This window comes from Schistocerca piceifrons, chromosome 8, assembly GCF_021461385.2.
Source record: "Schistocerca piceifrons isolate TAMUIC-IGC-003096 chromosome 8, iqSchPice1.1, whole genome shotgun sequence".
NCBI lineage: Eukaryota > Metazoa > Arthropoda > Insecta > Orthoptera > Acrididae > Schistocerca > Schistocerca piceifrons.
In genome coordinates, this window is record NC_060145.1 from 301104094 (window position 1) to 301392451 (window position 288358).

At 39.9% G+C, this 288358-nt stretch overlaps 2 protein-coding genes across 2 annotated transcripts; one reads left to right on the top strand and one right to left on the bottom strand.

Moving 5' to 3' along the window:
* The first annotated feature begins 24428 nt into the window (after positions 1 to 24428).
* Positions 24429 to 183108, top strand: LOC124711844 (sodium channel protein Nach-like). The gene is made up of 9 exons (XM_047242069.1): positions 24429 to 24524; positions 60684 to 60878; positions 71399 to 71561; positions 81979 to 82109; positions 100171 to 100264; positions 121163 to 121451; positions 143417 to 143576; positions 143779 to 143876; positions 182471 to 183108. The coding sequence occupies exons 1-9, from the start codon at positions 24430 to 24432 to the stop codon at positions 182590 to 182592; spliced, it is 1347 nt and encodes a 448-aa protein (XP_047098025.1). The 5' UTR covers position 24429; the 3' UTR covers positions 182593 to 183108.
* Positions 183109 to 184196: 1088 nt separating this feature from the next.
* LOC124711268 (T-complex protein 1 subunit epsilon) lies at positions 184197 to 227180 on the bottom strand. Its single transcript, XM_047241249.1, has 3 exons — positions 227016 to 227180; positions 202755 to 203881; positions 184197 to 185493 (listed from the first exon to the last, which is right to left on the bottom strand). Exons 2-3 carry the CDS (start codon positions 203859 to 203861, stop codon positions 184963 to 184965), a joined length of 1638 nt encoding a protein of 545 aa, XP_047097205.1. The 5' UTR covers positions 203862 to 203881; positions 227016 to 227180; the 3' UTR covers positions 184197 to 184962.
* Positions 227181 to 288358: the final 61178 nt, after the last annotated feature.

Below are 288358 nucleotides of genomic sequence, written 5' to 3' on the forward strand. Positions count from 1 at the left end.
TCTCTTCCCTCCTCAGACACCGAAACACATTGTCGGAAGCAAAAGTCGCCCAAACGACGAAAAAAACGCCGCAAGACATCAGAATCGACCACTGAGCCCCGACCACAGCAAGAAGAGATGGAGCATATATCTGATGGAGTACACGATAACTCTTTTTCTCTGCCATGGAGACGTGTCATCCACAAGACAGTGAGCTGTCCAACAAAGATCTTGAGCAGGCCCCGCGCCCAGAAGACATGGAACGTAGCACGCCTGTTGTCACTGATGCAATTGAGCCGACTCGACTAGCGCTGGCACCTCTCACCAGTGTTGAAACTGACGGATATTTTCATGGGCGGATGACGCGGATTTACCATCTCCATCTGATGCGGAAATGAGATCTGTTCCTCCATTAGATCAACACTAAACTGGGAGATGTTTCTACGACGACTCCTGCGACTACCATGGACTTGCAAAATCCACCATGACCATCTTCATCAGCTACTAACCTATCGACAGTATGGATCCCCCGCCAGGCATACCGAACAGCTACCATCAGCATCAATAATATGGGCTCCCACATTAAACTTCAACTGCTCTGCAGCATGATAAGAGCAGTGGACGTCAGCACTGCCCTGCTACAGGAACTGAGGACAGCAACTTGGTCCGGGTGTTATGGATACGAGACATACGCCACCCCAGTGGCTATAAAACACATGGGCGCAGCCATTTTCCTCCAAGAAGGGACTGCAGTTTCCGATGTCGCATATCTCCCAACGGCGCGAGGGGTGGCCATAACAGTTGAAGGAATGAAAATAATAAATCTCTATGCCCCATTGAGTACTGATAAATGGAGGGATCGTTCCCAGTTCTACGCAGAACATATCACGCCTTTGTTCCTTGACAGATACTATCATCTCATTGTAGGTAGAGATTTCAACTGTTTTCTCGAGTGTACAGACCAATACCTTCATTTCACCAAATGTCCATAAATTCGCTTCCTTGTCCACTGCCATTGTTTCCTCAACACTTGGAGAGTGGTACATAGCGACCGACCAGGGCACACACACATCATGAGCCACTCCGCCAGACAACTCGATAGAATGTAGATCTCAGACCCTCTCAAACCCATTCTCCTCGACATGGAACGTTGGCTGTCTGTGTTTTTGGATCATGACATCTACATCTATACAATGAACCTACGTAGGCAACCTATATGGCACATTGCAGGACCTTGAAAACTCTGCGTCACACTACTGCAGGACCATGAATGCTGACAACAGGTGACCGACACGTGGCACGCTTGCATTAAATGCATCATGTGTTACGAAACCACACTGCAATGGTGGTTACTGTGCGCCAAACCGGCCATCCACTCCTAGATTATGTGTTCCGCTGCCGAGCCTACGCAGACGACTTGGCCCTTGTACGTTCAGCAGCCGACACACAAGCTGCATTGCAGTGGATTACCTGTTACAGTGCAGGGACAGGGAGCGCTATGAACGTCGCAAAACCATGCGCCATGAAGTCAGCCGCGGCCTTCCCACAGACAGAGTAGTCCCCTTTCAACTGGTGGACACCCTTCGCTCTCTCAGCCTGGAGTGCACACATTTGACAGACCTCGGCGCTAAATTTTCGGGTGCTACTGCAACGCATCCAGGCAAACATACAAAATCACCTGCTACGTCCATTGAATATTTGCCAGAGAGTCACCTTCATCTATACCCACCTGGCAGCCCGGATACCCCACACCACACAGATTCTGTCCATCACTGCAACAATGGCAGCCAGACTACAGGCGGCTTTTGGGTATTCTATATGTTCTGGACACAGCTTCAAAGTCCATATGATGCCCTCACCTTACTGAAGCGGGATGGTGGTCTCGGTCTGGTTAACGTGAGAGCCAGGACCACTGCACTTTATAACGCTAATATGCTCCGGTCATGAAAAGCGAAAATGGTAGGTTTACTGGAATGTTGACCACCGAGCTCACACCTATTCAGAGACGCCCACCGATGTCTTTGGCACACATCCCACCTCCGATTTCGCAGATTGGCTGTTTCTTTTTGGACTACAGCTACATATGCACCGAGCTCCCCAGTACCAGGAAGATGACCACCCGCGACATCTACCACCTTCTCTGAATGTACACACCACAAAACCCCGTCGAAGCACGTCATCCCCAGGTTCATGGTCTACAGTTTGGAAAACGATCCACCAACCATATCACACCACCATCACCACCGCGACGTCGTATCTTCTTGTCAATGGCAAATATACTACAAGACAGAATCTGTATTGCATCGCACTGGTGAACTCACCCCTGTGCCTTAAGTGCAATGTCGAAGATACAGATTTACATCGCTTTGAGTGTGGGCCAGCAGCAGCTGCCTGGACCCTCGTACAGAAGATTGTGGCTTTCTACCACTGAGTACCCCCACATCACGTTTCTCCTACCATGATGATACATTATGTGATCAAAAGCATCCGAACACTCCCAAAACATACGTTTTTCTTTGCATTGTCCTATCAACTAGTGCCAGGAACACCATTTCAGTGACCTCAGTAATCACTGTACCTCGTGAGAGAGCAGATTGGGGCGCTCTGCGGAACTCATGGACTTCAAACGAGGTCAGGTGATTGGGTGTCACTTTTGTCACATGTCTGTACGCGAGTTCCACGTTCCTGAACATCCCTAGGTCCACTGTTTCCGATGTGATAGTGAAGTGTAAACGTGAAGGGACACATGCAGCACAAAAGCATACAGGCCAACCTCGTCTGTTGACTTACAGAGATCGCCGACAATTGAAGAGGGCCGTAACGTGTAATAAGCAGACATCTATCCAGACCATCACACAGAATTCCAAACTGCATCAGGATCCACTACAAGTACTATGACAGTTAGGGGGGAGGTGGGAAAACTTGGATTCATTGTCGACCGACTGCTCGTAAGCCAGACATCACGCCAGTAAATGACAAACGACAACTCGTTTGTTGTAAGTAGCGTGAATTTTGGACGATTGAACAGTGGAAAAACGTTGTGTGGAGTGACAAATCACGGTACACAATGTGGGAATCCGATGGCAGGGTGTGAGTATGGTGAATGCCCGGTGAACGGCATCTGCTAGCGTATGTAGTGCCAACAGTATAATTCGGAGGCGGTGGTGTTAAGGTGTGGTCCTGTTTTTCATGGAGGGGGCTTGCACACCTTGTTTTGCGTGGCACTATCACAGCACTGGCCTACATTGATGTTTTAAGCACTTTCTTGCTTGAGCAGCAATTGAGGAGCAATTCGGGGATGGCGAATGCATCTTTCAACATGATCAAGCACCTGATGATAACGCAAGGCCTGTGGTGTAGTGGTTACACGACAATAACATCCCTGTAATGGGCTAGCCTGCACAGATTCCTGACCTGAATCCTGTAGAGCACCTTTGGGATGTTTTGGAACGCCAAGTTCGTGCCAGGCCTCACCGACCGACATCGATACCTCTCCTCAGTGCAGCACTCTCTGAAGAATGGGCTGCCATTCCCCAAGAAACCTTCCAGCACCTGATTGAAGGTATGCCTGCGAGAGTGGAAGCTGTCATCAAGGCTAAGGGTGGGCCAGCACCATACTGAATTCCAACATTAGTGATGGAGAACGCCATGAACTTATAAGTCATTTTCAGCCAGGTGTCCGGATACTTTTGATCACATAGTGTATATCCTGCTTTCCATCGTCTAAATGGCACGCAATCACATGGATCAGTGGCAATGCTATCAACTACCTCCTCCGGAACGATGTTGTAGGTCCGGTGGACTTCTGGGCACACCTCCAAGTACACCACCATACCCTTCACCGACATCGACACTTCGGGGACACTTTTGCGAACTATTTACAGAGTATTTTCGCCAACCCGCTTCGGAGCTAGAATCTCAGCGAAACGTGTCAGCCAAGACTGGACGATCCCTAGTTCCCCTTCTTATGGTCAATGATAGAATGGACGATGTTCTGATGGAGTGCCAAAGTGGAGCATGGCACTGCAAGTATTCCTAATTTCTTTCCCTTTTCTTTTCTCTTCACCTTCTAACTTTTCCTTACACATGTTTATTCTGTTCACGCATAGCTCTGTATCTGCAGCCTATTTTGTTTTCTTTCTCATGTGCTCCCCCATACATAAAAGTTTGGCTGCTGCTGATGTTGAGACTGTATACTTATTTACATTTATATAAAAAAAGGAAGAAGGATGTTGAGAAAATATACTTATTTATGTTTTACGTTTTCAAGGACCATTGTTTTATTTTATGAAGAACGTCGTATTTTATTTTCAAGCAATAGAGGTTTTCTTTAAAAAAGAAGAAACTAAAAAAAGTCGGTAGAGCACTTGCCCTCGAAAGGCAAAGGTCCCGAGTTCGAGTCTCGGTCCGGCACACAGTTTTAATCTACCAGGAAGTTTCATGTGCAAGCTCGTTCCAGAGATATTTCTATTCTGTGTCTGCCACAAACTAGTGCATCCCCTCTTCGACTGCATCTCTAAAATTCCAAGGAATTGGGTTTTCTGAGAGCCTAACGCTCATGGCATTGTAGTACAAATCGATTCAACCACGAAATTCGATAACGGTCTGACGCCATATTGGATTCTTGTATTTCATTTTATTCTTATTATGAGTATGTGACAGTATGCCTTTTCAAGACAGCAGCACAATGAAGATTTAACCAAAAATATCCCTCTTCGTACGATTGGCTATAATTAGATGTCAGTTAATGACATATCAGTGTCAAAAGCCTTCATGATATCGCAAGAAGAAAGATACTGCTGGAACTTGCATTTGCTTACTCTAGTATAATGAAATGAGTCATGCAGTTACAGAGACGACAGAAGTACATTCACATTCTGACATATGCGATTTTTTTCTGTCTTCAAGTTTGAAACAGATTGTGGAGTGTTTTTATTAATAGCTCACTAAGAGTGAGGGGATCAAGAGTTTAATGATTATGTGCATGCCCATTTTCAGCATCTGGAACAGTGTACCACTGTCCTCTCCATGCTGGCAGCTGTAGTGAGTGGCCTGAGGCGACGATGTTGGTAAGGAATTCAGAGGCAATGAACTGAAGCAACACACCAAGCTATGAGTCTTGGGCAAACTTTAATACTCTGAGAGAATGATATAACAAACCACGTTTAATGATGAAACTTACTCAAACAAGTGCCAATTTGTGTTGCGCAATTATATTCTATAGATTGTATGCGATCTTAGGTACCCAGATATCCAATAACAATAATAATACTGACAATATTGTAATTTGCGTTTGCAATCTATATTCTATAGATTCTATTTGATCTAAAGTAGCCATACATCTAATAATAATACTAACAATATTGTAATTTCTGAGGTTCAGGCTCTCCCTTCTAAGAATGGTTTGTTATCTACATTCTGTCTTCTGTAGGAAGACCACTACAGTAGGCATTTTTAATTGACTATTAGATCATGTATGGCACACTGCAGTCACTAGTGTCCACAGCGTAACAGAGTGAAACTGCATGGGCACATTACTCTCTCCCACCCCTCACACTCCAGAACAGATATGCATCTGTCCAAGTATCCCTCCAAACCCACACCACACTGGTGCAGCCAAGGCGTCTCCCTGCACACAGGCTACTGACGACATCTGCTCTGTACATAGCTAGATGATGCCATTCATACAATGACACCTTAATCGCCAGAAATGATATATTGTTACCACTGTTCCAGCATCCTGACATACTATTTCGATCAAGCTATATCCACACTTCGGATGCAAACTCTAGCTGTACAAGTTTCCTTACAGCAATGAGGCATGGACTGCAACACCCTCTGCCAATGACGTGGGTCTATGATAGAGGCCTTTTCTATGCTTTCCTTCACTGATAAAAGATATCTTTAATCGTCCCCCTCCCCCAAGTATAAAAAATTTCTTTCGTTCTGGAAGTAAAGCTTTGTATTAGATCCAGTTCTAGTTGCAGTCATTCCGCAAGGCATATGTGGTAGGAAGCAAAAACCTCAGCATTGCAACTGATTCACCTGCAACCTGCATTATATAATCATTCTACATTGGCTCATGGCAGATTTCTTACTGATTGAGTTTCACCGCCGTGACTATCAGAGATACAGTATGTCACTCCTAACAGTCGTCAGGTACATTTTCCTCTGCTGATAGCGCTATCTGTCCATAAATCATTCGTGAACGGTATCTGATGTAACTGATATATTAGACAGGTGTAGCCCCCAGCACCCGAGACATCTGCTATGTTAAAGAGAGACTTGCTTTCAAAGTTTGTTGCATATACTCTAAAGACCCTTTAGTTGCCGGGTAGTGTTATAGATATGCTCTTTAGCAGGTCAACCAGAATCAACCACATAATGTCACTCTACCAGTAGTAGTAGTACTGTTTCGTAGGTGGACTACATTCGCTCTTGATTCCTCCAAATAAATTTAGATCTGACAAGTTTTTTCTATCCTCCTTTAAATTGCTTTAATGTGTAACAAGCTTTTCCTATCCTCCTCTAAATCACTCCAGATGTTTACCACTAGGTATTTTACAACACAAACCAAACAATTGTTTTCAAAACCTTCATGAGGAATATTTCTACCTGTATCAAGCAACAGAAAAATGCAGTCATTGAAGCCAGTGGACTTTTCATGTTACGTGAAGTCTTCACATACGTTCCCACAGCAATATACAGAATACCACAATCATTCTACTTTCATGTTGTTTACAGATGAGATCATGTTTACAAGATAGGACATGTTCATCAGTAGGAAAAACCATGTATGATATAACAAAATCCCACACCCCCTATCAATATAACACACTTTACTTGTGCATGTATTTGGTGGTGCCATTAACGACTATGTGCTTTAAACCTACATACTTCCTAATAAATAGAATGTAATCATGTTCAAAATGTTCCTTCCTAACGTTCCTTAAGTATATGCCATGACTACATGATTACACTAACCCTTCATCATCATAATTTGGCAGCCATCAGACAATATATTATTACACAGTTATTTTTTATAGTGGTGAACACTTTCCACAACCACGAAATTTACTGTTCCTGTGGCTACTGCATGATAATGAAGAGCCACCAGCACTCAATGGTAACTACCAACATCAGGGACATCCAATAGCACATTTATATTAGGGCACTGTATATCTACTCTTACATAGGCAATGCTAATGCATAAAGTGGTACTTATTTTTAGAAACAAAGCACTTGTACATCCACATCTACATCTACATGGATACTCTGCGAATCACATTTAAGTGCCTGGCAAAGGGTTCATCGAACCATCTTCACAATTCTCTATTATTCCAATCTCGTATTGCGCATGGTCTGTGATGCCAGGTCGGCTTCTAGTTTTTCCATTCATCTGTATGGAATTCGTGTTAGTATTTTGCAACTGTGACTTATTAATCTGATAGCTCAGTAATTTTCGCACCTGTCAACAGCTGCTTTCTTTGGAATTGGAATTAATATGTTCTTCTTGAAGTCTGAGGGTATTTCGCCTGTCTCATACATCTTGCTCACCAGATGGTAGAGTTTTGTCAGAGCTGGCTCTCCCAAGTCTATCAGTAGTTCTAATGGAATGTTGTCTACTTCTGGGGCCTTGTTTCGACTTAGGTCTTTCAGTGCTCTGCCAAACTCTTCATGCAGTATCATATATCCCATTTCATCTTCATCTACGTCCTCTTCCATTTCCATAATTTTGTCCTCCAGTACATCGCCCCTGTATAGACCCTCTATATACTCCTTCCACCTTTCTGCTTTCCCTTCTTTGCTTAGAACTGGGTTTCAATCTGAGCTCTTGATATTCATACAAGTGGCTCTCTTTTCTCCAAAGGTCTCTTTAATACATCCTAACATTTGTCCTCTACCTGCTTAGCGATTTTGCACTTCCTGTCGATTTCATTTTTGAGACGTTTGTATTCCTTTCTGCCTTCTTCATTTACTGAGTTTTTATATTTTCTCCTTTCAGCAATTAAATTCAGTATTTCTTCTGTTACCCAAGGATTTCTACTATCACTCGTATTTTTATGTACTTGATCCTCTGCTGCTTTCACTGTTTCATCTCTCAAAGCTACCCATTCTTCTTCTACTGTATTTCTTTCCCCCATTCTCATCAATCGTTCCCCAATGCTCTCCCTGAAACTCTCTACAACCTCTGGTTCTTTCAGTTTATACAAGTTCTATCTCCTTAAATTCCCATCTTTTTGAAGTTTCTTCAATTTTAATCTACAGTTCATAACCAATAGATTTTGGTCAGAGTCCACATCTGCCCCTGTAAATGTCTTACAATTTAAAACCTGATTCCTAAACCTCTGTCTTACCATTGTATAATCTACCTGAAACCTTTCAGTGTCTCCAGGCCTCTTCCATGTATACAACCTTCTTTCATGATTCTTTAACCAAGTGTTAGCTATGATTATGTTATGCTCTGTGCAAAATTCTACCAGGCGGCTTCCTCTTTCATTCCTTGACCCCATTCCGTATTTACCTACTACTTCTCCTTCTCTTCCTTTTCCTACTTTCGAATTCCAGTCACCCATGACTATTAAATTTTCGTCTCCCTTCACTATCTGAATAATTTCTTTTATCTCATCATACATTTCATAAATCTCTTCGTCATCGGCGGAGCTAGTTGGCATAGAAACTTGTATTACTGTGGTAGGCGTGGGATTCGTATATATCTTGGCTACAATAATGCGCTCACTACGCTGTTCATTTTTCATGTTTTTTATTCATTATTAAACCTATTCTTCCAATACCCCTATTTGATTTTGTATCTATAACCCTGTATTCACCTGACTAGAAGTCTTGTTCCTCCTGCCACCAAACTTCGCTAATTACCACTATATCTAACTTTAACCTATCCATTTCCCTTTTTAAATTTTTTAACCTACTTGCCCTATTAAGGGATCTGACATTCCATGCTCCAGTATGTAGAACGCCAGTTTTGTTTCTCCTGATAACGCAGTCCTCCTGAGTAGTCCCCGCTCGGAGATCCAAATGGGGGACAATTTTACCTCTGGAATATTTTACCCAAGAGGACGCCATCATCATTAGCCATACAGAAAAGCTGCATGTCCTTGGGGAAAAGTTACTGCTGTAGTTTCCCCTTGCTTTCAGTCGTTCGCAGTACCAGCACAGCAAGGCCGTTTTGGTTAGTGTTACAATGCCAGGTCGGTCAATCACCCAGCCTGTTGCCCCTGCAACTACTGAAAAGGCTGCTGCCCCTCTTCAGGAACCACACGTTTGTCTGGCATCTCAAGAGATACTCCTCCATTGGGATTGCACCTACGGTATGGCTATCCGTATAGCTGAGTCACGCAATCCTCCCCACCAGCGGCAAGGTCCATGGTTCATGAAGGGGGGGAGGGATCAGTATATGTTAATGTACTTTATTTTTGTGGTCTACATTACTTTGAAACTAATAGAAAATAAATGTAATGAGATAAGGATACATCGATTGTTAAATGAATTGATCATGTCTTACCTAAGGTGCCAGTGTAGGAACGCTAGTTGAGATGACTACAAACATCGCATGCGGCATGTTGCTGCTGGATCCATGAACAGCCGGTTACGATCAATAGGATTAATTCGACGGCGATGATTACTGGACTACAGCTCATGGATTATTGACCCACAATGTGGACAATGACGACACACGAACAACACCAAATAAGTGAAGATTGACTTTACACATAGCAGAAAAGCTTAATCATCGTGAACTGTTACTGAACATTTTTCTAAAAGCTGTGTCAGTTTCTCATTGTCGCTGTCTTTCGAGTACCGTAACTGAAATCCCACTTAATTTTGAACAGTATTTTTTACTAACTTCCAGAATTAAAATTTATTTCATTCATTGGATAAGTTTTTGCTATAGACATTATAGCAATCACATTATCTTCAAACACTGTTCTTATTATTGCAATTAAGTGCCATGTGTAGAAGTATTACTAAGATCTACAGTTTTTATATTTCATTCGCTTTTACTAGGTATACCTGTATATTCTGTGTTGTTTGCAAATGTTATTTTCTGCATTTGCTTGTTTCCTTTTCTTTGTGTTTACCTTTGTGTTGGTCATTCTTTGAGCTGGCCATTTCTGCGTGTCGAGGATATTCGCATGTTCTGCAGTGTGCACCATTAAGCTAGCAAGCTGCAGCAAATCACTAATACCCAGTGTGAGTAGGTAGACAGTGGGTGCTCTGGTGCAGTGTACACCACCAATGACATCATCGAAGAGTCATCGGATTTCGCCACACATCCCCCCTCCACTATTTGACAAAGGCCAAATGACCTATGTATAAAATAGTGGGACATTCAAATTTTGGAGTGAAGGTAAAAAAAATAGCACAATTGCGCTACTGAGATTTTTCTCCTCTCCTATGATGTTCCTGTGGAAGGAGGGCTCTTATCTTACGTATACATTGGTGAGAAATTGAACAATCCACAATGGCACTTTGTCATGCTATCTGATCTAGAATATTGGAAAAACACTATGACGTCAGAATCCAAGACCTACAGTGCTTGGACAGTTTCTGTGACGTCAGATTTCCTATGTTTTTTTTCCCTCTGGGACAAAGGATGTTTATTCCCCAGGTCTGAGACTGCGGCTCTCGACCAGAGGGCAGGAGCATCACCCTCCCCCCTCCCCCTGTACAGTTTTAGGACAAAAGGTGTTGGTTGCTCCCCCTGCAGGTCCAGGTCTGCCTGTTAGACAAAGTATGTCATCAGGTGATCTACTTAACATGTTGCAACCTGCTACTCACTCAGAGATTTATGGTTACTTATAGAATTCCTCCTAACTCAAATCTTTCCAATTTATATCTTGAATACCACACCAGGGGAGAGGAGTTTGGGAGGGGAGGGTATTGGCCCTCCAGACACCCCACCACTCCTGCCGCCATTGTAGCAGTAGGCCACACATAATGTCATACAGTATCGTAAGCCTACTTATGCCCATTAATTAAAGTCCAAACTGTATATAGTAGGAGCTATTGCATCTTTTTTCAAAAAAATGGTTCAAATGGCTCTGAGCACTATGGGACTTAACATCTATGGTCATCAGTCCCCTAGAACTTAGAACTATTTAAACCTAACTAACCTAAGGACATCACACCCATCCATGCCCGAGGCAGGATTCGAACCTGCGACCGTAGCGGTCACGTGGTTCCAAACTGGAGTGCCTAGAACCATATGGCCACACCGGCCGGCTCTTTTTTTCAAGAAATACGACACAGGGGAATGACTTTTCCGTGGACATCATCAAACTGCTGACAAATCCTGGCACCTGAATACCACAGAGCACCATTCTCTCCTGCAGGAGGAGGGTCTGGAGCACCCAGCACCACGCCATATACTTAAGAATGCTTCCAGATACAAGCCTACTGTCTGCTAAGACAGTGAGGCCCCAACACGTCCAACCTTCTCCATAAGATGACACAGCTTTCAGATGTATTCCGAAGATTTCACGGTTTTGCACTTAAACAAAGCCTAAGTTTAGAACAGGAATGCTGGTGACAGCTCCTATGTGGAGATGCCATACACATACTATTGATTCAGCTGCCTTATGTGAAAAGGCGGACAGAAGTAGTTTGCAGCTTGCGATAGCACCATAGCCGCAGCCCGCATGATCCGATTTAAACGTTGGGAAACATGAAAAATGAAGGAAGCATACTTGTACTTTAATCCATATTGAAAAACGACAGGAGATTTATGTAGGCATGTATCGACAATATTTGGAAGCTAAACGCGTTTTTCTTAAATGTCAAAGTGAATCATAACCATCTAAATCGCAGTAAATACGTATGACGAAAAACAACGGCATTTTTACAAGAATTGTGATCGGTAACCATTTTTCGCGAGATAATTCATGATGAAAAAACTCAGCTATCTCCACAACAGAGTGCAGCACCAACTGACGGAGGATGACAGTAGCTACCGCCAGCAACGCAGCAATGATCCATCTACTGACTGCATGCCAAACAAAGCGGTCCATTGACGGACAGCAGAACACGCCCCACCCACAAGCGCTTCCAGTTGTAGGGCAGTCGCCACTCGTGCCTCACACACCACCCTTCCAATCGTCGACGGCTGACAATGATACCACATGCACGCCCTCCATCTGGTGTGCAGCCAGAGGCGTAACGGGAAATCACGCTGTTATGTCACGTCTCGCTAGTGCAGTGGAGATCGACTCCATGCAAATGCGAGAACTGAAGAAGCAACGCGACCTGACGGCATGGACACTCTGTCGTATATACGATTGTATGTGCCCGCCCCTAAGATGATCAGATGTCCTACACTAGATGTCTCGAGTGCTACACTATTAACATTCCAATGTAGAAAATCTATTTCCAGCATCTGACATACATTCAGCTAGCAAATTTCACGCACTTTGATCGCAAACTTTAAGAGCGTGAAACTACTACCTTGCCACACCAAACACACATCGATTCTGTCTGACACAAGCCATTTATATGTTTCTGGAGGTGTGTAATATCAACTCTTTACGCAATTCACGTGCTATTACTATTCAGAAATTGTGGTATGTCCACACCACTCCTATAAAATGATCGTTTGCGACGGTAAAGGAATAAGGTGAACAACGACGTCTTACGAGAATATTAGTATGGTCCCTTCTTATCCAAGGAATTTCAAGAAGAAGACTAACCAACCAGTGTCAGACGCCAGACCACAACACACTCGAAATCAACATTGGCTTTAGTCCCAAAATAATGAAATCTTTGCCTAAAGAAGTGTAAAGTCACTATCCACGTGTAGTCTTATGTTTTTAAAACGGATATTGTACCGACAATAATGAATTTTGCTTTGAAAATAGCGAATGTAGTACCGAAATCAATGAAATTAGTACCCATCGTTAAGACAACATCTACATTGCATCTACATCTACACTGATACTCCGCAAGCCACCCAACGGTGTGTGGCGGAGGGCACTTTACGTGCCACTGTCATTACCTCCCTTTCCTGTTCCAGTCGCGTATGGTTCGCGGGAAGAACGACTGTCTGAAAGCCTCCGTGCGCGCTCTAATCTCTCTAATTTTACATTCGTGATCTCCTCGGGAGGTATAAGTAGGGGGAAGCAATATATTCGATACCTCATCCAGAAACGCACCCTCTCGAAACCTGGCGAGCAAGCTACACCGCGATGCAGAGCGCCTCTCTTGCAGAGTCTGCCACTTGAGTTTATTAAACATCTCCGTAACGCTATCACGGTTACCAAATAACCCTGTGACGAAACGCGCCGCTCTTCTTTGGATCTTCTCTATCTCCTCCGTCAGACCGATCTGGTACGGATCCCACACTGATGAGCAATACTCAAGTATAGGTCGAACGAGTGTTTTGTAAGCCACTTCCTTTGTTGATGGACTACATTTTCTAAGCACTCTCCCAATGAATCTCAACCTGGTACCCGCCTTACCTACAATTAATTTTATATGATCATTCCACTTCAAATCGTTCCGCACGCATACTCCCAGATATTTTACAGAAGTAACTGCTACCAGTGTTTGTTCCGCTATCATATAATCATACAATAAAGGATCCTTCTTTCTATGTATTCGCAATACATTACATTTGTCTATGTTAAGGGTCAGTTGCCACTCCCTGCACCAAGTGCCTATCCGCTGCAGATCTTCCTGCATTTCGCTACAATTTTCTAATGCTGCAACTTCTCTGTATACTACAGCATCATCCGCGAAAAGCCGCATGGAACTTCCGACACTATCTACTAAGTCATTTATATATATTGTGAAAAGCAATGGTCCCATAACACTCTCCTGTGGCACGCCAGAGGTTACTTTAATGTCTGTAGACGTCTCTCCATTGATAACAACATGCTGTGTTCTGTTTGCTAAAAACTCTTCAATCCAGCCACACAGCTGGTCTGATATTCCGTAGGCTCTTACTTTGTTTATCAGGCGACAGTGCGGAACTGTATCGAACGCCTTCCGGAAGTCAAGAAAAATAGCATCTACCTGGGAGCCTGTATCTAATATTTTCTGGGTCTCATGAACAAATAAGGCGAGTTGGGTCTCACACGATCGCTGTTTCCGGAATCCATGTTGATTCCTACATAGTAGATTCTGGGTTTCCAGAAATGACATGATACGCGAGCAAAAAACATGTTCTAAAATTCTACAAGAGATCGACGTAAGAGATATAGGTCTATAGTTTTGCGCATCTGCTCGACGACCCTTCTTGAAGACTGGGACTATCTGTGCTCTTTTCCAATCATTTGGAACCCTCCGTTCCTCTAGAGACTTGCGGTACACGGCTGTTAGAAGGGGGGCAAGTTCTTTCGCGTACTCTGTGTAGAATCGAATTGGTATCCCGTCAGGTCCAGTGGACTTTCCTCTATTGAGTGATTCCAGTTGCTTTTCTATTCCTTGGGCACTTATTTCGATGTCAGCCATTTTTTCGTTTGTGCGAGGATTTAGAGAAGGAACTGCAGTGCTAGTTACTAGGAAATCTTGGATTCAATCACATATACAGTTCGACATTGTGTATTTTCTTCATGTGACGACAGCGTAGAACTCTATCGAACACAATATGAACAGAGAATTAGGAATCTATCGCCATCCAGGGTCGTATACGAACGTGCCTCCGATCTTTATGTCTCCTCCGATAGCAAACCTGTGACACTTACGATTGATCTTGCAACAAGGCATGAGTTTCACAAAAAGAGGCTGCTCCGTCACTTCTATAGCTAATTGCAAAACATTCACGCTTCTCCTGCCAGGCTACAAACGATGATCTTCGAAATGGGAGTGCACGATGATTATATACCACCAAAAGCAAACAGCTGGAAAACGATTCTCAACGTTAATTCTTTGATTTTCAACTCAAAATAGAAATATGAACTATACTGTTTCCTATCACATCTGATATACTTGCGCAGCGTTGAGGAATTTATCCGAGTCCATTTACGTGATGGTCGTTTCACGTCACTTCTCCTAACATCCAGGCCACTGCAATTACAGAGGAAACACAACAAAATTTCATAAATGTGTAGTAAAATTCCTTGCATGTACTATATTGTGTATGACCATTTAGTTTTGGATGGTTGGAGTCACTCCTATTGGTGGTGTCTCTGTTCCACCCTGATATTCACAGTCCTTTGTCCAGCATGGTTTTGCGAGACCTACGTTCTCATTCTTCCATGGAATTCCATTTAAGTTTCCAGAGCGATTCTTTCACACTTTTCTTTGGGCTGTGTTACAGCCATTATCATACAACTTATCCTTGGTTTTCTGCAATTTCTCACCGTCTTCCTACAATTTTAGTTCCCTCTGCACAACAGCATTGTCACCAAACAATCTTTTAGTAGTATTGATCCTGTCTGCTAAATCGTTTATGTATATGGAAATGTGTCACTTCCGCCATCCTGTGTAACACACTGTGTTCTATTACTTAGATATCCCTGGAATAACGACGTAAAATGTTTCAGATAGGATGGTTTTAGAATACCTCAAACTTCTTCCCAATGCTGCACACCAAAGGACTCTTGCATTTAGGTGTTTCAGACCACATCAAATATTATCTCTGCCTTATGTAAGGTTTATCCAGAGAGATTATGTTTTACTGACATGTGTGACAAGTGCTCTTAGTATTAATAGCGGTTATCATGATGGTCATAGCAATGGAAGATTTGTGCACTGTAAATAGCGTTAGTCAGAGGTGTATTGCTGGAAATAGGTCTCACAACAGTTACGTCATATTCCATCCAGCACAGAGGACCACTGTCCAGTTCTGCGTCTGTGTTGTGGCCTGGCTTCAGCCTTGGCGGCCATTGTTTCCTGGTTGTTGTAAATTTGAGTCTGTAGCAGAAATGGAAACAACTTCACATGATAATTCAATGGATAATACTGCCACGTGTTAGAACTACACATACTAATTTCCATCTGTTATACTACCTGTGTTGTCCCCCAGAAACATATTTCGTTGCCAATTCGTTTTCTGACATTCCGAGCATACTGTACGAAGTATCACCGAGTTGGTGCATACAACATAAAGTCTATATCGCTAATGCTGGCTGTTCAATTTTGAAAGACGTCTAATGCCCTTTCTGGAGATATAATAACAACATTTATTCTATAAAAATTGATTGTGTGGAACTTAGCTCGCTCTGTTTGCTCATGAGACCTAAAAGGTGATAGATACCACATCCTCTACTTCTGGTCAGTGCTCCATGCAGTTCTGAGATGTCACTACATGAGCAAAATATGAAATATTTTCATGGAATTTATGAATAAACTGAAGAGTTCCTAGCAACTGGTATGTTGTTCTTAATGGTGCGGAAACTCAGTCTCTTCATTCACAATACTGGACAGCGTTAGACACTTGTTGCTATGTTGATACTATTTTCAAATGGTTCAAATGGCTCTAAGCACTATGGGACTTAACATCTGAGGTCATCAGTCCCCTAGACTTAGAACTACTTAAACCTAACTAACCTAAGGACATCACACACATCCATGCCCGAGGCAGGATTCGAACCTGCGACCGTAGCAGCCGCGTGGTTCCGGATTGTAGCGCCTAAAACCGCTCGACCGCAGCGGCCGGCGATACTATTTTCAATACTATTTTCGATACAGTTCTGTGCTGTTGTTACATGGAGAAAATACGGAGTGTCGAACTAGAGCTGTGACTGAATTGAAAATTTCCTAGTCACTAGCATGTTGTTCTTAACGGTGGGTACTAATTTTACTGCTTTAGGTCCCACGTTCGCTGTTTTTAAAGCAAAAACATAAACTACACCTGGATAGTGACTTTACACTTATTTAGGCAAAGATGTCATTATTTTGGCACTAAAATGAATGTTAATTTAGGGTGTGCTGTGGTGTGGCATCTGACACTGGTGGTTGGTCTTCTTGTTGAAATGCCTTGGCTAAGAAGGGACCATACTATTATTCTCGTAAGACGTCGCTGTTCATCACATTCCTTTACCGTCCCAAACGATCATTTTATAGGAGTGATGTGAACATTCCATAATTTCCGAATCGTAATCGGACGTGAATTTAGTAAACATTTGATGTTACACACCTCCAGATACCTATAAATGGTTTGTGTAAGACGGAATCGATTTTTGGTGTACAAAGCACTAGTTTCACGCTCTTAAAGTTTGCGATCAAAGCGTGTGGAACTTGCTTGCTAAATGTGTTTCAGACGCCGGAATAGATTTGCTACATTGGAATGTAAACAGTGTCGCATTCTAGATGACTAGTGTGGGGCATTTGGTCATCTTAGGGGCGGGAACGTACAATTGTCTATATGACAGTGTATCCATGCTGTTCGGTCCCGTGGCGCCTTCGGTTCTCGCACCCGCATGGACTGGATCTCTACCGCGCTAATGACACATGACATCACAACATGATTTCCCGTTAGGCCTCTGTCTGCACACGCGAGATATAACGTTCATATTTCTTTCACCAGATGGGAAGTAGTGCGTGTAGTACTGTTGGAGTCTTCTGTCATTTTCACTATGGCTTAAAGTACAAATATGCTTCCTGCTTTTTTCTTGTTTAGGTCGGCTCATACTGGCTGAGGCCGCAGTGGTATCATTGTCAGCCACCTGCGATCAGGAGGGTGCTGTGTGAGCCATGAGCAGACACTGCCGTGCATCTGGGTGGGCGTGTTCTGTTGTCCGTCAACGGACCGCTTTATTTGGCATTCAGTCAGTAGATGGATCATTGCTGCGTCGCTGGCAGTAACTACAGTCATCCGCCGTCAGTTGGTGCTGCACTCTGTTATGAAGGTAGTTGAGATTTTTCGTCATGAAGTATCTCGTATAAAATGGTTATCTAGCACAATTCTTGTAAAAACGCCGTTCCTTTCCGTCATATTTGTGTGGATTTACTGCGATTTAGATGGTTATGATTCACCTTGTCATGTCATAGAAACGCATTTGGCTATCAAATATGATGACGTGCCTGCAGAAGTCTTCTATCATTTTTCACTATGGCTTAAAGTGCAAATATGCTTCCCGCATTTTTCGTGTTTAACTCGGCTCATGCAGGCTGTGGCTGCAAACTACTGTGCTATCGCAAACTGCAAACTACTGTGTCAGATCATAACTTCTATCCTCCTTTTCAAGTAAGGCAGATGACTGAACAATACATGTATGGCATTTCTGTGCACAGAGCAGTCATCGACACTCTCGTTCTAAACTTAGGGCATGTGTAAGTGTAAAACTGTGAAGTCTTCGGAATATGTTTGCAAATGGTGTCGTCTTATAGAGCGCGCTAGCTGTGCTGGTGTTAATAATGATGGTCTTGGTTTATGGGGCGTTCAACTGCATGGTTATCAGCGCCTGTACAAAGTCCAAATCTTTTCGCTGTCGAGTCTCGCCATGTTCCCAAACCGAACGATGATGAAACGATGAGGACAACGCAAACAACCAGTCCCCGCGCGGAGAAAATCCCCGGCTCGGCCGGAAATCGAACCCAGGACCCCATGATCGAGAGACAGCAACGCTAACCACTGGACCAAGAGCTGCGGACATCTGTGTTGTGGGCTCATTGTCTCGGTAGACTGTATTTGAGCATCAGCACACATTCCTAAGCGTATGACGTGATTCCGGATGCTCCAGATCCGCCTCGCCCAGGTGCAAGTGGCGCCTTGTGGCATTCGGGCGCCAGTCTGATAACAGCCGTGGAGCGGCCTCTGACATTGGTGTTGGCGTCCCAGCAGCAGATCGGCTGACGCCAGTGTGGCCACAGCAGTCGCGGCAAGGCAGCGAGTGTTTGCGCACAGCCTTGGACATGTATGGGGAAACAAGCATCGTTTGTTCCACGGATAAAATGCAGGAAATCTGATGTGATAGAGATTGTCCCAACATTCCAGGTCTTGTATTCTGACATTATAGAGCCTGTTCCAGTATTCAAGGTCAGAGAGCATATCAGTTTGCCATTTGGGATATCAATTTCCTGCCAAAATTGTAATTCCTGACCAGTTTATATATAGGCAGTTGGCCTGTGTCTCAAAGGGGTTGGAGGACTAGTAGGGAAATCCTGTGACTCATAAATGACATCATCGATGTCATAGGGCAGTTGGCCTTTGTCATTCAAATGGGGGAGGGGTAGGGAAATATGATGATTCATCGATGGTATCATTGATGACCTTCCCTGCATCAGAACACCTACTATCTATCTACACTACTGGCCATTAAAATTGCTACACCACGAAGATGACGTGCTACAGACGCGAAATTTAACCGACGGGAAGAATATGCTGTGATATGCAAATGATTAGCTTTTCATAGCATTCACACAAGGTTGGCGCCGGTGGCGACACTTACAACGTGCTGACATGTGGAAAGTTTCCAACCGATTTGTCTTACACAAACAGCAGTTGATCGGCGTTGCCTGGTGAAACGTTGTTGTGATGCCTCGTGAAAGGAGGAGAAATGCGTGCCATCACGTTTCCGACTTTGGTAAAGGTCGGATTGTAGCCTATCACGATTGCGGTTTATCGTATCGCGACATTGCTGCTCGCACCAATGACTGTTAGCAGAATATGGAATTGGTGGATTCAAGAGTGTAATACGGAACGCCGTGCTGGATCCCAACGGCCTCGTATAACTAGCAGTCGAGATGACAGGCATCTTATCCGCATGGCTGTAACGGATCGTGCAGCCACGTCTCGATCCTTGAGTTAACAGACGGGGACATTTGCAAGACAACAACCATCTGCACGAACAGTTCGACGACGTTTGCAGCAGCATGGACTATCAGCTCGGAGACCATAGCTGTGGTTACCCTTGACGTTGCATCACAGACAGGAGCGCCTGCGATGGTGTACTCAACGACGAACCTGGGTGCACGAATGGCAAAATGTCATTTTTTCGGATGAATCCAGGTTCTATTTTCAGCGTCATGATGGTCGCATCCGTGTTTGGCGACATCGCGGTGAACGCACATTGGAAGCGTGTATTCGTCATCGCCATACTGGTGTATCACCCGGCGTGATGGTATGGGATGCCATTGGTTACACGTCTCGGGCACCTCTTGTTCGCCTTGATGGCACTTTGAACAGCGGACGTTACATTTCAGATGTGTTATTACCCGTGGCTCTACCATTGATTCGATCCCTGCGAAACCCTACATTTCAGCAGAATAATGCACGACCGCATGTTGCAGGTCCTGTACGGGCCTTTCTGGATACAGAAAATGTTTGACTGCTGCCCTGGCCAGCACATTCTCCAGATCTCTCACCAGTTGAAAACGTCTGGTCAATGGTGCCCGAGCCACTGGCTCGTCACAATACGCCAGTCACTACTCTTGATGAACTGTGGTGTCGTGTTCAAGCTGCATGGGCAGCTGTACCTTTACATGCCATCCAAGCTCGGTTTGACCCAATGCCCAGGCGTATCAAGGCCGTTATTACGGGCAGAGGTGGTAGTTCCGGGTACTGATTTCTCGGGAACTATGCTCCCAAATTGCGTAAAAATGTAATCATATGTCAGTCTAATATAATATATTTGTCCAATGAATACCCGTTTATCACCTCCATTTCTTCTTGGTGTAGCAATTTTAATGGCCAGTAGTGTATTAGTGCTCTCCCGTTGATGAAGTACATTGATAGGCGGAAAGTTATTATTTAGACAGATGTTTAATGATTTGCGTATATTCAGGTATCAACACCCATCGTGCTATAGTTTTCTGAGCCTTGCTTGCGTGTGTTGTGAAGACAGGTAAGTGTTTCGATCTCTGTGGGCAACGTATCCAATTAAGCCTGGGATAAGTTAAATATTCTTGGTTTCATTTACCTCCATAATCATGTACATGAGGTATTGTGTTCGCATCAGGGGAGATATATGAAGACTCCTCCACTTTTGTTACTTGGACACAATCATTTACAGTTAGATTATCATTCGAGGATGTTCCTGTGGCGTCACAAATTGTACACGTTTATGAAGATATGCTAGGCCAGATGGATATCGCTTAGATAGCGTACATGCTATAGATGGTGCACACACTGAACTCTGTTAAACGGCTAGTAAAACTTTCAGTATGTATGAACATTATGCCGGAAGTCTCGCTTTTCTGCCTGCTCCACTTCTGAAATATACGTGAGCAAAGTTGTAAAAATCATTTTGGAATATCCTGTAAGTTATTATCGACTGTATTTTGTACGCCTCATTTGCCTTCTTTTCGGTAATCTGTAGTTCCTTTCTTCGCGCTTATAAGCAATACACAATAAAAGGCAACCACAGCAGTTAAAATGTAGATAAAAACGTAGCACTGATGAAGAATAAAGTATTACGCCAACTGAAGATGGGTGTAAGCCATAAACATGTCTTTGCATAAATAAAGCTGTACCAAAAGTCTGCCCGCTCTATTTCTTCAAGTAATTTAACTCGACCACGGAGCTGAACCACAGTTAACATAGTTAAATAAACAGAAGTCTTGAATCAAAAACTGCTTAGCCACACAGAGGCATCCCTAACAAGCAGTGGCGGCGGCTGTGTAAGAGCACAAGAGCACGTGAACACCTTAGCTTTCGACACCTCCCTGATTTATTTGTTGTTTTTCTTTGACTGCTGTTAAAAGTAACATAGATCCTGCAGCCTGAAAGATACAACACTTAAATCTACTGCACTACTGCTTCTATAAAGCCCATGAAACTTGCCGGCCGCTGTGGTCTCGCGGTTCTAGGCGCTCAGTCCGGAATCGCGTGACTGCTACGGTCGCAGGTTCGAATGCTGCCTCGGGCATGGATGTGTGTGATGTCCTTAGGTTAGTTAGGTTTAAGTAGTTCTAAGTTCTAGGGGACTGATGACCATAGATGTTAAGTCCCATAGTGCTCAGAGCCATTTGAACCATTTGAACCCATGAAACTTGGCATCAGGGTTGCGAGCACACCTTCAGTTTTGCATGCCTTAAGGAGCTTTTGCGCATACGCAACTCGCGTGACATAATTGCCTTACGGGTCAAATACGTGCGGATTTGATATACAACGTGCACAGTTCGCGATGTGCACAGCTAGCCCTAGCCATTCAATTAGAAGCTTACATCAGTGCCACCAGATGGTAGCATACTGCGACGCACAAATCCCGCTAGACGATAGCATACTCCTCAGATATGCTAATTCGCTCACTATAAACCGTAGCAAAATTAGATTGGACGTCAGTATAAGGAAATACTGACAGTAAACATATACGAGGGCTGTCCAGAAATTAAGTTAGATTGATCGCGAAATGGAAACGACTATGAAAATCCGATAAAGCTTTGCAAAGATGTGTTGGGCAGTGTCTCTAGTATGACTCTAGGTAGAATTATGTCGCTCTTTTCATTCCTGAGCCCTTAGTGAGCGCGTAAAGATGTTATAGGAAATAGTGTCTCCCGCCAAGTACGAGAGCCTGGTGAGAATTTTCCCCTGAAGCTATGCAACCAACATTACATATCTGTCGTGCGGTTTCTTCTTCAAGACAATTCTCAGCCTCATTCTGCAGGGGCAATGAAGATGTTCCTGCATCGTTTCAATTGGAAATGTTTGGTTACCCACAATACAGCCCGTAATTGTCTCCCACTGAGTTTCATCTCTGCTCAAACGAACCGCTGGCTATGAAGACAACATCTTGGCACAGACAACGAGCTTTAGGCCAGCTTAGAGAATTGGCGGAAAGCACTGGCGGCTGCCTTCTATGCTGAGGGTATTGGAAAGTTGGTACAACGCTACGACGAATGTCTGAGTCAGAACGGCGACTAGGTAGAGAAGTAGCTGAAAGGTGTAGCTGTTACAAATGAGACATTTCTGATTTTCACTGTGATTTTCATTTCGCAACCAATCGTAACTTACTTTCAGGACAGCCCTCGTATTATGTGTTTCTGAACGAGTCATAGTGTATTAAGTCATGAATTTTATCATACACTAATCTATTTGAGGCGCTGAGAATCATAAGGGCCTAAAGCACATCACCGTCGATTGTGAGATTGTAGCATTCATTCATGTTTTTGAAATCTGTTGAACTTATGGTGAGTCAGGTTTATCTGTGCTGTAGGCCCACACTATATACATGAAAATACCCGAAAAGCTGTATCACTGGTTTCTCTGATATTCACTGAAATGTGGGATCGATGGCGGTGTGCTTTAGGCCCTTGTGGATCTCAGCGCCTCATTTGTATTCGAGTCAAGCGATCATGTTATTATACGTTACTACATGAGTTTAATCATTTCCACAAACGGCACTTTGTGTTTGGAGTTGGTTGTTTACTGGGCGGGAATCGTTTTTCATGTGCAGTGTAATCATGAACTACGTTGAATATAATTTAAATGCTAACAGAAAACTAAATTTAAATGCTAACAGAAAACTAAAGCTGTGAGGACAGGTCGTGAGTCGTGCTTGGGTATCTCAGCCGTTAGAACACTTGCCCGCGAAAACAAAGGTCCCGGATTGGAGTCCCGGTCCGGCACACACATTTAATCCGCCAGGAACTTTCAATCAGCGCACACTCCGTTGCAGAGTGAAAATCTCAATCTGGGGACAGAAAAGTAAATCACCAGGAAAAGTTAGCTGCAAAGGAACTGGGGACTCTGAGAACAGATCCTTTAAGAGAGTGAAGAAATCAAATAAGCGGGACTACAAGCGAACATTTAACAAAGAAGGGCACAGTTTGCACAAGTTGTTATGTGGGTGCAGCGTAAGAGTATCTGATTTTCTGCCCGAAAGTAAATTCGTGAACTAATACATCTGTTAGGGATCTTGTACATTTGTCCGAAAAAATGGAAAAGCACGAAAACTCCCAGTTATACAAAAATGCGAAATCGACAGTTGTGAAAGCTTACACACTATTTCGTCATTGCCCTAAACTACACTTAATAACGAACAAGACAACAAAATTCCACAAAAGCAATTCTTTCTCTTGTCAGATAAGCTATGCATCTTATTATCAGTATTACTATCATTTTTATAGCTGTTGTTGTTATTGGCAGTGGGTGTAGTTGTATAAGCTTTTTGATAAGCAGAAATGTTATACAGCATATGCTGCTAATTTCACACTCTCAAATTTATCTGAATCTCAAAATCTGTGAACACCCAGAATGTATACTGACGAGCCGCCACTGGCAACAAGCAACAGTAATGTGCTGTCTCTGTTTATGCTTTTGGGTGAGTTACGCAGTATTCTTCCTTCGGCTACGATGTGTTGATGTATCATTCATGCACACTGCGGCCTTGATGAGTTGCTTCGCAGTGAGCATATGGGCGAGAAAAAACAGCTATTCGTAACAATGCATTGATTTGCCTCTTTTCTGGTGTATATCTCACGCGCTGGTAGCTCATTAGCGATACTCCGAATTGATTATTTCATGCGCGTTGCGGCTAACAGAGCACAACGAATCTCTCAGTCTCTGAGTCCTACATGAGTTGTCACAGACAAGGAAAAGGCTCGGGAAGAATGCTGCTGTGGGAAGCAGTTAAGGAGTACTTGTCCACCTCGTCGATTCACGGTCTGAGATTCATTGTGCAATCGGGCCGTCATTGGACAGAAAGGTATCGCATTGCTTTAGAATAATAATTTGTGGCCGGCCGATGTGGCCGTGCGGTTCTACGCGCTTCAGTCTGGAACCGCGTGACCGCTACGGTCGCAGGTTCGAATCCTGCCTCGGGCATGGATGTGTGTGGTGTCCTTAGGTTAGTAAGGTTTAAGTAGTTCTAAGTTCTAGGGGACTGATGACCACAGATGTTAAGTCCCATAGTCCTCAGAGCCATTTGAACCATTTTGAATAATTTATGCCATCCAATGCCGTATCACTGCGGGTATGTAGGGTACAAATGCAAATGCCAATAGCTTTGAAATACTACCAAAATATCAAATATGTCGCTCCAGAATCAGGCGCTGTTCTACACGGAAAATTTTCAGCATTCCTGTCGAGCCTCAAACGAGATCACCCTTATGCACGAATGGTTGTATTTTTAGTGTTATAATATGTAAACTTAATCAGAAATGACAAATCAGATCGTCAACAGCTGCTATCATTACATTATTATTGTTTTATATACGACTTATTTCAAACATAAGCTAAATGATAAATGAAGTGAAGCACCCAGTAGGGAAGGAGGAAACAAAATGGTAGGGAAGGAGGAAACGAGATGGAACTTCACGTGTTGAGAGGACATGTGATTAAGGTTGTCATCTTTGGCAAGTCAAAAGTCGGGACACTTCCACCTTTGGCAAGTGAAAAGTCGGTAGCACTTAATACACGTCTCACGTGTCCCCCTATCGGCCCACTGCTGTGGCCGCCCCGGGTACTGCCTGCACTGAGGCTGACCCCTCACCCATGGTCGAGAGGGAGATTATTCCAAAGTCTGGCAGGCAGCGAAAGACTTCACGATGGCCCGATCGTAGGGCCTCCCCAGTTTGTTTGCCGAACAGATTTCGGGCGTTATCTGTGGCTGATGAAGTCTCTGAGCCGGATGCAGTCGTCCACCCTGTTCCAGAGTAAGCTTGTTGGCACGCAAGGTCTGGGCATTCACAGAGGGTGGGTTTGCTGTTAGGTGGGAGCTCCAGTGTTAGGCGCGTAATGGGGCTGCCAAAGAGGGGAAGGAAGCCAGTGTGCACTCCGTGTGCATACCGGGGGAGTCATTACGGATGTTTAAAAGGTGCTTCTGGATGCCATGAAGAGTACAGGTTGCAGCCAACTACAGTTGGTGGCTCATGACGGTATCAATGACGTGTGTTGCTTTGGATTGGAGGAGGTTCTGTCTGGTTTTGGGGCGGTTAGCGGAAATGGTAAAGATTGCCAGTCTTGCTTGCGAGATTAAGGCGGAGCTCACCATCTGCAGAATCGTCGATAGAACTGACTGTGGTCCTTTGGTGCAGAGCCGAGTGGAGGGTCTGAATCAGAGGCTCAGGCGGTTCTGTGACCGTGTAGGGTGCAGATTCCTTGACTTGCGCCACCAGGTGGTGGGTTTCCGGATTCCGCTTAATAAGTCAGGTGTCCACTACACACAGGAAGTGGCTACACGGTTGCGGGGGCAGTGTGGAAGGGACTAGGCGGGTTTTTAGGTTAAAGGCCTCAGGAAACCACAGAAAGGACGTCCATCTAAAAGGGGACAGGTGAAACACAGTAAGGTAGTTGTAGAAACAATCGGTATTGTAGAATGAGATTTTCACTCTACAGCGGAGTGTGCACTGATATGAAACTTCCTGGCAGATTAAAACTGTGTGCCCGACCGAGACTCGAACTCGGGACCTTTGCCTTTCGCGGGCAAGTGCTCTATCATCTGAGCTACCGAAGCACGACTCACGCCCGGTCCTTACAGCTTTACTTCTGCCAGTATCTCGTCTCCTACCTTCCAAACTTTACAGAAGCTCTCCTGCGAACCTTGCAGAACTAGCACTCCTGAAAGAAAGGATACTGCGGAGACATGGCTTAGCCTCAGCCTGGGGGATGTTTCCAGAATGAGATTCAGTCTGCAGCGGAGTGTGCGCTGATATGAAACTTCCTGGCAGATTAAAACTGTAAAGTTTTTGCTTTTGTTTATGTTCATCTTATACCTACCTTTCAAGACACTGTCCATTCCGTTCAACTGCTCTTCCATGTCCTTGGCTGTCGCTGACAGACTTACAGTGTCATCGGCGAACCTCAAAGATAATAAACTTAATAATACGAAATTAAATTGCACAAATTTAATTGCATAATTTTTAATAATAAACTTAATAATACGAAATTAAAAATTATGCAATATTAAATAAAACTGAAAGCCAAAAAAGGAGATATTGGAGGGGTCCCGTCGTACTTATATAGGCGCCTGGGACACTTATAGAAAAGTAGGAACAACACAAAAGCGTCACAGGTGGCAACCCTAATTGTGATGTTATTTCAGGGATTACAAAATCGAGTCAAATTTACAAAAAAAAAAAAAAAAAATCACTGTATGAATTCATTTATGACGTTGCACCACATTTGGTCCCGATGCTTGCTCTGATTCGGTTGGGAACGGGTTCGTAAGGCTTTTGTATCCCCTCTTGCGGCAAACTGTTCCACAATTGCTGTAACTGGTCCTTGATATCCTGGAGACTGGCGTTGGGACATACGTGAAGTCCGACCTGTTCGCACACATTTTCTACAGGGGACAGATCTGGATATCTTACTGGCTGTGGGAGTACCTCAACTTTGCGCAGGCAGTTCATACAGACATGTGCCATGTGTGGCGGACCATTGGCCAATTGAAAAATTGTACTATGATAGTGTCGATATGAGTTAACCATGAGGATGCAGGATTCTGTGACATACCTGTTCAACTTGAGCGTTCCATCAGACACTACCAGCCGGCGGTGGCCTGAAGTCATATTCCATGATTCCCCCCTCCGTGACATCAGGAGCAACACCACTATGCCTCGTCAAGACACTGGAAGAATGGGACCTCTCCTCAGGTCGCCGCCAACTCGTTGACGATGGTACTGCAGAACCACGATTTGTCGCTGAACACAATATGACACCATCCTTCAGCAGTTTTTGCTTCTCAGCCAGGGCACCACATCAAACGCAGCCATTTGTGTTATGGTGTTAACGGCAACCTATGTATGAAACAGTAATTCCCTAGTCTGACTGCTGCTAGTCTCTGACTAATGATGTGGGAAGACACAATGATGAAGAGAGTTGTTACGTATTCTTGGATGGAAGGTGCATATTTGAAGGGGTTATGATGTGCTTGGTGCACAATACGGCGATTCTCCCTTGTTGTTGTCAGACATGATGGACCAGAACCTTGGGAATGAGTACGCCTGTCCTCACGTTCCCATGCCGTCCAAAATCGGCTCACTGTCACATCCCAATTCCCTACAAATCTGGATATTGGATATTTTTACCAGCTGGCCAAATCGAGACCCGCAATGAGGCTCTTTCCAAACTCTGTCTAGCGCTGATAACGCTGTCACGTGAGTAGGCGGCATCTCCTTGTCCTTCACAGTGAACACTCATTATCTGACCACGCCGCCCATGTACCGTGTGGTGGTTCTTTTATGTATTTGTATTTATATGTTATGAATAGTTGGAGTTAGTGTTATTCTGCCTGCTTCACAACTGGAAAATTATTTACGTCACTGACTCATTGTGGTGCTTCTTGCATTTAATTTGCCCGATATGTTTTGGTATTAAAAGACACCACCAACACACAAAATTCCAGATGTATGGCTGTAGTTTTTATTTTGCTATAGTAATTAACTTTTCATAATTATTTTATAATTTTATGAAAATTCAATGCTAAGGAAATTCTCGCAGTTTCGTTAAGTGGGGATCAAAACAATTTACTGAAGTCACTTTACTCAAATATGATGCAATATTGGACAAACGGATTACTTTTACTGTTTGAAAGGGAGAGCCGCTAATCAGAGAAATCTCCTTCATTTAAATTTATCGTTATCATTTAGAACAATGGCGCTGACCTTCGCACCAGTGTTCCCCTATAAACTTTGCATAAAGCATTTAAGTCATTCACTTCATGAATATAGGATCTGTTACAGTAAACCATTAGCGACACGTTTGAGTAATATTTGATTATATTTAGGCTAAATATTAGATAAAACTTACACGTTTTCGTGCTTCGTTTTTTTTCTGTATAGTCATTTCGAAACCTTATACAGGTAGGCCGACAGCGGAAACACTACGCCGCTCTTCGGCCACAGATAATACAAGTAGGACATAAGAAGACATAGAAAAACAAACCAAACAGTGGATAAAAAACAGTAGACACAAAGTAAAATACATGGAGCCGTTCACAGGCGCAGTGAAAGAAAAAACGTTCATCACTAGCACACGAACATAGACGACAGAAATGACACATGTGAACAATGGAGCACAAACGACGAAACACTGAATCACTATCACAAAGGCACACATAAACACTGGCGACGATCTCCGGCGCACGAATGTTCACTGTTCATGTACGAATCCGAGGACCTGCCAAAGGGGAAAAGGTAGGGGAGGAGCGAGAGGGGGAGGGTGTAGATGCCAGTGACAGAGGAGCAGGAAGGGGGAGGGGAAGCCTGGGGGGAGAGAAGGGAGGGAGGAAGAGAAGAGGGAGAGAAGGGAGAGAGGGTGGCCTTAGGGAAAACACAGGGGGTGGAAGGGAAGGATCAAAGTTGGTAGGAGGGGAGATGGTGGGGATGAGGGCATCATCATGGTGGGGGAGTTGTCGGAGGCCACCTTGAGCAAGGGAATGGAGAGTGGAGAGATGGAGAGTGGGTGGGACGTGGGAATACAGGCGCAGCAGCCGTCGGGGGTGGGAAAGGATGCGAGAGACAAGCGGGTGAGGGGGATCAAGTTTGCGGGAGGCATACAGGATCCGTATCCGTTCGAGGAAAAGGAGGAGGTGCAGGAATCGAATGAGGTCATACAGGATCCACGTGAGGGAGGGGATGCGGATGTGATAGGTGTGGTGGAGCACATGGCGTTCCAGGATTTGAAGGGATTGTAAAAGGTAGGAGGGGCAGAGATCCAGGTGGGATGGGCGTAGCAGAGGATCGTGCCTCATCACAAAAAGGCTTCTTACACTACGAAGAAACAAAAGGGAAGAGAGAGCGATCCTTTTGCAAAAGAACAGAGATTGCAATTACATTTGTAGATCACATTAATTGATTAATGCCTTTGTTATTTTTCTGCGATAATGTTTATTTCGTTACGACGTCAGTTTTGTTATATTTGCGAAGTTATTCAATATCATTTTTATCACATTATGTGGCGTACCGCCACAACCTTACCAGACCTGGTAGCATGAACAACACCAATGCACTCTGTTGGCAATTCTACTTGGGATAGAGAGTTTCACTTCTAATCATTTACATAGTTACCAATTGTGTGTATGTGTGCGAAGTTACATTGACATCCTACCACATCTTCTGGTGCTTCATTTTGTTTTCCAAACAGTTTCTATCAACAACAGGTTGACATAGTACTCAGTTATAGCATCAGAAGGCAGTTCATTAATCTCAAACAGACAAACGACATCCAGAGATTTATGTGACATTTTCGTTTACTTGGAGAGATGCATATGGGGCCTGAAGATGGTGTAAGGAAATAAAATGAAATAACATCTTAACTTACACGGCTCTTGGTGAATTTCATTGGTATCGACAATTCAACCGTAATGGTGTTAAAGTGTGGCGCCTTGCGACGTCACCCTCTGGCTCAGCTAAACTGCAGGGATGGAGGCGGGCCAATATTGGCTGCGCTGCGACTTTCCTCCAACGATTTTAAAGAACCTATTTGGGAAAAAATCATACGCATCTCGTAGCCTTTTTCCTCAGCTACATGATGAACTGCCTATCATTTCATTAATGGTCATAGTTATTGTCATATTTCTATACCAGGCAAGGTACTGCGCGATATTAGAACGCTTTGCAATGAAAAATAGAGGTCCCTAGGAATCTGTGTATTAGACCATACACTGCGGTGTACGAAGTGCAGCTCAATGTTGAATTTTCTGTAAACTTGAGACGAGATCTATAACTATCGGCAGTCTCAAGAAAATGGATTGTACGTAGTGTAATCACTACCAGTTGTGTGCTCAAAAGATAGAGTGCAAGTGAAATATTTACAACAATCTTCATGTTTCATAAACAGTTCGAGATAACGAAACGATATTTTGACAATTGATAGCATGCAAACAGAGAGTATTTTGCCATGAAGGTATCATCCAAAACTTCCTTATCTGCTTTGGTATACAAGTGACTACAGATTTTTTCTGTGGAATATTGTAATTATTTTAAGAGCCATTGATAGCTCGTGAAATAAGAATTAGCATGGGTTTGCAACAACTTAGGATCATACTTTAACTTTTATACTGAGCACTAGCTTTTCTTAAGCTATTGATCTTACTCATCCTCAATTGTTTCATTAATGGTAGACTGTTTCTGGATTCTATCGCAGTTGCATTTGCAATAGCATATTAGCGAAGTGAAATTTTGCAAACCTCGCTGCGTTTTGGGAACAAAAGCTCATTTTGACATGGCAACAAGAGAAAGATAAAAATGGTATACAAGTCAGACGAAAATAAATTGTTCACGCTGTTGTAATTGCAGCGTAATCCTGTTTCCACTGCGATTTCAATAACAAACAGTTGACTGGTCGAATTACTTGTCATACTGGTTTCAGACTGATTACACAGGGTGACTCACTGTGTACAAACTCTACGGATTGGTGGATGCGGGGATATGGAACAAAAAATGTCTAATGAACTTATGTCCAGAAATTTATGGTTTAAAGAAAAACTAAACTCCTCCCGAACAGACCATGAAGGCCCAACGGAACCGACCCGCCGCCGTGTCATCCTCAGCACACAGGCGTCACTGGATGCGGACATGGAGGGGCTTGTGGTCAGCACACCGCTCTCCCGGCCGTATGTCAGTTTCCGAGACCGGAGCCGCTGCTTCTCAATCAAGTAGATCCTCAGTTTGCCTCACAAGGGCTCAGTGCACCCCGCTTGCCAACAGCGCTCGGCAGACCGGATGGTCACCCATGCAAGTGCTAGCCCGACCCGATAGCGCTTAACTTCGGTGACTTGACGGGAACGGTTGCTACCATTGCGGCAAGGCCGTTGCTGTATGATTTCCATGCTAGGGACCATTTACTCAGTCATACTTTGTTACAGAGACTGCGGTCTAATACGCGCTGTACCGTGCAGCCACAGTTACAGTATGCATGGTTTCCTCCTAGTGGGTGGTACTGTCACGCCCTGGCGCCCTCTCCTGCCATAGTAATTGGTAATGTTGTGTCCCATTCACTTCTCTTGCTGATTTATCTTGTAATGGATGTGATACAGCGTTGTACACAATGGCCCCGTATTGGAATCAATGGTTCCAATGGCTCTGAGCACTATGGGACTTAACTTCTGAGGTCATCAGTCCCCTAGAACTTAGAACTACTTAAACCTAACTAACCTAAGGACGTCACACACATCCATGCCCGAGGCAGGATTCGAACCTGCGACCGTAGCGGTCGCGCGGTTCCAGACTGTAGCGCCTAGAACCGCTCGGCCACTCCGGCCGGCTATTGGAATCGAGAGCTTGCCGAAAAGGTGTTTACTTACAGAAAGGCAAATGGCAACGGGCGGCGGGCACCAAGGTTGCAGCAGGAGGCCTATCCCCGCCGACAACAACCACAGCGTACAATGTTTGCAACAGTGTTTCGCCGTTTGTCTGAAACAGGGTCGTTTCAGGAAGCAGGAAATCATTAAGGACGTATCCGATGTGTTTGGACACCAGACAGGAAAATGTGATTGATACTGTGAAAGGCGACTGCCGTGTCAATACCAGGCGTTGGCTCTCCAGTATAGGGTAAGCCAGACGACCGTGTGGAACATTCTCCATGACAGTTGTTACTATCCTTATCACTTACAGCGTGTGCAGGGCTTATTAGCGATAGACGTTCCTCATAGTGAGCAGTTTTGTCACTGGTTTATTCGCCAGGCAACCAAGATTCCGCGATTTTTGTCATCCATCCTACTCACAGGTGGGACCAGTCTTCTTCCACGCCGCCTAACACGCAGGAATTATTGGCGTTTCCTGTGGGTGACTTTCCCGCCCCTACTGTAAGAAGTACCATTGATGATTCGAAGCGTTATGTGGCTGCTGTATGACGTTGCTCCAGCCCACTCCGCCTTTAACGTCCGGACGCATCTCAATCGTGTCTTCCCTCGTCGATGGATCGGACAATGGTGTCCAGTTGCATGACCCGCTCTTTCACCGGATCTCAACACGTGCGATTTCTGGTTACGGAGCCATCTCAAAAGTATCGTGTACGCAGAGCCTATCCCAGATGTGGAGACACTGAAGCAGCGTATTCATGCTGCCTTTGAAACTGTTCGGATGTAGCCTGGCTGATGTGAACACAGAGACAGAACATGCTATGGCGCGTACACACATGCGTTGAGGCATATGGAAACCATTTCCAACAAGTACTGTAACTGTGGCTCCATGGTACAGAGTGTATCAGACTGCAGTCTCTGTAATAATGTGTGATTAAATATACTAGCATGGAAACCATGCGTTTCCGAGCATAAGTTTATTAGATCTTTTTTATTCCATATCCTGTCATCGATAGATCTCTAGAGTTTCAACACGGTAGAAAAGATCACCATGTGTCGTAAGACAGAGACTTCGGAACCAGATTTTAAATTGTAAGACATTTCCAGAGCCAGATATGGATTCTGACTATAATTTATTGTCTATGAAGTGTAGATTAAAACTGAAGAAACTGCAGATAGGCTGGAAATTAAGAAGACAGGACCTGGACCAGTTGAAAGGACTGAAGGTTGTTGAGGGTTTCAAAGGAATCATTAAGCAACGATTATGTAGAAGATGGGCAAGGAATGCAGCAGATGATGAATGGGTAGATGAAATAGTGAAGGCAGCGGAGGATTAAATGAGTAAAAAATGAAAAGCTTAAAGTTTGAAGGAGTATGTAGAGGGTCTGTACAAGGGAGATGAACTTGAAGGCAATATTATAGAAATGGAAGAGGAGATAAATGAAGATGAGGTGGGAGGTATGATACTGTGAGAAGAATTTGGCAGAGCAGTGGAAGACCTAAGTCGAAACAAGGCCCCGGGAGTAGACGACATTCCGTCATGACAACTGATAGCCTTGGGAAAGCCAGCCATAACAAAACTATAAGACGGGTGGAATACTCTCAGACTTCAAGAAGAATACAATAATTCCAATTCCAAAGAAAGCAGATGCCGACAGATGACAATGTTGACTGGAATATTCTCTTTGAAATTTTTAAAGTAGCAGAGATAAAATACAGGGAGCGAGAGGCTGTTTGCGACTTACAAGACGGCAGTTAAAAGAGTCGAGGGAGTTGAAAGGGAAGCAGTGGTTGAGAAGGGAGTTAGACAGGGTTGTAGACAATCCCCGACGTAATTCAATCCGTGCACTGAGCAAGAAGTAAAGAAACACACAGAAAAATTTGAAGTGGAGATTAAAGTTCAGGGAGAAGAAATAAAAACGTTGAGATTTGTCGACGACATTGCAATTCTGCAAGAGACAGCAAAGGACTTGGAAGAGCAGTTGGATGGAATGGACAGTGTCTTGAAAGAAGGATGTAAGGTGAACATCGACAAAAGCTAAACAACGATAATAGAAAGTAATCAAATGAAATTAGATAATGCTGAGGGAATTAGATTAGGAAACAAGGCACTTAAAGTAGGAGATGAGATTTGCTATTTAGGCAACAAAGGAACTGATTCTTTTGGAAATTTGTGGTAAGATGCTGTGGGACCAAACTGCTGAGGTCATCGATCCCTAAGCTTACGCACTACTTAATTTAACTTAAACTAACTTACGCTAAGGACAACACACATGCCCGAGGGAGGACTCGAACCTCCTTCGGGGAAAACCGCGCGGACCGTGAAAAGGCGCCTGAGACCGCGCGGCTTCACAGTGCGGCTAAAGCAACTGATGATGACCAAAGTAGAGAGGATATAAAATGTAGACCGGCAATGGAAAGAATAGCGTTTCTGATGCAGAGAAACTTCTTAACGTGGAATATAGATTTAAGTGTTAGGAAGTCTTTGTCTGCTATGTAGCCATGTATGGAAGTGGAAAGTGGACGATAAGCAGTTTAGATAAGAAGAGAATAGAAGCTTTTGAAATGTGGTTCTCGAGAAGAATGCTGAAAATATTCAATGATGAGTAGATCACGTAACTAATGAGAAGGTATCGAATAGAACTGGGGAGAAAAGAAATTTGTGGCACAACCTGGCTAGAAGAATGGATCGGTTGGTGGGACGCGTTCCGAGACATCAAGAGGTCACCAGTTTAGTATTGAGGGCAAGTGGAGGGGGAAAATGGGAGGTCAACATCGTAGGGAAAGACCAAGAGATGAATATAGTAAGCAGATTCAGAATGATGGAAGTTGCAGCAGTTATTTGGAGACGATGAGGCTTGCACAGTATAGGGTAACATGGAGAGCTGCCCCAGACCAGTCTTCGGGCTGAAGACCACAAAAACAACAACTGCTATAACCTGTTAATATGATCGTTCGCAACCACGCTAGCTGCATCTTACCAAGTCCCGCGTTTGTGTGAAGACTACAGCTGTAGAACTATAGCTACCCTACCGCACTGTGCCGTCGGCTAGGAACCGCCACCACTGCCACTGCCCCCTCTCCCCCTCCCTCTATGGCACCATCTGCGCATTCGGTGGCCAGGGGTAATGCTGCATGCACTCTGGAAGGCGATTCACAAATACGGAACTTTCCTGCATGAGAAAATATCACCTATATCAAGGAGAAAGCCTAACTCCGACCATATTTAAAATAAATAACAAAATTATGTAAAGCTTAGAGATATTACAGAGATTTATGCTACACGCGAATTTCAAAAGTTTTACATGATTTGTGCAGAAGGTAGAGACTTTAGACTTTGGAGTTCAATGTTGATAAAATGGCAAAAAACGCCGTTTTCCGAAACTTATACATAGCGAGAACAATCAGCCGTGGGACAATGGTCCCGTGAAAATTTGTAGCAGAAGCATGACCATCCGTTAACTCTACCAATGACAGGAGCTGCGAATTACCGTGCCATCCGATCTGTCCGACTGCAGATTCATCACTTAGACATGAGCTACGGCAACTTGCCCGCAGTCCGACTGCAGCGCCATCCAGCACGAACTACCGAGTGGCTATAATTAAACTTTCCCTATTTAATACGTTATAACACAGAAACTAGTCACCGCACAAGTACCAAACTTGGTAGCATTAATGTCCAGAGTATGGGGTGCATGATTTCCATGCATCACAGCGTCACCATCCACTTCCAACTATGGACACCAGCTGCCATGTTCAGTCATCGTGATTCATAGTCTCACACACCTGACCAGTCGCAGTGCATTTCTTGACGTGTCAACATGAGACTGGTGTCAACATGAGATTGGACGAAAGGAGCAGGGCATTATCATGTTATCAAAACAACAGTAATGCTGGAGCTGCGCTTCGAAAATATCGCTGACTGAAAGGATTATGGAAGGGTCCTCTCTCCCCACCTGCTGTGCGTAGCATGATGAAGAAGTTCAAATCATCTGGAGAGCTGTACGTCGCTCTGGGAAGAGACAGACGTCCGATTACACCGCAGGTGGTTGATGAAATAGCTGTTGCTATGGCAGACAAGTGTGCGCACAGCTCCTCAGGCAGAGTGTGTGCTGTGTCATGACAGTTGGAGATCCCGAAGTCCACTGAAGGTTCTTTGAACCATTCTCATATGGCATCTGTACGAAACCCATATCGTACAGCAGCTTGCACCACAGGACGCACAACGACGTGCTGACTTTCGCTCTCCACTTTCTCGCAAGGATTGAAGTTGACGAGGGCTGGCCCTGGACCATCCTATGAACAGATGAAGCTGATTTTTCTCTGACGGATGAGGTGAACACAAGGAATTCGCGGGTGTGGGGATCTTCACCTCCAGTCACTGTGCAGGAAGCTCCTCTGTGTGGTGAAGGTGGCACCATATGGTGTGGCTTGATGGCTATGTCCATCATTGGCTCATTCTCTTTTGAACAGGTTGGTGCTCAAGGATCAAATACGTGCATTGTGACTGGCCAGTGTTACTGCGAGATGCTTCGCCAGCATGTCATACCTGCTCTACAGGAGAGAGACACACTGAACTCAGTACTTTTAATGAAAGATGACCGTTTCTAAATGCTTGGCCGGCACGACCACCTGATCTCACTTCCTGTGATTTCTGATTGTTGGGCTATATGAAGGACAGGATTTACCAGAGGAACATTCACACATGTGCTGATCTGAAGCGCAGCATATCAAGAGAGGTAGTCAGCATACCTACGGATATGCTTCGTTCTGCTATGCAGAATGCAAACCAGACTCTTCTGGGCACTGATGGACGCCGTATTGATCCCTTTTTGTATCAGTAAAGGTACCAGTGTCTAATGGCATGATATACCTTAGCAGCACATTAAAATTGTTCAAATGGTTCAAATGTCTCTGAGCAATATGGGACTTAACATCTGAGGTCATCAGTCCCCTAAAACTTAGAACTACTTAGTTCAATAAGCATTTCAAATACTCATCTTATTTGCTCTAACAATAGAAAGTCTCTATCAATTGTCTGCCGCCATCTTAACAATTATCTCAGCGGCAAATTCAAATTACGCAAATCTGCAGACATAAACGCCGAATGTTATACAAATGTGTAAAAATAAATGTACACCGGTGGTGCCGAACTCATTTTAATGAGAATAATTCGAATCAGATTGGTTCTTTAAAAACAGTGCTCATAGCACGATCCTTATAACAAACTTTTCTAGCTGATGTGTGGAGCCGAAATTAATTAACCATGAGTTGCGAAGAATATTGTTTCAGGTAACATACGTCAGTGTTGTGCGCGGCTGACATTCGGTGGTTTTAATGATCATTTTGCTGAAGATAACTGCTTCCATCATAATCAATAGTTGTATAGGATATGTTGTATGAACTGTGATTTAGTGACACTTACACAACTTACAGACAACACTTTAACACGACGTTAACTTGGAGTTCTTTAGCAACTTGACCAAATCTTTAGCCGGGAGAAAAATTATTTAGTAATTGCTCAATGCAATAAAATAAGATTATCATTTTCATTTACAAATTAGTTAAATACCAAACCACTGAATAACACAGCGAACGCCACATGCGTCTCAACTCCTCTGCTCTTTATTTGGTAACTCATTTCCTCTTCTAAAGACCTATTCAAAAATGTATCACAGTGTACCATTCCATGAAACACAACGTTATTAATTACATAACACAACATTGACGTTGACACTCCCAGCGCTTAGTGCAGATACTCGGGGTAATGGAACACATCCACGTACTGACGTTGACAGAGGATAAATGTAAACATAAGATGGATGCACACCCGTCATTCCGTCAACCATCGCAATTGAAGAGTTGTGTGAGTAGAATGTACACCAACGAAGAGAAGGTATAAATGCTACTCATCTATGGGGAATGTAAGTTAGCGGAACAGTAATTGCGATACTGTTGTGTTATGTACGAGTGCATTTAGTACGGTAGTTTAGTCCTTTTAAATACTGTTGTGTAGAGTAGGCATACAGAAAAGGCTGTCCTCCCTACGAACTGCATCGACACAACGTTTCTTTGATTGTTGTTGTTGTTGTTGTTGTTGAAGGTAGGCGAAATGCTACGCCGGCAGCGGAGCTGTATAGAGGGCGATATCTTGACAAGAACCCACCTTCCCGATGTATGTTTCCTGGTCTTGCAACGCTTCAGGAAACAGGAAGTTCCAACTCACGACAACGCAATCTTCGTAGCACTCGCACAGACGAAGCTGCCGAAGTTACTGTTCTCGCTTCCGTTGCTATCAATCCACATGTGAGCACACGACAGTTTGAACACTGGATTGGCATTCCTAAAACCAGTGTACACCATATTCTTACACGTCACCGGTCCCATCCTTACCATGTATACCTATATCAAGAATTGCATGGAAATGATTTCCAGAATCGTGTACAATTCTGACATTGGGCACAGCAGCAAATCTTCGACAACCCGAACTTCTTCTCCAATGTTCTGTTTACCGATGAATGTTCCTTCCCAAACAAAGGACAGGTAAATACAAGGAACATGCATTATTGGTCCAGCGACAACCCACGATGGCTTAGACAAGTGGAACATCAGCGTCAATGGAGAGTTAACGTCTGGTGTGAGATGCTTGGTACTACAATTATTGGCCCTTATTTCATAAATTGTAGTCTGAACGGCACAACTTCCTCAGACGAATTCCTCCTCCTCTTCTGGATGAAGTGACGCTAAGAGCCAGAATGCTTCTGTGGTATCAACACGATGGATGTCCAGTACATAATGTCCGGCGTGCACGTCGTGTTCTGAACGGAAGGTATCCTGCCAGATGGATTGGTCGAGGAGGAACAGTTACTTGGCCTGTTAGGTCTCCTGATTTAAATCCTCTGGACTTTTTTCTTTGGAGATGCATTAAAGACGTTGTCTATCGCAAAATCCCAACAACTCCAGAGGACATGTAGGAAAGTATCGTGCTTGCTTGTAATTCTCTTCAGCAGGCAACACTGGAAGCAGTAAATAATTCTTTCATTCAACGAGTGCACCAGTGTATCGGTGTCCAGGGTCACCACTTTGAGCACCTTTCAATGTTCTACTCCTGGGTAAAGGTGCAGGAGGGGCAAAGTCAGTTTTGTGTTATGTTTTTACTTGGTTTGTTTTCTGACAACTCCAGCAAGTGGATGAGTTTGTGATCCCGGGCTCAAAGTCAATGTTGTGTTATGTAATTAATAACGTTTTGTTTCAGTGAATGGTACACTGTGATAAATTTTTTAATACGTCTTTAGGAGAGGAAATGTATTACCGAATAAGAAATACAGGGTGCCATTTAAAAAAGTCATTCCGCTGTTCATATCTTTGTAGAAAACAACGCTACAACGAAGGCAATCATGCTGATTGATGTCCCCCTGACGGCTAAAGAACATTTCCTTGAAACATTTTGTAATTTGCATCTGGACAGTTATTTAGGATGGTCACGATAAATGGGACACCCTGTATATAGGGTGAGTCACCTAACATTACCACTAGAAACACCTCCCAAATCACAAAAAACACTGAAGAACCAATTCCACAGACCGAAAGTGAGGAGAGAGGCTGATGGAAATGGTTATACAAACCATTGAGAAATGCACAGAAGTATGATTTTCAACACATACTTATTTTTTTTTAATGGAAACCTGTTATTATCTTAGTACAACTGAAAATAGAAACAAATGCTTATTCAATGCCGTTTGTTATACTGTAAAATCTTAAGTACATCCGGAGTCATTTGCAACGTAAAGTTGACGCTTGAAACCTCAGACGTTCGGTCGCGTGTTGTAACAGACAAGATATGTAGGGGTATGTTTACGAAGACTACGACTTTTACGCGTTTGGTTATCTCAGTGTCTGCATGCAATGCTTGCTGAATTAGTCCTTGTACTCTGAATGACTGTAGTACAGTGTGCTACCGGACGTCTGTGATAGCGTACTGTACACAGGTAAGAACAGAAGTACGCACACTAGGAACGTGAGAGGGTCGCCAAGTACAACAATGTGCACAGTGTTGTAAGAATTGTGAGAATGGTTTGTTTTAACTCTGAAAAGTCAGAGTTGATACTCATCTATGGCGAGTGTAGACAAAATGCAGCTGCAGCCTGCAGGTTGTATGCAGCAGGGTACTCGGACAGATATCATCCAACGCGCCGCATATTTGAAAACATCCACAAACAATTGTGTGCAACAGGTACGGTCGTAACACGCAAACGGATCCGTAACAAACCCACCACAGGAGAAGCAGGTGCAGTTGGTGTGTTAGCTGCCCCCCCCCCCCCCTCCCAGAAGATATTCGCAGTTTTTCACTAGTTTACTGTTTTATTTAATAAGAAATGCTGCATGTTTTTCTCGGATTGTACAAGTGCATTCTTGTATTTAAAATTTTTATTGAAAGCAGTTTTTCACTGGTTTACTGTTTTATTTAATAATAAGTGCTGTATGTTGTCTCGAGTCCTTGTTTCCTGAGACTAGTATGACCTGCCCCCCCCCCCCTTCCCTAGTTCAGATCCTGGGAACGCCCTTCTCCATCGCCACAAATTTCACCCGTCTCATATGTCCCAATTATATGGAGACGGATTTAATAATCAAGTGAATTTCTGTCAATGGGCTTTAACAGAGAATGCGTTGCAACTCTCTCTGTTTACCGATGAAGCAGGTTTCACAAACCACGGGGCAGTGAATTTACGAAATATGCATTACTGGTCTGTGGACAATCCTCGCTGGCTTCGACAGGTAGAGTGACGGCGACCATGAAATGCATGGTGCGGAGTAATTGGCGACCATCTCCATGATTCTCACTTCATTGAAGGCATCCTAACAGCTACAAAATACATCGAGTTTCTACAAAATGATCTGCCAACATTGCTAGAAAATGTCTCGCTGGAAACGCGTAGACGTATGTGGTATCAACGTGATGGTGCTCCTGCACATTCCGCAATGAACACTAGGCTGACCCTTGACAGAATGTTCGACAGGTGTTTCATAGGACATGGCAGATGCATAAATTGATCCGCCCGTTCTCCTGATCTTACGCCTTTAGACTTCTTTCTGTGGGGTACGTTAAAGGAGAACATGTACTGTAATGTGCCTACTACCATAGAGAACATGAAACATCATATTGAGACAGCTTGCAGCAACATTACAGCAGATGTACTGCATTGCGTAAGACATTCGGCATGCGGTAGATTACAAATGTGTGCAGCAAATAATGGGGACCACTGTGAATATTTATTGGCGTGAAATGTCAGGATACACTTTTTTACATTATGCAATTGAAAACAAAAAACAAATTTTTAAATTTAACTACATTCTCATGTTAACTTACATTTTCTTCTAACAAATCAGTGCCGTACAGTATTCTTCAGAGAAAAAGACTAATAAAAATGTTAGCATGTGGACGTAAAATGCTATTCAAATGGTTCAAATGGCTTTGAGCACTATGGTACTCAACTTCTGACGTCATTAGTCCCCTAGAACTTAGAACTAGTTAAACCTAACTAACCTAAGGACATCCACACATCCATGCCCGAGGCAGGATTCGAACCTGCGACCGTAGCGGTCTCGCAGTTCGAGACTGCAGCGCCTAGAACCGCACGGCCACTTCGGCCGGCCAAAATGCTATTCATGTCTCTTCTGTAACTACGTTACATTACTGTTCTTTTTATATCCCTAATCAATTCGGTTCTCTCCGATACACACGACTGTACTGCAGAGGATTTAGTCAAGCGTCAACTTCACGTTACAAATTATTCTGGATGTAATTAACATTTTACAATGTAAGAAACGGCATTGATTAAGCATTTTTTTCCATTTTCAAATGTGCTAAAAAAAATAACAGATTTGCGTTTAAAAGTACATAAGTATGTGATGAAAATCATACGTCTGTGCATTTCTCGGTGGTTTGTATCAACCAACTGCACAAGCCCCTCTCCTCGCTTTCGGTCTGCGAAATTGGATATTCAGTTTTTGTTGTGGTTTGGGAGGTGTTTCCTGTTGAAATGTTAGGTGACTCACCCTAGATCTTTCCCAGGGGGAAAAGGCGCCTGGGAAACTTAGTCTGCCACTGTCCCCCTCCAAGCACCACCGTGGAAGATAGGCTACCTACATTCTGCCTGCAGTTAGGCCAGTAGCCCAATCATGGGCTGCGCCACAGGTCTTAATTTCATATGAAGACGTTCTGTGTATTATTCTGTTGTAATTAAACAATTTATTATTATATTCAAATATAATACATAGGAAGCTAAAATCTTATAGATTGTTAGGACTCGTCGTATTTCTTCTACTTGATCAATGTTTTGGCCCCTTCCACTACGATCTTCTTCAGAATCCTCTGGTGTCCACAGTTGACCGAACACTGTCAGAGACCAGTGTCACGTCATCTTGTAAAGGTGGAGTTTTGCTGCGCTGATGCTGGAGAAATTGGATTATTCGGTAAAATTCCTTTGGTTATGATTGGTGGGCTATCGTCATTGGATAGTAAGTGAAGCATTCCCGTCCTAATGCTGAAATCATTGGGTAGAAAGGGATTCTCCTGCACTTGTGCTGGAGAAGAGTTATTGGTTAAAATTCTTCCTGCCGCTGGGGCCATCAGGACCATCAGGATCGTGTGTGTGTAGCGGTGGTGGTGGGGGGGGGGGGGGGGGGGGGGGGCACCGGGGTACCTGGCCCAGGCGGCAATTTCAGTAGGTGCCAAATTCATATTCCTGAAGAAAAAGACCTTGTTTCACAAAGCAGCTAACTTCCAGCGCACGTTGATCTAACAATTTCTCACAAGATTTTGAAACGCATCCTTGTTGGTTTCTGAACATTTTTGAACACATTCTATGTTGATATCTGAACGAAACGTAAGTTGATTTTTGAATGCGTGCATAGTGAACGTGATGTCTCTATCAGAGGGAAATTCCGCTCACGTCTAGAAATAAAAACTTTCCCGCACACAAAAGAGGACGGGGCTGTACGAGCTGAGCTGAATGAACCTGAACGGATGAATGCCAATCGCTCTTTATTGTGGTTGATTAGGTGTGCGAATGATAAATGTTGGTACAGTTATTAGCGAAATCCGTAGACTCAGACTACCAGAGTGCAAATAAATGACTACCAGGAATAACAGGTAAGTGAGATTGTATATTATCTTCTTGGTGTATCAAAGAAAATGAAATGTTGACAGAAAATTTTTGCCCGATCGCTACACTACTAAGGGCCAGATGTACAGATCCCTGTTACCAGCCGCTTAAGTTCTATTCTTGGAATAGCCTGAAAAACGCGTGTTTCGAAGACGTAATGACGCCTAACCGGAGAATAAAAGCTGGATAACTAAAGTGGTGATTTTGACAGGGTTAGTGAAATTAAGCGGAGAATAAGTTTTGACAATGGCAGGAATAGTTACAGCATTAGTGATGGCAAGATTGTTTCTTAGAACAAGGAGGGAGAAGAAACGGGGAGATCACACAAATTATGTGGAAGAATATAGCGATTCCAAATTTATATAAAAATTTCGTACTACTACTATTCGATGTCATACTCGAGAAACTGGAGCATTTGAATCAAATGTGAAACTATTTCCTAACATTATTAAAAGGTTTTCCTTCTAGTGGATCTAATAGGCATTTGATTTGGTATTTAGTGAATTATATTCTGTCGTGCTAGAAGATAGATAAAAATGACCATTTGTGCCAAAACAGTTCGCTTACTTGGCGTGTGTTACCGTTGCTGCAATATTAAAAATGCGTATTTCGTTTTATCTAGCAGGTAGTGACAAAACAGACGTAATTAAATAGAGAAACTACACCAGTCTTGGATACTATTCGTATTAACAGCTTTTTCAGTATTAGACAACGACATTTTGATTTTTCATGTAGCAAAACGGTTGACGAACTTTGATAAAGTAGTAGATTCTTTCACAGAAAGCAAATCACGCCATGTAAAGTTGTAACAAGATAGGATAGAAAAAAATGCTGGGACCTAAGGGTTGAAGAAATGTGCACTGTTTTGCTTGTCTCTTGTCTTTAATGCTTTTATATTTCCTGTGTTCAGTTTTATGTCACATAAAAGAGAAAGTTATTAGCTAATAGGTAATAAAGAGGGCAAATTTTCTGAAGAGTCCTTATTCTCCCGGTCACAAATAATCCCACCCAGTATTAATTTTGAGTTTTTTTTTAAGGGGGATAGAATGGTAAACAGGCCGACTGGGAGTAGGAGTGTACCAAAGGACATTTTAATTTCCACTGTCCTGAATATGGATTTGATAGCTTCCGTTACAAAACATACACGTTTGAATTCCACAGCGCGAAACACAGTGACGTGCGATAGAAGTATGCTGTGTGAAGAGGCGTGGCACTGCACATTGGCACGCTTAATACCAAATAACATGTCTTACATTTCCTCGAACATACATGTTTTGTATATCAAACTCTTCTGAAAGATGTGCACTACAAAATTAACATATTTTTGAAAAATGGGATTTTTAAAATTTTTGACGTCCTATCTCAAACTGTCGAGGGTTAGGAGGGGTGGAGGCGTGGCGGGAGAGGGGGGGGGGGAGGGGAACCATCAAGTTTTTCCCCGGTTCGGAAATATCGTAGATCCGGGGCTGGGGGGCACCGTCATTGGATAGAAGCGAAACCGGCAGAGCAAGAGAGGGGCAATGTTTATCAAAATTATTATTGTCTGAAGTGGTGGCTTCCTGGATGTTGTTTGTCCTTGACGGCAGGGAGCCATGGAGCCCGAAGCCTGAAGCTGAAGCTGCTCTTTCTATTGAACCTACATGCGCCCTTAGAAATTTCAATCACTTCTTGGACTTTTCTTCTATAAACATTAGTTTCCTCAGACATCAGAAATACGTTATTAAAATTAGTGTCAAGGCCTCAGTTCTCGTTATATTCCACTACCACAGATTTCATACTTCGTTTAGCCTCGTGTGGCGTTCCTGTTTCCTAGTACGTTCTTTAACATCACTGGTGTGGAGTATTTCACTTACTATCCAATGACGATAGCCGACCAACTGTAGCAACAGGAATTTTATCGAATAACTCCACTTCATCAGCATAAACCCGAGAAAACTGCCCCTTTATAAGAGAAAGCAACACAGGTTTCTGACAGTGTTCAGCCTACTGTGGACACCACAAGATCCTGATGAAGATCCCAGCAGAGGGGTGGAAATCTCGATCGTGTAGAAGAAATATGACCTGGCGTAACAACCTAGAACATTTTATTTTCAGAGACAACGCCTGTGAAAGCCTGTGGACATACATATAATATATATGTTACGATCTGATGTTTTCCCAGGGTATTTGTTTATTGTAGAATTCTCGCGTGTCCGGTCGGGTCGCGTCGCGTCATAATTACTCCACAATATTTTGGCAAACAGATTCGTTGCTATCTTCGGGTGGTCGCAAATGACCGTGCTTCACTACTGTCGGCGTCCTGTATTCATTGGCTGTTACCCCCTTCCACCAATCCGCTCCATGCGGTCACCACAGTGGGCGGTAGCTGTGGTATGGGTAGCGGCGACTAGCTATGAATTTTGTTCTCCAGCATCCACGCTATCACTGGCAGGTGCTGATGTCGCTGTACAGGCACGCTGCTCTTTTTCTAGGCCCAGTGCAGGCCTCCACGTATGATTCAGTTGTATGCCACTATTTTTATTAATTAGACAACTTTGGGCTCTAATTTCAATGACCAATTTAATTACTCAGTTCCAGAAGGAGTATTGACTAAATATTTTGATGCTATTGTAATCCATAGTACAGCCATACTATTGTCGGTCATGGCTGATATGGTGGTATGACGTAATCAGTGTGGCACCTCTCTTCTACCATGCATAGTTTCTGCAACATATGCTTTGCTGCACTGGCATAGAATTTGGTCGACTCCTGGTTTGCGATAAACACAAAAGCACTCCGTCTTCAGGCCACAAGTGGCCCATCGGTACCACCCGACCGCCGTGTCATCCTAGGCTAAGGATACAGATAGGAGGGACGTGTAGTCAGCACACTGCTCTCCCAGTCATTATGATGGTTTTCTTTGACCGGAGCCGCTACCATTCGGTCGATTAGCTCCTCAATTGGCATCACGAGGCTGAGTACACCCCTAAATACGGCAACAGCTCTTGGCGGCCAGGATGGTCACCCATCCAAGTGCCGGCCACGGCCGGCAGCGCTTAACTTCGGTAATATGACGGGAACCGGTGTATCCACTGCTGTAAGGCCATTGCCCCTGCTTTGTGAAGGCCTAGATCATCTTTCACTGGGCCTCGTAGTGGTAGGGTTGGATGAAATACACAACGTCATGTAGCGCCAATATCTGTTGTTCTAGAAGTATTGCTGACAAACTAGATGGATGCTAGTGATTTGTGCTCTACTTTTCCTTCCTGCTGTTGTCTAGGAACAGTCTGTCTAAACACATGCCCTATCTGCTTACTGCTGTATCCATTTCTTCAGAACGTCATCCCGAGATACTTCAGCTCAGTTGGAAGGCCGTCTTTGCTGTAGACGGATCGCTCCCTGTGAACAAGTGTGCATAAATGCCTTCACGCTTGGAGTTGCGATCAATGCTGGAGGCATGCAGATACAGATCAGTGTGTATAGGTTTCCTGTACACACTGTGCCGCAGCTTGCCACCTAGTTTCTGTTTCACTAGGACGTCAAGAAATGAGAGGGCACCATCCTACTCCATATCCACACAAACTTTATGTTGGGATGCAGTGAGTTGAAGTGATGGAGAAATTCACTTAAGCTGTCCGGTCCATGTGGCCAAACGACAAATGTGTCATCTGTGTAATGGGAGAAACGAACTGGTTTTAACTGAGTTTGTTTCAGCGCCTTCTCCTCGAAATCCTCCATGAACAAATTCGCGCGACCGGCGACAGGGGATATCGCACAGCGACACTATCTTGCTACATAATTTCCATGAGGGCACAAATGCGGAGAGTCTCATAAGGTTGGTATCAAGTTTCTTGCTTTTCAGTTGCATGGAGTCCTTCTATGGTACCCTGGTGAAGAGTGACACTACGTCGAAACTCGCCAACAGATCACTATCACTGAAGTGATGTTGTTGTAGATGTACAAAATGAATGGAATTGTGGGTGTGATTTTAGCACTTCGTCAATTGCTGCTTCTGTATTGCTAACTGCGGGGCACAGTGAAATAGCCTGTTTGTGGATCTTTGGAAGCCTGTGGAGTCACGACGGCGCAGCAGCTCGTGGTCGAAGTTTCTGAACTGTTTTCACATCAAACATATTCTGAAGAAGTTCGGTGATTTTTCTCTGGAGGCGGCTCGTCGAACCTCCTTCTATCTTCCCTGTATGTTAAATCATACAGACGCCCATACATTTTCTGTTTATATAATGTAGCATTTCCTTGTTAGCAGGAAGGATGACCAGTGCAGGATCGCCACGGAACGCGCGTGTGGCCACTCTTCGCGCCTTTGAGACGTTGCTTTTCGATGATGCAGCCCTGGTGTGCGTTGTTTTCTGTCGTGCTGCAGGATGTTCATACTTTCAGTTCTATATATTTTATTATTATTAAAACCTTTGACATCTGTGGTACTTTGAAACAATAGTAAACATTGACTCCTCTGGAACTGAACTCCTGACCCATGCAATGCGTTATGCAACTGTGGCAAGATCCATTGCATCTGATGTTTTGGTAATCAACGAATAGAGATATAAACTGATATGTTAGACCTCTTTCACAGCCGTAAAAATTTCAAACAAAACAACATATCTCTAGCTGTAATTACAATGACGATAATAAAAATTTTTCTCTCGTGTGAAAGATTCACGAAGAGCAAGCAGAGGGGATATGGACAGTACATGACATATGGAAGTTTGGGTTGGTCTGGGAGGCATGCACGGATAGCCAAAATGGGAAAGCGACAAATTGTGATATGTGAGAAGTCCGGATTCGATGCCCGGTCCAGTATAAATTTTAAAGTGTCATTAATGAAAGGTCAGACAGTATTCGCAATTTGTGAATGCATTTCGCAATAACTGAGAAACAGTAAAAGCAGAATGGGTCAGTCAGGATGGCTCAGTGACTTTGAACGTGGTCTGGTCATCGGATGTTATCCAGCTAATAAACCCGTCAGGAACATTTCATCCCTTCTAGAGCTTCTCAAGTCTATTTTTGGTGGTTGAATGTGAAGTTGAAATGCGAAGGAACAGCCACACCTAAACCAAAACCAGGCAGATGTCACGTACACAGACAGACATGGATCGTCGAGCGTTTTGGAAGGTAGTTGTGAAAAATCAGTGGAAGGAATCTCTCAAGAGTTCCAAAGTGTCACTTAGCACACTGATTGTGACTTAGGAAGTTTACAAGAGTGGGATACAATGGCCCAGCAGATCTTCATATGTCACACATGATAAGTGACACTTGAGGTGGTGTAAAGATCTACGCCACTGGACAGTCAATGATTGTAAACGAGTGGTTGGGAGTGTTGTGTCACGATATACCCTGTAGCAATCTGGTGGAAGAGTTTGGGTATGGAGAATGCCTGGAGAACGTTATGTTTCAACATAGATAGCGCCAACAGTGAACTATGAAAATGTGTTGTTACGGTATGGGGGTGTTTTCCATAATTAGGATGTGGTCCCTTAATGTGCTTATGAAAACGGTAAATGCAGAAGAATATGAACATGTTTTGAAACAGTTCATAGATGATGATTGTTTGTATGTGTATGACAATACGTACTGTCATAAAGCAGCATCAGTAAGGCATTCGTTTGTGGAGAACAGCATTTCTGAAAAGGACTATCCTGCCCAGAGTCCCGACGTGAACCCAATGGAACATATTTGCCATGAGTTAGGACGATGACTGCAAGCCAGATCCCAGCATCCGACATTACTACCTTCTCTGGTTTCGGCTCTTGAGGAAGAATAGTCTGCCATTCCTCTGTTGTTGGAAAACATTATTAAAAGTCTATCTGACCCATCACATAAAGAACTCGGTCAACTTCAAGAGTACAGTGAACCAAAGAAATGTGCAAAACCTAAATTTGTTTCCAGTGCGTTAAAAGTTCCGTTAAGAACTTAAAAATGTTGAAACAAGCAACTCACACCAAGACTACGAATCGGAATCGGCGGACAGGAAATTTACAAAGCGCAATAAGTCAGTAAAACGTAACTGTCTCGATGTTGCAAACAAAGTGACTCCTAAAAACTTTAGTAGGCCTACAGTTTTGCTTGCTGACAGCCACGGAAGAGGAATTGCAGGAATTCTTCGCTTCCAGCAGGATCTCAATGTGACAAGTGTTGTGAAACCTGGAGCAGGCCTAAAAGAAGTTTTGAAAAACTATAAAAACAATAATCACGTGACACAAAGTGAATGCATTGTAATATTGGGCGGCGCAAACGATGTATATAAGAATGAGCTAATAGTAGCAAACAGAGTGCTAAGAGATGCGCTATGTACAAAAGAGGATCAGAAAGTTATTGTTGTAGGCATACCACACAGACATGACCTTACTGAATCTTCTTGTGTGAACAGAGAAATCCAAAAAGCAAACAGGGTGTATAAAATGATCTGCAAGACCACTTCAAATGCTTTTTTCCTCAGTATTGACGATCTTGAAAGACAGCACTTCACAACACATGGTATGCATTTAAATAAATGGGGCAAATCGCTGCTCAGTCAAAAGATCAAAATGGTAGTGGATAGTGTTTCTCCTAGATGTAAGAAAACTGATCCTATTCCACTACCACTGGTAAGGGACGCCTGCAAAGTATCTTCCCTACCATGTACTCCAGTTGCAGCAGTAACACAACATCAGGTATCACTGATTACAAAAGAATGTGCTGGGAGAGAGGAAGCTGTAACTACAGTTACAACAGGTAGGACACCTCAATCAGGAACTAAGATAACAGAAACAGCAAAAGTGGCAGCATATTCAGCAACAAGTGTAGCAACAGGTGATCCAGCTGTCCATTCTGCAGCAACATTTGGACTACCTACAGTGGGAACCCAGCCACTTAGATCATGCCATGAACAAGAAGACGCGAAGAGACCTCCAAGAGTAGAAGCAGTATCAAGTGTAGCGGGCAAACGGAAAACTGTACCTCCATTACGTCTAAATGATTTTTTAGTAGAAGGCAGCAAGGGGAAGAAGCCCATAAGATAAATAGTGCCAGAGATTTAATAGCCTCTCAGCAAAATAGTGCATCTGTAAAGAAAGACAGGTTTGATTTTATAATCTGTTATCTTAACATTGAAGGAGTAAGAGATAAAGAATTTATTGTCAATGACTTTGGATTAGAAAATAAGTTTGATATCTTTTGTTTAAGTGAACACTGGGCTAGTGAGAGTGAACTTACATTGATTAAATTTGATGATTATATTCTAGCTAGTAGCTACTGCAGAAAATTGCATTTAAGAGGTGGCGTGGCAATATATGTTAACAAGTCATTTAGCAGTACATTCAATAGATTAGATCTAGATTTTCTGTGCGATGAACAGAACTTTGAAGCTGCTGGTATAGTAATAGACAGTTTTAAGTTAGTTGTAATTTCCCTGTACAGGTCACCTAAGGGTATAACCAATGTATTTTTAGAGAAACTGGACCTGCTGTTACATGTACTTACAGATACTAGATGGATACATTATGATATTGTGATAGGTGGAGATGTGAATGCTGAATTCGATGTCACAACACAAAAACGGACTGTCACTGAACTCCAAAACCTACTAAGACAGTGCATCTTACATTCAGTCAATAACAAACCTACAAGAGAACATGCATGTCTTGACAATATTTTTGTAAATTTTAAAACAACAGAAGAATCATGTTTTGTGACAGTATTTCCATATTCTGATCATGATTCAGTATCTTTAAATTATACAAGTAGGTTCCCTCTTGATAAGAGTTATGTAAATAGGCTTGTCCCAGAAGTTGTGGTCACTAGACCAGTCACAGATGAGAAAATTGACAGGTTTCGTACGTCCATTTCTAACAGAGATTGGTTTGGCCTGTGTTATGATGAGACACATTATACTCTAAGCAATTATCTGCCAGCAAAGGTACTATTTGATAGGTTTCTCAAAGCATTTTTGGGGCACTTTAATGACTGCATACCAATAAAGAAATGCAAAGTAACTGACAGAGTCCTAAAAGCAAAAGTTCCAAATAGACAAAATACATGGTACACAAAACAGCTGTCTACTATGAAAAATCAAGTTATGTTGTTGTACAATATTTATAAAAATCTGAAAACCAACCATGCTAAACTAGCCTATGTTAGATCTAGGAATGAGTACAAAAAAGCAATTGTGAAAGCCAAACAAGCACACAATCTCAGAAGTATTGAGAAATCCACCAATAAGTGCAAAGCAGCATGGACTCTAATAAATAGTGTCGCCAAAGATAAAAGAAGTGACAAAATTAGTATCTCCCCCAGGAATTTAATGACTTTTTTATTAAATCAGTTGAGGAAGTAGGAAGTGCTATAATTAAACCTGAAATCAGCTCATCACAGTTACTGTCAAAAAATATTGCGAGGTCATCAACAAACACAAGTACCTTCAATTTTTCTGAGGTCTCACCTGGTTTTGTGTTAAGAATAGTGAAGCAGTTAAAATCATCAGTGCAGACATATATGACCTGTCTTGTAACATGCTTAAGAAAGTAATAGACTGTATAGTGTACCCCCTAACATATTGTATAAACAAGTGTATACTGGAGGGTTTTTTCCCTGATGAGCTTAAACTGTCTAGGGTAGTTCCAGTACACAAAAAAGGAGATAAAAATTCTGTCTCAAGTTACAGGCCAATATCCATAGTCCCAGTTTTCTCAAAAGTTCTAGAATGCATAATTTACCAACAATTATCTGTTTGCTTTGATAACATAGGATAATTAAGTGGATCACAGTATGGCTTTAGGAAAAACCTGTCAACCATTGATGCCATAGACAATGTTTTTAAATACATCCATCAAGTATTTGAAGATAAATGCTTTGCCCAAGTGACCTTTTGTGACCTAAGCAAAGCCTTTGACTGTGTAGAACATACACTACTACTCGAAAAAATGGACTTTTACGGTGTTAAAGGTAACAGCCTTAAGCTATTAAGATCATATTTACAAAACCGTAAGCAAGATGTCTGTGTTGGGAAAGAAATGTCCAGTATAGAACAAGTTGAGGTAGGTGTTCCGCAGGGATCCGTGCTGGGCCCTTTCCTTTTCCTAATAACGATAAATGACCTGTCATCATTTATCAAATCCAGAACAGTACTCTATGCTGATGATACAACATTTCTGAACAGCAGTAATGATCTTAATAGCCTTAAAACATGTGTTACAGAGACAATTGAGCAAGCTTCACTCTGGTTTAAAGCAAATGGGTTCTTGCTTAATGAAAGCAAAACCCAGCAGATGGTATTTAGTTTAAAAGACAAGTTTCCATCAGATGATCCTAGTTGTGTTAAATTTTTGGGGGTATATTTGGATGATAAACTTTCTTGGAATCCACATATTAAGTATATTAGCGGTAAATTGTCTAGGGTAATCTATTTGTTAAGGCGATTAATGCACTGTGTACCTAAAAATTATGTTAGAGTATCTTACTACTCATTTTTCCAAAGCATCATATCCTATGGCATTATTTTATGGGGAAACTCCACTTGTGTGCATGATATACTATTGCTGCAAAAGAAAGCTATTAGGACAATTACAGGCTCACCATACAAGGCTCATTGTAAACCTTTGTTTACTCAACAAAAAATCATGACAGTAATAAACCTATATATTTATTATGTTTTAATCTACACAAAAAAGAACTTACCTAAAGTAAAACGCAGGGCAAATATACATTGTTACAGCACTAGGACAAACAGCTCTATCTATATGCCCTACCACGGACTGTCAAAATCAGTTAACAGTTATGAACTTACGGGCCACAAATTATTTAACAAACTTCCACAAGGTATACAAAATTTACCAGAGCAACAATACAAACAAACACTTTATGACTGGTTAGTTGTAAACCCATTCTACAATGTAAAGGATTTCATCACCTGTGATATTAAACTGTAAAGTTCTTAACAATTCTGTCCTTCTATAGCATGTACTGTACTGTATTGTATTATATGTATGACTTTGTCTATTGCTGTAATGGCTTAAAGACAATAAAATTATTATTATTAGACATTCGGACACCTCACTGAAAGTGCCCCCAGCAGAGCTCAAGCTGTCATAAAGTAAAGGGTGCTACAGCAATGTCCTCTAACAGAGTCGAGATACAGTTGACCAGATAGTGAACAATGGCGCTCAAACCGTCAAACTCGGCATTTGTCTGCTATGCCACTCAGTAACATATTGGGTCACCAAGGTATCATGTAACACGATCGTTATCATCACAGTATGACAGAAACAAATGCGACTCATCCAAAAATAATCTGATTTGATAAGTAACATGCCAATGATGTGTCCAAGTATGCACTGCTGTCAGATGCATCAGTAATTTCTGCACAGTAGAAGCCAATGCAATGGCATACAATCATCTCATCCAGCCTGTAGCAGATGGCCTCAAGCAGTGGACACAGAAAGGTCCCCAAAAGTTTCATCACTGCACCATCAAACCAGTACTGTGGATGAAACTATCAGTTCATTGACGTTAAGCAGACAATATGGTGGTCATCCCTGGTGCAATCACAATGCGTTGTCTATCACTGCATTTTCTATCACCGAATTTTACCCTCTTGCATTGGATTAGTGCATAAGTACTTTAGCCATCAATAATACATTCTCCTTCACTATTTACAACAGTCTCCCAACGCTGGGGCAACTTTTTGATTCCACAACTGCAGAAATCGCTTGATTTTGAGGCGAAAAACTCGCTGAGTCATGTTCAGAGAGCATTTTCATATGAAAAGGAAGTTCCTTGAAGGTTATTCAATAGAGAACGGAAAAGGTAAAAAACTGAGGGTAGAAGATCAGATGAATAAGGTGGGTGTGGAATAACTTCCCAAATCCAACTACTATATAGCGTTTTCCGTCAATCCAGAAGAATGGGGGCGGGTGTTATCGTGGAGCAGCATCACTTCACACAGTCTTCTTGGTCATTGTTCATGGACTGTGTCTAGAATACGTCTCTGCTGTTGACAATAAACATCAGCAGTGATAGTTACACCTTGGGGAAGCAATTTTTAGTACACTAAGCTGTCGCTCTGCACCAGATGCATAACATCATTTTTTGCGGATGTGCATATATCTTTGCACGGACAGCTGTTGCTTTGTTTGGCCTCAGTCATTCCTTTCTTCTCCTTGTGCTAGCATAAAGACACCATTTCTCGTCACCAGTGACTATATAGGATGGAAATGGTCGGTGTTGTTCACAAGCCAATTGATAACGAGCAAGCCAAGATGCACAGATGGGCACCCACTGATTTTTGTGATTCTGGGTTAGAGCATACGGCATCCATATACTCTAGATTTTTTAACCTTCCCCATTGCATGCAAATGTCGCACATTGGCATAATGACCACAGCTCATCACATTTTCCAGTTCTTGAGTGCAATGACGGGGATAATTGTGCATTAATGCGTTTCAACGATGTTCATCAAACCCCAAAACTCTTTCTGAATGGGAAGAGTCACTAAAGTCAAAACAGGGCTTCTTAAAACGAGAAAACCATTTTCTTGCCATGCTCTGTCCAATGGGATTATCCCCAAACATGGCGCAGGTGTTTCTGGCTGCGTCCACTGCCATCATTCCTCAACGCAAACAGAAGAATATGTCGGAAATATTACGAATTCTCCACTTGAAACTCCATATTTTGGTGTTCACAGCTCCACTCACTATTTCCAAATGACACAATGACAATATGTAAACTCAAATGGTTCAAATGGCTCTGAGCACTATGGGACTTAACTGCGGAGGTCATCAGTCCCCTAGAACTAAGAACTACTTAAACCTAACTAACCTAAGGACATCACACACATCCATGCCCGAGGCAGGATTCGAACCTGCGACCGTAGTGGTCGCGCGGTAATATGTAAACTCAAACAACATCGCTGAACTACAAATAAAAAACGACAACCGATAAATAAACCCACAACAACCGGAACATCAACATGTAAAATACACTGAAGAGCCAAAGAAACTGGCACACCTCCCCAATATCACGTAGGGCCCACGCGAGCATGCAGAAGTGCCGCAACATGATGTTTCGTGGACTCAAATATTCTCTAAAGTAGTGCGGAAGGGAATCCTGCAGCAGGGCTGTCCATAAATTCGTAGGAGTGTGAAGGAGTTGAGATCTCTTCCGTACAGCATGTTGCAAGACATCCCAGATATGCTCAATAATGTTCATGTCTAAGGAGTCTGGTGGCCAGCGGAAGTGCTTAAACTCAGAAGAGTGCTCCTGGACCCACTCTGTAGCAACTCTGGACGTGTAGTGTGTCGCATTGTCCTGCTGGGATTGCCCAAGTCCGTCGGAATGCACAATGGACATGAATGGATGCAGGTGATCAGACAGGATGCTTAGTACATGTCACCTGTCAGAGTCGTATCTAGATGAATCAGGAGTCCCATATCATTCCAAATGCACACATTCCACATCATTACAGAGTCTCCACCAGCTTGAACAGTCCCCTGCTGACATGCAGGGTCCATGGATTCATGAGGCTGTCTTCATATTCGAACACATCCATTCGCTCAATAGAATTTGAAACGAGACTTGTCTGACCAGGCAACATGTTTCCAGTCATCAACAGTCCAATGTCAGTGTTGAGAGGCACAGGCGAGGCATAAAGTTTTGTGTCATGCAGTCATCAAGGGTACACGAGTGGACCTTCTGCTCCGAAAGCCCATATTGATAATGTTTTGTTGAATGATTCGCATGCAGACACTTGTTGATGGCCCAGAATTGAAGGCTGCAACAATCTGTGGAAGGGTTGCAATTCTGTCACATTGAATGATTCTCTTCAATCGTCGTTAGTCCTGTTCTTGCCGGATCTTTTTCCGGCCGCAGCGATGTCGGTGATTTGATGTTTTACTGGATTACTAGTATTCATGGTACACTCGTGAAATGGTCATATGGGAAAGTCTCCACTTGATCGCTACGTCAGAGATACTGTTTCCCATCGCTCACGCACCAACTATAACACCACATTCCAACTCACTTAAATCTTGATAACCTGCCATTGTAGCAGCAGTAACCAATCTAACAAATGTGCCAGACACTTGTGTTATACAGGCGTTGCTGATTACAGTGCCATCTTCTGTCTGTTTACAAACCTCTATATTGACCCTAGAGCTTAGTGTTACAGTTAGCTGAACTTCTGTTAATCCCATTTCATTTCTCCTGTTGTTTCCTTATGTAATCAATAAATGCTTCATAATGATGGAGTAAAAAACACAGGCCTTTGACACTTGCAGTTTTAAGTGGATCAGGTAGCTCAGATGAGAGTAGGCAATATGGAACTACTTGTAAGGAATTTTTGTGTCATTCAGTAATCTTTTCAGCATTTTGAGGATTTTTGGGTGGTAATTGGAGAACTTGGTGAATATGAGCATAGGAGAGTGCAGGTTATGGGAGTCATTGCTGACTAACAAATGACTTATTAAGAATATGGGACAGTTTATTTTGTTTTGTGTATTTTTTGTTTGGAATATTGTTCAATTTCTTTGTTAGTAGAGAGAAATTCTGCGAAAATTTGCACAGTTCCAAACAAAGGAGCTGCTAATGATTTCACCATGAGGGGCAAAGCCATGCAACAATAATGGCAGATGAACTTTGTTGCCACAAGTGTGGGCAAGTCACCATGACTTGTGACATTTCAAAGCCAACTTTTCATCTTGCATCTACCCTCATAGGGGCTATGATTTTAAGCATAACATATTCTCTACCATACTGTCCCAACAAATCATTAGATAGACTACCTGCTCAAAACCAGACCTATCTAAACAGTACCCTAGAATCCAACCTTCTTAACTATCGGGGTGAGCTAATAACACCATGGACATGTTAGTGTGGAGCAAATCCTTCATCACATACAGCAGTATCATAGTAATCACCACCACAGAGCTGTGGCAATAAGTTTTTTCAATCTCAGATGGGGTAGCTAGTCTCACTCTAGCATCAGGCTGGAGACTTTCATGATATCAGCACAGTTTCTCTACGGCTTCTTACATTAGAGCTACAGATTACAGCTACCAAGTTGAAAGCTAGTGTTGTATGAAGTTCAGTGAGTCAGTGTGTGTTAAAAGCAGCTTTTTGTTAGGTGTAGCCTTTATTTATTTTCCAGTAGTGTTTACTGGAGGTTCATGCCCACATCAGCTGGGTGCTGGGTGATGGAAGACATGCTCTTGCACACTATTACATGAAGCGTAGTAGTGACACAGCTGGCTATTTTTATGTCTAGCTCAGCACAACAGAAGGGAAACTTTGCAATGTCTGCATACACAGGCTGCCAGCACTGGTAGGTCAGCTGCCATGCGAGGTGGCACATCTGGCTCGGCTACAAATGAGACTGGCTGGCTGACTGGTAGGCAGCCCAGCATGAGGTGACAGAGACAATTGAATGTGAATCCTGGATCAGTATCTGGATGTCAGTGGCTAGTGCTAGTGGGCGCCCAGTGGCTCAGTGGCTAAGAGAGCTGCAGTTCAGCTCTCAGCCCATCAGTGCTGCAGTTGGATTCCCTGGCTGGAAGTTTGGTCAGGATAGTGGTCGAGCAGTGAAGTCCTCATGATGGAAGCCTACATTACAGCTGCCACCATCTTGACGACATGTCAATTCAACAGTCAGAATTTATACATGCCAACGCAAGTTTGTTGTGATGTGGTTGCCACAAAGATCAAGTACACTACTGGCCATTAAAATTGCTACACCACGAAGATGACATGCTACAGACACGAAATTTAACCGACAGGAAGATGCTGTGATATGCAAATGATTAGCTTTTCAGAGCAGACACCTACAACATGCTGACATGAGGAAAGTTTCCAACCGATTTCTCATACACAAACAGCAGTGGACCGGCATTGGCTGGAGAAAAGTTGTTGTGATGCCTCGTGCAAGGAGGAGAAATGCGTACCATCATGTTTCCGACTTTGATAAAGGTCAGATTGTAGCCTATCACGATTGCAGTTTATAGTATCGTGACATTGCTGCTCATGTTGGTTGGGATCCAATGACTGTTAGCAGAATATGGAATTGGTGGGTTCAGGAGGGTAATACGGAACGCCATGTTGGATCCCAATGGCCTCGTATCATTATCAGTTGAGATGACAGGCATCTAATCTGCATGGCTGTAACAAATCGTGCAGCCACGTCTTGATCCCTGAGTCAACAGATGGGGACGTTTGCAAGACAACAACCATCTGCACGAACAGTTCGATGATGTTTGCAGCAGCGTGGACTGTCAGCTCGGAGACCATGGCTGCGGTTACCCTTGACACTGCATCACAGACTGGAGCGCCTGCGATGGTGTACTAAACGATGAACCTGGGTGCACAAATGGCAAAATGTCATTTTTTCGGATGAATCCAGGTTCTGTTTACGGCATCATGGTGGTCGCATCCGCATTTGGCGACATCGCAGTGAACGCACATTGGAAGCGTGTACTCGTCATCGCCATACTGGCGTATCACCAGGCAAGTTGGTATGGGGTGCCATTGGTTACACGTCTCGGTCACCTCTTGTTCACATTTAACAGCACTAGGAACAGTGGACGTTACATTTCAGATGTGTTACAACCAGTGGCTCTCCACTTCATTAGATCCCTGCAAAACCCTACATTTTAGCAGGATAATGACCAACCGCATGTTGCAGGTCCTGTACGGGCCTTTCTGGATACAGAAAATGTTCGACTGCTGCCCTGACCAGCAGATTCTCCAGGTCTCTCACCAATTGAAAACGTCTGGTCAATTGTGACCGAGCAGCTGGCTCATCACAATACACCAGTCACTACTCTTGATGAACTGTGGTATAGTGTTGAAGCTGCATGGGCAGCTGTACCTGTACACGCCATCCAAGCTCTGTTTGACTCAATGCCCAGGCATATCAGGGCCATTATTACAGCCAGAGGTGGTTGTTCTGTGTACTGATTTCTCAGGATCTATGCACCCAAATTGCGTGAAAATGTAATCACATGTCAGTTCTAGTATAATATATTTGTCCAATGAATACCCGTTTAGCATCTGCATTTCTTCTTGGTGTAGCAATTTTTATGGCCAGTAGTGTATAACATGTGAGGAAGTGTCTCTTTTTTTGGTAATCAGCTGGACACTGACTGACAAGTGGGCTACTTCACCGAAGTGAGTGCCGCGGCACAGTCCTTTGCCAGCATATTATGGCAAGTGGCTGCTTGCAGCAAAGATTCCCCTTGCATTAGGCTCACACCATTACTCTCCTCAGAACCTTTTTATTTAATTTTCATTACATATGAAAATCTGTTGTTATGACACTTGTCCCATTTTTTCTTCAGAGTTGTTACTTTTCCAGATGCCTTATCCTACTGTGTCTCTCGTGGTCTAGATTCCTGACTGAAATTAGTGACTGATGCTTTGAAAAATAAATTTCATTTTCTTTTTGTCCATTCCTTTACATCTCTATGAGGAGATATTTCTTCCTTGAAAGTTTCAGATCTTTATGTCTTTTTGTAAACTTAATTTCATCTTGGAACTCCTGCTGCCTTTCAGGCTGGCCATTGTACTATTTGTTTAGATTTATTTCTCTGCACTTTTTCTCAGCTTGTCCTTTTCTTGAGCAACTCAGAACCTCAACTCATATGAATCACCAACCTTCTAGAATCTTAAATACATGTTACAAGTAAGTTAAATATAAAACAAGCACCTGTATCAATACAAACAAAAGTTAAAGCTTCTATTAGAGGTGTAGACAGTTCACTGGATTTGTGGAAGGGGGGGGGGGGGAGCAGACGGGGGCAAAGGGTCTTTCATCAGCCACATCAGCCACACCTCCCCCTTCCAGCAACACACCAACCAGTTGAAATAGCCGGGCCATCACAAATCAGCCTAAAAATTATTAGCTCTTTTTGGTTTATCCAACAATCCTAAGTGTCCTAAATATGGTTATTGGTAAGTGACATAATATAATCAGTTTAATTAAGTGGTAGGCTAATTTGGAAGAATTTTTCACCTCTCAACCCTGTAGTTAATTTGGTAGAATTTTTCACCCTTCAACCCTGGAGTTCATCCTGGATCTGCCTCTGACTTAGAGGAATAGGCATACATACATTTAAATATTCTCATGTGTTTTAAATGTGTCTGTTATGATCTTATCATCATAGTATTTCACTCAGTCAGGACTAATACATTTCTTATTAAAACATAGTGTCAAATTCATATCACAGAGTGTACTGTCAAGTATTGCAAGACAAATTATTTAAATGATCAGCTGAGATACAACACTGTATGAAAGACCATTAACATTCATTTGCTTCCACTTCTTTTAAATGAATTCATAACCATGGCAATAAAGTAGAAAAATGTGTGAGTGAAGTGTTTTGGTTACAATCAAATACCAATCACTCATTAACTCAGTAATTAACTACAAATTAATTTTATAGTTGGTGCCTTTAGATCGCTGTGTGTTTGTATATAATGTATACCTGTGACTTGTTTTCAGGCTTTTTTGGCTTATATGCTGTGTGCTCTCTTGGTACGCATCTGCATTACTTATAAAGTCATCATGGAATGACTTTCAAAACAATGCTGTCAGCTTTGCTATGGAGACGCTATATTTGAATTTCAGCACTGATTTTCCAGCAGTTATTGTCTGTGAGTGGGACAATGATGATCGCATAAAAACAGTGATGAATAGGTGAGTGGTTTACAGAAACATCAAGTAAACATGTTTGATGTTTTGAGTCTTAGATTAGACATAAAGTAAACTTATCCAAACAAGCTTTTGTTCTGTAACTATTTATACCAGTACTAAACTGTAGGGCTGGGCTACAGATGAACTTCTGAATAGAATATTAGTACTATTAAAAAGTGTTATTATCCTGGTATATGTACTTGGATATGGTGTGTCCTACCATCACTTATTGGTGTAATATGTAAAAGCATGTGCTTTGTATTTCAATAAAGGAGAGTATGTAAATGCCTTGATATTCATAACAGCAACATTTCAAATATGGGCAGTTACTTTAAACAAACAATATTTTCTAAAATATTTGAGAAATTGATATAGTCTAGAACAGTATCTCACCTGAGCAACAATAATATCCTCAGCAAATAACGGCTGGATTTAAGAAGAGTTGTGCTACTGAGAATGTCAGTTGGATGTTCTCTTACCAAATTTTACAATCATTAGTTGACAAAATAGTGCCATTTGGTATTTTTGGTGACCTACCTAAGGCATTTGACTGTGTGAATCACAATATTCTCCTAGATAAACTGAAGTTTTATGGGATTAATGGTACAGCCGACCGACAGATAGTGTCACCTCTAACCCAAACAATGCAGAAAGTTGTACATATTAATTCAGCCAATGTCGTCTGGGGAAGTTATTCTGATAGGGGAGAGATCATGTATGGAGTTCCCCAGCATTCAAACTTAGGTCCACTATTGTAACTCCTAAATGTAAACAATCTTCTGTCTAATATAAAACAAGCAGAATTATCGATTTTTGCAGATGACACTAGTACTGTAGTTGATGAAGCAACAAACAAAGTTATTAAATTACTCACCCATTTCACTAGTCCCAGTTATTTCTAAAATAAGAGAGTACTATATACATCAGCAGATGGACCAATATTTTGAACATAATAATCTAATCTACCCTGTAGAGTAAGCCTTTTGATCTACTTTCTCTTCTGTGAAAGCAATTGACAGAATCATAACAAAAGTATATGATTGCTTTGAGAATAAGTCAGTAAATTGTGCAATACTATTGGATTTAAGGAACGCATTTGGTACAGTGTCCCACACTATCATAATAAGGAAACTACTGTACTATCGAATAGGGCAGGAAGCCCTTCTTGTACTGCAGTCATGCCAAAGCAATAAAAAATAGTGAGTGTGTATGAATAATGAAAAATCAGATCCTTTACCTGTTAAAAAAAAAGGAGTGCTGCAGGGCTCATTTCTTGGACCCTTTCTGTTCATTATATATGCATAAATGATCTGCCTTTTGTGTCACTCTGTGACACTGTACCAGATGCCGATGACACAACATTAATTGCTCAAAATACCAGCACAGATGAGCAACAACTAAATGTTGCAATAGCAATAGATAGGTGAGTCCACTGCTCGTGGTCTCGCGGTAGCGTTCTCGCTTCCCGAGGACGGGGTCCCGGGTTCGATTCCCGGCGGGGTCAGGGATTTTTCCTGCCTCGAGATGACTGGGTGTTGTTGTGTTGTCTTCATCATCATCATTCATTCCCATTACAGTCGGAGGAAGGCAATGGCAAACCACTTCCACTAGGACCTTGCCTAGTACGTTGGTGCGGGCCTCCCGCATTGTTCCCCTACGCTCCGTCTCGGAGTATGGGACTTCACCATCATCGTCAGGTGTGTCTCCTGGTTTGAGGCAAATGCATTACACATAAATTGTAGCAGAACAAAAAACATTCTGTTTAATCTGAATTGCCCCAAGGATGAAAGTAAATCAGTGAAACTTCTTCAATTCCACATTGATCAAAGATGAAGCTGGGATACATATATGGAGAAGTTATGCTGCAGATTTGCATGTGTGATCTATGTGCTGTACGAGGGCTATCCACAAAGTACATTATGTTTTGGAATTAAAAATAAATAAAGTATTGGAAATTTTTTTATTATATACAGATGAAAGCCACACTTAAATACTACTTTTCTACATAGTAGCCATTTAAATTAAGGCACTTATCGTAGCAATGAATGAGCTTGGAAATTCCTTCATCGTAAAATTTGGTTGCCTGTGCCTTCAACCACGTGGTTAATCAGTAACCCGGTAGAAATACGATTTTTGTGGATTTCCTGGAAAGAGGCACTACAATAAACTCTCAAAGGTATTGCCAAACTCTGCACAACTTCAGAAGAGCAATACAAAACAAGCGCAGGGGAAAGTTGGGCTCAAAGATCTTGCTGATTCACGACAATGCCCGGGCCCACACGGAAAATGCCACTCGTGAAGTTCTCGAATCTTTTAAGAGGGAGTTGTTTCCTCATCCGCCATACAGTCCTGACCTGGTACCGAGCGACTTACACTTATTCCCAGCAATGAAGAAGTGGTTGGCTATGCAGCGTTTTGATGATGACACACAGCTTGAAGAAGAGGTAACCACGTGGTTGAAGGTGCAGGTGGCCGAATTTTACGACGAAGGAATTTCCAAGCTCGTCCATCGCTACAATAAGTGCCTTAATTTAAATGGCAACTATGTAGAAAAGTAGTATTGAAGTGTGGCTTTCATCTGTATATAATTTAAAAAAATTCCAATACTTTATTTATTTTTAATTCCAAAACGTAATGTACTTTGTGGATAGCCCTCGTATAAGCTGGGAGGCTGTGTAAGTGAAATTCTGCTGCTGCATGCATACTTTTCTTTCATCAGTTCAAATCTGACATGTGGAATTTTGCTGTGGGGAAACTCACCTGGATCTAAGACTGTATTTAAGTGGCAAGAAAGGCCATCAGATACATTGCAAGACTCGCACCATGAGAATCTCATAGACAGTACTTCAAGAAAGTGAAAATTATGACAGTATCTAGTTTATATACACATTTAAAAAAGTTTTGCGTCACCTCGGTTCCACGAGTTCTGGAACCTGTACAGAAAATTGGAATAGAGATCAAAAAAACATCATTTCTGCCCTTTTTATTCCTCATGAAAATCACACATTGCATGGTGTACCACCATACAGCAAGACCTTCAGTGGTGGTGGTCCAGATTGCTGTACACACCAGTACCTCTAATACCCAGCAGCATGTCCTCTTGTAAATGATGCATGCCTGTATTCATCATGGCATACTATCCACATGTTCATCAAGGCACTGTTGGTCCAGACTGTCCCACTCCTCAATGGCAATTCCGCGTAGATCCCTCAGAGTGGTTACTGGGTCACATCATCCATAAACAGCCCTTTTCAATCTATCCCAGACATGTTCGATAGGGTTCATGTTTTGAAAACATGCTGGCCACTCTAGCCGAATAATGTCGTTATCCTGAAGGATGTGCATGATGGGGGTGCAAATTTTCATCCATGAAGATGAATTCCTCACCAATATGCTGCCAATATGGTTGCACTATCAGTCAGAGGATGGCATTCACATATCCTATAGCCGTTACGGTGCTTTCTGTGAGCACCAGCAGCATACGTCGGCACCACATAATGCAATCCCAAAACAGCAGGGAACCTCCACCTTGCTGCACTTGCTGGACAGTATGTCTAAGGCGTTCTGCCTGACTGGGTTGCCTCAAAACACATCTCTGATGATTGTCTGATTGAAGGCATATGCCACACTCATCGGTGAAGAGAACGTGATGCCGATCCCGAGCGGTCCATTAGACATGTTGTTGGGCCCATCTGTACTGCACTGCATGGTGCTCTGGTTGCAAAGGTGGACCTCACCATGTACGTTGGGAGTGAAGTCATGTATCATGCAGCCTATTGCACACACTTTAAGTCATAACATGACATCCTGTGTCTGCATGAAAAGCATTATTCAACATGGTGGCTTTGCTGTCAGAGTTCCTCCAAACCACCATCCATAGGTAGCAGTCATCCACTGCAGTAGTAGTACTTGAGAGGTCTGTGCAAGGCATGTCATCGACAGTTCCTGTCTCTCTCTGTATCTCCTCCACATCTGAACAACATCAGTTTGGTTCACTCCAAGACGCCTGGACACTTCCCTTGTTGAGAGCCCCTCCTGGCACAGAGTAACAATGCAGACATGATCAAAGAATGGTATTGACCGTCTAGGCATGGTTGAATTACAGACAACATGAACTGTGTACCTCCTTCCTGGTGGAATGACTGGAACTGATCGGCTGTCAGACCCGCTCCATCTAATAGGTGCTTCTCATGCATGGTTGTTTACATCTTTGCAAAGGGACTGTGCCTGTGATACAATATCCATAGCCAATGTCTATCTTCAGGAGTTCTGGGAACTGGGGTGATGCAAAACTTTTTTTGATGTGTGTATTTACAGTAGCCTATTTTTCAACAAAGATAACCTGAATAGTTTTGATCTTAGGCTGTCAATACACAAAGCTGCAACTAAAATTTTTGATAATTTCTCCAGTGATATAAAAGACTGACAGACAGCAAAGTAATATTTGAAAACAACCTGAAAAAAATCATCTTTGATAACTGCTTCTGTTTTGTAGAAGAATTCCTATTATTGCAATGTGTAAAAGATGGTGAAAAGGAATTACTGACTCATATCTGTATATTTAATAACAATATTTATGCACAAACTCTGTGCTGAAAATAATTTGGTGATTATATGGAAAAAATGTAAAACACTAAAGCTGTCCTCAATCCGAAAGTTGTTTTAACAACACAATGGTTTACTAAGCATGGTTCTATTGGAGGTGGTAAGTTGCACATTTGCTTTCCTTCAGATTTTGAACTGACTTATCTAGTCAGTTATATGAGGACATACAATTTTAAATGGACTCTGGACCACAGTGCAACTTGACATGTTTCACATGTATAAATCACTACCAGAGACAGTGGATTTTTCTTGTGTATCTCTCACTCTTTACTATTTCTTTTATTGAAAAACCAAATTAAAATCTTTCTAAGAGGAAATGTCATATTTAGCTCAAGAAGATGAAAAGAGATTAGTGTTATCCAAGACCTCTTGAATGTAAGATTTTCTACTAAGCTACATTATACTATGAAAGTGTATTATAAAATGAAAGAGGTTCTTTTATTATTTATTATGTCACCCCTTCTCTGTGTGTTTGCATAAAGCAGCATATACTATTTTAGAGCAATGCTTTAAATTTAATATTAATTTTTTAAAATCTACTTAGGCACTTCAGAACATTACTTTACTGCAGAAATTAAATTAACATCCACAATCAAAGAAGGAAAAGCACAGACTATAACATTTCATTTATGACTGATTAAATTTGATAGTGATTTAAGGAATGAGAGCCCAGTGACATTACAACTGCTGCCACTTCCTTCCAAGTGTCAGTAGTATTTAGGGTTAAACAAATCTGACCTCCAGAATGTGTTACCATTGTTAAACTGCACTGCACCTCTGTGGTGCCATCCTGGTGCCGCTATGAAGAGGTGTGTGGTACTGGCATCCTCACAGAGTCAGGAGCAGGTGATGTATCATGGTCATTCCCCTTAATCTTGTAATCATATGGTTCCACTACAGTAAAGACTGATTTATTTATTGTGCTTGTTGATGTCAAATGGCTTTTTGTCACATATGAATATTTTAATGGGTGCATTAGCTGGCTGCAATGATTTCCAGGTCAAATCATGATGCACCTAGACACATTCATTTGATTTCAAGCCTTGAAATATGATTGGACATTTGACACCATATTCCTTGAGTACACTATGTTGAAACCTGTAGTTTTTATGTGTATCCTTGGTACACAGTCAGACACTTTGGTATCAGTATTCAGAGTGGTACTGAAAAATTGTCCCTATAAACATAACAATTGTCCACAGATCAGTTCTGCAGATGTTGCAGTCAGATTATTTCTGAAGACAGTTTACATGCCAAGTAAGACAAACATTGAGTCTCCATGCAGTATTTGAAGACATAGTAAATGATTGAAGACTTAAGATGAAGATGTAAGTGCAATACTAGTCCATTTGCTGAAGGAAGCTTCTGGCACTTAGTAATGCAAAGCAGTCAACTGTCATCAGGTAGTATGTAATGCCTTCAAATGGTGGAAGTGGCCCAACACTATCACTGCGGATGTGCTCAAATTGCTGTTTTGGTGGAGCAAATTACCAAGTGAAGAAGTTATATGCCAGCTAACTTTATTCTGCTTAAATGCACAAAATTACACATTGAAATTGTTGCATTTCTTTGGTATCTTAGGCCAAATAAATTCCCTCTGGTATAGAAATAATATCACTTTAACTCCTGGGTGGGGCAGACTATGGAGTGAAGATATGGCGTAATTTCAGAAGTCAGTTGCAGCAAATTGGTGTACATTTGGATCTGAGACACCTCAGTACAGTCTTATGTTTGTTTGGTGTATTAATGATCCGAAATTGCAGGCTAGATGAAGGTACAAGAAACAGTTGTAGTTCTTTATCCACTTCCTACATATTGGTGACAGCTTTGAGTTGTAACTGTGTTTCAGTTGCCATGACATGGTAAAGGGCATCTGCTGATAGATTCTTCCACTAATATGTTGAATATCAGTAGTGAATTGAGTGCTACAGTGCAGTTGGTGTGACAGTGATTTCTCCACTTTCTTCAAAAAGAATATGTTATCAGTTTGTGGTATGCAAAAAGAATGGACTGTCAACTTTCTAGCATGTGTCAAAAAAAATTTTGGCACTATAATCAATGTCAAGTTTTCTGCCATATGGTGAGCAGCTGGCTTGTGATGGTTATAACAGTTGGTTGAAAGTACAAGGGTAAGTCAATTACTATCCACAATTTAGTTATATTTTTGTTTATTTTGGTAGTACTGTCATTTTACATTGATGATGCTTGCTTTGTTTATTTGTTGTTATATCTTCACAATTTTCAAGCTGCTAGGTTAGTTTCGTTATCGCTGCCATGCTGTTAATCATGGCTGCTCTGCTGTCTATTTGCACCAAAGAAGAGCAATGTTCAATGATCTGTTTTTTGTGGTCTGAAGGCATATCAGGGTCCGAAATTCATCAAAGACTTTAGGTACAGTATGAGAACAGTGTTTTGCCACAACAGAGTGTGTACAAATGGATTGAAAAATTTTGAAATGGTCGCACAGGTGTTACGCACAATGAAGGAGCCGGACGACCATTTACTGCCACAAATGAAGAAACCATTGAGTGTTCACGCAAAATGATTCTCTTAGACAGATGATTAACTATTGACAAAATGGCACATCACCTGCAAATTAGTTATGGTTCTGCCTAAAAAATCATCCACAACAGACTTAGGTTTCATAAGGTTTGTGCAAGATGGGTCCCAAAACAACTCACACAGTTGCATAAACAAACACGCTTGGACATCTGCAAAAATCATTTGGATAGCTATGGTAACAAAGGGGACAACATCTTAGACAGGAACATTACTGGTGATGAAACATGGATCCATCGTTACAAGCTGGAGAGTAAATGGCTGAGTTTGGAATGGAAACATCCAAATTCGCTGTGCAAGAAAAAGTTCATGACCCAACTGTCCACAGGAAAACTGATGCTCATGGTTTTTTGGGATGCACAAGGTCCAGTACTGGAACATTATGGGGAAAGAGGCACAACAATAAACAGTGTACATTACAATGAGATGTTTACTGCCAGGCTAAAGCCTGCAATTCGAAGCAAATGCTGAGGATTGCTGTCAAAAGGTGTTGTGTTATTACACGACAATGCCTGTCTGCATACTGCTGCCCACACTGCTGAAACACTCCAGAAACTCAAATTTGAAGTACTGGATCATCTTCCATATAGTCCCAATCTTGCTCCTTCTATCACTTTTTTGGTCCACTCAAACAGGCATTAAGGGGCTGTTGATTTGCCTCAGACAAAGCAGTGAAAGAAGCGGTGCATTCCTGGCTCGTAGCTCAACCGAGAACCTTTCTTTTATGAGGGCATCAGGAAGCTTGTATGATGATGGAACAAGTGCATTGAAATGCAAGGAGACTATGTCAAAAAATGATGTTCTTGTAAATGTCCTGTTTGATTACAATAAAATTTTATAACTACTTTGTGGATAATAATTGACTTACCCTTGTAAATGGCTGTAACTGATTGTCAGTTGGTTGTTACAATGCAGCTCATATTGCAGTCGATGATCCATCTACTTTCATTCACTCATTTGTTCATTTACTCACTCACACATTATGTTATGTAAATCCTCTCATGAAGAAGAACCTTCAGGAATGTGGAATGAATCAAGTTATACATTAAAAGACAGAATATAGTGGCTACTTCTGTAAAGTCTACTAACAAAAAATTATGACTAATGCTGCTGCAAGGGCTAGAGGTGTGTGTCTGGTGATGCTTTGGATAAGAGCTCTGCATTCACTGCATAAAATGAGTAACTCTAAGAATTGCCTCATCTCATGTATTATAGAAGGACTGAAAAGTGGTAATAGCTTTCTCTCTTTCCTGCAGTAGGCAAAATCTTTGGTTGCTGATTGAGCAGTCAAGGAACTGCATTTCTGCAGCTTCAAAGATGCATTTGGATGGATTAATGACCAAGTCATGTGCTTATAGCTGTATAAATATCTGTCCAGTGTGGTCTAAATGATCTGCATTGTTGTGTGACATGATGAGAACCTCAGCTATGTGCACACAGCAAAATGACAGGTAGCATGTCATCTCATATGTCAATTAGGGGGTTAGCAACAGAGAGAATTCTTATCTGGTCACCTTCAGCCTTTCAGTTTCAGTTTGCATGCTATTGCAGGAATGGGGGGGGGGGGGGCAGACATCATAACAAGGTGGTGTGTGGTTATATGTCTTATAGGACTAACATAGGTGATGGGCAAGTGATGTCTGCTGGAAACTGATGTAGTAGGTCATCACAGCATACAATCTCACCAATGATCACCCAAATGTCAGTGTCCATGGTGTGATGAAAACATCTATTGCTTGTCCATCAAATTGTTAAACTGAACCATTGTTGATGAAAATCTGCTCCAATAATTGGGTAGTCATGTTGGTAGCCATGGATCTCCAGATGAACCAGTGCCAAGGATGAAAATTGATCAGCAATGTCACAAAACTATTGGTCCTGGTGGTTGACTCATTTGCAGCATAAAAATGACTGTTGTCTATTTACCGTCATGGAAGTCAGTCACATTCTGTGACAAATACTACATAACTATATCTTTGAAAGCCAGCCACCTTCCCTACTGGCATCTCCATTTCTTTTTCTTATCACAAGATGAGCAAACCTGGCAGCATTGTGCATCAAAAATGGGATGATATCAATATATATTTGTTTGTGCATGCAGGTGTCTACTTCTGCTCATGGAATGTTGCCTTCAGAAAAATGCATAGGTCATTTAAGTTATGCATTGGTACTTGCCTGGGTGGTTCTGCTAATTGTGTGTGAAGTGTCTCTAAGAGATCCTCAGCTTTGAAAGAGACAGCAGTGATGATTGTATACAGTTACATCTCTAGTACATAACCAGTTGTCTGGGCAGGGTGTCAAGATTGCCAGCGTGTTCTGTAAAGATTGTTTGGATGTCCACTGGTAGACATGATAGTCATATATTATTTAGAATGTCATCTTCACTACACTGCCTTCTAGCATTTAAAGGTGTCAGGGGATCTGCAACGGTGTGCAATCTCCAAGCTCTCCAGTACATTACAGTTTCTCTAAGCCTTGGGTTTCAGGTTCCAAAAGTCAGCTGATGAGCATGTGCTTGACTGCATTTGTCTGTATTTGGTACATTTTTGTAACCATGTGTATTTACCCTGGCAATTACACAGCTTTATTGCTTGTTAAAAGCATTGATATAAGAAAGAACAAATTAACTCCCTATTTGGTCAAATCATAGCATATGATTGCTGTATTAAGATAGTGTTGTCTTGATGAGGATGCAGCTAACTTTGACATTTGCTATCAGTGTTCTGATTTTTGTGATGCTTGGCATAGTCAACACAAGGCAATTACAATGCATTAATGTTACATGATAAAATCATAGAATAAAACTGCACATTTTAGTGTGTTACAGTGAGTTTGTTGCTACATTTATCATATTCATATCACCAGGATATTGAGTTTACAACTAAACTTTATGTGGAAATTAATGTTTACAGCCAAAGAATGAATATCACTATTATATTTCATTTGTGTAATGAAATTCTTTAGTCAAGGAGTCCTTATGTAAACCAAGGAGTGTAAACCTAGTAAGAATCCTGTTTACACCTTGATTCTTTTGATGTCTGTTATGGTTCTCATAAACAATGAAAAGGCAATTAATTTCACTATGAGAGTGATTAAAAGGACTCAAAAAATTTCAGTGTTTATTTATTGAGGCTACTAAAATTTATTGTTACCTGTGTGGTATGTTGACAAAGCTGACAACTGATCCCCAAACAGAGAAAATGTGAATAATACATAGATCCTACTCTAAATTTGTTTATACTAAGAGACAATCAATGCACATTTTCACAGCAAAAATGCTATGGAAAGTAAATAGTTAATTTTCTTTTTTGTCAATGGCCAGTTCCAATAATGTTCAGACTAGTTTTTTATCTGTGCAGGACTATGGGTATCCATGATTTTGACCTTGATGAAATATATGCAGAAATAACATTCTTTAATGGTGAAGCCCATTTTACAAAGGATGCCTGCTACAACACAAAAGTCAAGAGGCTAGTGGCTGAACAGTGTCCACAAGAAGGACTGAAACAAATTTCTCAAGAAGTAATTATTTCTTGTGTGGTAAAAAAGTTATGAAATAATGTCTCTCAGTTTATTTTAATATTATTGTGCTATTATACATGAAAATAATCAGAGTTATCACTTTCAGTCTGTTAATTTAACTTACAGCAACCACAGTACTTTGCCAGAATCCAAATACAATTCTCTTAATTGTGTGTGCACAATGTGACTAGGATCTTCTTGTTACCATTCAGAAATATGTCTTATTTATAAATTACTATCTCAGCTCTCATGTCTAATATAATAATTTTAAAAAATCTCTCTCTCTCTCTCTCTCTCTCTCTCTCTCTCTCTCTCTCTCTCTCTCTCTCTCACACACACACACACACACACACACACACATACACACACACACACACACACACACACACACACACACAACACACAAAAAACACACAAAACACAAATTTCACTACATTGACTGATACTTCTCAATATTAAATGAGAAACTAAATTTAGTCAGTCTATAGTTTTCTTTTCTCTATACAGGTTAAGTGATAATAGAAATAAAACATAAAGGACAGTATAATACATATATTTCACCCTCACTGACACATTGCTAAACTTCAGCTCTTACTTCAACAATACTTCTGCATTAAATTATGAAAAAAATTCTTTCAAAATTTTCAAAATGCATCACTTAATTGAAGTTATAGAAAAATTTATTATGCAGAAAATCTAATTTCAATTACTTCCACTGTATACAAATTTTTAAAATGTAATTTATTGTCAACAAGTTAATGAGTAACATGATACCATTAAGAACAACGATAAGAGAGGCAATCATGTTTATATGGACTTCTTCACAGATAAAATTAATCAACATACAAATATGAGCATACATCTCCAACTTAAGCAAACAAAATGTTATGTCCTGTTTGAAATGGTGTGTGAAAATAATATTAATACCTGAATATAAAGCAACAGATAAATTTAAATTATTGTGTGTGCACATGATTTCAATGCTAAATGACCATTTTTTAAGTGTTATATATGTTCTTGTTAAATTGTTCATGCCTGCTGAAATATGTTAATTATTATAACCTTATTTTTTTAAAGTAATTTAATGTGTCTCCAGTACAAAAATCTTTGATTTGTAACTGTACATTATGAGACAAATAAACTGCATTCTACATTCAGATGAAGCAGATTTGGCAATAGGTGCTGAGGCTGTGGAGCAAAGAGCAAAGATTGTCCTTTCCATGAGTACAAATCATGAAGGTATCTGTCCATATCAAGCACACCAACCAGCTATGATACCCCTACTCTGTCAGCTGTCACACATTCCACGTCAAAAAATCTCTTCTGTACAGCCTCACCATCCACAGATTTGTCTCTCCAACACATTGTACAATCTCACAGTATCCCTGCCCAAGACCTCTGTTAACCTGTTCCCTCTGCCTCACATTGCCTTTTCCCTTCTCTCTTCTATCCATAGCACTCTTTCTCCATCTAGATCATGCACTGCCTTCTCCTACCAGTCTACTTCTCCCCCCACTGCCATGCAGGCACCTTTCTCTCCTTTCCCCTCCCTCCCCCTTCCCCCTCAATCCCCCCGCCCTCTTCCTACATCCTTTTTTTGTGTATCTTCTACATTTTTCATCTTGTTGTGTGACTATGTAGTCATCTGTCTGAAGGCCTGCCTCTTTCCCTCCAGCCCTTCCTTACGCCCTTCCCTACCCACTTCCCACCTCCATCAAAGCAGGGAACTGCTTTCAATAATCAGGTATGGATAATTAGTCTGCAATGGCCATGGGAGTGTGTGAATGTATGTACTATTGCTGGAAAAAGAGCTAGTGCATGAAGGCTAGTGTGACTGCTGTTTTCTGTTACATGTTCTATCCAGGAATTTCCATTATTGTTATAACTTAAAATCGACAAAATTATGAAAAGGATAAATTGCTACTCACCATACAGAGGAGCTTGCCAATATCAATGAAATTCTCCAACAGCCATGTAACTGTGGAGTTATTTTATTTTATTTTGAAGGCTACCAGTTTCAGCATTCCACTATGCCATCATCAGGCCCCATATGCACCTCTCCCAATGAACGATAGTGTCATATAGTGACATAAATCTCTGGATGTTGTGAATTCAATTGTTTCACTAGTGCTTCTTTTGAAGAATGCTCTCATCAAAGCTAGTACAACATATTGTGGAAACACTAATACACTTAGTAAATTCATCATTTGAGAGTGGTGTATTTCCAAATAGACTAAAAATGTTAAGAGTAACACCTCTATGTAAGAAGGATGCAAAACATGAAATTGGCAATTATAGACCATTTTGAGTATTGTCAGACTTCAGTAGAATTACAGAAAAAATACTCCTTAGAAGATTATCGGCTTTCTTAAATAAAGAAAGGCTGATAAATGGCTCACAACACAAACTCAGAGCTGGAAAGTCAACCCAGACAGACATTTTCACCTGGATGGCTTTTCTGAACTCTCCCAATTTCCTAAACTTCACCTGTCCATTTCTTTCACCCTTCTTTCTTTCCCTTCAAACCCTCTACCAGAAAAAGGAGCCAATAGCACTGAAAGCTTGTAAATTTCAATATCTTAATATGTGTTTTCTCCTGTCATGGCTTGACAAGTAGATATTTCATCTATCCAATTACATTATATTTTCAAAGTTGATTAGTTATTTGCATGTTCACTTGATCATATTTGTGGCCTTTCCCTGCTGTATGGAAGGAATTAGTTTTTCAACTATAATAAACTTTCTGAGTTGGCATCATGCTGACCATCCAAATTATTGTCTTGAGGTACCATTTATCCATACAATGATTTACATTTAATTACGGTCTTGCTTTCTCCCTCTCTACCTCACTGTCTTGTCATTTAAAATTTGCAAAGGCTATTTCATGGATTGAAAAATAGTGTGTTCTGTGGAGAGCCCCTTCTGAAATTCAAATTGAGACTAAATGTCTTATTTTGAGAGAGATGTGTTATGGTTCTTGCAATCACAAGCTTTTTCAGTACCTTCAAGAAGGAGGTAAGTAATGAGAGTGGAGTGTAATTATTAATCTCTCTCAAACTTCCTTATTATTATGAATGCCATATCAAATGCAAAAAGTTTAAATTGAACATTTATACATGCTATAGAGTGATTCCAGATGGTCTGCATGATCGTTAGTGAGGTGTCCCATGCATTGGTTTCATGGGCTTGACTACCCCAGCCTCCTGAATTTTCCAGCTGAGCTCTTGTTTGCTTTCTGCATGTAGGGTGACTGGAGTTGGTCTCGCATGGCAGAATCAAGATGACGTGTCTGGGCGGAGGGTGATGTAAGCCTAGACGTCTGAACACATCCCACATCTGATTTAAACATAGGTGTGAATGCAGTACTGAGATGGTTCAGGCCCTGGACTGGACTGCATCTGAAATAAGCTAGACCTCATCAAAGCTGGAAAACCCAAATGATGTAACTGTGTCCAAGCAAAAAATGTTGGTAACTGAAAGGTGATTAATGACAAATTGGTCATGTGATTTGCTTGTAGGCTGTGGCAATGAAGAAGGGAAACAGAACTGTCCCCAACAGCTACAAAATGCTGGAAAGCCAATTATTCAATGAAACTGTGGCAACAGTGTCCATTGCCTCTGTACCCAGTGACAAGGTGTGATCAGAGATTCAGATGTCATGGATATGTATGATATTGGTGACTCACAATGTTACTATTGTCTGAGTTTCACCCTGTGTATGCTTTGTGTGGGTGGAGCTCACTGTGGTGTCTGGGCCACCACAACTTGTGGTCTTGCCATGAAGCATTCATTAGCCCCCTGGGGGATTCTGAAGAACTGTGCAATTTGAAAGATATCCTCTAATGACGGGAGCCAGCAGAACACCAACACTGGGAATCAAGGCGAAGAAGCCTTCCATCCCAAGTTTGTGCAGGTGAAATCGCATTTGCAGCTCTGTTCTTGCAAATCAGTTATGGAGGAATGTTATGACTGTTGCAGAAGTTTGTGATATTGGTGGAATTTTAGCGTTGAGGCAATCAAATGATACCTTTGGGGAGAGTAGTTAGCTAACAGTGTGCGTATGTCCTAAATGAGAGGGAAACTGACTCTGATAGTGTTGCTAATTTTCTGAGTAGGAAAACTGTGTCTGGTAATACCCTTGACAAAAGCAGTTTCAGTAACAACTCTACCTCCTGTTGTTGTTGCAGCTGCTGCTGTTGTTCTATGAGGCAAATTGATGTAGCTTCCATGATGCTGGATGATTTCCTTTTTTCCGATCAGCAGAGTTTGGACTATCTCACCAGCACCCACTGAACATTTATTAATTAATCCCTTTATAATTTTATACAATAATGTTAGTGGATACATGAATGATCTATTTGCATGAATGTTTTGATCTGACTGTGAACTCTTATTGTTTGGCTGTTTGTGCTGATGTATATTTACCAATTGCTGTGTTATGTTTGAGAAATAATAGTTGAAATCACTAGCCAATTGTTTCAGGTCAGTTAGCTTATTGTTATTCACAAACAGATCTATATTGTTGTGATTATCTGACCTTGCACTTATTTCTCTTTTTATGATCTGCCGGGTTGCTTCAGATTTTTTTCTAGCATTACACATTAGTGTGTAGTTTTGTAGTCTTTTGCTTTTTAAATTACTTGTGTTAATATTTCAACAATATAGGAAATGACAGATTGCTACTTATCATAAAGAAAACATGTCAAGTTGCAGACAGGCACAATTAAAAATTATTATTAAATTAGTATTTATTTGTATCTTTTGTAGTGGGTAATAAAATCTGGACTAGTAATTTGCTTTGAATACTCATATAATCTCCCTTATTTTCGTATGATATCTTAATCTCTTTTGTATTCCACTTATCTGTTTTTGAACAGGGCTAAATGTGCTTCTTTTCTTGGGAAGAGCTATTGTATAAAAAATGCTTAAATGTGGCCATCAGCTTATCATATTTTTCATTAGTATCATTACAGCTCTGTACTTCATTCCAGTTTGCCCCCTTCAGGAGAAAACAAAAATATTTCACTCTTTTTGTATTGTAGTTCCTTACAGTGCATTTTATTCCACGGAATTTTTACTTTTCTGCAATATTCATGGTAAGAATTTGAGCAGAGTGATCACTAAAATCTGTGTTCACCACTTTTGTGTTATGGGTATATTTACTTGTATTTATCAAACCTAAGTCAGTGATGGACACAGAAGGTGCTGAATTAAATTTATATCATCACTGAATTTACTGGATTTTGAGGATTTTTTTTTTTTGTGGGGGGGGGGGGGGGGGGGAGCGAATTTCTTAAAATCTTGCTCCATGCGATTATAAAACACTTCTTTATCTCCATCTGGTGACCTCTACATGCAAATAATAATTTTGTTTTGCCTTGGTAATTCAACTATAGAGAGTTCTATATCTGTTTCACTGGACACATTATGATATTATTATGATATTTAGTTACATTGCTGAATTCAACATTTTCTTTAACATATACACAGGCACCCCCATGACTCAATGTTTTCCTACAAAACATGCTTGCAAGTTTAAACTGAGAGGGATATGTCAAGTCTAATATATCTTGCTTAAGCCAGTGTTCAGTGAAACATAGCACAGAGGTACAATTCACATCATTTAATATTATTTCTACTTTATTGAACAGAGATTGAACATTTTGCTGGAGCAATTTAAAATTAGATATAGGAAATGTATTACTTTTTGCTTGATCACTTACCTCACTTTTTTGTGCTAGTGTCTACAGTGGGGAAAAAAAATCCTGAGTTTTTCCAGGTTTGGTTTGTTGGTTCATTAGATGTGGCATTCTGCCTTTCTTCCATTGTTCACAATATCCATTTTATTACAGTCTTTTTTCACTCATCTATCCATTAATGATTGCCTTGTTACTGTATTTGCTGCTTTGAAATTCAATTTGGTACTGATAGGGGTGTTGCTTTTGCTTACTTATAGGCTCATAATTGTCTGTTCTTGTTTGGTGCTTTCAGTTCAAAACAGTAACATTTTACCTGTTTGTCCATTTGTGTATGCTTTATTTCTATACTTATAACAATGAAAACAATCAATTTCAACTAAATAAGTTAACTGAGTAGATGAAAAACTCACGCACCAAGCAACAGCAGAACACACACATAAAAAGTTCATAATTAGGCAAGCTTTTGGAGCCAGTGACCCTTTCTTCAGGCACAAGGGTTGAAAGGGAATGTAGAGGGGTGAAGGAAAAGCGCTGGAGAGGTTTAGGAAAAGGGGTAGGTTTTGGGAAAGTCACCCAGAACTGCAGGTCAGGGAGACTTACGAGTCAGGATGAGAAGGAAAGACTGATTTTGGGGACTGCACCGCGTGAGATTTGAAAACCAGAGAGCTTAATGGTGGAAGACAGGGTAATCTGCAAGACATATATTACTGTTTTAACATCATGTACAAGTTAATAAGAGTGAAAAGCTAAATGCTTGTATGTAACAGAGGAGGGAGAAAGGCAACAAAAAATAGACAGGTAAGAAAATAAAAGATGTAGGAAACTAAAACAGAATGAAGAACTGAGTAGTTACTGTTAAGAAATGCTGGGGTGGAAGAAATGAACATAAATTAAGGACAGGTGGGTGGTGAGAACCATGGTCATGTTGTAACACTAGTTCCCATCTGCAGAGATCTGAGAAACTGGTGTCTGGGGGAAGCATCCAGATGGCACGTGTGGTGAAACAGGCATCGAGGTCATAATTGTCTTGTTGTAGAGCATACTCTGCAACAGTATATTGCCTGTTGCTAGTATACACTCTCCACCTTTCCCATTCATTGTCAGTGATAATCTGTGGTAGTCATGCTGATGCAAACGGCTGAACAGTGTTTACATAACAGTTGGTATATGACATGAGTCATCTCACAGGTGGCTCTCCCTTTCATAGTATACGTTTTGCCAGTTACAGGGCAGGTATAGATGGTTGTAGGAGGCTGCATAGGGCACTTCTTGCAACAGGGTACTCCATAGTTGTTCTTTGGAGGTACCAGCAGTACTGAGATTGAATGTGATGGCCCGGGAAATCTATTTTTAAATTGGCTGGTGAGGTAATTATGTCCAGTGAAGGCTGAGGTGAGAATGGTGGTGCATTGCTGTAAAGAGTCCACATCCATACAGATATGTTTGCTTTGACTGCCAAGGCAGTATGGGAGGGAATGTTTGACACAAAAGGATGGCACCTGCGAAATGTAAGTCCTGTTGTTTGTTAGTAGGTTTTATGCAGACAGAAGTGTGTAGCTGGCCTTCGCTGAGGATGAGATCAGCATGAAGGAAAGTAGCACAGGATTCAGAATATGACCATGTGAGATTTAATTGGGAGAATATATTAACATGTCAGCCTCACTATGGATCCATATGGAATAGATGTCATCAATGTACCTAAAACAAACCAGGGGCTGAAGACTTATGGATCCCAGGACAGACCCCTCCAAGTGACCCTCGAAAAGATTGGCATAGGAAGGAGCCATCCTGGTTCCCATGGTCATGCCCCTGATGTTTGTATGTCTGCCACTCAGAGGTGAAGTACTTGTTGGTAAGTATCAAGTTAATTAAGGTGAGTAGGAAGGATGTCATAGGTTTGGAATCAGGTGGGCCTGACTGGGGAAATGTTCAGCAGCAGACAGACCATGTATGTGGGGGATATTGGTATAGAGGGAGGTGGCATCAATGGTGACAAGCAAGGTGTGTCACGGAAGTGTGCCAGATTTCAGACGATCTAGGAAATGGTTGGTATCTTTAACATAGGAGGTAAGTCTTTGTACTATGGGTTGCAGCTGCTGATCAACTAAGGCAGATATACGTTCGGTGGTGCTTTGAAGCCAGCAACTAAAGGATGGCCAGGATGATTGGGTTTGTGGATCTTATGAAGAAGGTAAAAAGTGGGGATGCTTGGTTTGGATGGAGTGAGAAGTTCTATGGATTGATGAGTTAGTCCTTGTGAGGGACCTGAGGTTTTAAGGAGTTTAAGGTCAGTTTGAATCACAGGGATGGCATCTTGATGGCAGACACTGTATGTAGAGGTGTCAGACAACTGGCATAGACATACACTAACATACTCCTTTTGGTCAAGTAACACAGTGGTAGATCCTTTGTCTGCTGGGAGGATAACGATGGAGTCATCAGCTTTTTGGAAATATAGAGCCTGGAGCTCTGTAGAGAACAGGTTAAGGTCATGTAGGGACCTGAGGAAGGGTTGTGAAGAAATGCTGGATGTGAGGAATTCTTGGCAGGTTTGTAAGGGATGATTTTGCGGTGGTGGTGGTGGTGGTGGTAATCATGGATCAAGTTGGCAAGCCAGGGTTCAATGTCACGTTTGCTGTTGGAGAGGTTTTGGGATTGGGTTGCAAAGCGATATTTCCAGTTGACACTATGTGTGCAGGAAAGTAGGTCCTTGACCACAGCAGCACGATCAAATGCAGGTTTAGAGCTGAAACTGCGACCCAGGAGGGGAGAGTGCTTTAGACAAGAGGCTGAGGACACTGTACTGTTCTAACTAGTTCTTGTGATTATGGGTTATTCTTGGTCTGGGAGGCACTGGTGAAGGCTGTGGAATTGTAAGGAGGTTTGTATGAGAGGAGTGGTGGCTGATGGTGTGGCTATTTATGGAGCTGCAGAGGGACAGGAAGGGAAATACCACTGTTCAGATAGTTTAGGAGGAGGTGGGATAGCTTTTTGAGGTGAAGTCTGGCATTTTGTTGTAGTCTGAAGTTGGCTTGGCAGTTGCTATCATCCAAGGAAACACGAGGGGCAGACAACTGCAGGATTTTGTACAATGAGAGAAGTCTGGTGAAAATTGGCTGACAAGGCATATATGTCACAGATTAGCCAGGTAAGAGCAAGAGATTGCTGTTTTTGAAACTGTAAAAGGGCCTGGTGTAGAGAAGGTTACATCCAGAAATAGGGACTTTCAATGTTGAGCATTTCGGAGCAACTCCAAGGGACAAGCAGGTTTCAAAAAACAGAATGTGGGACCTTAGTTTTGGTAGTGCTTAAGTGTGTTTTTGAAAAGAATGGATGTAACATGCGATGGGATTCATTATAGCAAGAGAGAACAGTTTGAATTGTTAGAAATCATGGGAGTGACAAATAAGGTAAGCAGAGGGTGAAAAAAAGATAGAAAAATGGAAGAAAAGAAAGGAAAAAATTCGTGAAAAATCAGAAAAAATTCATAATACGACGTTGTTAGAGCAGACAATGTTTAACAAGAGGTAATAAGTGGATGAGAATTTCTCACCAGAAAAGTGGGCTATATTGTACAATAAAAAATGATTTGGGGGGAAAATCGGTTGGGAAAGTCGTGAAAAGATACAAAATTTTGTAAACTGGGTAATCAGAAAGAGAAAGTCATAGGCGAAAATGTAAAATACTTAGCTTATTGATTAAAGTAGACTAATATAGGAGACAGCAGTAAAAGTCGATGAAAGTGATTTGTCAAAAAACAAATGCACAAAAATGTGAGAGAATTATGTATAAGCAATTTAAAGGAGGGTGGGAAAGAAAATAGCCATCACATTTGTGAATAGATTGGTGACAGATGATCGGAAGAAGGCCCTGCAGTGCAGTGAACCATAAATTGGTATATGCAAATTCATAAATAACAATGGAATTCTTATATTCAAATAAAAATGGATCCATCTATGTGCATGGAAATCAGTACTAGAAAAGATGAAGGGGAAAAATGTTGATTAAAGATGATGGTACAGATAAATAAGCAAATGGATTAGCACATAAGGTAGAAAACATATGATAGTTTGAACAAGACAGACGACAACAAAGGTTGACAAGAAGGTTACATAAGAAGGAATGATGGCTACATGGGCTAATATAAAAACTAAAACAATCAATTTTTCAAAATATAAGGTTAACTGGATAGCTAAAGAAAATCTACTCACCAAGCAATGGCAGAACACACACATAAAAGATTATAATTAGGCAAGCTTTTAGAGCCAGTGGCTCTTTCTTCAACACTATGCCCCTACATCTTTTCTAGTACTGATTTTCGTGCACATAGATGGAGCACCTGGCTCTGAAAGCTTGTATAGTTATAATCTTTTATGTGTGTGTTATGCTGCTGCTTAGGGAGTAGATTTTTTTCTCTACCCAGTTACCTTATTTTTACACTTAAGTTATTTTTCCCATTTTCACCATATGTACAAAAGAGGCAAGCCTATTACAAATGTGAATCTTTTCTCGCCTGTTGGAACATAGACCATGTGCATTGTATGTACAGATGACTAAATCCAGCAATCAAAGTCAGTCCTATTTACAGGAAAAAATTATAAGTATAAAAAGACATTATTGTGGGATTTCACTTAATTTCAAATAAGGCAGATAACACTAATTTCTTTTTTATTGTTCAGTTATGTAAGATTTATTGTGATTGTTGTCACTTTTTTCAGTTTCATACACCATGTAATGGTCTCATATTTAATTGTACATGGAATGGTATCACTTTCCACTGCTGTGAACAGTTCTTACCTCTGGATACAGAAATTGGTCTTTGCTTTGCAATTAACAGCTGGCAAACAAAGTAAGTGATATGTTTTAGAGTAGAATATAATATGGAAATCTAATATTTTTTTCCAGTTTACCAGATAAAGAACTGGATAGATAAATTTGGTAAAGAACATAGTAGATAACTTTTATTTTGCCCTTTTTTAACAAAAAACTGTGAGAAGTATTTCTATGTGCAAAACACACTGAGATTATCTTCTTGGTTAGTCACATGTGTTAAGTGCATTTTGGCTTGATGTACACCTGGACCCCAAGCACTGTTACACACAACATTTTATTGAGAGTGTGATCATTAATGTTCAGTTCTCATTGTATTGTATTGAACTGGGGACCTAGAAACGACAGAGAGGCTCTGTCCCCACTGTAGCCCTCAGTGGTTCACAACCGAGCAAAAGGCTACAACAGTTCACTCACCCCACCGCTGCCCCACACTGAACCCAGGGTTATTATCATGTGGTTCGGTCCGCCGTTGACTCCTCCCCCCTCCCCCCCCCCCTTCCACTCCCAGGAACATCTCACACCAGATGAGTGTAACCCCAAATGTTTGCAGGGTAGAATAATTCTGATGAGCGCATACGTAGAGATAGTGTTTGTGCAGCAATCGCTGACGTAGTACAGCTGAGGCGTAATAAGGGGAACCAGCCTGCATTTACTGAGGCAGATGGAAAACTGCCTTAAAAACCATCCACAGACTGGCTGGCACACCAGACCCCAGCACTAATTCGCCAGATGGATTTGCACAGTGTTGCTTCCACCAGTACTTCATCTCCTACCTTCCAAACTTCATAGAAGCTCTCCTCCAAAACTTCCAAGACTAGCACCCCTCGAGGGAAAGATATTGCAGAGACATGGCTTTGCCACAGTGTGGGGGATGTTTCCATAATGAAATTTTCACTCTGCAGCAGAATGTGCACTGATATGGAACTTCTTGTAAAGGTCCTGAGGTTGGCTCTTGGTCTGGCACATTGTTTTGCTCTGCCAGGAAGACTTAGGATTTGAAACTATTTGCTGTGAACTATTTGTGTGCCTGTTCAGTTCTCATCTGGTCTGTGTATGCTAAGATTAACTTTGATCCTTGTTCAATATGCTTGTGTCATCAGCTAACACCACACATTTTGAACTCTCCTTTAATGTTGTTGGAAAGTCATTTATGAAGATTAAGAATATGAGCAGAGCCAAAACCAAACCTTGTGGTACATCACATATTATGTTCCCCTATTTTGAGGTTTGTTTTATTCCTATGATACAAGAATTCAACCAGTCTACAAACGAATTGCTTACAAATCGCTCATTTGACTGGTTCTAGAATATTACTGAAGTGTGAGGGATCTATCTCAAATAAGACTAACAGTAGATATTTAACATACACAGAGAAGGGCACCATGAATGGTCACAGGTCCGTTTCCTACACGGGAGAGCATCACAGACATACTGAAGGAACTGAAGTGGAACATTCTTCCGTAAACTGTAGCGAGAAAGTCTATTAAAAAAGTTTCAAGAGCCTGCTTCAAATGATGACTCTAGGAACATACTACAATCCCTCATATAGGGATCATAAGGATAAGATTAGATTAATTATTGCATGCACAGAGGCATTCAAACAATCATTCTTCTCACACTACATACATGAATGGAAGGATGAGAAACCATAATAACTGGTACAGTAAAACTTGCTCACTATTAGTCTTAGTTGTCGGAAGGGGTAATTTTGTTAAAATTTAGTAAAGGCGTGGTTGGGCTATGAAGTCTGGGGCCGCTGGTAGTGCGTGGTAATAGTCGGCAGCCAGTAGGCCAGGAGGAGTAAACATAGTGCGAAGCTCCAGCGGTGTATTGCATGTACGATTGTTTGGTGTGGAGCAACAGCGAGGCAGCATTGCTTTAAGTTATTGCGATGTATGAGGCAAGGCAGTAGACCAGAGTCGGTAGTGGTGATGTGTGAGTGGCTGACATATGGGAATTTTCCCCTGCCATATTTCCGTCTCTTTCTGACGCTATGTCAGAAGCAAGGGGAAAAGTAGTATAAATAGTCAGGCACTTTTACCTTCAGGGGTGTGCCAGGTCAGTTGAGGGCTGGGTCGGACCTGTGCTGGTCTATGCTTATAGGGGCTAGTCTGGCAGCAATGTTGTAAATATTCTATGTAAACCTGTACTTTGTTTCTATGTACTTGTTCAGGCTGTATTCTGCCTCCAGGGACACAACACCAGGGTGGGACCAAACGGCAGCCGGGTACTTGGAGATTGCACGGTCTGCCTGAAGGAGGGTAGTGACAGTGGTCTGTAGTAGGTCCATGACAGGCCACGTTCACGTACCGGGCATACATACACTGCAGGAGGCACGGCAGCACTGCAGTGGTGCCAGAGCTGATGGTGGGTGTTGCCATCCTGCAAGCACCACTAGCAGCAAGTTGCGGCACCGCATCAAGGAGGGCACGGGTTCGAATCCAGTCCAGGGAGCAGCAGTGGCCGAGGGCCATGGGCGACCAGTACAACCACCTTCATCCCGTGGTTGGACAGAGAAGGCCAAACGGGGCAGAGGGCGGTGGGGACCAGGGACTGTAACAGCCTCCAGAATTGCAGGCAGCTACACAATGCAAGACGTGGCGCCTTGGCAGGCAGCGACCAGGGAGAGTGCAGCTGGCTTCAGTTTGAGTGGCCTTGATGACAGCAGCAGCGGTGTCGCCATACCAGGAGTTGCTGAGCTGGCTGGACTCACGGGACAACACTGCAGGCAGCACACTGACACTATGCTGCACTCATCGTAGACATCCCACAACTATGAGTATAACTCAGAAATCTGCCCAAACCATACAAGTATTTCAGTCCCAACGCATTCAGTGGACTTTGATGTGCTAATTTTTTGTATAAAGTGGAACGTGCCTAAAGCGGAAACGGAAAGAAAATCTTATAACATATTTAATAATTTGTTGTATAGTGAGGAAAAGACTCTATATGGTACTACTGTATTACAGTTCATCAGTTATTTACTACTGTACAAGGACGTTACTTTTAACACCTCTGTTAAGTGGTGCAAAATCAAGAAACGAGGTCCAGCTTGGTGCTGCTGGTGTGGACCTAAAGCCGCGCCACTCTGTGCAATAAAAGGTGTGTATTGTTCCATTAAACAATGATTTTACTCAGCAAGGTCATTATTTTCTGCCAGTTTCAGTTGACTTGTAGCACTTTAAGAGATACAGTAACATGATGTCGAACAAACACTATGTATCATTAACACTTAACGAAAAGATTAATGTAATCGAGGCAAGTGAGAGAAACAACCTCTCATTGCTTGAAATTATGTTGCACTTCAAATTCGGTAAAACATAAATTTAAGAGATTTTAAGAAACAAGGATAAGATTTGGGATGAATGGATGAAAGGGCATGGGCTGATGAAAAGAAAGACGAAGAAGACCGAAAATGAAGAAATTAATGAAATAGTGTGAGAATGGTTCGTAAGTGCGCGGGCAAGAAACTTACCTTTATCTGGACCCATGTTGCAGAGTGAGGCTCTGAAAGCCACTAAAGAACTAGGAATTATGGAGTTTAAGGCATCCACAGGATGGCTGGACAGTGTCAAAGCTAGGAAAAACATCGTGTGGAATAAAGTGTGTGGGGAAGCTATGGGTGTGCAGGAAAGTGTATCAGCAGAATGGAAGATAATACTGTCCAACTTAATTGTGAATTATGACTTGAAAGACGTGTTCAATGCCGATGAAATGGGGCTATTTTATCACAAGCTACCTTCAAAATCACTAGCAATTTGAGGTGAAAAATGCAACGGCGGAAAAATGTCCAAGAGAAGACTCACTGTACTTCTGTGTGGAAACATGTTAGTGAAATGGAGAAGCCCTGGTTATTGGAAAGGCAGCAAGACTGTGTTGTTTCGAAAACATAGACATCAGTAAGCTTCCAGTCATATGGCAAAGCAATGAAGAGGCACGGATGGTGAGTGGTCTTATGGAAGAATGGCTGGGCTCTTTCAGTGCCAAAATAAAAAGAGGAAATTGCCAAGTTCTCCTTTTCCTAGACAATGCAACTTGCCACCTGAAAGTAATGTTATCAAATGTGAAATTGGCTTGGGTCCCTCCAAGTTCAACCAGCCTCACACAACCCATGAACCAGGGGGTTATTTACACATTCAAGTGTCATTTTAGGTGATTACTGATGCAATCTATTATTCTTAGTGTTGAAGAAGCTTAACTGCATTTGCTCTTGCGTGGTCAGTTTCTGTCCTGGATGCAGTAAGATGGATTGGCTTGGCAGTAAAGGAAAGAAAACCCAAAACTGTCACCAAGTGCTTCAACAAAGTGTGGTTTGGGGGTCAAGAACAAGTTGCTACTGTGGACATCAAAGTTCAAGAAAATGCTGCAGCAGTTGCTAAATTAATGTAAACGTGAAACATTTCATGTATTGCAGATGATTACATTCGAAGTGATGACTTTCTGTCAACTCACTCCACTTTCACTTCAGCAACAGATTTAATAGAAATCTGCAACACATATTATGATGAAGAAGAAACAAAGGAAGAAGAAGAGAAGCAAAATGATGCCCCTAGAAAAATTAATACACCTGAAGTAGCCATTGCATGTGTAAACAATGTTATGCAATTTACAGCATGCAAAAATTCTCCCAATTTGTATGGTGCAAAAAATTGTCTAGAAAAACAATTTTGAACAGGAAATTAAAACGCGTTTCCCTCCTTGATACATGGTGAAAAAATGAAATATAAACCAGATAAACATACCATAATAAACGAATTTAAAATTTGAGTAAAATTAGAGAAATGCCATGTTATTTATCAATTAGTGTAATAGTCCTGTGTTCTATTGTCCAATATACAGTAAATGAACATCTACTGTGCTGGAGTGAAGGTACATAAATACAGTATATGTATAATTAAAAAATTTTACTGTGCTTTTGTGCATGATACCTGACATATTTTACATAGCCCAGTGAATTTTGTGTAATCTGGAAACTTGTCCAAGTATTTTAGTCCCAGGTGATTCCATTCTGAGCAAGTTTTACTGTACAATGGGACATACTCTCTGACACACCCTCACAGTGACATGCTGCTAGCATAAATGTTGATGTACAGTATGTGATGCATCCCTCTGCTTTCTGTTGTGAAGGTGAGACTCTGTGCATGAAGAGTGTCAATAATGTCATAACATTTTATTTTGCCAAGTAGAATTTTGTGATCCACAAAGTCAAAGGCTTTGCTGTAGTCACCGAATATACCAACAGTGTAATTTTGCTTGTTGGTTGTGCTAGGACTTAATTTGTGAGGTTTGATATAGCTTTCTGTGTGGAGAATGCTTTATGGAAGTAACACCAAGAAGCAGTTAATATATTCTGTTCAGAACACTGTAGCAGTAAGTTATCATAGGCCACTTCCTCAAAATTTTTGGAATCGGCTGGAAGCAGTAAAATGGCAGTAATTAAAGTGCTACGCTTATATGCAGTTTTATATATGAATCTTACTAAAGAGTATTTAAGCCTATTAGGAAATATACCCACAAACATAGATTCAGGGTAACGCCATAAAATGTGCACAAGGTTTTAATACTTTGCTAGAAAGACTGTCAGTGCCAGGAGAGTTATCTTTTTCTTTTTTCTCTTTTTTTAGAGATGTGGTGAATTTTGTAGCCTCTTGAGTGGCTGTATTTCCAAAACTAATATTATCTATTGGTAGTGCATACAGTGTCTGCCAAAGTAAATTTTATGTAAATGTATTTGATTGTTTATTGGTAAGTGTAGCCTAATGTTTTAATTTTGTGGTCAATTATGCCAATGAACCTGCCACAGCTATTTCCTGGGAGATCACTTTCAATCATATCACCATTTCCATTTGTTTTTTCTTTAATAATGCCACAGTCTTTTTATTATTTATGGAGTACTTTAATTTCTGTGCATTTTTCGTATATTTTGCTTCTATAATGATAGACTAATAATTTTATAATGATGGCAGTAATGGAGTTTCAACTCTTGACTACAGCTTGTTCTTTGTTCTCTCTCTTCCTAGCACAAGCTACTTTAATCCCAGGAGTTATGTATCCATTGGCTCTGATTCTAATTAACTTTGCCCTTGTTTATTTTAGGGGAAAATAAGACAAGAATCCCATAAGAATATGCATAATAAAGAACACTTCTTTCCATTTCCACTGTCTGACCCACATTCTTCTGTAAACTGTATGATTGAGCTATTTTTTTGTGATTGTGTGGTACAATACTTTTTCCTGGTACAGTACTTTCTTCTGTTGTCTTAACCTAACTAATTAATATATGACATTCACTGTATGATTTACTATCATACAGTGAACATCTGCAGTTATTCCTCTGTCATTTTGAGGTCTAAATCACTGGAGGTAATGGGGTCTAAAAACAAATCATCAGTGGCTGTTCCACTATATTCATAAATGGTCATGGGTATTTCATTGTGTGTAACAGTCCAAAGATGGATATCAACAACTATAAATGAGCTCCTCACCCGGCTGTGAAGGCCCAAGGGATGTCTACCAGCTGCCTTGCCATCTTCTGCCTTGCAGTGGGTGCGGTATGGAGGGGCATATGGACAGCACATCATTCTCCTCACTGTTTTGCAAACTTTCCAGATCTTGGAGCCACTATTACTTGGTCAAATAGCTTCTCAATTGGTATCATGAAGCCGAGTGCAACCTATACCAATCCTCTCACCAAGGAAAAATTCTTGGCAATACCAGGAATCAAACCTGGATCTGCTGCATGGCAGCCATCAATGCTGACCACTCAGCTATGGAGGTGGACATCAACAACTATAGATGTTCTCAATTATTACTGTCTGATAGAAAATCAACATTAAAATCTCCAGTTACATCCACATAAACTTATTGAAACTATCTCTAGCTGGTTTATGAAGCTTGAGATATTAACAGATGGTAGCCAAAAGCTACTAGCTTCTATGTTTCTTGTTCCACAGTTTGGCATTTGCAGTGATGTTCAGATAAGCACATCATGCCTGTCAACATTCTACCATCCCTTTCATTTTCCTTCATGAATATTATCAGTTCAACATGTTTATTTGCAAGACTTCTAATGGTTTGCTGGAAGATGTTAAATGAGTGTCCTGCCAGATTCTCTGCTTTGTTCAAGTTATAGTAATTTTGTTTTGGTGATGCCTGTTTCAATATATCTGTTCTTCAACTGATTCTTTAAAAAGAGCCTAGGGAACACATTCAAAATCATTAGGAAAGAATGGATATTGCAACAGTAAGACTGAATCAGGTGAGTTAGACACTGAATCAGCATATGCCTATGTATGGGAATGCCAAGAGAACCAGTGACATTGTAGTTGGAAGCTGGTGTATAAAAGGGCATACCACCAGCCCATTGGTAGTTGTAGCACATGACAACGGCCAAGGAGTGCTTGGGCAAAAGCTCAAGAACTTCTTCTTCAGCATGTACACATATGACACCATCACAGTTTTCCAGTTATAAAAAGAAAAAATCTGAGGGATGTTTACAGCATGTTAGATTGTTTGAAACAAGTTCCATTTCATTGAGACTGAGCCATGTCCTGGTTTAAAAATGATAGTCGTGAGATAATCTTCATGCAAATAATTCAGTACCAGTTCTGACATGACCCCTTCGATGTTTATTACCTAGCTATAAGACCTTCATGGTCATCTTAGCTCTTTCCTTTTTTAGTATTAACTTGTACCTTATCAGCTATACTGATAGATTGTTTCTGAACTTGTTGGGTTGTCTGTATGTGTTTGTGCACATATTCCAAGCATTGGATTCATTGCAGATATCTAGACTTAAACTGTCACATTTACGATGTCTTAGATCTTTTCAATGATACAATGATCTCAAAGTCATTATTGTAATCTAGATTTATAATCTAGCCTTAACAGTATTACTGCAAACAGGAGCTCACAGCTATGATAACTCTTCTTGTGCTACTGCCAAAGCAGCTCAAAGTTGAAAGATTATCTGCTCATTTTCTTGCTTTAAGTAGCAATAACGGCAGTCATTGGACCTACTAAAAATGGCCAGAACAATTCCTCGTGTATGTAGTAAGCTTTTTGCACAACAACATCCACATTTTAATAACATTGGCATTCATCACACTGATTTGCTCTCCTTACACTGCTACAGCATACTTATACAGTTTCACAGTAAAATCTTGTGTGAAGTAGTTGGTTAAAGCATTTGTCCAATGAAAGATAATGTGTAAAATATTTCTGAATCTCGTATTTTGAAGATGTATTTCTCAAATTAGAATTATTCAGGGACAACAGAATTGCATAATTTAAATGTCATCTTTAAGTTTAAATACTTCATGTAATGAAATTTATTTATGATAGAAAATTTAAAATTTTTATGAAATTTACATTTACTAAAGATCATGAAAATCATTTGTATAAGATAGCATTCACAGATCTGTAAGAATAGTTTATTTGATCTACTTATTTGTTTAATGAAGGTTATTCTACAGATTACAATATTTATTGTCATAGAAGCTAAGGTTACTTTAGATCACAACTACAACATAATTTAGGGTAACTGTAATGATTTGTCAGTTATAATACAGTAGATCACTGCGTATCCAAAAGCATCCCAGTAGGCAAATTCAAGTTTTCTCACATCGTGTACCTTGGGCTGTTTAGATCAGTGGTTTTCCCCTAACTGCCAACCAGTGTTGTCACTGTTCTGTGCTGATGTATGAAGCTTAACATGTGATAGGTCATGCTGTTGTGCTGCTCACAGGAGTGACTAAACAGAAATGTGTTATTCCTGCTGTCTCCAACAAACTTAAAACAGTAGACTAGTTGAAGAAAGGTGCTAGTAGATCCAGCTTAACTCAGGTTTATATGGTTGGAAATGCAACAATACCAGACATTAAAAAGAACAGTGATGTCATTACAAAATTTATGAGTGTGCTTGACAGTGAAGATTGGAAAGAAAAATTACAAAAATTACAGAAAACCAGGATTTAGACACTGTGATGCTGTCTAACTACTGTCTTTAAAGTATCTGATAGATTTAGCACACAAAAATGTGTCTCAGCTATGCAGCAAAAACAAATGTCAGGCTTTTTTCCTAAACTGTAGAGCCTACTTCAATAGCCATTTTGAACATTTCAAATTATTTGTTAGATGTGTGATGTGAACATTTATGTACAGTTCTGTGTTCAGTTTCAGAGTTTCTTTGTTTCATATACCTGAAATCACTGCTATAATTTGTTTCCATAAATGATATGTTAGGAAAAGAAACAACAGTTATCCAAACAAACACAATTCCCAATTGCTTCAGATAATTTGTGCTCTACCATGCATACAACAAGGGTTGCCACAAGTTCTGGAAATCAGGGAATTTTAAACAAGTCAGCAAAATCAGGGAAATTTGAAAAACACTGGAAAAATCTCAATTTTGTCTCAGTAGATGAAATGGTTTGTTTAATGAGATGTCACACATCATCACTGGCTGGGTGCCACTTGCCTGTTCCTCATTCTTACTGCTTCTCTTCTTCCTACCACGCCCCTCAGCATGCAGTCAGCACTACCACCACTTCTTGCCACTAACCTAGTAGCTGCTGATCAGAGGCAGGGAGGGATGAAGAGTGGTTTATTTTATTTTATTTATTTTTTATCTGATTGTCAGAGATTGTTGACGTAGTGGCTGGAGACGACGGTCATGTGTGCGTGTGTGTCTGTGTGAATGTGTGTGTGCTCTCATTTTCTGACAAAGGCTATGGCTGAAAGTTTAGTTGTGAGAGTGTGGTTGTATTTTCTACAAGCCTGCCTGTGACTCAGTGATCATCTGTATGGTAGGTTACTACCTATCCTCAATAGCACTGATTCTCAGAGTATTTGTGCAAGTTATCTGTTGGATGAATTGATCACTGTGGTCTCATTTCATCAACATGGTGTCTGTGACATGTGAGTAGCTGGCCACATGAGTGGACTTCCAGGGTGGGCCAAAATCACAGACCATTTCTGTGGGTATCTCTAATGGATCAGTTTTGCCAATGTGAAGCCCTTCGTTTCCCATTAATATACAAGACCTGCCGATTGGTTCTAGCTTCACTGATTTGTCTGCAGGCCGGTTCTGTTTGTGTTTGGAATAACGCAGTGGATTTTCATGGTTTAGCCAAGGACGCAGGACTGTGGTACTCCTCGGCAGGCCAGAGGCCATGGGCAATGGATTTCAGGAATTGTGACTGTCTCACCACAAGTACATTGTACAGTGTGGCATTTTATTTATTCTAGTACATTTTTTCCCCTCAAAAGTAGCTTATATATTAGAAAGTATGGACGATAAAAAAAACAACATTGTGAGGGTTTGCATGCTATGTACTCATATGTGTCTTGAAAGAAAAATCACACAATACCTGTAAAATAATAGACATAACACAGTGGGTAATAACCAACAATAACGAATGTAGCAGAACCAACATTTTATTGGCAGTCACCTACAGTGTTGGTTTATGCAACTGTTCCCTACCTTATACACTTCTTTCAAGAGGCCTACATTTCTCTGAGGTTATTTCTGATATCAGTGAAGGTATTTTAAATCTGTCTTGCAACTCCAACGAAGTGCTTATTTTTGTTTTGTTTTATTGAAATTAAATTAATGTCAGTAGTCTTAATGAAATGTATATATTATTTGGCTTGCTTTTGCCATCTAAGAACAGTTCATTACAAAAGATGTTGATGTTAGTATTTAAGACTTTTGCTCATAGGTTTAGAAATACAGCAGTCCTTACATTTTATTTATTTATTTACACATCAAGTTCCATAGGACCAAACTGAAGAGCAAATCTCCAAGGTCATGGAACATGTCAGTGCACGAAATTACAACATAAAAGTAATAACAGATAAAAATAAAATGTTTATGAACCTGAAAAAAAGTCAGTCCACAAGTTTAAGTAAACGCAATCAAGGATACAACAAGAATCAGCTTAATTTTTCAAGGCACTCCTTGACAGAATAGAAGGAGTGACCAAAGAGGAAGCTCTTCAGTTTTGATTTGAAAGCACATGGATTACTGTTAAGATTTTTGAATTCGAGTGGTGGCTTATTAAAAATGGATGCAGCAGTATACTGCACACCTTTCTGCACAAGAGTTAAGGAAGTCTGATGCAAATGCAGGTTTGATTTCTGCTGAGTATTAACTAAGTGAAAGCTGCTTGTTCTTGGGGATAAGCTAATATTGTTACCAAGAAATGACAGTAAGGAATATATATATTGAGAGGCCAATGTCAAAATACCCAGACTCGTGAACAGGGGTCAACAACAGGTTCATGGACTTACACCACTTATTGCCTGAACTGCCTGTTTCTGACCCAAAAATATCCTTTTAGAATGGAAGAGTTGCCACAAAATATAATATCATACAACATAAGCGAATGAAAATAAGCAAAGTACACAATTTTTTGTGTTGAACAATCACTCACTTCACATACTGTTTCAATAGTAAAAATGGCAGCATTAAGTCTTTGAACAAGATCCTGAAGGTGGGCTTTCCATAACAGTTTACTATCTATCTGTACACCTAGAAATTTTAGCTGTTCAGTTTCATTAATCATATGCCCATTCTCTGAAATTAAAACGTCAGGTTTTGTTGAATTGCTTATCAGAAACTGTAAAAACTGAGTCTTACTGTGATTTAGTATTAGTTTACTTTCTACAAGCCATGAACTTAGGCCATGAACTGCACTATTTGAAACTGAGCCAATGTTGCACACAAAATCCCGTACTACCAAGCTAGTGTCATCAGCAAACAGAAATATTTTAGTTACCCGTAATTCTAGAGGGGATATCATTTATATAAATAAGGAACAGGAGTGGCCCCAACACTGATGCCTGGAGCATCCCCCACTTAACTGTACCCCACTCAGACACCACATCACAGCCATTCTCAACATTGTGAATAATGACCTTTTGCTGTCTGTTGCTAAAGTAAGATGTGAACCAGTTGTGAGATACTTCCCGTATCCTGTAATGGTCCAACTTCTGGAGCAATATTTTGTGATCAACACAATCAAACACCTTAGTTAAATCAAAAAATATGCCTAGCGCTCAAAACCTTCTGTTTAACCCATCCAGTACCTCACAGAGAAAAGAGAATATAGCATTTTCAGTTGTTAAACGACTTCTAAAGATGAACTGTACATTTGATAGCAAATCGTGTGATATAAAATGATCAATTACCCTTACATACACAGCCTTTTCAATAACTTTAGCAAACACTGATGGCATAGAAGTGGGTCTAAAATTGTCATTATTATCCCTTTCTCCCTTTTTATAAAACAGCTTTACTACTGAGTACTTTAGTCATTCAGGAAACTGACCATCGCTAAAGGAAAAATTACAAATATGGCTAAATACAAGGCTAACATGTGCAGCACAGTACATTAATATTCCACTAGGCACTCAATCATATCCATGAGAGTCCTTAATCTTCATTGATTTAATTATTGAGTCAATCTCCCCCTTGTCTGTATCACAGAGGAGTATTTCAGACATCAATCTTGGAAAGCATTTGCCAAGAAAGTTATGATTCCCTGTAGAAACTAAATTTTTATTTAATTCACCAGCAATGCTCAGAAAATGATTTTTAAATGCTGTACATGTGTCTGATTTATCAGTAACAGAAATATTTTTACTACAAACTAACTTTATACTGTCAACCTTGTGCTGCTGACCAGACACTTCCCTCACAACTGACTATATGGTTTTAATTTTATCCTGTGAATTAGCTATTCTATTTGCTTACCACATATTCTTTGCCTTCCTAATAACATTTTTAAGCACCTGAAAAAAATAGATCTCAGGTGAACAGACTGGTGTGAGCTGTGCTGGTGTACTGCCAAGAGATGGAAGGCGTGAGGTATGTATCAGATTCCCCCTCCCCCTCCCTCGGGTGCTCCCTCCACAGTCCACGCTGCGGGCACTCTCTCGGATGTCCGCGACAGGGTTTGATGACCGGCTTGTGGCCCAGTGTCTCGGTGTTCCCTTGTAGGTCTGCACCCAGGGAGGTTTGCCAGTGGCATTTCAGAGGTTCCCTCTCCTGCCCTCAAAGTCAGTACATTCTGGGGTATTTCTATCCTCTCCTTAATCTGAGTAATGGCTGGTTCCCGAGCTTGGTTAAGGGAATAGCCGCTGTCACATTTCAGTTCAGGTTTTCTTACTCTGATCTCTATAGCTTCTTTGATGATACAGTCCCAATATTTTGAAGTCTGTGTTAGGATCTTGGTCTTATCATAATCCATGCTGTGAAGTTTTGATAGGCAGTGCTCGGTGATTGCAGACTTATTAGGCTGTTGCAATCTTGTGTACCATTGGTGTTCATGGCATTGATCTTCAGTGATGTGAATTGTTTGAACAATATATTCCTTACTACATTCGCATGGTATTTTGTAAACCCCTGAAACAAAAGAAAAATTCGGAGTAGGTATTAAAATCCATGGAGAAGAAATAAAAACTTTGAGGTTCGCCGATGACATTGTAATTCTGTCAAAGACAGCAAAGGACTTGGAAGAGCTGTTGAATGGAACGGACAGTGTCTTGAAAGGAGGATATAAGATGAACATCAACAAAAGCAAAACGAGGATAATGTAATGTAGTCGAATTACGTCAGGTGATGCTGAGGGAATTAGTTTAGGAAATGAGACACTTAAAGTAGTAAAGGAGTTTTGCTATTTGGGGAGCAAAAATAACTGATGATGGTTGAAGTAGAGAGGATATAAAATGTAGACTGGCAATGGCAAGAAAAGTGTTTCTGAAGAAGAGAAATTTGTTAACATCGAGTATAGATTTAAGTGTCAGGAAGTCGTTTCTGAAAGTATTTGTATGGAGTGTAGCCATGTATGGAAATGAAACATGGACGATAAATAGTTTGGACAAGAAGAGAATATAAGCTTTCAAAATGTGGTACTACAGAAGAATGCTAAAGATTAGATGGGTAGATCACATAACTAATGAGGACGTATTGAATAGAATTGGCACAACTTGACAAGAAGAAGGGACCGGTTGGTAGGACATGTTCTGAGGCATCAAGGGATCACAAAGTTAGCATTGGAGGGCAGTGTGGAGGGTAAAAACCGTAGAGGGAGACCAAGAAATGAATACACTAAGCAGATTCAGAAGGACGTAGGTTGCAGTAAGTACTGGGAGATGTAGAAGCTTGCACAGGATAGAGTAGCATGGAGAGCTGCATCAAACCAGTCTCAGGACTGAAGACCACAACAACAACAATTGATTTATGTAAATCAAGGTTGTCCTTAACAGTACCAAGAAGTGCTCTGGTCTTAGTTGGAGATCAGAAGACAGTTTTTACTTGATATTTGTGTAAAATGCATCCAACTTTTCCTGATAAGGCCCCACAAAACAGAATGAATGCCATGGCCATGTTTTCCTCAGGTTCTTCATTAGTTAGATGTAGAGTATCCCGGATTTGCCTTTCCTTATAACCGTTCCTCAGAAACACGAACTTCAGATCAGCCAATTGTTGTTGGAGACTGTCATCATCAGAGAGAGCGTGAGCTCTGTGTACAAGAGTGTTTAGCAAGCCATTCTTCTGAGCAGAGTGGTGGCAGCTATTCACTTGTAGGTATAAGACGGTGTGAGTTTTCTTTCTATACACGCTGTGCCCCAACCTGCCATCATCTCGTCTTTGGCGAGAACATCCAAGAAGGGTAGCATCCCATCCAATTCTACCTCCATGGTGAACTTGATATTCTTGTGTCTTGAGTTGAGATGTGTGAGAAAGTCTGTCAGCTTGTCTCTCCCATGTGGCCAAGTAAGAAACGTGTCATCCATGTATCTGAAGAAACAGGTAGGTTCAATCTGTCAAAGGATCAAAACATTCATGACAAGTGTTTTTTCTAGAAATGATAAATATGACACATTTGCACTGCCAACAGCATAAGAGATCTGCAAAGTATCTTGCACAAGCAAGGCTGTCAATGACATGAAAAGCACTGCCTGCCTAACAAATCCAGCTGTAGCAGTGCTAGAACGTAGAGAAGGATCAGATATAGAAGTAAGTGTCAACAGGAAAGCATTTGTAACAATTCCAGCACCAGCAGCAATAAAAGACCTAGAACCAATGTCTACAGAGGCAAAGGAAATGGTCACAACATGTACATCTACACAACCAACAACAAAAGCGGCAATAGATGAGTCAGGAGAAGAGGAAACAACAGCAAGTGAAATGCACAGTCCAGCAAGCAGACAGAAAAAAGTGCCTCCACAAAATCAGAAAGATGTTTTAACATAAAGCACTAAGAGGAGGAGGCCACCATGATAAGTACAACTAAATGTTTAACAGTACTTCAACTAAATATATAATTGATAAAAGATGAAGTTCAGCAACTAGAAATAAGTTTACAAACATTAGACAGTTCAATTGTGTGCCTCACAGAACACTGGTGCAAAGGGAATGAAATCTCATATTTAGCCTTAGCCTCATATGAACTTGCTTGTTTCTACAGTAGTCTCTCCATGAAAGGTGGGCGTTCATGTATTTATGTGAAGAGAGGTATTTCATTTTAAGACAGAAATGACATAACTGCATTAAGTGTTGATAAACATTTTGAAATCTCAGCTATTGAAGTAACAAAACAACACATCAAAAAATTAATGGTAATTTGTGTGTACCTATCACCGAGTGGTGATGTGGATATTTTTTTCTCAAAACTAAATCAGACACTAGCTGAGGTATCTTGCTCAAAAACAAGCATAATCGTCTGTGGGGATCTCAATATCAGTACAATGAAGTCAGACAATGTCAGCCATGCCTATTTAAACATTTTGCATAGTTATGGTATGACTTCACTTGCAAGCTGTCCCACTAGAATAACCAAACAACCTTCTACATTGATAAAGCATGTAGCAACAGATATAGACAGGAAATGCTGCTAAGCCCCTCTTTCCTTGAGCCAGCATGTAGCACTGAAATCTACCTGGTTGACACAGAGGAAGTGGCTGGGAACTGGTCAGTTTAAATCTGGAAGGCTATTGGTGATGCTAATGCTGGTTCCAGAGCTTCTTATGTGGGTACAAAGACTTCTGGGACAGAGGCATCCCTAAGGGTTGTGGCAGATTGGTAGTTCAACAATTGGTGAATCCAGTCAATGTCTATGGGTGTGTCCTGCAGTTCACAGGAAGGAAGGATAAGGCAGCCACCCATTGTGACCTGAGAGTAGGAGAACTATGATGTAGTTGTGATGGTGGTGATGACAGTGGACATCCTGATGAGGGAGCCACTGACTGGGGTGCCATAACAAGAGTTGGTTGTTGTGCGAGAGCTTTATCCCGCATGTTGTAGCCATCAACACCACATGACACCCCTGCTGTTCCAACACTGTCCCCAGATCCTCCCCACATTCGATCCAAATGTACTTCCCCACACCATGGTACCCACATGGAATGACATGGGTGTGTCTGCTTTGAGAATGACATGGGTGTGTCTGCTTTGAGTTGTGGGTGTGAATACATGGTATGCATAAGTATCCTGTGAGGGCCCATTTGAGGCTGGATAGAAAGGGAAAATGGTAAGATTGAAGATGTACTCTATGGTCGCACCATGACCATTGTTGTTGGTTGTTAAAGGCAGACAACCTATGGGAATAGTGATGGTTAACCATATGGACATCAAGATACGGCCACTTGAAGTTCACATGAACTTTGTCCCGTGGCTGCATTGGATCAGGCCGTGGCTGACTAGCTGAGTTGGGGCTGGCTGGTGTGCTTGGCAAATGGCACACTGTCACACCATCTGTGCAATATTGTCATTCCTACAAGCCAGCAGATGCAGTGGGATACCAGTTGCTTCTTCCTAGATTTCCTCCAGTGTGATTGATATAGGAGCCGAAGCATCTGATGTTGCAGGCAGGATGGCACCACCATCTGGTACCTTTTATTGCAGTCTAACTAAACAATAAAAAATTTTGGATGTAATAACAACAAAACAAAAAGGATAGACTGCTACTCGCCACACAGAAGAGCCACTGAGTGGTAGACAGCAAACTGAAAAAACACTGCTACATATTATTCAGCTATCAGGCTAGTTCCTTCATCAGATGTAAATAAAAACAAAACTCACACACATTCACACAAGCACAACTCACACACAAATGACCACTGGTAGGGTAGTGGTGGGGAAAGATGCTAGAACCACCTGTGGGAGTGTGCAGGGGCACATTAGAGGCACAAAATAGTGGACTATGTGCAGCAGTGGGAGGCATTGCTTCTTTAGGGAGAGATGGGAGAGGGAAAGGGGTAGGAGAGAAGTAGAGAAGGGGAAAGAACTGTGCAGGTGCACTGGTGGCCTAGAAGGCATGTTAGGGCTGGATGGATAGGCAGATGAAAGACAGGGTCTGCTTCACAGACTGTCATATGGACTGTTCCCACCAATATCAGATTTTGTGAATTGTGCAGGTGGGAACTCTGCCTGTAACATATCCTGCATTTTCTGTCCTCAACCTGCCTATGCCCTTCCCTGCTCCCACTCCAGCCTTATAAATGCCTTCCATCCTGTTAGTACACCTGCATAACCCTCTCCCCTTCTCTACTTCTCTCCCCTTCTACACTTCTCTTCTCCCTCTTTGTCTGCATCTGATGAAGGTCTAAGAACAATAACTGCATAATATCTAACAACATTTTACCTTGTCTCTGACTGTCACTCAACACCTCCTCTATGAGATGAGTAGTAATCCATTTTTTCCAAATTGCTGTAATCTTATAACTCTATTGATATATCAATTTTTGTAATGTCATTCAAGGAGGGTTAAGGTAAACTGTGACCAACAGAATGATAAATAAACACTTATGACAACTTTTGTCACTAGTGTTCACATTCTGTCATTTACTGAATTAATACCATCTTAGAAAATTGTCCACAGACTCCAAGGAGCAACTCAAGCAATCATATGTGCATGTCTTACAAAGCATAGCTTACAAGTAAATATACACAGATAAGCACCCTCCATCAGTTCCCAACATATTTTGCTTCAAGCAAACAATAGTATTTCAGGATTATCTTTAAAATGACAATTTACAATGTTACTTACAGTTATTTTTGTTTTTTTCAGCCATCTAAGATACAATGCATCTCCTCTTAATATGATATCAGATGCTAACACAGGGCCAGGAAGATTGTATTTTGAAATTGGAGCACCAGTCATGGTAAGCATGAAGATTACATGAAAAGTAAAAATAGAAGTAGAATAAAAAAGGAATAAAAGTTATTTTTATAGTTAACAATAATGCTATTTTCTCTACTGTAATCACAAGGTGCCACAATTCACTGAAATTTAATTGCAATGCTGTTGCCCTCAAGAAATTAAATTTAAACTACCCCATTGATTCCAATGCCTCCAAGTACATTGTTCATACTGTGTTTAATTTCCTTATTGAAAGAGGAGAACTAGCTGATAATATAAATAAAAATGAATTTGTTTTTATAGTACACATATTATGATTAAGCAAAATGTGACAAACCAGCATTTCAAAGGGGTAGAAATGATTTTCATTATGCAGTAAAGAGTGGAAAGCCACCCAACACGGATATCTAAATCTATGCGTATTAACTATACAGTTAGAGACAGTTATAAGCAGTGCTTTTCACTAAACAATTACAGGTGCCATAAGCCATAGGTAGGTTGTATGCTGAAAATTATAACTGAAGTTCAAAAATAAATTTTGGTACCTGTGATATAGCTTTATTTTTTAAATGAGCTCTAACTGTTGTATTAGTTTTGCCTGTTGTGTCATTTTCGGTCATCTATGAAGATACAATGATTAGAATAACATATTACAACAGATTTGCAGTTTGTTAACATTCATATACCTACGAGCTTTGATATTATGTTATGGCATAGGAATAGGTTAAAATTATGTTCTTCGAGGCTATGCCACTCATGATCAAAACATAGCCAATGGGTCTTATCAGTGACACAAGTAGATGTGTTATTTACATTCAGGTTAAAGCCAGTCAATGTGATGCAGATATAACATTGAAAGATATACAGAGTGAGTCACTTAACATTACCACTGGAAACACCTCCCAAATCACAACAAACACTGAATAACCAATCCTACAAACCAAAAGTGAGGAGAGGGGCTTGTGGAACTGATTAATACAAACCACTGAGAAATGCACGGAAGTAAGATTTTCAACACATACTTACGTTTTTCAAATGGAAACCTGTTATTATTTTCAGTACAGCTGAAAATAGAAACAAATACTTAATCAATGCTGTTTGTTACATTGTAAAATGTTAAGTACATCCAGAGTAATTTGTAACATAAAGTTGATGCTTGAACCTCAGATGTTCAGCTGCATGTTGTAACAGACAAGATCTGTAGAGTATGTTTACAAAGACTACAATGTTTATGAGTTTGGCTGTCTCAGTGTCTGCATGTAACACTTGTTGAATTAGTCCTTGTACTCAGAATAACCGTAGTTCACTGTGTTGCTGGTTGTCTGTGATAGCGTACTGTACACAAGTAAGAACAGAAGTATGCACAGTAGGAACGCAAGAAGGTCACAAGTACAACAGATTGTACAGTGTTGGAAGAACTGTGAAAATGGTTTATTCTAACTGAAAAGGCAGAGATGATACCCATCTATGGCGAGTGTAGACAATATGCAGCTGCATCCTGTAGATTATATGCAGAAAGGTACTAGGACAGAGATCATCCAACATGCCGCATATTTCAAAACATCTACAAACAATTGTATGCAACAGGTATGGTCATATCATGCAAACAGGTCCATAACAAACCCATCACAGGAGAAGCAGGTGCAGTTGGTGTGTTAGCTGCTGTTGCCATGAACCCGCAGATGATTTCACATGACATCGCTAGAGGCAGTGCAATGAGTCAAAATAGGGCAATGTGCATACTTCATTGTCACAAATTTCACCTGTATCATGTGTTGCTGTATCAGCATTTACATGGAGATGACTTTGATAACTGAGCGAATTTCTGTCAATGGGCATTAACAGAGAATGCATTGCAGCTCTATCTGTTTACCAATGAAGCAGGTTTCAGTACAGTGAATTTATGAAACATGCATTACTGGTCCGTGGACAATCCTCACTGTCTTCGACAGGTAGAGCGACAGCGACTGTGGAATGTAAATGTTTGGTGCAGAGTAATTGGAAACCATCTTATTGGTCCTCACTTCATTGAAGGCTTCAAAACAGCTGCAAAATACATCAACTTTCTACAAAATGATCTGCCAACACTGCTAGAAAATGTCCCTCTGGAAATGTGTAGACGTATGTGGTATCAACATGATGGTGCTCCTGCACATTCTGCTGACCCTTGACAGAATGATCGATGAGTGTTTCATAGGACATGGCAGATGCATAACTTGGTCAGCCCATTCTCCTCATCTGACATCTTTAGACTTCTTTCTGTGGGGTATGTTAAAGGAGAACATGTACCATGATGTGCCTACTACCCCAGACAATATGAAACATCATATTGAGACAGCCTGTGGCAGCATTACACCAGATGAACTGCATTGTGTAAGACATTCATTACGTGGTAAATTGCAAATGTGTGCAGCAAATAATGGGCACCACTTTGAACATTTATTGGCCTGAAATTTCGTGACACCCTCTTTTACATTCTGTAATTGAAAACAAAAAACAAATTTGTAAGTTTAACTACATTCTCATGTTAATGTACACTTTCTTCTAGAAAATCAGTGCTGTACAGTAGTCTTCAGAGAAAAAGACTAATAAAAATGTTTGCATGTGGACATAACTTCATGTCCCTTCTGTACCTACATTACATCACTGTTCTTTTTGTATCCCTAATCAATTTGGTTTTCTCTGATACACACAGTTGAACTGCTGAGGAGTTACTCAAGTGTCAACTTTATGTTACAAATTACTCTGGATGTAATCAACATTTTACAATGTAATAAACAGCATTGATTAAGTATTTTTTTCTATTTTCAGTTGCGCTAAAAATAATAACACGTTTCCATTTAAAAAGCATAAGTATGTGTTGAAAATCATACATCCATGCATTTCTCAGTGGTTTGCGTTAACCAATTACACCAGCCCCTCTCCTCACTTTTGGTCTGTGGAATTGGTTATTCAGCATTTGTTTTGCTTTGGGAGGTGTTTCCAGTGGTAATGTTAGGTGTGACACCCTGTATGTATAGCAGATAGTAACTAGTCAGCTGTACATTATCAGTTATGATACTTCATTATGATTATCACAGCAAGAACGAGGGAGAGAGAAATGACTGTAATAACAATTGGTGGGGAATGATTGAGGAGACTGGAGAGTTTCAAGTACCTAGGAAGCCTGATACAGGCTAGACGGAAAAAACTACTGAGAAATAAACAAGCAGGGGAAAAAAACAGAAGCATTTTGGTAGAGTGTCAGAAGCCTGATATGGAGCAAGGATGTACCCCAAATAAGTAAAAAGGTTAAATACCAGTCATACTGTGTCCCGATCCTGACATATGCATCCAAAACCTGGGTTATTAAAGGAAGAGAGAAAAGCAAAGTACAGGCTAGTGAGATGAAATTTTTGAGGACAGTATTGGAGTGACAAAGGTAGACAGGTTAAGAAATGAGGATCAGAGAGTTAATGAAGGTGGAACCTACAGGAGGAGATAGAGAAATCAAGGTTGAGTTGGTATGGGCATGTTAAGCTAATGGAGGGGAAGAGGATACCCAGGAGGAAACATGAGATGAAACTGAAAGGAAAGAGACCAAGAGGAAGACCGAGAGACAGATGGCTGAAAGGAGTGCAGGGATGCATCCAGAAGAGTGGAGAAGACTGGACCAATGTGAAGATGGAGAGATGGTGGCAAGACAGAAGATGATGGAGAGGCTTATGTTCCAAACAGACCTGGCCAGAGGCTGGAAAATGTCCAAGATGATGATGATGATACTCCATTTTATGTTGTTTAATTTTGAGTGGACCATGTACATCTTAGTGTGGTTTGCATAATTAAAATGTGTACTTGTAGTACATTAGAGTAAATGCCTAAAACAATTTCAGAATTTCTTCAATTTATTGAGTATATATTTTGGATTCTATTTGAAGATACTGTAAATCTCAGTTTCTTCAATAGCGTCCATTAGAAAGAAAGCCAATGTTCTAGTTTTAGATCTGAATAAACGAGTCCATGAGCAAAATAGGATTGCAAATGAAGTTGCTAGGGCTATTGCAGAATAAATAAATCACAGGAAAGAGAGGGATAATAATAAGACACGAAAAATCTTGATGCATGTGAATTTAACAAGAAATTAACAATAAACAAAGCTATTGACCTGAAAGCAGATGAGAGTGGTACTGTAGTAATTAAAAATGAGGAAGATTATCTGAGTAAAGTACATGACTTTATTGCCACTAAAAATGTTGTGAAACTAAGTAGGGATCCTACCATCAGGTTTAATGCTTTTATAAGGTCAAGAGTGTTTTAAAAATGTGTAATTTCATCCAGACAGAGAGGAAAGTCAAAAAGAGTGTGGTCATAAGCCAAAAATGTTCATGCTTCAGACTCATCTTGAAAGCCATAAGGCTGGATATCCCATGTGACCAATAGCGAATCATAGTGATACCCCTGCATACAGAATCAGTGCAAAACATACTCTAATCAGGAAAGAATACACTTTTGAGAGAGACTATACAGTTGAAAATGCTGTTGTATAGCTACCCAGGTTAAAGATATACCAATACCTGTAGGAGGAAAATTCATATCATTCAATAAACTACATCTGTTCACTAACATGTCAATAACAGAAGTCACTGGCATTATCTAGTGTGTCCCAAAAACACTGACAATGCTTAAAATGTTGTGAGGGAGTGAGGGAAGACACACTGATCAGTTTTCATGAAGGAACCCATATCCGGAAACACATGGCTTGGGTGCTGAGGGGTGTTGTAGTCTGAGATGGGTGTGTGTTCCACATGATGTCAGCAAAGCCAGCATGAGTAGCACATCATTCCGTCTGCATTACAAATGGGTTTCAAACTTTGTAAGTACCCCTGTGTCAATGCACAGCCTACATCAGCAATGCTGAGCCTCATGCAGATGATCCAGTATGTGTGGATGTCTTTGAAGTATTTCAATTGCTCTGTCACTCCAGGCAACAAGGTCCTCCACTGATGTTACAGATGTGCCCCACACCATACTCTTCATACTACCCCACAGAAAACAGTCGAGAGGTGTCAGATCTAGTGATCATGTTGGCCGTGGCCTCCTCTACCAATCCATCAATTGGGATACGTTATGCTGAGGTGATTCTGCACATTGATATCAAAGTGTGCTGGAGCCAGTGGTGGATACAGAAAAACCTCAAGAAGAGGGCCCTACAGATATCTTGAGCTATCTTTACTTTTACTGTAATAAAAAATAATCAAGTCACATGCAAATTTTAAGAAAGCTTTATTTAAACTGATTATAGACATATACAAGACAATGCCATCTTGTGATATATAAAAGTTACAATTGTGGTTCTCTTCCTTAAATGATGAATTCTATGTGCCTATTCTCCCTGGCAAATTAGTTAATTACATTGAAATCTATGATAATGTCTCAGGGAAAAATGTAATTATAAGATTTACATTGGGATCACTAGAATGGCCACGACTTTTCTCATAGGTATGTGTTAGCTATCTATATGCCAGACAGAAATGTATAAAATACAATGATGTGGACACGCGTGCTACATAGGAAAGAACAACTGTGTGCCCCGTGAGTCCCCTGCATGTATCCACCACTGGCTGGAGCTCTGTTGTGTTCCAGTGACATGTCTATCCAAACATTTAGTAGCACTACATCCAATGGAGTAGGCAAAATATCTCTAATAACTGTGAGGTAGATCAGTCTTGTTATTCAGTTTGGCAGCAGAAATTCCCCAATGATATGTTCACTAATTATTCCACAATATAATGTCTAAAGGTAGTCTTCATAGCTGTACTAACATGTAGATAAATTTTTCCTGTTGTCCAATATACAACTAAAATGAAAGTCACTAACAAGGGCAAAGTGTGCTTGGATGAGTATGAGGTAACAATTAAAATCCTCACTTGGCAGCTGGCATAATCAAACAAAACAGTCTGAGTTCTATCTGAGAGGGCTTTTAACTAATCCAGCCCAGTGGGCCAATAAGTTAAAGCATGTGGCCACACTAGTGTCTGTGTACAGCTGCAGCCTTCACTTTTTCATCTGTTACAGTACTTGCTACAAAAAATTCAGTTAGCTAATGTGTACTGCACAGGAACACTTGCTGGACCAGTTGGAATGGGATGTATATGGTTTTAGTAAGGTATCAAAACCACTTTTCCTGTGTCTGATCTATAAACCTCCTGTGTTTGATGTCAGTGTTGCAGCAGTTTCAAGAGTCTGTCACCCTGCGTGTGGATGGATGCTGAAAGAGAGCATAAATTGTCTTACACATTACTTGAATGGGATAAATGACTGGACTTTAAACATTCTGTATTAACACTTTCAAATAATGCAAAATCCAGGGTGAAATAATGGTGATATTATGAAAAGGATAGATTGCTCCTCACCATATACTGGAAATGTTAAGTCACAGACAGGCACAACAAAAAAGATTGTTAAACAAGTAAGCTTTTGACCAAAAACACTTCTTCTGCATTAGGCAAAACACACATACTCATACATACACCACATATTCGCACAAATGCAACTCTGGAGCACTTCATCACTGTCTCTGACTGTGTGACATTCCTGGTCATAAATCAACTTGTAGTGTCTTGGTGGCAGCAATCACAGCAAAACATTGGCTGTAAATATGGGTGCATACAGCACTATCTACATCCAATAATGTGGTCGACACACACACACACAGTTAGTTTTACAGGTTTTACTTCCATAAACATCAGACCCTCTCTGTGAATTAGTTATGACCAGTCATGTATTAACTATGTAATTAAGCCTCATTTACCAGGTATGCACATACTGCACCTTCTAATTATACAACAACAGTCACTGTGCAGTATAACCTAGCCAACCAAGAACAGTCTCATTCAAATGAACAATCATTGTTAACTGTCCTCACTGGCCATCTTCTTCTTCACAACAACATATCATTGCACCATTACCTTATTATTGTTCAGACTGACGTGGGTTTCACACTTGGAATCCAGGCACTGACTGTCTCACAAATTCAAGTTAATATGCATGTGTTATAAACAGTTCTAATTCACAGTCTGGTTTCATTTTATGTTAAACACATTACTGCACAAGTACATAATGGCTGTTTTGACTGACACAGGTTTCATGCTCAAAATCTTGGCACAGACTGACTTACAATGGCTTCAAGCCCAGTGATTACATAGCTTTTCAAAAATGGCTACTGAAGTTTCACATTGTTAACAATGTAATTTCAATCATTTGCAATTAGAATTTTACATCCTAAATTAACTGAATAGTGCAGAAAAATTGGTTTTGGTCTGAACTTTATGTTACAGTACAGTTTTGACTGAAATAAACCTTCTTGATGACAAAACTACAAAAATAGCTAAATAAACAACACCATACATAAAAGTGTTACTTATTGCAAACAAATTAAGTGCTGATGTTCCTACCATGTTTTAGAAATCAGCTCCATGAATGCTTTAAGGCTTTCTATGGGATATTTTCCTAACTTTATTAGTAATACAGTCAACTGTTTACACATCAACAGTGTGACTGGAACAGGAAATAATTACTGTTAGTTAATTGAACTGAGCTTCAGTAAAACTAGTTACTTGAAATGGTTCAAATTAATTGAGAAACTATTCTGATTAATGTAATTTAGCAAAGTGGGGCCTGGTCTTATACTCAGAATAACAGAATGACAGCCTTATCCAGTGGCACATCTCTCACTAACACTAATGATAATTAAGAAAGCAAGAAAATATATCATTTCAGGAGGCAAATAATAATAAAAAATTGGGAATGGGTCCCAGCTTGCATTGCTACAGCTGTTAAGATCAGACTGCAAGCAACTGCACATGATGGGAAAAGCAATCTGGGTGGTGGGGGCAAGGAGGAGGCTGGGAGGTGAAGGATAGCAGGGTAGGAGTGAGAGACAGTAAAGTGTTGCTTGTGGAAACATACAGGGACAAGGTGGTGAGAGTGTAGGGTACCTACCTGCAATTGGACATTGAACAGCAGAGGGTGGGGTGAGCAGAAAAGAAAAGAAGTAAAAAAACTGTGGATATGTATTTGGAACAGATGGCTGTGTAGTACTGGAGAGGGAACAGCGAAGAGACTAGAGTGTAAGGACAAAGACTAATGAATGTTCAGGGCAGGAGGCTTATGGGAATGTAGGATATATTTCAGGCAGAGTTCCTACCTGCACAATTCAGCAAAGCTGGTGTTGGTAGGGAGGATTAAGATGACACAGGCTCTGAAGCAGTCATTGAAATGAAGAATGTCGTGTTGGGCAGCATGCTCAGCAACTGGATGATCCAGCTGTTTCTTAGCCACTGTCAGTTTGTGGCCATTCATGTGGATAGACAGCATGTTGGTGGTCATGCCCATGTAGAATGGAGCACAGTGATTGCAGCTTAGCTTGTAGATCACATGACTAGTTTCACAGGTAGCCCCGCCTGTGATAGAATAGGTGATGCTTGTGACCAGACTGGAGTAGGTGGTGGTGGGAGGATGTATGGGATAGATATTGCATCTAAGTCTATAAGAGGGATATGAGCCATGAGGCAAGCAAGTGGTTGGGAGGGGAGGGGGTGCAGGGATGGGTGAAGATATTGTGTATGTTCGATGGGTGGCAGAATACATGACAATGTTCTACCCACTATTCTCCCCACACCTCCTGCAGTAGTATTCTGCCACTCACTGGGCCTACACAATATCCTCTTCCATTGCTACACAATCCCTGCTCCCAACCACTTGCCTCATGGCTCATATCCCTGTAATAGACCCAGATGCAAGACCTGTCCCATACATCCTCCTATCACCACCTACTCCAGTCTGGTCACAAGCATCACATATCCCATCAAAGGCAGGGCTACATGTGAAACCAGTCATGTGATCTGCAAGCTAAGCTGCAACCACTGTGTTGCATTCTAGGTGGGCATGATGACCAACAAGCTGTCTTTCTGCATGAATGGCCACTGATTAACAGTGGCCAGGAAAGAGCTGCACCTTTCAGTTGCTGAGCATGCTACCCAACATGACATTCTTCATTTCAGTGACTTCTTCACATCCTGAGCCATGTGGATCCTTCCCACCAACACCAGCTTTTCTAAATTGTGCAGGTGGGAACTCACCCTGCAATATGGCCTCAGACTCAACCTTTGTTAGTCATTGTTCTTCACCCACCCATCCCCTTCCCTTCTCTCCTCTTCAGCTCCCCCACTCTCTGTTCAACCTCCCGATTGCACCTGCTCCTTACCCCTACCACCCAGACTGCTTCTCCCATCGTCTGCAGTTGCTCACAGTCTGGACTTGGCAGCCAAAGACAGTGGTCCTGCATTTGCATGAATGTGTGTGTCTGTGTTTTGTCTAATTCAGAAGAAGGCTTTTTGGCCAAAAGCTTACTTGTTTAGCAGTCTTTTTATTGTGCCTGTCTGTGACTCTCAGGTTTCCACTGTATGGTGAGTAGCTATCTGTATTAACACTTTCTCTTACAAAAACACTGTGTCTCAATATACACTCCTGGAAATGGAAAAAAGAACACATTGACACCGGTGTGTCAGACCCACCATACTTGCTCCGGACACTGCGAGAGGGCTGTACAAGCAATGATCACACGCACGGCACAGCGGACACACCAGGAACCGCGGTGTTGGCCGTCGAATGGCGCTAGCTGCGCAGCATTTGTGCACCGCCGCCGTCAGTGTCAGCCAGTTTGCCGTGGCATACGGAGCTCCATCGCAGTCTTTAACACTGGTAGCATGCCGCGACAGCGTGGACGTGAACCGTATGTGCAGTTGACGGACTTTGAGCGAGGGCGTATAGTGGGCATGCGGGAGGCCGGGTGGACGTACCGCCGAATTGCTCAACACGTGGCGCGTGAGGTCTCCACAGTACATCGATGTTGTCGCCAGTGGTCGGCGGAAGGTGCACGTGCCCGTCGACCTGGGACCGGACCGCAGCGACGCAGGGATGCACGCCAAGACCGTAGGATCCTACGCAGTGCCGTAGGGGACCACACCGCCACTTCCCAGCAAATTAGGGACACTGTTGCTCCTGGGGTATCGGCGAGGACCATTCGCAACCGTCTCCATGAAGCTGGGCTACGGTCCCGCACACCGTTAGGCCGTCTTCCGCTCACGCCCCAACATCGTGCAGCCCGCCTCCAGTGGTGTCGCGACAGGCGTGAATGGAGGGACGAATGGAGACGTGTCGTCTTCAGCGATGAGAGTCGCTTCTGCCTTGGTGCCAATGATGGTCGTATGCGTGTTTGGCGCCGTGCAGGTGAGCGCCACAATCAGGACTGCATACGACCGAGGCACACAGGGCCAACACCTGGCATCATGGTGTGGGGAGCGATCTCCTACACTGGCCGTACACCACTGGTGATCGTCGAGGGGACACTAAATAGTGCACGGTACATCCAAACCGTCATCGAACCCATCGTTCTACCATTCCTAGACCGGCAAGGGAACTTGCTGTTCCAACAGGACAATGCACGTCCGCATGTATCCCGTGCCACCCAACGTGCTCTAGAAGGTGTAAGTCAACTACCCTGGCCAGCAAGATCTCCGGATCTGTCCCCCATTGAGCATGTTTGGGACTGGATGAAGCGTCGTCTCATGCGGTCTGCACGTCCAGCACGAACGCTGGTCCAACTGAGGCGCCAGGTGGAAATGGCATGGCAAGCCGTTCCACAGGACTACATCCAGCATCTCTACGATCGTCTCCATGGGAGAATAGCAGCCTGCATTGCTGCGAAAGGTGGATATACACTGTACTAGTGCCGACATTGTGCATGCTCTGTTGCCTGTGTCTATGTGCCTGTGGTTCTGTCAGTGTGATCATGTGATGTATCTGACCCCAGGAATGTGTCAATAAAGTTTCCCCTTCCTGGGACAATGAATTCACGGTGTTCTTATTTCAATTTCCAGGAGTGTACAATATGGATTGACAGATCTTTTTCATAGCTTGGAAAATGCCAAGACAAGAAGGTATTTCAGCAGTCATTTTTCTTTTTAGGGCATTCATTGCAGCCATAGCCTTTTCTTTTTATCTTTGTCTTCTAAACATCTTCAAAACACGACCACAAGGAAAAAGTGACCCCACACAGTTGGAGATGCTCACTTGCTGTCCTGCCTTGTAGAAGTTATGGGTTCAAGACATTCTCCCATGTGCACATATTTATATTTCCCACAGTGGGATTTTTTGACACTTACTTACTAAGGAACATCACAGAAGCCTGGGAGTGGGGCATGTCATTTTCTAAAAATGTTATGTCATACTTCATAGAACTAGCAGCACTTGCTCATTTGCAGGGCAGACAAAAGGGATTCTACTTTATACCCTCTTTTATGAATCAGTAGAGGCCACAAAGCCCCATCATTTTTGGACTGGCATATGGCAGTCTCCACGTATCAGCTCTTTCAAGTGATAGGACGAGAGCTGTTTGACATGCCAGATCACTGATGGTATTCTCTAAAGAAAATATTTCATTCTGATTGTTGTGTCTGCTAGTTTTAGCACTTTCTGAATATGTAAACACTAAAAGCCTAATTTCAGTATAAGACAAATATACACTGTCCATGTAAAAAGTTCTGAGACTGATTTTATTCCTGGAGTATAGTGATGTCAGAGTAATAACTACCAAGGCAGCTCAGCAGCTTGAATTACCAACTGTAAACAACAGTTTACAAGGGTACCTGTGGTCTTGGGGTAGAGTCTTTGATAAGTAATTGAAATGTCATTGGTCCTGGCTTCAAAACCCACCACAGCTTAAATTTTGATTAATAATCAGCATCATCATAAGAAGCCACCCTCGTTCTACCAACAGCCTTGTCAAAGAGGGCAGAAGAGTGGACAGATGTTCACGGCATTCTCTTGCCCTTGGGGTGCGAGACTGCCCCTAAAGATGGAAGAATCAGTGATGATCAACATCATGAGGATGCATTAGGTAATGGAAACCACTGCATTAAAGACACATAATGTGTATCTACGAGACATGTGGCCTGTACTTGAAAAAATGTCATGATGATCTCTCTATTGACAAAAGATTCTGGAATAGTTCCCCATTCAGATCTCTGGGAGGGGACTGCCAAGGGGGAGGTGGGGAGGCGATCATGAGAAAAAGATACAATAACCAACGAAAGGATAACATTCTATGAGTCGAGGTGTGGAATGTCAGAAGCTTGAATGTGGTAGGGAAGCTAGAAAACCTAAAAAGGGAAATGCAAAGACTCAATCGAGATATAGTATGAGTCAGTGAAGTGAAATGGAAAGACGAAAAGGACTTTTGGTCAGGTGAGTATAGGGTAACATCAACAGCAGCAGAAAATGGTATAACGAGAATAGGATTTGTTATGAATAGGAAGGTAGGGCAGAGAGTGTGTTACTGTGAACAGTTCAGTGACAGGTTTGCACCAGTAACAATAGTTCAGGTATACATGCCAAAATCGCAAGCTGAAAATGAGGAGATAGGGAAAGTATATGAGGATATTTAGAGGGTAACACGGTACGTAAAGGGAGATGAAAATCTAATAGCCATGGGGGACAGGAATGCAGTTGTAGGAGAAGGAGCAGAAGAAAAGGTTACAGGAGAATATGGGCTTGGGACAAGGAATGAGAGATGAGAAAGACTAATTGAGTTCTGTAATAAATTTCACTTAGTAGTAGTGAATACTCTGTTCAAAAATCACAAGAGGAGGAAGTATACGTGGAAAACGCCAGGTGATATGGGGAGATTTCAGTTAGATTGCATCATGATCAGACAGAGATTCCAAAATCAGATGTTGGATTGTAAGGCATACCCAGGAGCAGATGAAGACTCAGGTCACAATGTAGTAGTGATGAAGAGTAGGCTGACTTTTAAGAGATTAGTCAGGCAGAATCAATATGCAAAAAAGTGGGATACAAAAGTACTAATGAATGACAATATACACTTGAAGTTCTCTAAAGCTGTAGATACAGCAGTTAAGATCACCCCAGTAGGCAGTACAGTTGAAGAGGAATGGACATCTCTAAATGGGCAATCACAGAAGTTAGAAAGGAAAACGCAGGTACAAAGAAGGTAACTGCAAAGAAGCCATGAGTAACAGAAGAAATAATTCAGTTGATGGATGAAAGAATGCAGTACAAAAACGTTCAGGGAAATTCAGTCACTGAGGAATGAAATAAATAGGAAGTTCAGGGAAGCTAAGAAGAAATGGCGACATGAAAAATGTGAAAAAATTGAAAAAGAAATGATTGCCGGAAGCGCTGATTCAGCATACAGGGAAGCCAAAACAACCTTTGGTGAACTTATAAGCAAAAGTGGTAACATTGAGAGTCCAACGGGAATTTCACTGTTAAATTCAGAGGAGAGTGCAGATATGTTAAAAGTGTACATTGAAGGCCTTTACAAAGGGGAAGATTTGTCTAATGTGATAGAAGCAGAAACAGGAATCAATTTAGAAGAGATAGGGGATCCAGTATTAGAATCAGAATTTAAGAGAGTTCTGGAGGACTTAAGATCAAATAAGGCAGAATTCCTAAAACCATTCGGGGAAGTGGCAATAAAAAGACTATTCATGATGGTGTGTAGAATGTATTAGTCTGGTGACATTCCATCTGATTTTCGGAAAAATATCACCCACACATTTCCGGAGACTGCAAGGGCTGACAAGTGTGAGAATTATCACACAATCATCTTAACAGCTCATGCATCCAAGTTGCTTACAAGAATAATGTACAGAAGAATGGAAAATAAAATTGAAAGTGTGTAAGATGATGATCAGTTTGGCTTGAGGGAAGGTAAAGGCACTAGAGAAGCAATTCTGATGTGATTGATAATGGGAGCACAACTTAAGAAAAATCAAGACATTTTCATAGGATGTGTCGACCTGAAAAAAGTGTTTGACAATGTAAAATGGTGCAAGATGTTCAAAATTCTGATAAAACAGAGGTAAGCAGTAGGAAGAGATGGGTAACATAAAATATGTGCAAGAGCCAAGAGGGAATAATAAGAGTGGATGACCAAAAACAAAGTGCTCAGATTAAAAAGGGTGTAAGACAAGGATGTTGTCTTTCACTCCTACTGTTCAAGTTGTACCTCAAAGAAGCAATTATGGAAATAAAATAAAGATTCTGGAGTGGAATCAAAATTCAAGGTGAAAAGGATATCTATTATACAATTTGCTGATGGCATTGCTATCCTAATTGAAAGTGAAGAAGATTTACAGGATCTGCTAAATGGAATGAATGGTCTAATGGGTACAGAATATGTATTGAGAGTAAATTGAAGAAAGACTAAAGCAATGAGAAGCAGCTGAAATGAGAACTGTGAGAAACTTAACATCAGGATTGATGGTCATGAAGTAGATGAGGTTAAGGAATTCTGCTTCCTAGGCAACAAAATAACTAATTAAGGACAGAGCAAGGAGAATATCACAACCAGACTAGCACTGGCAAAAAGGGCATTCCTGGTCAAGAGAAGTCTACCAGTATGAAACATAGGCCTTGATATAAGGAATAAATTTCTGACAATGTATGTTTGAAGCACAGCATTGTATGGTAGTGAAACATGGACTGTGGGAAAACGAGAACAGAAGAGAATCAAAGCATTTGAGATGTGGTGCTACAGATGAATGTTGAAAATTAGGTAGACTGATAAGGTAAGCAATGAGGAGATTCTGCATAAAATTGGAGAGGAAAGGAATATATGGAAAACACTGACAAGGAGAAGGGACAGAATGATAGGACATCTGTTAAGACATCAGTAAGTAACTTTCATAGTACTAGAGGGGGCTGTAGAGGGCAAAAACTGTAGAGGAAGACAGAGATTGGAATACATCCAGATGTGCACACATTGACTCCTGAGAAAAATGAGACACAAGGACATTTGCCGTGACTTGAGTGAAATACGAAACATCGACAATTCATTCCTATAAAAAAAATCAATATGGGTCATGAGACTTGGTGTTATCAATATAAACCTACCACAAAATGATAAAATGCAGAAATTTATATGAAGGACCAACACTTTGATGACATAGTCAACACTCAAACCAATGACACATCAGCTGAACGATATCTTGAACGTTGACTTTTCTGACTGTTTGACATGGTTGTATGAACGTTCTGTGCACTGTGTTCATGTGGCATGAGACTATGTGGAGCACTTGAAGTATTAAAACATCACCTTCACCTTTCTCTATTCTTATTTATGCAGTCACAAAACTTTCTGGAGTGATAGGGTAAGCTAGCTGCCATGCAACTGATGACAATTTCCTTTATAGATACACTATTAATACCATGCCCTATCAGGCATCATGTATCAAAGCAGAAATAGGCATTCAAGTAATACTCAAAGAAAAATAAACTTTGAGTGCAGGTTACAGCAATTAATGGTTTTGCTGATAGCACATCTAGAGAGGGCACACAGTTGCAAAACAATTTTTCTAATTTCTGTCATGAGAGCAGAAAACTTAAAAAACTGTCAGCTTGTTTATAATTCACATGCATTGATCTCCACAACTGTAAGTGTTGACAAATAATTGTGATCTTTTTAGAGCGACACACTATTGATCTATAATTAGCATTTTATTGACATATTTAACAATAATCACACAATAGTGTATTACAACCTAACACTAAAACTTACAGTGATTTGAAATGACACTAAAAAAACTGAGGTGCAGTAAAAAAAAATTGGTGTACCTATTAAATCTATCCATTTCACATAACACTGATCAACAAACACAGTCACTGATGCCTCAAGTGCTGTCCTTATAATGTTTCCTTTTTTGTTCCCCTATATATTGCTCACAGTGGTTTGCCATCAAAAAGAAAAACACTTCACCAATTTTAATAATACTGGAGGATAGCAAAGACTATGAAAAAATTATTGCAGTTCGTATTCTTGTTTGATAACCTTGCAAATCAGGATAGTAAGAAGAAAAGAAACAGACAACTGCATGGCAAACGATTTTCTCAAAGACACATGTTCATGAATGTGTTTTCTTTATTCCTTTTGTTTCAATAATGACACAAAAACTAAATTTCATATGTAAGTAATGTTCAGAGTGTTTATTTGATGTGATATCTACCTTTAGCATGATCTAATCTGAAATGACTTCACCTCAGTTGGTAGCAGGCCACATTATGTTTGAGTGGAGCCCAGCAACCACCACTTTGCCTTGCCAGAGATGAAGAATGTCTACTGGCAAATGATAAAATATTTCACTCAGATGAGAACTGAACATGAGACCTTCAGAATACCAACCTGCCCAACCACCCTAATTTGCAAATCCAGACTTTCATTTCTACCTGTGAATCCCAACTAAAATCGTTATTTGTGTATAATTTTGCCACCATAGCCAATATAATTATTGTTCATAAAGGTTGTAACATGTCACCTGATTATATAAACAAATATGAAGTTCAAGCTATATTAACTTGATAACATCTGATTTATATACCACCTGAAGTATTTTTTCCAACGCATGTATTCAACACCTCAAAACAAATATCTCCAAAATCCTTTAAAATTTATTCTGTAATAATATTGTTAGGATGTATATTCTTTGTACTTTGTGATAATGTTTCTCTTTTGCTATATGATCCTTGCATCTAATAGTTTCCCAGTGCCATATCTGTTTACAAAATCTGACAGTATATATGTGCTATGTTACAACAGTGAAAGGAACCCTGTGACCACTGGAGGTACTCTGTTTTGCTTGTTTTATTTTTACTGTCAGATACACATTTAGTCTCTTTTTTTTAAGTAGTGTTTTCTTTCTCCCACTAGACAGTGCCACAAGTTCCTTCAAAAAAATCTTAACACCATACACACACACGCACATGCACGCACACACACACACACACACACACACACACACACACACACACACACACACACACACACACACACACAGACACACACACATATGTCACACTAACAAATGTAAATCCACCTGGTGTGGGAGGTTTAAACCTTTGAAATGTGTCATGGACATACATAAATAAACAGTGACTGGTAACAGTAAACTTGTTGTTTCATTTAACATGATAACCAGCTAAATTAATGTTTTAGTTCCTACATATTCAACAAGTTTTAAAAGTAGTGGATAAAACAATTAGAAAGAAATATTTACTTTAGAGAATACCACCAGCAATCTGTCATGAGAAATAACTGTTGCCTGATGGAGCTGATGAGTGGACACTGCCACATGCCAATCCAAAAATTGTACTGCTTTGTGGCATCTAGTGATTCATAATGAAAGGCATAAAGCAGAATCCCTCTCATTTGTCCTGCCAGTGCATAAGTGCTGTTTGTACTGGTCAAGCAAGTGTGCCAGTGCAGCTCATGTTAGCTAACAGCCTCCTTTGTGGCAAGTATTAACATAGATTAAAAACTGGGGCCACACTAGTGTGTCCACATGCTTAACTTGAGGTCCATTGGGCTGGATAAGCAAAGCCATCTCAGATAGCACCCAGGCTATTTGGTTTGATTATGGTAGCCTACTTACCTCATACTCATCCAAACACACTTTGGGCTGGTTAGCGGCTTTCATTTTAGTTAGACATTTGACTACAGAACAACACGAGAAATTTATCCATATCATAGTACAACTATGTGACTACCTTTAGACATAATATGGTTCTCATTTAGAGGTAAAATTATGTCAATACCAACAAAAAAATTACTTACAGGTTTCATTACAGCCTTCTCTGAAATTATCATTATCACAACCTTACAGACTGACTGAATGTCTTACCTCTTTGATCTGATGTGTTCAAGGTGCCAGAATCTTGAAGTATTAATGCCTGCTGATAGTTTATTGCCCATCATCTAATTCACATAATTTCATGTAATGTGAGTGCCATTTCATTATAGGGGGTCACAAATATCTGACTAATATGTCCAAACTATGACATCTCAGGTCTCATTGTTGTCTCCATTCACAGAAACATGACAGGGATGTAGAAAAGCATGTATCACTGGAAAGAGCTTAAAATGCTGTGGGGAAATAAAAAATTGAAAATCAGGTTAGTAAACCGATTTATGAACTCTACATTATGTCATCCTAATAAATACGCTTCACAAAGATGGCTGTGATGGTCACAGATGACTATTTTCCTTCCACATTTTATGATAGAAGAAAATGGACCTTTTCGCTAAACAGTGTGTTGGTAGCCCTGTGCCTCCTTGCTTGTTATACTATGTAATGGACAGTGAAGCTTTGGAATTCAGCATAAGGAATCAACGAGGGCTTTTCCGAATTGTGTCCCTCACTGTACATGGTCCACTCAAGACTACTCTACATAAAATGGAGTATCATGATTGATAATGTACATCTGACTACTTACACCTTCTCATACATCTTATGTTATTATCTTTTCCCCACGCTGACTGGCTTCGACCTACATATAAATAATAAATTACTCATATCACTGACAACAACCACTGACTAAATGCCATCAGGAGTGTCACAGCTCTCCACAGCTCTGTATCACAATATAAAATCAAATCTTGTAAGTATATGAATATTAACAAACTGCAAATTTATTATGATACTGTTATTCCCACGCTATATTTTTCATAATATATTGTATTATGTCTTTGTAGTTGCTTGAAAAATGGCACAAAACCCAAAATCAGAATAGCACAATAAAACAGTTACAGCTAAAAATTAACATGACAACATTTAAAATAAGGACATTTTTATATTTCACACATAATGACTTTCAGTTGTTTCATAATTTGCAGATAATGAGTAAGTTCAACAATTAGTGATGTGAGAGAATGCTTCTACTGCTACAAAATAGAAAACCTCAAGCTCAGGCTCACAAAATATTCAGTATTGATGGTAATTTTGTGGAAAAGTAACTAAAATATTCTTTTAACATATATCTATTACTACAAATAAACAACGTGTAAGGAAAGACAAGAATTCATTGAGATGATAGTTCATGTAATAAGTGTCTTTATTCTCGGGGGTTTAAGACATTTTGTTCGGGTTTTGCTTTCTTGCCTGCCTATTCAGTTTGCTTTGAACATTGGTAAAAGGTAAAGTGCATGGTAATGGTTACACTGTATGAGTAATTGTTAAAATTCTTTTTTAAGTTTTCACTAATGCCAGATATAGAGACAAGGTGTATGATTACAACTTCTGTTGTATTAGACCTCCTCCTCCCACTGCTGGGAATATGTGGGTGCATTCTGATAATGTCAGTCTCCTGATCAAAACATACAATACTGTATTGTAAATAACAAGGTAACGTTATGGAAAATTGGCATCATTAACTAAAAAGTTAACAAAAGCTTACATGCAAAAATTGTCAGGCTTCCAGAGGGACAACTGTAAGAGATGTTTCACACAATGTTGATGGAGAAGTAAAATTGTTATACTTCATCTATTTGAACAACTTTCCAAGGAAACTCTGTGGAATTAATAATAAGAAATTCTGTAGGGGCTTCTTCAAACCTATTCAGTATTTACAGTTATCTATCAGTACACATATTGATGATGCACATAGAAGCAAATTGAAACATTTATCAAACTCTGACATTCACAACATTAAGGCAAGAAACAAAACATTTTCATAAAACCTCCTTCCAGAAAGGAACTTTAAGTACCAAAATAAAAGTTTCAACAAGCTATCTTCAATACAAAACACAGCTAAAAAAAATTTGAGGTCAGTCCTCAGTTAATATCAAATCTATAAACAGAATGAACTTTTTACTATTTGTACATGAAATTCATCTGTGAAGTAACTGCAACCAAATAAACTTAATAGGTGGCTGCAGATTTAAAGATGCACAAAAATGATTTTAGTTTCAAAGCTTTCAGAAGGTGGGGTTCTTTCATCCAGGAAAAAAGAAATGAATGCATTCATAATCATAATGTGGAAAACTGCCTTGGATATAAAGTAGTTTTATTTGGTAGTAGTTTCATTTTGAACCCTATTTTCCTACACATGCTGTAAGAAATGTTTGTTAATTTCACATAATCATCATACTCAAACAAAACTGTAGCAGTTTTTAAGCAAAAGCTTGTGGCAATTTTCAAAGAGTGCTACATATCCTGTGCCATTTGGATACCCTTCCCTGCTCCCATACCCCCCCCCCCCCCCCTTGACCTCTCACTAGTACTTAACTCCTCCCAAATGTGGAGGTGGGCACTGTTTCTCTAACACACTCTACAGTTGTTCTCATATTAACATCCAAAAGCCTCTTTCTTTATCTATCTCTGAATCTATTTGCACTGCATTTCTTCAGTACCTTCATTTCATAAGCCTCTTTCTTAACTCCTCCCAAATGTGTAGGTGGGCACTGTTTCTCTAACACACTCTACAGTTGTTCTCATATTAACATCCAAAAGCCTCTTTCTTTATCTACCTCTGAATCTATTTGCACTGCATTTCTTCAGTACCTTCATTTCATAAGCCTCTTTCTTCTCCCTGCTTCTAGTCCATTGATAAGTAGCACAGATTCAGAAAATATCATTATTGTGAATCCTGCTTCTTACAGTGTTTGTGTGTAGAGCATACGTACCCTCTTCAACAGTTTTCTTAGTGGCATTTATGTTGTCCTACACCCACTAAAGCAATCTCTCTCGTTTGTTCCTTCAGTAACCAACAACCTCTATCTGCATCTGGGCAGTTTCACTCTGCCCACATACTCTGATCCTCTCTGTCTCTCTACCATCCATCTCAGTAGCCCCTTCCTCTCTGTCTTTCATCTATTCCACATTCACCTTACCTGCTCCTTCCAAGATCACTCATCCCAGTTGGTACGCATGTATGCATTTTACGCCAGAAGAATAGAGGTTTCTTCTAAGGATTAGAATAGCAATTCTTTTAGTTTACTTTCATTATACACTGTTTAACATATAAAATTAATGGAATTATTCTTTTGTTAGATATCAGTACTAAAAAGTTTATCTTTTTGTTGCAGGTATATGTTTTAGCAACTCAAGAAGTACCTACAATAAATACACCTGAATATCGGTACTTTTTTATGAAACCAGGCAGGCAGGTGCAGCACAGATACTCTGTGAAGGAAGTGGAAAATGATCAAGCTGTACATGAACTAACAATAAAACAGAGACACTGTCGATTTCATTATGAAAATTATGACAATGGCCTTTATCCGTATTACGCTTACTCTGTGTGTATAACCGAATGCCGTAAAAAAGCACAGCTTCACCTCTGTAACTGTGCAAGTCATCAGTTACCAAACAATCGTAAGAAATTATTATGTTGAATTCAAACACTAACTAAAGTGCAGTTGTTATTTTGTTAAATAATTTTGTTTTTAATTTTGTTTCTTGCAATTTATCAAGTAAGTGAAAAGGATTTTGGTAACATGAGTATATTGATCTGGGTTTTGCAAAACTGTAGGCACTTTCTCCCTTAAGAAATCTCTCCTGATTAGTAATGCTTTTGATAAACCCCTGCTAAGCCATAGTTTGCACTTTCACTGACTGTGTGCTGAAATTTCAGATTAATGAAAATGGTAAATTAAGTTAATTTTAGTTGTCTTACTCCTTAGCTTGTACTGCAACTTTAAACACATAACTCATCATTAAACTAAGGGTATTATACTACTTTATGTTTGTAGACTGGCCATGTTAGTATCATTGAATGACAACGAAAATTTGAGTAAGTTAAAACCAGAGATGAGCTCTGCCAAAATTTTTGCAAAAGACCTAGTGGTCTCCAGAAAGGATAGGTTAAATACCATTGGTGGTGGAGTGTTTGTTACTGTTAGAAGTAGTTTATCCTGTGGCAAAATCGAAGAATGTAGTTACTGTGAGTTCGTATGTGTAGAGATTACACTTGACATCCAGAATAAATTAATAATCTTTTCCTGTTACTGACCCCACAACTCAGATGATTCAGCTGCTGAACAGTCCAAAGAAAACTCAAGTCTTCTCATTTCAGATAAGTAACACACTCATACAATTATAGGAGGTGCTGACTTCAAACTATTCTTGATATGATGGTGAAAATATGTGTTTAAAGTTGGTGGTAGGCATAAAAGATCATCCAAAATTGACTGATTACTTCCCCCAAAATTATTTTGAGCAAGAGCCCACTGAAAGTGTAAATGGTTGCAAAAACATACTTGACCTCTTAGTAACAAATAATCCTGGTCAAATAGGGAAAATCATGTCAGATTCATGGATTACTGGTCACAAGGTTGTAGTAGCAAGACAACACTGTAACATCTGAATCCACCAAAAATAAATGCAAAACATATATATTCAAAAAACCAAATAAAAAATCACTTGACACCTTCATAAGAGACAATTTCCACTCCTTCCACAATATCTACATAAGTATACAGTACATATGTCTTAAATTCAGAGAAATGGTATTGGTAGCAATTGAGAGATTTATATCAAATAAATTAATGAAAAATGGTTCTGATCCCTTGTGGTACACGAAACAGGTCAGAACACTGTTGCAGAAGCAATGAAAAAAGCAAACCAAATTTAAAAGAAAGAGAATCTCCAAGATTTGCAATGTGTTACTGATGCATAAAACTTAATTTGGACTTCTAATAGCTTCCACAAAGAAACTCTGTCTTAAAATCTGCCAGAAAATATGAACAGATTGGGGGCGTATGTAAAATACACCAGCAGCAGGATACAATCAGTACCTTCACTGCATGATACCAGTGGTAATGTTACTTTTGACAATGCTGCTAAATCAGATTTACTAAACACAGTTTTCCAAAATTCCTTCAGTGAAGAACATGAAGTTAATATTCCAGAATACAAATCAACAACAGCTACTGGCATGAGTAACTTATGAGCAGATATCCTCAGTGTAACAAAGCAGCTTAAATCACTTAATAAATGCAAGTCTGCCAGTACAGATTACAAACAAATTAGGTTTCTTTCAGAGCATGCTGATACAGTAGGTCCATACTTCGCAATCATATATAACTGCTCACTCGATGAAAGATCCGTACTGAAAGACTGGAAAATTACACAGGTCACTCAAGAAAGGAGTAGGAGTAATCTGATGAATTACAGTCCCAGACATTTGCAGTTATCTGCAGTAAAATTCTGGAATGTGTACTGTGTTTTAACACTGTGAATTAGCTCAAATGAAATAGTCTATTGATAAATAGTTAGCACAGATTCAGAAAATATCATTATTGTGAATCACAAGTAGCCCTTTATTCACACAAAGTAATGAGCACTATCGACAGGAGATGTCAAATTGAATCCATATTTCTAGATTTTCAGAATGCTTTTGACACCTGTCCTCAAATTTCATGCATATGAAGTATCATCTCAGTTGTGCAACTGGATTTGTGATTTGCTGTGAGGTAGGTCACAGTTTGTGATAGTCAGTGGAAAGTCTTTCAGTAAAACAGAAGTGGTATTTTATGTTCCCTAAGGAAGTGTTGTTGGCCCTCTGCTATTACTAACCTACATAAATGATTTAGGAGACAGTCTGAGAAGCCCTCTTAGATTGTTTGCAAGTGATGCTGTCATTTTCCAACTAGTAAGGTCAAAACCATTTGGAAAATGACTTAGACACAATATTTGTATGTCATGAGAACTGCACCTGACTTTAAATGAGAAAAAATGTGAGGTCATCCATCTGAGTACTAACAGAAATTCATTAAATTTCAGTTATATGTCAGTCTTATAAATCTAAATCAAGGGAGTGGTCTAGTCCACCATGTTGAAACGCACCTTTAAATGTTTATGCGGAAAGAATACAGCAAAGTAAATGCATTGTGAAAATTTTAGTTGCTAAAATACACTGCAAGTGTTTTTTTTAAACTTTTGAAGTTAATCATTTTTTGTTGCATGAAGAACCGCTTATGATTGCAAATTGTGTAGCCCTTCCTGCCTAGTGCACAATCAGCCATGACATAAGAACATAGCGCCACATAGTGCTAATATCCAAAGTGATGCCAGCGAATTTGAAGCACCTAAAAACCATATAAAAAATGTCACGTATTATTAATGTTTTGAATAAGAGGCAGCTGACATGAGATTGTTCAAGACTGGACCATGAGTCAGTAGAAATATATTGCTTGATCATGTTTCTCCTCACATCGGGTTGATGGTTGCTTAAATATGCCATGCCATCATTGAAGCAAACAGCTTCTCAAAACATGTACTGCACCATGGATGCAGGCAATTGGGGCTGTATTATGCATTGGAGTTATTCCCTCGACTTTCCAAGAGAATTGTGGTAGTAATCAAAGGAATCATGGCAGCTGTGAACTACGTGGATATCACTGTAGACCCTAGAATGTAACCAGTTTTCATGGCCACAATTTGAGTACTTAACTTTTTGATAATACATGATCTTGAATGAGGTTCTTACCTCAGATTTGTTGCAATTTCTCCACCTGAAATAATATTTGGGTCTAATTTCCATATGCGTGGAAATTTTTGCAGAATTACTCCAATAAATGATGTTGTTAAAACAGTCAAAATGCTTTTAAAACTATTTTATTGCATTACAGACTGACATAGCTTTAGTGCCTGAAAGATGACATAAGACTGATATACCACTGATACTGCCATTGCTCCTTATATAATTCCCAGTAATTCTAAAGTTACATTACATGCCATTTTAGTTAAAATTATTTGAATTTAAAATTAAAATTTCAATGCTTGTACAAAACTGGTTATGGAATTTGACTTAACAATTCAGAGCAAGTTTTGTGAAACTGTAAGCTTTCTGAACTATTACAACTGTCATATCAAAATTACATGAAATGCATATCCATAACAATCTCTCAATTATTTTTGTTAATTGTACTCTAACAATATTTACAATTCAAAGTCTTTCATTTATGTAACTTTTCATAAATTTTGCATTGTAATATTGCATTCTTCATTATGGTCAGAATTATAATTTTTTACTAAATGTTGCCCTATTCTGCTAGATTACAACCACCTGCATCCTTTTGTGTTTGATGTCTTCCCCAAAGGTGATGGCATGTTCCAGCAGGGTAATTGTTCATGTCACAAGCCCCGAGTTGAACTGCAGAAGTTTGAGGAGCATCACAGTGAGTTCACACTGATGTCTTGGCCACCTAATTTACCTCATCTGAACCCAGTGGAACACATCTAAGACACTACCAGGTGTTACCTCCACATCCACATGCCATTGGACTGTAATTTATAGAAATTGCTTGGTCTGTGCATATAAACATCTGGTGCCACACACGTCTAGCAACCTAGGAGTTGTCAAATCCATGCCAAACAGAATCACTGTTGTATTTCACTCGAAAGGGGAAGCAACATGCTATTAAGCAGGTGGTCACAAAGTTTTCACTCACCTGTATGTGTGATGTGAACTCATGACCTATTACTGGTACATTTAATTTGACAAGGGTCAATACTATAAGCAGACAGATATGAATTAAACAAGATCTCCCCCTCTTTCTGTTAGTGCCTGATATCTTAAGTTGGCCTTTGAGCAGCTCAAATTATATTTAGCACCATTGTATCATGCTAAGATACATGGACCATCACCCACCATTTATCCACTCGTACTGCACAGCTTTCATCAGCATCTTAACAGTCAATATTTCTCACTCCTTCACCATAGATACTTTATTGCCCTTTGTTACATAACAACAGAAGATAATTTATTAGGACAAAAGTGAGTGAAAGTGAAACAATAGAACAGAATTTTTATCTTTGTGCTAACGCAATGAGATACCTGTGGCAAGAATGTTGAATTGACATTTTTGATCAGTTTAAGAGTGTGTTGATCTCTGACTTACCAGTATTATTCTGATCATTCTTCTTTGGTAAATATTTGTTTAAGAATATTTGATTTGACTCAGTTCAGATTTAATTTGAAATTATGTTACGTTTTTAACACAAACACAGAGCTGACAAAAATGAATAAATCTCTTACATACACCCAATGTTTTCTGAAGCTAGTATGAGCTAAAATAAGACCTACTACACCTCAATGTCATAGCAATAATGCTCTTCCACATCTACAACTATACTCCAAAAGCCATCTTACAGTGAGCGGCAGTGGGTGTTCCTGGTACCATTATCATTTAACTGATATCGCATTCTATTCACAAATGGTATGTGGCAAGAACAACAGTTGGTAAACCTTCAAATGAGCTTAGATTTCTCAGACTTCCTGCTACAGTTATTTTGCAAGTTGTATGTGGCAGGAAGCATATTCTTCTTGGAATGTATGCTCTCAGAGTTTCATCAGTAAACCACTCTATGATTCACAACATTTCTCCCACTGCAGTTTTGTAAGCATCTCCCAAGTATTCTCGCACTTAATTAAGGAATCTATGATGAAAGAGTTGCTTATCTTTGGATCTTCTCTATTAATCACACTTGGAAAGAGTCTCCAACTGACAAGCAGTACTCACAAATCAGATACCATTTTGATCCAGCAGCCATTATGAATGTCTATAATTCCTTTGTGTCTTAACTCATGAATCAGTTGAAAGGGTATTATCTAAGTCATTTCTTTTGTAGATAAATAACATTTCCTTAGGATCCTTCCATTGGATTTCAGTCCGTCATCTGCTCTTCCTACAACCAGTTTTCTGTGGTTTCACTTTGGATGATATGGAGAGTCAGTCAGTTAGTTGTGTGTTCCACAGATTGTTTGAACAATTCTGTTATTGAAATGATGTGGAATGAGTTAGTGTACAGGATATGTATAAATGATTAGTGTTAACCTTAATGAACCCATTATTATTTTTAGTCCCACTCTTGCAACTACACTTTTTTAAGATACTTTTCGAAAGTATGTTGAGAAATCTGAAGCCAAGGTAAATGTGGCTGTTGTGAACCTTAGCTGGCTACCATAGAGTAAATCAATTGATTGACCAGCTCTTGTGTCATGTATTTCTATCCTAAGATTAAAATTATTAAAATATTCTTTAACACTGAGGAGGCAGCTGTACCGTGATATTGAGACTAGGGACTGTCATAATATTAAGCTCTTAATTCTCTTAGAGCAAGTGCTGTGTACATCTGATAGCCTATTTTGTCACTTGGTTTTTGTCCCTTGAAAACAGTTTTTGAGCCAGAGCAGTTGCCCTATAAAACAATTACACAGCTAGGGTGGAAATGGAAAAACACAAAATATGCATAGACTAACAGGGTTTTACTTACATTATTCCTCAATTTGTACAACAGATAAACTACTTGAGACAGTTTGGAGCACAATTTTTCTGTGTGACTTGATTATCTGAGTTTCTGGTCTGCGTAAAAACCTATAGACAGTGATGTAAACAGTGAATCATCTATGAACATTTGATGTGTTCAGTGTAAACTCTTTGATTCTCCAAGTTGTCTCTGAACTAAAAACAATTCTAAAAACTCCATGGGACATCACATTGTCTCTACTCCAGGATCGCCAATTCACACATGGCCTCATCATCTGCATCCAGGAAAACCAAAGACTGTAAAGCAATAGTTCTCTTTTATGTTAGCACAAGGGACCTGTCACACTTCAAATAGTAGCTGGCCTCTCCAATCCATATAGTTCTTAAGAAGAATAACTAGTGGCACCCATGTAGCAACTATTTTCAGCTTAATGCCAAGGCGATACCTGATCGTTATCCTGTGCCACATATTAAACCCCTTGCTATGCACATTCATGGTAAGACTGTTTTCTCCATGATTCACTTTGTCTGTGATTTTTATCATATACCAACTGCACTGGAAGATGTATCCTAAACCACTGTCTGAACTCCATTCAGACTTCATGTATTTAAGTGAATGCCATTCAGACTGTGCAATGTTGCCCAGACTTTTCAACCCTTATTAGATGAAGTAACTAGAGACTTAGAGTTTTGTTACATCTATATTGATGGCATGCTTGTAATGTTGTCTAGCAAGGCAGAGCCTCTAGCACATCTGCAGCAACAATTCACTAGACAACAAGAACATGGTTTAGTGATTAACCCACAAAAATATATCTTCAAAGTGATGGAAGTAAAATTCTTAAGGTAGCTTATCAATTCACAAGGAATTCTGCCACCTCAAGTCAGAGTGTAAGCTATTTCTCAGTTTCCACAGTCTGTTACAATATAAAAAATACATCATTTTTGGAATTGACAACCATCTATCAATGTTTTGTGCACAATAATGCATTTTGATAACACCTTTCTATGAAATGCTAAAAGGTTTGCCTAAATGTGGACATATGCTACAGTGGACTAATGAAAAGATAGCAACCTTTTCCAATGTAAAAGCTACTATTGCAGAAGCTGCATTGTTGGCTTTTCTTCTTCCTGATGCACCTTTTGCAGTTATGACAGGTGCATCATCAACTGCAACTGGAGCCATGTTACAACAGTGTGTGCAATATTCTAGCTTTCTTCAGCAAGAAATTATCATCTCTGCAAGCAAATTGGTCAATGAATGATGGCAAACTCTATGATCAGATTTTTTATTAGTCATTCAGCACTATTACATGCAATAGACTTCATCCGTTCACTTAACCCATTAATTTTATAAAATACATTTTTATGTATTTAATGATATGAATATAATAGAGGATTTGCTTTTCAACAACTACTGTACTTTTCTGTGAGCTGCTTGTATCTGGGGTGTTCAGTTGCATTAACCAAATCTCACATTTGTCTTGGAGAGACATAATTTAGCTGACAGCAGATTTCACATTTGAGTCTCTTACTTAGCACACACTTCTCATCCATGAGAGGTATGACTCCTATATCATCACACTGCACATTTGAGATATTATTTACTACATCTAAAATTTTTGTTACTATAACATTTTTCCCAAGTTTATTTAGATGAAAACCATGTGTTACAAGGAATCTTTTCCCCAAATTGCTAATGTTCACAAATGTTACGTTTTCCGATCACCACAAATATTTTGTGTCTCTGTATTTGCACTTTCAATTTCTTTGTTTACACAGGACCATTCTCCCTAGTTGTAACAATGTGGCACTGAAAAAACTTAACATTTGTTCCTCTCAGCTCATACAACTTTCTTTTTAATGAGATTGAGAGATCCTTTTTTCATTCCTTGTGGCATCGTTTGATCCTGCCAGGAAGATAGAAAAGTCCTTTTTGCTCAATGAGGAAATTTATCCTGACTCATTGATGTAGCAGCACTGAATTTCACTCTTGGCTTTATTATGCAATTAAAATTCTGACTACTTTTCCAAGGATATTCAGTGGCTACACTTCATCCTTGGCTGTCTACATACAGTTCAATTTTACATGTACTTGTCGTTTGGAGCTTGCCGATTTTCTGCCTACCTTTACTGTGCCCGATGTCTTTTTTGGCAATGTTTATTTTTCTTAATATAAGCCAATAATGTCTCAGGCAAACAGCTCATCGGTGCCAAATTTTTTGAAAACTCTTTTGCATATAATCTTTTACTTAACTGCAACTGAAATATTCCATGTTTTACCTCATTTGCAAAGTTGTTTTCTTTTCCAGGTGGTACACTCAAACTTTTAACAACGCAATCTGTAGTAGAAAGAGTTTTAAAGTGATTTTTGTGCATTACATTTATGTTCACTTCACAGTTTCCTATATCCTGTATTACCTGTTTGTGACTTTTGAAATTTACTTCCATCCTATTCTCTGACAAAGTCGAACTTTCATACCTTGTCATGTTCAGTACACCTATTTCTTCTTAAGTTTCTTGATATTCATCTTCAGCAAACTGATAATAAATTGTTAACTAGACACACATTCTTTGAGCTTTGTTATTTCATCTTTACAACCGTCACAGTTTTTCTTGTTAACAGCATAGCTGACATTATTTCTCCGAGCTACATGTAGAATTTTTACACTAGCTGCCATCTTGCTACTTCATACACATGTGTCAATCAAAAAGCTTAGGCACATGCTTGAAGGTACACATTTCTTGCTTCTCACAGACCATAAACCACTCATGCTCATTTTTCCATCATAATCCAATCAAAGATCACCACACCAATTATGGCATCTGGACTTCATTGCACAACTTATTATTATGACATTCAGGATGCTGATCAGTGAGCAGAATGGAATAGCAGATACACTATATCACATTGGCACTGTCATGAAGGAACTTGAATTTGTAGCACTTGCCAATGCCAAAGAAGGAGACAGTGAGCTGAAGGTATGCCTTGAAGCATTATCAGGCTTACAGCTCTGATACATCCATATACCAAACTTGAATTTAGCACTATACTGAGATTTATCTGTGCCCCAAAAGCAAGTGTTTATTGCAGCAGATTTTCTCAGACAACCAAATGCATCTCTTCACAGCCTTTCTCATCCAAGAGTGAAGGCTACTGTACAATTGGTGAAGAAGGCATATATTTGGCCAGACATCAAGAAGGATTATAAGGCATTTCACGTGCAGTGCAATGCTTGTCAGGACAACAAAGTAACTTGGCATGTAATGACTCCACTCGGTACCTTCACACCGCCAAGTCAATGCTTCAAACATGTCCAGAGTGACATCATTAGATCTTTGTCACCACCAAAATGGCACTAATATTGCCTGACAGCAATTAACCAATTTCTCTTACTGAAATGAAATATGTCCTATGGAAGACACAATGGCAGCAACTGTAGCCATGACCTCCTTCTGTGAGAGTATCTCATTGTGACGTGTCATATTGTGTTTGCTCAGTGTATTGCATTGTGGTTTCAGTGATCTTTAAATATGCTTCAACTGCAAAAGAAAGTTGAAGTTACTTTCATTAATCCTTGCATTAAAAACTGACATTATTTCCAAAAACTACACTAATACTCAAACAATACCGTGAAAAACAAACGATGGAAAATCCAGGATGGAATGTTTATCTCATTGTGGTGTGTCATATATATTTGTGTGTGTGTGTGTGTGTGTGTGTGTGTGTGTGTGTGTGTGAGTGGGCGCACTGACAGTCACTTTCTGACAGCTCACTTTCTTACAGTCTTTTTGTTCTGCCTGTCTGTGACTCAGCGTTATTTTTTTCATAATATTGTTACATTCCATTGCGGATTTTCCATTGTTTAATACTCAGACACAATTATGATGCTAACAACAGTCTGATGCCATGTCAGTATCTTTTACTATTTGTGGGCAAAAGTGAAAAAGATTTGCGTGAATTACTTCTACATATATCAGAGCAATAAATTTCAGTAGAGCACGAATTAACAAAATTTTCAGGGACTTCACTCACAAATAGACTCATTAATATGTAAAGGTGTATCACACTGTTGCTAATTTTCACTTTGCAACCAGCCTGTATTTTAATTAATATTCTGTGATTGTTGTAATGGCAAATGCGGTAAGCTGAACCTACTTGGCAGCATATATCTGGTATGACCACTATTTTTGCAGAAAACCAAGAAATTTTGTCATTAACCATTTATCTTTAATCTTGGATAAAGATTAAATGAACTTCTTCATAAGCAAGTTGGCTTGAAGAGCCATAATTGACAAAACAACACCGACCCACAATAGAGGACTGAAGCTATGTAAAACTGTCTTAAATATCTCATGTGAGGGCACTATATTACTAATAAAAAGAGTTTTCTATAATTAACAAATCACTACTGTATTCTGAAAGTGCTTCAGTAAATAATTTATACAATTATTGTTAACAGACCTATATTTTAATAAGAGCTATTACAATCACATCGTCCACCTGCTTAGCTGGTTGGTAACGTGCTTGCCTCCCATACACTGGGCCCAGGTTAAATTCTCAGCCAGGTTGGAGATTTTCTCTGCTCTCGGACTGAGTGTTGTGTTGTTCTCGTCATCATTTCATCCTCATCATTGTCTGCAAGTCGCCCAATGTGGCACCGAATGAAATAAGACTTGCACATGGTGGCCGAACCCGAATGGGACATCCTGGCCAACAATGCCATATGATCATTTCATTTTTCATACAATCACATCCATCTAAGCCAGCAGTAATCATAAGTGAGGTAGAGTCTGTCTTTGTTTGGTGGACAAAAGAAGGAAAGAATAGTAATTATTAGTGTCTTTTGCAGTCAGAATCAGAGATTACACAGTTATATGTAATTGTTCGTGAGCATCACTGATCATCTTTTATCACTCACTTCATATTATTTCTTTTGTTTTCTACAGTGCTTTCAGTCTGACACAAAGATCAAAAATTATTCTGTCGGTTTTTCAGTAAATCCTAACCAGGAGACAGTACGCCATGCTTCAGCATTCCTCTCTGTTTCACTACTGATCAGGGCAAGCAATTTGAGTCATATCTCTTTAAATCACTCTCAGCTTTGCACAGCATGAACTGTGTTCAAATCTGTGCTTACCACCCTGCTGCTAATGGTCTTGTGGAATGGCTTAATCAGCAATTAAAAGCTTCACTCAGATGCCATGCTACAGACACCCTAACTATTGTTCTACTAGGTCTCTGGACAGCCTTCAAAGAAGATCTCAATGCAGCAACAGCTGAATTAGTGTATGGGCATACACTTCAGTTTCTGGGAGTGTTCTTTACTGACACATCAAATATTATTATTGAAACCTTGGATTTTCCTTAACATCCTGCAATTCAAAACAACTTTCAATTCAGCAACCAGTCATTTTCTATGACTTAAAGTCATGCAAATAGGTTTTAGTCTGGCATGATGTTATTTGAAAACCTGTCCAACCACCGTATGTTGGTCAATACACAGTACTAGCATACCACCAAAAAATTTTCAATGTTGATATTGATGGCTCGTCAATCACAATATCCACTGACAGACACAAGTTAGCCATCAACACAACTGACACCAACTTGCTACCAACATGTAGTTCTGTGAGGAAACCAGACACACCTAGTCTTCCACTACCACCATGTGTGCCTCTGACTGAACTGTAAGTCACAACTCATTTTGGTTGCTGTGTACATTTCAATGTACATTTCAACCCCAAATACCGTTGACACTTTGGCTAAATATTTCATATGTGCAGTGTAAACCCTTTGATTCTCCATGCTGACTCTTAGCTAAAAACAAAGTATAGATATAGACACTCTTAGCAGTCTTACTTGTGGTAATTAACTGTTCTGTTGTGTGCTTAAACAAGACATGACAAACCTAACAGTTTAGCTATTTTGTAATCTTTATTGGAGACACTTAAATTGAAAAAAAAATCTTCAGTTTTCTTATCATTAACTTGTAAACACTTCACATGGAACCAGTTACTACATCTATCCATTGCTTTATTTACATTATGTCAACTTGTGCAATTGGAATTATATCATCTGCGTACAATACTGCCTCACTTGGAAAGAATGAGGGTAAATCATTTATGTATACAACAAACAGGAAGGGACCAATTACCACACCTGTTAGACACTTTTTGTAACAGGGAAGCCATTTGATTGTTGATTGTTTATAGTCACTAACTGTTCTCTGCTGCTTAGGTGTGACTCAATAACATGAAGATCATTCTCTCTGATTCTATAGTACTGAAGCTTTCTGATAAGTAAACTACAGAAAACAGCTTTGTTCAAATCCAAAAGAGTTGCATAAATTGTTTCCTTACTCTCAAAATTATCATATATTTTTGTAATAATGGTCCCAACTTCTTTGATGGAAAGATGAGATCTGAAAATGTATTCTAAGAAGCTAAGTAGGTTTGTTTGAAATGCTGGTCCAATTGTTTGTGTGTAAGATTTTCTATTATTTTTTATTTTATTAATATGAGTGAGATGAGAATATAGTTACCACGGGATGCTTTATCACCTATCTTACAATAATTTTCAGGCGATTTGAAAAGATTCATTTATGAAATATTTGGCTAATGATTTATATTTTAATTCCATTATTTGAGAGTCCATAGAAATCTTATGCTTCTAAGCTGCTGAATTTCATAATTGTTTCACTAACTTGTGTGTAAGATACACGAGACCAGCAGAGGCTGTCAGGTGGGTTACTACCTGGAGCTGGGAGCAAAACTTTAGCTTTATTTGCATTTCCAGTGAGACTTTTAGTTGAGCCCAGAACTGGTAAACTGTGCATTTAAGGTGTCTGGTTGGAATGGACTATTGTTGTGCTTATTTTTAGAGCTTATTTCTGTTTTAATAAATTTCCAGTTTCTTATTCATTATTAGACCTTATACCATTACTGCTATTTGATTCTGCTTTTATAACCTGTACTCATATGATAAGAGATCATATTCTTCCTGCCACATGTCACCACTTCATTAATTCCCACTATGTCTAAATTCAACCTATACATTTCCCTCTTTAAGTTCTCTAACCTACCTACCCAATTAAGGGACATCCTGACCTGCAGAATACCAGATTTGTTTTTCCTGATGATGACAACATCCTTCTGAGTAGTCCCCACCTGACGATCTGAATAGGGAAGTATTTTACCTGCGGAATATTTTGTCCAAGAGGATGTCATCATCATTTAACCATACAGTAGAGCTGCATCCCCACCAGGAAAAATGACTGTAGTTTCCTCTTGCTTTCAGCCATTCATAGTACCAGCACAGCAACATCATGTTCACTTTCATGGGGTAAAGCATGTTATCTTGGTGGATAGAGATTTATCAACAGATGTAAAATAAATTTCAAGTGTGAACCTCAGAAGCACATTAGGACTGTTCATATTGTTTGTTAATGGCTTGGCAGGCAATATTAAAAGTCACCTGAGACTTTTTGTGGATGATTCAGTTATCTATAATGAAGAACAGCCTGAAGAATACTATACAAATATCATATTAGTTGTACTTGTTGTGATCTTCAGTCTGAAGAATTGTTTGATGGAGTTCTCCACACAAATCTATCCTGTGCAAGCCATTTCATCTCTGTGTAACTACTACCAACCACATACATTTGATTCAAGCCCTGGTCTCTCACTACAGTTTTTACCCAACACACTTCCTTCAACTAACAAACTGATAGTTTCTTGATGCCTCAGGCAGTGTCCTATTAACTGGACCATTCTTTTTGCTTAATTGTACCATAAATTTCTTTATTTCGCAATTTGATTCAGTATTTGCTAGTTAGTTATTCCAGATCAGTTACAAGAGCAACATAAGTTGTTTCTGGACGATAATTCACTCCTGAATCCACATGTAATTTTACAATTATTTTACTAGTCTAAGTTTTGATGCAATAATGGTTTTTGTTAATACTTACAACAGCACTTCTTTGTGACTCTGAGCTGCACATCAAGAAGAACTGCAGTTAACTTTAGATCTCCAAATATACACCATATGTATCTCTCATATTGGATAAGTGTGAGTAGTAGCTTAAAGTTCTTATATGCCCCCTTCAGATTAAATGCATGAGCAATTGAAACAGAAGGAAATTTGTTCCTGTTATGGAAACATTACTATTTCATGTTCAAATTGTTGAAATCTATGAACAAGTGCCACTGAATGAATCATGGTGAAAATTTTCGTAAAAGACTCAATACCATGTTTTTTAAAAAAAGAAAGTGCAGTGGCATAGTGTTTAGTAAACTGGACTTGCATTCTGGAGGATTATAATTCAAATTTATGTGTGCCCATCTTGATTTAAGTTTTCCACGATTTCCCTAAATTGCTCCAGACAAATGCCTGGATGGTTCCTTTGAAACGGCATGGCCTGTTTCCTACCTCATCCTCGAAACATTCCAAGCTTGTGTTCTGTTTCTGATGATCTCAGTGTCAGTGGAGCATTAAACCCTAGTCTTCCTGTCTTCCTTTTCTCAAAAACTTAAATCATGAGCAAGATCATTGAGATTCCCATGAGATAAAAAATATGGTTAATTTGATTTATGTGGCCTGGAAATTTTGGGTCAGCATGCATATCTCTTTCAATGGCTTCACCCATGTGTGCGTGCACCATCTCTCTCTCTCTCTCTCTCTCTCTCTCTCTCTCTCTCTCTCTCTCATGTGTGTGTATGGGTGGGTGGGTGGATGGGTGAGTGCGTGGGTGGGCATGTGTGGGTGGGTGGGTGTCCCTGCAGCCCACATCCAATCGAACCTGCTTATTGTGTTCAAGCCTTGGTCTCCCTCCATGATTTTTACACCCCACACTTTCACAATCTCTTCTTTTAGTAAGATTGTACCATAAATTACTTTTCCCATGTTCAATCTGTTATGTGTTCATTAGGTATTTTGGTTCAGTGCAAGAACAATATACACTTATTTTTAAAATCTTTACATGTTGCCAACTGAAAGTACGTGGCCTATGTAATGTTTGTACAATAATTTATTATGTCAGTGATCACTTAAACATATAAAACATATTGACATTGCCGGCCGGTGTGGCCGTGCAGTTCTAGGTGCTTCAGTCTGGAGCCGCGTGACCGCTACGGTCGCAGGTTCGAATCCTGCCTCGGGCATGGATGTGTGTGATGTCCTTAGGTTAGTTAGGTTTAAATCGTTCTAAGTTCTAGGGGACTGATGGCCACAGATGTTAAGTCCCATAGTGTTCAGAGCCATTTGAACCAGCCATATTGACATTACAGACTTTGGCAATAATTGCCATCTTCAGACATGCATAAGTCACAAAAAGCTTCATACAAACAAACAAATATAGTTAGGCACTTGAACATCATAAAGTTAATGAAAAGACTCTTATCATGTGATGAAATTCGTTGTCTCCATAGAGCTGTTTGTGGATTAAGCACATCTGAAGACAGCAGTCATTTGCTAAAAGCAGTGATGTGAATATTTTTATATATCTAAGTAATTGTAGATGCAATAAGTTATTATTAAACAAAACAGACTGTTTCTGGAAGGTAATTTGCCCCTGAAACCAGATCTAATTTTAGAAATTCTGTACTGCTCTTCGTTTTTATGCAATAATGGTTTTTTGTAAATGGTTACACTAGAAGTGGTTTGTGAGCCTGAGCTGCATGCCAATTATCTTTAGCTCTCTATATATACGCCATATGTATTTCTCATTCTCGATAAGTGTGAATAGCACTTTATAGTTCTCACATTTCTTCTCCAAATGAACTAAATGGACAATTGAAACAGAAAGAAGAAAGAACTTTGATGTGAAGTGCTGCTTTCAGACCAACATTGCTGGAGTCTACATACAAGGCCATTCATTTACATTGATATCATGGCCAAAAGTCTTCAAAAAGGAATCTGTATCATAACAATGAATCATGTCACATTTCTCAGAGGAATATTCAAAAAAACAGCATCGCTGTCAGGAGGAACATCCATTTTCATATAACAGAGAAGACTGCGTCCTTTTAATTATGAAGCTTAAAGCTCAGCCCGTTGCTTCAACAAATTTAAATAATGAGCAAAGTTGATGTAACCCTTGAGACAACAAGAGTGGCTCTATTGATTTATGTGGCATTGAAATTTTGGGTCAGCTAGCATATCTTCTTTGTTGTCTTCTGCATGTTTGTCACTGTATTTGTCATCTTACTTTCATATTTTCAGGAGGCATTGGTATTGGAAATTCTTCACAGTGACATACAGGCCTTATAGCAGGTGTTAAATTCAGATGTTGAACAGTTTTTCTCATTTCTGAGGTGATCTGATCTATTTTAATCAGACACAAATAACAATTTTTTGTGTAGTCCTTTGGTTCTCTCCAAATCTTGGAAAAGGCTAAGGAGGTACAACTTGATCCTTTTTTACCAATCTATCAGAAGCATAGTAAATGACAAAAAGCAAATGTAGGGGGAATCCTCATCCTGATTGCCAATCTTACATTTGAAATAAAGTTCATAGAATTTCTTCACAAGAGAAGTAAGAGACCCTGTTTGCGATTTCAGAGTTAACACTCTACAGATATAACAAATAGACTTTGATCTATTTACAAAGATACAAGACATTTGTTCTTCTGAATTAACACATGCCACAAACCTTTATGAACTTAGAAAAATAAGCAGTCACCTCCAGTAATTAATTAACACATGCCACAAACCTTTATGAACTTAGAACAATAACCAGTCACCTCCATTAATTATCAATACTCTGAATGTAGAGGTGCAAGTGGCAAAAAACATAGCATGATTCTACATGTTCAAGCATGATCCATTGGCAGTGCTCTCACACCAACTTTATTTCCTGTAAGTAGATTTCTAAAGTTTGCATCACATGTTGTAATTCATTCCACATATATGGATGATTTTCCTACAATTAAATCTGTATAACATTTCAGTTAAGCCATAGTAGAATACCCAGTATTCAACATTTCAAAGGTTTTGATAGGTAGAATGTAGCTTGTCACAAGAAAACTGAGTCTTATAGACAAAAACAGATTTCATTTTTGAATTCAGCGCCCACTACTTAGCAAAGAACACCTTTCACATTCTTTGTAACAAAAATCTTGTTGACCAGTGTTATTAATGAGGTAGAATCTTTTGGCTCTTGCAAACGCCTGGGAGTCACAACTTATGATGATACAAAATGTAATGATCACATAGACTAGATTTCAGGCAAAGAAGGTTCATACCGAGAAAATGCTGTCTGTCTGCAAGGGATATTACTTACAAAATATGACATGACCCATCTTGGAATACTGTTCGAGTGTGTGGGGCCATGCCAAATCAATCTAACAGTGCATATTGGGCATATGTAAAAAAATAGCATCATGTATGATCACAGGTTGGTTCATTCATGGAGAGCATCACAGAAAAGGTGAAAAACCGAACCTGAACTACAAAATGCTTTAAGATAACTACAATTATCATGCAAAAGCCTCCTTAGAAAGTTTCAAGAACCAAAAGCTAGTTAGTAATTAAAAATATACAACAATCCCCTAAATATTGTTCCCATAGTGGCTGCAGTAACTAGATTAGACTAATCACAGCATAAGCAGACATTGTGCTTGTTCTCTGTAAGTGAATGGAATGAGAAGAAACCCTGAAATTTGGTGCAATGGACAATACCCTCTGCCATGCATTTAAGAGAGATTTTTAGAGTATGGATGTGGATACATATAACAACAATTTTATTTCGTTTTTCATCTTAGGATCATTGCATTCTTAATTTCCATCTAATGTACTTTTTCAAATTTCAAAAGTGTTCCAGATGATATCATTTGCACCATTCGCTAGTATTGTTTAGAAGTTCTATTTTGATTAGTCTGCGTTATTGTATTGTATAAGAACTGGAGAAGTCTGGTCTTTCTATGGTACTCTTAAATGTTCTGTAGTTAAACAATATGACACATCATATTTGCAAGTACCTGAGTACCTCTCATGAATCTGTGTTATGAATCCCTTATCCTTATTTATCCTTATAAATCCTCACAAAGTGGTATTCACCCACACTCCCAAACTACATCTGTCCATGAGGTGATCTTAATCATAACCAGAGGAGGCTTGTATTTTCAAAATTGGGGAACACTGCCAATCTTTCACCAGTGTACTCAGATACTTGGGTGCCATAAGGTCCTACTGACTTTCTTGTGCCTTTCAGTTATGTCTCAAAAGTAGATGTTTTGCCTAGTTCTATCTTGTGCACATCCATTGACAAAAATAAGTTGCAAATAATGAACTTTACCAAGCAAGCTATTAGCAAGCAAGGGACTTGTGAGTGACTGAAAGTAACAGCACACATTTAGCATTCTTACTTCATTCATCCAAAAAGTTCCAAAACTGATTTTATTCCTGGCATATAACTGATGTCAGCACAGTAAGTAGGACGGCAGTTTTAATTAACAACTGTAAACAGCTATGCATTTGACCAGTCTGTTGTGTGCAGGCAGTGTTCAATTATATGTAAATGATATGCCAAAAATAGTATTGCAGGTAGAAATGCTGTCACACATGCAGATTGCACTTCATTTGTTCTATGTACCGTTTCAACAGATGACATAAAAGCAAGTTTCTCTAAACATGGACAATGGAAACAATTATTTTAGAGGAAATAACCTTTTTATAAATGTAAAAAAACACATATTTGCAAATACATGCAAAGAAAATACCTAAAAATTTGAACAATATTACTGTTAAGCTTGGAGACTTGCTTCTAAAAGAGGCAGAAACTTATAAATCCCTGCACATGTCAGTGGATAGGTATTTGACATGGAAGAAACATATACATAAGATTTGTCATAAAGTGAGTTTAAGTACATTTCTAATGAGAAAAATGTCAAGGACAATAACTACAAATACACTGCTAATGGTCTATGGGCTAGTTCACTCACAAATTTCATATGTTATCCTGGTGTAGTGGAATTCTGCAAATTTGTACATACTAAGAGCACTAAAGCTATAAATGAAGGCTGTAAGATGCATAACAAAATTATCTATAAATAAATAAATAAATAAATCTGCTAGAGACACCTGCAGCATATTTTGAAGAAAAGAGAAGTGTGCATAAAGTTTGTCCCAACCACCTTGATTCCCAAACAAAAACAATGATACATGGATGACTGCTATGACTTGGCTAGAATGCAAAACTTTGATAATTCTTTTCTGGAAAAATCAGCACCAGCAGCAAGACTCGGTGTTATCAATTCTAGCCGACAACAAAATGACGAAGTGCAGAAATTCACATGAAATGTCAATGTTTTGACAACATAACTGACATTCAAACCACTGTGATGCACACACTGAACAAGCTCTGAAAGGAGAACTTTTCTGACCATTTCATTTGATTGTATGACAGTTCTGTGCAGTGTAATTATTATGTCTCCAGCCTTATTGTCAATTAATATGTCTCTGCACTCATCAACAAATATGGAGTGTATAGTAAGCCTTCTTATTCGTATCGCTAGACCACATTGAAACAAATCATATTAAGGAGTTTTATTACAAAACGTAAAGAGACAATACTTAACTTTGACAATTACACAGAAGTATCAAAAGCAAAAGGCAACATACGAAATAAACAAGCTTTTCAGTATATAAAATCCCAAGTCGGTGCTACATAGAGATTACACACAAAGTAATTAGAATTGATGCAAGAACACCGTCGTAATGCTTCTCTATTTTGTATTACTACAGTCTTCAAACTTTTGGACTAATCATTCATGAAACTAGGTGGTGACATTTATGCTGTCGTATTTTAGTACACTATAGAAAGACATTTACAAATGTAGTATGCCATCAATACATGAGATAGAATTGCCAATGCCAGTAATAAAAATATATCTTTAACAGTACTGAAACATTATTTATGCATAAAACTGTAATAGAGAGGTACAGAGACAGAATATTAAGAGTTATATTTCACTCTGTTGATTCCCCTTCATCATAAACAGTGAACTATGAAAATCACATTAAGTCTGGTACAGCTCCCCTAGTCTGAGCTTCTTGAAACTTCTGGAAGCACATTAAGAGTTTACTCTGTAGAAGCCATACATACAAATCTCTGCTACATGGAGTTAACCATTGTTTCAGGGTGCAGTTTCAAGTCCACCAGTCTGTGTCAACAATTCTAAAAACATTCATTGTTGTTATTTAAATCAATGTGAAAGTATTTGAAATGATTCCTAATAATTTACATTCTGAAACATATTATTGAAAAATATATTTTAATATATCTTTTTGGGAAGTTCCATCTCAGACCAACATCTGCTCATAACCCTCTGCTTCATGGGTTATTTCCCACCCTTCCCAGTATATCTCCCTATCATATCCATATAGAGCCCTGTCACTATTATTTTCTATGTAATAGAGGCAAGGCTACTTGGGAAATTAGCCATATGCAATTTTCTTGCTATCAATGCATAGAAATTTGCATGGTTCTGACCACCAGTAAATGACTACTACCAAAACATGGGAAAGGACCAACTGGCTACCCTGTGTTGGAACATTCTGCTCAGCAGTTTGTAGTTGGTGGTAAAGGCTCTAACACTATCCATATTTCCTATTAGAAAATTTTATTTTATTTTCTACCTTGACAATAGAGTGATATCAGTCTGCATTTGTTATCTCATTTATGAGTTAAGGAAAATACATTTCCATTATCCAGTGCATATTGTCCATGTTGCCAAATAAAAATGTTACAGGCTTTCTTATGGGTTGAAGCCCAATTGACTTTGAAGGTTCATTGGATATTCCATTAAAATGGCTTTTCCTATGCAAAAGATTGCAACCTGCATTATCTATTAATCCCAAAGTAATACTACACTGATAATGAAAATACAAAATACTCATCATACATACAGATGGCAGGGCATGAGTATGTTTAGAATCATACGGGAGACATATCCTTAACAAGGTACTATTCAGATGGCTAGTGGAAATATTTTTGTGTGATGAATGTTTACATGGGATATAACTGGTTTCCTAAAATATCTGTTATTATCTCTCACTGACAAGAACTATGTGCATTCATTTATCAGCTTACAGCACAAGCAGATAATCTGTACTTTCAGAAGGCTGTTTTGCTTCATCCCCCCCCCCTCCCTCTCCCTCTCCTTCCCATCCCTCCCTCCACATCACTACAATTATCTGACTTACACATGTATCCTACTGAGCACATTTAGAATGCCAATTAGTGAAATATGCATGCCTTGGTTCCAAATCCAATCAGTCTCTGCAAAATGAGGGCAGGAGTTGACCTGTCATAAATTAGAAAGCCTCTTCAATGATTTTGCTATCTCAAGAGGTCCATGCCATTATGTATCACCAATATCATCTGGACAAAAAGGAATGCTGTATTTTGGTTTCTCTAATTCAGGTACTCATGATAGCTTTTTTTGCTCATTTCCTTTTCAAAACTTCCAATACTTTTTATATATATATATATATAAAAACAAAGATGAGGTGACTTATCGAACAAAAGCGCTGGCAGGTCGATAGACACACAAACAAACACAAACATACACACAAAATTCAAGCTTTCGCAACAAACTGTTGCCTCATCAGGAAAGAGGGAAGGAGAGGGGAAGACGAAAGGAAGTGGGTTTTAAGGGAGAGGGTAAGGAGTCATTCCAATCCCGGGAGCGGAAAGACTTACCTTAGGGGGAAAAAAGGATAGGTATACACTCGCACACACGCACATATCCCAATTCCCACGTGGAATGTTTCCTTCCATTATATTGATATATATATATATATAGGGAAACATTCCATGCAGGAAAAATATATTTAAAAACAAAGATGATGTGACTTACCATACGAAAGCGCTGGCAGGTCGATAGAAACACAAACAGACACATACATACACACAAAATTCAAGCTTTCGCATGTGTGTCTGTCAACCTGCCAGCACTTTCATTTGGTAAGTCACATCATCTATGTTGTTTATATATATATGGCTCCTGCAATTTAATTGTACTATGTGATAAAATTGATGTCAAAAACAGTATTTTTTTGTTTCAGAAAGAGTCTGTAACCTATCAGGGATTGTGTGCATAAATGATCATCATGCATATTTATCTATACTCCGAAACAAGGAAAGTTCTAAAAATGCACTTCTGTGTACTTGTGAGCAAAGTTGTGAAGATCAGTTAATTACTCGCACATATGGTACAATAAGAATGTGAGTGATAAATCAGTTAATTCACTATAGTCATCTGAATCTGATTTAGAATAAACTAAAGTAAATATCAAAATTACATTGACCAGTATTCTTGTTGCCTATTTTCTTGTGTACATTAGTTAGCCCATGATTAATTTTGCCATTCAAGGTTCAAGTGCATCATCATAAATCTGGATGGATTAAAAACATTATCAAATTCCAGGTTAAAAAGTCAGCATGGTGCATTAGAAATAAGTCTTCAAAGCCTGCCTTATGAAAGACTCAAAAGAACTGTAGTGAGAAGCCATTTGGATATGGTGGGTAAGTGAAACAAATTTTCATATCATCATACACACTGTAAAAGGACAAGTCATGTATGTTTAGAACTGTGTCTGACCCTGTGCTGAGCTTTGACTATTGCTTAACAGACTACTGTTGTTTGCATCTGCAGTGTTGTGAATAGTGGTGACAGCACAAATAAAAAAATAAAATAGGGCAAGATTGATCAGTGATTAAATTTCTCAATTAATAAAGTCATAAGACACAAAAATTCACACTGAACAGACTGAAATAAGTGCAAATTCAGTTCATGAATATTGTGCTGAATTTTGACAGCACTCTAATGCAACCTGCCCCACCACATAGACAAAGATATCAATCTAGTATTACCCCCCAGGGGGCTTGTCACTCTTTGGCAGGCTCGTGCTTGGCTACCACAGGGCCCCAGCCTTTCCACCATCTTTTCCTTTCCATGCTGCATGTCTATCCTCTTACTATCCCCTTGACTACCTGTATTCAAGCTGTTGTAGTTCACCTTTTCCTTTCTCATTTCACCTTTTCCCTTTGTGCCATTTATACCCCTTCGTTATCCGATGTCACCAGGGCAGACTTCCTCCAGCTTATTGGGCAGCTACCTCACCCTTACTGCTGCTCGGTGACTTGAATTCACACCATCCCCTTTGGGGTTCTCCCAGAACCTGTCAGAGAGGTACTCTCTTGGCTGACCTTCTTAATCAACTTAACCTCTTCTGCCTTAACACAGGAGCATCCATGTTCCTGTCTAATACCTCACACAGCTATTCCCATTTGGACCTATCCTTCTGCACTGCCCAGCTTGCCCATCATCTTGAGTGGTCCATTCTTTCTGACACCTACTCAAGTGACAATTTCCCATGTGCTATCTGTTTGCTGACTCCTATCCCACCTGTGTGCACACATAAATGACAGCTTACTAAGGCTGACTTGTAGTGTCACTCATCCCTGGCAAGCTTCATTGAACCAGGTGGAATAACTTACAAACGTTATCCTTTCCACTGCAAAATGTTCCATTCCTCGCACTTCCTCTTTACCACCCTGTGTCCCAGTCCGTTGGTGGACGGAGGCATGCCACAATGCGATCTACGCATGGAGATGTGCTCTCCACATTTTTAACCAACATCCTACAATGGCAAAATGCATTCATTATAAACAGATGTTCCACTTCCTCCTCTGTCATGTGGGCCAACCTCTGAAGGCTCTCTGAGTCCAAGATCCATTCCCCAATTTCAGGCTTGACAGTAGCAGATGATGTCATCATGGACACTTCTGCTATCTCCAAAACCTTGGGCCTCCATTTCAGAGATTTTGAGCTCCTCCCACTGTCACCCTGCCTTCATCCATCAGAAATGAGAGGAGGAGGCCCGGGGAATACCCTTCTCTTCTCGGAATTATGAGTGCTACAATGCTGCCTTTACTGTGAGGGAGCTAGATCATGCTCTCACTCCATCCTGATCCTCCACCCCAAGGCAGGACTATTTTCACGTTCAGATGTTGCAGCACCTTTCTCTTGCAGGCAAACATTTTTTCCTTCGTCTGCATCTGGGCAGAGAGCACGTTTCCCAGATGCTGGTCTGAAGCCACTGTCATACCCATACCCAAGCCCAGTAAAGACAAACACCTTCCTTCTGGCTACCGCTTCATCTCTCACACCAGCTGTGTTTGCAAGCTGATGGAACATATGATTCTTGCTCAGCTGGTATGGTGGCTCGAGTCTCACAATCGACTAACCACTGCACAGTGATAAAAGGTTTGGCGGTACTGACTGTAAAGGAACTGCACAGTGTGGATTTCGAGCATGCCATTCCGCAATTGACCATCTCATCACTTTGTTCACCCACGTCAGGAATGGTTTTCTGCAGAAATCCCAGAAAGCCTATGCCACCTGCTGGAGGACTGGTATCCTCTGTACTCTCTAAACGTAGGACTTCCATGGCCACCTGCCCCATTTCCTTGAGGAATTTTTTAAAGGTCCATGTGGGTTCTAACTTGTCAGGCACCCTTACCCAGGAAAACGGTGTGCCTCAGGGTTCCGTCCTGAGTGTCATCCTCTTTGCTATCGCCGTGAACCCTGATTTTCCTGTCTCCTGCTGTGCATCTGCAGCTCCCTTTTTGTTGATGATTTTGTCACCTATCACAGTTCTCCATGTACCTGTCTCATTGAGTGGCATCTTCAGCAATGTCTCAGTCTTTGCATGAAACTTTGCAGTAGTACTGCAGCGGCACTACCATTTGGGATAGGAAAAGTCAGTTTTGGTGCAATATTTCAGAGTGTGCAAGTTACAGCCAGGTGTGGGCCTATTTACAGCAAATTACGCTCACCAGCAGTTGCGAAGTAAAACAGAGGCCACAGGGGCATAGGATTGCCGGAAAAAGTACATGCAGCGGTTTGCTTGGCACAAGTCACAGGCAGAAGGGGCCCAGTGGCACGTTTAGCAAAACAGAGGCACACAGCAGCATATAAATAGGTGCCAGTTCACTAACAAAGCATTCAAGTGTGACAGCTCTCCTGGACAGCGGGGCAAGTCACACCACTGGCTACACCAGCAGCAGATGGGGCACCAGTGTTCCAGTCCATGGCGGGTCACTGGTTTGACCCTCTGAGGTCAACACAGGGTCCGTAGCCAGCCAGCAGCAAGCTACTCCATGGCTTGCTACCGCAGGCAGTCATCGTGGCTCCCAACATGCACCAGAGACATCCTAAGGTGAGGGCCGCAGATTCAGCTGCCAGCTTGTGGGCCCTTGTTGTTGCTGCGATCTTAGCCAGGCCGGTGAGGAAGCACACCACAGGCACCTTGAGGCTTCCCTGCACGCGGTGCTGAGGCAAGCGGGGATGGAAGCCACTGAGTCGGCTGCCGGCGCATCCTGACGTGGCCACAACTCCGCGGCCATACAAGGCCAACATACGGCTGTGCATTGCATGGGTCACTGAGGTAGCCATTCCATGCCACACCGTTTTGCAGACAACAAAGTGGTGTCCTCAGCATTGCGGGACCTGGTGACACAGACCAAGGGGAATGTGGCACTGTAGTTGGAAACAATAAATCACTTAGAAAGCTCAGATGAGTCTTAATACGGTGCCTTCTACCTCTTCCCACTACATTTGGTGTTGTGCTACATTTGGTGTCAGAACTTGCTACTACATTTGGTGTCAGAATAGCAGACGTCGTCTGTACAGTACGATGTTCAAGCCCACTGCCTGCAGTACACTCACAAGATGACCAGTTTGCTTTTGAGTGTTGGACGTTTTCCTTCTTTTTTTGTGTTTTTGAGTGTGGCTCATCGCAGGCATTTTAGATGTTATGCGTAGGCATATTATTATTATTATTATTATTATTATTATTATTTTGTCAGAGTAAGTTTTAGTTTATTTGGGGCAGTAAGATTTATTTATTTTTTTCGTGGCATTTAACTACTTTTGTATTGGTTTGAGTATCATGTTACTGAGTATGATGATACTGAGGTGAAGGGAATGGGGTTATTTTTGTACTATATTGTTTTGTTTCGGGATTAATGGGGAATGAAAGCAACACAATGGCAGGGTCAGGAATGCAAGGTGTGTCGGAACCAGAAGTGGTACAGATTTTGTTGGGACAGTTGGCACAGTTGACAGCAGACAATTTGCTGTTGAGGAGTGAATTAACATCTAGAAGTGACTGGGAAACTGCATCGGATCAGTTGTTGTTGCCTAGGAAGCCACAGCAGGAGTTTGCTCCAGCTGCCACAAGTTTGATTCTTCCATTTCTGGCAAGGCATCTGAGGGTGTGTGTTTATTTGTGGAGGACTTGGAAACTTCAGCTGTGATGAATGGTTGGTCGGATGACATGATGTTTCATGTAGCCAAGATCAGATTAACGGGTGAAGCAAAGACATATGTAAGGTGTTCCAAGGCCTTAAGGACGGCAGGACAGTTTAAGCAGTTGAAGGAGGGGCTTTTACAGAGGTACAAGAAACAGAATAGCGCTCGGTACTTTAGGGAGAGGTTGAGTACAATGATGAAGAGACAAGGGGAGACGGCAGAGAAATTTGTGGACAGAATAAGAGAAATAAACGAGTACACTTACGAGTGGGGTCAGAGCGATGAAGTGAATGGTGTTCTGTTGCAGGAGGCCGAGCAAAAGGGCACTTGTATTTTTGAGGGGGTTACCAGCGCATATATCATGGAAAGTGCGTGAAGGGACTCCAAAAGATTTATATTGGGCCATTCAGCTGGCAATCCAATGTGAGGACATAGATGTGGCACTGGGGCTTCGTGATAGACAAACAATGTTTACAATGGGTATAAAATGTTATAAGTGTGGTCATACAAGACACGTGCAGAGGCAATGTACCCAGTCACTGAGGAATAGAGGGAGGGGTGGAAATCAACAGCCTGGAGGATGGAGAAGTGGAGTTAGTAGAGGTGGACAGTCGTCAAATGGCAGAAGGGGCCCAAGACTCACCTAAGGGACCTCCCATTTAATTTCAGTGCTACAAATACATATGCAGAGGTAGAATGTTCAGTGGTAGGATCCATAGGAACTAAAATGTTTGGTTTTGTTGGATACAGGGATGCAAGTGTCAGTGGTTACTAAGAGCTTAATGGGACAAAGGAAGTTAGAACCACCTTGTTATAGGTTGGATGGAGGGGGGGTAAGGAGGTCACATCTATGGGGGCAGTGACAGTTGACTTTTGCATAGAGAAAGCCCAATTTGATGCATGCATGGAGGTAGTATCGTGGGTAGCCAAGGGTTACGACATGATCCTAGGAGTAGATTTCTTGCATCAACATCATGCCAAAATTGACCTTGGACAGCGAACTGTGGAACTTGGTGGAATGTTATTTCATCCAGGGGAAACTGTTGTCAATGCAGAGCTGCTGCAAGGGGCGTTCAACGTAATGAACAAACCAATTGAACTGCATACATTAGCATTAAGGCTTAATTTGCATGAGTGTGTGTCTGGTGGCACCAGGAAGTCGCTTTGGGTAAGTGTGGAGTCAAATCTACCTGTGGGTACAGTATGTGTTATTGCACCATTGGAGGATAAGGAAGTTTTGGGTCCATTGGGTTGTTTTGTGAAAAGTAGTATTGTACACATACAGGAGGGGAACGACGGGCGAGTAGTTCCCGTGAACGTGGATAATTTTAGCGCTGTAGACAAGAACTTGAGAAAAGGAGTTTTAGTAGCAAATTTGGATGTGCCAGATGACAAAGACTGGTGTTCAAGAGGTAGGCAAAATGATCAACCACTAACTGCCGATAGAACTGCATTGTGTGACAAAATTAAGCATTTGAAAGGAGGAGAAAGAGCATATGGAAGAATTATTGTGGGAATTTAAGGATTTGTTATTTCCACAAGGCTCATTGCCAGCAGCTCCATTAGTTCAACATAGGATACCAACAGGAAATGAAGCACCTGTTTACCATAAACCATATAGAATACTGAGGTATTTGCAGCCGACTGTGCAGCTTGCAGATGGTATTATAGGGCATAGTAATAGTTGCTGGGGAGTGGGCATTGTCATTGTACCTAAAAAATCTATGGATGGAACTAAGAAATACAGGTTCTGTTGTGACCACCGAAGTAAAATATTTGGGTCATATTTTCAGTAAGGATGGAGTACAAACAGATCCAAGGTTGGTACAGGCTGTAAGGGATTTTTGGAAACCGAAAACAGTTAAGGAAGTGCAGTGATTCATCAGAATTTGCAACTTCTATCGAAAGCTCGTGAAGGGTTTTGCAGATTTAGCACAGCTGTTGACACGACTGTTATGGAAGGGTGTGAAATTTGAGTGGACGGAAGAGTGTCAGAAAGCATTTGACAGACTCAAAGAAGTGTTAACATCAAGTTTGGTTCTTGTGTTTCCAGATTTTGAAAAGGAGTTTATACTAGCATGTGACATATCAAATCAAGCATTAGGGTGTGTTCTTAGTCAGGAAATTGATGGGAAAGAACATCCTGTAACCTATGCGTCTAGGCAGTTGAATTCAGCAGAGAGGAATCACTCAACAACAGAGAGGGAGATGCTTAGCATAATCTATGGAATCACATATATGGGAGAAGATTTCAGGTAATGACAATTCATGCTGTGTTGAAATGGTTGTTGGGGTTGAAGGATCTGTCCACTAGACTCGCTAGATGGACTGTGAAGCTTAGTGAATTTGACTACGAGGTGGTGCACAAGCCTGGGAAGAAGCACAGTAATGCAGATACACCAAGTAGGAAGGTGGCAAAAGTAGAAGTCATAGGTTATGTCCTAGCGGTATGGCAAGAGTTACAGGACGCAGACAACAATTGTAAATTGTATTGGACACAGTCGCAATTTAATGAGTACGATGGTCTTCTGTGCAGGGAAACAAAGTAAGGCAAAGGGTAGTAGTGCCAGCGAAGCTCAGAGATGAGGTTTTAAAAGAAGTACATGGTCATGTGTTATCTGGTCATGGTGGGTGTAGAGCGATGAATAGGAGAGTGGCGGAGAGGTATTAGTGGAGAGGTAGGAAAGTAGATGTGGATCAGTATGTCAAGAATTGTATACCATGTGCGCAGAGAGCAGATTTGAGTCAGAAACAGATACAGGTACAACGATTGCCGGAAGCAACATGTCTATTCTCTATGTTGGGGATTGATGTCTTAGGACCTTTCAGGTGAATACCATTGGGGAACAGATTCGTTCTGACAATAATAGACCATTTTTCGAGATATTTGGAGGTGGTGGCTACGCCAAATCAACAGGAAGCAATGGTTGTGCAAGCATTACTATATAACTAGATTTTGAAGATTGGTGTACCGGAGACAGTAATTACTGACCAAGGGACCAACTTCATGTCGGATTTAATGAAGGAACTGTGTAAATTGTTGAATCTAAAGAAGCTGAGGACGAATGTGTTGCATCTGCAGGCAAACTGAAGGACAGAACAGGTACACAGAACAATTGGGAAGATGCTGAGTCTTTATGTGGATTCTCATCACCGTCAGTGGGACGAGTATTTGAAGCATATTGTATGCACGTACAAAGCAAAAGTCCATACCAATACCAGTTTGTCTCCGGATGAAGTAGTGTACTGGTGAAAAATGCCGTCACCGTTTGATTTAGTGAAGCTACAGAAAGGAAGGACCGGTGAATCTGTACATCAATTTGTGAGAACAATTTGGGATGTTTGGAAATGGGTACAAAAGGTGAATGTGAAGGCTTTGGAAAGGCAGGAAGATGCAGTGAATTGGAAAGGAAGTTTACTGCAGTATAGAGTAGGGCAATGTGTAATGCTATCCAGCCCCTATACGCCAAAAGGGAAAATGAAGAAGTTCATCACGAGGTATCAAGGGCCATACCGAGTAGTTGAAACCACATCCCCTGTTAATGTTAAGCTTCAGCTGCCAACTAGAACAACGATAGTACAGATTGGGCGGTTGTGGCTATTTAAGGGTTGTCCAGATGTGATTCTAGGCATGTCACAGGAAGGAAAGAGGAAGAAAGAGAGAGGGAAGAGAGGTCTTCAGCGCAGAGAAAACCAGGAAGATAGCATACAGCATGATGTACCGTATGCTTTGCGATCCAGAAAGTAGAGGAGTATTTATAGTTTTTTTGTTTTTTGGTTATGCATCATTGGGTTTGTGTAGATTAATTAGGCATTGTATTTTCATATGTTGTATGTGTTTTCGAGTATTGTGAGCCGGCTGGGGACAGCAGTCTTTTTTTGAAGAGGGAAGAAGGGTGATAATGATCCCTGTCCTCAGGTCACTGAAAAGGGAGCGTTGAGCGAGTTGGTAGAAGTAAAAAACTGAGTAGGTATTGCTGATCTCAGCAGTTAACAGCCGGTATGCCGAAATGACAGGAGAGGAATTACAGAGCTGCCATAGAGGGAAGGTAACAGTATGTCCAGCCAGGGTGATAAGCACCAATCCAGACACGTGCACAGTGCAGTTATTTTTAGCCAGGAAGAAAGAAATAGACTGTCCAAGTGACATCATGGGGCCAAAATTGAGCTTGCAATGGGTCGGAATACATTGGATCTTCTCCATCTATGAAAAATTAATAGTGGCAGCAAGTTATTTTGAGCAGGGAGTATCTGCCGAAGCAAAACATATAGAGCTCAAGGAGAGCAGAGTTTTACTCAATGGAACTGCATGTAACATAATAGGACCAACCTTCCACCTGCCAGCATCAATTTCAGGAGTCATGTAATTGAATGTTACCAGCCACAGCTGTACTAGCCAGAAGCAACTTTTTGCCAAGGCAAAATCTGACCTTGTTAAATCAAACTCTGGAGCCATATCTGTTGAGATCCGTACACCAGTTCATTTTAGAACAAGAGGGGCGCATATCAACCTAACAGCTTGTTCAACATGTCACTCAGTACAGAGTTAGGCAACAGCAAATAACGATCATTTTGAGCACATCTGCGCCAAATGTCTTTGCAGCCTTAACTTTGTTATGTGTTGTTTTCATTCTGCTCAGGCGGAGAGCCAATTCCAAGAGGGAACTAAGGGTAATCCAAGTCCCAGTGGATTGGATACCGAGGGAATGAGACAAATAGGTAAGGGGTTGATCGAGCAGTGGTCACCCAATAAATAATTTTTACATTTTGTTTCATGTTGTGTGTTTTAAGGGCCACTAGACCACATTTAAGTTTTCTAAAAGTAAGGAAATATGTCATAGGCGCTGACCCAAAGATGTTATGAGTTAGTTAAAGGTTGACCTGGGGACCAGGTCTTTCCGAAGGGGTGAATAATGTAGCGGCACTACCATTTGAATTGGAAAAGTCAGTTTTGGTGCAATATTTCTGAGTGTGCAAGTTACAGCCAGGTGCAGGCCTGTTTACAGTGAGTTACGCTCACCAGCAGTTGCAAAGTAAAATAGAGGCCACAGGGGCGTAGAACCGCAGGAAAAAGTACATGCAGCGGTGTGCATGCCGCAAGTAACAGGCAGAAAGGGCCAGTGGCCAACCTAAGTGTTATGAGTACCTGATGCAGAGCAGCACATTTAGCAAAATAGAGGCACACAGCCTCTTATAAATAGGTGCCGGTTCACTAACAAAGCATTCAAGTGTGACAGCTCTCCTGACAACGGGGCATGTCACACCACCGGCTACACACAGCAGCAGATGGGGCGCCAGTGTTCCAGTCCACAGCGTGTCACTGGTTAGACCTTCTGAGGACAACGCAGGGTCCATAGCCAGCCAGCAATTGGCCACTCCACAGCTCACTACCGCAGGCAGTCGTGGTTCCCAAGACGCACCGGACACATCCTAAGGTGAGGGCCACAGATTCAGCTGCTGGATCGTGTGTGCTTGTTGTCGCCGTGATCTTAGCCTCGCTGGTGAGGAAGCACACCATGGACGCATTGCGGCTTCCCAGAGCGTGGCTGCTGAGTTGGTTGCTGGCGCATCTTGATGCCACCACAACTCCATGGCCGTATAACAACGACACACAGCTGTGCGTTGCATGGGTTGCTGAGGCAGCCATTCCGTGCCAAGCCATTTTGCAGACAGCGAAGTGGTGTCCTCAGCATTGCGGAACCCAGTGACACAGATGGCGGCGAATGCGGCATTGTAGTTGGAAACAATAAATCACCTGGAAAGCTCGACTGAGTCTTAATGCGGTGCCTTGTAGCTCTTCCCGCTACATTTGATGTTGCTGTTACATTCGGTGTCAGAAGTTGCTACTACAGTACCTTTTTTTACACTGATGGCTCTTGGCTGATCATGATGTTGGGTGTGCCTTTGCTGTTGGTGTCAGCATTTTTCAGTATCGGCTTCCAGCACAATGCTCAGTATTTACAGCAGAGATCTACGCCCTGTATCAGGCCACCGAGTTCATTCAGCAACACAGGCTTTTCAATTGTGTCATCTGCTCAGGCTCTCTCGGCGCCCTTCGAAGCCTCTGTGCACTTTACACCAGCCATCCCTTAGTGCAATGGGTCCAGGAAAGCTGTCACTTGCTCACTCTTGATGGAGACACTGTGATGTTTATGTGGGTTCCTGGTCACGTCAGTCTGCCAGGAAACAAGGCTGCTGATGTTGCTGCGAAGGCTGCAGTTCTCATACCTGAGCCCACTACTTACTATCTTCCCTCTAATGATCTCTGCGTTGGTCTGTCAGGAGGCACCACCACTGGCTCTCCCTTCACGGGAATATGCTCCAGGTTGCTAAGCCTCTCCCAGTGGCTTGGAAGACCTTCTCCCAGACCCCTCGCCATGAGGAGGTCATTTTAACTAGGTTGCATATTGGGCACTGCCTTTTTAGCCATTGTCATTTGTTAAGTGCCACTCCCCTACCACTTTGTGCACATTGCACCCAACTTTTAACTGTCTGTCATTTCCTGATGGAATGCCCATTTTTTAACCGTTTACTTTCCTGCTTGGTTTTGTTGTCTGAGTTATCGGGCATTTTAGCAAACAACACATTGGCTGTTGACCATGTTTTACTTTTTATCCATCATAGCAGGATGGCAAAGGCCATTTAATTTTTAGTTCTGGACCTCCGTTTCTCTATGGTGTATTTTATAGACCTTTTTCTGTGTCCTTGTTTTTAGCTGTCTTGTCTTCCATTGATTTAGATTGATGTGAAGTCATTTTTAACTCCTCTCTTTGTCTTCGTGTTTCACAGTTTTGACATGGGTGTGTATGACCCTAGTCATTTTTGCGCCCTGAAACAAAACAAACTGTCTAGTATTAGTTTGAAAACTGCCATAGCATATAATGAATATTGACTAATAACAAGTCTATCCAGAACCATTTACCACAAAATCTCAAAACTATTTCATCATTCACTGCAAAACTAACATCAGTTCCCCCTTCCCCTCCCCCCTCTTTTTCCTATCAAGCTCAGAACCTTTGTGTGCCTGAAAAATCTCTGAAAGAGTCAACAATTCACATTTAGCATGCTTCCACTATACAGGGTGTCAGATATTTCCTGAAACATTTTAGAAATTATAATTCTATTTTCATTCAAAAAAACTTGTGAAAATGTCCTCGCTAAATGACAAACGGTATCTTTTCATAGCGATATTAATTACAGAGACATTAGTATCAAGTTGGGCATGGAAAAAGTGTGATTGGCCAACTAAAGTCCTTGCTATGGGTTGACAAAACTACAAAGAAGATGGAGGTCCCTCTGTACAAGTCAATCATGGAGAGTATCACCGCATATGACACTGAAATTGGGAGCAAACCAATAGGAGAAAAATAAATTGATGTCCCTTGAAATGGATTTTTGGCAAAGAAGTTGTCATGTCTTCAGGCTGCAACACATCAGAAATGTAAGAATACAAGAAATTATAGAAGAAAAAGACACTACTTTCACTGCCATAGATAGCAAAATATTAACCTGGTATGGCCACATCCAGCCAGTGGGTGATAACTGATGAGTGAAGAAAACGTGGAAGACCAGCTAGAAGATTGATTAAATTAAAGATGTTGGTGATGTGATGAATTCAATTGTCTCTCTCTCTCTCTCTCTCTCTCTCTCTCTCTCTCTCTCTCTGAAAGCCAGTAATGATGCAGTAAGAAACTGTACTTATCTTTCCACTGCTAAGGGTCTTCACATACCTTAGCCTATGAAGTTCAACCTGCCTCAGCCAGTGAGGATTCCCAGTGATCAATATTTTAAATTTCACTTCCCATAATTTGTAGAGGTACCTTCTTTGGTATAGAGAATTCTTTGAAGAAATAACCTGTTGGATGATGGTGCATCAGAACCGAACATGTGTCTTCCCATCTGCTGACAAAGTGATACTGGGTACAGATGGAAGCTGTCTGCATACAATTACCAGAACATATATTTCATTCACTCTACTCATTGCAGGCTTACACATCACCCATTACATTGTGTTCCAGTATCCTTCCAATAACAGTTTTTTGCACAGTCACTTGTCATTCTTGCTGGGTACTGCCTGTCAGAATAGCTTTGTGTGTACATCTCAGTTATTCTTTCTCCACAAAGAGGTAGCATGTCTAGGTTCTCTTGGTTTGTAAAAAAATATTTATTTTTTCAAACTAACCAGCACTTGACACCTGTGAACAACATGGACAGAGTGAATGCCACATTTCTTCTGTGCCCCTTTTATACTGGTATCACAGAGGTGCAACACCGTTTCCTGCTTATTCCAACATGACATAATTCCCTATTTGGATATGAAATCATGAACTTCCACATAAGACAGCAATCTGTTTCATGTTCAAAACTAATAAATTCTAAGCTCTGAATACTGTAATTTCTCCAAAACTACTAATCAGCATTTGGAGTGTGATATGCCGTTGAATTTGTCTCTTTTTTATAGCTATGATAGTAGCAGCAGAAATTGCTAAAGTTCTGTTTGAAAAAGTTGACACTAATATCTCTGTAATTAATATAGCTATGGAAAGAGACTATACATTGTTTAATGAGGATTTTCTCACAATCCATCTGGGCAAAAACAGAATTATGATATCTTAAGTCATTCTGGAAATATTTGTGTCTGGAACTCTCTCCAACTCATGGAAAGAGACAGTTTATTATTCCTCCTGGAATCATGGAAGGATCTCTCATTTCCCAGTAATTATGATAGTGTGGCCTTAACTAGCTACATAGGAAAGACACTAGAATGCATTACCAGATGGTGTCCGACCTGGGTCCTAGAACTGTGGGAACTACTTAGTTACTTCCAGTGTGGGTTTAAAAGTCAATTGTCAACAACCTCAACTTGCTGGAAGTGGGAGTATAAAAATCTTGACTACGTAGAAAACACTTCAGAGATACTCCAATTTTGAGAGGACCTTTGATTCTATCTGGAGGCATAACATCCTCAGAATTTCCTTATTCATACAGTCCTTACTTTCCAGATTTTTTTTAGATATTGGGTTGGTGATGCTCTCTCAGTGATTTGAGGTGGAAAATAGTGTTCCTCAACAATGTATTCTGAGGGTACCACTGTTTGCTATAACAGTCAACAGTGTTATGTCAACAGTGTTATGTCAACAGTTAAGTCTCCTGTATGAGGTTCATTGTTCGTGGATGACTTTACCATATTCTGCTCTTCCTCCAACCTCATAATGACTTCTCATCAGCTGCAGCTGGTGACAAGGTAGATGGAAGAGTGGGCAGATAACATAGGTTTTAAATCTGCATCAGCTAAGTGTGTTTGAGTTAACTTCAATCATTTCCATCATCATTTGAACATGTACATTCTTAAAATGAGAGACATTGTTCTCGATTTAAAACTGTGTTGAGGCTTCTGGTCTCACATTTTATAAGAGGCTGACATGGTTACTGCAGAAAGGATATGAGCCAAAGGCTTAAAGACATTGAATATACACTCCTGGAAATGGAAAAATGAACACATTGACACCGGTGTGTCAGACCCACCATACTTGCTCCGGACACTGCGAGAGGGCTGTACAAGCAATGATCACACGCACGGCACAGCGGACACACCAGGAACCGCGGTGTTGCCGTCAAATGGCGCTAGCTGCGCAGCATTTGTACACCACCGCCGTCAGTGTCAGCCAGTTTGTCGTGGCATACGGAGCTCCATCGCAGTCTTTAACACTGGTAGCATGCCGCGACAGCGTGGACGTGAACCGTATGTGCAGTTGACGGACTTTGAGCGAGGGCGTATAGTGGGCATGCGGGAGGCCGGGTGGACGTACCGCCGAATTGCTCAACACGTGGGGCGTGAGGTCTCCACAGTACATCGATGTTGTCGCCAGTGGTCGGCGGAAGGTGCACGTGCCCGTCGACCTGGGACCGGACCGCAGCGACGCACGGATGCACGCCAAGACCGTAGGATCCTACGCAGTGCCGTAGGGAACCGCACCGCCACTTCCCAGCAAATTAGGGACACTGTTGCTCCTGGGGTATCGGCGAGGACCATTCGCAACCGTCTCCATGAAACTGGGCTACGGTCCCACACACCGTTTGGCCATCTTCCGCTCACGCCCCAACATCGTGCAGCCCACCTCCAGTGGTGTCGCGACAGGTGTGAATGGAGGGACGAATGGAGACGTGTCGTCTTCAGCGATGAGAGTCGCTTCTGCCTTGGTGCCAATGATGGTCGTATGCGTGTTTGGCGCTGTGCAGGTGAGCGCCACAATCAGGACTGCATACGACCGAGGCACACAGGGCCAACACCCGGCATCATGGTGTGGGGAGCGATCTCCTACACTGGCCGTACACCACTGGTGATCATCGAGGGGACACTGAATAGTGCACGGTACATCCAAACCGTCATCGAACCCATTGTTCTACCATTCCTAGACCGGCAAGGGAGCTTGCTGTTCCAACAGGACAATGCAAGTCCGCATGTATCCCGTGCCACCCAACGTGCTCTAGAAGGTGTAAGTCAACTACCCTGGCCAGCAAGATCTCCGGATCTGTCCCCCATTGAGCATGTTTGGGACTGGATGAAGCGTCGTCTCACGCGGTCTGCACATCCAGCACGAACGCTGGTCCAACTGAGGCGCCAGGTGGAAATGGCATGGCAAGCCGTTCCACAGGACTACATCCAGCATCTCTACGATCGTCTCCATGGGAGAATAGCAGCCTGCATTGCTGCGAAAGGTGGATATACACTGTACTAGTGCCGACATTGTGCATGCTCTGTTGCCTGTGTCTATGTGCCTGTGGTTCTGTCAGTGTGATCATGTGATGTATCTGACCCCAGGAATGTGTCAATAAAGTTTCCCCTTCCTGGGACAATGAATTCACGGTGTTCTTATTTCAATTTCCAGGAGTGTATTAAAATGTCTCACCCACATGTATGGGGAACCAACTGAACATGTCTGTTCCAGTTCTACAAAGCTTTTGTGTGACTCTGCCTTGACTATGAATGTACAGTTTATGGCTCACCTACATCAAATGTTAAAATTATTGATGCTGTTCATTATGATATGATATGATTAGGCTGCCAACAAGGGTGTATAAGATCAGTGTGATTCTCAGCCTCTGTGTTGAGGCAGATAAGTCACCACATGTCACACAGTGGCAAAGTCTTATGTTGTGTCATGTATGTTGTCTACTCTTGCCCACACAGTCTGCAGCATTCTACTCAGTGACTCACCCTCAAATAGAGTGCCATTTCATAAACAAACCATGAGCAATGAAACTGAGGGTTTGCATGAAGTAGGACATGTGGCACTTACTGCTGCTCATATTACTGTGTTTGATCAAGACAGGAGTTGTTCACCAGATATGGAATCATTTTAGATTTGTCAGATTACAGGATGAAAATGTTCTTAAAACCATGGTTTGGGAATTTTCTCTGAGCATTGTATCTACATTGTAGTTTACACTGGAGGTTCTCATTAGGGCAATTCCTTTGGCTGCAGGCTTATTGCCTGAATATTCTTTCAGTATGCATTTGTATAATAAATTCACTGTGTATATTGCTGAATATTATGTGATCATGAGGGTGCTGGAGTAAATGAGGTGTAATCATGCTATCAAATTCCTTATCTAAACTGATTCGCTATGTCCCCTTTGCAATATCTTTTCCATAAAGCCAGTAGAAAAATGAACATAGATGATCCACAATGTCCTTTTCCACCTACCTCAGCAAGAAGGTGTTATTCTGCTGGGTCTAAAGGCACATGGGAATTCACGGTTATGGAGGAGTAGATGAAACAATTAAGGATGCCTGCGTGGAAAATACAAATTCACAATGTTATGCCCATACATGCAGTTACCTTGCTGCTGAGACATAGGACTATTCTTTTGTGAGGAAGAAACGCTAGGATAAAGGAACAAGAAGCTCTGAAACAAATGATATGGCCATGCCATTCCTTCTTCCAGCTGCTGAGGTGGAAGGAAGCCTCTAGTAGTGCACTCTACTTCTTCACATAGATTCCTCTTCTGCCAAGATGGCCCACAAGTGTGCAGTATTTGTGGTGCAGTTTCATCTCTACACCACTCTTTAACAGAATATGTTCTGTGTCAAAATATGAAGGCTGCAACCAGTACATGAGTTGATCTGCCCTCTGTTTTATGAGACAATGAAACAAATGTCGTCCATGTTTAAGATTTTGTGTAGTGTCTGATCTTTACTTAGAGTACTAAGTAGAAGATTCTACTATATTGTTCATGTGCTGTGCTCATTTTTTTCCAGTGATCAGCCAATCACAGTTACATTATTTTAGCCATTACTGGCTTGTAATATGTTAGTATGTGTATTTTAATAAGATTTTACAAGCACTGATTAATTTACTTGGTGCTTCTGTGTGAATGCAAATAAGTGAGAATGGAGCAGAGTGGATCAGATATCTAGTTCTTATTTTACCTTTTAGGATGTAATTTTAAACATTTTAGCCACATCCATCTCATGTTACTTTAGCAATGGTGGTAGTAATTTGGACACTGAATGTCCTATACATGCTACCAACCAACCAACCAGTCAACACAGCTATGCATTTGAACAACATGTTTGTGTCACTGCAGGACAATGATCAGCTACTAGGTGATATGTGCTATGAAGTCAGAGCATTTGTGGTAAAGCTGTGACTGTTTGAAAAACAAATGAGAAACAGAAATTTATCCAATCGTCTGGCTTGATTAAAATTGCCTTTAGGTATCACTTTTGGTACCTAATTATAGAATAAACATATTTCAGTAAAATTAATTTTTGTGACAAGTTGCATTCATGTACACTGAAGCTACAAATATGAAAAAGGGAGTTATCATCCTCGATGAGATAAATTCAATAATATAACTAATTCCTGAAGAGGGGCAGCAGCCTTTTCAGTAGTTGCAGGGGCAACAGTTTGGATGATTGACTGATCTGGCCTTGTAACACTAACCAAAACAGCCTCGCTGTGCTGGTACTGCGAACGGCTGAAAGCAAGGGGAAACTACAGCCGTAATTTTTCCCGAGGGCATGCAGCTTTACTGTATGGTTAAATGATGATGGTGTCCTCTTGGGTAAAATATTCCGGAGGTAAAATAGTCCCCCATTCGGATCTCCGGGTGGGGACTACTCAAGGGGACGTCATTATCAGGAGAAAGAAAACTGGCGTTCTACGGATTGGAGTGTGGAATGTCAGGTCCCTTAATCGGGCAGGTAGGTTAAAAAATTTAAAAAGGGAAATGGATAGGTTAAAGTTAGATATAGTGGGAATTAATGAAGTTCGGTGGCAGGAGGAACAAGACTTTTGGTCAGGCGAATACAGGGTTAAACATACAAAATCAAATAGGGGTAATGGAGAAGTCAGTTTAATAATGAATTTAAAAAAAAATAAGAGTGTGGGTAAGCTACTACAAACAGCATAGTGAATGCCTTATTGTGGCCAAGATAGACACGAAGCCCACACCTGCTACAGTAGTACAACTTTATATGCCAACTAGCTCTGCAGATGATGAAGAAATTGAAGAAATGTACGATGAATCAAAGAAATTAATCAGATAGTGAAGGAGACGAAAATTTAATAGTCATGGTTGACTGGAATTCGGTAGTAGGAAAAGGGAGAGAAGGAAACGTAGTTGGTGAATATGGATTGGGGCTAAGAAATGAAAGAGGAAGCCGCCTGGTAGAATTTTGCACAGAACATAACTTAATCATAGCTAACACTTGATTCAAGAATCATAAAAGAAGGCTGTATACATGGAAGAAGCCTGGAGATACTGACAGGTTTCAGATAGATTATATAATAGTAAGACAGAGATTTAGGAACGAAGTTTTAAATTGTAAGACATTTCCAGGGGCAGATGTGGACTCTGACCACAATCTACTGGCTATGAACTGTATATTGAAACTGAAGAAACTGCAAAAAGGTGGAAATTTAAGGAGATGGGACCTGGATAAACTGACTAAACCAGAGGTTGTACAGAGTTTCAGGGAGAGCATAAGGGAACAATTGACAGGAATGGGGGAAAGAAATACAGTAGAAGAAGAATGGCTAGCTTTGACGGATAAAGTAGTGAAGGCAGCAGAGGATGAAATAGGTAAAAAGACATGGGCTAGTAGAACTCCTTGGGTAACAGAAGAAATATTGAATTTAATTTATGAAAGGAGAAAAGACAAAAATGCAGTAAATGAAGCAGGCAAAAAGGAATACAAAGGTCTCAAAAATGAGATTGACAGGAAGTGCAAAATGGCTAAGCAGGGGTGGCTAGAGGACAGATGTAAGGATGTAGAGGCTTATCTCACTAGGGGTAAGATAGATACTGCCTACAGGTAAATTAAAGAGACCTTTGGAGAAAACAGAACCACTTGTATGAATATCAAGAGCTCAGATGGAAACCCAGATCTAAGCAAAGAAGGGAAAGCAGAAAGGTGGAAGGAGTATATAGAGGGTCTACGCAAGGGCGATGTACTTCAGGGCAATATTATGGAAATGGAAGAGGATGTAGATGAAGATGAAATGGGAGATATGATACTGCATGAAGAGTTTGACAGAGCACTGAAAGATCTAAGTCAAAACAAGACCCCGGGCGTAGACAACATTCCATTAGAACTACTGACGGCCTTGGGAGGGTCAGTCCTGATGAAACTCTACCATCTGGTGAGCAAGATATATGAGACAGGCGAGATACCCTCAGACTTCAAGAAGAATATAATAATTCCAATCCCAAAGAAAGCAGGTGTTGACAGATGTGAAAATTACCAAACAATCAGTTTAATAAGTCACGGATGCAAAATACTAACACGAATTCTTTACAGACGAATGGAAAAACTGGTAGAAGCCAACCTCGCGGAAGGTCAGTTTAGATTCCATAGAAATATTGGAACACACGAGGCAATACTGACCCTACGATTTATCTTAGAAGAAAGATTTAGGAAAGGCAAACCTACGTTTTTAGCATTTGTAGACTTAGAGAAAGCGTTTGACAATGTTGACTGGAATACTCTCTTTCAAATTCTACAGGTGGCAGGGGTAAAATACAGAGAGTGAAAGGCTGTTTACAATTTGTGCAGAAATCAGATGGCAGTTATAAGAGTCGAGGGACATGAAAGGGAAGCAGTGGTTGGGAAGGGAGTGAGGCAATGTTGTAGCCTCTCTCCGATGTTATTCAATCTTTATATTGAGCAAGCAGTGAAGGAAACAAAAGAAAAATTTGGAGTAGATATTAAAATCCATGGAGAAGAAATAAAAACTTTGAGGTTTGCCGATCACATTGTAATTCTGTCAGAGACAGCAAAGGGCTTGGAAGAGCAGTTGAACGGAATGGATAGTGTCTTGAAAGGAGTATATAAAATGAACATCAACAATAGCAAAGCGAGGATAATGGAATGTAGTCGAATTAAGTCAGGTGATGCTGAGGGAATTAGATTAGGAAATGAGATACTTAAAGTAGTAAAGGAGTTTTGCTGTTTGGGGAGCAAAATAACTGATGATGGTCAAAGTAGAGAGGATATAAAATGTAGACTGGCAATGGCAAGGAAAGTGTTTCTGAAGAAGAGAAATTTGTTAACATCGAGTATAGATTTAAGTGTCAGGAAGTTGTTTCTGAAAGTATTTGTATGGAGTGTAGCCATGTATGGAAGTGAAACATGGACGATAAATAGTTTGGACAAGAAGAGAATAGAAGCTTCCGAAATGTGGTGCTACAGAAGAATGCTGCAGATTAGATGGGTAGATCACATAACTAATGAGGAGTTATTGAATAGAATTGGGGAGAAGAGAAGTTTGTGGCACAACTTGACTAGAAGAAGGGATCGGTTGGTAGGACATGTTCTGAGGCATCAAGGGATCACCAATTTAGTATTGGAGGGCAGTGTGGAGGGTAAAAATCATAGAGGGAGAACAAGAGATGAATACAGTAAGCAGATTCAAAAGGATGTAGGTTGCAGTAGGTACTGGGAGATGAAGAAGCTTGCACAGGATAGAGTAGCATGGAGAGCTGCATCAAACCATTCTCACGACTGAAGACCACAACAACAACAACTATTTCTGATATCATATTATGGCATGGATATTCATTTAAAACTTAGATTATCTGATTTTATGAAGGGTTGAGTGATTCACCACCTAAGACTAGGTCTCTGTCAATGGTGAAATGCTTCACCAGATTATTATTGTGTTTAACCAACTGTGCATTGCATTTCGGTGAGTTTGAACAAAGTATAGTGGTATCAGTGTCTATATGTTCAAGGTTCTTTCAATAGTATCAGCATCTATTTGCTCAAGGTTATTTGAGTCTTTCTGCATTACTAAAAACTTAGCTATGCTGATGGCTACAATTTGGGTCCTCTTAAGAAACCAAGGTGGTGATTTAATCTATTCTTTGCATAAAACATTAATATTCACCACATTCAGTTCAAAAATATGGCTCATTACGTGGCTCCCAAATGGACTCATAGTTCATGGATGATTATTGGATTAGTGAGCAATGATATGGAATGCAGGAAAGTAGAGTACATAATAAATATTGTATGCTTGTTGCTGCTTATGTGGATATGGTATGATGTTAAGTCATGGCTCATCAGCACCAGCACAGAACCTGTGAATGAGGTTTGTTCTAGAAACCCCTACGACTAACTTAATTCCATTGAGGAGGACTTACTCAGTATCTTAACCTATGATGGTCTCTCACATCCATAGATTATACATCTATAATTCAGCCATGCCTGCACAAAAGTTTTATAAAATCTGAAGCAAGCAAAGTCAGTCTGCTTCAAATTCCCAGTATATGACACCTTTTAAAACATTAAGATCTTGAGGGATCAAGTTCTCGAGTTACTCAGATGTGACAACATGTACTTTTGGTCAAGAGTGAGAGCCAGATACCTAACCTACTTTTAACTAATTTTTAGTTCCCATTCCTCCATCCTTCTAACTGTCACCTGCATCTCGCATGCATGTACTGCAAGGACAGAAGATGAACTAAAAACTGAAAGATAATACTATCTGTAATTACTGAAAACAGGGTCATACCTAAAACATTTCTCTGAAATAAAACTATCTGATAATACCAACTTGATATGGAAGAACACTCCATAGATAGAACCATGTATGGACCTGTCTGAGGATATTATGGCTCCAAGTAGTGTTATAGGTCCTCTCAAGACTGAGAAAAAAACATCTGTTAGGTTATTCTTGTGCAGGAAAGACTATCATACAGCTGGTTCCAGCAAAGTCAGGTTAACAATTGTAGAGCAATATCATATGAGTCAAAACTCAAAGCAGCTAAGAAGCTGCCTGTATCCCAAGATTCAGAAAAGGTGGCAGTTAACTACCTGCTCCAAGGTCGTTTCCATGCAGATGGAGGGGGCAATACTATGACAATTACTTGTGAGTTTTGTAACTCACTTGATAAGAGAAAAGAAAAGCTAAAATTGAGAAAACTGCTGTTGTAGCAGTCTCCTGAATCTTAATGGTTTGGAAGTCAGAATGAGTCACACTGGCCATCACAGGAATTAAACATGAAAATCATAATTCAATCAAGTGATATTGATATATTACCACTTCTACTGTGAATGGCCTGTTATAATTAATTGTGGCTGCCTGCTTCACTGGTAATCAGGTTACGAATCGTTGTTGTCTAACATGTAAGTTAATGATGGCACAGCATGACTGTATTAAATATTATGCAACAAATAATTTTGTGTTACATTGAATAACATGAATCAGACTTGTGAAGTAAATTTAGGCTTTGACTTTTCTGTGACATGCAAATTTGCATGTAATGATGTGCGTTCAACACACAAATTGATGCATCACTGAACTGATCTCCTTCCAGTTCCAATTATACTGAAATACATAAATTTTTTATGTCATTAATGACAAAGTGATGAAAACATTGCTCTTTAAATGAACCATAGACAAAAGTAGATATTACAATAATTATTACCCACCTCCTTAAATGCAATTACAATAATGCTCACGCGCTAAGCTGCTGCAAGAGTGAAGGCTAAAGGTAAAGAAGTTACAGAAGGTAGAAGGTTAATTGTGCTTCTCTTATTTACATAAGAATGTTGTGATTCACATCAGTGACTGCTGCAGGAATGTAATAGCGGCATCACTGACGACCTCACCGTTGGGTGCCCATAGGAACACCTTGGATCAAACTGATTTCTAAATATTTACTTACTGTTTCCTGCCCTTCCCAAGCTTAAGAAGGGAATTAAAATAACTTTCACTTAATAGTCAGAATATCATCCAGTTTCCCATGTTACTTTAAAAAGTTTGACAAGGACATCCTTAGCATATAAACTCCTCCTTCTGAGATGTCACAACGCAATGAAATATATTTGTTGTGAGCTGATGCCATGTCAGGTGCTGCCATCAATTCATATTCCATTTACCAGGCAGTTATGAACATTATCAGTGATAGAACTGAAAAGCTCCCGACTGGTAGTGGCAGTGATTCAGGTGAAATGCCTCTCCGTGGTCTAAGCTATGCCTCTTTCATTGGTCGAAGACTGCCATTTTCATCATGATATTAATAGGACACCTCTCATTGAAATCATCTAACTTCCTATACATCTACGTCCACACTCTGAAGATCACTGTGAAGTGCAAGCAGAGGATATGCTCCACTGTACAATGAATTAGGGTTTCTTCCCATTTCATTGGCATATGGAGACTGTGAAAAAAGGCTGCTTAAATTGCTCTGTTGACTGCTATAATCGTAGAAGTAAAGAAATTAACAAACTTCATAAACTACTGATTTTGCATGCATTTGCATAATAAGAGCATATTTGTACAAGCAAGTGCAGGTAGTTAATTGGAGTTTATTATTTCTTCATAACGTTGTGCTCACTGAAATTGTTGTTGGGCTGTTTGTCTACATGGTTGGCTCTCCTTCCTGCGAGACATAGTTGGGTTGTGATTTGCAAATAAGTACACTGAAATAATATTTTGATATTTTAATACCAGGTAACACACACTGTAGCTATACATCATCTCAGTCCTACATAACAATTAATCCATAACTCTCTCTCCATAACAAATTTCTTCGTGACTCACTAACTGAATGAAACTCTCTGTATTATATGTTACTCCATAACTGGCTGACATACAGACTAAATGTTCTGGCTCCATAGAGTGACCATGACAGACAGACTGACCACTTATTGACAGTTACAAAGACATATAAAATTTATACAAAGATAAATGTGTAAAGTTGATATAATCAATATTTCTTAGCCAAAGAGAGAGTCAATTAATATTTCACAAACAAAAGCATTTTCTTGTCAATTTTATCTTTTTGAATAATCATGTAAAGCAATAAGTTTTCAGTTATGTCAAGAGACAAGTCTGGTGTGTGATAGGAGGAGCAGTTACGATTTTATGCCCACCCATGATACTGAGTCTTGCCCAAACAATCTGATATATAGTTTCAATTTCTGTCTCAGTGGATTTGAGTTTTTTGTCTACGTGACAAATGCACCATCTCCATTTCCCATTAGCCTATCCTTTCAATACATAGTTAAATTTTCCCAAAAAATCTCACTGCTATCAATTTCAGGTTTCAATCAACTTCCTCTATCTAGTGTTATGTGAGCTTCACTTCTTTTCAAAAGCACTTCAAACTCTAACTTTGTTGTGAATGCTTCAGCAGTCATCCACTAGGATTTTAATACTCTTTCTTGCCTTGTGTTAGTCTGTTGGTCACTTTCTGAATAACCATGCCGGGAGGCACCCCAATAGCTAACACAATGAGTATGAATTGGCATGAAATTTACGTAATGAGAGATAATTACTACTTGCAGTACTGGAATTAAAGCATGGATTTTCATTGAAACTAAATTGGTGCCATGAACAGTCTTCCTTGTAGCGTAAGAAAAATACAATGCAACGTACAAATACTGAAGTCCAAAAATGAATAATGTATATAGGATAATTTTTCTTACACAGTCCATGGAGATTTTTAGAATGTCTGAATTTACAGCAAACTTGGTAAACAACAAAAAGTCAATTGTTCAATTATTATACATATATTTTTAATAAAAGTCACTATTAGGTTGCACTCATATCACTAATTTATCTCTAGTTTTCTGTGGTTCTGAGCATGCAGTCCATCCACTAAATCTTGATGACTAGCACAATTATATATTTTAAGGTGTGTTGCAGGATGGAAGAAATTCCTGCTTCTTCTTATTACTGCAGACAAAAGTCATGCTTATGAACGAATAATAGGAGTAATAAATAAAAATATTCTTGCAGCTATGATGATTTTTAATATATATTTTCTTGCATTTTTGTACACACATAGCATTTGCTACACACATTGTTGGCGCATGAGTAAAAATTACACGTCCTTTTTTTTTTTTGAGAGCTTAAACATAAGTACTCTCAAACAAGATTGAAACAAAAGATATTAAAAAAACTGATTATTCTCTGGACACGGCTCTTCTGTCACAAAGAAATTTTAGAAGCCAATCTTTGCCGTCTTCTGCGGCAATGCACAAATTTCTTATTACTAATGAGGAAAAGAAAACATTCATGCAAATTAATAACAAGAAAAAATAAAAATGGTATGATATTGGGAGCTAGTTTTTTAGGTATTACGCAACCTGTGGGAAGCATTTCTTTTGATCTTGCACTGATACTTCTAGCTTTCCTACAACTACCATTATCTGGACTGGATGGAGAGTCACTTAATCTAAAAAACCCTTGTGTGTAGCCCACACAAAGCTGTCTGGGTAGCAGCCTCTTACATGTGGTGCACACGTGACCCATTTAGATGCCCTCTGCAGTTCTCAACCCTACAGCGCAAGTCAAGGAAGCTGCTGCCTAGCTTGTCACAAAACCACCGAAATCTCTGGTTCAATCCTTCCACCCAGAACCAAGGGGCCATAATCAGTTCTCGGGGTAATGCTGCAAATTGTGAGCTTTGTTGAAACTCCATGGGCTCTTCTCAACCTTCTCTGGCAGTCGCAGAAATGATCCAAGTATGACCTCGGAGCCCAGATGACAGGCATCATTTGTTCCAATGTGCACCACAATCTGCAATTGGTTGCACCAGTTCCTCAATGGCTGCCCGAACAGCCTCTACATGTCGAATGAGGCCTCCAGCCATACACAATGATTGTACCTGGTGCCATGATTAATAGATCCCCACCCTTTCGTGTTACCCTCCTCTTGACATTGGACAAAAGAGGTTTCCCCAAAACAGATGAAGTTAGTTCCACTAGCTCAGCTTCAGTTTCATTGAACGACAGCACCTCGAACTTGTTGGTTAGGGGGATCAGTATAACTCTCTTGAGGAGTCCCTGGTCCCCATCCACCCTATATAGGACACCTAGATCTACCAGTGAAACCCCACCCCTGCCACAGTGGTATTCTGCTACTCACTGAACCTTCACATATCCTTGCCCATCTCTACTACACCCTTGCCTCATGGCTCACATTCCTGCAACAGACCTAGATGCAAGACTTGCCCCATACATCCTGCCCACCACCACCACCTACTCTAGTCTGGTCACAGGCATCTAATCTATCCCATCTGAGGCAGGGCCACCTCTGAAAGCAGTCGTGTGATCTATAAACTAAGATGTTATCACTGTGCTACTTTCTACAGGGGAATGACAACCAACAAACATTCTTCCTGCCTGGAATCACTCAGTTGTTGAATATACTGCCCATCACAACATGCTTCACTTCAATGATTGCTTCACAGCCTGCACCAACTGGAACCTTCCTAGTCACACTAGCTTTTCGGAATTGTGCAGATGGGAACTCCCCTTGCCATATATTCTTCTTTCCTGTAACCCCCGTGGCCTCAACCTTCACTACTCCTGACTCTTCAACCACCAATCCCCTTCCCTACTCCTGCCTGGAATCACTCAGTTGTTGGACATACTGCCCGAAACAACATGCTTCACTTCAATGACTGCTTCACAGCCTTCACCAACTGGGACCTTCCTAGTAACACTAGCTTTTCGGAATTGTGCAGACAGGAACTCCCCTTGGCAACATATTCTTTCCTGTAACCCCCCTGGCCTCAACCTTCACTAGTCCTGGCTCTTCAACCACCAATCCCCTTCCCTACTCCCATTCCAGATAGCCTTGTATTCCACCAATGCATCCACAAATCTTTCCCCCCCTCCTCTACTTCACTCCTTTTCCGCTCCTCTTCCCCCTCCCCCTCAAACATCCCAACTGCACCTAGCAGCTCTACCTCATAGCTGTCACCCTCGAGTAGAGGCTGTCAGTGATCACATGGCAAAGATGGAAGGGAGTATCCAGAAAATTTTAATAATTAGAAGCAATTAGGTCTTTAAATGCCATATTTTGCACACTTTCTGACCCTATATAAAGAAGATTTACCAAGAAAAAAAATTGTAAATAAAAAAATCAGGTTAAGGGGGAAAGGGCTAAACATCCACAGCTACTGGTACTTGAAAGATTTGCAGAAGCTTCCACCTTTTATTTTTCTCACTTTCACTCTGGATATCATTTTTAAAATTTTTAATTTCACATTTATCATTTCTGGCAGGTGGGGTAGGGGGAGGATGTAATTCCTTGTATTTTTGGCAAAGCAACTAACAAAATCCTCAGCAACTAACAAACACTATATACACAATATTATTGAACTCTAAAATGATGGATAACACCAATGAACACAGAAAATGTCACAAAAACACTGAAAATATCATCAGAATATAATAATTGCTCCCGGGACAATTAAAAAAAAAAAATGAAAGGAGATTGCCATTACTATAATAGCATCAGCATGGTATTTATTATTAAGCATGGATAAATAGGTGACTTGTGTATCTTGTGACATCACGTGGTTATAAAAACTGCAACAGATTATACACGAGTGCCTTGAACCTTGTGACATCACTTGGTTCACACGCAGTTTTATTCTTACCTTTTAAGCTGACAGGTGCAGAACGAAAAATCTTATTAAGGCATGGTGAAGAAATGATTTGTAGACTGGTTTACAACTTACTCAGGAAAGAATACTTTTCCTGATTGTTTTAAAACATCAAATTGTAAAATCTCTATTCTCATAATTTTTTTACTACCTCCATGTAACTAAATTAAGGTGATAAATCTGTAACAATTATGGACAATCTGTAATAGTAGTTAGCCATGCTACCTTGTCCCCATCACATCCCTGCATGCTCCCACAAGCAGCACTATACTTTCTGCCACCCCTACTCTGCTATCTCTCTCCAGCCCTGCCCCGGCCTCCTCCTATGTCCCACCACCCACACATTACTTTCACATCAGGTGCAGTTGCTGTACACTGTTTGGCTTCAGTGGCCACAGACAGCGACCATGTCTGCGTGTTTTCTACTTTAGAAGAAGGCCTTGTGGCCGGAAGTTTACATGTATAGCAGTCTCTTTGTTGTGCCTCTTTGCAGCTATACGGTGAGTAGCGATCTATCCTTTTTGTAACATTGTCATTATTCCATCCAGGGTTCTCCATTACTTAAAATTAATTTTGACATTTACAGGAAACCAACCATAACAGATAACACCATTCATGCTTGTTCTTCTTACCCTTTCAAGCAAAAATTAGTATTTATACATTATGACGACCGTATTATTGATATCCCCATAAACTCTTCAGCTGTTGCCACTGAATTTAAGAACTTAATAATATAGTGGGCAAAAATGAATATCAAGCAAGCTTTGAAAAAAAAGCTTTACAAAAATAAAATAAAATCAATAAGAGTACCTCCACACAATAAAATGGCCTTGCTGTTAAGAAATACACTACAGTCCCGTTACTAGGTGACATTTTGTATCCTATGGCTAATTTGTAAAAAAAATATGACATCAGTGTATCCTTTACGGCCAATGTTACCATGCTTCTCTTATTACATAGCAAAAATCCTGTAACGAACCAAGCTGGGATAATTTTAATTCCCTTCTTGTTTTGCCATCTGCCTCCTTAAATTTTTGTTGTTACTTTTAACTAATAAACCTTAACATATGCGAGTATAATCTGTATTTTCAAAAAAGAGAAAGATTGGCCCTCACTTGTAAAGTAAATAACTCAAGATCTAATATTGTGCTTAGATTTATGTATGTAATTGATTTTCTAACTTACTTCAACTATTTTTGGATAGTAACTTTCATTATGGGGCAAAATCATTAATTGTTTTGTAACTTAAACTCTATTGTCGACATATAAACAAATATAAATTCTGTAATAAATGTAAACATTTGGAAGACAAAATGCTAGTATTCTTAGAGTATCTATTTGGTTACAGTCGGAAACATGTTAGCAAAACCAGCCCTTCATTAATTCCAAAGTAATTAACAGTTTTGTAAAAAGTATTGTTTGTGTAACTATATTTGTTAAATTCATGATTTAAAAAATAATTTGGCCTAAACCTCGTAGTGGAAGAAACTGTTAAAAAGAGGCAAATTTTCGATGTATTCAGTTAATTGAGTGAGTTAAGTTTTAATTGTAATTTCTGTAAATTTAACTTTAAACAATGAGTAGTTTCAGTACCGATTATTGTGATGATATATAACAGCCCGATTTTTAGTCACGAGACGGTCAGTCCACGGCTGAGTTTGAGACAAGTAGCCTGTGCTGGTTAGAACAACAACGCTTTAAATTAACTGTGCAACAAGTGTTAAACAATTAGGCTGTGTGTAAAAAAAAGTGACAGTGTCTGCTCCATACGTACCTGATTATTCTTCAAGAACTGTGAACTTTGTGGTTAGGTTTTATTGCTCGTAGCTGTTCAACAGTAAACTATCGTAGCAGTATGTGGAGTTTTGCCTGCAAACTATTAATGAGGCTTATGGAAAGTTTAAACAATAGTGCACTGGCCATATAACTGTGTATTATTGGGGAGTTGTGAACAGAGAAATTAAAGTACTGTGACACACAACTGTGCACCTGTCGGCTACATAATTTTAGTACTCAGTGTTTGAATCCACAACCCATATTTTTCAGCCAGTGTAGCAACACAGTACATCGACACCGAGGACATGGCTCTGAGCACTATGGGACTCAACTGCTGAGGTCATTAGTCCCCTAGAACTTAGAACTAGTTAAACCTAACAAACCTAAGGACATCACAAACATCCATGCCCGAGGCAGGATTCGAACCTGCGACCGTAGCGGTCTTGCGGTTCCAGACTGCAGCGCCTTTAACCGCACGGCCACTTCGGCCGGCACCGAGGACATCAAATGAAATAATTAAAGCAGGTGGAACTGCCACAAGCCCCAACTGACAAACTTCTCATATCTGGCTTAACAGCATGTGTAATATATATCAGAGTTTTTATACATGATTGACAGGAAGGCCATTTAAGGCCCACTAACATGAGCACTTGTTCAGCAAAGATGGTGAAAATTCATAGAAGTCAACTTTCGCAGAACATCACAAAGTCAAGAAACGCACTCTTCCTCCTGCATTTTTGCTTAACATGGAAATCATTTAGTAGGCATGGGCTTCAAAATGAATCTCCTGGAAGAGTTTGAAATACATAAACATTCCTACCTAAAATCCAAAGATCTGTTGTATGATCAGTTTGCATTTTAATACAGACTCTATTTCAACTGTATATCTCCTCTTATAAAAAGGTTAAAATAAGCCCTTTCTTTGTAGAAATTAATGTCAGCAAGAGTTTACATGGAATTATGTGAAATGTATTTCAGATGTATCATATAAAACTTCAAACAATGGAAAGTCCAGGACGGAATAACAAAATTATGAAAAGAATCGATTTCAGCTCACAATATAAAGGAGAAGTTCAGTTGCAGATAGGCAAGTGGTTTTCTACTGTAAAAGAAGGCCTTTTGGCTGAAAGTTCAAATGACAGATCTTTTATATGTACCTACCTTAGTTATCCCCCCTTAACCATGGACCTTGGTCATTGGTGGGGAGGCTTGCGTGCCTCAACGATACAGATAGCCGTACCGTAGGTGCAACCACAATGGAGGGGTATCTGTTGAGAGGCCAGACAAACCTGTGGTTCCTGAAGAGGGGCAGCAGCCTTTTCAGTAGTTGCAGGGACAACAGTCTAGATGATTGACTCATCTGGCCTTGTAACACTAACCAAAACAGCCTTGCTGTTGTGGTACTGCGAACGGCTGAAAGCAAGGGGAAACTACAGCCGTAATTTTTCCCGAGGGCATGCAACTTTACTGTATCGTTAAATGGTGATGGCATCCACTTGGGTGAAATATTTCGGAGGTAAAATAGTCCCCCATTCGGATATTCGGGCGAGGACTACTCAAGAGGACGTCGTTATCGGGAGAAAGGAAACTGTTGTTCTACGGATTGGAGCATGGAATGTCAGATTCCTTAATTGGGCAGGTAGGTTAGAAAATTTAAAAAGGGAAATGGATAGGTTAAAGTTAGATATAGTGGGAATTAATGAAGTTCGGTGGCATGAGGAACAAGACTTTTGGTTAGGTAAATACAGGGTTATAAATACAAAATCAAATAGGGGTTTAATAATGAATAAAAAAATAAGAGAGCTGGTAAGCTACTACAAACAGCATAGTGAACGCATTATTGTGGCCAAGATAGGCACGAAGCCCACGCCTACTACAGTAGTACAAGTTTATATGCCAACTATCTCTGCAGATGATGAAGAAATTGATGAAATGTATGATGAGATAAAAGAAATTATTCAGGTAGTGAAGGGAGACAAAAACTTAATAGTCATGGGTGACTGGAATTCGACAGTAGGAAAAGGAAGAGAAGGAAACTTACTAGGTGAATATTGATTGGGGCTAAGAAATGAAAGAGGAAGCCACCTGGTAGAATTTTGCACAGAGCATGACTTAATCATAGCTAACACTTGGTTCAAGAATCATGAAAGAAGGTTGTATACATGGAAGAAGCCTGGATATACTAGAAGGTTTCAGATAGATTATATAGTGGTAAGACAGAGATTTAGGAACCAGGTTTAAATTGTAAGACATTTCCAGGAGCAGATGTGGACTCTGACCACAATCTATTGGTTATGAACTGTAGATTAAAACTGAAGAAACTGCAAAAAGGTGGGAATTTAAGGAGATGGGACCCGGATAAACTGAAAAAATGGCTCTGAGCACTATGGGACTTAACATCTTAGGTCATCAGTCCCCTAGAACTTAGAACTACTTAAACCTAACTAACCTAAGGACACCACACAACACCCAGCCATCACGAGGCAGAGAAAATCCCTGACCCCGCCGGGAATCGAACCCGGGAACCCGGGCGTGGGAAGCGAGAACGCTACCGCACGAGCACGAGATGCGGGCAGGATAAACTGACTAAACCAGAGGTTATACAGAGTTTCATGGAGAGCATAAGGGAACAATTGACAGGAATGGGGGAAAGAAATACAGTAGAAGAAGAATGGCTAGCTTTGACGGATAAAGTAGTGAAGGCAGCAGAGGATCAAGTAGGTAAAAAGATGAGGGCTAGTAGAAATCCTTGGGTAACAGAAGAGATACTGAATTTAATTGATGAAAGGAGAAAATATAAAAATGCAGTAAATGAAGCAGGCAAAAAGGAATACAAACATCTCAAAAATGGGGTCATCAGTAAGTGCAAAATGGCTAAGCAGGGATGACTAGAGGACAAATTTAAGGATGTAGAGGCTTACCTCACTAGGGGTAAGATAGATACTGCCTACAGGAAAATTAAAGAGACCTTTGGAGAAAACAGAACCACTTGTATGGATATCAAGAGCTCAGATGGAAACCCAGTTCTAAGCAAAGAACGGAAAGCAAAAAGGTGGAAGGAGTATATAGAGGGTCTATACAGGGGCGATGTAATTGAGGACAATATTATGGGAATGGAAGAGAATGTAGATGAAGATGAAATGGGAGATATGATACTGCGTGAAGAGTTTGACAGAGCACTGAAAGACCTAAGTCGAAACAAGACCCCGGGCGTAGACAACATTCCATTAGAACTACTCACGGCCTTGGGAGAGCCAGTTCTGACAAAACTCTACCATCTGGCGAGCAAGATGTATGAGACAGACGAAATTCCCTCAGACTTCAAGAAGAATATAATAATTCCAATCCCAAAGAAAGCAGGTGTTGACAGATGTGAAAACTTCTGAACTATCAGTTTAATAAGTCACAGCTGCAAAAAACTAATGCGAATTCTTTACAGACGAATGGAAAAACTGGTAGAAGCCGACCTAGGGGAAGATCAGTTTGGATTCCGTAGAAATGCTGGAACACGTGAGGCAATACTGACCCTATGACTTATCTTAGAAGCTAGGTTAAGGAAAGGCAAACCTACGTTTCTAGCATTTGTAGACTTAGAGAAAGCTTTTGACAATGTTGACTGGAATACTCTCTTTCAAATTCTAAAGGTGGCAGGGGTAAAATACAGGGAGCGAAAGGCTATTTACAATTTGTACAGAAACCAGATGGCAGTTATAAGAGTCGAGGGGCATGAAAGGGAAGCAGTGGTTGGGAAGGGAGTGAGACAGGGTTGTAGCCTCTCCCCGATGTTATTCAATTTGTATATTGAGCAAGCAGTAAAGGAAACAAAAGAAAAGTTTTTTGAGTAGGTATTAAAATCCATGGAGAAGAAATAAAAACTTTTGAGGTTCGCCGATGACATTGTAATTCTGTCAGAGACAGCAAAGGACTTGGAAGAGCAGTTGAACGGAATGGATAGTGTCTTGAGAAGAGGGTATAAGATGAACATCAACAGAAGTAAAACGAGGATAATGGAATGTAGTTGAATTACATCGGGTGATGCTGAGGGAATTAGATTAGGAAATGAGATACTTAAAGTAGTAAAGGAGTTTTGCTATTTGGGGAACAAAATAACTGATGATGGTCGAAGTAGAGAGGATATAAAATGTAGACTGGCAATTGCAAGGAAAGTGTTTCTGAAGAAGAGAAATTTGTTAACATGAGTATTGATTTAGGTGTCAGGAAGTCGTTTCTGGAAGTATTTGTATGGAGTGTAGCCATGTATGGAAGTGAAACATGGACGATAAATAGTTTGGACAAGAAGAGAATAGAAGCTTTCGAAATGTGGTTCTACAGAAGAATGCTGAAGATTAGATTGGTAGATCACATAACTAATGAGGAGGTATTGAATAGAATTGAGGAAAAGATGAGTTTGTGGCACAACTTGACTAGAAGAAGGGATTGGTTGGTAGGACATGTTCTGAGGCATCAAGGGATCACCAATTTAGTACTGGAGGGCAGAGTGGAGGGTACAAATCGTAGAGGGAGACCAAGAGATGAATACACTAAGCAAATTCAGTAGGTACTGGGAGATGAAGAAGCTTGCACTGGATAAAGTAGCATGGAGAGCTGCATCAAACCAGTCTCAGGACTGAAAACAACAACAACAACAACAACAACAACAACCACAACCACCTTAGTTATACTTTTTGTATACTGTTAAATATGTTCCTTGCTGCTAGCACAGAAACTTGACACTATATATAAATGTGATACATTTACTGTGAATTAGCTATCTGTGGTTATAATTATCACATACAGTATGTGCATTTTTGGAAATGTGTCATTATGCTTCTGAGAAAAAGATATTGACATCTGCTTCAAAATAAAATCGTAATATCCAAGACGCCATTTTTTGGTCCTTTGTCTTCAAATGTTATGGCCTCCCAGAAACACTGTCAGTAATTTTGCACATTCTAGAATATCCAGAATTGTGCTGGAGAGTTCTTTGCAATATGCTGTTCACTTTGACAAACGCATGACCACTTGCTTGACCCAACTCAATCTGCAAATGTTGCACAGTATCCAGGGCATCACACAGTCTAGTAACAGCAGCTGCCAGTAGTGTGATGACTTTTGATACCACTGAAAAAGAGACATTGACGTATGCCAAGTTTCCAGACAACGTATTTGTAATGGCCTCTTTCACAGTTTTCTTAGAATTTGATTCATCACCATCGAGCTCACAAAAGATTGTCTTTATTTTGGATAGCTGGGGCAGTGATGCTAAGCAGCATCAAGTCAAGAACCTCATGGTGTAAGAAGAGAGACTGTGAAGGTGCTTGTTCGTTAAATTTGCGTGTCCATAGTGAAGCTTTCACAGAGGTATTCTTGCCACAGAAAATTAACTTGTCCTCATCATGGTGATTTGATCACACCTCTTCTGCAACACTGTGTAAGGCACGTGACATACACCATACTGGAATAGAGAATCTGAAGCCCTTTGGCTGCTATAGCCATGAACGAAGCACCCTCTTTTACTAGCAACAAAACATCGTCTCTGTTCACACCATCTGACCACAGTATTTCGAAAGTGTTGTCAAACAAAATGGCAGTAGTCAAGTTGTTTACTTTCCTGAGAGCTGCTCACATTAGCAGGAACATTTCTCCAGGCTCGAACACCAATATCATCTGCAAACATAGTGCCCACCCACATCAGTGGTTTCATCTGTGAACACCCAGACCTTTTGGTCAGTAACATTCACTCTTACTTGTTGAGCACCTCCTCGTAGCACACAGATAGTTGTACCTCAATGTGGATTCATTCGGAACTGGATGTTTAGTGGACTTTTCCAAGAACCGTCTGAAGTGTGCATTCTTAAGCTTCTCCAATGGTAAGTTGCAAGACACCATTGCCTCACCCAAATCCTTGAACAACGACTGCACAGTTGAAGACTGACCTGTCTGCTGTCATTTTTAGCACTTCCTTTCACACAGCTGCTGGTGTTTGGTGGATTACAGAGGTGTTGCACATTAAAATGCTTTTCTGCACTAATTTAACTTCATAGTTTACAAAATAATATTTCCCTATCAGTGCTGAAGAACTTCTCTCCAAAATCACAAGCAAAACCTTGCAACTTTGTGCTGATGGAGCACTTTACTTTCAGCATATTGAATCGCACTGAGTTTGTATTCAAACTGAATAGTGTAACAATGTGTGTGATGTTTACTACATTGGAAGCCGCTTTTATTTGCTTAGAGGGCCTTTTGTTGGCCCTGTGTAATGATGTCTTATGTCAGCAAACCGGCTAGTGTTTTATACTGCTTGTGTATTATGGTTATGATTGTTATGTTTATCTGTGGCAATCTCACTTGGATGACTTCACATGCACAATGAAAATACAGTTTTCTACCATACCTTGACTCATGTATAAATCATTGTAAAATTCGCCCCTAAGTTCAGGAAAAATATTACTTTTGGTCATATTGTTTCTCATTTTATCTTATTGTTCCTAAAGGCTCTGTTTTTAAGAAGGAAGATGGGAATCTATATATGATCTTACTTCACTTTTATTGTTGTAAACGGTTTACAATAAGTTAAAAAAATTGATCAGACACAAGTAGGTCTCACAGGTTGAGGATTCCGTGCAAACAATTTTTATTTAATTATTTTCATCCATCCTGGAAATCGAGAATCTCAACAACTGTTGCCTGTTTTTGATGTACATACTGGCAAGATATCGGTCCTGGGAATTCCAAGACCATATCAAAATTTCTACATTAGTTCCTCAAATTATCCCAGATGTACAAAAAGAGGTGAGCAGAGGACTTCAGTTTATATGAGATGCAGAAGATTCGATAAAATATTTTTATTTTTTTACTATACAAGACTATAACTTACATTTTATGCTTGCATGCAGTAATGTTCGTCTTATATGCTTTCGGCGGATGATGAATGCAAGGTGTATTTACTAACTGCAGACAGATATTTATGAGATATAATTACAATTCAACAGTTTCCACTATTTTCCTTTGTCTGTACTGTGAAACCCCATTTCTCACCAAATTTCATGATTGTAGGTCAATGGGAAGTATCATGTATATTTTGATGAGTGAGTTTTCAAAACTCATATGTGACAATGTGACATACATAGCTGCATGTTTTGATTGCATTGATTTAGATGCTTGAAATTTTTATACTGCTGAGGGACCATTGGCCTTAATATGTGACAAATTTTAACTGCACACATCTGCTTATTCCTGAGAAAAAAAGGATTCTTAACAGTCCGAGACAGTCAGGCACATGGACAACAAAGTGATCCTATAAAAGCTCAGTTTTTACAGACTGAGCCATGGACCTCTATATCTATACGGACAGCGCACCACCTTCATAATAATTCTCTACAGTTCCAATCTCGAACAGCGCACCTGTATCTTTCTGTGCAAGATCTGATTTTCCTATTTTGTTATGATGATCGTTTCTCCCTATGTAGGACATCATCAACAAGATATTTTAGCATTCGGAGGAGAAAGTTGGTGATTGAAATTTCGTGAGAAGATTCTGCCGCAACGAAAAAGCCTTTGTTTTAATGGTGTCCAACCCAAATCCTGCATGTCAGGGCCACTCTCTCCCCTCTTCCATGATAATACAAAACATGCTGCTATTTTTTACCTTCCTCAATGTATTCCATTAATCCTATCTGTTAAGGATCCCAGACCGCATAGCAGTACTCCACAAGAGGACAGACAAGCACAGTGTAGGCAATCTAGCTGATCTGCTACATTTTCTAAGTGTTCTGTCAATAAAATGCAGACTTTGGTTTGCCTTCCCCACAAAAGTTTCTGTGTGTTCTATCCAATTTAAATTGTTTGTAATTCTTGGGTGTTTAGTTGAATTTACATCCTTGAGATTTGACTAATTTCTCGTGTAATTTGAAGTTTAACGAATTCCTCTTAGCACTCGTGTGTAACCTCACACTTTTCATTACTTAGGATCAATTGCCAATTTTTGCACCATTCAGATACCTTTTCTAAATTGTTCTGCAATTTGTTTTGATCTTCTGGTGACTTTACTAGACAATTAATGACAGAATCCTCTGCAAACAACCTAAGATGGCTGCTCAGATTGTCTCCTAAACCATTTATATAGATAAGGAGCAGCAGAGGACCTATACACTAACTTGGGGAATGGCAGAAAACACTTCTGTTTTACTCGATGACTTTCCGTCAATTACTACAAACCATGGCCTATCTGATATGGAATATAGTGACTGGATTTGCAATTTCACTACAAGCCGCCTGTGTGGTACAGTGTCAAAAGCCTTAACTCTATTTGAAATCCCTTGTCAATAGCACTCAACACTTCATGTGTTCAAAGAGCTAGTTGTGTTCCACCAAAGCAATATTTTCTAAATATGTGCTGACTGCATGCCAATAGACCCTCTGAGATAATTCATAATGTTCAAATACGATATATGTTCCAAAAATCCTGCTGCACATCGACGTTAATGATAATGGGTCTATAATTTACTGGACTACTCCTACCACCTTTTGTGGATATTGGTGTGACCTGTACAACTTCCCAGTCTTTGAGTATGGATCTTTCATCAACCGAGCTGTTGTATATCACTGTTCAGTACAGAGCTAATGCAACAGCATACTCTGAAAGGAAGCTAAGTGGTGGTATACAGTCTGGACCAGGGACTTGCTTTTGTTAAGTGACTTAAGCTGCTTCACTACTCCAAGGATATCTACCAAGTTACTCATGTTGGCAGCTGTTCTTGATTCGAATTCTAGAATATTTACTTCGTCATCTTTGGTGAAGAAATTTCAAAAGACCATGTTTAGTAGCTCTGCTTTTGCAGCACTGTCATCAATAGTATTTCCACTGCATTTTCTGCCAGGTTTCAAGACAAAGTTCCATTATGGAAACTATTATAAGCATCTCGCATTGATGTCTGTGCTAAATTTCGAGCTTCTGTAAAAGGTTGCCAATCTTCGAGGTTTTGCGTTCATTTAAATTTGGCATGCTTTTTTCGTTGTTTCTGCAGGAGTGTTGCAGTCCACTTTTTGTACCAAGGGCGGGATCATCAACTGTGTGAATCTATTTGGTATAAATCTCTCAATTACTGTCAATAATATTTCTCTGTAATGTGGTAAACCATTTTATCTATTATTGCTTGTTTACCATTCCCTTCTGTTTTTGTGCAGATTTCTTAAATTTTGCTTTACATTGCTTTACAATGACTAAACATATGTATTTAACATGTTAAACACTATAAGTAGTTTTATTCTGGTGACTATAGCCAATGGTTGCTTTGTAACTGTATTCTAATTATGTATGCAGCTGCTTTAAAATCACTACTCAGGCAAAATTTCAAAACACACAAAATGAATTGGATATAGCCAATGCAAAAAACTATTTTTTTTAAGTAGTATACCTTCATGTTGCCTTTTTATTACAGTTCAACCTCTCCTACCAAGCCCTCAATAGATGTGAACAAGGACCAAGTTTAGTTGCAAAAGTTTTGGTGAAGGACATTGTCAATAAGACAATATTTTAGAAGATAGCTTGTCCTGTGCAGACAAATTTCCAGTTTTTCCTCCAATAGTTTTCACTGATTTTTGCATTGCCTTCTATTTATTATTGGTGGTTCTTCCAATTTTAAAGATTACTTAATGCCTCAAATGCAAGAGGTTGCTCTCAGTCTTGACCCATCCCTCAAAGCCGTCTTAATAAGACTGTTGGCAAAATGAAAGTGATTTCATATAACATAAGACTTCAATGTTGCAATTTTCATGACTATAAATACTAATTATTTGTGGACTATCCAAACAGCCAAACTATGTTTTAGATAAGCCAGATCAAATATTAGTGATGTAACAGACACAAGAAAAACAGCAGAACTATTTGGCAGTAAACTGATTATGCAATAACAGTCATGAACATCTGGCTGGGCAGTTCAAAGACCTCTCACTTGAATAAGAATAATTCACGTCACACCTATTGTGACACAATGTGAACCTCACTAACAAGATGTTATAAATGGTTTCCTATACATAATGTCAATTAACTTTTAACTGCAAATTATTGTACTCCTGGCAAGTTCACTAATTCTGCTTTTTTTCCCAGTGTATACAGGAGCTGTTGCTGGTCTGCTGGTTGGAGCTAGCTTGCTCAGCTTTGTTGAAATTCTGTATCACATCACAATACGCATCTACTGGACTATTTACAAAAGAGCACAGCAGAAATAAGAATAAAGAAACCAAATCTACAAATAATGTAGAACAAAGATCAACTAGCTTCAGTGCATAGTGACAATAAAACTCAGTAAACAAATATTATTATTCAAGGGATAAATTCTCTTTCAGTGTACTAATGTACTTTAATTATTGGAATGGCCTATCACTTTTAATTTGTCGGTTACAATCTAAAACCACTTTATGTAGCTTGCATTTCTCTCTGATGCAAATCTCTTATGTCTTTGCTACTATTTCTACTGAAATAACATCTGAAGTCAGTAAGGTATTACCCTCTTAGCAATAGCTATAGGTTTCAGTCATCAATCTAAGGTAGAAATTGCAGCAAAGTGGAAACACACTGAATGAGTTTGTAAAGAGATAATCGGGAGAACAGGAGCAGGAACACTTCAACCTTCACACAAACAGAAAAATTTTCACTGCTATGCAGTTTTCTTTTTCAATATGGTTTCAGCGCAACTGAAATGTTTGTGAACTCCAGGTTTAGAAAACTAGATTGAAATGCTCCCTGTAGTACAGCATTTTTACTCTATATGCTCTTACAATAATTTAGAGTTCGTTTGCTGTATTTTGTTACACACATATATCACTAATTATTTGTTTTGTGTTTATTTCTATAAGGATTTTGTGAGTGATTTAAGTTGCATAATAAATTTGAAGCGTCCACAATATTTTATCATCATATCTTGGATCAATGTTGTTTTATACTTTCCACAGATCACAATTGTAGTTAATGTATACTGACTCAAACATCCGTCTGTCCACAGCTCACTTTCATCTTTCCAGCACACAGAAATCTAGTATCTGTTGTACACAAAATACACACTGGGGACTGGGACTATGTTAAATTTACCATATGAAGATTGAACCAAGTACTTGTAGGAGAAATTTCGTCATCACTGGCTTGGAAGAGTGCATCCACACCTAATTACAGACTTTTGTACTTTGTTATTAGTTTATTTAACACCATGGATATGGAATATGTGCTGGTTTTATGACTGTTCAACCAGTGCCTGCAACATGACCACCTCAAATGCAGTAGTTCACACACAAGGCCTGCCATGCTCATATCTAATTTCAGAAATTCTGTTTCAGAAAGAGAAATTATATACCAGGGAAAGCAACTTACTGGGAATCATTCTCTGCACAGGAAATTTTTCAGTGCTATTTTTTGCAGACTGACACAGTAGGTCAACATACCACTGAGGTAATGACCTATGGAACAACCAGCAACACTGCGTACGGGGCCCATACTCAGGATATTCTGCATTTGATAGATTAATGTCAAACATTTATTTTTAACAGCTTCATTAGAAATGTTACACTACCCTATTAAGCGTCTGCCTAAACTCACATTTCTATTTGTTTCACTTCCCATTAACACTGTGTCTTCATCCTAAACTGTTGCTATCACACCTCTGTATCTACAACAGCTTTTGTCCTCTCCCTTTTTACTTTTATAAAACAAACAAGATCTGAATTCTCAAGAAAGTTAAGTACTCCTGTGCTCTTTTTCACCTTTAGTAAAACACATCACAACGTACATCTATTTTTTATATAGTTTAAAAAATGGGCAAATATGAAGATGATAAAACAAATTAAAGTTCACTACTCATCGAAGTTTTAATTATGATTACATGCTACTTTCATGTTCACACACAGAAAGGAAATCCACAACTCAATAAATTATGTTGTCATTCTTCCATTAATGTCATAAAATGTTACTCTAGGCAGCAGGGTGTTCCATTCTGTCATTCACTTTAAAGTGATGGAAGAGCAGTACATTCACCACCTACTTGAGTAACTTCCGCCAAAATAGAGTTCTCATTGCATATTTTCAGTAATAATGAAATAAATGTAGAATTATAGGTTTCATGTGTTCAAAAAATTTATTTGAAAAGTAATAAAAAGTTATCTGTGTAGAAAAAAGGTGCAACACAACATTTAGTCAGTGATTACAAGGTTCTGACAGATTAGTTACCGTAAAATTGTATGATACTGTTTATTAAGATCTGTTACAACTTAATTATAAAATCAGATTAACATTAACAAAGAAGAATATGTTATTTTAGGTAATCACATTTTACGGAAATATACTGCACCAAGGGAACAATAACATTAACTACTTTTCTTCGCAGAATTCTCCCTTGTTTATTATTCTTTAAAGCATTTTCAGAAATAAGAAAAATGATTAGCTATAAGTAAGGTGAAATTTAAACAGAAGCATTCACATATCACAGTAAGTGAACTACTGTACTTCTTACACTGCTTTCCTTGGTGCAAAAGTCTCATAAATAAGCAAAAGTAAATGCAACATTTTTACAAACATTGCCAAAACTTTAAGTGGAAACTGGTAGTAGTGTTTTACAAACCATGGGAGCCTTGGTCATTGGGGCACCTTATGTCATCTATTTTTAGAATCATCTTAACCAGTTGAGTGGCAAGCACAATTTGCTGCTTCTTACTACGCAGGGTCTCAATGACATGCTGCTGGCGCATATCAGCTGTGCCATTGAGCATACAATCAATACCTAGTGCTGAATTGCCCTCAACTGCTTGGCGTGCCTTTACTTCTGTAACGGTGTGTATCGGTGAGAGACCAGAGTTCTCAGCCAAAGCCAAAGGTACACTCTCCAGCGCTTCAGCAAAAGCACGGAATGCATACTGCTCGAGTGACGAAAATTTGTCAGCTTCAGCAGAGACAGAAAGTGCACATGAGATTTCTGCTGCCCCACCTCCATAAACGATACGGTTATCCACCACAAGATTTCGAACAACACACAGTGCATCATGGATACTGCGTTTTGCCTCCTCAATTATCATCTTGTTTCCACCTCTGATAAAGATTGTCACTGCTCTGGAGTTCTTACATTCTTCAATTACCAACATGCGATCCTGCAAATAAATTTTTTATGGTCTTAATTATCTTTTACACATCACATCTTTTCTTTTACAATCACAAGCACAAAACTAGATTATAAGATGAAGCACGAAACTATATTAAACGATGAAGTCATGAAAAAAAAAAAAAAATCATAATACTGAGAACAGTTATTATTTCAAGTAAACAGTTGGCAAAAGTAACTGGACTGCATAATTTATAGCTACATTAATTAATACTGTTAAACTGCTGAGATATGACAAAATTATTACTAGAATTCAAAGATATAATATTCATGGTGATCATTCACCCCTCTCACAGATAACTCAGGAAAGTTTAAGACCCCCAAGAGATCATCATCTGCAATGTTCAACAAAAGCTTTCTGCACATGGTATGGAGTGAAATTTGTTGATGGTGAGAACACGATGTTCCAAAAATATTTAGGTTTTAACAGTTTATTATACATATTAGATGTTGTGCCTTGTAATGATTTATCATTAGAACAAAATAATTAAGATGCCAGTCAACTGTTCCCTCAGCCTGCCCCATTAAGACATTAGTAACAAAGAAGGCAAACATAAGGCTAAATGCACTGAAGTTTGCAGAGACTGATTATCTAATTATAGTTCAATGTTTTCTGAAAATATCTATGAATGATAATATCTATGAATGGCAGCATCAGTTTCACAGTGAAAGGTATTGGATGACATAAAATGCCTGGATCTACTGTCAAATTTAAATGTCTTTCACATGTACCTATAAAAATCTACTATGAGCACTGGTCAGGAATTAGTAATTTCAGTGATTTTGTATGTATGTTTGGGGGAGGGGGAGAGGAAGAGAGGGATAAGCGCACATTTTGTGTTTTAGGGAACTTTTCCACAACCTGATGCCTTCAAGACCATTTGTGTGTGTACACTCATTTGGGGTCCTTTAATTCTATTTCAGAATTCACAGTAATATGCTAACTCCTCAGTCTTTCCTGAATCCATGTCATTCTTCCTCAAGTAAAGGTTCTACTATCTTTCTAAATCTCATTTCTATGATCTTTTCTAACAGCTTCAGGGTGGGTGACAACAGCGTGATGCCTCTATAGTTTCCACATTTTCGTTGATTGCCCTTTTTGAACAGAGGGAAGATGATTCCTTTACTCCAATCTTCTGGGATTTTGTTTTCTTCCCAAATCACTGATAACACTCTATATAGCCAATTTAAGCTAATATTCCAGCTGCCTTTATCATGTCTGAGCAGAAATCATCAAAGCTTGTCAACTTCCCATTCCAAATGCTCTTAATGTGGTTTCTAACTTGTGCCATGTTAATGGGTGTCAATTGGTTTGGACTTCATTAATTACACTACATTTGTTAATGGTTGTGCTGTCCCCATCTGTGTTTAGCAACATGTTTAAATACTTTCTCATTTCCTCCCTGATAACTTCCTCTGTTCGTATGAGGTTACCATCATCGTGGATCTTTTTTTACAGTATGAATACTGACAGGGAAGTACTGGAAATATGGAAGAAATCTTGTGACTGTATTAGTGGACATTGAAAAAGCATATGACAATGTTCCTCAAAACAGGATATGGGAATGTTTGGAAGACCTGAAGTTGCCAAAGGCAATAAAGTCAAGATGCTGCACCAAAAGTGACACAGCTGTGTCCAGATAGGCAACAAGGAAGTGCCTTATCATCACTCTTGTTTGTGATAGTAATGGAAATCATAAAATCTATCAAGAAAATAGACAATGAACCAAATGTCCTGGTTTTTGCCGATGATTTGATAGTATAGGGAGAGACAGAAGATGAAGCACAGAAGAAACTTAATGATTGTAACAACACATTCAAAAATTTCGAATTAAAAATAAGTAAACCAAAGACAGTAGAAATGACCATAAACAGGCAAGGAAACTCAAATATATTTCTATCAGGAGAAAAAGTAAAATCTATTTCCCATTTCAAGTACCTAGGAAGCACAATCTCTAAAGACAACACCATTGAGCAGGAAGTACTCAGCAGGACACAAAGCATCCAATTTTTACAGTCAAATCAGGAATCTTCTCGGGGATGTTAAAACACCACAAAAAGCAAAAGCACCCATGTACCACACCTATTTCTTACCATTCCTTACATATGGTTTAGAAACGTGTACCCTACTAAACAAAGCCCTCTGCAGAATTCAAGCAACAGAAATGAGCTTCATTAGAATTATGAATTGAACAACTAGAAAGGACAAACTCAGGAATGCCGTGAATATAAAAGTAGCTGTTATTGAAGTACCTATTACCAGAGTAAAAGAAATGCAGGCTTCAGTGGTATGAGCACATAATGAGAATGAACAATGAAAAGACCTACCAGGAAGTATTTCAACCTGAACCTCATAGAAAGAAGACCACTGGGAAGACCAAGAAAATGGTGGTAGAGACTGTAAGATCAGATGTGGAGGAGAAAGTACACAAGTGGGAAATTGTCCTGGAACAGAAGATGGAACAAGACAGCAGATGGTGAGCACTTACCACACTCTGGGAACTGAAGTTGGAAAACGATTATGATGATGATAAATCCTCCATCATTCTAACACTTATATTATGTGAAATAGTCAAGTAACTGTAGTTCCCAAACGGATGTATTCTTTAATGACACTTAGTAACTTCTCCTTTATATGCCTGGAACCAACTTAAACAAACTACTTGTGGGTTCCTCTTCCTATTCTCCCAAATACTCAACTTCCTATCGCTTATCTCTTCCCCGAAATTTTCTTTTCTCAAACATTGCTTTGCCGATATCAATGACACCACCTCTGCTACCAAGTTTTTTGGTTTGTTTCGAATACATTTCCTCACATGCTTCCCTACAATAGCTTTTCCAATCTACTATGATCTCCCCTATTATACACAGTTCATCTGTGATACAAAAGTTGCTACATTGCTTAACTGAGATACAGTAATTGTAAAAAAATTTATAAGACTTAATCTGCTTCTCATAAACCAAGAGTTCTTTCAAATGCTGCAACTAAGTCTGCGGCTTTTCTGTTTGCACTCAATCAGTACCTTTCTTACAAGCAATAAGGCCCATAACATGACCGCACATCACTCACTTCTTTCTTTGGATATGAATCTGTGAGACATGCAATGGATAGAAAGCGTACCAGGTGTACCGGTATGAAATGAGCATTTTTTTTTTTTTTTTTTTTTTGTAAAAATGAAACACTAATTTTGAATTGAAAAGTAAAAACATTTTATTCAAAGTACTGACCATTGCTTTCTATACATTTTGACCACCTTTCTGGCAATTTGTGGACACCACGCCAGTAGAAATGTTCGTCTTTTGAAGCAAATCAGTCAGACACCCAATTTTCGACTTCTTAGTAGGAATCGAAGTGTTCCTCAGCCAATGCGTGTCCCATTGATGAAAACAAATGGTAGTCAGAAGGAGCCAAGTCTGGTGAAGTACGGCAGGTGGGGTAGCAGCCCCCAGCCAAGTGTTTTGATTGTATCCTGAACCATTTTTGCTTTGTGTGCAGGTGCATTGTCATGTAAAAAAATTACTTTGCCATGTCTTCTGGCCCATTCTGGTCCTTTTTCGATCAATGCATAGTTCAAATTGATCATTTGTTGTCTGTAGCGATTAGTATTCACAGTTTCACTGGCTTTTAGAAGCTGTGACATTACAGCCTTTTAACATGTAAAAGTTTTTTTTCCTCTGTATTCGCGTCAGTATGTGCGAACTTTTAACATATACCAATGAATGTTGTAACCAGATATCTTTGCCGCGCTCCTGAAAAGCGCAGAATATCACAATAGCTATAAACTGTTATACGCTGCTATCGATCAGTAAAAAAAAAAAAAAAAGATGCACCTATGTTTCAAAATAACAATTGCCAATTTTTACTTCTGCAGGGAGCCGCGCTGCTCTCTAGCTGTTCTGTGAATGTGTTGCGAGTCGGACGCAAAAGTATTGTGCTCCATACTGATATAATCATTTTATTGTAACTTTAAGAGTTTAAGTGATTAAAAAATATATGTAGCCACAAACAAGCGAGAATGTATATCATGAAAATTCGCTCCACCGCCACAATGGGTGGCCATGTTAATGTAAGTTTCCGTTTCATAATATAATACTTGAAGCCTTGAAGTTTATTTAATTTCAAAGAAAATCTCTCAACCTTATTTTAATTAATTATACTTGTGATAATCTTTCCTGTTTAAAAGATTTATGCAGCTTATGATCCAGCGTGTGTTCTGTCGGAACAGGAGGCTGTCGTGACGACATCGTTATAGTATTTATTCCAAGTTCTTTCAGTTCCGTTTATATGTTCGTACAAATCCAATTAGTTGGTCCCTTAGGTTTCTTTCATGTAACTTCCGTCTGCTTTCTCCGCGCGATCTTCCTCCGAAAAAAAAAATTTCTGTTCATTTTTTTTAGTAATTTTCGATATCGCAAATGAGAAAAGACAGCCGCCTCCTGCTCCGAACGGAACACCACGACTTTTCTAACGTTGGAGAGTACCACACGAATTTTCCGCTAAAAGGTAATAGAATTTCTTAAAGCTGGATCAATTACACATGTTGCTGCTGTTCTCCAACAAATCTGGTGTGATTAATAGTAATTGATTCTGTCACGACAAAAAGAACCAATTTTATTTTTACCAAAGCAACAAAGCTTTCAATTAAATTACTAAAAAAAAAAATCATACCAGAAAGCTCATGACACACCAAACCTCTCTGATCCCACCAAACACAGAGCATTGTCTTCTTGCAAAATCGATCTGGTTTTGCAGTCGATGTTGATGGTTGTCCCAGATTAACCCATGATTTTTCCCGTTTAGGATTCTTAAAATAAATCCATTTTTCATTGCCAGTAACAATTCGATGCAAAATTGATTCAGGGTGTATACATGGACAAGGAAAAAAAATTCCCGGATTTTTCCGGATTTCCCAGTTGAAAATACATTTTCTCCCGGGTGAAAATACACTTTATCCGTGTTAAGTGACAGTATACTTTTCCTCGGCACTGTAAAACTTATCAGTCTTTTGAATGTTTACGGTTTTCTACACAGACGTAGAAATCTGCCGGCACTTTAGAAAACGAAACCCAGGGGGAAAAAAAACACGTTTTGGAAAGATCTTTGATGTGCAGCAACATGTACATTGCATTTTTTATGGAAGTATAAATTCAAATTCCGCCAAACACTGCATGTTATTTTCCGAAGCAAGGAAACAGATTGCGATACGCTTTTGTAAGCCAGTCATAGCTCATGTCACGTGATCTTGCCACCCCATGACAGCATAGGACACGTTATGTAGTCAACCAATAGCAAGATCACTCTTAATTAACGTGAACACACGAAAAGGAGAAGTTAATGGTTGAAATTAATATACATAGTGTTGCTACAAGAAAAACAAAGCTTTCACAAATAATATTGGTCTCGAAGATTAATAGGCTGCAAGAGGAGCTAAGTTTCCACATATAAAAAGCTGATCTTTCAGCGAGTATTACACTTAAAGATACATCACACAAATGTGCCAGTAAAATTTTTAATAACAACGTAAATGTCTGATCCAGGCTCGAAATCCTTGAAGATGGTCGTCCTCAAGGAGTTGATTTTTAAATGAGAGTCAAACGCTCTGTGATTTAAGAAATTCATTGTACATTCTTGCACATAGTTCATCTTGCGTAAAAGGAAATTTACTTTCAAAGTAACACTTTTCAAACCACATTCGCAATATTTTCCTGTGACCTGTTAGAAATTGGTTCGTTTCAGCAGTTGCCAGAGAGCGCCAGATAACAGGCGTCACTGCGCTTGCGCAGCTACAATGACACAGGAAGCCCGCATATTCATATGTGTAAAACATTAAAAAACCTTGCATTATGTCATAAAACTCGTGAGCCATACTAAAATGCATAATTCGGCTTAAAGTGCACAATCATATGTCCAGATTCGGATGTAAATTTTCTTGAGTACCAGTACCATATTATCTCATGTTTGGTTCTTTATTATGGCATAATGCCATATGAGCTAGAAGATGGAAACGTGCACTTCAGATGCAGCGAACAGTTGAAGCTACCCAACTGTGTGAAATTAAACACTTCGTTTCAAATAAATTGACTGCCTCAACGCAAAAGATTAATAAAAGCCAAATCTCTTTAGCAATACGACAAAAATAACTTCATTCTACTGCAAGGCGATTAATGCTTGACTGTCGGAAAGGTGGAAATAAAACCTGAAACTAACAACATATTTTAGCCTTCCGTAATTATGCGAACGTATTTTAATTCATTTGGTAGTTCCCGGCCACAGAAATCCATTTTGTTTTCATTTAATGAGAGAGCAATAAACGAAGAGCAAACAGCAAAATCACTAAATGTAAACACAGGTCACGTGGAGACTACCCACCTCCCCACAACAACTCAGACTGCTCTGAGCCCCGGATCTACGATATTTCCGAACCGGAGCAATTCAGATAGTGGCCCCCAGCCACTCGTCTGTAGCCAGAAGCAGCAGCAGGTACTACTCATGCACGACTCAACTGCGCATGCGCGAGAGCCCGCCCGCAACTGCTCAAATGAATCTAATGTAAACAGCTGTCACATCACGCTCATAGGAGGCATATTCTTCCTAAAGCCTTTGACACACTTTGGTTGGCAGACACTTGTAAGAGCACTGTGTTTTGTTGTATATGGAGCATTTCCTTTGTGACTTAAATTTTATTTTCGTTTTTTTTTTTTTCCTCTCGTTCATGTCTTGTTGCTGCAGTATTATTCTGCAGAAGCGGGATACAGTAATATCCTTCGTTAGAGTATCGGTTCTTACCATTCAAAATCACAAAAATTTAACTGTTAACTAAAACAATGAAAAATTCCCGGAATTCTAAAAAATTCCCGGGTTTTTCCCGGTTTTCTCCCGGACGAAAAAATTCCTAGGTTCTTCCTGGATCTCCCAGATACCCCAGGTCGTATACACCCTGTGATTTTCTTTCATGTCTTTGAAGCAAAATTTGACAAATAGTTTTTCGGTTTTCCATCTGTTTTTCATTCAATTCATGTGGCACCCATTTTCCACACTTTTGGATCTTTCCCATAGCTATCAAACGGTCAGAAATTGTTTGTTGTGCAACATTTAGCATTGCTGCCATTTGCTTCTGACTCAAAGTATCATCTTCATCCAATATTGCTTGCAATTCGACGTCTTCAAACTTTTTTGGTGGTCTTCCACGTTCTTCATTTCTTACATCAAAATCATTGTTTCTGAACCTCAAGAAGCATTCGATGCGACTCTGCAGCACTTTTTTTCAAATGAAAACAAAAAATTAATGCTTTCCACAAATCATCACTTTCTGGTACAAAATTCGACATTGTTAACACAATGAAAACATATGATGATGTTTGTTCCATGACTTTATGTATACTAAATATCTTTGACAGATGTCATACCAACCAAACAAAAAAAAAAATTAAGGCTCGTTCACAACACGTTCCCTATCGACACATTTGTATCTTAACGCTCATTTCATACCGGTACACCTGGTATTGTCCACACAAAAGAGTTCTTTCTCATGCTGTTGTAATCTGTTTCAACATTTCCCATTGTCTATTTACAAAAATCACCGACTGCAGTATGTAATAACTATGTTATGTCTTCTAAGATGTTTGAATATTGAAGGAAGTTACCTCAGAAAATTAAAAGTTAAAGAATGGAAAAATACATATATTATTGCTAAAATTTTTCTTTGGGCTGGCAGGATGTAGCTTCCATGACACAGTCACACCACCCCCTTTGGATATGCTACTGTCAGGTGTTATACAGGTATTACTGGTGGTTATATTACTATGTATTTTTCATAGCCAATACTGCAATACATTGAGGGTCATTACAGTTACATAGATCTTGGGCACACTACCAACTGTTATGTCAATTCAACACATTCACTAGCTCCACCAAATGACAACCAAATTGCTTATCTTCCAACCTAACCTATAACCTAGAACTTGAGCTATGCTACAGGTAATAATGTAACCACAACCTACATTCACATTCATTCACAGGCTTTGTCAACTTACAAGCAAACTGTCACCTTCCAACCTAACTTAGACCCTGGGGTATTCTATACGTCATTCGGTCACCTCACCTTTCATTTCGTACGTATTTCTGGCAATGAAGATTATTCATTTCATTTCTGCTCATTTCACTCACAGTAATTTAAGCTGTGCTGTTAGGTCCCACCATAACCGTAAACTCATAAATCTTGACATATTTGGAAAAACCAGCAGAACATTGTGACAACCAACATTATAAGACTGATCAATACTAATTAGCTACTGTCTAGTATCACCTGATTGGCTACCAAGTATAATAATCAACTGCCAGCGGTAGCACACAACTGAAGAGCAGCAGTACACTGCAATAATTAATTATGTCATGCCCTCAAAACCAAAATTCCACATGTTCTACAAATTACTTCCTATCACTCAATCACAAATGAAAAATTCTACAATTTAGACAGACACAATAACAACTGCTTTAACACAAAAAAGTTCCTAACTTGTGTACACAGAAGCTTCAAAATGAATATATGGGTTTTAAGACTTTGTAGCATTTATAACATTCAACTTACTAGTATAAATAATACTTCAAATGACAGAGCAACTCAAACAGTTTTGTTTGTACACTTGTGCACAAAGAGAAGAATATGGCATGAACCAGAATGACTGAAGAACATATTGAACAAGTGACAGGCTTTCATATGCAGCCCCAAGAAATCAGTTTCGAGGGCTAGAGGTGAATTAGCTATTCCAGTGACATTTGTAAGGAGACACTAAAGGAGATGTTTAAAACTATGTTATTACCATTTTCAGTTGTTTCAAGCACTAAAGCCTATGAACTACTGTTTATACGGCAACTTTGCAAACAAACAGTTGCTGCATGACAAAGTTTTTCTGGATGGTGCTATCTTTAGCGATGAATCAACATTTCACACATGCAGAAATGTGAATACAAACTATATGTGCACCTAGGGGTCAGCAAATCCCCAAGAGACAGTACATTTGTAACAATACTCCCCTAAATTTAAATTTTTTTTTTGTACCATACCCCAACGGAGGACTTTTCTTTTTCAGTGAAGATCATGTAAGAGGCGTTTCTTACCTTGGTGTGCTAAAAGTATGGCTCTTTCCTCAATTGGAAGAACTTTAAGCATAGAACTTTTATTCGGCAGGCAGCAAGACAGTGCACTGCAACACTAACATAACTCAGAACTTGATTGGTTAAACGATGTTGTACCCAACTACCACAAGGGGTCAGATGATAGGATTTGTTTTGCATGACTTCCACATTCAACACGATCTGATGCCATGTGAATTTTACCTTTGTGGGTTCATAACAGTTCATGCATTTGTGTCTCCACTACCAGCTGATCCACCTGGCTTTAAAGACAGGATTGTTGCAACAGTTACTCCAGATACACTGATCAAGGTTTGGGAAGAAGTCGACTATCGACTGTAGCAATTTATCCTTTCAATATTACTGTTATTCCTTTCTGGACTTTCTATCATTGATAACAAGAATTAGAGTTATCTTATGGTACATCTGTTGGTTCAGACACACTAAAGCGAAATTCACAGATTTCAACCTAAAATAGACTATTGGCTAATCTGCAGATCAGTTTGCCACTACAGGTAAGATTTGGTGTTCACATTTATGTGCTTTGCAAACTCATGGCCATGCCCCTTTCAAGTAACCTAGACCTTTGACTACAATGCAGGTCAATCTGTCACCACAACCTACATATCAAAAAGCAACACAGAAGCAAAATAGCATTTCAGTGTCTTGTCTCTGTCTGCACACAACTTCATTATGCCACAAGTCAAAGTCGATGTCTGGTTCTGGTGGTTCTATCAAACTCAGTTTTGATTTAAATACACTCTTACCCATAGGCCAAAAGCTTTTTACTTTGCCCCATAGCCGTGTATGAATTTCCATGCAGAACACCATTCAAAATCACATTTCATAATATTTTAACTCAATACGAGGGTTGGAACTTTAATAGTCGTAACTATTTATTTACAGCTCGTACAAAATAGATACGTGTTTCAAACTTTTACTGACCTTCAGAGTAGTCACCAGCATTGTGTATAACCAGTTTCCAGCAATGTGGAAATTGTAGGATACTCTTAGCAATGCCTGCTGTGTTGACAGTTCGAGTGGCGCAGTTTATTGCCTGACGAATTTGTAGCAGTTCTGAAGCGAATGCCGTGAAGTGTTTCCTTCAGTTTAGAAATCGAGTTGAACTCACAAGGGCTTAAGTCAGGGGAGTGCAACATGTGGTATAGCACTTAGTAGCGTTATCTGTCAAACAAATCAGTAACAGCGTGCACTGTACATGCTTGAGCATTCTCCTGCAAAATGATGGTCAGGTCCTGTGGAAAGTATCATCACTTCTGTCTCCAAATTGGAAGACCCAAAGACAACATACGTTTAAATTGTCTAGGATTTGCTGATGACCTTGTTCTCTTGTCCAACAGTATTCAGGAAACCAAACAACAAGTTATCTCACTACAGGAAATAGCACAGAAAATTGGTCTTGGATGATACTTTGAAAAAACAGTCATCATGTTAACTGACCCACCACTTAAACAAAATTGCCAAGAAATGAAAATTGCAGATAAATTTAAATATCTGGGTGAAATGATAACATATAACCTCAATGAAAAGCCAACATGGCATAACAGAATAAACAAGTTGACTAGAGCACAATATGTCAGCAAGAACACCTACAACAAAAAGAGCCTGTCAATAGTAACAAAATTAAAACACTCAACCAGAAATAACATACAAAAGTGAAACCATCTTCAAAACAACTAACACTGCACAAATAGACAAAATACTCAAAATAGAGAGAAGACTCATCAGAATGTGCATCAACAAATCCTACCACATGGAGAGAAGCTATAAATGAAATAGTCTACAAGGAAATAGAACTGGTAATGAGTACAATCAGGAAGAAACGCTTTTCATTTTTTGGACGTCTAATCAGAACACCAGAGAACATGATCATCAGGAGAATAATAGAATAGTAAGAGTAACATTAAGTGGATTACAGAAATAGAGGAGGATATGGATTACATTGGAAGACCTAAGAAACAAAACTGACAAAATCAGGAAACTCACAGACAAACAAAACCAGACTGCAAATGAGAAGCAACAAACTGGCAATAGGAAGGGTGATTTACGATAAAGAAAGAAGGATGAGATCCGAGAGAATGAAGAAGTACTGGGCTGACAGGAAACTGAAAAATTCTTTGTATAAAGTTGGCTAGAGTGGTCCAATGAAGGCCACAAAATGTGAATAATAATAATAATGATGATGTTATCAAACCTTTTATGGATATTCCTGAATGGCAACTAACAGTTCTGAATGGTTCAGAATACAACTTGTAAACAGCACACTGACTCACATTCCAACAAAATAGTTTTAAGCGATGAGCTGTATGACAAAGTAAAGACAGGGACAATTCACTGAAAGTGTATCCTCTTAAAGAGGAAAACTACATAAAGAAATCATCAGGGTTCCCCAAGTGAAATTCCCTGATATTTTCCTCACTTCCGGGCAAGTTTTAGCATGTTTCAATGACAAATTTTTATAACTCAAGTTAAGACGTAAGTTGACACATTGTCAATTAACAATAGTGCAAATGAGGAAACATCTTTAAAAAACTTGCAAGCAGATGGCATTTCCTGATGTGAGCAAAAATGTTGCATACTAACATCAACATCTTCTGTTATGAACATTTTTTAGATGGATACAGCAAGGCAAATGGTGTGTGTGTTTCATTAAGACCACTGACATTATTTTCTTTCAATAAAACGAAGCACATTTGGTGACAAAAATACGCATTTCCTTGGAGTCGCAGGACAAATTTAAAATACCTTCACTATTTCAGAAATAACCTCAGAAAACAGTAGGCCTCTTGAAGGAAATGTATAAAGCAGGGAAGAATTGTGCAAACCAACACTGTACATGATCGCCGATAAAATGGTAGTTCTACTATGTACATTATTGCCAGTTATTACCTACTGTGTTATATCCATTATTCTACATGTACTGTGCGAGTTTTCTATTGAAAAATATATGAGTACATAGTGTACAAACCACCAGCTACTGACAATTTTCTCCTTCTTACTGTCCATACTTTCTAGCATATAAACTATTTTTCAAGGGCCAAAATGTACCAAAACAAATAAAATGTCCATAAAACGCCACACTGTACAACATACTTGCAGTGAGACAGTTGCAATTCCTCAAATCCATTGCCCATGGCCTCTGGCCTGCTGAGGAGCACCACAGTGCTGCGTCCATGGATAAACCACTGAAATCCACTGCATTACGCCAGGCACAAACAGAACTAGCCTGCGAGCAGCTCAGTGAGACTAGATCCGACAGGGAGGGCCTCTATGTCAGTGAGAACCAAATGTCTTGGGGATAGGCAGACCCGATTTGTTACAGATACCCGCAAAAACGAAGTCCAGTTTTGACCTGACATGGAAATCCCCAAGAACCATGGACCTTGTCATTGGTGGGGAGGCTTGCGTGCCTCAGCGATACAGATAGCCGTACCGTAGGAGGGGTATCTGTTGAGAGGCCAGACAAACCTGTGGTTCCTGAAGAGGGGCAGCAGACTTTTCAGTAGTTGCAGGGGCAACAGTCTGGATGATCGACTGATCTGGCCATGTAACACTAACCAAAACAGCCTTGCTGTGCTGGTACTGCGAACGGCTGAAAGCAAGGGGAAACTACAGCCGTAATTTTTCCCGAGGGTAATGCAGCTTTACTGTATGGTTAAATGCTGATGGCGTCCACTTGGGTAACATGTTCCGGAGGTAAAATAGTCCCCCATTCGGATCTCCGGGCAGGGACTACTCAGGAGGACGTCGTTATCAGGAGAAAGAAAACTGGCGTTCTACGGATCGGTGTTTGGAATGTCAGATCCCTTAATCGAGCAGGATGATTAGAAAATTTAAAAAGGGAAATGGATAGGTTGAAGTTAGATATAGTGGGAATTAGTGAAGTTCGGTGGCAGGAGGAACAAGACTTTTGGTCAGGCGAATACAGGGTTATACATACAAAATCAAATAGGGGTAATGGAGGAGTCAGTTTAACAATGAATAAAAAAAAATAGGAGTGCGGGTAAGCTACTACAAACAGCGTAGTGAATGCCTTATTGTGGCCAAGATAGACATGAAGCATACGCCTACTACTGTAGTACAAGTTTATATGCCAACTAGCTCTGCAGATGACAAAGAAATTTAAGAAATGTATGATGAGATAAAAGAAATTATTCAGATAGTGAAGGTAGACAAAAATTTAATAGTCATGGTTGACTGGAATTCGGTAGTAGGAAAAGGGAGAGAAGGAAACATAGGTGGTGAATATGGATTGGGGCTAAGAAATGAAAGAGGAAGCCACCTGGTAGAATTTTTCACAGAGCATAACTTAATCAGAGCTAACACTTAGTTCAAGAACCATAAAAGAAGGTCATATACATGGAAGAAGCATGGAGATAATGACAGGTTTCAGATAGATTATATAATGATAAGACAGAGATTCAGGAACCAAGTTTTAAATTGTAAGACATTTCCAGGGGCAGATGTGGACTCTGACCACAATCTATTGGTTATGAACTGTAGATTAAAACTGAAGAAACTGCAAAAAGGTGGGAATTTAAGGAGATGGGACCTGGATAAACTGACTAAACCAGAGGTTATACAGAGTTTCGGGGAGAGCATAAGGGAACAATTGACAGGAATGGGAGAAAGAAACACAGTAGAAGAAGAATGGGTAGCTTGGAGGGATGAAGTAGTGAAGGCAGCAGAGGATCAAGTAGGTAAAAAGACGAGGGCTAGTAGAAATCCTTGGGTAACAGAAGAGATACTGAATTTAATTGATGAAAGGAGAAAATTTAAAAATGCAGTAAATGAAGCAGGCAAAAAGGAATACAAACATCTCAAAAATGAGGTCATCAGTAAGTGCAAAATGGCTAAGCAGGGATGGCTAGAGGACAAATTTAAGGATGTAGAGGATTATCTCACAAGGGGTAAGATTCTGCCTACAGGAAAATTAAAGAGACCTTTGGAGAAAAGAGAACCACTTGTATGAATATCAAGAGCTCAGATGGAAACCCAGTTCTAAGCCAAGGAGGGAAAGCAAAAAGGTGGAAGGAGTATATAGAGGGTCTATACAAGGGTGATGTACGTGAGGACAATATTATGGAAATGGAACAGGATGTAGATGAAGATGAAATGGGAGATACGATACTGCGTGAAGAGTTTGACAGAGCACTGAAAGACCTGAGTCGAAACAAGGCCCCGGGAATAGACAACATTCCATTAGAACTACTGATGGCCTTGGGAGAGCCAGTCCTGACAAAACTCTACCATCTGGCGAGCAAGATGTATGAGACAGGCGGAATACCCTCATACTTCAAGAAGAATATAATAATTCCAGTCCCAGAGAAAGCAGGTGTTGACAGATGTGAAAATTACCAAACAATCAGTTTAATAAGTCACGGATGCAAAATACTAACACGAATTCTTTACAGACGAATGGAAAAACTGGCAGACGCCAACCTCGAGGAAGATCAGTTTGTATTCTGTAGAAATATTGGAATACATGAGGCAATACTGACCCCACGACTTATCTTAGAAGCTAGGTTAAGGAAAGGCAAATCTACGTTTCTAGCATTTGTAGACTTAGAGAAAGCTCTTGACAATGTTGACTGGAATACTCTCTTTCAAATTCTGAAGGTGGCAGGGGTAAAATACAGGGAGCGAAAGGCTATTTACAATTTGTACAGAAACCAGATGGCAGTTAAAAGAGTCGAGGGACATGAAAGGGAAGCAGTGGTTGGAAAGAGAGTGAGACAGGGTTGTAGCCTCTCCCTGATGCTATTCAATGTGTATTGAGCAAGCAGTAAAGGAAACAAAAGAAAAGTTTTGAGTAGGTATTAAAATCCATGGAGAAGAAATAAAAACTTTGAGGTTCGCCGATGACATTGTAATTCTGTCAGAGACAGCAAAGGACTTGGAAGAGCAGTTGAACGGAATGGATAGTGTCTTGAAAGGAGTATATAAAATGAACATCAACAATAGCAAAGCGAGGATAATGGAATGTAGTCGAATTAAGTCGGGCGATGCTGAGGGAATTAGATTAGGAAATGAGACACTTAAAGTTAGTAAAGGAGTTTTGCTATATGGGGAGCAAAATAACTGATGATCGAAGTAGAGAGGATATAAAATGTAGAATGGCAATGGCAAGGAAAGAGTTAGAAGAGAAATTTATTAACATTGAGTATAGATTTAAGTGTCAGGAAGTTTTTTCTGAAAGTATTTGTATGGAATGTAGCAATGTATGGAAGTGAAACATGGACGATAAATAGTTTGGACAAGGAGAGAATAGAAGCTTTCGAAATGTCGTTCTACAGAAGAATGCAGCAGATTAGATGGGTACATCACATAACTAATGAGGAGGTATTGAATAGGATTGGGGAGAAGAGAAGTTTGTGGCACAACTTGACTAGAAGAAGGGATCGGTTGGTAGGACATGTTCTGAGGCATCAAGGGATCACAAATTTAGTATTGGAGGGCAGCGTGGAGGGTAAAAATCGTAGAGGGAGACCAAGAGATGAATACATTAAACAGATACAGAAGGATGTAGGTTGTAGTAGGTACTGGGAGATAAAGAAGCTTGCACAGGATAGAGTAGCATGGAGAGCTGCATCAAACCAGTCTCAGGACTGAAGACCACAACAACAACAACAACAACAACAACATGGAAATCCACTTGTGTGGCCAGTTAGTCACAAGTCACAGCATGTTGATAAAATGAGACCACAGTGATCAATCCACACAATAGATAATTTGTTCAAATACTCTAAAAATGAGTAATATTGAGGATAGGTAGCAACTCACCATAATGATGACTGCTGAGTCACGGACAGGCATGTAGAAAAGACAATCATGCTCCCACAACTAAATTTTCAACCATAGCTTTTGTAAGAAAGCTAGAGCAATCACCCACACATAAATCAGCACACGACTGCTGTCTACAGCCGTTGTGTCTACAATCTCTGTGTATCAGATCCAAACAAACCACACCTCATGTCTCCCTGCCTCTCATCAGCAGCTGCTATGCTATCAGCAAGAAGTGGTGGCAGCACTTACTGCAAGCTGAGGGGTAGGACAGGGGGAAGCACTAGGAATGAGGGAGCAGGGAAGCAGTGCATGTAGCCAGCCAGTGATGATGCACGACACCTAAGTAAACAAACCATTTCATCTACTGAGTCAAAAACAAGATTCTTCCAGTGTTTTTTTTTTTTTTTTTTCTTCACCCAAATTTGCCTGATTTCTCTGACGTGTTTGAATTTCCCTGATTTCCAGAACTTGTGGCAACACTGATTATTACTGTGTGAGCGAACAATCTTGGGAAGGAGGGAGCAGGGCGAGAGAATTACATAAATGACATTGTTCAACAAAGAAGTCAGCAAATACAGGATACGATACTATGATAAGAAAAAATAATTGAAGCCATTGATACAATGATGGACCAATAGAATTCTTAAATTTGCTCAATGTTCCGGTATGACGTCACAAAAAAGCTAGGCGCCATAGAAGGAAAAATAACTGGAAAATTAAAAGGCAGGTGAGAATTTGTACAACAAATTCCAATCATTTCAACTCAGCATTCAGCTTTAAAATGGTCCCTTTAAGATTAGCATACAGTTACGATTATCAATAAAGCCCAGAGCAAACATTCCAATGTTCCAAAGTAAACCGTATGTCTCAAACAAACAACTATGCAAATGTGCTGGACAACTGCAAAGCTTATTCATTTTTGCATCTAAAAACAAAGTACATTAAGTGTTTTGTATGAACATACTTTTAGTGTGTTAAATGCTATACAAAGGAAATGATTAACAACACTTTTTCTGATAACAAAAAGATAAAAGACCTAGCTAGCAATGTGGATCTCTCTCAGTTAGAAAATAAATAAAACTAGCCAAGATATCTATTCCAAATTACTTGCTTTGTTTGTTTTTTACTCACACATTTTGTCTTGCTGTCCTACAAAGAATATAATGATCTACATCAAAATCCCTTTCAGTTACACTAACTTGTTTACTGAAATCATTTAACTTTATAATAGATTAATGTTTTTGGAACATTGATTACTGAAAGTCATTAAACTCTACAATAGATTATAACATTTTTGAAGCACATCATACCTTTGTGGTACCAAAGCTGATTTCTCGAACCAAGCCTGCATGCCCCAGTTTATCCGGAGTCAGTTCTTCAAACCTTGGCACTATGCGACCACCAGTGGCTATAGCAATCAGTTCAATTTCTGGGCCTCCAACCCAGCGGACAGCTGGCAGTTCCCTTTGCAGCAAGAGATGGTTTGCCTCGTCATCAAAACCCCACTGACATATGGCAAGTGTAGCACCTGTATCCTTCACTTTTTGTACCATTTCAGTAAATTTTTCAGCTTCATAAGCTCGCAGGGCTTTGTAGTCCTCTACACTAGTGACATCCAACTTATGCTTTGTCTTAGGCTTTGGTGGTTCAAATGGGCAAGTTAAGATAGCCAGTTTCACATCTTTTAAAACTTTTGGCATCTGAGGATGTGAAAAATCTTTGTCAACAACCACACCCTTAACAAGCATTGTGTCTTCTAAGCGGCCTCCAACTTTGCCTATCACTTTAATTAACTCAAAGTTAACATCTTTCTTTTCCATATCAGCCACCGCCAATACAGCATTTACAGCAATTTCTGCCATCTGTCGGTGACATTTGTTTACAATCTTTGAGCCCAATGTAGTCATAGCAGTTTGTATAAGAGGCTCCAAATTATTAACATCAAATGGAAAACTATCAGCTATGGAATCAAGATGCTTCACAGCATGATGAGCTGCAAGTTCAAATCCATCAGCTATACGAATAGGATGTATACCTTTATCTAACAACTGTTCTGCCTGCTCCAAAAGGGCACCAGCAAGCACGACTACTCCAGTTGTACCATCACCTATTTCATCGTCTTGTGACTGAGACAACTGCACCATAAGCTTTGCTATTTCATGGTCAACATCCATCTGTTTCAAAATTGTAGCTCCATCATTTGTAACAGTTACATCTCCGTCTGCTGACACCATCATCTTGTCCAAACCTTTTGGACCCAAAGAAGTCCTCAAGACATTGGCAATTGTTTTACCAGCAGCCATATGAGACTTCAGGGCCTCCACTCCTGTAAGTCTCTGCTGATTCTGCTGGTCACGTATGATAATGAAAGGTCGGCCAAATTCATCAAATGCCAGTGTTCCTGGAAATGATGCCATCTTGCTGGATGTTTGTGCACCTGAAAAAAACAATTTATTTTATTTTTTCTATAATCATATGACAGTCACAAGAAAATTTAATCAGTTGAATGGAAAGATGAAACAAAATTTATAATAGAGAACATACAGGAATGTAGTATTCTTTTTTTGCCCCTTCATTTAACCACACTAGTCTGGCACTATAATACAAATCAAGCACACACAACTGAGGGCTAACACCCCTACACAGTGGAAAAGAAGTTCTCTGTCCACACTGTCAGCCAGTTCCATTTAAATGGAAGTTAGTGCTCCGGTATCTATGTTGGCTGTAAAAGCCTCTATGATCCATCATGCACCTAACAGCACATAAGAAAATCTAACATTACCACCTGACAAAATGCCATTACTTTTTTTCCTGCTGTAAATGAGCCAGCTTTAGAGACATACAGGTTAGATCAACTTAGTGCTATTAAAAGTGATAAGGGTTTAATGGTTTTTTAAAAAATATTATGCTGGTAGGACACACACATGAAGTGAAGGAAGGAAGGAAAACTGTGGTTCTAAGTTCCACCAGTGACTGAACACAGACAGGTTATAGAAGGAAAAAGAATGAAACCTACCTTGTTCGTCTTAAACAACATAAAGCAACCACTAAAGACTAAATCAGTATTGCTGGACAGAAAATTGAACCCCTCTACCTGCAAATGTGCATCCCAGTTGCACAAATGTTATGAATGTATCACTGTAATTCTTTGGTGAAGAGAATTGCTCAGCATTGTTGGGCTCTTTCCACACTGACAACAAAAAAGCTCAGTGTTTCTAAGTGTGAAGTAAACAACAATGTCAAAATGACCAGTTTTTTGTTTTTAGTACCAAATATTTCCTATCCATATCGTCAGACAAAAATGCTGCCACATAGCTGAAGAAACATTAAGACAAATACTAAAGTTCCTTTCCACAACTTTTGTAACATCGTAGAGTTTAAAAGACCAAATTTAACGAAAAGGCATGGTTGTTGGCATACAGAAAAGAGAGGACAAAATGAGAAATCAGAATTCATCACATCTTTGAACTTGAGAAGACTCTACATTCATCATGAATTTGTTAACCTTCAGGATAAAATTTGGTGCAAACTATGGGGCACTGAATATGGAATGTGTCTCTGGTGTTACTAAAGTGTTGTCTCCAATTACAGATTGTAGAAGGAATTAAGGACATGCCAATCAAGAAGTTACATAGAGGCATCTACAGAGTAGATGATAGTAATAATATTATGAAAAGGTTAGTTGCTACTCAGTATATAACAGATACAGAATCCGAGATAGGCAAAACAGAAAGACTGTCACACAATAAGCCTTCTGTCAATAAGGCTTGATTGAGACCCTAAGTATATTTTGAAAGAGACTGCTTGTCACTGCAGATGCGACGGCCTTTACAGACCGTAATTAACCCCCGCCCCCTTGAACAAAACCGGATCTCCTGTGTGTATTTTTCCAGGCACCACGTTCCACAGTCCCAACATCCGTATCTGACTCAGCATCTCCGCTATATGGTGAGTAGGAATTATCCTTTTCGTAACATTGCTCCATTCCACTGTTTGATTTTGCCTGACAGCTTTTCTTCCATCCTACCCACAGTGCTGTTTTCCTTTGTTACTATTTTCTAATACATTACTACACTCAAGTGTCCACCCTTCTTTCCTGTGTCTCTCTTGTGACCTTACAAACCGCACTACATGCTCTTCTTACGAACCATTTGGTCACCTCCCTGCGTCACAGTCCCATATTTTTGCACACCACTCCTGTGCCACAGAATCTTGTGTCTCATCCTATCAACCATTCCTCACCCCCCACTCCTCCTCTCTATTCCAGTTCACATCTACTTTAATTCAGTCAGATCTGCCATCCCCCTTCTTCACACTTATCCACCCATAGACCAACGGAATTTTTTTTATTTATATTTTTTCTTTGATCATCTTGTGACTTCACACTGATTACTATTGGTTTTTGCCTTTCACTATCGACATATTCCTTCTGATTTCCCGATTTCACCTTGTCTCCCCTTATTTCATGCATTTCATCCTTACTGTGATTTTTTTCCATATCTCTGTGTTCTTGCAATTTTTTCAGATGTAATTCTACATTATGTATTTTTTCACATTTTTTCCAGCACCATGGATTCTTGCTCCTTTCACCTGTGTTAATTCAGAAAAGTTTCCTTATCAATAGTCAGAACCCAGTCCTACATGCCATTCCTGCATTATTGGTTGTGTCAGGGAATCCCCCCAAATGGCCTTACCATCAAATTACCCATCTCTGGCTTCCACCCTTCCTTCCAGAATGACCTCAACCTATTCAGATTCAACCAATCCTTAGCTCTCACCAATACAATCCTGCAAAACCATATCAATCAAGCCCAAACTTTCTTGCAATATGTTCCCTCTATCTGCGAAAAATTCCTGTTATGCAATCCCAAATTCCTGGATCCCACTACATGCACCGCAACTCTTACCCTCCAGGAACACCACCTCAAAAAAACTCTCAACCCTTCTCACTTCCTAATCCTGCCTTGGAGTACCACTATCCACCATCATCACAACAACCTCCAAAACTCCCTCACATCCCCTCATCGCTGAAAAATCCTGTCTAACAGACCACTACACTTTCCCCACCCTCCAAAACTCACTCCCACTACCGTACACAATCCAGAACCTAAATACAGTCATGACCCTTTCCTCTAAAAGCCTTAGCCCCGCAGAAATAACCTATTCATGAGCCGTCTGAAGGAATCCTCCCTAAACAACCGCAATCCTAAACCCCTCCCCTGGTTCAGATTCACTGATGACATCATGATCTAGCTTGAGGGTGTGGACAACCTATCCACATTCCTCCAGAACCTCAACACCTCCTTCCCCATTTGCTTCATCTGGTCCTACTCTACCCAACAAGCCACCTTCTTCGATGGCTACATCAAAGCCTCTGCCCATGTCAAACCTACCAACCATGAGCAATAACCTCCACTTCACCAACTGCCACCCATTCCATACCACGAAGTCCCTACCACACAGCCTAACCACTTGTGGCCGTTGCATCTGCAGTGACGAGCAGTCCCTCTCAAAATACACAGAGTCTCACTGAGGCCTTTACAGACTGTAATTCCCCCCCCCCCCCCCTCCCCTCCAAACCTTGTACAAAAACCAATCAATCTCCTGTTCCTTATCTCCCCAGTCACTCACCACTTCCCTAAGTCCCGCTGTCCGGCCACAAAGTAGCAGTCCTAAACAATATCCTCAGCCAACCCTACACAAACCCTTGTCTCATGGCTCATATCGCTGTAATAGACGTAGATGTAAGACCTGTTCCAAGCATCCTCCCGCAACCACCTACTCCAGTCTGGTCACAAACATCACCTATCCCATCAAAGTCAGGGCAACCTGCGAAACCGGTCATGTGATCTACCAGCTTAGCTGCAACTACTGTGCTGCATTTTACTTGGGCACAAAAACCAACAAAGTGTCTGTAGGCACGAATGACTACCGACAGACTGTGTTCAAAAAACAACTGGACCACCCTGTTGCTAAGCGCGCAGCCCAACTTGATGTTCTTCACTTCAATGACTTCTTCACAGCCTGTGCAATCTGGGTTCTTCCCACCAACAGCAGCTTTTCTGAATTCTGCAGGTGGGAATTCTCCACGGAATACATCCTACGTTCCCATAACCCTCCTGGCCTAACCTTTGTTAGTCACTGTCCTTACCCACCTGGCCCCTTCTCCATTCCCACTCCAGCACTACATAGCGGTCTATTCGACCAACTCACCCAGTCTTTTTACTTCTCTCCTTTTACGGTATCCCCCCTCTCCCCTGCCCCCTCCCACCTTCCCATCACACCTCTCGATTGCACCTCGCTGCCCTACCCTCTCTCCACCTCATTCCTGCACACTACTGCAACTGCACTTTCCCGTCCCCCACCCTTACCCTGCTATCCCTCCTCCTCCCTGCCCCAGCCCTTCCTTACCCCCACCTTGTTATCTCTCCCATCATGCACTGCTGTTTGTAGTCTGCCTTCCGCTGCCAGAGACTGTCATCATGTGTGAAAGTTGCATTTGCGTGAGTGCGTGCGTGAGTGCGTGCGTGTTTGTTGTCTATTTTTGACAACGGCCTTGCTGGCTGAAAGTTTAGTGTGTGTCAGTCTTTTTGTTGTGCCTATCTGCGACTCCACATCTCCGCTATAGAGTAGCAATTCCATAATACTGTTGAGTAGATGACAGAGTATTATAACTATACATAAAGATAACATGCAACCTGTACATAGAAAAATTTATTAACTACGTTAATTCAGTTAACATTTGTTTCTGAATATTTCTTTAACATAACTGTTGCACAGTATTTTAAAAATGCTTAATAATGGGCTGAGTTGTCATTCATAACATATCATTATGAACTGTCCTGGCATACACATGGAATGACCAAATGTCAACCACATCTGTTACGAACTATAACAGTTCTCCCTGAAACTACTACGTGAATGAAACAAGTTTAGTGAATTGTTCCATTATTAAATTGAAGACAGACCCAAAACTTTCCAACCAAATGAACTACCAGTAATAGGTATTATTATTCAGGATGGTAAACCTAAATTCCCTTTTCACTATTAAAACACAATAACTCTAAAATGAGCTTATAACATAAAACTTTTCTTACATGTCAGTTAAATTTATCAATCCCCATAAATGTTTACAATTAGTCAGGAAGCTAACGCTGAACATAAAGAAAACAGAATGAACTTCATTTTGAAGATGATTATTACACAGCTTGTATAACAAAGAACTTTATCAGTATTGCCCGCCAGATGGGGATGAGCAGACAAAACTATTAGTTAAAAGATCACCATCTTGTTAGACAGTTTCCGTCATTAATACTCTATTCCTCATGTACATTCAGTTCTTAGTTATGGCATCATGCTTTGGGAATCAAGTGCACAAAATATGGCTATGATAAACTACAGAATAGGTCAGTAAGAATAGTACCAGTAACTAAAACCAAAAAATCTGTTTAAACAGCTGAAGATTCTAACAAAAAGGCAAAACTACAGGTCTATGTCACATTAAAATACACAATCACGACATAATGCTTTTACAACAAAATGTACCATGATCTATAGTGGATGATCTGCCAGCAAAGAATGTTGTTGAATGCATAGTCCAAAAATGGCATCAGAAAGGATCTGTTCTGAACAAGTTAAAAAACTTTTGTTGCTGCAGTTCACCAGAAAATGCTTCAGAGTCCTACCAAATCTACCAGACACCTTTCACAAGGAACCAGCATATCAAGTCAAATCATGCAGGCGAATACTCCATCTGGACCTGCATGTGTATCCCTACAGAGTGTCTATTGTTCATGCATTAAAACCAGTAGACGCTCCTCAGCACTCCAGTCTTCCAAGTGGCTCTCACCGAAAAAAGAACAATGAATGGCTTGGGCATGGATCTGTTCTTCATGTCTGATTAAGTCTGGTTCCACCTGAGCAATTATGTCAACTTTTAGAATAACAGATCCTGGGCAACGGAGACTCCGCATAACTTCTACAAAACATCATTGCATAATCTGAAGGTTGCGTTTGGTATGCAATGTCTGCACGCTGCACCATTGTCCCAATCTTTTTTTATCAGATACTTACTTTGGCGTGCTACGTTGTCAACTTTTTGAAACCATCTGTGGCAGCATTAACGGAGGAGGAAAAGACCTAGTTACTTCCAACAGGATGGAGCAACTGCTCATAAAGTCTGCTGAACCTTCCATCACATTTCCTCAATTTTCAGGCCCAATAGAGTTGTTAGTACAGATCAGTCTGGTTGCGGCCCTAGCAGGTCACCCAGGTAATTTGATCTGTTAGTGTGCGATTACTTTGTGTGGGGAGCCAAAAGTCTAAGGTGTATTGCAACAACTCTTCATAGTCTTCAAGAATTGCAGTGGAACATTTCCGATGAGACTGCAGCAATTCCATCACTCCAGCTTTGTTTTGTTTGTTATGTTATGCTTTAGGGTGCAAAAACAACTGGGATCATAAGCACCCAAGTCAAAACTATAGAATACAAAGACAGAGAGGATACATCAGTCCCAATTGACATAATACAAGACAGCTAAAAACAGGCATGTGGGAAAAGGGCTAAAACAGACACCATACAGAAATGGAGTTCCAAAACTAAAAATTAAATTGCCGTTGCCATATTGCTTTGGTCAATAAAAAGTCCTTCGCCATCTTTCTTTGGCAGATAAAAAGTAAAGTGTGGTCGACAGCCCGCACGTCATTTGCTAAAATGGCCAATAACTCAGATGGCAAACCCAAACGGGAATGTAAAAGGTTAAAAAATGGTCATTCCATCAGGAAGTGCCAGACAGTTAAAACTTGGGCACAATGTGTACAAAGTGGTGGGGTAGCGACACTTAGCAAATGATAATGGCTAAGAAGGCAGTGCTCAATACGCAGCCAAGTTAAAATAACCTCCTCCTGGCGGGAGGGCTGAGAGGAGGGCATCCAAGCCCTGGGAGAGGCTTAATAGGCCGGAGCTTATTCTGGTGAAGGGAGGACCATTGGCGATGCCAAAGGAACACCACCTCCTGCCAGACGGCAATGCAGAGATCATCGGAGGGAATATAGGTACTCGCAGGCTGAGGTATTAGGACTGCAGCTTTGGCAGCAGCCTCGTTTCCTGGCAGACCGACATGACCAGGAACCCACAGAAACATCACACTGGCTCCACCAAGAGTGAGCAGTTGACAGTTTTCCTGGACCTGCTGCACTAAGGGATGGGCGATGTACAGTGCACATAGACTTTGAAGGGCACTGAGTGAGCTGAGCAGAGGACATAACTGAAAAATTTACTCTATTGCCTGATACAAGACGAAGAGCTTGGCTGCAAATACTGAAGAGTGTGCCGGAGGCTGGTATCAAAAGACACAGGTGCCAATGACAAAGGCACACCTGATCCCACAGTCAGTCCAAGAGCCATCAGTGTATACAAAGCTACTATCGCGAAGTTACATGTGAAGGTCGTGAAACTGAAGGCGATAGACAGAGGCTGGAGTAGTGTCCTTAGGAAGCAAACGAAGGCCAAGGTTACATGGGCCACTTCACGAAGCCAAGGTGGTGAAGGGTTCACACTCACCGGAAAAGGTGCAGGTAGTGTGAAGTTAAGCCGCCATAGTGAGTACCGAAAGTGGACTCCAGGAGGTAACAGAGAAGAAGGACGAGCCCCATACTGACGATCAATGGAATCATCAAAGAAGGAGGCATAGGATGGGTAGCCATGCATGGCAGACAAACGGCACGAATACCTGCTGAGGAGAAAATCATATCAGTAGGATAGGGGTAGTTCAGCAGCTTCAGCATACAAACTCTCAACCAGGGAGGTGTAAAAGGCACCCGTGACCAAACGGATGCCACGATGGTGGACAGTGTTGAGGCAGTGTAAGCGGGATGGGCGTGCAGACGCATAAACAAAGCACCCAGTTGAGTTCTGAATGGCCAAGGGACAGGTACAAACATAGGAGGGTGGTTTGATAGCCATCCCGGGAAGTATCATTGAGAACACGCAGTACACTGAGGAACCGCGTAAAGCGGGCTGCCACATGAGATACATGGGAGGACCAAGAGTGTTTCCTAATGAGCAAGAGCCCAAGGAATTTCATAGTGTCAATAAAAGGAGGGACAACAGGCCCAAGATATAAAGATGGTGGGAGAAACCACTTGGGTCGCCAGAAATTCATACAGACGGTTTTGTCAGTGGAAAAGCGAAAGCAACAGTCGATGATCCAGGAGTAAAGATGATTGAGATACCACTGATGATGCAGCTCAGTGATACAGGTCCGTGGAGAACTGCAATAGATGGCAAAATCATCAACGAAAAGGGAGCCGGAGATGCCCGGTGAGAGAGAGGCCATGATAGGGCTTAATGGCGATAGCAAAGAGGACGACACTCAGGACAGAACCCCGAGGCACACCGTTTTCCTGGATAAATGTGTCCGACAAGGCAGAACCCATACACACCCTAAAAACTCGATCTTTTAAAAATGACTGAAGGAAACACGGCAGGCGGTCATGGAAGCCCCACGTGTAAAGAGTATGGAGGATACCAGTTCTCCAGCAGGTGTCGCAGGCCTTCTCCAAATCAAAAAACAAGGCCACAGTCAGGGATTTCCGCAGAAAACTATTCACAACTTGGGTGGACAAAGTAATGAGATGGTCAACTGCAGAATGCTGCAATCGAAATTCACTTTGTGCATTCGTCAGTAAATTGCGAGACTCGAGCCAACATATCAGCCGGGCCTGAATCACATGTTCCATCAAGCTGCAAATGCAGCTGGTAAGAGAGATGGGGCAGTAGCTAGAAGGAAGATTTTTGTCCTTACCAGGAGTAAGTATGGTTATGACAATGGCTTCACGCCAATGTCTGGGAAATGTGCCCTCGACCTAGAAAGTGCTTTCCCACAAGAGAAAGGTGCTGCAACATCTGAATGTGGATGGCGTCCGGCCCTGAGGCGGAGGATCGGCATAAACTGAGAGCATGATCGAGCGAGCTTTTTTGCTATTCTGAGGAACACGACGACACTTTGCACGCATCTGTTTATAATGAATGCAGTTGGCACCACAGGATAACGGTTAAAAAGGCAGAGAGCACATCTCCACGCGCGAATTGCATCGCGGCATGTCTCAGTCCACCAAGGGACGGTGGCACGACATAGTAATGAGGAAGTGCGAGGAATGGAATGTTCTGCAGTACTAAGGATAACGTAGGTGAGATAGTCCACCTAGTCATCACAACTGGGGAAATCTTGTTCTTTCAAGGTCGCCAGGGAGGAATAAAGTTGCCAGCCAGCCTTAGTAAGCTGCCATTTAGGTGTGCAAGCGGATGGGGGTAGGAGACAGCAAATGGAGAGCACATGGGAAATGGTCACTTGAGTAGGTGTCAGAACGGAACACTCAAGACGATGGACACGCTGAGCAGTGCAAAAGGATAGGTCCAAATGGGAATAGGTGTATGAGGAGTCGGAAAGGTAAGTGGGTGCTTCAGTGTTAAGGCAGAAGAGGTTAAGAAGGCCAGCCAAGAGGGCAACTCTCCGACAGGTCCTGGGAGAACCCCAAAGGGGATGATGCAAAAATGGGGGAGGTAGCTGCCCCAATAAACTGAAGGAAGTTTGCTCTAGTGACATCGAATTATGGAGGTACATAAATGGTACAGAGGGAAAAAGTCTGGTGGGGAAAGAAAGGCTAACTGCAACAGCTTGAAGACAGGTAGTCAGGGAGATGGGTTGTCTATGAATGTCATCCCACGTGAGTAGTATGACGCCTCCACGAGATGGAATGCCGATCTCAGGGGGAAAATCAAAATGAATCTGTAAGTAATGTGTTAGCTCAAAACAGTCGTGAGGGCACAATTTTGTTTCCTGGAGGCAGAGTACAAGGGGATCCTGCGATGCTAAAAGCAGTCACAAATCCTCTTTGTGGAACCGAAGGACGTGAACGTTCCATTGGAGGACAGTCATGATGAGGACGAGATGTAGGGATGTCAACTCGGCGTCCACTGACTAGCAGCCAGTGTAAAGTCACTGCTACAGGGCACACCTTTCTGAATAATAAACGGATTTACCATGGCGAAGGACTGACTGTCTACAAAATGTGACACCACGAGGAACCGTGGTGAACCATTAGTCTCGTTACATTTACATTTAGTATATGTTGAGTGGGAAGATCATTGATTCATCATGAGGAAATCCCCAACAATTGCCAGCGTCTCCGATGGCACGCTCCTTCCAACTGGGGCCCCCCCCCTCACAAGAGGGCACACCCGCCTTAGGTGATAGTTCACACCTTAGGTCACACCTCCCAAAAACCTGACAGAGGGACCAAGTGGCAATTTGGGAAGATTGCAGCTCAGGCAATCACCCCTCCGTCGGCCTGGCTTGTACCAGAGGGTACGTGCAAACCCTACTTGTCTACCCGGGGCTCGGAACTATGCGTTATCCAGCCACCTGTTATGCGTCAGATGTGTCGGACGGCCTTCAGGAGCACACAGTGAGGAAGAAGAAAAAAAAGGGGATCCTCAAACATCGAAGCAGAGGAACGAGAGGAGAAGGGAAACAGAGAAAGGAAAATGGAGCGAAAAACAAAGGTGAGACTGTTCACACGTAAGTGACAGAATGCAGAACATTCCCACTAATACCCTAAGACATGTTCCCAAGGGAGAGGAAAAAGAATAGCAAGAGGATCGACATGCAGCATGGAAGGGAAAAAAATGCTGCAAAGGCTTGGGCCCCACAGTAGCCAGCCACGAACCCGCCTAAGAGTGGCGAGCCCCCTGGGGGCCACTCCAGCTTTGATCCACTTTCAGTAACTTACTGACCAGGGCCCAGAAGTGCCATGGCATGACTGGTGGCCACTGTCAACATCTCCTATAATCAGGTTAGTACCATATTTCCTTTCCTCTGCTGTGTTTCTTTGTACCCTGGAACTCTGTTCTCCAGGCCACTTTTAATCGCCCCATCCTGTATTTCTCCTGAACTCAACATCTCATTCGTCAAGGTGGATGCTGACTCAGTTTTCCCCATAGACTGAAGGAAGGGCATGGAGACATACATGTTCATGGTCCTGACTCACCAATGTGCATCCATAGTGTGTGCAGTGCAAACCTATGTTTTTATTATAAGACGTTTGGTGCAAATTGTGTTTCATCTGTCATGACACTGATCATATTCGGGAGGGTGGATTTGCTTATAGCCATTCTAATTTATATTTTCCCAAGGTTATTGCAAATCATTTCTAGCAAATGCCACGCTGGTTCCTTCTGCAAGGCCAGATGACTGTTGGTCCTGTCCTTAAATACAGGGGCAACAAAACTTTGATGTTCAATATTTTGAAAATTGTTGACCAAATTTAAAAAGGTGTCTTAGCCTTCTCATCAAGAGGTATAATCTTAAGTTTACAATTTAACACAGTAAGACAAGTAACTACGTAACTTCAAACCTTAGGAATTTTTTTCTCTCTGGCACCATACATAAAATTATGAAATGAAGATAGTTCATTGCTTACTACATTTCTGCTGTTAATGCAATAAAACTTTCACATTGGATATTTTTTTCCTACTGACTCTATTCATGGCACAGTTTGCAGACAGTACCCATATTACCACTGAACATAACTGCATAATTAAATTACACAATGCATGGTTCGGGAGAGATGATGGGATAAGCATTGAGATGTGTGGAAAACCTGCTTTTGGTTATAATGGAGTGCTGATTCATAACACTATATGCATCCAGTGTTTGATAATGAGAGTACTTAGTGACCTCCAACAAACTTTAAGCACAGTTTCAAACCTTCTCAACTTTTTCTCACTTACATGTCTAACATCAAATATTTAACATATCAAGTCACTTGTGAAGTAATTAGGTATCTGAAGAGCTGTTTAATTCATTAAAGTATCAGGTCTTAGTGGTAGCTACTTGTATATTAAGTGTGTATGTATACTGGAGTTATTTATTTTCATTGTGTCATTGTTCATTGTGTCATTGTGTCATTAAAGTATCAGGTCTTAGTGGTAGCTGCTTGTATATTAAGTGTGTATGTATACTGGAGTTATTTATTTTCATTGTGTCAGTTATTTAGTTATGACGACAAATCCTGTATCACAAAGATGGCCTTAGATAAATGAATAAATAGCATGCATCAACAGGGTACATCTACCAATCCATTATGGACATAACACTAATTCATCATCACGGAGCAAGAGGACTGGACTTAAATGTACTGAGAAAAATTAAATAAAACACACAACTGTATATTTCACCCAGGAAATCAAGCTGCATAATAAATTTCCCACAAAAAATGGAAAAACTGAAACCATTATGATTAAAATGATTTAATACTTCTTATATAACACATTCTACATCATGAACTGAACGCCGACAAAAGGGGTAATTCCATGGAAATGTGACATTTTTGTCACAATTAAAATTTTCTTCCACTTAATCATGTAGGATGTCATATTAAAGCTCAGAATGTGTAGTTTCTGAATTTGGCAACACTGCAACAATAAACTTAGCACGAGCTATGCATTAGAAGCCCGAATATAAACAGTAGCAGTGCCTTGCACAGAAGCCATTATTGGCAGTTTTCAGTGAACTGAAACGTAAGTCTTTACTCCTATTTTACATGCGGCATGCTGTATGGTGAACTCCCCAGTCAATTAATGTAGGTTTCCACAACCCACTGACTATTATGGTGTGGGCAGATAATAATCATAGTAGCTTTGACGTCGGTGTTACGTTAGTCACCAAACACGCAATTTTTTCACATTTGTACTGTGATTTCAGTTTTTTTTAGCTATTGTATCCATAAACATTAAGACAGACATCCAATATAGCATACTGAGAAAGGGGATGCGTAATATGCTTCTACAAACTCTAATAGTAGGTGTGACAAATGTAACAGGTATTTTGTGACTCACATAACCCCCATTATTTGTTACGTTAGTCACTGGTTATAACGACATTTTATCTGCCTCACTGGAAATAACAGTTTAATTTTACGATTTAATTTCAAAGAGACAATGCTAGTGTGTATCAAAAATAACGTATACAATATTTATGACAATTAATAGCCAACTTTTCTGGTAAGAAAATTAGTTGAAACATGCCTCATTGGCCACAATGGCACCAATGACACCAGCAGAATGGAAAAGAAGTCGACCTAAGCAAGATCCACAGAAGAAGGAAATGGAAAGACAGAAAGCACATGAAAATATGAAGAAACTCTGAGAAAGTAGGAAAGGCAACAAGAAAATTCAACAAAAGGAGAGGGAAGCTTCCAGAATCCGTACGAAAAGAATGAGAGAATGCCGAAAACAGGCTTGTGACGAAACAGCATCCCCTACAATGCCAACAAGTTCGTCTGAAATATCACCATACAAATGTGCTCGGTCACTACAAAGAGCTGTCAGAAAAGTGAATGAAGCTTTACCCAGAAGTCCTTGAAAACGAAGAAAAGTGATAACAAAATTATTTTCAACAAGTTTATGTAGCGTCTCTCTTTGTGGCACAGTGTCAAAGACATAGGTCAACTGCAATCACTGAAGAAACAAAACAACTTGTGCAAGTTTTCTTACGCAGTAATTAAATTTCACACCAGCTGCCTGGTAATAAAGATGTGACAGTTGTCAGGGATGCACAAACAAAGACAAAGACAAGCATGAAAAAGAGGCTGGTGATGTTCAATCTGAAGGTGGCCCACTTTTTGTTTAAAGAAAAGTACCCTGATTTGAAAATAGGATTGTCAATGTTTTGCCAACTGCGCCCACCACACGTTGACTTGTTTGGCTCTTTGAGACAAGAAGTGTGTTGTTGTTTATACTGTGAGAACTTTGAATTCCTTCCTCGCCAGATCCATTTGTACGCAAGTGCAGAAACATCCACAAATGGCTTTGTACGTTCTATTGTGTGTGATATGCATAACAAAAAACTGTATGACAGGAAAGTGTCATTTGTGCTTACCTTCCGAACAATTAGTAGACACCTTGGAGTTCAAAGTGCAACAGTCAACTGAAGAACCTGAGAACTGCAAGATTCAAGTCACTCAGCGGGATAGAAGGAGTGCAATTGCGAAGCAAGAATGGAAGCTTCTTGAAGCAAGAGATGAACTGACAACTCAACTCCAGAAAGTAAAATTACACCTATATAACATATAGGGTCATTCCGTGCCAAGTGGTCTAAAGGCTCCCACATGACCCTCATGGAACTGGTAAAGTTTCAGTTTCAGAAATTCAATACTTTTGGAGATACAGTCACTTGTTTGAGACCATAGCACAGCTTTCTATAGTGCGTCCTTGAATTTTCAGCAACTTTGAGATGAGATATCTCTGTAACTATTTTCATGAAAGAAACAAAACTTTGCCATCTTATACAACTTTTAGAGCTCTTTACAGTAAAATATTAAGAAAAGGATTTCTGAGCAATTTTCATATAGATAATTTGAAACAAAGTTGGACCAAAAATAACCCGTTTAAAAAAATTGCGAAATTTAGTTTTTTATATCTCCAAAAGTAATTGTGGGATGTACATGAAACTTTGTACACCATAACTCACCAACACGAGGTATTATAATATAAAATTTCATTCTCCTATTGCTTTCCATTATTTCACAAATCTAGGGTGAAGTTGACGAATTTTCAAAAAGTGCTAAAAATGGGTATTTTTAGTCAAATTGTTCAAAAAAGTGTTTTCTCCAAACTCTTCTAAACTATGGTCATTAGAAAGAGCATATTCTAAACTACCTAGAAAAGTGGATTTGGTTTTGTAATGCAAGCATATAAGGCCCTAAAAAGTAGCATCATCAGAGATGCGCACTGGAAGTTTGAACACATTTTTCTGGCACTCAAATTATACCTGAAATCTTTTATTTTGCCTGATACATGTTTATTAATGTCTGGGATAAGTGAAATAAGAAGTCCTGATGAATAGGACCTAGCTTAAGTCTGAATAGCCAAAGAATAAAAATAGAAAATGTTATTTCTTAATTGTCACCTCCCCCCCCCCCCCTCACACACACACACACACACACACACACACACACACACACACACACACACACACACACACACACTCTCTCTCTCTCTCTCTCTCTCTCTCTCTCTCTCTCTCTCACACACACACACACACACACACACACACACACAATTATTATTAAGAATGAATGTAAATCGTAAAATAATCATCTAATTATTAGTTGCCTGTTTAATGAACAACACTGGCTTACTGATGGAAAAGAAGTGTATAAATGAGTTGCTATGGTCCATGGTGGCTTAACCACTGCTAGTTTCATTTCACCTGAGAAAACCAGCATTCCCATTGTCATAGGGGCCACGCCCGATTGCTTAGCAACAACAGCCACGGGTGGGTTTCTTTACCACAGGATCCCAAGCCTGATAGTAAAATTATTTAAGTGCCCCCTGTAAAATTAGAAGGCACTCTTGGGTTCCTTAGATTGTTTCCTCTAACCTATTTCAATTTTTGATATGCTACATTAATTTTCTGATGAATATCAAGAGGAATGGTGTATTGCCGGCCAGACGAGTTTACTGATGGAGCTGGGATAACTGCAATATGTGGTGTTCCGGAACCCAGCACTTGTCACTTCTTGGTGGCCAATAAAATGGATTTGCTGGACCATGTGAGTGCATAAAGTTTATTAATGCATCCCTTTGCTCTGTGGAGGTCTCACAGATATTCCCAATCCACCACATGTTTTCATAGATGCATGCTAGATATTGTCCTGGTTGGAGAGCAGACATTAATATGCCTCCTTCATTACTGTGACCCGTTTTAGCTAGAAAAGATGAACAATCATTTGAAACTCTGCTGACCTGAATTACTGTTTCATCAATAGGTAAAAAGTGATGATTTTCTCTAGTGTCTGCTACAGTTTGTCCAAGTTTAAACCTCTCTTCTTGTGACAATATTTTTTTCAATTTCATCTTTACTGACGAAAACAAATTTAATTCCATTAATGTTTTCAGAGCAGAAGTGAAACAGATCTAGGGGAGTAAGAATCTGTCCATTAAGTGGCCGTTGCAAGCTTGCTCTTGCAGCTAACCGCTTTGTTGTACCTCCAGTCCCATTACAAGGTGATTTCCCGTAGCTAGTAACAAAACAAAACAAAATAATAATAATAATAATTCCATTTGGCAGTAATTCCAAAATCACTCTTATGATAGCACAAATTTAGGAAATTCTTGAAATTTTTATATTGAGCACTGGAGCCATCACTGAAATAATGGATGTGGGGTATCTGTGCAAAACTGTGCTTTTATATATTTGATGAGCTCCTTGATAAAAACGTGAACTGTAATAGTGTCATGCCGCAATCAATCACTGATAATGCAAAAACTTAAAGATTCTACTTTCTCATTTTGACGAAAGTAGATAACAAATGGATGAATTGTTGCTTGACTATTGTGCCATTGGAAGCCTTGCACAGCATCCTGAATGATAAAAGAACAATTTTCTGCAAAATCCATTAGGACAACAAGCTCTTCATCTTTCAGATGACATTTAAGGCCTTTAAGATGCAAGCTTTGATGCTTGGCAATGTAATGATGGCATGACGGACTCCATATTTTCTTTTTTATATCTTCAATAAATTCATCCACTACCATTTGCTTCATGTCCAGTGAGGCCCGATCGGTATGTATCCATTGCTTAAACACAATAACTTCCTGTGGCTCATTATCTAGGAAATAGCTGGCAATTTCAGATGCTATAGCTTCGGGCCCAGGACACCTTTCACAGCGATGTAGCATGCACTGTTTAGAGTTCAAACTGCCTTGCTGAGAATCTCCTTATAATTTTCACGTATACCAGCTCCACTAAGCATAAGCTTAACATTTTGGTGAATTGCACGGACACAAACTGCATGCATTCCAGCTGATCCTACTGTTACACACCATTTGGGTCTAAGTTCACAAAACTTTGAGAACCCTATTTCTGGACCATTTATATTCTTATAGATAACATACATTTCCCGTAAATTGCAAAGTAACAATCTTTTCTGCATGTATGTCTTTCTATCTAAAAGTCTAACTGAAATACTATCTTTTTTTTCAGGGCGCACCCTACTATACTCATCATCTTCAAAAAAATTTCGCACTCTACTAGCAACTTCTGCTGGTAATTTCCTGCTTTGCCTATTTCCGGGAAGTGCCAGAATGCCCTTATCTGCCTTAAGCTTCCGAGCATTCTTCACCATTCTTTCGGACACGCCGAACTGAGCTGCTGTTTGACTGTCCAACTTACAGGTGCCAAGGTTAAAATTTGCATCTGTTCTTTATGAATTGCATTCTGCATCTTGGCTTTCAGTTCAGTCAGCAAATGTGCGTAGTCGGCACAGTTTCCACATTCCTTAATTTCACTACATTCCTTAATTTCACTACCATCTTCAATTTGTCGGTTTACTCCCATTGCATTTACAATTCTGTTTTTAATCACATTTTGAGCCTTTTGAATTTTCTTCTTCACATATTGGGGCTTATCTCTGTAGCTTACTGTTCTCTTCAGGGGTGAAATACCAATAGACAATAAGCTACTATTTAATTCTTCTTTTGGTGTAAAGTCCTCATCAGAATGTGATGATGAGGCTGATAAAGCTTCGTCCAATTGTCCTGCACGCCGGACAAATTTTCTGACCTGGCTTTATGTTATTAACAAGCTGCTTCTTCAACATATCAGAAGCCTTATTAGCTGTTTCAGCATCAAGAGTGTGAATTCCTGCCTTAACATTATGATTCACCTTCCCAAACGGATTGAAGCATTTTTTTGTAACCTCTCATATTGTGTCAATAACAGGGCTTCATGGTGTAGGCAAACTTGAGAGGTATTGTCCAGCTTTGCTTCAGAACGTGGGACCAACAACTCTTTTTCCTCATCACTAAAATCCGCAAACCATTTTAAAGCAGCTTTTTTGGCAAAGAAAGTGACATGACACTTTGTTCCACTATCTCCTTGCCCAATTGAGCAGGAAGGCATACTGTTCCCTTCTGCATCCATCTCTAATCAGTAACTAAATAATGTATTTGGCCTCTAAGTGCAAATTATAATCTGCTTAAATTCCAGACAAACTGCTACTGAATGAAATTATACACAATGTACAATACCAATGAAAAAATCTAATAAGAGATATATGCTATAAAAGACACAATCAAAACAATTTTTTGTAAATTAGATTACAAACTTTGATGGTCTTACGAATCACTTAACAAGCCACACTCAGTCAAGAGAACCCACTCACTGTGCTGCAAACACACCATTGAAATACTGATTGTTCAAACAAGTCTAACAATAATGAAACAACCTGATTGTTAAAGTAATTGTTGCCATTATATTTTCTATAAACAGTGAATCTTGTGAATTTTCTCTGTGAAATTAGTGGTTACATATTTACCAAGGTAGTACGCTACATTTAAAACTCTTAGATGTTTAACCAACCAATTTCACATGTTTCCCTAATAACTTTAAGACAAGAATTCACAGGTTACAACACCTAGGTATTAAAATCTCTTCAATACTGATTGGAAAATTTACATCACAAAATTTACACATGATTCAAGCAAACCGATTCTTTTTTGGAAAAATGTTTTATACAATTGAATCCAAAAATTAGGTCTTTATTTTCCACTTGTAAATATTTACAATTTTGAGATGTACAAAAAATATGAAGCTATTATTCATTGAATTCTTTATGATCTATTTTTTTTTACAAATGAGAAGAGTTTTACGCAGATGAACACTTACAATAAAAGTAGAAGGGCTACTTCTCATAGTTTTCAAGTTTTTCTGACAGTCTCATTGCCTATTTACCAGATCTTTTTATTTCAATTACTCAAGGCACTAATAAACATTTATTAGGCATAATAAATGGTTTCAGGTATAATTTGAGTGCCAGAAAAATGTGTTCAAACTTCCAGTGAGCCTCTTTGATGATGCTACTGTTTAGGACCTTATATGCTTGCACTACAAAACCAAATCCACTTTTTTAGATAATTTAGAATATGTTCTTTCTAATGACCATAGTTTAGAAGAGTTTGGAGAAAACACTTTTTTGAAAAATTTGACTGAAAATACCCATTTTTAGCACTTTTTGAAAAATCGTCAACTTCACACTAGATTTGTGAAATAGTGGAAAGCAATGGGAGAATGAAATTTTATATTATAATACCTTGTGTTGGTGAGTTATGGTGTGCAAAGTTTCATGTACATCCCACAATTACTTTTGGAGATATAAAAAACTAAAGTTCGTATTTTTTTTAAACAGGTATTTTTTGGCCCAACTTTGCTTCAAATTATCTATATGAAAATTGCTCAGAAATCCTTTTCTTACTATTTTACTTTAAAGAGCTCTAAAAGTTGTATAAGATGGCCAAGTTTTGTTTCTTTCATGAAAATAGTTACAGAGATATCTCCTCTCAAACTTGCTGAAAATTCAAGGATGCACTATTGGAAGCTGTGCTATGGTTTCAAACAAGTGACTATATCTCTGCAAGTATTGAATTTTTGAAACTGAAGCTTTACTAGTGTTCATTGAGGACATGCGTGAATGTTCATACAAAATTTCATCAAAATCCATGATGGTCATGTGGGAACATTTCTCGATATTAGATCACTTGGCACGGAATGGCCCTATACCGACAGGTATCAGAATTGCAGAAACAACAGGACTCTCTCTCTAGCCAGGAAGTGTGATACTGCAAACAGACTTTGTTGAAAAGTATTGTATAAGACATCAGAGTGAAGTAATGGCAGCACACTGGAACAACGATTGTGCTGTGACAATATATACTGCAGTCATACATCATCGACCCGATTCTACCAAGGATGTCAAGCATCAGTGTTATGCTGTGATTTCAGATTGCACCAGTCACACATCTGCAGAAGTACAGATCTTCAACAAAGCCATCATAACACATTTTGAAGAGCACTTTGAGACAGTTGAAAAAATTACAGTGTGGAGTGATGGAGCAGCCAGTCATTTCAAGAACAGGTATTCCATGGCAGCTATGTTGGCACGTCTAAAATATTCCGCTTGGAACTTTTTTTAATCGTATCATGGGGCTCAAATGATGGTGTGGGTGTTGTCGCAAAAAGATATGTGCGGAGGCGCGTCCTCCAAGGTGACAAACATATTTCGAATGCTAGAGAGTTCTATGATGTTCTTGTTGCTGGTAATTTGAATATGCAGGTCCTATTGTCGCCGAGAGTGACATGTAAGAAGAAAAACATTAACTGAGTAACTTTTTTAAACATGTAGCTCCTGTCCAAGGTATCAAAGGAGCACATTGTGTAAAATAATTTGCAGGTTGTGGTTACCATATCTGATAGTGTAAGATTTTACACTGTCAGTCTTCATAATAGCAATGATGATTCAGATAGCAGTATTCCCCAAGAAAGTAGTGAAGACTTAAGTAATGTCCTAACATTTGGTAATTCTGTTTCTATAGAACTACCTGTACATGGCTTGTGCATTGTTCAGTATGATAATCAGAGGTATCCTGAAGAAGTAGTTGGAGTGGATCCTGAGGATTCTAATTCTTTTCAAGTGTCTGTCATGATTCCTGCTGGCACATCTACATATAAATGGCCTGACAAAAAGGATCAAATTATGTATCACAGGAGTGACATTGTGAAGAAACTGCAATCACCACCATGCCCACTGAATCATTTCAAGTTCAGAGAGGCTATATAAGATTTATCCAATGCTGTATGCTTTGTATTTACACATGTGCTTCAATCATAGGGCTGTGGCTTACTCTGAAATAAAGTTAATAGTTATGACCATTGTGTTATGTTTGTCACAGCACCTTACTGATAAAATCTTCCTGTCTCCACCTAATAATTAGCCACACAGCAATAAGCAGCTGGTAAGAAGTAAGGTAGAGTGCACAGGTCGAAGTCATATATTAAGGGTGAAACTAAACAGCATTGGCACTTGACAAAAGCTGTTACAACATCAGTTGGTTTTTTTAAGTGTCATGCGAATGTTACACTTGTCACACTTTTTTAAATTTTATCTATAAATAGGCTATTGTATTTATAGGCAATTTGTGAAACTCTCAAAGAAGTCTGGAAATCAACCTATCATGTGTAACATGAAGGTTGTAAAAAAGTAATCATTGTTGCCAAAAGGAAGGGGTTAAAATGTCTGTTGTCACTGAAAAATGTTATGTTAGTGACCATGGAATGACCCAAAATTTTGGAAGGTCCACAGTGGCTAATTACAGAGTAATAGCATTTCATCTGACTTATTATCTTTACTTACAGTACCTTTGTACCTGTATTGCACTTTGATTCATTTATTCAGTCATGCATACACACACAAATTACTTTGCATGGATATTGATGTGATACTTACATGTACAGGGTATTTGGCTATTGTACAAGCAAATAATCCGAATGAAAATAGGTCCAGAAGCCAATGGTTTGTCTGACGATGTATTATGACTCAGTACAAGAATACCTTACAACAGAGTCCCTGAGGGTTCAGACAAGCAGATATGCACTTGAAGACAAATTATGCAAAAAAAAAAAAAAAACACACACACACACACATGCCCATTGTTCATGTGAAGGTAGGCTTCTGCACATCGCATCATGCCCAGGCTTTGTCCTAATGCAATCACAGCCATCCACAATGCCAATGTGTCCCCAGAGTTTGATACAATCAACAGGCCTGGAACAGGGTTCAAGCCCCCGGAGGAGGAGTCTGGCATGTCAGGGTACTGGCGAGCTATGATTGATATACTTTTTGTCTAAATGTTATTTACCAGTAGCCTACTGAGGTATTGAATGATAAATAAAATGAGGGCAGTTTATTACTTTGTAATTTAGGATGTCCCACTAGTGGAATTTCGACATAAATGTAGCCTTACACATTAAAAGTGTTGTAACATTGGCAGGAGTGCATTTGTCATATTGAGGAAACCACTGATTTCTGGACATATGTTTATTGGGTTTATCTGCTTAGTTTTTTGTCCTCTACACACTCCTTTCAGCATAACAGTCAGACATGCTGTATTCATTGTTTTTTAGCTGTGGTATATGGGAATTATATGAGAATAACAGAAAAAACACAAGCTTTCATTCAGTATTGCTGGGTTCTGGTTTGGGTTGGTTTTATTGGCAGTGTTAGATGTACATTAACAATATTAGACAGCAGTAGGTATAGGTTTATTGATGAAGAGTTGTCCGAGATGCATCTTGTGTGTGGGTCTCCTTAATGTAATGGAAGAGCAGTACGATATGCTGTGCTTAGCCGTTCCTGCAGCAACAGCATTGTACTTTTGCAACTCTTCATCAGTAGACTTATTCATACGCCTTTTGCTGGAAAAACAAACCTGAGTCACAACAAAGCAGTACTGAAAGAAAGCTTGAGAGCAACTAGTAGAATGGGTATTCTGTTGTCAATAGCAAGAGGGCTGACCAAGTTTGTTTCCAAACAAGACACACAGTACATATCGTAGGCATTTGCACTGTTGTCCACATATTTTCAGTGCAATACACATAAAATATCCATGTACCACCACCAAAATTTAGTTAGTTCAGGTTCACACAGTGAACAGTAATCCATTTTTTTTTTTTTAATGGAACCAGGGTAGGTACAAAAGTAATAGGGTTGGTAACAACAATTAAAGAACTAGACCTGTTAGTCCACAATATATTTTCAGAATATATGTTCCTAAAAATTGTACACTCAAATTTTTTATGGAAAATTCCAGCATTATTTCCTTTTAACACTCAACGAAACTCTATTTTCGAAGTTTTTCTGTAGAATGTGAACACACTGAATGGAATGGAGAGCACGGGGGTCCCAACCACCATGATCCTGGTGTCAGCTGAAAAGACGTGACTTAAAAAAGTGATGTGAATGAAAAGAGTTTACATTTGGCACTAGGTTTAAATTTAATACACGTCTATGTAAGTTGACTCCTGAATGTATGTAACGTTTTCAATACATTTTATTGTTGTATTAAGCCGACATATTTATCACCTGAAAAATTATTTGCCAAACATACATATACCTAGAAACAGTTTCAGGCTGATAATGGTACCGTAATTACTAGTCAAGATGATTGGAAGATAGAGGCGAAGAGAGGTCAATTTCATTGCAAAACGATGGTCTGGTTAGTAAAATTTCTGGGCAGTTTCTGAGGTTTCGGTGCATTGGTACGAACTTCAAAGTTAGCGATGATAATTTCTGAAATATTTTTGTCAGTCTTGTCCTGTGAATCACGTGTTATGAAATGTGTCAGAAAAGAACGCTGTTTCCTAAACAAGGCGGTTTCTCACAATTCGTGTCAAATCTATGTCCAGTTTGATCCTGCACAGATGAATATTCAGAAAATTCGCAAGATTTAATTTCTATGACCTACAATGAACCTTAAATTTTGTACACACGCGGAACTTTTATCATATGCAAACTGAAAGAAATTTCTGGTCTGACGGGCGTTAAACGACGAAATGAAAGAATTAATCCTTTGCTCGCACAATGACTAAATCAGTTCACCTCGATTATATGTATGCGGGGGCCGGCCAAGTTTTGACATACATGGTAATGCTACTCAAAAAATATGTAATTACCTAACTGAGTTATCAAGCTACTCTCCTGCCACCAGGAAAGTTAATTGCAAATCTTCTCCTAATCACGCACACTTCGTTGTTTATTACACGCACTTCACAAACCCATACTTAGGTCAAACCCAAACCAACATGTGCACGAACACCAAAGAAGTTAGTCGCACCAACCAAGAATATGGCTGTATTTGGAGTTCCACTGATATGTATGATAAATGCTGAACTTGCAGTGAATAAAGTTTAACAAACGAAAACATTGGGAGCCATTTTTGAATAGGTTTTCGCCAACTGTGAACTAGGCCCGTTAACAGAAATATCTAAGATTAGTAAATGTGTGCGGGCGGATCTTCAGAGAGGTGTCACATTTTGCTTTTATATGCTTCTGCAGCTAATCCACATCCACACCTTTTTGAGAAACTTGCATGACATGTTGTTCTCCAACAGTGGATTTTGGGTCTATTTCTTTTACTTTCTGAGACATGTTTTTTTTTTTGCAAGTAATGAATAATAATGAATCTACGGCCAATTTTGGAGAAACAGAAATCAAGCAAATCAGAGAACAAAGATCTTCACTGATTTGAGGAGTCCGATACGGAAGCTGTACATTAAGATGCAGTGGGGAGAGTGATTCGTTCGTCCTTTCACACAGCAGGCGCAGATTTTCGGATCATTGTAGCTCTTGTATAATGAATCAAAAAATGCTGCTGCTCGATACATGCAGAATCACTTACGGGATTACAGACAAGAGGCAGTAAACCGCTTGCTACATTTTGCGTGGGTCGCTGCTTATCGCTCATCATAAGCAGATTGTAATGTTGGCAGTTCTTCCGTTACCATCAGCACTATTGTTCGTTAGTAATGAAAAAAGCCTTCTGTAGACGTCCAATGCTGTAGGAAACAGTGGCTCCACACGACCCAGAAGCGGTTTATGCCAATAAAAATCTGGTTTATACATTATACTTATAACATATGTCGCATGGTTGCACACATAGAAAATGCTTATGAGATTTGTGTAAAGTGTAGGTGCGGATACTAGTGAAGACACTCTAATGTATATTACAGACCTGAAAATTGTTCCTAGAAATACTCTAAATTACGCGAACGAAATGCAGACGAAGAGAAAATAGTACCGGTATTCAAATTACGCTCATCCCAGTAAATATTTCAGTGGAGCATGTCACAGAAAACAAAAAATAACTATCTTCACGATACTCGATATGTTAACCCTCCTCCGGGCGCAATCAGCCTGACAAACACAGCTGACGTGTTTTCGTTCCCTTCTCCCCAGTTAGGCGGCGTGGGATTTCCCCGCCATTTGTACCCCCTTGTCTTCAGGATCTGTTTACAATCCACTCCATTAGTTTTCACGTGACCTCCGCAATGAGCAGATGTGACGTTGCGTCCGATTATGTCTCATTTAAAGAAGTATGTAATTTTGACTGTTCTTCACCAGAGTTGTTATATTTCTCACTTGATCGGTTAGTAGTGTCAATGTTTGGACTATTTTGTGAAAATATGTAGTATACTGAGCTGGACTTTCCAGCACATTGCACCTGACTACGTAATTATCCTGGTGTTTTCTCTTTCACACTCCGGATTCTCCACAGATATGGCTCGGAACTATTACGATTTGTCTAACCCACGTCATCTTGAATAAATACAGGCTTTGCTGGTGTGCAGTGACGAGAAAGACCCCATGTGTTCTAAGGATATTGGTGATGAGACTGACATTAATTCACAAGACTAAGTGAAAGAATGTGAAGGTGATTTTTGTAACTGAGCCAGATGATGAGGCTACTCCTGAAGATGAAGAAGGAAGACACGACAAAACAAGAATTTTTTATTTAGGAAGAGATAAGAGGACCACAATGGCCAAAACGCCATCTGGGAAAAGACACTGCTTGAGACCTAACATCATCATTCACCTTCCTAGAGTCGTAGGAAATGCTAAGAAGTCTAACAGTGCAGCTAAATGTTGGAATAATTTGTTTACTGATGACATCCTTGAAGCAATCGTCAAACCAATACATTGACACTATAAGGTATCGTTTCTCCAGAGAGAAAGAGAGAGATATCAACTCCACAGACGATATTGAACAACGAGTTTTTATTGGATTATTGTATCTAGCAGGTGCATAGAGAAGGAATCGTCTAAGTCTAGAGGAACTTTGGGGGACTGAAGGGGATGGTGTTGAAAAAATTTAGTCTAGTGATGAATCTCAAACAGATTTAAGAGTCTGATACGTTGCCTTCGTTTTAACGACTGAGCTACCGGAGCCCAACGAAAAGAATTAGATCAGCTAGCTTCTATTCTTGAAGTTTTCGAAAATTTCATGGAAAATTGTCAAAAGAGCTATTGCACTGGGGATAACATCAGAGTACGCGAAATGCTTCCAGGTTTTCGTAGTAGATGTGTTTTTAGGCGGTACATATCCTCTAAACCAAACAAATATGGAATAAAACATAATTCTTTTGTTGATGATAAAATAGTATACACAGCCAACATGAAGATCTATATTGGACTAGAGCCTGTGGTCCTTTCTGTGTCAGCAACAAACCAAGCGAAGTTGACAAGAGAATGGTTAAGTCTGTATTTGGCTCTGATCAAATACCACTGCCGATTTTTACCTCATCAACTATTTGAACACAAAAAAGCTGTCATATGTTGGAACTGTGAGAAAAAAATAAAAGACAGTTGCATCAGCCGTATGTTTGGCTTTAATGGTGGGAAGATATTGTGATTCTTGTATTCGGTTGACAGTGACAATGTCATTTGACCCCGATCTGGGGAGAAAAATAAACCAGAGAAAGCCCCTTTCTACAGTTCAACAAAAGGTAACATTGATACAGCCAGATGAAATATATGTTACTTTAGAGTCAGTTTGTAATGTTATGTGTGCCTCACTGCTTTTTTTTTCTTTAAGTAATTTGTGCCTGATTTATTCTGAGAAGCTCAGTAATGTATATAAATACCGAAAATGTAAACGTGATTCAAAAAGTACTTGGAGTGAAGTGAAGTGCAACTGGACAGCAAGAAACTCTTTAGTACGCAATTCACGCAAAGATAGTACTAGAGAATCCTTGAGTATGAACTGCAAAAAAAAAAAAGACAATTGATTTTATTTTAAAAAAAGACTGTTAATCTGTATCTTGTGGAAAGAGGATGTGTTGCTAGGCCGTCACTCAGAATGTATTGTTACATTTAATGAAAATTGATATTTTAGTGATAAAACCGAGTGAAGTATGTGTAAGCGTTGCCAAACATTTATGTATACAAATCTTGTTTTTCGAAAAACAGGTGAACTTCATTGTCATCGCCGTCTATCAATTGACAGAATTTATGGTGCTGAACTCCACTGACCAATTTTGATGTAGCAGGCCGTGTAGTTTGAAGAAAGTTTGGGTGTCAAGCAATCTCCTTTTCTCACGAAAAGCAGATTGCTGTTTGATCTTACTTACATACAACAGTTGTTACTTAGGTATGAAAAGCTTCAAAAACTTGGGCTCAAAGCTATCCGCAATATGGCCAAGTAACTAACAGAGTCGTATTTTAAACCTTAAAGAACAATAACTTCCGCCAAATTGCAATACATCAACAACTGGTGCAGAAGCTGATCATTCAAGGAGGCAGCAACCAAAATTCAGGTACCAGTTACGACTTAAAGGAAAAATCTCAATCAAAAATTAATCTCTCTCTTTCCAAACACATATATAAATATTCCTATTATTATTATTAAGTAAAAAAGTCATTTTATAAGTCGAAACAGAAAGACTTAGTCAAGGGCCATTTTCTTCACAATGTTGAATGTGGGTGGTATCAACTACCAGCTTATTTACATGGAAAATCAATTCGAGAAAATGCGTAGAAAAATGTACTTAAAATCACTGGCACATCAACTTGTTCCTGAAGAGCTACGCAGAACTATGAAGAAGACTGGAATCCCCTTGAGTTCTCAAAGCCAACTCAAAAGATTTATCCCCACAGAAGACAGAGAAAAATCAGCACTTCTTGTGCACCCCAAAAAAAAGTACATGTACCACCTCCACTACAGAAATGGCTCGCAGAACGATGTCACACTATGAATATAAAAATTTCCACAACGCGATGTGCTTATCCCATCCAAATATCATCTGGCAATTTTGATTCTCTGGGCGCCATTGTGTTTCTTCTGGTAATCCTGTGTGAGTCTGAAAGACACCAGTACCAAAATAGTGACTTAAAACTGGAGCTATTTGCATAAATTTGCTGTTTAGTAAAATTAATTTACTGAAAACTGTAACTGTTCGTTGGTGGTTTCAGAATTTCGATCCTTTATATTTTGTTTCTTTCAGGTTCAATAAAAGGTATTCTAACATTCATTTTCATATGGTCTGTTTCTACACATTCCTTCAAAATCTGTGGCCCTCAGGCTCATTGTGCCTGACCCTGTGAGTCACAGAATTCCACCTGATGGAGGGTCAACAGGTCAGTGCAAGGTTCAAGCAATGATGAAAAAACCCGCACCTATAAGTAAACAGATGACAGAATTGTACAAGCAGATACTCAGGTCAAAATTTCCCGACAGCAAATGAAAGACGAAATTTTATGAGTGCATGCTATAATCGCTCACCTTAAAGAAAGATTTTAATGGTGTTCAATACAAGCACTGCCTAATCTGAAAAGTAATATTAAAAGATAGGAATAAGTAAGACCGTTCTTTCTTTTATTGATGTTATTTACAAGGTATCAATTCAGCTTGAGACTATGTGACAGAATGGAAACTTAAGATGATATAAGCTAATGGCTGTTCATTTTTTTAGAGGCTATCGATCAACACTAATTCGAAATTCTGTTCGATATGTCACACAGGAACTATAAAAATGCTAGGAAGAATGATGACATTTGGATCTCAGAAGTGAATGGACTGGAAAGCAACAGCAGTAAATGCAAGGTGTGAATGCAGTATGTGGATGCAAAAAATCTTCAGTGATTTAACAAATAACTTGAAGCATCTGACAGATAGCAAAGAAAATTTTATGACCAAACGGTAATGGTTTCTTCTGTACAAATCTCGTAGTGAGCAAAAAACTTTACTTTAAAACTGATGGTATTTGTAATACTTCTCTTGGTAGATATTAAAATGTAAAATAATTGGCACCTGTAACGTGAAAATTGAAAGATATTTACGCTTTTTTATCAATAACATAATGATAGCACAGACAGTTAATGCTTTAACTTTCATTACAAAGATTCAGCCACACATCTCTAAGCTGTAAACTGCCTCACTCCACATAATTTTGAAATGGCTAGTGTAAACCATAAATCTTACATGGAATTAACTAATTAAGTGAATTAAAAAGTTCTCAGTGCTGCAAACCAATGACTGTAATTATAAAATATGTATAATGGAAAAACAATATTAACTCTATATGATAGCACATAAATACACAAAATATAAATCTATAAAATTATTAAAAAGTAAATATCTTCAAGAATATGAACCTCATGCTTAAAATAACTCACAAAATTTACTCTAATGGCACATGCTGCTGCTATAATTCCTTACCTGTCATATTCAAAATTTTTGAAGGCTATTTTTCTCGTTGTGGAGTGTCCAGAACAGGGCTTGGCATGTGAGCAGCCCACGAGCCTGCCTGCAGTCAGTGTGGACAAATGCCAGGGAATGCCATATTGGCTTCCTGTGCAGACTGCTGGCAAAATGGTGTGACGCCATTAGGAATATCGAAAGCAAGAACCATGATTCCCAAATCTCTTTGTTGAACAGCATTGCAACAGTAGGATTGGATTAAACACGTACAATAATTTAAGATGGTGCATGAACATATGATCCACCTTTTGGATCATGTGTCTATTGTGCAGTATTTTGAAATGCTTACTATCCTTAAGATTTTATCTTTTTTATTGTGTTAAGTCTTATGATTTATTTAATCTTTGAACGTTTATTTCAGAAATACGATTTTGGGCAGCCTACATTCCAGTCTGTTAAGCCATGTAATTGCCCAATTTCATAACGTTGCAGCTGCATAAGTCAACTCAGGTTGTCCCCCAAGATGAATCCCCTGTGGAATTCACCTTACTGACCGTTTTTCATCGTGTATGATGCTCATACATAAGGGAAAATGATCACAGTTAATTGTTGGCTCAGGTAAGGACAGTGAGCGATTTATAAGGTGTTAGGTTGTGCAAAATCGTGCCAATAGAAACAGTAGACAGTGATAGTGGCCCTAGTACTCCCAAAAAATCTACAGTGGGCGTATTTAAATGAAAGAGACGAAAACAAAAATATAGACAAGTCTGAGAAACTAATCCTAAATATAAAGCTTCATTGTGCACTGATGAATCGAACTCTGAAAGAGTTAGATTAGAATCTGTAAAGTAACGTTTGCGTCTAAAATGAATGTTGAAAAAATTCTAAAAGTGAAAATCATTTCAAAAAAGTGAGTGCGGTGTTATCTAAAAGCCAGAAAATTTTGAGCACATTTGTGAAATTATACACAGTTGATGTGTCTTTAAATAATCAGGGTCACACCTCACACTGCTGAAATTAAATTGGCAAGATTCATAGTAGACTGGTAGAACACAAACTTCCTTTCAATGTTGTAGATTACCTGGTGGCGAAGTTAAGAGTTGCTTTCCTGATTCAAAAATCGCTGGCACTATACATCTGCAACACACTATATGTTCCCAGATCATAAAGAATGTGACAGGAGAGAGCCATAAGAATGAAATGGCAGCAAAACTGAGACATACAAAATGCAGTGTTCATACTGATGAGATGTAGGATCTGTTAAAATTGCGTGTGCTGTGGTTAGATATTTTGATAACATCACAATTAAAATTGAAAGTAAATTTTGTAATTTGGAAAGTGCAACAAGGAATAACTTTTACCCTAATCTAATGTTTTCATTGTCTGAGTACAATGTTTCTGAAAACAACATTTAGGATTTTCTTCTGATGGTCGTAATTCCATGATGGGGTCAAGAAACTCTATTAGCTGAAAAATGTCCTGGATTAACTATTCTCAAATGTATATGTCACTCACTTCGCATGTGTGCCAGTGAAGCTTGTAAATGGCTTCCCAGACCTTTTGAAGACCTAACTAGGAACATTCATAACTATTTTAAAGCTACTGCTAAGAAACTGGTTCAGCTGCACGAATTTCAAATGTTTTTGGATACCAAAATTCATAAATTGTTGCATCCATCACGGACAAGTGAGAAAAAGTTTAAGAAAGATTTGAAATTATGCTTAAAGTTTGTTGGAAGTTGCTAAGTGCTTTCTTTATAAAGTATTGGATGACTACAGTATCAGTAATTTGTACTCCATTTTAAGCAGAAGCCCTTTTTTGATGTATCTCCTTGTTTCTGGGTTCATCGTTCCTGAAGTATTTTCTGTAGAGCGATATTATGTTGCAGGTGCATGCAGCCATATATGTAGCTAATACATGCAAAATATACTGCGAATGGCGTTAGTAGTGGGGAAGTAATAAATTAAAAACTCACGATTGATGCTTGAAGTTTCAGTGCACCCCAATGTACACTATGTGATCAAAAGTATCTGGACACCCCCAAAAACATACTCTTTCATATTTGGTGCATTGTGCTGCCACCTACTGTCAGGTGCTCCATATCAGCGACCTCAGTAGTTATTAGACATCGTGGTAGAGCAGAATGGGGTGCTCCGCAGAACTCGCAGACTTTGAACATGGTCAGGTGATTGGGTGACACAGTTTCCGATGTGATAGTGAAGTGGAAACGTGAAGGGACACATGCAGCACAAAAGAGTACAGGCCGACCTCGTCTACTGACTGACAGACCGCCAACAGTTAAAGAAGGTTGTAATGTGTAGTAGGCAGACATCTATCCAGACCATCACACAGGAATTCCAGACTGTATAAGGATCCACTGCAAGTTCTATGACAGTTAGGTGGGAAGTGAGAAAACTTGACTTCATGGTGAAGCGGCTGCTCATAAGTCATACATCACGTCGATAAATGACAAACGACGCCTCCCTTGGTGTAAGGAGCGTAAACACTGGACAACTGTACAGTGGAAAAACGTTGTGTGTAGTGACGAATTACTCTACACAATGTGGCGATACGATGGCAGGGTGTGGGTATGGCAAATACCCAGTGAATGTCATTGCCAGCGTGTGTAGTGCCAACAGTAAAATTTTGAGACGTTGAAGTTATGATGTGGTCGTGTTTTTCATGGAGGGGCTTGCACCCCTTCTTGTTTTGCGTGGCACTATCACAGCACAGGCCTCCTTTGATATTATGAGCAGCTTCTTGCGTCCCACTGTTGAAGAGCAATTGGAGGATGGCGATTGCATCTTACAACATGATCGAGTACCTGTTCATAATGCACCGTCTGTGGTGGAGTGGTTACACGACAGTAACATCCCTGTAATGGACTGGCCTGCACAGAGTCCTGACCTGAATCCTGTAGAACACCTTTGGGATGTTTTGGAACGCCAACTTCCTGCTAGGCCTCACTTACCGACATCGATACTTCTTCTCAGTGCAGCACTCCGTGAAGAATGGGCTGCCATTCCCCAAGAAACCTTCCAGCACTTGACTGAACATATGTCTGCGAGAGTGGAAGCTGTCTTCAAGGCTAAGGGTGGGCCAACACCATATTGAACTCCAGCATTTCCGATGGAAGGCGCAACGAATTTGAAAGTCATTTTCAGCAAGGTGTCTGGATAGTTTTGATCATTTAGTGTAAGTAGAAGCTAGTTTTTGACACGTCTAAGTGTTTATCACGTCATACCCTCCTGAACTATGTGTGTACAGTGATATAATTTTGCAGGTACATTCAGTGCTACATGTAGATGCTGTCTGCAAAGTGTGTTGCGAATAGCATAAGTCTTAAAGAAGTAAAAAATTAAAATATCTTGGCAGATACTGAAGCCTGAACACATGAACAGTGAAAACGTAGTAAGCCATAAACGTTTTTCCTTCCATCATTTTATGGGGAGCTGTTAGCGAGAAAAAATTCTGATAAAGTTTGAAGTTATATGTGAAGTTTGTTGGAAGTCCCAAAGTGTTATCATTTTCGAGTAATGGATGAACAAAGTTGAAATGTTTGAGCGCCAAGACAAATACTTAGTTTCTAATTGTAGTGCTTATCTTATCGTGCTAAATTTTACTTACTCTTAATGAAGATATCATGATAGCATGTTAAATTTTTAGATTTGACCAATAATTACGCGAAATACTGAAAATGAACTTTCTGTTGCCCCTGGAAGCCTGCAACAAAAAGTCCAGGATACATTCCCAAAACGGAGTTTATGTTGTAGATATGTACGATCCTTTAACGAAATGTACGATAATTTCAGTGCAGTTATGCGATCCAATATCGCTGAAAGGTTGGGAACACTTCTGTTGAAATAAATAGAATACAGTTTCTTGTTAGCTGTTCTTGTTGCTAGCGGTTATCTGTTATTATGAACATAAGTAGAAATCATTGTGCTACTGCTGAATGCAGAAATGCTTCATATAAAACTGTGGATGTCACTTATCATCGATTTGCGAAAGATAGAGAACTACAACCTGCATGGGTATCACGCTGTTAAATAGCCGATCCTGGTAACGTGAATAAAGCCAGGATTCCAGAATGAGATTTTCACTCTGCAGCGGAGTGTGCGCTGATATGAAACTTCCTGGCAGATTAAAACTGTGTACCCGACCGAGACTCGAACTCGGGACCTTTGCCTTTCTTTCAGGAGTGCTAGTTCTGCAAGGTTCGCAGGAGAGCTTCTGTAAAGTTTGGAAGGTAGGAGACGAGGTACTGGCAGAAGTAAAGCTGTGAGTGCCGGGCGTGAGTCGTGCTTCGGTAGCTCAGTTGGTAGAGCACTTGCCCGCGAAAGGCAAAGGTCCCGAGTTCGAGTCTCGGTCAGGCACACAGTTTTAATCTGCCAGGAAGTTTCAAAGCGAGGATAAGTTTTGATCATTTCCTCCACAAAGATATAGATGGAACTTTAAAAATGAAACTCTATGGTAGCCTTTAAGAGAAAAATTAAAGAGTTACGTGGAGCCGTCACAATAGAATCCAGATTGGCATGGAAAAGCATTTGGGGTTGTTACAAGAACCAGCAACGACAATCTACAGGGAACTGTCAGATATCCATTCTCTCTAGGAACACATTTCTATGTGTGATCGGATTTTGATTTATTTGCACTCTAATTTTTAATAGCGATTGCAGAGGTTTCATTTTTACAACAACAACAACAATAATAATATTAGTAATATTGTTATTTTACAATAGACTGGATTTATTAATAGGTAACCTCAGTAAGATATTGTCAATGCGAGAAGAGAAGATTACAAAAGAGTGTGCTGTCTACTTTAAAAGCTTTATCCCCCCCAAAATTTAATTTGATCAGTCGACCAGCACAGAGGTAGTTCTTGACCCAGATGTCACTGCTAAAGAGAAAATATGTAGACAGATTATGAACTGAAAGACAGCTACTGAATTTAAAAAAAAAATTGCTCTTCGAAAAGAAGTAACGAAGTCCTGAAAGCCATGTGTTCAATATATGCTATGGAAATAAATAGATGCGGTTCATCTGCAATAAATCAACAAATTAAAGATAGTGTAAATAATCTTTTATCTTAGTGTTTCACATCAAGTCAGACTCTGTCTTTACTTACAAGGAAAACTCCCCATTCTACCCCCTCAGATTTAGTGGTAAGATGGCCCAGTGGCTAGCCTGTCAAAAACTGACCACAGATCAAGCCTGAAAACAGGAAGAAGGTGTACTGAACTGTGAAAAAAGAAACACAACAGAAACAGCGAATGGTCCAAGCTGAGATGTAGACTCTTGAAACGAATCCCAATAGCCATGGTATCATGGTTATGTGGCCCCACTTTTGGACTGCAAATGGGGAGATCCATATACAAATCTCCCTCAGGTCACATTTTTTTTCACAAAATTATGAACTGTCTGTCTGGTCACTGATGTGTCTGTGTCTGTCTCATGGTGTAAGACATCAACGTGTAACAAAGGGACCGCCAGATATATGTACCCCCTATTTCTTCGACACATGTGCTACATATTAAGTCTCTTGCAATCCGTTTTGGAAATTTTGACTCTTGAATTCCTTTCTTTTAACATAGTTTACATCCGTTTATTTGCTGTTTTCATTTGTGTGAGAGGTCTATTTGGCATCTCACCTGTTCTCACTATTCATCACATTTTGATTGTAATATTTTCGTACCACATGACGCATTTTCTATAACCAATGTACAGCATGACAATTGCCAAGACTACAGAAGGAGAACAGACATGTGAGTGCCGGATAGACAGTTCATCAATTTGTCAAAAAGAAAAATGGGCACAAGGGAAATTTGAATATGGATCTCCCGCTTTGCAGTCCATCACTGTGACCACACAATGACATCATCCTGCTTCTTTCAGTTTGCTTAATGTTCCACATCTTAAGCGTGAACCGTTCACTGCTTCTATTTTGCTCATTCTTTCATAGTTCAGTACACACTCTTCCTGTTTTCATGCTTGATCTGTGTACAGTTTTTGACAGACTTCACAATGGACCGATTTATTACTACATCTGAGTGGGGGGTGCGGGGGGTGCGATGAGGAGTTTCCCTTGTAAGAAATTGATCTAAACTTTCTATCTCAATGAGGCTGTTAATTAATATTTATCAAACCCGTAAAGACCTACATAAACAAAGTGTATTTTGCAGCTAAAAAAAATATTTTCGGGAAATCTGCTAGCTATTTTTTATTTTTTTTTCGACTATAGTTAACTAAAACGTAATATGCATTGGTATTTTCTGGAAACTTGTAAATTACTTTGGAGTTCTTGAGGAAATTATGTTCACATCAACACAAAATTGTTAAGGATAATTTTTTACGGAGGAGGTGGCACTGTGGTTAGCACACTGAACATGTATTTGGGAGGATGATGGGTGAAAACTCATTCCCCCAGCTATGCGACTTAGGTTTTCCGTGATTTCCCTAAACCGAGTCAGTAAATGCTGGGATGGATCTTTGAAATGGCAGTCCCAGCTTCCTTCCTCATCCTTCCCTAACCCAAAAGAACTGATGACCTTGCTGTTTGGTCCCCTCCCCCATTCAACCATCTGACCAACCAACCATTATTTTCGGTATTTTTCTGTGTATGTAGGTCAATCTTGTTACACACTTTTAACTGCAATTTCTTAAAATTTGTAATTCTGTTTGTAAATGATTGTTATAAGTTATATAAATACCAGCAGTCGACATACAGCAGGCAGTAATTTTGTCACCAACCATCAACAGCACAGCATGAAGAACCTTCTTTACATATTTTTCGCCACCGTACGTCTTGCATGCCATTAAAGCTGTTTTGAGTAAAATCTGTACCTGGAATTTATTTCGTGGATTACACAATAAGTTTTTCGTTTACAGCAGCACAGCAGATGAGCTCAGGATATTTGTGCCAAAGCTCCACCTTAAGAATGAAGATCTACAACTTATGTAAATTTCACTAACATTTTTGCTATCAACTCTTCACTCTAAATTAATGAACAGATCTGCATTTTTTCAGCTCAGTCAATTTGTTGAGATATTTGCATTTCAGCTGATGGAGTCCTTTTTTTGAATTCTTGTGGTTCACAGTCATATTGTGGCTGTGAAACTTCGTATACCTTTTGGCACAAACTTTCAACTTTTATAAGTCTGCAAATATTTTATTTATCATCAATCCACATTACACATCCCCCACCGCACTGACTTCTTCGCTATCAGTAGTTCTGTTTTAATGTCGTAGAGAAGCTGGGACATGTGTAAATCTGTACCTAGTGCAAATACATGTCAAGTTTCAAGTGCAATAATTGACTGAAACAGTGCTGTGCTTGACTTTGGATGTGGACAGTGCTGGCAAAACTTGTGTACATGCGAAAGTGTGGACCATCGGCGATGCTGCAGATTTTTTTCAGATGAGTGCATTTATTGATTTTCTTTCCTTTATCTAGTTTCAGTGTTTAAACAATTTGATGATAGGAAGTGATTTCTTTGTTCACACCATACAGTCAGTTAGAGAATACTGTGTGTGACAATTTTGAAAGAATTTTTTAGGATTTTGTGTGATTTGTTTGATAAAGAGTTTGCCAATATGAATCAAAGTAATTTAGATCAAATAGGTGTGAGGAACACATCTGGATGTCGGCTACACTCGACGACTTCAAACTCAAATTTTCCAAACCACAATCATGGAAATACATTCAGCAGTTCATCATCACCATTTCAAGGTTTTCAGCAGATAGGACAGACAGTTAATTTAATTGCACTACTTTCGGAGCTAGTAGATGGTAAATTATCAGAACAAAATTAAAAAAATGTATGGTAATTTTAAAATGTTGATAAAAATATGGACCAAAAGGTTAAAGGAATGGATGTTAAGTACGAAAAACTGAATAATGGCCTAAACACAGTTACAGAGGATACTGTTGTAGTAAAAAGACATTAGATGCTACTAATGAGCGAGTACATGATGTAGAATTAGAAGTTGATTGATAGAAGAAATTTACAGACATTCAATTAAAATTGGTTAACTGCCGAGTGTATGTAATGGAAGAATGAGTAAAAGAGACTGAAAATATTGTCATTGATGAGCTAAGTAGAAGTAAATCTGAGTTCAAAACAGAGAGTAATTACATTGAGGAAAAGTTAAAATTAAATTCAGTGCTTGTTACAGAACAAATTTCTTCTGTTAACAATGAAGTTATTACTGGTGCTCAAAATCTTCAAACAGCCAACTCCAAGTAGACAATCTGGAAACAAATATGTTTAGTAATGCTTATAGTGGCGGCAGCATGTTTGTAAATTTTTCCCAGGATATTTTAAATTGCATTCTGTGGATTTTGTATACCAGTGCGAGGACAGTTTCACATCTGATATGCCAGAACTGCTTAAAATAAAATCAGTGGAGCGTTATCTGGATGGAGAAGTTTTGACCTGGGCTAACTAGCATGTTAACCCAGAAATAAATTTTACCGATTCTGAAAGATTATTTTTGAACAAATTTAGGTCAGAAGGTAAGCAGATCAGAATTAAGACAGAATTTCGAAATGGTAGCAAATATTGTGAAGACAATAGAATGGCATGGGAATTTTGTGAGAGACAGCTCAGGACATTAGCAAAACTTGACAAGTCATTAAATGAGCTTAAACAAACTGACACACTGAAACAGCACTTGCCTGTGTTCAGTGGGATCTGGACTACAGATAAGACGATTAGATAGAAGAAATTTTTAAATATGTTGACAAACTGGATCCTACCTGTAAAAATAATGACAGGTCAAATAACAGCCACAAGAAAACCAGTTCCAAGATGGGGTGGGGGTCCTCTCAACTCCATAACAACAACAGAAATAGGTGTAATAACAATGATAGTAACAAAAAGAGAATCAGTATAGGAATAATGGCTATTTTAATAACAATCACAGAAAAAAAGTAATAATACTGAGAGGAGAAACTATAATAGATCAAACAAGAATAGGAGGGATAGACAGAAAAACAGGTAACCACATCATTGGGAGCCTGTCGGTTTAAGGTGAGAATAGGTAGAAAGAAGTCTAAGAGTACAAGAGGGAGATCTAGTACAGATTACAGATACAAAACCAGACATGGTTGTGATTACATGGCAATCACAGTTAATTCTGGGAGTGAATTTTGGGATTTCACGCTACAAGAGGTGAGCAAAGACGATAGAAAGTCTGAAAATCAGTTTGAGCTTTGTAGTGATGAATTCACTTGTCTTTTGGTGATGAGTGTATGTTAAGTTATGATAAATATGGTTGAACCAGTTTGTTTTATGATGATGTAATGTCAGTATTATCTGAGGTAGATGTAGCACAAGTTCATAATCTTGTACAGTATCTAAGTAGAATGATGCTTTGATAATTGATTCTGTTTGTATGCTAACACAACCGATACTGATGAAAATATTGAAAAGCATGAAATAGTTGGTAGCCCATACATTGAGATTTCTATTGGCACCTGGAATGGAATATGTTTAGTAGATATGGCTAGTCATATTTGTGGCGTTTCTGGTAAGTTAAGAGATAGATTGAAGAACACATAATATTGTACAATATTTCCTACCACTGGTGTTAGAATTAAAGAAGCCACAGGGAAATTTAGTAAACTGATTAGTAGACCAGCTCTAATTTCATTCATATTTGGTAATTTTACGATTGACAAGGCTGTCTAGCGGTAGCTGAAGTGAACAAACACATTTTATTAGGGAAAGTGTGGATAGCTGGAGTCACTTGACTGAAAAAAATATAAAGTTACTCTTTGTAGAACCGAAATTTTGAATTTATGGAAAAACTAAATTACACATGAGATTTAATGAAATTTGTAGCAATCAATGAAGTGGTGTTGAAGTCTTTGATGACAGGAATTACATTGAGGAGAATGATGAGTTTTATGATAACCATTTGATAAGTGACAGCATTTCACAGCTACTTTCAGGTAAAATAAACACAGCAGATAATTTTAGTAGTACAGAAAGAAATGGTTTTGATATATTTTGTGGGACTACCACGAAATCCTTAGTGAGAAGCCAGGTAAAGTGAAAGACTATATGAGTAGATTGAAACTGAGACAACATGATCCTCTTTTATCAAACCCTATGATGTTTCCATTTGACAAAGAAAAATAGATGAAAGATAACTACACAAATTACAGAAATGAAAGATAGTAGAGATGAGCAGCAGCCAGTATAATAACTCCCTGGTTGTTGTTTCCACGAATGATGGAGGTATAAGATTAGTCCTTGATTCTTGACACACAAATCAATTCTTAGAAAGAGAGACAGATCAACCTAAAGCCATAGAAGAACTTTTGAACAAATTCCATGACACTAATTGCCGTACTAGCCTTGACGTGACATCAGGTTTTCACCAAATTACTTTAGAACACAACTCTAGGCAATACAAAGCATTTCTTAACAACAGAAACAATTTTCAATACTGTGTTGGTGTGAAAGAGTTAAACTTTTTGGCTCACACAGTTAGTGAAGAAGGAATTCTGCCTGATAAAAACAAACTGCTGGCCATTGCAGAATTTCCAAAACCAACGACAAAGAAAGAAATTAGATCATTCTACAGTCTATGTAATTTTTACAGAAAGTACATCAGAACACAAGTACTTAATGCAACATATCTTCGTGAATTGTTAACGAAAAGTAGTATCTGGGTATGGGCTAAATACTATCAGGAAGCATTTGATGAAATTGAGAAACAGTTATGCAGTAATGAAATACTAGACAGACTCGATTTCTCATTGACATTTTGTTTAATGACTGATGGAACTGATTGAATAAAATCTTCTCGGTTTTTCAAGCCACATCAGCTCCAATAAAATTCTTGAGGTGTGATGGCTTGCTCCGCCATCGTCGTCAGGAGTAAAACTGCTGACTCCTGAGGCTGCTTTTTTTTTCTTTATTGTGATTTCACTCCCCTGCCCCATATGGACAGGGGAGGGCTGGCAGCAGCGCAACCCGCCTCTCTTTAGCCGAGTTACAATTAAGTTAATAAAAGGAGGAAAATATACATATAAAAAGGCGATAAAAAGGGGGACATAAGAATGTAATAAGTGAGACAATGGGGGTTAAAATATACGAAGACATGGAGACATTCACTGCAGCACAGTTAAAGAAGTGGACATATAGGTAAAAAATACCGTTTTCGATTCGTGGAGCACATAAAATACACTTAAGTCACATGCACAAGTTAAAAGTTGGGCACAGTATGAAAACTTTCCAGAATGAAGAGCTTTAAAACCACTGTAAGAGACAGAACACACACGATGAAGCACAAAAAGTGCCGGACGGGACCTGCCAAGGGAGAGGAGGCCTGAGAGGTGGGAAAAAGATCGGAGAGGAAGGTGCAGTGGGGGAGGGGGGCTGGAGGGGGTGGGATGAAAAGAAAAGGGTAAGGGGGTGCATCAAGGGGCAGGAGATGGGCTAAGTGGGAGATAGAGGGGAAAGGCAAGTCAGGTAGGAGTCCAGAGACACAGTAGGGGTATGTGGGGAAGGTAGGGGGTGGAGGAGGGAGGAAAACCGCTCAGAGGAAGGGAAGAGGAGGGGAGAGGGAGCCCTGAGGAGTGAGAGGGGGAAGGTAGGGCTAGAGTTCGTAGAGGGGGGGGGGGTAGATATCAGGGTGAAGCTCATCATCCGGGAGGGGTAGGTGCTGGAAGTTTTGTTGGAGAAGGAGGTGGTGTAACTTTCTTTTATAATGAAAACTTCATGATTATGTTGAATGAATGTCTGAACTGTGGAATGTTTTGGAAGGAGGTGGTGCTGGTTACGGTGGTGATGAACACGGTGGGCGAGGATGGAGATGAAGACCTTACTGAACACAGAGTTGAGGCAGATGGGATGATAGAAAGAGTGTCAGAGGGGGGTTCTTTGGGTTTAGGGAACAGCAGGATACAGGAAGTCTTCCAAAGGTCAGGCTAAAAGCCAGTGGAGAGGAGGATATTATACAGGGCAGCAAGGGCAGCCAGGAAGGAGGGGGGATTCCATGAGGTGGCAGTAGGTGACACCATCATGACCAGGTGTGGTATTGCATTTGGAGCAGAGGACGAGTTTGATGTTGTGTGCAGTAATGGGAGTGTTTATGTCTGAGGAGGGTAACTGATTCAAGTACTGGAAACTGGATGTGAGTGATGGGACAGAGGTACTGGTGCACTCAAGAACTGTGGGGAAGAGCGAGTAATGAAAGTGCAGATTGTCAAGAATGGGGAGGACCTCAGGGAGGTGAGAAGAAAAATGGTTAGCCTTACTGAGGTTTTCAGAGAAGGGGCAGTTGTCTGGAGAAGAGGATAATGTGAGGCGGGATGGCTAATAGTAAGGCGGTGGAACACAGACCACTTGGAGCGGTTGAGAGGGAGGCCGGAGTTGAGGCATGTACATGTCTGGCGCCAGTCTCGGAGTTTCTTTGCTGTGAGGAGGTTTCGGATGCAAACCTTATAAATCGAGATATGGCATTACCTCGGAATTAAGTGGTTTTTCCACAGAAATACCGCGACACTGAATATAGACGGTGATAGGCTGAGTGCGCATTAACAGACCGACAGTGCGGTTACACGTAGCCGACGGTGTAAACGCGTAATAAAATCTTCGAATTTAGAAAGTGATCTGGCTAAGGAACGTGGCATGAAGCCAGTACTTCCAACTGCCTCATGCCACTGCTAGATATCTCTCGAGTTATGCAATGTGTATCGATGCAACGTCAGAGCTTATGCAAGACATCCACTGGGTTATAGGCGATGGTTGATTGAGAATGATCATACACAGTAGACAGTGTGCTGATTGATGTCATAAGAAATGTGCACTTTCTTTTCAGATCTCTAGTTTTACGCTTTCTGGTAGAAATGGTATCTGCAATTTGGGACCAAGTCTTTCTGTTCAACCACATGTCTGCGTTTGATCGTATAGTGAAGTCTTTTAATGATTGCAGCCTTTAGTGAATCATATTCGTAGCACTCTCATATTTTGAAACGAGCCACCTTTTTTGAAACTATCTGTTACAGTAAAATTCCAGTGTGGTTTCAGACAGTCCCTATGTATCTTATAACTGCTCCCCAGGCTCTGCCCTGCCATGCCTAAGGCTTTGCGCATGTCATCGTTCTAATTCGAGTCAGAACTCGGCAGAAGTCTGAAAGAGCTACATCTACTACGCTGTGCAACCCAAGTAGAAAGAGATCGAGCTGAGTTAATGCGACAGGACCACTCGTTGGAAATGGGTACATGTTGTCATAGCTCCACCTACCTTTTATGAAGAGTAATGTCAGCGCCAAACGAAGCCTGCTCCTTCAATACAAGGTGGTATAAAAGACAGCACGGACAGTTACTGTGGTGTTTCTAGTCGGGAAAATTAGGTAAACTCATCATACAGGTGCTGCAATCCAAAGCAGATCCACATCCCCTACGCTCGATTCATGTCTATCGCCCCAACATTGTATCTTTGTTATTCTGTATCATTCAGCAGAGAAAAATTACGTACTATAAAAGCTCTACTAAATTCATCGGTTAGAGAAATCGATAAGAATTTTTCCGCATCTCTTTCTTCTGATATAGCGAAAACAAATACCATCTGTGTGCCGGCATCAAGCACATGTGGCGAAGCTATTAAATATACAGGTATTGATCCATTGGAGCAGGCAGCCATTGTTCGAAGTTGCTTGCGCAGACCAGTGTAAAGTTTCATCATCTGTACTGTAGGAGGACCGTATAACACAGACAATCAGTCGCAAGAGAGCGTCCCTGCTTTGTTGATTGATATATTGTTTTTTTTCTGCTGTAACACGGTTGGTACACTGCCATACATTTTTGTTTTTCCCGCCACGATTTCAAGGTCTGTGTCAGCTTCTAAACTGACATACACGTTTTGATCCATTGCCTCTCATGGAAACTGGAAGAGTTTTGCGACATTGTGGAGCGTTTCCAAACTGCTGTCCAAAGGTGATTGACAGCCTCTACATTTAAACTAATCCTTGACAGTAACGGAATAGCTGATGGCTCGGTGTTCCACTTTCGATTGATTCCTCATATTGTAGTCATGCACGCGATCACTGTTTCGGTGCTAGCCATCCCCAGAAGGTGTGCCCCCTCCACCAAGACTCTTTCTCCATCTGAAACAAAGGATATCAGTTAGTCATTATGTGGTAATCAACGGTATACTAATGAATGGAAGGGATGAAAAACACAACACCAACGTAGTGTAATAATAAGCACCACAGTTGATAGTGCGAGCAATTTCAACAATTTTACAGTAATTTCAACACTGACCAATGATGTGACTGCATGCATCCCAATTTCAGTATCACTGCTAAACCGCCCCTCCTCTACTTTGCGAGTGTTATTACGAATGTAGATAGATGACAGTACATCCATTCATTGTTAATTCTTGAACATATACATCAAAGTATACCAAACAACGATCTACACATTTCTAGCACTTCGAGCATGGTGTGTAATTTACGACCTTTTTCTACGCAGATGGGAGTCACAGGGTATTCTCGCTTCTTAGGATAAAATTAGAGACTGAAAGATCTCCTTGAACTGTCTTTGACCAACCAGACCAGCAGCACTGTCACCCATTTAATCTGCAGCTGACCAGAAGTAGACCAATACATTCTTCATCTTGTGCAGGAATGGAGTGTGCCGAGGCCAGAATTGCTGGTCTGCAGCCATCCAAATTCTCAAGATTTCTTCAGATGCTTGCATGTTGAAGTTAGCAACAGTAGATATGAAAGTGTTGTGATGTAACAGTAGACGGTTAAGAAGAACGACAAATGGGTGGTTTTTATGCATGATGGAGCTCCAGAGTATTTCATCTAAATCAACTTTGCTGTCAATTCTAAAGTATTGTTCTAGTGTCAGGGATCAGTACCAAGAAGGCATTGGTAAGTGAGAACATAAACACCTCCACTCCTAAGGCTACACTTAAAACAGGCATTCATATCAATGTTTTCTCGTATTCCTCCCGCTCTCGTATAGTTGTTCCCATGTAAATAACTGTTCGACGCCAGTCAGAAGACACGCAAGTACTTCCTCAGTTTCCCTGCATTTCGGTGTATTTGACCTCAATTCTCCACCATTTTTCGTAATTGCATCGATTTTATGTCACTTGTACCTATGCAATCATGAGAACACTTCTCGTTCCATGTTCTAAAATTGCTTGTAAATGTAATACAGCTGCCAAAAACTAGCGCAAATGCACAATTTTTCTAGTTGGGCGGTACACTATAGCACTGTACTGGAATGGATCCACTCACTTCCACCCACATATTCTACAGTTGGCTTGTATAGTATTTAATACGGATATCGTTAGTGATACTTGTGAGCACCTGTAGGACCAAGACACCAGTTATTGGTGAAGTATTATCAGTGGCGTAGCGTGGCTGTAAAGGTTGGGGAGACTCTGCAGTTATTATACGGAGACAAAATAGTACAATAAACAATAATTTAAACAAATGAAACAAAATACATCAAGTAAAACAACAACAGCTACTACTACTACTACCACTTCCACTACCACCGCCACTAATAATAATAATAATAATAATAATAATAACTAACTTGTTCAAGAAATGAGGACAAATTTGTAGAACCCCAGCAGCAAGAGAAGAAGCACTTATATTTTCTTCTACACAAGTGCAATGTGCCCGTTTTTTTCTTTCCACGAATAAGTCTACAACTCGGTCTACAAAGATCTGATCACTGGATAGCTCTCCAGGTAGTGTCTTTTCTATGACTAACATGCTCATAAACGACAGCCGGATGTTGGACATTGAATTCATTAAACAATTCTTCACTCGATGTGTATTATCAACTTCTCGCGGCGTAATGAATAATTCTTCATTCGTTTAAGAGCATTCATGCTTCGTTCACTACTTGCTGTAGTTGTGGGTAGGGTCAAAACCAAACGCAGGAACTTCGAAGTTTCTTCATAAACGGAGTCTAAATCATTGTTGACAATGTACTTTAAGTGGATTCTTGGAGATAAGTGTTTTTTCTCAAATGGTTCAAATGGCTCTGAGCACTATGGGACTTAACTTCTGAGGTCATCAGTCCCCTAGAACTTAGAACTTCTTAAACCTAAGTAACCTAAGGACATCACACACATCCATGCCCGAGGCAGGATTCGAACCTGCGACCGTAGCGGTCGCGCGGTTCCAGACTGTAGCGCCTAGAACCACTCGGCCACCACTGCCGGCTTTTTTTTCTGGCTCTGAGCACTATGGCTCGGAGCACTATGCGACTTAACTTCTGAGGTCATTAGTCGCCTAGAACTTAGAACTCATTAATCCTAGCTAACCTAAGGACATCACACACATCCATGCCTGAGGCAGGATTCGAACCTGCGACCGTAGCGGTCGCTCGGCTCCAGACTGTAGCGCCTAGAACCGCACGGCCACTCCAGTCGGCTGTTTTCTTTTCTGATCAGCGTTTATGTTACACAGTTCATTTTCAAGTTGTTCTTGTTTGAAAAAAGAATACTGTTCTAATAATTGAAGCAGTTTCTACTTTAAGAATTCTTTTTGATAGTTCAGGAAACACTTTTCGTTCAAAAGCATAGGGACAGAACTGCTTCACCAGTTGTTGTTGTCCTCTTTCTCTGCCCGCCATTACTGAAGCGCCATCATATGTTTGACTAACCACTTTTCCTTCCATATTCGATTCTTTCAATACTGCATGAATAATGTTTGACAAACCTTCAGCAGTTTTATCTCCAGAAACATCGTAAAATCCAGTGAATCTTTAATCACTTTAGTCTGCGATACAGTACCTGAATATTATACTCATTTGACTCTTGCATGACACGTCTGTTTCATCAGCCTGAATCGAAATGAAATTGCAATTCTGGATTTCAGATTTTATTTTCTCATTAACTGCCAAAGTTATCATTTCTATTACATCATTCAGTATATCTGGAGAAGTTCGTTTAAAGGTTGAAGATGATGACAGATGGTCTCGGATCAACTGCTCTCCTTGAGCTAGTAAATCAAACAATTCCAGCTAGTTACCTTTGTTGCTAGAGTATTCGTCTTCTCGATGGCTGTGAAAGGCTAGTTCTTGTGACTTCTATTTATTTTATATGGATTCTATTCTATTCTATATGGATTATTTAGATTCGTAGCGCGTATGAATCTTCATATCGACTGAATGTTAAGCCTAGTTTACACGACACTAGCTTGTGTAGGCAACTGCGCTACCGGACACTGTGCATGCGCGCTGCGTGTTTGCGCAACTCCTTGGTGAAACTGAACACTTTCAGATCGTTCCAACTTTGGCGACACTAGTTGCATTAGTTTTGAGGTTATGTGTGTTCATAGAGTGTAGACACATGCGCGAGATTCGGCATAAATACCGCGACTGCACCTGGGCTCTTCAGTAGTTGTGTACTCACCTGATGATGGCCGGACGTCTCTGGGCCGAAATATCGCGGCAGAATGTCGACGGGATCCGGCTGCATACCCGGAAATTATTAGAAGAGGCTAGTTCTTGTTTACAAACAAATACAATTGCCTGAATTAAGACGAGCCAATACTCTCCTGCTGAATGCATCTTAGTTGTTGTATTTTATTGCTGTCAGACGAGCGGCTTCAGAAAGGGAGTGCTCAATTCTACTTTTGCCCCATAACTGAAATGATTCTTTGTTCTGCAGGTGACGTTTTGATATCTGATGCTTTTGTGCTTTCCTGTCAAAGTTTTTTATTGTACAAATGCCCTCATTGCATCATTCCTTTTCACCACCAAACAGAAGACATATATAACAACATAACAGTATCTTTATTCCTTATCGCTGAATTAACTCTGTTTAGAATAAACGTGAACACTTCTGGTGACATTCTAAGATAATTAAAAGAACTTCTTGGGTCTTCCATTATAAATTATTTCAACGAGGATACTGAGCTGACGTCTTTTCTTCATCCAGTAACGAATCGAAACACTTTTTTTTTTTTTTTTTTTTTTTTTTTTTCTTATGCAGCGATTCACGCAACAAGCTTTAACTCCATCACAATTCGTATGACGTGCAGCTGCCAAAACTTTCATTTTGGACACGACTCAGAAACCCACAAAACGACGAAACTAAAGTGCGTACTGGTGTCACCGTGTCTACAGTCAAATATGAAACCATTTGCGTGAAACTCGTACCACGCAACGAGTGGCGCAACCCAATGTCGTCGTGTAAACTAGGCTCTACGCTATGCAGTTCTCACGGGAGGCAGCGTCAGCTGTGCTGTGAAAAAAAAAAAAAAAAAACACTAGCCATCCTGCAGTCATCGTGTTAGACGGCTGCATGCCTTATTGCAACGAATGTTATCTCGTTATAACTTGCTGCGTTACAAGTAGTAAACACTTCTGCTTATTTACGACATTGTCATCAACAGCAGTCAGGAAAAAGGATTTTAAATGGTCTTTTGACATATTCCCACTTGTGGTAGCCTCCAAATGTATATTAGGTGGAAGATTGTCCTCAGTTTTGGGCCGAAAGTTTTTTCCTGAAAACAAATATACAGTCCACTCATTGAAAGTCCAACATCTATTGTATAGCTATGAGTTGTATTGTGTGCAGACTGATTTTTCATATTATTTTTAGATGGTGTCAAAACAGTAGTTCATAATTAAATCCACTTTGATCAGTGTTCCAAATGCAGTGTGGCTGTGACTGAAAACTTGCAGTTTCCTGGTTTACTTCTTCAACTAAGTGGGCCACGCTGGCGAATACCTTGATCTTCCTGCACATCTCGGGCTGTCTTTGCATTCCTCAAACTTTCGGGTGCCAGTAATCGACACATTTTCCTCCATTCCTTCCTATGTCAAATTGGGATAGAATGTGTTGTTTATTCTCCAGTTCTTTGATTGCCTTGTTTCCGCGAGATGGACGTCCATTACGTCTTTTTTCCCACATAATAAAATAATACTTTGATGTTCGGTGCACTTTTTTTGTAGATGGATGTCTCTTCGATAACGAACAGGTGTACGGTAACCATTATAAAAACATTCAACTCGTTCTTCTGAAAATTTTATTAAAATACTGACAGTATTGAATTCCTTTTGTGGTGAAGGTTCATAGTCAGCAGAAATGTTAGCTTCTCTTTGAGGAGAACTGTTTCCACCACTGTCACTAACAATACAATCTTCAACAGTATTAATCACGTTATCGTCTATACATTGTAACTTCAACTGAGCAGTCAAATGAATATTCATATTTCTGAATAATCCGACCCAAAAACATTATGAAAGTGTCACCATCCTGTCCTATACTGTCTCCCATTGGGTAACGCATCCTTAACTTGGATGCCAAAATACTTAAAACGTTCCAAAAATTAATGGTTTCGTTCAGTTTTGCTGTAAATGTATGACAATACAGACACATGTATACTGATGACGTCTACTCCTTTCTGAAGTACCTGACTGACTCGCACGTTACTACCCCCACCTCCTCCAAGACTGCAAACACTGTTCTGTATTAACCAAGAGAAAGTTATCACACGCCATAGCAAGCGTGGTTAGAAATGTGAGTCGGTTCCGTGTACACATTTTTACGTATAAATTTGTGTTCAAGTCGAGAGATGTCCCTTGTTAGTGGACAATCTTACAGAGAATGGACAACCAAACTGCATGTTTTAACCAGTGGCTATCAATTCCATTGTATCAACACACAACAAAAACAGTCCTAAGCAACTTACCTTGCCAGAGAAGTGATTCTTGTACATTCAACAGATGAAGGTCTTAGTACTGACCACAAAGCCAAAGATCCCAAGTTAGACACTTGCCTCCCCATCATTACAGCTTCCTAGTAATCTCTACAGTCGCTGGTGACACTATATGACTCTTTGCAGCTATTTGCCACCCACCGAATTCAACCAGCACGTATTCCAGTCACAGTCGCACTACATTCTGATTGGCCTCTGACTGACAAGCATTATGTAGCAGGTTACCTCTAAAATGGTCACGCATCATATTTCAGAAAGTTATATGCATCTCTCCTTGATCAACGCAGCTCTTGTCTTATGCTGCTTCTTAGTTGCAGACCATATTCAGTGCCACCAGTGCCTGTCCTGTTTATTGTCTTCTTTTCTCTTATCTTTTATTATGGTGAGTGTCCTGCTCGCTGGCAAAAGATAAGATTTTTCTTAAAAGGAACAAGCAGAGTCATAAACTTATTAGCCTATGACTGAGATTCAGTGTCAGGTATCCAACACACCATTCTTGTCCCCTGTCCTGTGCATTGCAGGTGGTTCACAGGGGCACCTATCTGCTGATAAAAAAACCTTTGTTCAAAGACTCCTTTAAAAAGACAAAAATCAGCCAAGGGTCGCTTTGCAGAGGCCAGTGTGAGAAGCATCACTGCCTCAGCAGCGGCACAAAAGCATAACGTTCTGTTTAAATTTCTGATACAAGCATTTCTATAGATTCATAATCTTATTTTCAAGTACACCCTTTCTCGTGCATGAACATGTGCAAACATATGTTGGTTTAACCTTATTAATAAAATCTCACTGGAAAGAACTTCCAGTACTGGTCGGTGAGATTTCTGGTCTGGCAGAAACAGCCAAGTTTGAGAGAATTAACAAAGAGAACAGGATCAGACCGACAACAGAAGAATAAAGATAAATGGTGAGACAAGCTTTGCTGTTATATGGAAGAATGCCTCCACTTGAGCACTGAGTATAGAAAGAGAGATGAACTCAGAACCTCCAGCCACTACTGCTGCTGCCTTCCATATTGAAGCTAGTAGTTTGAAAGATGGGCCAGTGTTGCAAACACCGATGTAGTAGGGATGCAATGTTAGTTAATTCTCTTCAGGAACCAGTTGCACAGTCTTAACATTTTACAGCCAGCTAGGTGCCTTCATTATGCACTTTGGCTGTCTTACTGGTCTTCATGCATATGTTTCTGTGCTCCCACTATAATTCACTAACCATACTTGCAGTCACTGGTTGTATCTATGAAATACTCCCACAATTCTGCTTTTATAGTGCCTAACCACCTATGCCAAAGTTAGATTTACAATTAAAATCCCTTGTCCGATTATTAAATATTCATTCAGTTACATCAGTGGGTAACTCATATGGCGACCTGATTCTTATAGTGATTGTTTGCTGTTATAGACCGATTACACCTTTTCTCATTAACGTATCTATGCCTGTGGTGTGGTACCCATATTTCCGTGCTTGGTTGGACAACCCCTGTTAATTATCATTTCAGTAAGATATTTCCATTGTGTGACGTTATCATTGCATAAAATTAATTTGCATGATCATATGCGGTGTTTGTCTACTCTGAAGGTTACCAGAAATGAGATTGTAGCATCTAGAGGTATGCTAAACAGAAAAACCAACATCTTACACAAGCCCTCGACTAATGTACATCGCACACAGTGGTTACCCTCTTGCAGCAACTGTGTTATCACCCACTTGTGACACCAGTCATTATTGCAGGGCTAAATGTTCTACCTGCAGAAATACAGGACACTTGGAAGTAGTCTGTCAATCTTCCCTCAAGATGAATGTAGATTATGCCTGCAGGACCCTCCCTTCCCCAGCAGTTGAGAACGTGCTCGCTGCCTATGCCCCAGACGTTTTACACGTCCACACTATGCTTCCTATATCTGTTAAGACTTGTAACGCTCACAGTGGAAGCCAACTCAGTCCCAGTGAAGTTCAAGGTCCAGAAACTTATCGTCGTTTGGACTGACCTGCTCTACAACAATGCTCCAGATGCCTGCATAGCTACAGCAGCAAATACTCGTACTATCAAAGTATTTGCTCACATTCAGTGTTTTTTTTTTTCATGGCATGCATCTTGGTAGTAAACAACGAAGGAGCCACCAACATCCTTGGTTTTAAACCTGTTTAACGCTTTGAGCTTGGAAATACTTGACTCCACCAATGGCAGTCAGCTGAAATGGGCTAGCTCCTACTTAAGTGACCTTTGTTGAAGTACAACGCAGTTTTTTCTCACCATACTACCAACATAATTGGTTTTAAGGCTCATGTCACCCTCCTTCCAACAGCCACACCCTGCTTCTTCAAAGCTCAGGGTGTTCCATTTGCGCTTGTAGGTAAACTACAGTCAGAACCCCTGCGACTCCAAAATAAAGGCATTCTTACAGCAGTCACTAACAGTCTGTGGGCTACTCCAATCGCTACTGTGGAAAAACTTCGGATTTTTGGTGGCTTCAAGACTACACTCTATGCACAATCTGTCACTGACAACTACGCAATTCCAAAAGTGGACAATATTACGACACAAGGCACAGAAGACTAGATTTTCGCCAAGACTCATTTGTGGGATGTTTACCTTTAGCTCCCTTTGGATGAGGCATTATGGAACATTCTTTTGGCATTGCCAGCGCTCCGACTATTTTTCAATGGTATTTCGAATAGCTAATGTGGGAGGTACCTGGCATGGCGAACTATCTTCATGACATTCTTTGTCACTAGGAAAAACGTTCAGGATTTGACGGTCAACTGCGATACCCTTTTTGCTGTTTTCCAGCAAGCCAGTCTCAAGTGCAACATGGACAAATGCCGTTTTCTTGTCCCTCAGTTGCAGTATTTTGGTCATGTTCTCAGTGCTTCAGCAATATGACTTGTTCTACAATATGTTCAAGCCATCTAGCAAGTTTCAGTCACAAAGAACATTAAGCAAATGGAATCTGTGATCAGGCAACTTAATTATTCTTGCAACTTCATCCCACATGTCTTGGACACAGTAGAACAACCCCTAAACAAGAATCTGAAGTGGAATTGGTTTCCTGGCTGCAGTACAACCTATGGAAATCTCAAGCACGCCCTACTCCATCTGACATGCCTTATGGCCGATGACTCATCAAGATCTTCACTAGTAACATCTGATGCTTTCAGTTATAGCTTCGGTGTGGCGTTATCTCACAAAGTAGATTATGTGGAACATCCTACTCCTTTGATATCTAAGACTCTGACACAGGCGCAACGCAACTACGCTAAATTGAAAAAGAAGCTATGACTATTGTCTTTGCACTCAAGAAATTCTGTGATTACTTTTATAGCCACTGTTCCACATCGCTGACTGACCATAAACCTCTTTTACCATCATTCAAGACAGACTCCAATATTGCAACCGACTCAGTACTGTTTTTGTCTAGCTACTCATACTACATCAGATACCACTCAACATGCCAACATGCCAGTGTCGACATTCCCTTCAGGTTACCATTGCGACAGGACACAAAAGTTGATTCAGACGCAGAGCTCTGTTTTCACATGGACACAGAAGCAGAAAACGCCGTAGTCACCACAACCCTTGGAGCAGAGGTTATCATCTGCCACTCCTTGGAGGATCCGGTTATTCGGGAACTACTCCATCAGGTGCAATGAGGACACGTGACGGATCATAAATAGTTAGCCACTCAGAATTCCAAGCGTTCTGGGACAGGCGACGGAAGTTTACCCTCAATGGAGTTCTTTTGCTGCAAGCAGATAATGGTCGCTCCTGTGTCGTGATCCCATCCAACTAGTAGCAATGCAGCCTGTTCCACCTACATAGGGGCAACTAGAGAGTTGTGCTCACGAAGAGACTGGACTATCAACACGTGAAATGGCGAGGGATCGATGCAGTTATTGTCAACAAGGTGGCTGGATGCAAAACCTGTCAAAATGAACAGGCAACAGCTACTCACCGCTGTGATTGAGACTCCATTTGGACTTTACAGGCACTTTTATTGGCTATTAGTGGTTTATCATGTTCGATATGGTAACCAGATTCCCTTATGTTTCTTGAATGTCTTCAGTGTACGTAAGAAAGACTGTCCAGGCTCTGGAAGATGTTCTGTATAGAAAGACTACCAGAACCATAGTTACCAACAATGGACCTCAGTTCACAGCTTCTAAATTTACTTCTTTTTGTTCTTTCAATGGCATTGCCCTAGTGAGCACAGCGTCTTTTCACCTAACGCCCAATGGATTATTGGAATGCTTTGCTCACGCGTTCAAGTCAAAATTAGAAAAGTTGCGCTGCCATCATGATTCATATGAAGAACTTACTCTGGTTTTGGTGTCCATGGTATCAATGCCACTGTTATTCTGTCAAATGCGATGTCTGGACGTTGGTTTTCTCCAAAAATCGCCGACGACGAACCTCAGCGGTATTAACTGATTTATTGGGACAGACCATGGTGAAAGTCAGACTACACAGTGGCTCTACGTGCTACAAACATGTCAGCCAGGTGCACCCACAGAAAACAACGACGCCCCCTGGCAGTGAATTACTGTGATCTTTTCTTCCAGAGACAGATATATCTCTCCTGGAAGCTTGGAAAACACAGCACAACTGCTGCAGCCACAGGGTCCAACGAAGAAGCACCACGTTCCTCAGGCATCGAGATATGGTACATCCTCTTATCCTTTGAGGAGGCAGAGGGATACTGTGTATGGACCGTATGTCCTACCAACTAACAACCTTCCTCACAACAATGGTATTCCAAGTGACCTAACCCTGAAGAGGTAACATCAGCAAATGACAGAGCTCAACCTCACATGTTGCCTACGCCTGTAGGTGGCAAAGTATGTGCCACTACAGGTCACTGATACCACAGAACTGTTTGCTTCCATGGGCCTTGTGATTTCAAATAGTTCCTCAAGTACCTCTATGTGCCCAGGGTATTTAGGGCAGCACAAAGCCAGTAAGAAGATTTTCCGTTGAGCTGTGGGCCAGGCACTGATTGCAAGCACAGTTCCTCAGTCAGGGCCTCGATTGGAACTTTCACTACACATGACACTGTGCTACAAAAATCACCGCCGACTGATTGACAGAGCTGCAAGAGCCTGCCTGCATCATTGCCAAGACTTGGTTGGAGACATCCATGAACTTGGTATCAACTTTGTAAATTTAGTGTTAATCATGAACTATCACTAACTTGTAGAGATTATCTTTCCTTCGAAGGAGGAGTATTGTGGTTCATGTACTTTTCAACAAAAAAAAGTATACATTGTTTACCTGAACTGTGTTCTCATTGCACCTCAACTGGCGCTAGAGTTAACACCATGGATCAGGGGCAACAGGCAGATACAATATGCCTAGATTTCTGAAAAGTGGTTTGACACAGTGCCAGCATGTTGACTGTTACCAAAGATCCAACAATTCAAAGTAAAAACTTTTTAAGAGTATAGTACATTGTCCTGGATGGCGAGCATTCATCAGAGACAAAGGTGTCGTCTGGTGTGCACATGGAAGTGTGGTAGGACCACTCTTCTTCTCTATATGCATAAATGAGATGTCAGATAGGGTTAGCAGCAATCTGCTACAGTTTGTAGATAATTCTGTATTGTAAGGAAAACTGTAATCTCTTTAAACAAAGTGGCCCCTGTGCCTTAATCATCTGCCTAATAATGATGTTCGTGAAATGGTCCCAGTGCATTAATAATTTTCGTAGCAAACTGATCCTGAAATGAAAATATCTTATCTCACAGCGTAATTGCTTGGAAACGCAGTGCTTGCTGCTCTCTGTGTGCCAGCTGGAAATTTACAACTACAGTTGCTGAGAGCTTAGTGAAATGCTCCAGACAACAAGTAAACTATTTTATACCCATCACTGAGTGAGACACTCATTTAAATAAAAATGACTTGCATCGAGGATGTGGACAGTACTTTTAGGTGAAATATTTCTTTAACAAAGTGTTTTTAAATTATTTGATGTATTACTGATTGTATGAACTTCATGTCACGACACTCATTAATACTAACAAAGGGCAACATTGATATCAAACTCTTACACTCATAAAAGTCAGACAAAGACTTGATAAACATAAAAAATAGCTTACAGTAAATTACACAATCTTTAATGAAAAATCTAAAGTTACATGATGTGGACATCTTGTTCAACAATGAATCCTAACTAAACCCAACTGCAGTAACACCAAACAAAAAATATTAGCTTCATTCCTCTTGATACTCTTTTCGTTCTGAATCACTCATCAAATCCTTCTCCTCTGTTTCACAATATTCAAACACAAATCATTTTACTTAAATACAGATGCACTTAACTTTACCTCTATATTGCCACCACTCCCCTGCTCGGCTTCTTTCTCACTACTACTCTAACGATAGAATTCCCACGCTCCTCGCTGGCTGCCAAGCATCGATGACGAGACAAACACATCTTCCAGCGACACAGCTACTCTGGACAAAGATTGCTTGCAAATAATAAGCGATTCAGAATTGTCGATTAGCGTCTGTGACATCCACAGTATGTGCAAATTCCAGAAATGCAGATAACAAACTCCCAATAGACCTGTTTCAGGGTGAGCACAATCGATGACAGTTTGCACATGACACTGTAGTGTAAGGGAAAGAGTCATCGTTAATTGTCGATGCAGGATGACATAGACAGACTTTCTATTAGGTGTGATGAATGGCAGCTTGTTTTAAATGTTGAAAGATATCTGTTAATCCAGATATGTAAGTGAAATAATCATGTAATGTTCGAGTAGAGTATTATTAGTGGTGGGCTGCTTGACACAGTCACTTCAGTTAAATGTCTAGACATAAAACTGCATACTAGACGTGGACAATCCAATCTTGGATTGATTCAAAGAACTAGACCCTTCCATGGAATGAGGGCCTAGTGACTCTGGAAAAAGGAGCGGTAGCTCATCAGAACCAAAAGGCCTCTATAGTGACATCACTGTGTGGAACGAAGATTCTAGGACAGTCTGCCATGATAGTATCCTACCCAGTATGCTGAATTAGTCTCTATAACATACAATATGCTGCAAAAAATACACTGTGTATAATCTGTTACATGTGTCTTATACACCTTACTATTGTGAGAAGCTTTTGTCAGCCATGAACAGAGTAGAAAGCAAAGAAAGAACATTTCATGAATGCAGAAAACACTTTCTAGCTTTTGGTTTTAAAAGACGGCTAGCACAGAGCTGCCTTGTCTGCCCATTCGACAATTCACTGCTAAATAAAATCACTTGGAGCCCCTACCACTCCTGACTCAACATGGAGTGGATCACAGGTGACTTATGAGTCATTGCACTCTTGGCCGATGATACAGCTCCCAGCAGCCGCTCACTGTTCCAGAAAGAGATCCTGCGCCAACTCAGCATGCTTGGCTTTCTCACTGACCAGTTCACAGCGATCTTGGCATGTTTGATGATTAAACTTACAATTCGCCTCTCCTTTCCAATTCAACTCGATGTAGATACTGATCATTGTAACAATAATGGTATCTGTGTTACATTGTTAAATTTTGCATACACAGCATCAGTTTCCTGAGATAGTGAAATACCTCCAAAATTATACAAATAATTAAACAACGGAAAAATGCACGTTCAATAAAATGCCCTCTCGTTATACCGATGTTAACTCCCTGCCCCATGCCCAAGGGTGGGCGGACGGCAGCTAAGAAATCTTGAATAGGAAAATCCCATTTTTATTGTTGAACTGGATGAGAAAAAATAAGTAACTTTTGTGTGTAATACTTTTATTACTACGCCACAGATGAGGCTGTAATCAGCAAATAACATAACTGAGTCCCCAAATGGTACTATCTCCAGAGAAAATATACTGGATCAAAAAAAGAAAACCAGACATGTTCAGTAATTGTGAAAAGAACTTATTTAGCATGTATCCTCACACCTCTCACCAACGGTGTTCTGATTTGAAGTGCGCCCTCTCATTTTGCACCAACAAGGTCTTGTTAATAAGAATTATTTCAGAGTAAGGTCTCAAAACCGTCACTGCTCACTTCGATGCACTTATTTGTCTGCACATGGAATGATTCGACACAACTGAGGAGTGTTTTTGATGAAATGGCATTGGTGATACACTAAGTCACGTTATCACGCTTTTTGCCCCCACAAACAAAAGATAAGTGAAGTAAGATTAGGCGATCATGCCGTCCAAGACACTTGACCGCCTCTTCCGATCCACCGATGACTGTACATGTGATATAATACTTCTCGAGCTGCAACAGAATAATTTGCTGAACAACCATCATGTTGAAATGATGTTGTCTGTCACAAGTACAAAGGAAGGCCTGCCTGCAATACTGGAAGATAGTCCTCCAAGGATATTCGATGTCTATCACCATTAAAGATACCGTCGATAAAGAATGGACCAATGAGCAATGAAATTCCTCTGGGTATGTGATCGCATTTTCAGTGTGTAAAATTCACTGACGATCTGATCACTGTTGCGAATGGCCTTCATGACCAAAATGTCAGAGAATTTTACACATTGACATAGCTACCACACACCAAAGAAAATTTTTACTGGTTGTGACAATGGCCACAGAAGCATATGCATACGATTCATTAATGAGTTTTTCATCGATTATTCCACACCAACTATTCACATTCCATGGATGCTGATGCTCAACTCAGCATAACCAATGTGGGTTTTTCACATTCCAATAATCTATGTTGTGTCAATTAATCACCATCGACTCATTCGAGAGCAATAGTTGAGCAAAAAAATTCAAATCTGTCTGTGATTGCTGAAGCGACCACTGGAAAAATGTTATTCTGTTCTGGAAATCATTGCCATGAAGTTTCTCACAGAGAGAAATATGAACGATATTTACTACATTTCAGAATTCGGCAAAGAGTAGCGAGACTAACTCCCAATTCATGACTTAATGGCTGAGTGGTTAATGTGGGGGTTATGATTCACTGCAGCTAATGTTGTAGTTCCATTGTTCTCTCCGGCAACTGTTCTTCTATGGTTCCTTTTTCATGGTTGTACAGGTCCCTTTGTGCTGAAATTTCGAATAAGCCAACAAAAAGAAGCTCGTGATTGCATCCTGTTTGGGAAATGTTGACCATGATAAGTTAAAGCAATATCGTCATTCTTGCCACTTTCTCCATAAATGTAAATCATTTGTTTCAATTTTCTTCTCTGTTATAACAACCTGGTTTCTAACTAATAACGCAGTCAGATTATTAAGGAATATGTTTAAGAAATGAGGGACAATGTGCACGCAATGTGATCAAGTCAAATAATGAATGAATGAAAGTTTTAAAACAGCTACATGGAGGAAACTGCAAAACACTGAGTCACATACTTTTCTTTTTATGTTTTTGGTCCAATGCAGTTTTCTCGAGAGAATACCATTTTGGAACTCAATTATGTTATTTGTTGATTAGAGTGTCATCTAAAAAAAGTGTTACAGACATAAGTTACCTATTTTTCCCCATAGAATCCTATTCTACAATTAAAATGAGATTCCTATTTAAGATTTCAAAGTTGCTCACCAGCACTCTGTAGAGTTAGGACAGGAGGCTCATCATTAGTATTGCTGGATAGCATTTTTTAAAATATTTGATACATATTTTTCGATTTTTTAATCCGTTGAAGTATTTTGTTTTCTCTAGATAGCAAACTCACCCTGTGTGTTTGTGAATTTTCAGATTGTAGAATACATTGCATGCACATTTGTCCTTATTTTAAGTTTTCATTATTTAAAAATGTATTTAATTTTTTCGATATAATGTCTTTTTAAAAGTTGCAGAGCGTAAGTCAGCTATGTTCTCTTCAGATGGAAGAGTTTCAAGTGATACATGGTACCATCTTACCAAACTGGGTAAAGAAAGGAAAATACCTTGACAGTCACCAATAGCTTCTAGTTCTTTTGGCTCCTCATCAAACCAGAAGACACATCTAAGGCTCAAGCATTCAGCAATATGTCTGCACAGTTTTGGTTAGGAAGCCCATCAAGATCGCAATTAACTGTCGATTCTTGTGCAACACCCATCACAGAAGTCAATAAAGAAACCATTTAATTTTCAATAAGACTGCCTTTGCCTTATGAAAACTCAGTGAAATACAAGGAGATTAAAAGACAGACCAATCATCAACGAAATTACCGCCGTATGGCTGGGAATTGTCCAATTTCGAGGGTGATCGATGTTATCATCAGTCAATTGTCAAACTACACATACATTGTTACATTTATTATAAATGACAAGTGTAGATAGAGTCTGTACAGAAGGTGGATGGTAGGTGTGCAGTCAGCAGGGTACATATGGGGAGAGTGGTAGTAGTGGGGTTAAGCTCAAGCTCTGTAGAGAAAATACTGAATGCTGAAGGAAAAGTGCCATTCAAAACTAAAGTCTACACTTACATTTTAACTTTAAATGCGAACATTTTAGTATACAACATGTATACTGTCATATTTTGTGAACAAATATGACAGCATACATGTGATGTGTTATGACAGTGACAGGAACCTGTGACCACTATAGTGCCACAAGGTCCTCCAAAAAATCGTAACACAACACACACACTAATGTCCTACTAACACATGTAAATCAATATGATGGAGATTTAAACCTTTGAAACCAGTCACAGAGATAAAGAAACAGTTACTGATAATGGTAAACTTGTTGTTTCATTTAAAATCTACATTTATATTTCTTGTAAATATTAATCACAGTGTCTCCAAGCCCACGTTAGCATGGAGATCATTCGAAAGATATATCACCTCTGCTTTGGTTTGTATCTAACTGATATTCTGCTGAAAATGCGACAAAAGCAGCGATTTATTTTCGTAAGGCTTGTTAGCAATTTCTAACGTTCAGAAAAGCGATATGAGTGGCGAATTTTGAGTAAAACCTACATATTTCTCTTGTTGCCAAGTTAAAATTTGATTCTTTTGCTAAAACACAGCAAAGTTTACACAGAATGTCACCTCAATAGCATGTGCAGATGCAGCTGCGAGAATATTCTTTAACAGTGGTTTATTAAATAAGGCGTTGATCAAAAACAAGGTCAGTATGTTACAGAAAAGCACACCATCGGTACAAAAATGAATGTGCAATGTCTTCACTTGCATAGTTCCAAAACCCATAGCACTTCTCGTTTCACCAGCTATCAATGATCTTAAAAATTATATTATTTCATCGAAATAGTATGTAGGTAGTGGAATAGCACGGTAGATAATGAAGTTTTGCACAATAACCATGCAGCAAAATGATTTCCTCTTTGTGTTCTATCATTTACCAAAATATCATTCCAGTATCTCAAACCGATTTTGAACTATGAGGAATGTTGTGAATATTTCACTCTGAATTTATCCGTGCCGCCCATGATTTGATATTGGTGACAGATAGAGGCATCCATCCAAATCTAAAGAGAACTTCAATATGTTAGCTAAATTTCATACACAGCAACTTATTATGTAATATGCATCAAACACAAAATCATACTGTTCCCGGTTGACCGTTGCAAACTTTTTCGATTTTCTCTCAGTGTCCTACCTCCTTGCAAAATACCACAGTAACTATGACCATTAACGAAATGATGGACACATCATCATGTAGCTCACATAAATAAGTAAAAACCAAAATCTTTTTACCAAACAGTTTCTGTAAAATCATTTAAGAAAGATTGCAGGGAGTGAGATTCGATTTTGTAATCACCTAGTGGCCAAAAGGGGGAAACACTCGTTGGCTTCCTCTTCTGAACAAACAAATGAAGTCGCCGAGTGCTTTGGACGAAAATTTGTCACTGTGCATAAGCCACCGTAGCCTGTGCATACTCTCGGACTCTAAATTCCAGAAGTAGGAACTTAGTTTCAATTTGATTTCAATTTTTTTATTATATTTCGTTTTCAATAAAATTATGAGAAAATAGCAAGAATGAGTTATTTTTATAATTTCCCAAACCCTTGTTCAGATTTTTGTTATGATATATGTGTGAGTTTTTGTTGTTGTTGTCTTCAGTCCTGAGACTGGTTTGATGCAGCTCTCCATGCTACTCTATGCGAGTTTTTACTGGACAAAAAATATAGGACTTTTCTGAAATCTTAAAACTACAAGGGCGATAGTAGAAAATTATTAGTCTTCTACCTATAGACTTTCAAAACATTAGATTAAAATACAGGTACCTTACAATGATCTTAAATTAAAAAGGGAATGGTGTGTATGTTTCATTCATTTTAATAAGTGAATAGTGAGCAGTTAGTCATGAATAAAGCTAGTTCATTCCAATAAGTGAGTGAGTCTGATCTGATCCAGGAAAAGAACACTTTTGCCCATCTCTACTGCTGAGTGACAGGAAATAACCAGAAAGGTGAATCATTGATTCCCGTTTATTGCGACAATTCTGTGAAAGAATGGATCATATATAAAGGAAACTGCATACGAACTCTGGAATAACCGATTCTTGAATACTGTTCAAGTATTTGGGATCTCCATCAGGTCAGATTAAAAGAAGACATACAAGCAATTTACGGGCATGCTGCTAGATTTGTTACTGGAAACTTCTTTACAACATGAAAGTGTTACAGAAAACCTCCATGATCTCAAACGTGAATCGCTGGAGGGAAGATGTTCATTTCACGAAACACTGTTCAGAAAGTTTACAGAACCGGAATCTGCAGCTGACTGCAGACCAATTCTACTGCCCTAACATACATCTTCCCTAAGGACTGAAAAGACATGATAAGAGAAATCAGGGCTCTTACAGATGTATATAGACCATCGTTTTTCTCTTGTTCCATCTGTGAGTGAAATAGGAAACGAAATGTTTATCATTTGTGCAAGGTACCCTCCGCCATGAGCTAATGGTAGCTCGCGCATTATATAGATGTACGTGATTGATTTACTAAACACCATTTTTTTCTCGTTGTCTTCACCTAAATGTGTTTCAGCACATGTGTCTTATAATCAGTGAGTTTCCCCCTTTATTAAACAGCTGCACTATTTTTTAATATTGAACAATAACAATAATGATGAAAAATAAGCTTTAATCATTTTTTATGCTTCCACTATGATTTTTACCTTAATTAATAATTTTGTGGTTTGCAGCACATTGTTTTGAAAGTAAAAATGTGGTTATTTAATATGGGTGAAAATAAATGAGATTCACTAACTGTACTATATGAGACTTTTTAATTTACCGAAATTCTCGATTTTCTTGAGAAACCCAACGTTTTGTTTCCAGGTGTAGAAGATAATTTCAGGTGGCATCATGGCATTGATATGCATTTGATTTACTCACTTTTCTTATTTGTATTTGTGTTTGTACTTTTCCGCCTCATACACACTACGCCTCAACTCATACAGGATTTGGCAGATTAATCTGCCATGAGTAATGAGTGTGATGGGCAAACTTCTATTAGGCACACTACCAATGTAGTGGGGTGGACATGTTGGGAGTGTGAGTCTCACGGGGAGTGTGCTAGGGATAAGTCCCTGCAGGCACACTATCCTCTGTGCCCTCGGTGGCTCAGATGGATAGAGCATCAGCCGTGTAAGCAGGAGATCCCGGATTCGAGTTCTGGTTGGGGCACACATTTTCAACATGTCCCCAATGATGTATATTCAACGCCTGTTTGCAGCTAGGGTGTCGATTTAATTATCATTTCATCACGTGAGCACAATGTACAGCATAACATCAATTTTTGCCTTCTGATATGTATAGTTGAATAATTCCCTAACACTATTTTTACCAGCAATTATTTATGTTGAAGACAACAATATTATTGATGTGTTTCTCTCAAGATGCACTGTTACTTGGAGTCTAAATTTTCCAAACATTATTTTACATGTACAATAATGTAGCCATTACGTAGTGCAGTGTCACAAGCGGTATGTGTGTGTGTGTGTGTGTGTGTGTGTGTGTGTGTGTGTGTGTGTGTTTTTGTCTGTGTTCACAAACACTGCACTCTGAAGCATTTGCACCAGGCACCAGAGGCTCTGTGTTTTATATATGAGTCTAAGGTTTGCTTATTCTTTGATTTATGCTTTTATGTCTTTGTTTCTTCCATGCTTGATCATTAGTGCATAGTTACGGGATAGTTTGAACATACTGTTCCTGGCAGAATAACATTAATTGTAAATTGTATACTAAGAAGCTATTAAATTTCTTCGTCATTTCTCCTGTGACGATATTCAACAAAGATTGTCATTGGTTGCAACGAGTGAGTTTTTCGTTTACTCCAGTTTCACCATTTTCAGATATATAAAGGAGTAAATCGTCATACAGCTCTCCTGGCTTGTACTGAAAACTGGTATTTCCAATGTAATTGCTTGTGTAATATAATGGAATTAACAAGGGCTCACGAAACATATTTACAAACTGATTGACACACAAGCTATGAATAAATCCGCCATTTTGTGACCAGCTGTGTGGCTACCATCTGTCTGGCAACATAAGTAGGGGGACAAGGGGAGCATCAGCGCTATTTGTTAGTGTGGGTTACCTGCATTCAGGGGGAAACCTATTGTTCTCTTTTGATTGACAGTTCCTTAACCTATTGTTCGGCTAAGTGGATTATGACCTCCAGGGGATATTCCTTCCTTTTGATTGACAAGTCCATAACTTATTGTTCCCACACTCTTCCCTCTCCCCCTTCTTCTCCCAACCCCTCTCAAACCACCAACCCTCCATCATCCACCTAGCTGATACAGGCACGCTTTCAGGCCTGAGTTGTTCGAATAGTCCAGTCTAACTCCATCAATTTGATTGACTACTCAATTAAATTGATCAATTAATTAACCACTCTACCTCTGGCAGGCCCCCAACACTGCCCTCCCCTCTCCCCCACCCATAACTGGAAATTGGCGGCTCTGTGATGTAGAGGAAGGAATACAAAACAGGAAAGTCAGCTACATAGCAGAAGGTATATCGTTTATTTAAAAAAAATACAGTTTGGAGGTTGTATCCTTCTTGTCCATTATTCTGTGCTGCTTAGAAAGATGCAGGTCTTGTAAAATACATTGAAAAGAATTAATTAAATCGATCGCTCTTTTTCATCCTGACCAAGAAAGGAATACTGTAACGAAACAATCATCACATCTAATTACACTGTTAAAAATCTTTCCATCACGAAGCATGTGCTGGCCCACACAGAACGCCACCCATGCAGGTTGCCTGGAGTTGGGCACCCCTTGAAGCAACTCGTCTGTCAGCAGCCGGTACACACGCCGGTGTGCAAGAGGTTTCTGCTCAGTCTCCGCGACTTACGAAGCGGATTCAAGCTAATCACTGAAGAAAAGCACCTAAAAAAATTCCTGTCGAAACACCTGCTCTCACTCTCTCTCTCTGTCTCTCTCTCTCTCTCTCATCTTGATGCGTGCCACTGCCGGTCCTGCACGCACTGTCGGTCGTGTTCTCACAGAACAACCCAGCATTTACCCAGTAATCCCTTACAGAATACCAACGCACATGAGACACCTTCCTTCCAAGACAAATGCCTGACTAAGAATCGATCCAGAAATACTGATGAAGTTAATAATTAATTAATTTCCAGTGACATGATCATGATGTAGGGGATATAAGGTGGACGCAATAGCTATCTCACACACACAAACTGATGATGTCACAAAACTAGTAGCTGGCTGACTAGAAATACACTATAAAAAAAGATCGTTGCAATCAAAGAGAGAGAGTGCTGTAGTCCGCTTTGCAGATGATATAGAAACTAGCATGAGATATTTCATTCCACCATGGATTCAAAAGTGCCTTAGCCTTCCTGTGCACTTTTCCTGAGGTACACTTCACAAACTGCTAAATCTGGTGCGGGATATTACATCTTGAAGAGGTCAGAGAAGGTGCTTCAGAAAACGCGTCACAGGAGACTTAAATCGTTAATATAGCTTTTAAACAATTTCCTGCACACAGTTTAAAACTACACGAAATAAAAAAAAAGATCGAGGCTGCACACTAGTTTGCGTGCATAAACAACAGTGGTGTGTTCTTGATGAGGAATTTCATTAAATAATCAAAACCTATTATTATCTGATGTCGCCATTGGAACTGGTGATGTATGCAATGATAGTTAGAATTTCAAATTTCGACGTGAATTTACGCCACCATGATTAGGTCTGTTAAGTGTATTTTCTTTTTTAAAATTACTATAGAATTCCTAAGTTGACTGGTTTGCTCAGCTACACCACGATTAAGAAGGAGGAAGGGAAGGGTCTACCGTTCGGAGGATAGTAACAACAGTACAGTAACAGCAAGAAATACCGCTGCGTGTATTCAGAAACACGGTGCATTCATGAGTAGATGACTGGGATAATTGAAAACGCTCTCACCATGGGCTCTAAACTGCCCCAACTCTCCTGGCACAACTTCTTCGTTGCATTTGGCGAACTGCTTAAGGAGTTACCAAATCCAATTGAATATGGCTCTAAAAGCACTTTCAGAGACACCTCTTGACTCTCGTTTGCTTCAATTTTGCGAAGTATACTGCTACTGAACCTAAAAAAAAAAAATCGTGGCGCACTTGTGAAACCTCTCAGTCTTCCACCACTACTCTGTAACATTTGCGTGCATAAAGAAATTAGGTGAAGTGTCTAGCGTCTCAATACATTTGCAGATGTTGCTTTATGGAATTCACTTCAACCAAACTCGCACACAAAATGCTGCACTGTCTTCCCAGGTGCACGTAGATCGGAAATACATTGCTGCACAATACACTAAAAAAAAAAAAAAAAATACATCGCTAAAATAAATGACCGCAACTACATCTTGTCGAAACTCTAAAAACGATCCTGGAAAATAGTGTTAAATACACTATCACAGTACTTTGCTTCGCAAAGCGGTGGCACATCTGTCAGCAGCCGCAGCTCACCACAAAGTGAAGTCCAGAGCGGAAGAGGGGTTTTTCTTGCAGCTGAATCCGCGAGCGCGCGAAGACTGTAGACGACCAGACCAGCACCAACTTTTTTTATAAGCTCAGACCATCTCACAAAATGAAATTCAAATCTAAGTTAATAATATATTCAGACATATTCTTTATTTAATCACTTTGCAGGAGACAAGTTTGCTCCACTTGGGTAGACATCATGACTCCACCCCTCACCCTTGCTCCCCATGACATAATGACTGTAATCACAAGGGAATGGAATGAAGTGCGCTGTAGGGCATAGTAGCCATAGTTTGGGGTCACCCACGTTCGTGTCTATCGTCAGGGTCCCGCCAGAAAGGTCAAAATAGCACAATTTCCTAATTACAGATCACGTTTCTAAATACCATTGACCACGGACCGGATATCGCCTCCTTTGATCTCGTGCCGCCCAAACAAAGCAACAAATGGCGGAATTCTGTTCATCGGCAAATTCTAGACTTGCTTCCTGTCTCTCTCTCTCTCTCTCTCTCAAGAAGCCACTCCCTGCTCATCTGCGTGAACCAGCGTCTCCAAACACGATGGACGTTTTCATCTCTCCTCAAAACAGTGTATTCCTGCCTCCTAATGCTGAAGACAAAGGGAGAGCTGGCGCAATTCCGATACCAAAAATAGAGTGAAATAATCCATTTGCATTGTTTGACAACTTACAAGAGTCAAATAGATCGCCTAAAACACTCACTTCCACCTTACAATGATCCTTATTGATAATAAAACATATTTTCAACGTTTGAGTATCACACGCAAACATTATGCAAATCAAGTATGAAATTTCCGTCACAAATTGATCCTAACGCTAAATATATCCAAGGTCTTGTACGCTCCCTCGTCCACCACAGCGTTTCCACTAAACATATCTGGGGAAAAACAAAATCCTGACGATCACACAAACTAGCGATCGCGAGACGCGCCCATCTTTAGTGACCACAGGGTAGCCCCGTCCACGCCGGTCAGGACAGAAAGAGAGACCTACACCCGCGCTGGCCATTCCCGCCCATACCGAATGCGTGCATGCATGCAATACAACTATCGGAAACAATAAATTGATCAATCGGAAATTTCACGTCGCGATTGTGTTTTTCAAACACTATAGACTTCCTAAATTGGTTCTCTCTGCTACTTTTGGAAGGACGAAGGCCTACTGCATGATAGGATAAGACAACAGTAAATACCAGTGCAAGACAAAGTCCACTACAGTGTACTGAGAAACACTAAACACGACACACTTTAACCATGATCCAGCAGTTGTCGGTCGGCGGTGAAATCGTACATTACGTAACTTCCGATCGACGCTCTGATTGAAGAACTGTGGATGCAGTCGGATCCTGACTCAGAGCTCGACAGAAGATGCCTTGGAGTGGTTTTGCGTCGCTCTAAATACCCAGATCGCTGATAGATAGTGAAGAACTATTTGCGATCATGTGGCCTGTAGAAGCAAACAGGTCTCTTCAATGTTATGCCACTTGGTATACAACTGCTGGGAGAAGGGTTGACGATTTGTAGGGCGTACAGCACATACATAGCAGTCTCAAGGGTATACGGAATGAGTTTTTCGATGAAAAAATCGATTTTTGGGTAAATGCATTTTCGAAAAATTTAGACTCTCCCGTTTAATACCATGTATAAAATATTTGGATGACGTGAATAGAACTATTTTAAATAATTTTTTAAAATAATTTCGACACACGATGTTCCACACCTTGTATATGAGACGCGAAATATACCTGATGTAGACAGCCTTGCCAGAGATATAATTGAGCACAAGAGAGTTAGCTTTTCTGTTAGCTACACTGCTAGACAGTTGACAATAGATTCTGCACCATTTGTATTGTTTCCTTTGTGAGAACATCCATGTCATTGTTGTGAAATTCGTATGTGGAGAAGTCATTGAGTTTTCTTTCCTTCAACATGCCAAGACCTAGTATGAAGGTATTTAAAAAGCGTGTACATTGGCGCAAGAAAGTAAAGTGTAGTAAAAATTCGTGTGATTCATCTTCATCAGTATCTGATGTCCCAGTAGCGACTAACCTCAACACTGGTAGTGATACATTGAGTGATGCTGCTGCCACTACACCGGAAAGTGCTTCAAGAAGAAAACTAGCTGGAATTGAAGAAGAATACAAGAAACTAAATGCTGGGACTACAAAATATGAGGTAATTAACGTCTCTTTATTATCAGACGTTTTGGAGAACAATGTGTGCTGCAAACAATGTGGAAAATGTGGTGTTTCATTGAAAACAAACTTACATGTAGGACTTGCTTGTGAATTAAAGTTGATGTGCAGTTATTGCAAACACAGTGTTACTTTCTTCAATTCCTCACATGTTACTGCAGATACATGTAAACTATACAATACAAACATTAGACTGGCTTATGGATTACGGTGTATAGGAAAGGGCAGGGCTGCAGGTGCCATGTTGTGTGGTGTGATAAACCTCCCTCCTCCACCTTCAAAATTTAACAAACACATAATTGCAATAGGCTCTGCTGTAGAAGATGTGGCACAGGAAAACATGAAAGATGCTGTTGAGGAAGCAGTTGTTGAAAATAATAATAGCAGAGACTTGTCCTTAGCTTTTGATGGAAGCTGGCAGAAGAGAGGCCACACATCTCTGTATGGTGTAGTAACAGCTACAAGTGTGGACACTGGTAAGGTAGTTGATGTGGCAATACTTTGCAAGCATTACAGATGTAAGGAGAAAATGAAAAATAAACATGAAGAGGAGTGCATGGCAAATTGCTATGGATCAAGTGGTGGTATGGAAGTTGCTGGTGTAAGAAGTATTTATCAACGCTCAGTAAAATGGTACAACATTAGATACATAAATTATCTTGGAGATGGAGAAGGCTTTCAAAGAAGGCTTTCAAAGAAATTGAGGAACTGAGACCCTATGGTAACGATGTGAAAATTTCCAAACTGGAGTGTGTTGTCCATGTTCAGAAAAGGATGGGATCAATACTTCGATGGCTCAAGGCTAGCATGAAAGGCAAGAAATTGAGCGATGGAAAAACTTTATATGGGAAAAATAGACTGACAGATGCTACAATAGATCATATTCAGAAGTGCTATGGTCTAGCAATAAGACAGAATACAGCAGATGCAGAATTAATGAGCAGAGCAGTCTGGGCTCTGATTTTTCATACAGCTTCAAACAATGAGAATCCCCAACATGGGCTATGTCCAAAAGGAGACGTTAGTTGGTGCAAGTACAACAGAGGTAAGGTAACTAAGAAACAATACAATCACCCTCATCACCTGCCACCTGCCGTAATGGATGAAATAAAACCAATATTCCGAGACCTCGCAGATATTAGTCTACTAAAGAAATGTCTTCATGGCCGGACTCGAAATCCAAATGAGTGTGTGAACCATGTGATACGGAATAGACTACCTAAAACTGTGTTTGTGGGTATAAACACACTTCACTTTGGCGTTTATGATGCTGTTTCATCATTCAATCAGGGCAATATAACAAAGTGCAAAGTTCTGCAGAAGTTGGGGCTCTGTGTAGGACTACGAACTGCTGCAGCTATGCTTTGTTTGGACAAGGAACGGCTCAGGTCTTCAGATAATGCCATAAAAGTATATTCAAAGATGGCTAGACAGCATAGCAGAGCCATCAAGAGGAAGCTGTTGGACGATTCCGATGATACAAGCTATGGAGCAGGCTTGTACTGAAGTAAAAACATTGAAGCTAATTTCCCGTAACTTTAGTTTTTTTGTGTATGAGGTACATTTTCTCAGGGCCTATTTATAGTACAAAGATGAAATTTTCTGTAGTTGTTCCTTAAAACCTTCTAATATATCTGAATTAAAAGATATGTGGAATTATTTTGTATTAATGGATGTAAATTTTAAAATACTTGTTAAAATGTATAACTTTTTTAACATTGGCAAAAAATAAAATATCTGAAAAACTATACATTATTTTTTAAAAATTAATAATTCAGCATAAAAGTAGAACATATATCTGCGTTCTGTGAAAAAATCAAGAGTATCGTCCAAATAACAAATGAGAAAATGTTCCTAACTTTTAGCTCAATTTAACATTGTAAGCATAGGGCGTTCCGTATACCCTTAAAGAGAAAATCAAATCTTGCAGCTTTGTTTTGTTGCCCTTTCATTAATTCAGTGTAAAGTATTAGAAGAAATTAATGTCTTGTAAACTGAGAGTATGGACACTGCACGTACCTTTATGACTTCTTATGACTGGCATAGTCAGAAATAGCCTGTATCAAAGAGTCATTCGACAAATAGCTCAGTGAAACTTTCAAAATTCGTGAGCGTTGGGGCATTGAGTGTACATTCCAGAAGGAACGAATAAAAATGGTAAAAATGCACTATGACGAGCATTATGAGGACACGAGGCTGATAGAGTTAGCAACTACATTTAGAGGGACACTTTTTTACGCAGTGATTGACATCATTTATTTGCAACCCAGTACATGGTTGCAGGGAATGAAGGACATTACAAATGCATACAGTGTAATGCAACATCTGTCTCATATCTACCGCCTGTGGTGAAGATCTGAAAAAAGAAAAACTTAAGTTCACGATGACATTTCTTGGTGATGTTCCTCATCTGTTTCCAGAACAGCTGATGTCTGTAAGAAATTCATTTCAAATGCAGATATGTAAACTTTCTGGTGTACAAGACATAGCGGTACTAATGTTGCTAAAACATTGGTCACTAGGTACATAGCTACTCTGACCTATGCACCATAGAGAAAATATTTACTCTATGCTATGCACAGCCGTCTTAATGTACATAATAGTATCTGTGACGTGTAAAAGCTGGACATTCTTTTTTGAAGCTAAAAGTAATCAAAAATGACTTGTGTTCTCCATTGAGTCAGGGACCATTATCTAGTTTGGCAATACTACCAACAGAAAATGAAACAGAACGAATTACTGATATTTCTAAAATAATGGACCGTTTTACATATACAGAGGGAAAAATCAGTTAAGTAAGACAACAACTGAGGTCACAGCTCAGTTGCAGGATGGTCAGAAACAGCCTGAAAACCTTCTAAGGGTTGCGCCATATCCGATATAATTAGAATTGAGGTAACCAATCAGGCCACTGCATGAACAAATTCAAGCAACCTGCCAGATACAATCAGTGTCAGTTGTCCTCATAGCCTAGTTCATTGCACACGAGATTGCACAGACTTTGGATCGGGTTCGATCCTTACTACCGTCACATCTCCAATTTTTGGGACGCTCCCTTGTTTCATTTCAGGAAACCATAAGAAGAACACGATTGGCGACACCATCTCTGGCTGGCCGCTTTAATTTGCGTGCACAGCGGTCTGATTGGCTAACTTCAATGCTAATTAGCTCAGAAATAGTGCAACTTACCAATTTTTTCTTAACAATTATTTTTCAGCACACCCTACCCCACATTAACCTTACAAGATTTAAGACTGTATCCGACCATCCTCGATATTTGATTATCAGTTTTCATTTTAATGCGGATTTTCGTACTTATGTATTTCTTCTTGTTAATTTTTCCTTTATGTTTCGCCTTACAATAATGCATTACATGTTATTTCAAACTGTCTGATATAATTGTATGTTCTAATTAAATAACTTTTACTGTTTTTATAAGAAGTTCGAGTTACCAGGTAAATGCACATTTTCGTTAAAAAAGCTTTACTTTTGTTTTTCATTAAAATTTACCTTCGTTTTTGTGTAGTATTTATTATGAAAAATCTTACAGGCGTAATCAAATCTTTTGAAAACTTTTTTCCTGTTTACTTTTTGAATGAGGTACTAGCGAAGTGTGTGTGTGTGTGTGTGTGTGTGTGTGTGTGTGTGTGCGTAGGAGAGGGATTCGCTGAGTGAGACTAGATGTGTATGTCGTTTCGGTGAGTTAAGAAACAGTGAGGGTACCGAAGCTGAGAAAGCGTAAGGCCCCCCCCCCCCCCCACTACAGGCTCATATCCCAGGGCCTCCATTACTGTAATTATGCCTTAACATGAGGCAGAAATAAACGATTAAGCTATAACAGTTTTCTGCTCTGGATGGTCCATGTGGGGCCTCGCAACAATCTGTCATTTGTTCTTGGCTATTCTTGAGTTTTGTAAATGCTTTTCCAATGATCTTTCCTGAAGTGGGAATCAAAAGGTATATCATCTGTAGCGATGTTCACTGCACTTTGCAGCATCGTCTTTATTCGAACGTGGGGGAGCGGATGTAGCCTTTCTGACCACCTCGCCCCAATCGTGCAGCTCACTAACGGTGAGTGGGAGCACTTTCAGCAGTGCTCATGTTGCAGGCCCATGTCCAGTGGGATGGCTGTGCGTCCAAATCACACTCCTTGGCAGAGGTAAGCCATCAGAATCTTTACCCTCACTGCAAACAGCGGAGAAGGACTAGGAGGGAAGCTCTCTTCCTGGACATGCAGTTTGATGGCAGCTAATGCTGAGTTAGTGCTGGCGACACAGTCATACATCACTACCAAAATGCAAGTGGGTGGTGCAGATAGCCTGCCCAACAGTGGCTTGCAGCAGAGGTGAAGTCAATTAGGAAGCAACCTAAGACCCCTGACATATGGCTGGCAGATCCCCAGCAATCGCAGCTGCTACATGGGAAGTGTCTAGTATGATCCTAGTTCGACACTAGGGCCTATCGGTGATAGATACAGGACCATATAACAAGTAGCCTCGTTGAATGATGCCGAGGAAGGTTAATGGCTGAACCAGCCATTGACCGAGTGATGATGCCACTCCGGACCACACAGCAGTAGCCCACTCTACAGTGGTCACTGACTTGATGCCCTATGTCATTTCACACAGAACATTCTTTTGTAGGCTCCCCAGGTGTCATGTAGGCACCTTGTCGTAATCCTGAAGTGATGGCCTTGATTTCAGTAACACTGCTGGTTACTGAAAAGTGATTGAACCAGTGAGCTAGGACCTGACAGGTGTTGTAATGCTACAACACCTGATTCCAGCAATCTGTGGTGGTTATGCAGTCATCGAACAATCACCAGCAAGATGCAGCCAGTGGTGTTACACATCTTATTTGCATATGACACAATTCTTAAACCTGATGCAGTACACAACTGTAGGCTAAAGAATATCACTACCACACTCTTCAGTAAGGTTTTAGTCTAGTTTTCATAAAATAATCTAACACTTATTATTATCAAGACTTATGACGACGTGGAGGGAAAAACGATGAATTTTGTTTATGATTCTGTTAGAATGTTGAAGCCCATATTGTCTGCTGGTATACTTGTTTTCTCGAAAAGCGATGAGTATCAGCAGATATAAACAAATTTAGAATCACAGGACGCGGGAAGAATGATGATTGTCATGGTGTTTTGCAAAGTAATGATGAATGTTTTGCATCTGTTTGAATATTATTAAAATCAGGTTCATGTTTGTATTTCAATGTTAGTAGTGCTGGATATCAGTTTAAAGTATTTCCATTGTTCTTTAGATGAATTATTACTTTAATTGTTTGAAATGACAATAGGTTCAAGAGCCACACGGATTAAGTTTAATATTCTTGAAAGACTTGTAGTGACAAGATGTGCTATTTTGCTAGTGCAAAGATGTTATTATTTCGCTTTCTATAATGGATCCAAATGAAAATGCTGCTCTAGAGTGGAAACTTAAACCAAAGAAAAGGCAGAAGTATGGACGAGTATCGGATTCAATTAAAAAGATGAGAAACCATATTTATGAAACTGAGAAAAACTGTGAGTGTAATAGATTAAAATGTTTTGAGAAAATTAATGAAATCGAGAGGCAAACTATTATAAAACATTTTAGAGGGTTACCTTATAGGAATGCTCGGAATTTACATTTATCTGGGGTAATAAAAGCCCATTTCATCAAACAAAGCTGGAGTCTTAAGAATCAGGCAGAGCCTGATCTTCATAATCATTTGTACACATGCAAAGTTCGGGTAAGAAGAGGTGAATTATTACACGAAGAATGTGTATGCTACAGAGCCTTCATAGCACTTCATGGTATAAACCCACGACATTTGCAAACTATTCAACAACAGTTGACAATGTATGGGATGGTATATCCTGATGGAAGAGGTAAGCATGATAACTGACCCCACTCTTATAAGTAATGAAACATGATTAAAGGTTGACACTCTCATTACTCCTTAAAAAGAAATCCAAAATATATTTGCCAGAGGAACTCAGTGCAAGGAGACTACACAAAATGTTTATGGAAATTAATCCAAACAACCCCATTTTGTATGATAGCTATTTATACATTTTTAACATTGAGTGTAACATTTCATTTGATTATCTGAGTTCAGACACTTGTAGTGAATGTGACTCAATAAAAACACAAGAGAAACAACTGCATGAAGAGCTGTCACACAGAATCTAACTATCCCAGTTTAGTCAGCCAGAAAACAAACCTTTTAAAAATCTGACCATAAGAAAGGAGCTCCACTTAAGAAGAGCCCAAACTATCTACGATACAAAACAGAGGAAGCTATTGCAATGGACTTCCAAAAGACCTTGTCTGTTCCAAATGTATCAAGCAATATTTAATACTACAAACGCCAGTTGACAATATGTCTGTTTAATATCTATGTTCTGATATCTGGTGATTCGGTGTTTTACTCTTGTGATCAAACCATTGCAAGTAAATGACTGGATGAAGTAGTACCCGCGATTCACCACTATTCTTACACCTAAGGTGAAACAGCTACACACTTTCTGCGATTCTTGTGGTGGACAGAATAAAAATTACACCGTTTTCTATACGTTCATTACATTGTAACAACATGTCACCGTTTAGATAAAATCGCAACGACATTCCTTAACAGACAGCACTCTTATTTGGAGAGCGAGAAGATTATGGCGCTCATTCCACCGAAACGAAGTACTGAGGTTCCTCAAGATTGGTATGTCATTATTAAGGATTGCAGAGTGAATCCTAACCCATTCAAAGTAACTGAACGTGACAAAACACTTTTCAAAGACTGGACAACATTTCTCTTCGAAATTTGTACTAATCAGAATTATCTGTACCTTCCAGACCATTGAAAGAACTTAAAACTGAAGTTCAGCTGCCATGCCTTCTTTCTCTGAGGTCAGGAAACTAGAAGGGGTCTTGGAAGACTACAGTAATGACTGTGAAGAGGAAAACAACAGAAGATAAACTATGTGATGCCTACTCGGACTTCATACCAGTTCCACTGTTGAAATGGAAACATCTTCAGATAAACAATTCAACTGTTCTCAAATATGTACTCACATATTTTTATAAACTTAGTTCTTCTATTCTAAACATAATTTATACATTTTTTTATTCGGGAAATTTCAAGACTTCTCTCCAGCGAGACAAAAAACTATTATAAGAATCTACATCACTGAAGAAAAAGTGTTAAAAGTGTGAACAGGTTTCATTGTTTTCCATTCTTAGAAACTTAAATTCCAGTATTTTTTTCTTAAGATAGAAACCTCATTAAGATAAAATAATTAGCGCAATGAAATGTGTCAATAAAAAGGAACGTCCATCGTTTTGTCTGTTTCTAAATGTTCATGAGTTTAAAAAACGTGTTAATTGTTGTTATTATTAGAAAGTACTAGTTACAAATGAGTCGATACTGTTGAGTGGTACTTAAGATAAGTAAATAAATTAGTGAAACCAATGTGAAGTGAAGTAGAAATTAGGAAACAAATGAAAACTTGGTTTAGTTTAGAAGAATTACACACTGGCAAACAGCAGGCAGAGCAGCAGTGACAGAAGAGCCAATGACCATGAAGTCAGCAAGTTCAGGAGAAGCCACCGCCCTCCCCACATAAGCGGAAGCTGTCGATTCAGCCGTCAGGCCATCGCCTGACCGGCTCACGTGTTTCTCAATTGTCACATGTGATCAAACGCTCTCGCCTAGATTCCAAGAGCCAATGAGCAGTAGTTTTCAATCAGTTTCGGTGCTGAAGACCGTCATGCAAGAAGAGACTACATCATACACAGATGCACCAAGTCCGCCGCTGTAATGGAATAGCAAGCAGCAGCCTCGGCGCCAGAAGACAGAAGTTAAAGGGTATTTGAAGACTGATTTTTACATACCCTGGTGACTCTTGAGAACGGGAAGGAGACGGCCTCACATCAGCAGTCACCTGTGAGCTGGGTTGAAGACCTGACAGTCGAAGACTGGCAAGCGGAAGTCCGTTGTTCGAGTTCAGGACACTAGCCTTCCCCCGCCACGCCGCTCCGCTGGCCGACGCACAATGCTGACACACGCGGCCGCTTAGAGAAGAGAAACACTGGGACGCTACATCCGAGCTATCACCATCCGATTCACGACTTCGTTCTCAAAAATTAAACGGGACACAGCATGATGTGCGTCTCCAGTCAACTAGGCGCGACGACGACACGAGATACACACTGCCACGCGTAATCAGACGCCGCCGCTGCCGCAGCAGAAGTCTTCGCAAACGACACATCTGCCGCTCTCGGAGCCAGAACATCCAGTAAGGAAACAGTTGTACAAAACTTTCAATAAAAGTTATCTTATGTAAAAATGCTGTTTCACTCTACCTCATACCCGAGCCAAGGAAGAACCCACCCTGCCCACACGTTGTTAAGAGAGAAAAATTAATTTATTTAGTATTTTCACCCTGACATAATGCTTTAGAATCAAATGCCCTTTGCAGAATGCTCATCCTGACAATTGACTAGCATCAAAAGTGAAAACCCAGTTACATTTAGTGTCAGGAGTGTTACAATACTATGCCTAATATGCATACTTCACATTAACCACAACTGAATTAAGAAATAAATGTTCACAAAAGGTGGTTTCAAATCTCTATAATGGTAAAAAGTAACATTCATCGTTTTTCCCTCCATGTTTTCATATCTTATTGAGTTCACACAACACTAAAAAAACTGCAGGCAGAGGGAATAACTTACCAAATTACTGTGACTACATATTAGTAGCGGTGCATTATAGTCAGTTTCCATCACTGAACTGTCTAAGAGATTCAGTTTGGCTGGATACTTTAGTTGTACCATTGCACTAGTGTGTGTTGTAGATCCAACTGGAGCTGTATAAATAAGCTATTTCTGTTCTCTTCTTGTATATGACAAGGAGAAAGCCAATCACAAGGCTAGACTTCGTCACACAAAACAGTCAACAGATTCAACAGTGTTACACATTTTAAATGGTTTTGTGAGGATATACAACTGCTATGGACCTTTATCATGCCATGGAAATAAATAGTTTTGTAACTTACATTCACTGGATAACATGACAAAATTTGGAAACTGATGAGTCCATAACATAAATTTAATGATAGAAATGTATGTAAAACAAATATGTCAATCCTGATAAAAGGAGGAAATATATCTGACTTTATAACACAAGAGCCAAAGTTTAAAGTCGATAGGTGTGAATTGATGAGTGTGAAGAATATTCCTTGAACAAGCCCATTTTTGTTGTTATCATCAGGTTTTTTTTTTTTTTTGACTAAAGACAAGTCGATCACACAAAGACAGGCCCTCTACATATTTTCATTATGCTGACATTTTACTAAATATAGAGGAAATTCGGAATGTTATCACAGTATTCAACATTTCATGTGGTGGGAAAAGTCTGTGTGATATAGGTGATATCAAAACTCAGTTATTACTAAGCAAAATGTGATACCTCATGAGATTTATCATAGAATACAGCACCATTTAATGTGAAACTGACGTTCCTTTCTTGCCAGTTTTCAACTTACTTAAATGTTAATGACCTATGTAAGCCACATATAGCGCAAGGACTAGTGACCAGTAGTGCTAAGTATTTTGGGGCTAAATGAGCAGTTCACTAATGCTCAAAAGATATGCAATACCACAGGAGCAGTATTTTCAGGCACTAAAAATGGCTTTGAACAAGTGTGCCTCAAGGGTCCCATGTGCAGACTCTATGAATATAACTATCCAGGTCACATCATTCAGATGATAGCATCATTTCTTGGGCAACACAAGTTCTATAGAAGCTGGAGTCCTGCAAAACTCAGTTTTAGGTCCCATTCTCTGTTCCATACTTACCGATGATATTCCAAAGCAGAAGGGAGGTCATCTCCCATTATTTGCAGATGATACTATTCTTTACAGAAGCAGATCAAATATTTAAGACACAGTAAATTAACTGAAACAAAACCTAGAAGTAGTGCAACAGTGGGCATACAACTGAGAGACAGGAGTTATCACAGACAAGCAATCTTATTTGCTTTCAAAAGAATCTCTGTGGTCTTCACATCTGATTCAGAGATTCTGGAAAAACAACAAATAAATATCACAGCAGAATACTGGAACAAGAGGCTGACATTTGAAGATCATGTGACTGACATTTTCAAAATGATCAGGTATTCAGACTTGTAACTTTTCTGCATTATAGCTTTTATGTCTGTGTGTGTGAGGGGGGGGGGGGGGAGGAGAGGGGAGATAGAGTGTAAGTGTACAAAACTAATTCTAGAAAAAGGTGTATTGCATAGTTGAGTGAACAGTAGAGTTTTCATCATTTGAAAGATATGCCAAAATAAAACCAATAAAAATTACACATTAAACGAAATACAAAATTTTGTCTGAATTAATTATTTAAATTAATTTAATGAAAGTTCACTGCTGATTTGCTTTGCTAACTTGTAAAACAGAATTTATAAAATGTTTCACAAATAGATTTATCACACTGTTCACTCAAATGAGCTACTCATAATCAGAAAATAACTCAAAAACTAAATTTAAGCTATCTGACCTAATCACTGATTGGCTGTGTAATGACATTATTCTGTATGTATAGTGTAACTTCATGACTATGGCTCTCAACTATTCTTGCAGTTACCTCAATAAAGTGAGAGTTCTCTTAATAGTTGAGGACAGTAAGCAGTGCCACACCAAAGCTACATTAAAATGGTAAACTTAAAATGATATTCAAATGTGCACACCACCACATGCAGTGCAGACACAAGCAACATAGTATTTCTTCCATGGGAATAATTTTGGGAGTTAATTTTCTAAAAATGATTTTTCTAAAACAATTTTATAGCAAAGAATTACTTTATTACTTGATTTTCAAGAGTGTGACATTGACTGTGGCAGTCACTTCCCATATTCTCTCCCAGATCTCTGCTACATCACGTGGTAGAGGTGGTACATACACCAGTTCTTTAATGTGCCCCACAGAAAAAAGTCACACAGAGTGAGATCTGGAGATTTGGAAGGACGTTCATGAAACAGTGGGCTCTGACACACAGAAAGCTCGCTCCACACCTAAACTCGCCATGTTTGCGGCTAGGGCTGACTATCGACAAATTATGAAACTACGATGTGGCGGTATATATGAAAAAAAAATTTCAGCGTTTTTCTTCAAAATGACATATGTATGATATCTGTACAATGTTTGGTTCTCGTGCAATAAATAATTAAAAGTGTTCCCAGACTTTATGTACACACAGTACATGTGTATAAGTGGGGGAAGAGAACAGACATTTCTAGCAGTGAGCAATCCATGAGATATGTTTTAACCAAATTTCGGTATGGCAGTTAATTTTACAACAGAGTGCTAATTATGTACAAGAATGCAAAGCTGAAAATTTACCTTCAATTACATTTCTTCACAAAACTCTTTTCTAGATCTATAAATCCCTCATCACCACCATCTTATACAAAGAGAGAATATAAGACACTAGAAGTTCCTAGACTGGTGGTTAAATTCTGAATTAATGTCAGTCCATGACCAGCTAATACTTCTAGAGGAAATAGACTCAACTCTCCCTAGTTAATAAAACCAAAGCATGCTCTCATAGAGCTCTCATAGAAAAAGTAAAACTAAACCATTCTGCTGCCAAATTACCAACTACAATGCTTGCTGCTTTCACTAAATATTAAGCAAACTATCGTTGTTTTTGCCTACTACGCATGAGGACAATGCTAACACAGTGAAGTTAACAAATTCCATATAAAACAGGTTATATTTTTATTTTTCATGGGGCGCCTTACCAGGAAAAGTTGTAGGACAGGTTAAAGGATCTTGAAACTTAACTAAAGTCACTGTATAGGGGAAGTTTACTTGCTCTGTATGCTTCAAGAATTCACTAACAAATTGACAGAGAGCAAAGTCATATGAATGTTTAATTAAACTGACCAAGAACGACACACCAAATTTTACCTGGAATACAGCATGAAGAATATATCATCAAGATTGTTATCTGTGCAGCTCGATAAATTCAAAGTTAAAAAATCAGAAATTACAGATTACAATGAATCAAACTGGCAACATGACTTACATATTAGAAAAACACGGGTAAGCAAGGAGCTCAGAAGATGGATCCCTTTACTGCACATTGTGATCTTACATTTCTTCAAGGATAGCAGTGTATGGCTTACTGTGTCTAAAAATATGTAATTGTTACAAAAGTTTACAGAAGTAGTATCGTGATTAATTTAGTTGTCTAAATAGAGAGGCAGAATCAGTGAGATATGGTGGTCTTCTCAACTGATAACCCATTCAGTTCGTGAAGAAAATATCGATTTATGTGATGTAGCTTGTACAGCCTTGAAAATGTCATTGCTTCATTATGTGTCCTTGGAGTTTATCGCACAAGTAACATCCAGAAGATGCATGGCAAGTGCCTGTATAGTAAGTTATATGTTTCTCCCTGGCAGATCCCAATGATGAATGTTGTGCATAATGAAACAAAATATACAATCCACAAATCTGAAACTGTTCAACAAGAACTAATACCAAGAGAAGGAATAATAATAAAAGCACATAAATTATGGACATGCAAAATATCTTTAAGGCACAGAAAAAAGGAAGATTTGATGTCTTAATAATGTGAGATGTTTACACATATGATATAGCAAAGAACATAATTCTGTGATAGACAAAACAGATAAAAATAGGAAATATGTGATACAATAATAACATGAGTATTGTTGAGGACTAGGAAATGATGACTTACAATATTGTTGGGAACCATAAGAGGAAAAACTTAGTTTACCCAGTTAACAAGAATCTGTATCATCACCTGTTAAAGTAAGTTCTTTTTATTAACGTATTTAAAAAGAAGTTTTGTGTTTAACTATTTATCAACATCATATATGAGCATAATGTTTTGTTTATCTCTGGTTTTTTTAGACACAACACTCGCACTTTTAGTCTTGCGTGTTTTTAGAAGCTCCTTGGTCAAGTGACTTCTTGTGTAAACAGTGCCTCCACATTCGGAAATAAATCTAAGTATTTTAAAACAAAACACACCGCTTTTTGTCAGCACCTGATCTTTATTGAGAATAAATAAGTTTTTTTCTCAACAAAAATAAAATAGGGTATTAGCCCCAGTTACATGTGTAAATATGTGTGCAAAAAGTGACAGATATCGTTTTCTCTTAACTCATATTGGAGAGTGTGTTTTTAGTTTTAGATTTGAAATGGATCTGGTAAAACATATCTAGCCATTGAATGGTGGAACTGACTGGCCAGAGTGGAAGAGAAAAATACGAGATCTAATTGACTATCATGAAGGAGCTTTAGACATAATTGATGGCAACTCAGTAAAACCTGAGCCACTGTCTGAAGCTGCTAATGATGCAGCAATAAAGGATCATAAAACCAAGTCAGATTTTTATCTTAAAGCGAACAGTTATACCAAGTCGATGATTTAAAGTGCAGTTACAGACACTGTGTGTCAGATGATCATGGACAAAGAAATGGCTCATGAAGCATGGGAAGTATTGAAGCAGAATGTCGAAGCATCATCAAAGGACCAGCTGATCAAGATAATGTTCAGGTTTCTTTGCATTTAACTGGACTTAGGGAGAAGACATCTCCACACACATAGTGAAGTTAACAAGTCTGTGGAATGAACTAAACAACAGGCTTAAAGCAAAGGCGAAACTGTGCTACCTGATTTGATATTGGTATGTAAAGTTTTACATATTCTACCTGAAAGCTTTGATTCCTATAAATCGAGTTGGATAATTATTAACGAAAGATGATAAGAAAATGTTTGATGAATTAAAGGAACAGTTGTGCATGTTTCAGAGAAATTTCACAAAGGGTAGTGAAAACATCGAACAAGAGGCATTAGTAGTCAAATCAGGTGTACAAAACAAAATAAAAACTAACAAATTCAAAGTTAAAGTAAAATGTAACTATTGCAAAGAACCAGGCTACTGGATCAAATATTATAAGAAGTGGTTTGCCGATGGAAGACCAGTTAAAAACACAACTGTGCAGAAAAACATGGACAAAACTGTAGCAACGAATTTTACTATTTGTGGCGAGGCTTGTTCATCAGAAGTGGATGTATACAATTGGTGGATTGACAATGGTGCAACGAAACATACGGCGAATAGTCCTGATTATTTTGTCAGCTTCGAAGAATTCAACAATGCCTGCTGTATAAAGGCCACTGGACAGGAGTCTCTAGAAGTAACAGGAAGAGGATCAATTCTGATTCTGTCAAAGTTGACAGCAGATGTAAAGAGCTGACTCTGACTGATGTCTGGTATGTACCAAAAATGTCCAAAAACCTTATTTCTGTTTTAGCTGTACAAGACCGTAAAAAATAGTATATTTCAGTCAAGTATTACATATTACTCTTTGACAATTGTTGGTAGAGTGAGGCTGTGCAGAAATCGTAAAGTTGGTGGCACTTTATACAAAGCAGAAATTAAGCCCTTACTGCCAGAGAAGGGTGCAACAGTGAATCTTTCAGTGGAAGATAGATTTTATGTACTTCAACTGTATCATGAGAGATGGGGCTATGAAGACAAGCATCATGTTAAAATAACACTCAAAAAGGAATTTAACATTGATGATAAGGAAGGGGCAGAGATTTGTGAACCATGCAAATTTGGGAAAGCGCATCATCCACCATTTGGAACCAGAGAATGGTCAAAAAGGCCAGCTGATTTGATATCAGCTGATCTGTGTGGAACTTTTCATGAGTCATTCCAGAAGGAATGTTACCTCGTTTTGTTCAAAGACAATTTCACCAAGTTCCGCTATGGCTATTTTGCTGCAGAAAAATCAGAATTGAGTAAAATTCTCAGAGATTTTCTCTCACGTACAAAGGCATTTGGCTACTCTGTTAAATAGATGCTGAGTGACAATGGCAAGGAGTTTGATAACAAAGCAGTTAGATCCATCTTAAGTTCAAATTGTATAAGACAACGATTGACTGCTCCCTATGCTCCTAAGCAAAATGGTATTTGTGAGGGGGATAATAGGACAGTTGTTGAGATGGCCAGGACACTTAAGTATTCAAATCCAGATGTCACTTATCCAGAACAGATATGGGCTGAACTGATTAACACAGCAATTTACATTTTGAGTAGAACAGGAAAGTCATCTGTAGAAGGGGTCAGTCCTTACGAGTTGTGGGAATGGAAAAAGCCCAATCTAAACATCTCACAATTATTGGTTCAACATGTTATGCACATATTCTAAGTGAAAAGGAAGGAAAATGGACAAGAAAGCTGTGAAAGGACATCTCATTGGTTATGATGGTGATGAATGCTTCAGGATTTGGATAAAAGAAAGTAATTCAATTGTGCTGTCCAGAGATGTGCAATTTGAAGAAAAACTGGGTGCTGTACTGAACAAGTAACACTACCATTTTAGGATGTTGAAAAGCCCATTGCAGGTCCAGATTATATTACAAATCAATCAGAGAGTAGGGAAAATACACACTTAGAAGATGCTTTGGAGCATGAAACTAGTTCAGACACAGAATCTGACGATGGCACTCTGGAAACTTGTAAAGAGGAAATAGGGGTGAAGTTGAGAGATCGTTCATCATTAAAGAGGCCAAAATACCTCAATGATTATGCAATGATAACAGAAGATTTCTTTGAGACAACTAAGGTTCCTGAAACCCATGAGGATGGACTTAGACATGAAGACAGCATCAAATGGAAAGAAGTAATGGAGAGAAATGGAATATCTGATCGAAAATGTACTCTGGGAGCTTCAAGATTTACCAAAGGGTGTCAAGGCAATACCATGTAAGTGGGTGTTTCGACTGAAAACAAATGAAGAGGGTCAGATCGAAAGATTTAGGGCTCGACTGGTTGCCAAGGGTTTCAGTCAACATGATGGTGTAGATTACAGTCGAACTTTTAGTCCAGTTGCAAAAATGAGAACGATTCGGTCTATTATGAGTGCTGCTGCAACTAAAAGAATGTATCTCGAACAGTTTGATGTGTCAAAGGCCTTCCTGTATGGAAAACTTGAGGAAACCATTTATATGGCACAACCAAAAGGTTATGAAGATGGTACCAACAGTTTGCAGGTTAAAAAAAGCCTATATAGTTTAAAACAAGCACCAAGATGCTGGAACAAGCGATTCAGAGAATTTTTGGTCGGTCTAGACTTCAGAGTAAGCCAAGCAGATCCATTCTTGTACATTCAAAATAAAAATGGCAAAGAAATTATGGTAATTGTGTATGTTGACTTCAGGTTAGTAGCTGCCACTGCTTCAAATGATTTGAGTATATTCTTTCAACAATTGCAAAAGGAGTTCAGATCACAATGGCACATGCAAACTATTATTTAGGTATGCAAATTGAACATGGCAAGGATGGTTGTATCAAGAATCACCTGGGGGCTTATGCACAACGAATTTTAAAACGTTTCAACTTTTCAGAGTGTAAAGCAGTTTCTACTGCAATGTTGAAAGTCACAGATGTTTCACAGTCAGGAAAAGATGACATGGTAGAACAGTCTTTTCCATATAGAGAAGCAGTTGGAGCAATAATGCATCTGATGCTTCGCACAAGACCAGATCTAGCCTTTGGTGTCAGTGATTTGCCAAGATCTCTCGAGAATCCCACCGAAGAAGACATACTAAGAGTAAAAACGGTTTTTCATTATGTATCAGGAACGACTGAATATGGAATCACATACAAATCAAGAGGAAAGAGCACAACTCTGGAATGCTGCAGTGATGCAGACTTTGGAGGCTATCCAAAAACAGCCAGATCAACATCTGGAGTAGTCATCAACTACGCAGGAGGGGTGATATCATGGCTAAGTCAGCGACGAACTATGATAGCAACATCTTTTATATACCACCTTCTGTAATATAGGCCGAAAGTGAAGGTAACGAGTAGGAGCAGGAGAGATGAAGCACTTCGGTACTGCATGCAACTTTAACACTTTTAATAGAGTCAGAAACACAAGTGAATATTAAATGCATACACAACA

What these genes read in the sequence shown, in the direction of transcription:
- LOC124711844 (XM_047242069.1), top strand. Translation starts at nt 24,430, where the DNA reads ATGCTGCTGTGGGAAGCAGTTAAGGAGTACTTGTCCACCTCGTCGATT. An exon ending in AAATTGGAGCACCAGTCATG is followed by an intron (nt 100,265 to 121,162) that starts GTAAGCATGAAG and finishes TTTTTGTTGCAG; the next exon opens with GTATATGTTTTAGCAACTCA. An exon ending in TCATCAGTTACCAAACAATC is followed by an intron (nt 121,452 to 143,416) that starts GTAAGAAATTAT and finishes TTTTTGTTTCAG; the next exon opens with AAAGAGTCTGTAACCTATCA.
- LOC124711268 (XM_047241249.1), bottom strand. Translation starts at nt 203,861, where the DNA reads ATGGCATCATTTCCAGGAACACTGGCATTTGATGAATTTGGCCGACCT. An exon ending in TCAGCTTTGGTACCACAAAG is followed by an intron (nt 185,494 to 202,754) that starts GTATGATGTGCT and finishes ATTTATTTGCAG; the next exon opens with GATCGCATGTTGGTAATTGA.